The 288,358-nt window shown below is 36.4% G+C and overlaps 1 protein-coding gene and 1 non-coding gene across 7 annotated transcripts; one reads left to right on the top strand and one right to left on the bottom strand.

The window, feature by feature from the left end:
* Window positions 1–81,343: 81,343 nt before the first annotated feature.
* On the bottom strand, window positions 81,344–234,540 carry CHRM2 (cholinergic receptor muscarinic 2). 6 transcript variants are annotated; one of them, XM_025379873.1, is made up of 4 exons: window positions 234,165–234,540; window positions 233,739–233,896; window positions 109,732–109,809; window positions 83,759–86,768 (listed from the first exon to the last, which is right to left on the bottom strand). In XM_025379873.1, the coding sequence occupies exon 4, from the start codon at window positions 86,720–86,722 to the stop codon at window positions 85,322–85,324; it is 1,401 nt and encodes a 466-aa protein (XP_025235658.1). In that variant the 5' UTR covers window positions 86,723–86,768; window positions 109,732–109,809; window positions 233,739–233,896; window positions 234,165–234,540; the 3' UTR covers window positions 83,759–85,321. The 6 variants fall into 6 exon arrangements, with proteins under 6 accessions (XP_025235654.1, XP_025235658.1, XP_025235659.1 ...); XM_025379874.1 differs by lacking the exon at window positions 234,165–234,540 and adding an exon at window positions 233,984–234,072; XM_025379870.1 differs by lacking the exon at window positions 234,165–234,540 and adding an exon at window positions 234,040–234,072.
* Window positions 234,541–261,200: 26,660 nt separating this feature from the next.
* Window positions 261,201–261,304, top strand: LOC112621992. Its single transcript, XR_003118901.1, has one exon. It is a non-coding gene; the product is annotated as a small nucleolar RNA U13 (small nucleolar RNA).
* The last annotated feature ends 27,054 nt before the right edge of the window (window positions 261,305–288,358 follow it).

Here is a 288,358-nt window from a genome sequence, read left to right as displayed (position 1 = left end):
CAGCTTAGCACTCCTGAGCTGCATGTTGTAACACTGGATGGATGGAATCATACCCATGGCTTTGTTCTCTGGCACTTTATGATTAAGCACCTGCTGTGCTAGAGGAGTAGAGGTGTTCCTGGTCTCCTGGCAATAACACTCCAGTGGGGGGTGTCAGCAAAAGCACTTTGGTCAGGGCAGTGGCAATGGGGCCTGCCTTCATGTGTGTGCTTGGTGGCAGTATGGCAATATGGTGGGTCTGCACTTGTGCTGGTGGTGGCAGGCCAGTGGGGCGCACACACACCAATGAAGGTGGGGTGGTGATAGCCACACATGTGCATGTGCTGGTGGCAGTGGGGTGGTGGCATGGCAGTGTCATACATGTGTACCAGTGATTGCAGGGTAGTGAGGTCTATGCACACAAGCAAAGCAGTATGCGGAGGCTGTTGGCAAGTGGGCACCAGCAAAGTGGTGGGGGGAGGCTGTGGGCGGGTGTGCATCAGTGAGGGCCCATCTTTGAAGTTCTCCAACAGTTTGGTGGGGTATGCTGGCAAAGGAGCTATGGCGGTGGCTACAAGGAAATGCTCCAGTTGGGCATCAGAAGCTGTGCTGCAAGCAAGTGCAACCAGGCAGGGACTCTGGGAGAGGCTAGCAGATGGGGGAGCTCAAATCAGACTGGCCCTGGAATACAGGCAAGACAGCTTGGCTCTGTCCAGGTCTGACAGTCAACAAAAGCTAAAACCATTTAGAGAAATGTGGCAAGCCTTGTGGGATGGGTGTCCCTGGCTGTGCTCCACTGCAGCTGTTCCTGCACCAAACTCTGTGCTCCACACAGGCTGGAGTCCTATCCCTTCCACCTCTCAAGGCAGCTCTTCTTGTCAGCTCATACATCCATTGGGGTTATTGGGTCTCCTGCAGCTAGGATTCTGGAGGTCCGTAGTGAGACTTGATCACTCCTTGCCTGTTTAACTCATCACTTCCTCAGGAGCTGCTGGGTTCCAGGAGTGAGTCCTGGTGCAGAGTTCTCAGCTTCCTCCCCCTTTATCCCTCTCTCTGTCCACTCTTCCTTCTGAAGATCTCCTTGGAGTGCCAGTCTTCTTGATGCTCTGGTCTCTCAGTGGGAGATGCTCTTCTTGGCTGTGCCTAGTTGACCACTGTGGCTCTTTTTACATGATTGTTTACAGAGAAGTCTCATGGAATATACAAAAAAAGTCTGCTACAACTAATAAGCAAGTTTAGCAAGGATATAGGATATTAAATTTAATACAATAAAATCAATAGCATTTATACATAATGTCAAAAAATTAGAAATTGAATATAAAATAACTTTCAAAATAACAGCAAATATATGACATAAGAGCTAATCAAACAAAAGATATGAAAGACCTGTGTACAGAACACTACAATATACTGCTGAGAGATATTAGGGAAGATCTTACAAAATGGAGAGATATACTGTCTTCATGAGTCAGAAGATTCAATTATTATTAACATATAAATTATCTCCACATTGATCTATAGATTCAGTACAATACCAACTGAAAAATTAGCAGGCTTTTTTTCTTTGGTAGACATTAACAAACATTCTAAAATTACATGGAAATGTAAAAGACCTAGAAAATTTTTAAAAACCGGAAAATTAGAACCAATTGGAGGACTAACATTATGTCATTTAAAGACTTAAGATTTAGTCAACAAGACCATGTGTTATTGGTGCAAACAGGAAAATGGAACAAAATAGAGAGCTAAGAAATATACGGAAGCACAAAGATGTCAAGATAACTCAGTAAAAAGGAATATTCTTTTCAACAAATGTTGCTAGAATAATTGGATGCTCATATTATAAAAAATTAACTCCTATTTATACCACTTACTATCTACAAAAATCAACTCAAATTGGATCATGGACCTACATGTAAAGTCTAAAACAATAAAACGTATAAACAAAGAACAGGAAAAAAAACCTTTATTTGAATTAGAAAACACTTTATTCGACATAACTTCCAAATTACACCATGTAAAAGAACAAATTCAGCGAACTTCACACAATATGAACACTACTGCCCTTCAAAGGACACTGTTAAGAGAGTAAGAAGTACATTCACAGACTGGAAGAAATATTTGCAATCATACAATTGATAATGGACTTTTATCCAAGATACAGAAAAACTCCTCAAGACTCAAAAATAGACTTCCACTTTCAGGAAGATGGAGTAGGCATAATTTTCCGTATTCCTCATATTATGTATAGCTAAAACCATAGACACACTTGTATAAAACAAGCATAATGACTCTGAAAGTTGGAGATAAATAGGCAAACCAGATAAAGATGTTGGAACCTGTGGAATTTCTTAGGTTTTATTTTTATCTCCAGTAACCCTGACTGGTAGTAACAAATGCCGTTTCTCTGCCTCTCCGCTGTGTTTGTAAAGACCATGCGATGGGGAGCCTGAACTTCCACCTGCACCCAGCAGTAAAAGGCACCTCATTCTCCTTATTAGTGGGTGTCAGAGGAAACCTAGTGGATAGTAAATACTTATACCATGCTCAGCAGCAACAAGCCACATCCCCCAAGAGGGGTCAGCAGAGACCACACAAGGAGGCTGGACTTTCACCCCGTCTGGGAGTAATGAGGAGTTTTTCCCCTTCCCTGTAGGAGGGTTATCAGAGGAGGCCTAGTGGAGCATCAAGACTTTCACTATTTCTCAGTAGTAATAAGGACATCCCCATAGTTTAGGAGGAGGCCGGGTGGGAATAGTAATAAGGTATACCTTCCTAAGCATATTGGTGTCAGTGGAAGTCTAGAGTGGAGCCTGAACTCCTACACCCACTCAGCAGTAACAAGGAACCTCTCCCCCTTATATGCCAGCCTCCGTTGGCACCTAGAGGGGAGAGGCTTCTTGTTACTGAGGAGAGAACTGAACTTCCATCCCTACCTGGAAGTAATGAGGTTGTGACCTCTTCCTTCAACCATAGAAGCAACGTTACAGGAGGCATCCTAAAACAGAACATTTAATAAAACCAGAGTCTTACAACGTCCTACCCAAAATGATGGTATTAATTGAAATCGTTTGTTATTCCAAGAATCAGGACAATCTCTAATGAGAAAAGATAATCAACAGGCACCAACACTGAAATGACAGGTGCTAGATTTGTCTAATGGGGATTTTAAAGCACTGTCACAATAATATTTCAACAAGCAATTATGAACATATTTGAGACAGATGAAGACAAAAGAGAAAGGCTCAGCAAGAAACTAGAATGTACATTTTTAAAAACTAAGCGGATATGTTATAACTAAAAATGTCTGAAATTAAAAACTGACCATCCGCAGTGTTGGCAAGGAAGTAGTGAACTTGGAACTCCCACAGACTGCTTGTGGGAATATAAAATGATACAACCATTTTGCAAAATGATTTGTCAGTTTCTAAAAAAGTTAAACATACACGTACCATATGATCCAACGTTTCCCTTCCTAGATATTTACCAAGAGAAAAAGATTTGCACATGAATGTTCCTAGTGGCTTTACTTGTATCAGCCAATACTAGAAATAATGCAAATGCCCATCAACATGTGAATGGATAAACAGACTGTCCTAGTCCATACGGTGCAATACTACTCAGAAATAAAAATGAACTATTGATATACACTATAACATAAAAATGTAAGGTGATTATGTAAAGTGCAAGAAGCTATACAAAGATCAATGCATACTATAGGTTTTTATTTATATAAAGTTTAGAAAATGCCACTTAATGTACAATGACAGAAAGCAGATCAAAGGTTATCTACTTTGGAGGGATAGTGTAATTACAAAGTGGCACAAGGAAACTTGTGCAGACGATGGATAGATTCAGTATCTTAATTGTGGTGATGGCTTCATGGATGTATACCTGTACCAAAACATCAAATTATACACCTTAAATACGTATAGCTTATTATATGTCTATTATACCTCAATAAAGCTGTTGATTTTCAAAAAATTATGTCTATTAAAATCCCTAATTAAAAAAATTAATTTTGATGATATAAATTTCTGTTTTCTTCATATACCTGTAGTAAAATATATCAAGAAACTTTAATGTGGAATTATTCTGTTTTTTAGACTTCTGTGTTCCAATCAAGGAAAGGTAATTTCTTGCCATTCTGGGAATTATTTTTCATTTCTACTCTAAGGCTCCACTTAGATATAACACTTTTGATTTATAACCATAATAAAATGTTCCTTAAAAAAGCCATTGAAAATGAGTATCACCTTTGATCTTGAAATTTTATTTTTGTACATATTGAAAACTATTATGGCCATAATGAAAAAACTTTTTTTTTCAAAAAAAAGCTTGACCTTGAGGAGGGAAAAAAGGGGGTTCTGGTCTTTAAAATTAGAGGAATCCACATTGGTGCAAACACAGCAAAAACAAACACAGAGTCTATTTATGAATGGAAGGACAAAATACTAATGACTTCTCACTCCCAAATTTCAAAAGTATCAGAAACATCAAGCTAACACAAAGACTACATTTTTACAAACCTAAATTCCTAATATCTGTCACCTGACAGAGACCAAACCCCTGTTGTCTGCTAGAAATCTCTAGATGGTCAAACTATAAAATCAAAGAACAGATTACTTCACTTTTCCCATATGTAAGAACAAAAATTAGCTGTACACGAATCAGCATTATAACCAGAAACAAACATAACTACAAGTATATATTTAGCATGTTAGAGTTGAAGTATTGAATTCCTACTGCAAACGAGACTTACCAGAGGAATAAAGATAAATTGATTATCTCGAAGTGTAGAGTTCAGACTTTAGGGCACACAACTTTATTGGCTACAATTGTAGAACTCAGTCCAATAATGATTCAGTGAAAACTCTAGAAATGAATGATCAAAAGGCAGTTCAGAAATACTGAGTTAGTTGTACCATGTTAATAATTTATCTACATTTACGAAGAAGATTTAACTGCTGTCAGTAAACAAAGACAAAAACAGACTACTAAGAGAAAGTGGAAAGAGGGGAGAGAAAATTTGGAAGAGTGAATTTTGTTGTTATAAATTTGTAGCTAGGAAAAGAGCCAGCTGTAGTAGGGTATCTTGAGGGTCAAAAGGAAGCAATTTTGTTTCTTCATGAATTCTTCAGAAAGGCTTGAAAGTTTATCTGGCATACATAGAAGAAGATTGGTGAAGATGCATTTGTATTTCTATCTTGAGTGGTTGGAAGATGAGAGCCGTTTTTTCTACTGAATTTTAATTACTTAATGAAAAGTAGGACAGAATTGTCAGCTGAATGTTGGGTTATCAGGTGAATGCTATGAGTGCAGCATAGTAAGATATTTGAGATATTTGAAGAAATTTGGTTAGAAAAAGGAAGGCGTGTAATGATCATCTTGCAAAGGTGAAAAGCATGCTATCTACAGAAATATGGTAGGATTCAAGACATTTCCAAAAGAAAAGTATTTTTAAATCCAATCCAAGTAACATTTTTTAAACTCCTAATTTGACTATGAAATTTGTTTTTCCCCTAAGTTAGGTTAATTTCAGAAGTCATTTAAAAAAAATTCCGAATATGTGTATTATGCAATTTTCACTATTCAGGATGTTTTATTTCACATGGTACCAATTTCCTCTTAGGCTTTATCCCTTCATCTCATAAATCCTTCTTTGGTCTTTATTCTGTAATCCTCCTACTTTTAGTGTCTGTGGTCATTCTGAGTCATTTCTCCATCACCGTCCTTTATATTGATCCTTTTATTTGTCTTTATTTAATTTATGTATTATTACTATTATTATTATTATTATTATTATTATTATTATTATTTTGAGAAGAATTCTCACTATCACCCAGGCTGGAGTGCAGTGGTGTGATCTTGGCTCACTGTAGTCTCCCCCTCCAGAGTTCAAGCAATGCCTCAGCCTCCCGAGTAGCTGGGATTACAGGCATGTGCCACCATGGCTGGCTACTTTTTGTATTTTTAGTAAAGACAAAGTTTCGCCATGTTGCCCAGGCTGGTCTTGAACTCCTGACTTCAAGTGATCTGCCGGCCTTGGCCTCCCAAATTGCTGGAATTACAGGTGTAAGCCACAGCACTCGGCCATATTGACCCTTTAAAATAAATATTATATAATATTATCATGACAGCAGATGAGTTGCAACATATATGAGCTACAGTTGCACTTGATGCTGTATACTGACCCACTCTGGCCTAGAACAATAGAGGGATGCAAATTCCAGGAAACATAATTCCAACTTAGGTTAGTTGACAGTACAGAACTACCCTAGACATTCAGAGAGACACAATAAAAAACAAAAATCATTAGATTCATGAAACAAAAACACAATGCAAACGAAAGAATATTGAAATAAACCTTTATATTAAGGCTTCAAAATTGTTGTGTACTTATACTTAACAGTATACCTGAATTTGGCCTAATCATATTTCAATGCTCAGTAGCCACATATGGCTAGTGGGAACCATAATAGCCCACAAAAGTCTGTCTGTCTGTATGTATGTATGTATGTATGTATGTATGTATTGAGATGGAGTCTCACTCTGTCGCCCAGGCTGGGGTGCAGTGGCGCGATCTTGGCTCACTGCAAGCTCCGCCTCCCGAGTTCATGCCATTCTCCTGCCTCAGCCTCTCCAGTACAGTAGCTGGGACTGCCTTAGGTGCCTCCCACCACACGCGGCTATCTATTTTTTTGTATTTTTTAGTAGAGACAGGGTTTCACCGTGTTAGCCAGGATGGTCTCGATCTCCTGACCTCGTGATCCACTTGCCTCAGCCTCCCAAAGTGCTGGGATTACAGGGGTGAGCCACCACGCCCGACCAAAAGTATTTATGTTAAAGATTTTAGACAAATGAAAATCTTATGGCAGATTTTTATAATTTAATGGAATATTTATATATTTTAGATGTAAAACTCTTCAACAGAATGCAACAAAAAGAAAAAGTAAAGAAAAATGAGGGCAAAAATAAGACATTTATAAAATCAAGGTAAGATATCCAAACAATAGAATTTCAAGAGAAAAAAGAAAGAAAATTGACAAAGGAAATTCTTTGGTTTTCAGAGAAAAGAGCCACTGAGTACATACTGACTACATTGATGTTCAAAGCTTTAATTCCTATTCAGACACAGGGATATTTGAGTATAAGAAGTTTGATAAATTATAGAAATGCAGCATATATTCTCATTTAGCATAACGTCATAAAAGTTATGAGTCCTAACTTTCGTCAGCTTCTTCCTTGACCTGGAAGATATACTCATCTAGTATGAATACTTCCCTTCAGGAATGCAGGCAGCATAATAGTTAATTAAAATGTTGGAGTCATGATACGTGTGGTAGCAGCGATTAAACTCAGAAATAGAGAAAACCACAGACATGCAGAGTCTTTTATGTAAACCCATTAGGACCCTTTGCTCTGGACCACTTATGAACCACTGCCCTGCACTAGCCTCAGCATTTGTTAGGATTCCTGCCACCTGCTACATTCCATGCATTTCACAGCAAGCACCTAGTTTTGGTTCCAGTGTTCTTAAAGTATACTCATTGTAGGTGGTATTTTTCCAGGCTAACTTCCCAATCTGTATCCTCCTGCAAGCTCCTTATAGCCCCACCACTATGCCAGTGAAGGAACCCTCTCTCAGTTCTTAGAGCATGTGAGGACAGGTTCACTTCAGGAACTGACCCCTTGACTCATTATTAGAATTGATGTGACCTCTTGGTACTGAGAGTTACCTGTCAGAATTTAGGATATGTTAACTCATCAATTCCATGTCAGAATTCTTATAGTTTGTCATATATGTTAATGACTACTAAATACTGGTCTGTTGGTCAATGAAGAAGATATCAAGCATTTCAAGGGAAATTGAAACAACAAGGATATTTAATTCATTTTTTATAAAACTAAGTTTATAATTTTAAACTTATAAATTTAAGTTCAATACTTTTAAAATTCTGAAATAATACTGATATGGTTTGGCTGTGTCCCCACCCAGATCTCATCTTGAATTGTAGTTCCCATAATTCCCACATGTGGTGAAAGGGACCCAGTGGGAAGTAATTGAATCATGGGAGTGGCTTCCCCAACTAGTCATGAGAGTGAGTAAGTTCTCACAAGATCTGATGCTTTATAAGGGGCTTCCCCTTTTACTGTGCCCTCATTCTTCACCTTCCTGCTGCCATATGAAGAAGGATATGTTTGCTTTCCCCCTCTGCCATGATTGTAAGTTTCCTGAGGCCTCCCCAGTCCTGCAGAACTGTGAGTCAATTAAACCTCTTTCCTTTATAATTTACCCAGTCTCAGGCAGTTCTATATAGCAGCATGAGAATTGACTAATACAAATACCATTCCCAATTTTGTTGTAAAATTATCCTTCATTTTATGAAATGATAGAAGTGGTAATTGGCTGTTTTATTTGAAATTACCTTATTTGGGCAAATAAATGACTGCCAAGGAAAAAAATAAATTAGCCACTATCTATTGTTCTTCAAATATTGAATTGAAAATCCTAGTGACATTTGATCTAATTCACCATGGCAGGAATAGCCATCTCTCTCAGTATACATTGCAAAGCTGACTATATATTTTCAAAATTACATTAATTCTAAATGTAAGTCAAAATCTGAAATGCAATTGATTGGAAAAGTATATGTAAAACAACCAGGATTTTGATAGAACTTCTCACTTTTAGCTTAAAAAATCTTTAAACACGTTTATCTCAATTAACAGGTTATATTTTGTCTCATGAGTTACATGTCAGAAAGGTAAGGATAGCCACACAGGAATTCAGCTGTTAAGATCTGGCTCTGCTCTTCATTGGCCTTATTTAATGACAGTCTTCCCAATACTAAAGAAGAAACAATGACATGGGATTCTTTTCAGTGTTCTTGAATATACCAATATCTGTCCCACTCTGAGGTCTTCACAATTGTCAAAATTGTACTCACCCTTTTGAGCAGCTTGCCTGCTTCATGGTAGTCACAAATATTTCTTAAATGAGTAAATTAATTTGTGGTATATGTCAATATAAAAGGGAGGCAACTGATAAGAGGAAAAGTAAGAATTGCATTTCAACAGTGTAAAATAGCACGAGATAAAACAGAATTCTTTCTCTGTGTAAATAAACATACAAGGTATTATTTACTCTTGACTAATATAGCTATTACTATATTTAGATAATTGGGAGATATCCCAGCAGATGGACTGTTTCCTCCATATTTACATATTCTGCCCAGAACCCTTTTAGCTTGTTGGAATTTCTTTTAAGAATTCCAGTTTTCCAGCAGTGATTTTCCAAGCCCACAGTTTCTACTCACACACGTTATAAATACTTTTAATGCCAAGTTCCAACTCCAGAGCTGGATGACAATTTTACATCTCTAATTCTGAGTCAGATGGAGGCATTTCACACGCCTGCGTGGCAGCAGTGGGTGTCCAAGCTGTTTAGCTTGCTGATCCTTCAGCATTTATCTTCTTATGGAAATTTTGAAAAGCATAGAAAATGCTGAAAAAGCTAACCTTTAGGTCTAGCATGGTGATTTGTAACCCCATACCTGACAATCATTCATAGGAAAGATTATGGTATGAATTGCTAGAGGCTTTAAAAAGACCCAAAACTTGATGAGTCCCTCAAGCTTTTTCCTGGTTTCATGATGAGAAAGACAAGAGGGCGTGTTTCCAGGAGAAATTTCATAGCACCCCTAAAGAGCCAACGCTTTAATTAGAACAATATTTCAAGTGTCAGTGGATAAGACTACTAAATAAAACTGGGGGATAAGCTGGTGGAGGTGAGAAAGTCCTTGAAGGCCCTTTAAGCTCTCTGGAGAATAGAGCAATGTGTAATATACATCCTAGAAGAGAACAATAATTAAAAGTGATTTATGCCTCCAGATCTCAGTATAATCAAATGTCCTCTTATTTTTCTCACAAATGGACTTATGTTTTGTTTTCAATGATTATGTTGATGATGCATTACATTTCTTTACAGACAGTGAAATGTTTAGCTTCTCTTTTTCACATTACCACTGTCTCTACTGTATTTTATGCTGAATTTAGATCTAGTCTATAGGCATGGTAGAAATATGCTGTTTGCTCTATCTGGGATACCCTTTCCTCTTTCCTCACTGCTATTTCAGAAGAGTAAGTCTTGTATATTCTTTGGAACTTGGCTGAAATTTCCTTCACAAAGTCTTTTTATAATCGAAGAATACTGGAATTGCTGTCCTGCCTCAAAATACTGTTACCCCTCTGTTTCTTCATGTCCTACCACTTTATGCATTGTGCCTGTTTGTTCCTGGGTTTATACCAGGAAGCGATAAACCTCTATATTGTTGTAGTTAAAAACTTGGACTCCCGAATCACAATATGCCTGCACTGCTAGCTTTGTGGCTAACTAGCTTTGTAGCTTTGGGAAAGTTATTTAATGTCTCTGGGCATTAATTTTTTATGTGTGAAATGGAAATGATCCCAGGTAGTTTCATAGGTCTGCCGTGATGATAGTATGAGGTAATGCATATAAAGAACTTAGCATGGTGCCTGGCTGAGTAAACTGTCCGAAATGGTTTTCATTATTTTTGATATTATTATTTTCTGTGATGACAAGAACTTGTGGTTCATAGTAGAGACTGAAGAATATTTAATCAATGATTAAGAAACATTATTTATTTTATTTATTTATTTTCTTAAGGAGGTCATTTTATTTATTTTTTTAAGGAAGTTATTTTAAATTTAAAACTAAACTATTAATAAACTAAAAGTGTCAAAAAAACCCTCTTCTGTTCTGCCCTCATAAATGGGAGAGTAAAATAGATAATATCTTTAGAGAGGGAAGATACTGGAGCTCAATAGATGTATTTTGGGTTAACCTCAATGCAACAAAGACCATTTTCAGTAGAAAGTTGTAACAAAAGATTTTGATAGCACAGGTCTGTTTTTGTCATTACATGCAGTGTCTGTCTTTGGTTTGAATTGCTGGTACTTTCTAAAATATTACATATACCCACATTCAAATATGCAGATAACATTTTAAAGTATTTGATATTTTAGATTTTTCATGCTGTGTTTTTGTTGCATGAATATATCATCTTTCCCTACTATGAGAATCTGCCTGTCTGCGATAGGCAGGAAATCCAGTAAGTTCTGAGAGTCATTACCTTAGAGGATGTTCATATTCGGTTGGTGCAAAAATAATCGTGGTTTTGCCATTAAAAGTAATGGCAAAATCTGGCCAGGCATGGTGGCTTATGCCTGTAATCCCAGCACTTTGGGAGGCCGAGGCAGGTGGATCATCTGAGGTCAGGAGTTCAAGACAAGCCTGACCAACATGAAAGAAACCCTATCTCTACTAAAAATAAAAAATTAGCTACGCGTGGTGGCTCATGCCTGTAATCCCAGCTACTCGGGAGGCTGAGGCAGGAGAATCCCTCGAACCTGGGAGGTGGAGGTTGCAGTGAGCCGAGATCACACCATTGCACTCCAGCTTGGGCAATAAGTGCAAAACTCTGTCTCAAAAACAAAAAAAAAGTAATGGCAAAATCTGCAATTACTTTTGCACAAATTGAGCAATCACGGATTGCTCTCCCAGTTTAGATAGTAATGTGGAATAGTCATACCTATTTGGAAGGAAAAGAGTTAACCAGCAAAACAGAAACAGAAGGAAGATAAGATTTCTTATAGTCCTCTTCTTTGTGGTCAGTATGTTAGGTTTCCTATTGGGGATTACCTTAAGTTTCAAGTTCACCACCTGGCTTTCAAAGACATGATGATAATGAAAATTATTATGCCTTGCATTTACATACTGCTCTGCAATTTATAAAATGCTTTAACAACCACCAATTCATTATTCCTTGTACTTGCCATTCTGGATGAAGACCAATCAGCAGAGAGCTGTAAACCTTGTGTGGATTATTGAATCTTCCAGGATGGCTTTGAGTGTATCACATTATAGCATAGCTGGGCTCTGAAAATGTTACTAAGTTGTTGAGAAGGATATGTTTTTCGCTATAACAGACAGTGTTCTCTTTGGAAAACCCACAAAATAAACTTCCTGCTACCATAATCGAGGGAATACCTGTCGTTCTCTTGAGCAATTTAATCATATGGAGATTGGCACTATAGAACTGATTTGAAATCTTCATATATTGACTGATAAAATGATCAAATCTGATTTTGCCAAAAAGCAAGAGCAAGGACTTAGGACTTACATTAGCCTCATTCTTGGCTACCTTAAATGGCTCTATGCTTTTTTCTTCTTTATCTATTTCAAATTTATGGTATCTTGCCATATTTATGTGTCACTGTAAACTACTTCACGTCCTTTTTTTAAATGAAGAAAGGCATACATTATTAAAGTGTTTTTGCATGTAATGTTCTATTTGAATCTCATATGAGCCCTCTATAAAAGGCATATTACTAACCCAATTTTAACTATCCACCCATATTTCTCACTCTTTTCCCCAAAAACAGTGAGACATTTTCTGCAAAGTTTGAGGCTGGCAAAGAATTATGATTGGGATTCTGTGCTCTGTAATCCTGGATCCTGCTTTGTATAATAGATCCCAAGTGCAGGCTTATGCAAGCAGACAGCCTGGAATCCATGCCAGCACTGTGTCTCTCCAGCACTGATTAATTTCTGTGCCTAAAAGCCATGTGTTCATTGTGGATGATAAGCTTGTTGCACAAACACAAGCTAACCACACTGAGTAAGTTTGGCATTAGTTCTGCATGAACCCCAGTGAGAAGGATATTTGCCAAAAGGAAGAAAAAAATTCCTGCCAATTTAGGCATGAATGAAATGTTTTAAGGCATCTGTAGACTTTTACATACTAATAAGAAAAAAACATATGTTTTATTTTTTTTATTTTTTATTTTTTTTTAAAATTTATTTATTATTATTATACTTTAAGTTGTAGCGTACATGTGCATAACGTGCAGGTTTGTTACATATGTATACTTGTGCCATGTTGGTGTGCTGCACCCATCAACTCGTCATTTACATCAGGTATAACTCCCAATGCAATCCCTCCCCCCTCCCCCCTCCCCATGATAGGCCCCGGTGTGTGATGTTCCCCTTCCTGAGTCCAAGTGGTCTCATTGTTCAGTTCCCACCTATGAGTGAGAACATGCGGTGTTTGGTTTTCAGATCTTGTGATAGTTTGCTAAGAATGATGGTTTCCAGCTGCATCCATGTCCCTACAAAGGACACAAACTCATCCTTTTTTATAGCAGCATGATTTATAATCCTTTGGGTATATACCCAGTAATGGGATGGCTGGGTCATATGGTACATCTAGTTCTAGATCCTTGAGGAATCGCCATACTGTTTTCCATAATGGTTGAACTAGTTTACAATCCCACCAACAGTGTAAAAGCGTTCCTATTTCTCCACATCCTCTCCAGCACCTGTTGTTTCCTGACTTTTTAATGATTGCCATTCTAACTGGTGTGAGATGGTATCTCATTGTGGTTTTGATTTGCATTTCTCTGATGGCCAGTGATGATGAGCATTTTTTCATGTGTCTGTTGGCTGTATGAATGTCTTCTTTGGAGAAATGTCTGTTCATATCCTTTGCCCACTTTTTGATGGGGTTGTTTCTCCTTAAGCTGATAAGAAACTTCAGCAAAGTCTCAGGATACAAAATTAATGTGCAAAAATCACAAGCATTCTTATACACCAGTAACAGACAAACAGAGAGCCAAATCAGGAATGAACTTCCATTCACAATTGCTTCAAAGAGAATAAAATACCTAGGAATCCAACTTACAAGGGATGTAAAGGACCTCTTCAAGGAGAACTGCAAACCACTGCTCAGTGAAATAAAAGAGGACACAAACAAATGGAAGAACATACCATGCTCATGGATAGGAAGAATCAATATCGTGAAAATGGCCATACTGCCCAAGGTAATTTATAGATTCAATGCCATCCCCATCAAGCTACCAATGAGTTTCTTCACAGAATTGGAAAAAACTGCTTTAAAGTTCATATGGAACCAAAAAGAGCCCGCATCTCCAAGACAATCCTAAGTCAAAAGAACAAAGCTGGAGGCATCACGCTACCTGACTTCAAACTATACTACAAGGCTACAGTAACCAAAACAGCATGGTACTGGTACCAAAACAGAGATATAGACCAATGGAACAGAACAGAGTCCTCAGAAATAATACCACACATCTACAGCCATCTGATCTTTGACAAACCTGAGAGAAACAAGAAATGGGGAAAGGATTCCCTATTTAATCAATGGTGCTGGGAAAATTGGCTAGCCATAAGTAGAAAGCTGAAACTGGATCCTTTCCTTACTCCTTATACGAAAATTAATTCAAGATGGATTAGAGACTTAAATGTTAGACCTAATACCATAAAAATCCTAGAGGAAAACCTAGGTAGTACCATTCAGGACATAGGCATGGGCAAAGACTTCATGTCTAAAACACCAAAAGCAACGGCAGCAAAAGCCAAAATTGACAAATGGGATCTCATTAAACTAGAGAGCTTCTGCACAGCAAAAGAAACTACCATCAGAGTGAACAGGCAACCTACAGAATGGGAGAAAATTTTTGCAATCTACTCATCTGACAAAGGGCTAATATCCAGAACCTATAAAAAAACATATGTTTTATAAAGCTGATTTGCAATTAATTTAACCAAACAGGTTGCACTGAGGAATTCCAGATTCTAGACTTTGAAAGTGGTCTAGACATGTCCGTAGCAATGGAGGCACACGAATACAAATAAATATAAAATCACTAATAATCAAAACATGCTATCTATTGTACTAACTTTGACGGAAATACTTATATACAAAGAAAGTAACGACACTATTTTGTGGTGTACTAAAATGTGATTTCTATGTATGTAATTATAGAAGCTTGAAATTTCCAGATCAGTCTTCTCCTCCTCCTTCTCCTCCATAAAAAAGGCAAGCAAAGAATAAAGAAAAGGAAAGAAAAAGGGGAAAATAAAATCTGTGAAGGAGCACGACCACATGAGCAATGCCATCATAGATTGGATCACCTTGAGAATCATGCTCTATTTTCGTTTTCCTTTTTGTGTTAACATAGAAACAAAGTTCTAACTTTATATTGTTCTAAAAGAATTCTTTTCATATTTGTGGGACAGAAAGGTGAAGGGAGGCCATGTGTATGTGGTCCAATTAGAAACATAGGCTTTTAGAGCTGGCAGGAAACCTGAGGATCACTTACTGGATTCTCCCACCTGGCGCAGGAAGTCTTTCTGCTGCGCTTCTGACAGATGGTCAGTGAGCCTTTGCTGGGAAACCCCAGCCGTGAGAAACTTAGCACACGCCCACTACCACCACCACTATGGGGAGGAAGACTTGTTCAACCCTACAGGCATCCTTGCTAACTTCTTTTTTTGTGTTCTTGCTTTTTGGAGCATTAAAAGATAGGCACTTCCTTTCTACTATATGACAACCCTTTAAATCAATGAAAGAGCTTTTATGATTGTCCTACTCTGATCCTAAGTTAAACCCATGTGTTTTCCTCATCTGCTCAACATGTGGCATTGCCTTCAGAATCTCCACTAGCCTGGTCACTCTGCTCTTAATAGAATCAACCTGTTCATGATTGCCCTAAAATGTGATTACCCAGGAAGGGATCATTTAGTTTGGACTGCAGTGGGGCTATGACTCCTGTGTTGAGATTACAAAGTACTTTTATTGGCCTGGCCTAAGATTGCATTGCTTTGTAATGGCTGCATCAACATTAATTGCATTTGTAAGGATTAGAGTTACATAAGCTCTCTAAACATCTAAATTTTTCCATTAAACATGATTTTAGCCCATAATAGATTTTTTTTAACCACAGACTTAATAGTAAGATCATAGGCTAAGTTTTTTAAATCACATACTTAATGGTAAGATTATATGCTAAATCTAATAAAATTTATCAGAATTTATAAATTTATATCAGAATTCATGAATTTATCAGAATTCATGAATTCTGATAAATTTATCAATTTAACAAATTTGGATGTGGTGGCTCACGCCTATAGTCCCAGTACTTTGGGAGGTCTAGGTTGGGGGATCACTTAAGCCCAGAAGTTTGAGACCAGCCTGGTCAACATAGTGAGACCCCCATGTCTGCAAAAAAATGTAAAGAAGAAAAACTTGGTTGGGTGTGGTGGCTTACACCTGTAATCTCAGCTACTTGGGAGGCTGAGGCAGGAGAATTGCTTGAGCCTATAAGGCAGAGGTTGTGGTGTGCCACGATGGCGCCACTGCACTCCAGTCTGGGCCACAGAGTGAGACCCTGTCACAAAACAAAACAAAACAAAAAACAAAACGAGAAGAAAAGAAAAGAACAACATATTTTGTTGTGGTGGCACACACCTGTAGTCCCAGTTTCTCTGGAAGCTAAAGTGAGATGAATTCTGGAGCCTGGGAAGTTGAGGCTGCAGTGACTCATAATCTTGCCACTGCACTCTGGCCTGGGCAGCAGAGAAAGACTCTGTTTCAAAACAAAAAATCAGAATTGCATGTAAACCAAGTCCCTCCCAAATTCTTGATTTTTGTGCTACAGATACATTATCCAGACTTCCTTGTAGGTAAGTCTTATTTTGAATCATCTTTGTATGTAACCTAAATATATTTTTCTTTTTCTTTTTAAGACAGGGTGTTGCTCTGTCACCTATGCTGGAGTGCAGGGACAGGATCAGAGCTCATTGTAGCTTCAACCTCCCGGGCTCAAGTGATCCTCCAGCCTCAGCTTCCTGACTACATGAAGCTACAGGCCTAAATATTTCTATGTAACTGGAGAATCTGGAACTGGTACCTTACTCACACATGGTAGGAATAGTCATGCCTGACTATATTATGTGCATAACCAGGATATTGAGCAAGGATTCTAATATGAAGAAGTATTCTTTATATTTTTCCTCTTTTTTTAACTTATTTTAACAAATCCTTTTTTTTTCTATCCTTAACAACCCACTGGCAGCTTCTGTAGCTTTTCCTGCCAGTTTCAATTAATGTAAACTCAGTTTAAAGCACCTTTCATACTCCCACTTAAATGGCATCTTCCTTTCTCCAACTAGTACCAGGTAGGCTTTGACTTGAGAGACTTGGAGTGGGCAGGATGCTCTTTCACTCTCCTTCAATCCCTGGGAGGGGAAAGGGCAGGAAGGCAGGGCTCAAGGAGGTTTGCTCTGGCTGGGGACCCAGATTATCTTCCTATATCAATGTATAACTCCTCTGGTGTTGAGTGTTGTGATTGGCAAGAGTGGAGAAGTGATGCCACTTGCCTGATTTATCACAGTTCCCATCCCTCTATCTGACACTGAGTGCCACTTCATGGTCTTAGGAAGCAAGTGTCAACATGCTGAATCTTGCATGGCACACTGCATAATTCTCTCATGTCCTGTGGGAGATCTCTATCTGGTTGAACCTATAGCACCATTTCTTCCTCATAGATCTCAACACTGGCAGAATGTCCCAGGCCCTCTTAGCAATGGGCAATTGAGTCTTGTAGTCTTTCACTTGTGTTCTTGACAAGTGATATTTTTGAAATCTCTTTTCTTTGGTTTGGGGAAGGGAAAAGACCGCTCCATTTCCTTATTTGAAAGGGAGAGAATTAATGTCTTAGCAGAAGCACTGGACATGCCCTAAGGACTGTGATCTCATGGTTCTCTCTTTTGCTTCTGTCATGTTGTCTACATGTAGAGTGAAGGCAATTGATTGGGGTAATGGAGGTTCTTCTAATTCTTAATGGGGTGTGTGTGTGCACGCACGTGCACACATGTAGAGTGGTCTTCTTTAATAATAGCAGTTTCTGTTGAGGTTGTAGGGAATACCTCTTGATCTTCATCTGTTAGTTCCCTTGGTAATTTCAGGGGAATAGAAATAGGAAAACGGAAGTCATCCAAATCTGCCTGGTTTCCTTTTTCAGTTTAGATGGATCATAAGAATCTCTCATTGTATTTTGTTAAGAAACATGTATTTCCAGTGATTCTGATTTCATGGTTCTGGGTGGGTCACAGGAATGTATACAGACTCTTGCTTGCACTCTCAACATCATACTGGTTGTGGGGTAATCTGAGAAACTATCCTAAGACCAACCATTTCCACTCTACATCTTAGGGTTCTTGTTAGATGCAGGGCAACTCTACTGCCTTCAGTCTCCTTTGGTATATTCTGAGAATCCAGACAAATACATTTGTTTTGCTCTAGAAGCCCCCCAGTCTTTCTTGGACTATTAGTGTTCCACTCATAGCTCTCTTCTTGCACTCCTAGAGGAGAAGGGCTAGTTTCATTGGTTGAGATACCTTGAAGGCAGTGAATGTTGAAAGCCCTTTCAGCTGCTTGTTCTTTTAGTGAGACTAAATAGAAAGATTAAAGTCAGATGAGCAGTAATAACAACAATGGCAATAAGAAATTAATAAATGTATTGATAATGAAAATATATTACAAATGAAAATTTGTAAATAATGAAAACTTCCCCAGTGCTGTCTAACCTCTTCCACCATGATGGCCCGTCACTCTCTCCATATATATGTACATCTCAGATATATATAGAATTAAATAGATGCTTATTGTGAGCGTTCACATAGAAGAGAGTTTTCCTGTTCTAATTTAATTAATAGACATCTATAATATTGATATTAATATTAATATTGATGTATCCATACTCCAAATCTTATTATTCCTGCTTTTACTAGCAGTTTTTTCTTCTCTTTGAAGTCTTTTTACAGGAAGACACATGCTTTTATAAGAGTGGCAACGAGTAATTTTATTAATTGTAAATTATCAAGTAGACTTATCAAGCATGAAACCAGGAGTGGGATGGGGTGTTAGGGTAAAAACAGGTTTGACAGTATAAACTTATGAACTTATTGTCATCTACTTTGCATACATACTTCACTTTTAAAGCTGATTCTTTGGGAAGTCAAAGTATGTCACAGCGTACAAAATACTTGGCTGACCAGGCTTAGGGAAGACTAAGTCAAAGAAAAACATACATAAGTCAGGGAAGAAAATTATATTTTGAACCAGGAATGCACAGTCTTATAGAGTGTAACTATATTTATCAAGACCTTGAAGGGCACTTCCTGGTTTCCTCTGGTCTGTTTTGTGTAGTGCTAACAAGTGAGACATTTAGGTGGAACTCTTTTTTTCCTAACTCTTCAATTATATAGTTGGCATATCATGAACTTATTTTTGATCCTTTTTGTTTGTTTAAAACACTACTAGATCTGAAGCTTTGTGTAGGGTTTGACTTTTTACAAGTGGATCATTTTACAAGTGGATCTTCAGGTAGTGTGCCCAAAGTTTCAGGTAATAGAAATAACAAGGAATAATTGGACAAATGAAAGCCACTCTTATAATATGATTATCTAAAGGATTCAGATGGTGGGTGCAATTCATTTAAGTGAGACTGTTCATGGAGATTATAAATAAATAAATAAATAAATAGGCTCAAAACACTTGCTTTTAGATTCAGGATGTAAAGAAATGTTTGTTGGCAAAGATAGCAGAATTACCTGATGCCCACTGGTAGGCATGAGAGAAACAGACTTGGCTGTACCGTCAGATGGGGGAAATAATTTCCTTTTATATTAGGTGTTCTGTGCTAGTTTGTCTATTTGATTCTCTTCCACTGGAACAGAACCTGTTCTTTGACCTGTACTCTCTCACCACCAGAACCAGGGAGCAGTACACTCCCTTTCAGGAAGAGAAGTCTCCTCTGGTAACCGCAATGTACACATGAGGTGCTCTACATTGACCTCTAAGTGTCTTCTTTGCTCTTATCCTTTCCATTTATTTATTTATTTATTTATTTATTTATTTATTTATTTATTTAGTAGTCCTACCTTGTCTTGGCTTGAGTCCAGGGTCCTTGATTTGAATCTAGGCATTGATTTTTGATATTCTGATCATTCCAGGAAACTATCACCTTCCTTCTAGCCGAATATAATGCCTTTTTTTTTTTCTCTGTCTCTCTAAGAAGAATTCTGAACTCTCAGGAAGATAGTAAATTTCCATTAGAGTGAATGATCATTTCCTCCAGAACCTCACAACTTTGAAACAAATTTACTCTTTGAGGAAAATTAGCTTGAAGAAACTCAGAAATTGCTGAGACCTTTAGGTAAAATGTTTTATAATTCTTCAATTACATAGTTCTTATGAGCTTCTTTTTGATCTTTTAGTTTGTTTTAAAATACTACTAGATCCAAAGATTTGGCTCTAACAGTATCGTATAATTAAGTTTATGTTTGTTGCCTTATAAGAAAATAAGTGTAAAAAGTAATAACTTTTAATTTGAGCCCCAAACTATCTTTGTTTTAAGGTAAGTCCAAGACCCTGTTGAAATACAACTAAAATGTATGCTGAATGTAATGTTCAGACTGCCTAACATATATAAACAGAACACCATAAAATCACAACATTGGCATTGGAGCTAGAGCTTCCTAATTTTTAAAAAGTACTGATCATGAAATATAAGGAAATTTAAACTTAACAAATATTTAAAATAAATAATCAGTTTATTTTATTGCTTAGGAGAAGGTGTTATTTAGTGAAGGTCAGTCAGAGAGTTGATTGTTACTTTAGCTTGGGGCTCGAGTTCACACAGACAAATACTAAATAATGTCGGGTATCAGCTCATTCATACAAAAAATTCATCTCAATGTCTAACTGAAGCAAATTTTATCCAAGAAAGGTCAACATCCCACATGTGATGGGGATTATTTTTTTTTTATTTCATTGAATATATGGTGTCCCTTCAAAGTAACTTCAATTTTCCCCATCCATCCTTGGTAAGTGAAGGGAAAGGCAGTTCAACTCTATTCTTTTCTGAATCTATAATCATTTAAAAAGGCAAAACGTGATGTTTCTAATTAATTGTATAATAAACGCAATTCCTGTATTTGCCAGCATGGCCTAAGGTGCTATGGATAATTGACTGAACAATAGTTCTCCACTCCTGCCATCTTTCTCAGAAATGTGCAATTAGAAACGCCCTTTCTAATTCAACTGTCACCTTCCGTTGTTATGAGGACCCTGCCCTATCATCTCTTTGCATTTAGTCATTTTAGAAGGAGTAGAAGGAGAAGCAGCTTATTCTTATTGGTGAGTCCAGACTCCTGGACCTTGCACATTTCGTCTATTCCTGAGTACTTAGCAGGCCTGTTAGGGTGTGAATACCTTGTATTCCAGTCTTGATTTCCTGAGAGGAACTTATAAGATATGCCACACTCTCCAGTGTTCTTCAGTTCACCTGTTCTGGGAAATATGGATGATGATTGGAAGGGTCAATATGCCCTATTGCCTTGAGTCTAGAACCAGTGGTAAGCAGCTTGAACTCTGACTCCAGTATCTTTCCCTTGGTCTTTCGTAGCCCTCCAGAACCAAATATTCTAGAAAAATAAAGTAAAACCTCCCAGTCTCATTTCCCCAAGGGGCTCCAAAGATGTTTTTAGAAACGTACAAGGCACAAATGTCACATACTTTCTATAATCCTTTGCTTCATACTTCCGATTAAGATTCTGTCCCAGGTTTGTGATGTTGTAATCCCTGGCAAGAAGGAAAAGAATGAAAGCTAGTCTTGGTACTATTGAAACTCTCTCTCCCTCTTTTGACTTTCTATCCTTCTTTGCTAGGGTTTAGATGGCATAAAGGTGGCCCTGGGGTATGTACATGGTACTTATCATTTGATGTCTAATAAAGAGAAATTGAGGAGTCATTTGTGACCTTTGCTGAATTCCTACTGGAGAATCTTATCTAGTATGAAGTAAATACGAATTTGAAAAAATGAATAAAGTAAACTTTGTTTTAATGACTCAGACATCAAAATCTGTAACACGTATAAGCTATGAGCCACCAGCAACAGTTTATCTCTCAAGAATTCTTTCTTTATTAGGATCATACAAACTATACAGTGGAAAGATGTTGCTCTTAACCTTGGAAGTAAATAGAACACTTCTAATTTTTTAAAAAATTTCTTGTTCAGATCTGCTGCAAATAGCAAATTTGCAAAAAATCACCATGATGATTTATAATTTCTTAATTTTCATCAAGAAAACAAACAAGAGAAGAAAAAGGAAACAAAAAAAGCTTTGCAATCTTTTGTATTCTCTTCTCACTTGTTTGCATCTAGTTGCCCATTGTCATAGACAGCTAAAGTTGTATGATGGCAGCCCAATACTCACTACCTGCTAAAGTCAAAAGTAGTTGTAACCTCATGCTTTAGTTGATTTGTAAGCAGATAAAAACTGAAGTTTTCTGTAGAAATACCCATCAATGACTCATAGGCCATTTTGCACGTGTGTAGTTTAACTCTCTAATTAGTGTTTTTGCGAACAAATGGTACCATTTAATAAACATTCAGAAATGATTAGGTACTGCCATTGTGTTAAGTGGAAAGGCCTTTGAAGAAAACACATTTTCCACCCTTGCATATTCATGTGCTTATTTTACCTAATGCTTCTTGTATCAGATGGGAGTAAGCATAACACTCCATAGATTTGTCCTCTTCTCCTTTTAAGTTGGGAAAATGAGGCCCACATGTATTGTCTGGCATTTCCTGAGGGACCCAGATTGAACTGAGGAGTTCACTGAAACCCATAGGTCTTGGGATAGAATGAGGCATTACTTCATTGAACCTTAGTTGACTGCATGAGTCCCCAGTCCTCAAGTCTTTCTCAGCTCATTTCTCAAGCTGGCTCCCAGCTTAGGGCAAAGAGAATCTCCATGATGTGCTGACTTCTAGCTTTCCACAGACACAATTCTACTCCAGAGTCAGCCTGGCATTGTAACATTGATGTCAGGGAAGACATGTCAGTTTGAGGCCATATGAAGGAAGAAAAATACAAAACACCATTTCAGGATCACTACAGTAGAAAGTAACCAACCTGGCGAGGGGCTCTGTAATGGTAACAGTGCCAGAAGGTAAGAGATTCATGAGAAATGCTTCCTGAACCTGTCTTTTTGTCCATTTTATTTCAGCTGAAATCCAACACTTTTTCCTCAGTGAAGTATAGGAAGTGGGAGAGTATAGGAAGTGGGAGGAGTGGGAGAAAGACATTGTATTAGTCAGCTCAAGTCAATATAACAAAATACCACAGAGTGGGTGGCTTGAGCAACAGAAATTTATTTTCTCACACTTCTGGGGGCTGGAGGTCTGAGATGAGGGTGCCAACATGGCCAGGCTCTGGCGAGGGCTCTCTTTCTGGTTTGCAGATAGCTGTCTTCCTGCTGTGTCTCACATGGCCTTTCCCCAGTGTGGGGTGTGTGTGTGTGTGTGTGTGTGTGTGTGTGTGTGTGTGTGTGTGTGTAGTGGGGAGCTTGAGTGCAGGGGGGTGCGAGGGGCAGGAGTGAGGAGAGAGACAGATGGCAAGAGAGAGAGAGATCTTCCTCTCCTTATAAGCCACCAATCCTATCAATTAGGGACCCTCCCTTATGACTTTATTTAACCTTAATTATCCCCTAAAGAACCTTTCTCCAAATACAGTCACATAGTCCAATCATAGTCCTAAAGACCTTCTTATCCAAATACAGGGTTAGGGCTTCATATATAAATATTGGGGGACAGATGAAATTCAATCCATAGCAGATATAAAGATTGCATTGTATGAAATCAGTAGAAGAAAATCTTATCTACCCAGCGGAGAATAAGAATAAGGAAATAAAATCAATTGAATGAAGTAAGAAATAAGACCTACTCTAATAGTAGTAAATGTATAATTACAAATGGATTTGCTCAGTAGACTGAGAATCTCAGAATTGATGAAAACAACCAAAAAAGTTTCTATGAGACACCAATGCACATAAACACACACACACAGATACACACACACACAGATAAACACACACACAGATACACACACACACATAAACACACACAAAGTTGATAATAGAAGGAAGAGAACAGATATACCAAAGAAATACAAACAAGAAGAAATCTGAAGTCACAATATTGATCTCTAACAAAATAAAGATTTAATTCAGCAAATATCTCATGTGACGAAGAAGATGTTCTATATTAGTTCACAGAGCAATCAGAAAATAATAGTATTCATTAAAAATTAATATTAACATATCCATCTAACAGTATAGCTTCAAAATATATAAAACAATGATCAACCCACCTGAGAATTTCATTTATATGAAAAATTTTATGCTAAGCCTATAAAATTCTTTAACTTCTATTGATATAATCATTTATTTTTTTCACTTTTTTTTGAATTTTTGAAATTAACTATCATTTTTCAAGTTGGCACTCTTTGTTGGTTGTGGCTTATTGTAATTTTGATCTGTGCGAATTCTTTCTGCTAATATAAGTAGATTGTATGCCTATGCATTTGCAAATAAGATTTTTCTGAAAAACACTTTATACCATCTTTATCAAGTTTTAATTTAAAATGTTATGCCCTCATAACATAAATTAATAAAGATTGTCATCTTTTCCTATCATCTATTTTATTAGAATTATCTGATTACTAATAGCTTAGCTGCGGAGCCCTTTATTTGTGATGCTTCCTTGTTAGATATCTATGTCTTACAAACCTTCTATGGTATTAATATCTTTTCGTTTTCGTGCTGCTGCTGCTGCTTCTTTTTTTTTTTTTTTTTTTTTTTTTTGAGACATAGTCTTGCTCTGTCCCCCAGGCTGGAGTGCAGTGCTGTGATCTCAGCTCACTTCAACCTCTGCTTCCTTGGTTGAAGTGATTTTCCTGCCTCAGCCTCCGCAGTAGCTGGGATTATAGGCCTTACAACCACACCCGGCTAAGTTTTGTATTTTTAGTAAAGACAGGATTTCACCATGTTGGCCAGGCTGGTCTTGAACTCCTGACCTCAGGTGATTCACCTGCCGTGGCCTCCCAGAATGCTGAGATTACAGGCATGAGCCACTGTGCCCAGCCTCTTGCTTCATTTTGAGTCAGATTTAGAAATATATATATGTGTGTGTGTGTGTGTGTGTATATATATATAGCTAAGAAATTTTTCATTTCCTTTAGTTTACAGCCTACTTGCCAAGAAGTTTGCATATAGTATTTTTTACAGTTTTAAAATTTCTTCTGTATTTCATGTAGCTCTCCATTCTTATACCCAGTCTTTAATAGTTTTGCGCTCTCTCTGTCTTTTTCTTCTTCCTCTCTTCTTTCCTCCTTATTTAGATGTGCTGCATTGTTGGGATAGTGACAGTGGTTTAGAAAGTTTCCTGGTTTCCTGCCTGGCCTGAAGGTGCCTTGGGATTAGCTTTTTTTCTTTCTAGTACTTGTCTATCAGGGAATCACAGGGATGGGGCACAGGAGCATCTGGGGCTGCATGGGGTTCAGCATATCAGATTTCAATGCTTATGGCCTTTAGACGCATGCTTAAAGTTATAGACCTATTTAGTCTTTCTAGTCCAACCTTGTTCATATTGGCCTTTCTATACAGTGAATTCCTCATTGCATCATTATTTGTTTTCATTCAGTATTTGGCAGGGTTCATTCCTGCTTCTGACTGCCTCATTTCCCACATACAAGAATATGGGAGGAGGACATGTCTGTGAACATCTTTTTGGGCTGTGCCATATGAATAACAATTTGGCAGTGTAGAGAATTCTTATACACCCTAAAAAGTGTGTAGACTGCCTCATTTTTCTGTTAACACCTAGTGGTCTGATCCTCAGAGATGTCTAGTATTTCTCCTCTGGTAAGGGAGCCCTTCTCTGTTTAGATTCTAACAAGTCTAACCAAAAATAGAAGGCACCAAAATATTGGCCCTTAGTAATAAGAAAAGATACATAGCCTTATATACAGAAGTTGCATGTTTAATTGCTAATAAGAATACTATATGCAACTCTGTTGCAACAGTTATGAAAACTGAAAGGAAATAACACTTTCCTAAGAAAATATCATTTACCAAATTGATCCAGGTAGAAATAGAAGGCTTAAATAGATCTATTTCAGACAAGAGATTAGAAAAAAGATTATGATTTAGGATATTCACGAAAAATAGATTTCCTGCCAGGACCATCTTCCAGAAAGTGGAAATTATTTATACAGAATCTTGATGCAATAAAACTCAATGCTTTTTGTACACTGAGGATCTTTGTAATGAAACATCTAGGACTTCAGAATCCTGGTGGCCTTCTGTGTACATTAGCCACAGAGATATTTAAACAAAGAGAAAAACTGAGAAAATCAATATTTAGGGACTTTTAGTTCCCCAGTTTAAGTTATAAAGCAGAAAATAAACTCAATAGTCCCTTTTTTGAAATTTTCAAGGAAAAAGAAAATTAGGAATATTTACAGTTTGGAACTAGTGAGAAGTTGTTACTTGGTATTATTACCTCTAAGAACTTTTTCAATTATTTTCTGTTTTTTAATAAAGCCTACTGACATTAAATTTAATTGTTTTAATAAATATTAAAGAATAAAGTTCAACAATTTTGCGTATTCCCTAAAGTAGTAATTTCCTTTGGACACATTACACCACTTTGCTTCAAAGGGTTGCACAGAAGGATAAAAAACAGAGTATGTGAGTTTGTGAAACTATAATTTTCCATGCCAAGCCAAGTGTGTGAGGCGGGTTCACTGTGCACTAGTTACCAATTTCTCTGAATTTGGTGAGACCGAACACCCATGCCTACAACAAGTTACATGAAGCGGGTTTGTTACTTACAGATATGCAGCAAGGAACAACAGAAGCCTAGGATTAATTGCCAGCTAATCCCCTAAGGCCCAGAAAAACTGCCCAGGATGGCTGGAGTCACAACTACTCATGCCTACCTTGTACCTGCTGAGGACCCACAAAAGCAGCCCATTCTGAGTTTTATATATCTCGGGGTCACATGACATGTTGGACTGAAGCCTCAAAGGACGTCTTGTTTCCAGAAGGAACTGTAACAGGACCTAGGCTGTTTCAGCCAACCCCCTTTCCCAATCCCATTTCAGGTTATTGCATTCCCAGCACATTCTACAGTTATTCTTGAGAACTATAAGCAGACAAAGGTGAGAGACCTAGGTCAGTGCCAGGTCACCTAGAGAATAATCTGCAAAATGAAAGTTACTTGGTAGAAAAGCTCAGAGCACCTTTCATTTGTCCTTTAATGGGAAGCTAGTCTTATCTCAGTGGCTACTTTTGCAATCTAAACTCTAAGCCAATTGTGAAATGTTTGACATTGTCACAACCAGGCTACTAAATCATCTCTGCCTGGAAGCTCCTCCAGAAGCACAGCAGGATGGAGCCACGTGGGACCTCAATACTAATCTAGACCAGATCTGCACACTACCTGGGCAGGGCAACTTTAATGCCAGTTTGCTCAAGGAGCAACCAAACAACAGGGTTGATTGCAGCTTTGCCCTTGTGGATCTCCTCTGCTTTTATCATAAATCTGTGTGTGAGGTAAGGTATCAACACAGAAAATGTAATGGAAAACATACCACTTGTCATAGCAAAAAAATTTATGTAATGCCTATAAATTAACTTGGCAAAAATTTGAGAATTCATTTATATATCAATACTCAAAATGGTACAGAATATAAAAGATGACTTCTTTGCATGTAATAAAATAAATAACTGTGAATGAGAAAACTCAGTATTCTAAAGATAAAATTTAGACTCAGATTTATATATACATACATGCAATCCTAATCAAAATATACATGGGCTTTGGGGGAGGGTACCTATTGCAAAATGATACTAAATATTATGATTATGTATAAATAAATAAAAAGAACCAAAAAAAATCTGAACAAGAAGAATGAAGTGGTACGTGCCCTGCTAAGCATTAACATATGTTGTGTTGGCAGAATAAGTAAAATCACATGATGTAAGAGAGGGCAGGTTAATGGAGCAAATATAGAGGAAAATTAATGTGTATTATTCTAGGTCCTTTTCATCTAGAAATACATTTTTCAACCCAGCGGAATTTTCTTGAATTATTTTCTTAATAATTTTGTCTCCTCCATTTTTTTCTACTGAGTTTGGAAGCCCTTTAAGTAATGTGTTAGATCTTTTGGACTGTTTATTTAACTTTCTTATATTTTCTCTCTTGTTTTCCTACACAGTTGTTTTCCCTTCTGCTATCTGGGTGATCACCTTAACTTTATTTTTCACACTTTCTACTACTATGATGCATTTACATTCAAGAGTTATTATCTACTATTATGCCTTTCATTCAAGAGTAATTATCTATTATTTTTCAAGAATCCTTAATGTTTATAAAAATATTCTATTTCACAGTTACAAAATCTTTTCTTATCTCTTTGTTGTTGCTAATAATAGCTTCTTTTCTTAGTGTTTCCCCTCTTAGATCTCATGCTTAAAACCTTAACCAAGTGACCAAATTGAGCATCGTTAATTATTCTTAAGGGTGGGCCAATCGAAACGTATGTGTCCTTTTAATGTGACATAGTAAGAATAAAAAGAGCATCATCTATTGAGGATTATCTGTGTTGAGAAATATGGGAATAAGTTAAATGACATTACAATAAAACAGTCAGTCAAATCCAGAATGTAGGATGTTGTATCCACAAGACAACTTGACTGGACTCCTTAAAATACGAATGTCATGAAAACAAAAGGCAGAAGGACTGCTTTATGTTAAAGGGTCTAAAAAGAGAAACAAAATGCAATTCATAAAATCCAATTGTATTATATAATAAAAATCACTTGTGGGAAAATTACATAATGGAAATGATATTATAGAATTATTAATTTTATGAGATGTGAAAATAACATTATATAGAAAAATCCCTTATTCTTAGGAGATAAATGCTGAATTATATAGGAGTGATGTTTCATGATTCAGCATTTGAGAAAGAGAGAGAACACACAAATGTGGTAGGTAAAATGTTCTCTGCACTATTCATTCATCTTTTCCGTAGGATTGATACTTTTCAAAATAAAAGTTGAGGAAAGAGGTTCTCTTCCTTAAGAATCTGTTTCATAAGTTACCTCTTTTTTATGTCTTTTTTTTTTTTTTTTAACTTTCATGTTTACAGGATTTCCTCAGATGACAAGGTAACCTCGGTTGTTATCTGGAGGGTTTAAGGCTGAGTGCTTGGGCGCTAGTAGGAAGAGGAAGTCAGGAATTTGGAATTTCAACATTCATTTTATAAACCTACACTTAGTTCTCCATTTTCACTTTAGCTCTCTCCCCAACCTTATGTATTCCTCCAGTCCCCTAGTGCGTAGACTCTGTAATTTATCCTCTTTTAAGCATCAACTTCAACTAAGAAAGAGACAGTTAAGTAGTTAGGTAATGGAGGAAGAAGATCAAGAGGGTATAACAGACTTTGATATGAGCCTCTGCCTTTCGTTCCACCCTCACTTCTACTCAGAGGTACCTGGCACTGTCAATCCCTGTGGCTATTTGGGATTCCCCACCTAGGATTCAGCTTTCTTGTATTTGCTAAATCAGTTACAACTCATCCACCTGCTTTCATCTTCCGAAAGTCTGCTGTATTTGTCTCTTTCTCAGCTATTTTAGTTCTTATAGATTTCTGACTGCTGCTTTTTAAAAATCCCTTCACTCTTACCTTAGTAGAATTTCAGAGATAAGCAAGGATATATATGTGTCTATAGTTTGTCATATGTAACCAACTTTCCCAGGACAATAGGTGGAGAAAGAAAACATTGAAAATATGTTGCTAAAAAGCACAATGTATCTTTTTCTTTTTAAAGCCCATATTCAATAATCCTAGTTTTATAATTTTATTAGTCTGTCTTTTCTCATGCTGCTAATAAAAACATACCTGAAACTGGGTAATTTGCAAAGGAAAGAAGTTTAATGTACTCACAGGTTCACATGGCTCAGGAGGTCTCACAATCACGGTGGAAGGTGAAGGAGGAGCAAAGGCGTGTCTTACATGGTGGCAGGCAAGAGGACTTGTGCAGGGGAACTTCCATTTATAAAACCATCAGATCTCATGAGACTTACCCACTACCACCACAGAAACAGTATGGGGGAACCTACCCTTATAATTCAGTTATCTCCACTTGGCCCTGCCCTTGACACATGGGGATTATTAAAATTCAAGGTGAGATTTGGGTGGGGACACAGCCAAACCATATCATATAATGTTAACTTATATATGCACAGAAAGGATATTGAGATGTTGTACCTCCCAATTGCATTTATAAAAATTGCTAGGATAAAACTTCATGTGATTTTTTATTTTCTTGTTTATTGCTAAATTTTTATAGTAAAAAATGTTAATTCCATAAAATGAAAAACATGTAAAAGCTGCCCCCCGCAAATAAGCATATAACCTGTACATTTTGTCTGGCTTCTTTATATGAAGAGAATAGCAGAATTTCAAACAATACTAGGAATATGAAGTGGAATTCATATGATTTCAAAAAATGCTTCCAGTTTTAACTATTAGCATGCTTTTCTTCAATGGCAAGTCTCTTTCTGCTAAACAATATATGGTATCACTGCAATAGAGAACCAAACATTTTTCATAATTGTTCCAAGAATGGATTTTGCTATCTCGCTTCATGATCATATTTTAAAGGCCTAGTCTTAAGAGAAAGGTAGACTTACTGTTTTTCCTTAGCTACCAATAAGGTTTTTTGTTTGTTTGTTTGTTTTGTTTTGTTTTGTTTTGTTTTCCTATGCAAACCAGAGCTTCCACACTATGGTTTCTAGGTAGATGAGATGAAAGCAGTGTCAGCTTAAGTCCATCAGGCCTAGCTAAATCTGATTTGGAATAAATATCCATCCATAATGCATTCAGTAACACACTGGGAAGAAGGAAAGAAGTCATAAGATCTTTATATAAAAGCTTTCAGAGGAAATAATGGCACCCAGTTCTGCTCTCTGATTGTCTTTCACAAAGAAGCCAGTCCCAGGATGCCATGGAAGTCATGTTCGTTTGCCTTCTTTCCTCTTCTTTTTCCAGTAAGCTGAGCAGAACTAGATAGGGCACACACTTTCAAGAATTCATTTTCACATTTTATTATTTCAAGTCTAAATCAAAATTGGAGAATGATACATTACTTGATGAATTGCAAATTTCTAAGAGGAAGTAGTGCTAGTAAATTGATCTTTCAGATAGCCAGGAAACATAGATCAATAGACCAGTGTCATGAATTTCCTTGCATTCTATTCTGCTGCCCTTAAAATTTAAGTCCATATATCTCTCTGTACCTCCATCTCTAGACAATCTGATCTTGGAATCAGGAGGAGAACTCTAATTCACAGACTTTGTAGCTTAGCATCAATTTCCGTTTTTTCCTATTGATGCCTTGCATTTTCCACTGAAGTCTCTTAACTAGCCACTGACCTGTTCTTGTGCCAGATTGTTTTTTCTAGGTTGCTTTTAGCTTCCATTCTCCTACTGTGGCTCCCATTCCAGCCTACCAAATCCTTGCACTCTGGAACTCTGGCAGATTTAAATCTATTGCTTCTACCTGCTACTATCCCTTAGCTGCTTTCTGCAAGTATGATCCCAAAGTTGCTTTGCTTACAGAATCACTGCTAAAAGTGCACTCCCTGTCAACCACTTTCTTTTTTAACTTCTTTTTATTTAAAAATATTATTGACAAGTAAAAATTGTATATATTTATGGTGTGCAATGTAATGGTTGAATATATGTATACATTGTAGAACGGCTGAATAAAGCCAATTGACATATGTACTACCTCACATACTTATGGTTTAGTAGTAACAACATTTAAAATTTACTTTCTTAGCAATTTTCAAGTATATAGTATACATACATGTATTTTAATTAATTATAGTCATGATTATGGACAGTAGATCTATGGACCTTATTCTACCTGTCTAACTTAATTTTGTATGCTTTGACCAACATCTACCCAGTCCCTCCACCCTCTGGCCATTGTTAACCACTATTCTACTGTTTCTATGAGTTTGACTTTTTGAGAATCTATATGTACATGAGATCACGTGATGTTTGTCTCCCTGTGCCTGGCTTATTTTATGTAACATACATGTTGTCACAAATGACAGGATTTCCATCTTTTTTAAGGTTGAAGAGTATTTCCTTGCATATATGCCACATTTTCTTTATCCATTCAACTACTGATGAATACTTAGGTTCTTACTATATCTTGGCTATTGTGAATAATCTGCAGTAAACATTGGAGTGCAGTTGTCTCTTCGACAGACTGATTTCATTTTTTTAACTTTTATTTTAAGTTCAGGAGTACAAGTGCATGTTTTATGTGCATGCAAACTGTGTCATGGGGGATTGTTGTTCAGATTATTTCATTACCCAGGTATTAAGCTTAGTGCTTATTTATTATTTTTTCTGATCCTCTTTCTCCTCCTACCCTCCACCCTCTAAAAGCCCCAGTGTGTGTTGTTCCCCTCTATGTGTTCTCATGATTTAGCTCCCACTTATAAGTGAGAACAAGTGGTATTTTTTTGTTGGTTTCTGCATTAGTTTGCTAAGAATAATGGCCTCCAGCTCCAGCTCCATTCATGTCCCTGCAAGGGACATCAGCTGATTATTTTTTACGGCTGCATTGTATTCCATGGTGTATATGTACCACATTTTCTTTATCCAGTCTATCATTGATGAGCATTTAGGTTGATTCCATGTCTTTGTTATTGTGATTCGTGCTGCAGTGAACATACACATACATGTGTCTTCACAATAGAATGATTCCATTTCTGTAGGATAGATACCCACAAGTGGGATTGCTGGATCACATAGTTGTTCTATTTTAACTTTTTGAGAACCCTCCATACTGCTTTCCTTATGGTTGCATAAATTTACATTGTCACAACAATGTATAAGGGTTCCCTCACCTCCAGTATTTGATAGTAGCAATCCTAACATATGTGATGTAATAGCTTATTGTGGCTTTCATTTGCATTTCCTTCATAACTAATAATATTGAACAACTTGTCATATGCCTGTTGGCTACTTATATGTCTACTTTTGAGAAATGTCTATTCAAGTCTTTTGCCCATTTTTTGACCAGATTATTTGTTTTCTTTGCCATTGGGTTGAGTTCCTTATATATTTTGGATACTAACTCCTTGTCAGTTGTATGGTTTGCAAATATATTCTCTTATTCTCTAGGTTGTCTCTTCACTCTAGTGGTTGTTTCCTTTGCTGTGCAGAAGCTTTTTAGTTGGATTCAATCCTATTTTTATATTTATATGTTTGTTATCCGTGCTTTCAGAGTCATATAAATAATCACTGACCAAACCAATGTTGTAGAACTTTTCCCCATGTGTTCTTCTAGTATTTATATATAGTAGTTTCAGGTCTTATATTTGAGTCTTTAATTTGTGTGTGTGTGTTGATTTTTGTGTATGGTATGAAATGAGGGTCTCATTTCATCTACATGTGGATTTTTAGTTTTTGAAAAATAATTTATTAAAGAAACTGTCTTTTTCCCACTGTGTGATCTTGGCATCTGTGTTGAATGATAATTGACCACCAATACATAGGTTTATTTCTGGGTTCCCTATTCAGTCCCATTACTCTATGTGTATGTTTCTTTGTGAATATCATGCTGCTTTAATTACTATAGCTTTGTAGTAGGTTTTGAAATTAGGTATTATGATGCCTCCAGCTTTGTTCTTTTTGCCCAAGATTGCTTTTGCTGTTCAGGGTTTTTCATGATTTCAAACAAGTTTTAGGATTTTTTTTTTCTATTTCTGTAAAAAATGTCATTGGAATTTGGGTAGGAAATTATGGAATTTGTAGATCTCTGCCAAGTACTTTCTAATCAAGTCTAGAGTCCTAGTTCTCTTAGTATCTTCCATGTAAGATGCTATATGTATAAACCCAGAAGGGATAAAGCTGGTGTCTCTTTGCTTAGTGAAAATAATCTGGAGCAGTTCTTCTTGTATGTGGATTTCACTTGATTATAGGCATCAAGAGTTTTGAATCATTCAGCTTCTAGCTGGTGGTCTTTATAGATTGCATCTAATCTCTTTCGAATTTGGAGCAGGATGAAAACCACTAGCTGTACCTACTGGAGAAGTATTATCTGCAGGTCTTTGGGACTCCAACTGTATCAAATTTTCAGATGAGCTTATCCCTGCAGCTTGTCCTATGGAAGCTGTAGCTCAGGGGTCCATGGTCTTAGTTTATCTGCAACAAACCGAGTTTATATCAATATTCACAATATTCTATTTGGTTAACCATACACCTTACTCCCCTCTCTTTCCTTCACCAGCTATTTTTATTCTCAAAAGTGTCCTGGTTTGAATGGTAAATTATCTGACCACTCTTGTTATACAACCTTATTTTAATTCCTTCATGTAAATATCTAAATACAATGTTTTTTGATCATTAAATTGCAACTCTGTTGTATTACTATCCTTACTATGTTCAAGAATAGAGAAATGTTCATTATTAAAATAAGTCAGAAGGTAAAATTAGTCTTTATAAACTGGTCTGGATGATTTCAGTTAATCAACAATTCTAATTGAGAGATAATTATCAATATATTACTCTAACTGAGAGATAATTATTAATGTATTACTGTTAATGTATTACTAATGTATTACTCAAAGATTAATGTTTCTTTCAACATATATTTGAAGTTCTTCTAATCTTCAAAGTAGATTTTCTATGTTTTGAAGCATGCCATAAATATAACCTGGACACATTAGTAAAGAGCTTATACTAAGAGTATCACTACATATTTATCATACTAAATCTTATCTATTTTGGAACTGTGTATGTGAGTTCACCCATGGTTCTCTCTCATTTAATTCTATACAGATATATCTATACGTACACAGTTTTGTTGTTGTTGTTGTTATGTGAAGGCTTATTTAACCAATTTGGATATCACATGCTATTTTATGTATCTTGCTTTTCACACTCGAAAAATCTTATATAAATCACTCCAAAGCAAGTTATGTTAGAATAATTTACTGTTAATTGCAATAAAATATTTTATACATACTATACCAAAATATATCCAACTATTCTTCTGTTGACGGACATTTACATTGTATCTAGTAGTACGAACAATACTATTATAATCATTCTTAAATAGATGCAGTTAAAAATTATTACTTTTATTTTTATGATCTAGATTCACAGAAATGAAATAATTTCCAAGCCCACATACCTGTGTGTTGTTAACTTTCATTGAAGTTTTCAGTTGGTCTACTGTATTAGGCCGTTCTCACACTGCTATAAAGATACTACCCGAGACTGGGTAATTTATAAGCAAAGGAGGTTTAGTTGACTCACAGTTCTGCCTGTCCTGGGTGGGAGTCTCAGGAAAGCTAACAATCACACGGAATGTGGAAGCAAGGACCTTCTTCACTTGGTGGCAGGAGAGAGAAGTGCAAGCAGAGGAAATGCCAGATGCTTGTAACTCACTATCATAAGAACAGCAGGGGGAAACCGCCCCCATAATCCAATCACCTCCCATCAGGTTTCTCACTTAACACTTGGGGATTACAATTCAAGATAAGATTTGGGTGGGGACACAAAGCCTAACCATATCAGTCTTCTACATGGGCAGAGTATTTCTTCTTGGTAACTCTTTCACTAATGAATAAATATCATTCATCATGACAATAAGTATTAAAGCATTTCATGTATATGTTTTGCTGGAATGGTTAAGTGGAAAGTAATGGCATTGCTTCTTACATTTCTTTTTATATTTTAGAGTTTTATTTGTATATAAGTTAAATGACAAAATCACTCAGTTTAAGAGTACAGTTTGATGAGTTTGCTAAGTTAAAACAGCCACAAAATCACCACAAAAATGAAGTCTGGGAATGACTACCTAGTATGCAGAGCACAGTGCAAAATGAATGTGGGTCTCTTTGTTCAAATATTGGTAAGAATTTCAACACTAACTACCCTGATTTGATTGTTATACAATGTCTACATGTATGGAAACATCAAATTGTACCACATAAATATGTACAATTATAATGTGTCAATATAAAAAAGAAATGAAAAATAGTGACAGCAGAGCATTAAATACACCACAGAGTTCTGAGGACTTGTGTGACCACACATGTCAAACACCCATGGAGTTGGTCCTGCTTCCATCAGCTCCCAAAAGTTCTCATTCCTTTTCAGTTAGTCTTTTGCATTGGGTAGCCATTGCTCTAAATGTGGTCCTGTCAAGTTTTGCCTTTTCTAGAATTTCATAAAAATTGAGTCACATAGCATATAATCTATTATGTGCAGCTTTAAGTTTCATTGTTTTTCATTGGTATTTATTCATTTTCTCTTGCAAAAATTTCCTTTATGATATTTATTTCTCTTCTTCTTACTCTACTAAACTATTTTCAGATTTAATTTTTTTATAGCTTCTTAAGGTTGACACTTAGATCTTTGGTTTTTTCTTTCTTGCCTTGTAGTGTAAGTATTTATTATTCTAAATGTCCTTACAAACACTGCTTTAGTTGCATTTCATAAATTATGATATGCCATATTTTCATTTTTACTCATTTCTAAATATTTTCTAATTTCCATTGTGATTTCTTCTTTGACCTCTGGGCTATTTAGAAAATGTGCATGTTAAAAAAAAAAAAAAAGCAAAGAAAAAAACTAAATATTTGTAGATTTTCCATGCCTCTTTTGTTACTGATTTATGTGTTGTTTGTTTGTTTGAGACGGAGTCTCACTCTGTCACCCAGGCACCATCTTGGGTCGCTGCAACTTTCACCTCCCGAGTTTAAGCAATTCTTCTGCCTCAGCTTCCTGAGTAGCTGGGACTACAAGTACATGCCAGCACCCCCGGCTAATTTTTGTATTTTTAGTAGAGGCAGGATTTCACCATGTTGGCCAGGCTGGTCTCAAACTCCTGACCTCAAGTAATTTTCCCCCTCTCAGTCTCCCAAGTGCTGGGATTATAGGCATAAGCCACCACACCTGGCTTTGTTTTTGATTTCTAATTTAATTCTGTTGATTTTCAGAACATACTTCGTATAAATTAAATCTGTTTCAATTTACTGGGACTCTTTTTCTGGTATAGCATGTTGTCTATACTGAATATTCTGTGTGCACTTGAAAATAAATTTATTTTCTTGTCATTGAGTGTTTGTTAGATCTCAGAACAAGTTGATTGATTGTACTGTTCAAGTCATCTATGACTTTACTGCTTTTCTGCCTACTGGATATGTTACCTACAGGAAGAGAAATATTGCAATCTCCAGTGACATTTGTCTGTTTACACTTTTATTTTTTCAATTATGTTAGTTTTTTTTCAAGTATTTGTTAAATATACATAAATTTGTAATTGTTATATGATCCTGCTATAGTGACTCCTGTATCATTATGGAGTAATATTCTTCTTTGTCCCTAGTAATAAGAATTTTGTTAAAGTCTATTTTTCCCTATATTAATATGGTCACTCCAGGTCTCTTATGTTTACTGTTCCTGTGGTATATTTTTTCCATTCTTTTGTTTTCAAACTATATTGTCTTTGATTTTAAGTACATCTCTTATAGACAGCATATAGTTGATTTTGCCTTTTTTTTCCTATTATACTTTAAGTTCTGGGGTACATGTGCACAACGTGCAGGTTTGTTACATATGTATACATGTGCCATGTTGGTGTGCTGCACCCATTAACTCGTCATTTACATTAGGTATATCTCCTATGCTATCCCTCCCCCATACCCTCTCCCCACAATAGGACCCGATGTGAGATGTTCCCCTTCCTGTGTCCAAGTGATCTCATTGTTCAATTCCCACCTATGAGTGAGAACATGCAGTATTTGGTTTTCTGTTCTTGTGATAGTTTGCTGAGAATGATGGTTCCAGCTGCATCCATGTCCCTACAAAGGACACAAACTCATCCTTTTTTATGGCTGCATAGTATTCCATGGTGTATATGTGCCACATTTTCTTAATCCAGTCTGTCGCTGATGGACATTTGGGTTGATTCCAAGTCTTTGCTATTGTGAATAGTGCCACAATAAACATACGTGTGCATGTGTCTTTATAGCAGCATAATTTATAATCCTTTGGGTATATCCCCAGTAATGGGATGACTGGGTAAAATGGTATTTCTACTTCTAGATCCTTGAGGAATCGCCACACTGTTTTCCACAGTGGTTGAACTAGTTTACAGTCCCATCAACAGGGTAAAAGTGTTCCTGTTTCTCCACAACCTCTCCAGCACCTGTTGTTTCCTAATTTTTTTAATGATTGCCATTCTAACTGGTGTGATGGTATTTCATTGTGGTTTTGATTTGCATTTCTCTGATAGCGAGTGATGATGAGCATTTTTTCATGTGTCTGTTGGCTGTATGAATGTCTTCTTTTGAGAAATGTCTGTTCATATCCTTTGCCCAATTTTTGATGGGGTTGTTTGTTTTTTTCTTATAAATTTGTTTGAGTTCTTTGTAGGTTCTGGATATTAGCCCTTTGTCAGATGAGTAGACTGCAAAAATTTTTTCCCATTCTGTAGGTTGCCTGTTCACTCTGATGGTAGTTTCTTTTGCTGTGCAGAAGCTCTTTAGTTTAATTAGATGCCATTTCTCAATTTTGGCTTCTGTTGCCGTTGCTTTTGGTGTTTTAGACATGAAGTCCTTGCTCATGACTATGTCCTGAATGGTATTACCTAGGTTTTCTTCTAGGGTTTTTATGGTTTTAGGTCTAACATTTAAGTCTCTAATCCATCTTGAATTAATTTTCGTATAAGGAGTAAGGAAAGGATCCAGTTTCAGCTTTCTACTTATGGCTAGCCAATTTTCCCTGCACCGTTTGTTAAATAGGGAATCCTTTCCCTATTTCTTGTTTTCCTCAGGTTTGTCAAAGATCAGATGGCTGTAGATGTGTGGTATTATTTCTGAGGACTCTGTTCTGTTCCATTGGTCTATATCTCTGTTTTGGTACCAGTACCATGCTGTTTTGGTTACTGTAGCCTTGTAGTATAGTTTGAAGTCAGGTAGCGTGTTGCCTCCAGCTTTGTTCTTTTGGCTTAGGATTGTCTTGGCAATGTGGGGTCTTTTTTGGTTCCATATGAACTTTAAAGCAGTTTTTTTCCAATTCTGTGAAGAAACTCATTGGTAGCTTGATGGGGATGGCATTGAATCTATAAATAACCTTGGGCAGTATGGCCATTTTCACAATATTGATTCTTCCTATCTATGAGCATGGTATGTTCTTCCATTTGTTTGTGTCCTCTTTTACTTCACTGAACAGTGGTTTGTAGTTCTCCTTGAAGAGGTCGTTTACATCCTTATAAGTTGGATACCTAGGTATTTTATTCTCTTTGAAGCTATTGTGAATGGGAGTTCATTCATGATTTGGCGCTCTGTTTGTCTGTTACTGGTGTACAAGAATGCTTGTGATTTTTGCACATTGATTTTGTATCCTGAGACTTTGCTGAAGTTGCTTATCAGCTTAAGGAGATTTGGGGCTGAGACAATGGGGTTTTCTAAATATACAATCATGTCATCTGCAAAGAGGGACAATTTGACTTCTTCTTTTCCTAACTGAATACCCTTGATTTCTTTCTCTTGCCTGATTGCCCTAGCCAGAACTTCCAACACTATGTTGAATACGAGTGGTGAGAGAGGGCATCCCTGTCTTGTGCCAGTTTTCAAAGGGAATGCTTCCAGTTTTTGCCCATTCAGTATGATATTGGCTGTGGGTTTGTCATAAATAGCTCTTATTATTTTGAGATAATACGTTCCATCAATACCGAATTTATTGAGCATTTTTAGCATGAAGTGCTGTTGAATTTTGTCAAAGGCCTTTTCTGCATCTATTGAGATAATCATGTGGTTTTTGTCTTTGGTTCTGTTTATATGCTGGATTACGTTTATTGATTTGCGTATGTTGAACCAGCCTTGCATCCCAGGGATAAAGCCCACTTGATCATGGTGAATAAGCTTTTTGATGTGCTCCTGGATTTGGTTTGTCAGTATTTTGTTGAGGAATTTTGCATCAATGTTCATCAGGTATAGTGGTCTAAAATTCTCTTTTTTTGTTGTATCTCTGCCAGGCTCTGATATCAGGTTGATGTTGGCCTCATAAAATGAATGAGGGAGTATTCCCTCTTTTTCTAATGATTGGAATAGTTTCAGAAAGAATGGTACCAACTCCTCCTTGTACCTCTGGTAGAATTCGGCTGTGAATCCATCTGGTTCTGGACTTTTTTTGGTTGGTAGGCTATTAATTATTGCCTAAATTTCAGAGCCTGCTATTGGTTCATTCAGGGATTCAATTTCGTCCTGATTTAGTCATGGGAGAGTGTAAGTGTCCAGGAAATTATCCATTTCTTCTAGGTTTTCTAGTTTATTTCTGTAGAGGTGTTTATAGTATTCTCTGATGGTAGTTTGTATTTCTGTGCGGTCGGTGGCGATATCCCCTTTATCATTTTTTATTGCATCTATTTGATTCTTCTCTCTTTTCTTCTTTATTAGTCTTGCTAGCAGTCTATCAATTTTGTTGATCTTTTCAAAAAACCAGCTCCTGGATTCATTGATTTTTTGGAGGGTTTTTTGTGTCTCTATCTCCTTCAGTACTGCTCTGATCTTAGTTATTACTTGCCTTCTGCTAGCTTTTGAATGTGTTTGCTCTTGTTTCTCTAGTTCTTTTAATTGTGATGTTAGGGTGTCAATTTGAGATCTTTCTTGCTTTCTCTTGTTGGCATTTAGTGCTATAAATTTCTCTCTACTCCGTGCTTTAAATGTGTCCCAGAGATTCGGGTGTGTTGCATCTTTGTTCTCATTGGTTTCAAAGAACATCTTTATTTCTGCCTTCATTTCGTTATGTACCCAGTAGTCATTCAGGAGCAGGTTGTTCAGTTCCCATGTAGTTGAGTGATTTTGATTGATTTTCTTAGTCCTGAGTTCTAGTTTGATTGCACTCTGGTCTGAGAGTCAGTTTGTTATAATTTCTGTTATTTTACATTTGCTGAGGAGTGCTTTACTTCCAATTATATGGTCAATTTTGGAAGAAGTGTGATGTGGTGCTGAGAAGAATGTATATTCTGTTGATTTGGGGTGGAGAGTTCTGTAGATGTCTATTAGGTCCGCTTGGTGCAGAGTTGAGTTCCATTCCTGGATATCCTTGTTAACTTTCTGTCTCGTTGATCTGTCTAATGTTGACAGTGGGTTGTTAAAGTCTCCCATGATTATTGTATGGGAGTCTAAGTCTCTTTGTAAGTCTCTAAGGACATGCTTTATGAATCTGGGTGCTCCTGTATTGGGCACATATATATTTAGGATAGTTAGCTCTTCCGGATGAATTGATCCCTTTACCATTATGTAATGGCCTTCTTTGTCTCTTTTGACCTTTGGTGGTTTAAAATCTGTTTTATCAGAGACTAGTATTGCAGCCCCTGCTTTTTTTTGTTTTCCATTTGCTTGGTAGATCTTACTCCATCCCTTTATTTTGAGCCTATATGTGTCTCTGCATGTGAGATGGATCTCCTGAATACAGCAAACTGATGGGTCTTGACTCTTTATTCAATTTGCCAGTCTGTGTCTTTTAATTGGACCATTTAGTCCATTTACATTTAAGGTTAATATTGTTATGTGTGAACTTGATCCTGTCATTATGATATTAGCTGGTTGTTTTGCTCGTTAGTTGATGCAGTTTTTTTCTAGCATCGATGGTCTTTACATTTTGGCATGTTTTTGCAATGGCTAGTACCTGTTTTTCCTTTCCATGTTTAGTGCTTCCTTCAGGGTCTCTTGTAGGGCCGGCCTGGTGGTGACAAAATCTCTAAGCATTTGCTTGTCTGTAAAGGATTTTATTTCCCCTTCACTCATGAAACTTAGTTTGTCTGGATATGAAATTCTGGGTTGAAAATTCTTTTCTTTAAGAATGTTGAATATTGGCCCCCACTCTCTTCTGGCTTGGAGAGTTTCTGCCGACAGATCTGCTGTTAGTCTGATGGGCTTCCCTTTGTGTGTCACCTGACCTTTCTCTCTGGCTGCCCTTAAGATTTTTTCCTTCATTTCAACTTTGGTGAATCTGACAATTATGTGTCTTGGAGTTGCTCTTCTCGAGGAGTGTCTTTGTGGTGTTCTCTGTATTTCCTGAATTTGAATGTTGGCCTGCCTTACTAGGTTGGAGAAGTTCTCCTGGATGATATACGTAAGAGTGTTTTCCAGCTTGGTTCCATTTTCCCTATCACTTTCAGGCACCCCAATCAAATGTAGATTTGATCTTTTCACATAATCCCATATTTCATTTACTTTTTTTTCTCTACACTTGTCTTCTCACTTCATTTCATTCATTTGATCTTCAATCTCTGATATTCTTTCTTCCAGTTGATCAAGTTGGTTACTGAAGCTTGTGCATTTGTCATGTAGTTCTCATGTTATGGTTTTCATCTCTATCAGTTCTTTTAAGGACTCCTCTACATTGGTTATTTTAGTTAGCCATTCGTCAAATCTTTTTTCAAGGTTTTTAGTTTCTTTGCGCAGGTTCCATAGTTCCTCCTTTAGCTCTGAGAAGTTTGATCAACTGAAGCCTTCTTCTCTCAGCTCGTCAAAGTCATTCTCCGTCCAGCTTTGTTCCGTTGCTGGCAATGAGCTGCGTTCCTTTGGAGGGGGAGATGTGCTCTGATTATTTGAATTTCCAGCTTTTCTGCCCTGCTTTTTCCTCATCTTTGTGGTTTTTGCCTTTGGTCTTTGATGATGGTGACGTACTGATGGGGTTTTGGTGTAGGTTTCCTTTCTGTTAGTTAGTTTTCCTTCTAACGGTCAGGACCCTTAGTTGCAGGTCTGTTGGAGTTTGCTTGAGGTCCACTCCAGACCCTGTTTGCCTGGGTATCAGCAGCCGAGTCTGCAGAAAATAGAATATTACTGAACAGCGAGTATTGCTGTCTGATTCTTGCTGTAGAAGCTTCGTTTCAGGGGTGTTAGGTGTGAGGTGTCGGTCTGCACCTTGTGGGGATGTCTCCCAGTTAGGCTACTCAGGGGTCAGGGACCTACTTGAGCAGGCAATCTGTCCATTGTCAGATCTAAACCTCCATGCTGGGAGATCCACTACTGTCTTCAAAGCTCTCAGACAAGGACATTTACCTCTGCCGAGGTTTCTGCTGCTTTTTGTTTAGCTATGCCCTGTCCCCAGAGATGGAGTCTACAGAGGCAGGCAGGCCTCCTTGAGCTGTGGTGGGCTCCACCCAATTCGAGCTTCCCAAGGGCTTTATTTACCTACTTAAGCCTCAGCAATGGCGGGCGCCCCTCCCCCAGCCTCACTGCTGCTTTGCAGTTAGATCTCAGATTGCCATGCTAGCAATGAGGGAGGCTCTGTGGGCGTGGGACCCTCTGGGCCAGGTGTGGGATATAATCTCCTGGTGTGCTGTTTGCTAAGACCCATGGCAAAGCACAGTATTAGGGTGGGAGTTACCCGATTTTCCAGGTATTGTGTATCTCACTTTCCTTTGGCTAGGAAAAGGAATTCCCTTCCCCCTTATGCTTCCCAGGTGAGGCTATGCCTCACCCTGCTTTAGCTCTCGCTGGTTGGGCTGCACCCGCCAACCAGCGTCAACTGTCCGACACGCCCCAGTGAGATGAACCCAGTACCTCAGTTGAAAATGCAGAAATCACCCATCTTCTGTGTTGCTCACACTGGGAGCTAGAGGCTGGAGCTGTTCCTATTCGGCCATCTTGGGCGTGCCCCCACTCTGTTCTTTAAAAGTGCTTTCTCCTGATTTTGTCTTTTTTATTCAATTGAATAATCTCTCTTTTCGTTAGACTGTTTAGACCCTTTACATTAATATTAGTTGAAGTTTGATGGCTCTATTGATATTTCGGCCTGCCATTTTACTATTTGTGTTTGATTTAACATATTTCTTGTTGCTCCTTCCTTGCCTTGCTTTGTGTTAAACAAATACATATATTTAAATTCTTTGTTATGTTTTAGCTACATATCTTCGTGTAATTTTAAGGGTTGCTTTTGTGATTATAATATAATTATTTAACTTTTAAAAATTTACTTCATTTTATTGTCGTTTACTTCTGTTAAAGTATAGAAAATTCATACCAACAGAGCTCCATTTCCCTGTTTTGTTATATATTAATATCTAAAGGCATTATTAACCCAACAATACATGGTTAATGCTTTTGCTTTAAAAAGGCATGTCTTTTAAATACATTGTTTAAGTTTTTGCAAGGCACATCTTTAAAATAAATTAATACAATAAGATAAAATTTATATAATCTTTTTTATACTTACCCATAGTCACCAGCTCCTATGCTCTTCATTTCTTCTTTTGGATCTGAGTTACCAGTTAATGTCATTTCCCCTCAGTCTTCCTTTAACATTTTTTGCAGCACACAAGTCATAGAACGCAGGTTTGTTAGCAGTTGCATCTCATACTGTTTGCTTGTGTAGAAATGTCTTTATTTTGCCTTTATTTTTGAAGGGTACCCTTACTAGATATATAATTCTAAGTTAACAGGTATTTTTTTTCTCTCAGAACTTTGTGCTTTCAGTGCCTTCTGGTCTCCATTAAATCTATTAAATGTATCATTCTTTCATTTGAGGTGATTGGTTACTGCTCCCTCTTGTTGCTTCCAAATTTTTCTCTTTATTCTTTGTGAAGCAATTTTCATGTTGTATTTACAGAATTTTTTTCTTTGTGTTTATCTCACTTGCGGTTTGGGGTGCATTTTTATTCTGTAAATTAATGTTTTTCACCATATTTGGAAAGTTTTGAGCTATTACTTCTAAAAGGTTTTTCTATCCTTTCTTGTTTCCCTTTGGGATACCAACTACATATATTGAAACACTTAATATTGAACCACAAATCTCTGAGGTTCTGTTCTTTTTTCCTCAAACTTTTTCCCTCTCCTGTTAGGACTGAATCATCTGTATTGATTTGTCCTTAAATTCACTTATTCCTTCTTCCAACGTCTTGAATCTGCTGTTGAGTCCTTTTAGCACAGTGTTCATTTTGGTTATTATACTTTTAAGGTCTAGAAAGAATTTCTATTTGTTTCTATTTTATAATGTTAATTTATTTGTGAAGATATCCCTGAGCATTCTCTCATTATTAGTATTTTTTTTCCTAAATTATTTGACTGTTTTCTTTTCTTCCATATGAGTCAAATTCTCTGTTTCTTTGGATGTCTAGTAAACTTTGGTTGAAAACAAGTTAATATATAAAATACATTGTACTGGCTCTAGGTATAGTTTTGTTTTCTGAGGGTTACTTTTTGTGTTGTGATAATGAGCAATTAACTAACAACTCAATCTGTGAAATTTGTCTACTGCTCAGTATGCAACTGAAATCTTTTTCCCTTGTTCCCTGTGACTTTGTAACTTAGACAGCTAAAGCCAGTAAAATTTCCATCTCCTCCTGTCTGAATAAGGAATAGATTCAAATACATGAAGAGTTTGTAAGATTCCCTAGACTCCCAGTTTCTTTTTCTGGCTCCATGGTATCTACTGCATGTACCTGTAGTTTATCAGTCAGCCAGAAACGTGTAGTGTCTGTTATCCCAGCTTCCAAATCTCTCCCTTGAATTATTAACTTCAGTGACATCTGCCATAAACTGACAACTTCAGCTCAAGGAAGAGTGAAAGGAGTATCCCTATGCAAAGAAGTCACAAAATCACATTTTTACCAGATACACAGAAGTTCATTAATTTTTAAAAATGAGTAAACATGTCTCCTAGAGTTTTCTATAGTTAATGATTTCCAGTATCCTTTAATAGTTGTTTTTAATGATTTTGTTTGGTTCACGGTTTTTATTTGCAGAAAGGAATTATACAACTTTGTCAAGCTACTAGAAGTCTTCACTTACATTTATATTTTCCTCACTACTATGGATTTAAATGGCTCTACATAATTATGGTCATTTCCTCTGGCTGTTCTGTAAATTATCATTTCATAATCTTATAATTTTTTCTATTGAGCTACTTGCTTTTTTCTTGAAAATATTTAAAAACTTTTAAGATACTTTAGAAATTAACAATTTGCTATCTCCATTACAAATTTGTGTTTAGATTTATCATTTGTCTGTGAACTTTGCTTCTACATTATTTTGCTAAAGGGAAAATTAAAAATCATTAATTTTTACCTATGTCAATATGCTGTGTTTCTTTTATGGTCTGTCTTTCTAGTCTTGTTTATGTTTAAAAAATTCTCCTAACATATTGATAGTACTGTTAGTTTTTGATATTTTCCCTAAAATATTAATTTTTAATTTTTAAATTAAATTTGTTAGTGCATTTTTTTCTTTAAATAGGCATAAGATAGTGGTCCATTTAATTTTTTTAAGTGGTTAGCTATTTTATTAGCTCAATTTATATAACATCAGTGCTTTCCCTACTGAACTACATTTAGCATGTAGTAACTTTTCATATACATCAAAATGTAATTATAGATCTACTATCCTGTTCCACTAATATTTTGTTTATTTATTTTTCTAGTAAGAAGTGAAACAAATGTCCTTGCTGCTTTTTATTGTTTCATTGGATATTCTCAGCCCTTTTAGTTAAATAAAAGCCATAGGTACATACTAACTGATTAGTATTCTAATTGATATTACATTCAATACATTTAAATAAAATTAACATTTTAAGATTTTAATATTTCTAATAACAAATTATGCATTGGCATTAATTCAAATTTTAGTTTATGTTCTGTATTCATGTTTGGCTTATTGTTTTCTTAATTTGGTTCTTCATCATGCATAGTCACTTTATTCCTACATAATATACAGATTTTTTTGTGAAAATAAAGTTGGTGTTGTCCTGTCCATTTTAAGTGCTTACTGTTTTGTAATACAAAGATGTTAATTTTCTACATTTGTGTTGCTACTGGACTCCTTAGCAGATCATTTAATTTTAACAGATGTTGTATCAGAGCCTTTGAATTGGCTGGAATTTGAATCTCATCAATCAAAAGGAATTTTATCACTCAGAAGTATTTTTTGACATTTATTCTTACTTATAAATTTTCTTACTTTAATGCACTTTTTTTGCAAAAGCAGGCAAAATAATATGAAGTGGTAATGATGCCAGTAAGGATCCCTGTGTAGTCACTAATCTTATTTGAAATGTGCTTCAAATAAGCATTTTTAAAAGTATTACAGTATTATTTACTTTAGGTGTCGGATAAACTTTATAATATTTAAGTAATTTTCTGTCATTAATTCTTTAGAGTGTTTATTCAGAACTAATATTGACATTTATTAAATGCTTTTAAAGCATTGATTAATGTAATCATATTTGTTTTTCTACTTAAGTGTATTGATATAAAAGATTATGGTGAATGCTTCCTGATGATGAATTATTTTTACAATGCTTGAATAAACCTTACTGGATCATACTGCATTACTCTTCTGACACCCAATTAAATTATATATGCTAAGACTTTATTTAAGCCTCTTGAATTATTGTACATAAATAAAGAAGATCTGAAAAAATGGAAACATTTCATCCACATAGATTAAAACACTCAATACTTTTACATGGCAATTTTTGCAAAATGGGCCTCTATATTCAATGCAATCCCTATCTAAATTTTAGCAGATTTTTATTGTCGTTGTTGCAGAAATTGACAAAGAAGTCCTAAAATGTATATGAGAAGGCAACACATAAAACAGCTAGAAAAAATGTGAAAAAGAATAACAAAGTTTCGAGACTTTCACTTCTTTATGTCAAAATTTATTTAAAGCTACAGTTACTAAGACAAAATGCTACTGGCCTAAGGATACTCATATGAATCAACGTAACAATATTGAAAGTCCAGAAATAAATCCTTGTATTTGTAGCAAATTGACTTTTGACAAATGTCCCAAGGCAATTCACTAGATATTTTGTTAAATAAATTGTTCTGGAACTACAGTATATCCAAAAGCCAATGTATGCACTTCAACTTGTACCATACACAGACATGAACTCAAAATGGATCATAGACTTAAATATAAGAATGAAAACAATAAAACTTTTAGAAGAAAACAAGAAAAAACTTTGAGACCTAGTAAATTAGGCAAAGATTTTTTATATATGACATCAAAGGATGGTTCATGAAAGAGAAAATTGTTACATTTTATCTCATCAACATTCAAAACTTTTGTACTTTTAAAGAAACCATTAAGAGAATGAAAAGACAAACCACAGACTGGGATAAAGTATTTATAAAACATATGTATGTAATAAGACATTATTTTATACAAAATAGAATACTTAAAATTAATGTAAGAGAACAATAAATGTTGGTGAGGATGTAGACAAAATAGAAACCCTCATACATTAATGATGGTGATGTAAAATGCTGCCGTACTTTGGAAGACAGTTTGGTAGTTTCTTAAGAAATTAAACATAAAACTACTGTAAGTCCTGACTATTCAATTCTAGATACTTACCTAAGATAAATAAACCCCTGTGTCTACACAAATCTTTGCATATAAGGCTATACATTGTGACTATTACATGCATATAGTAATAATATTTATAATAGTTAGAATTTAGAAGTAAATGTTCATCAACTTGTGAATGGATAGACAACATGGGGTATTCCATGCAGTAAAATATTATCCAGCAGTTAAAGTGAAAATAACTATTGATACCTTCTCCATCATAGATGAACCACGAAAAAATTTTGTCAAGTGAAAGAAGTCAGACACAAGAGACTGAATATTATATTAGTACATTTATAGGGAATGTCTAGAAAAGTTAAATTTATAAAGAGAGAAAGTAGGCCAGGCATGGTGGCTCGTGCCTATAATCCCAGAACTTTGCGAGGCCAAGGCAGACAGATCACTTGAGGTCAGGAGTTTGAGACGAGCCTGGCTAACATGGCGAAACCCCATTTCCACTCCAAAAAAAAAAAAAAAAAAAAAAAAAAAGCCAGGCATCATGGTGCATGCCTGTGATTCCAGCTACTCAGGAGGAGAGGCAGGAGAATTGTTTGAACCCAGGAAGTGAAGGTTGTGGTGACCTGAGATCCTGCCACTGCACTCTAGCCTGGGTGACAGAATGAGACTCCATCCCCCAAAAAACAAAAAACCGAAAAACCAAACACAGAAAGTAAATTCATGGCTTACTGTGCACTGGGAGTGGGAACAAAAATTAACTGTAAATGAAAATGAACTATCTTTTTTTCTGTCTCTCTGTTTGGTGGAATGGGAAATGAAAATGTTCTAAAACTGATTTGTGGTGGTGGTTACATCTTTAATAAAGTAAAATCATGGAGTTGTACACTTTAAGTTGTACACTTAAAATATGATATGTAAAATATGACACATCAAAGTTGTTCAGAATCTATTGGTCAGACATGGGTGCCAATTTCTGGATTCTCTATTCTTTCCCATAAATTCAAATGTCTATCTTACTCCAATTTTGTTTTAGTTGTATTTAACATTGCTTTGCTACTCTAGGTCATTTGCCTGTATATATTAAATTTAGAATCAGTTTGACAATTTCTAAAAAAGAATGCCTATTGGGATTTTGATTTGGCTTGCATTAAATCTATAATATTAATTAGGAAGGAATTGACAATTCAACAGTATTTAGTACAGGTTGAGTATCCCTAATCCAAAAATCTGAAATCCAAAAGGCTGCAAAATTCAAAACTTTTGAGTGTCAACATGACACAAGTGAAAGCACATATGACAGATCACAGTCAAAACTTTGTTTTATGGACAAAATTATTTAAATACCTTTAATATTTAAAATAGTAATTATTTAATTATTTAAAATACTGTCTAAAATTACCTTTGGTCTTTGTGTATGAGGTATTCATAAAACAATCATGAATTTTGTGGTTAAGCTTGGGTCCCAACTTTGAGATATATCACTATGTATATGAAAATAGTCCAAAATCTGAACAAACCTGAAAATTGAAATACTTCCGGTCCCAAGCTTTTGAATTAGAGATAGTCAACCTGTGTTCCCAAATAATTCTATGAGGCACTTACTCTGATATCCAAACTGTATTTGTCTGTTCTCATACTGCTCATAAAGACATATCCAAGACTGGATAATTTATAAAGGAAAGACATTTAATTGACTCACAATCCCACGTGACTGGGGGGGCCTTGCAATCATGGCTGAAGGCGAATGAGGAGCAAAGTCACATCTTACATGATGGCAGGCAAGAGAGCCTGTGCAAGGGAACTGCACTTTTATAAAACTGTCAGATCTTGTGAGACTTACTCACTGTCACAAGAACTATATGGAAAAATCCCAACCCCATGATTCAATTATGTCCCACCAGGTCCCTCCCACAACACATGGGGATTATGGGAGCTATAATTCAAGATGAGATTTGGGTAGGGACATAGCCAAACCATATCACAAGCCAAACAAAGATGCCACAAAAAAAAAACTATAGAGGAATACCCTTTATGACCATAATAGATGCAACAATTTTGTTTAAATTCAGTAAATGCAGTTAATTAACATGAAAAAACTATAGCACATCATGTTCAACTGGAGTATATTCACGGAATACTAGGTTAGCTTAATATTTCAATGTCAATCTATGTAATTTATCATATTAACAGATTAAAAATATCTCATTAAATATCTGTACATATGATATTTCTTTTTTAAAAAATGCCCATTTTCAGTTTGCTGTGGTATATAGAAATACAATTAATTTTCGAATAATGATTTTGTGTCTTGTGACTATTTTATAACTGATTTAGGATTTTCTACATAAACACCGTGTTATCTGTAAAGAAAGACAGTTTTACTTCTTCCTTTTCAATGTTTACCTTTTCTTTCTCCCTTTCTTTAATGCACTGACTGGCATCCCCAACACAGCGTTAATTGAGGTGATGACAGGAGACATACTTGCCTTGAACATCTTAGGAGGAAAAGCACTTACTCTTTCGTCTTAACTGTGATGTTTGCCGAGAGATTTTCTACCTATCCTTCATCACTTTGGGGAAGTTTCCTTCTTGTCCAAGTTTGCTGAGAGCTATTACTGTGACAAGTGTGGAGTTTTGTCAAGTATTTTTCTGAATGTTTGGAGTCATTTGTGTCATTCTCACCCAATCAGGTCTAGGAAGGTTCTTGGTAACACTGGCTGGCCCAATAGCCCTAACTCTTGTAGTCTAGACCTCCCAGAAATTCTGTGAGCCATCTTGTATCTCTATAATAAATTAATTGACTGCTTCAAGCAGAGTTTGTTTCTCTTAGAAATATAAAACCTCACATACACAATCATCTATATTTTATGTGAAATATCAGCCATTTTGTTATAATTCCTAATACATTTTCTGATTTTTAGCTTCCAGTTATTTATCTATGTACTTATTCATTGGAAGAGTGTAAATATATTTTGGGTTTTCAGACTTCTTCCCTCTCCTCCACATACAATTGTTCTTTTTTCCTTCTTAATAACATTTGTTTTCTCTTATGGGCTTAGGAATTTATTCTAAGGAAAATATTAAGCAGCAGTGTTCTTCTTACCTGGGTTCTGTGAAAAAGGAAATTAAAACAACAAAACAGAAGTAAATGATGGTCCACATATCATGTATACTAATGATGGAGTGAAGTTGGGGACATGGTGTATGTGTGAGGAAGTGCACTTTCTAACACAGGAGACCAGAGGTTGACTTACCCACCAATCTGAGACCATAAGGCACCAGAATAAAATGCCCAGTGGAATATACAATACATTATTATTAACTGTGGTCACCATGCAGTGCCATAGATTACTAAAACTTTCTCCTCCCATCTAACTGAGACTTCATACTTTTTCATTAACATCTTCCCTTTCCCCGTCTCTTCCTTCCTCCCTAGCCTCTAATAGTCACCTTTCTACTCTGTTTTATGATACTGACTTTTTAGATTCCACATATCTAAGATCATAGTGTTTGTCTCTTTGTGCCTGCTTATTTCACTTAGCACAATGTCTTCCAGTTCTATCCATGTTGTTGCTAATGATGGAATCTCCTTATTTTTAATTCTGTACAGTATTTTACTGCATATGTACTATATACCACAATTCCTTAATCCATTCATCTGCTGATGTATACCTAGGTTGCTTCCATATTTTGGTTATTGTGAATAATGCTGAAATAAACATCGGAGTGCCGACATCTCTTTGACATACTGATTCATTTGGCTATACACCTATAAGTGGGATTGCTGGATCATATGGTATTATATTTTTCAAAATTGCTAAAAGAATTAATTTTTAACATTCTCACCATAAAAAAAAGATAAATTGGTGAGGTGATGTACATTTTAATTCCTTTCAATTTTTTACAATGTAGACATAGGTCAAAACACATTGCATTGTACCTTCTGAATATACATAATTAGTATTTGTCAATTAAAAATAAGTAAGTACATATATTTTTTAAAAACAATGAAAGAAAAGCTCTTCAAATGGAGAGAGGGTGAGAAAATCTCCCCTGGAGAAACAGCAGATAACACTTGCAGGTAGCTAGCTTTTGCAGAGAAGGGTTAAGGTGAGCTGAGCAAGGCCCTTCTCCTTTCACTCACAGAATGAGACAAGGCCAGGGCCAAGCATGTCATTTTCACCATTTGGAAGGAAAAATCAGATTCAAAGACATTATTTCTCCTAACATAGGAAGCAATATCTTTTTTAATTACTTGGAAGGAAGTAATTAATTATGCATTTTTGAGTTCTCCTTTGTTCCCTAATTATCTCTGATTCCTCTGAGTAATTTTGTGAGGTTTTTTGCTTGCTTTGCTCAATCTTTCTATTGCATGTTTCTGGCTTTACTCCAGCATCGTACTTACCGTGATCGTCAATTCATGTTAAAAAATGAGTCAATGAAACACTGAGCATGGGCTCTTGAATGAAGATGTTCTTCTTTCCACTCTACCCCGTCACTCCTCTAATCTTTATTTATTGACACATAAGTCAATAAGAGTCTTCCTGGGCTTTAGGCTGAGGATTATAACAGTCAGTTTATACTCAAATGGTGAGCAGAGCTGGGAATTATTTTTCTTAGACTCAGATAACAGAGAGATTGCAGTGCGCTAAAGGCCGTGGACTCTGAAGCCTAAAATAGATAATCAGAGACAATTTTGTAATCATCCTAAAACTTCCAGGCAGATTCATAGTTTTATAGTTTTAGGAAGATAAAAATCTATTGTCTTTTGAAAGATACTCAATTGAAGAACTATGGGGATAAATAGATATTGCCTATAAAAGAGTTTCCTTTTTAAATGGCCAAACTAAAACAATATGAGGTATTTAGACAATTTAGAGCTTATTAATATTGAACAATAATTCTATTTTTCAGTAAATCAATAAATAAAATTTTCTGAATGTATCCCATCAACACTTCCTGTGGGGTATTCATGTGCATTTAGTATAGTAACACTTTTAAAATGGAGTAAATATCTAGGCAAGTGATTCTCTAAAGTCTTTGTAGAATAGTAATCCCAGAAGACAACCCTTACAATCCCTAAGCAATTTACTTAGTTTTCCTTTTGGGACTCACACTGCATGCTAACACATTCTACGAAGCCATCAGTAAACAAACTTGTATCACTTTTTCCCAAATAGTTTGCCCTAATCATCATTTTCACATTAAAACCCATGAATATATCTTAGGAATTCAAGGCTAAACAGAGCATACTTTAGAAAATGCAGATCTAAGCTCATACTCTGTCCTAGGAAACTAAAATTGTATGGAAAGATAATGAAAAGCATAGTTATTGTAGTACATTTTTGCCAAAGAGAAATTTGCAAAGTTTGTGCTGTTTTAGTTAAATCATGTGGGAAACAATTATCAAATGCTTGAGCCAAAGATTTTTGCACCCAGGCACTAAATGACTGAGGTTGCTACATGCATCACTGATGATGATAGGAACTTTTTATTTATTATTATTTTTTTTTTGGAGACGGAGTCTGGCTCTGTCGCCCGGGCTGGAGTGCAGTGGCGTGGACTCTGCTCACTGCAAGCTCCGCCTCCCGGGTTCAGGCCATTTTCCTGCCTCAGCCTCCCTAGTAGCTGTGACTACAGGCGCAGGCCACCACGCCCGGCTAATTTTTTGTTTTTGTATTTTTAGTAGAGATGGGGTTTCACCGTGTAAGCCAGGATGATCTCGATCTCCTGACCTTGTGATCCGCCCGCCTCGGCCTCCCAAAGTGCTGAGATTACAGGTGTCAGCCACTGCGCCCGGCCAGATGATAGGAACTTTTTAAGGAATATTTGAGAATCATCAAAAGAAAACAATTTCTTAGAGAAAAATATGAGCAGATGAACCTTCATTTAGGAGATAAATGTTTTGTTCTCAAAAATTTTTTTAAAATTCTGTTGTTTTTTAGGTTATAGACACTTTTTGTTAAAACATGTATCTGGATAAAACATGACTAAAAATGATAAAAGCATAAAATGCTAAGTGTGCTAGTAAAGTACATGACATTCAAAAGACAGTTTGAGGAACTTCTTATCAAAATTGATTGTAGCAATTCTAGTTTTAGAATATGAAGATAGCATCTACAATGGAATGGAATTAAAATCATCGTGTCCACTGATGTTCACACTTACTTTTAAGCAGCAGCACCATTGTTTTAAAAAGAAATCTTACTCCGAATTATAATATTAAAAACCAATCAAAATTGTGTTGAACTGATTAGAATCAAGTGGCCACCAGGTTCCCTCATCGCCTGACAGCATCTGCTTTACCCTAAGTAATGATTCAGCAGCAGCATCTAAAGGACCTTATGAAAAAGAGATTCCTATACCTCTACCTCCTGGGAGACAGCTCTGTGGGTCTCAGGGAAAACACTGATTTGGTGTAACATGATCACATTTCAGAAGTCCCCTTCTGTTCAAGCATTTCAGTGTTTGGAAACCTACCTTCTTAAATAGTGCGATTCTAAGGTGTGTCTTCTAGTGCTTTCTTCTAACTTGCATAGTTGTGGATTTCACTGTAATTTTCCTTGCAGTATCTTCTGGGAGGTTCTGTGACTTCATGGTGTCATTTTGGATTTCATTTGCAATTCACTAAAAAAAAAAACCTAAAAAATAGTGGATAATGACTGTACTCAGCACTACTGGATTATAGCCTTCACCTTAAAGAAGTCTTTTGTGAGTCTCTCTGCCAGAATAAAGTTTAATCTTTCCTCTTTATTTTTCCTGTTACAACTTATGAGCTCCATTTTTTTTTAGTGTTAATGTGTATGAAAGGCTTGGTATTCCCATTGATCTGGGATAATCTTGAATATGGAACATGACTCTCCATTTCTTCTATGTTTTTCATAGCACAGAATAGAAAAATAACAGCAATGCTGATTAACTCATGGAGTCATTGTAATTAATTCACTATCATAAGTGATTGCATAAAAAGAAAGAGGATCACATAATGGGAACCAAAGGACTAAAATGGCTTAAGATCCAAGAAAATGATATTTTAAATTGAAATGATCTTGAAAAGGTTACTGTGGATTAAATTTGAACGTCAAATTCTATTCCAAGAGCACCAGGAAATTCAACTCAATAGAGGAGGCTCCTAGAGAATCCTTGGGAAAAGTAACAGCCTCCTTTGTTTTATCTTGATTGTTTTGTGTTTTTACTTATCAGGTTTTTGTAAGACTAAGCTCCTCTTTTCATGGCAATGTGAAGGAGATAAACAGAAAAAGAAAGTACTAGAAAATGTTCTCTCTGATAATAGCGTAATGAGGTTACAGGTGTCTTCTTCTTCCTCTTCTTTTCTTTCTCTTCCTTTTTCTTCCTCTTCTTCTCTTCCTCCTCCCCCCCCTCCTTCTTCTGTGTTTAATGAGGTCATTCTTATCTAGGCTAAAAGATTGTTCGTGTTACTCATTATCACCTCAGCATGAGAAGATGAATCGCTTTCATAACAGGGAATGTGTGTGTGTGTGTGTGTGTGTGTGTGTGTGTGTGTTTTCAAACTGTTCCTGGTTGTCATGTCATAGTAAAGACTTTAAACCATAGACAAAACCCTGTAAGCAATTCCATTAGAGAATGATAAAGTGCTCATGTTTACCATTCAGGGAACAGGTATATCCAGGCGACCTGCCAGACCCAAGTTGAATTGAAATTGGAAACAAAAACAAAAACAAAACAATAAAACAGCTTTCTGTTGTTGTTGTTGTTGTTGGAGACAGAGTCTTGCTGTGTCACCCAGGCTGGAGTCAGTGCTGTGGCGTGATCTCAGGTCCCTGCAACTTCTGCCTCCAGGTTCAAGTGATTCTCCTGCCTCAGCCTCCCAAGTAGATGGGATTACAGGCACCCACCACCAGCCCTGATAATTTTTGTATTTTTGGTAGAGACAGAGTTTTACCATGTTGGCCAGGCTAATCTGAAACACCTGGCCTCAAGTAATCTGCCTGCCTCAGCCTGCCAATGGAAAAACAACAAAACAAAACAAAACGAATTAAATAAAACCTTCTGAAAACAAAATGTTTTATCACTTTCAGAGTTTATACCCAAGAATAAAGTTATTTCCCTTTGGGAGTTAAGTAAGCACTTACATTCTCTCCAATTTGTTTTGTTTTCTTTGTTGTTCCTTCACTCTTTAAAATTCAGGTTTGTTGCTTACAGTCTTTTGTGAGTTTTCCAGGCAGACTCCCAGTTTTGAAGATCTGTGTAAGTGATTTTAATAGATCATTTCACATCATATTGTAGTAATTTGGTTTTCTCTGAGTAACTGAAACAATCAAAATGCCCAAGGACCTAATACCAGCTCAAGAAACAAAATTTATATCACCCAATTATAATGGATCTTATTTTTACCTTAATATTTAGATTCTGATGATTTCTATATTTCTTTAAGAAGCATGATTTGGATATGAATGCTGAGTATAAAAGAAAATAATTTTTGAATGCTTACCTCCGTGACACCATAATAGTGATGAACACACTCAGTGTCCAGATCTTGGCTTCTCTTTACCATTCTTCAATAAACGACTCAGGGATCTCTGGAGAAATGGCTGATTCTAGGGCTGGGATGGTGTAAGTACAAGATGAACCTGGAACTACTTGTAGTCTCAAAAGCATGCTCAAACAAAACAAAACAAACAACAAAACAAAGGATGGGACAAGTCAAACTGACACAGGAGCCAACTTCAAAGAACTTCCAATTGTCAAAGCTATAACAATTTTTACAGTAAAATAATGATAGTATTGGATTATATCACAATGAATAAAACAAATATCCGTCAGTGCTGATGGATGTGAATAAATAATTGAGTAAATAAATAAATAGTGGAGAAAGAGCAAATCATTGTTAGAGAAGAATTCCAAATACTTGTTAATTTTCCTCCCCTTAAGTATGGACTAGACTTAGTGATTCATGTATAAGGAACAGAATATGAAAAGGGGGAAAAACAGTAACTCTGTAGCAGAGAAACCTGCTAGATACAACTTTAACCAAGTGATCAAGGTTAACATCATCAGTGATCAGTCATGTTGATATCATACACCCTCTGATTTGATGCAATGAAAGGAGACCTCAGCTCTGTGGTATCATTCTCCAAAACTCAGAACCCTAGTTACTATAATCTGAATGTGTGTGCCCCCCTCAAATCCATATGTTCAAACCCTAGCCCCTAAGGTGATGGTTTTAGGAGGTGGTCTTTGGGAGTAGAGCCTTCATGGATGGTATTAGCTCTTTTATAAAAGAGTCCCCCAGAGATCTGCTTAAGCTCTTCCACCATGCGAGGACTCTGCAAAAGATGCCATCTGGAAACCAGCTAAGGGGCCCTCACCAGACAACAGATCTGATGGTGCCTTAATATTGGACTTTTCAGCCTGTAGCACTGCAGGAAATAAACTTATAGGGCTTGTAAGCACTCAGCTTATGATATTTTGCCATGTCAGCCCAAGACACTTGTCTAATCACAAGAAAACATCAAGCGAACCCAAATTGAGGACTGTTCTACAAAAAACCTTCTTTATGAGTAATATTCAAAAGTGTCAAAGTCATGAAAAACAAGACAGAAATTGTCACAGACTAAAAGAGACGAAGGAGACATGATGACTAAATGTGGTGTGTAATCTTGGATTTGATCCTGGAACAGAAAAAGAACACTAGTAGAAAAACTGGAGAAGTCTAAATTAAGTCTGTAGTTTAGTTAATAGTATTGTTAACAAAATTAAGATTTTAGTTTTGACAAATGTATTATAGTTCAATAAAATGCTAACATTAGGGAAAGCTGGTTGAAGGGCATATGGGAACTGTCTGCATTATCTTTCTTTTAATCTAAAATTATTTCAAAGTAAAAAGTTAAAAAATTAAGATAGGATCTTTACACAAAATTTATACTTTTGATCCCTGCATTAGAGTAAGTGCTTTCCCTATATAGTGGAAAAACATTTACTTCATCCAGTAACTTTTATTCCTACTCTCCCCGTGTGCTACAGGACACATATTCCAAGGACAAGACTGATGTTTATGATCCTTATAAAGGTCACTGAAATACATGGGTCTACAAGAACTGAACCTGTAACCAGAGCCAGTGGTTCTCAATTCTCACTGTGCATCAAGCATGTAGGGTGCTTAATAAAATACAGAGGCTAGGGCCACATCCCGAGGCTCAGGTTTCATTGATCTTAGGTAAAGCCAAGACACAAGTATTATGTTAAGATTGTCCCAGTTGATTCTATTATGTAGCTAGGCTTGATACCTACTGTATTAAATCTATTGAGACACATAGGAACTGAGATTCCAAAAAGAGGATGAAAAAATAAAAAGAGGCAGGAACTAAACATTATCATAAATCCCTAATAGAGCCATTAGTTAATTTTCAAGGGGGAAAAAGCCAAATATGATTGTTCTAGTGATAGGCTAATTATTCATATATTACAATTATAGGACCGATATGGGAAGTGTCATGAATACCAGAATTGAATATAGAATTGTCTTCATAAATAAATGTTGATTTTTCTACATTGAATGGAATGTAAAGAAAGGGAGAGTCAAAGCAGCGTGGGAGAAATGCATGAAAATGAGGATCTGTCACTTATTTTGCCCAAGGCTGTCTTATTAGCCTTACCCAATCAGAGTGGCAGTCTTTTCTTTATGGCTGGTATCCCTTCAGTTTAGTATTCATAGATTGCATTGTTATTAGTAAATGACTTTCATGACATATTAGCTACTATGCATACTAATTCAGAATGATGGAAGAGTACTAATGTGAGAATAAATTTGTACTTGATTTCCAACTGACTTCATGATGCCTCTGAATGTCAAGAACTGAAAAGAGAGAAAGAGAGAGCGAAAACAAGTTAGAGCAATTGGGAATGAGAGAGAGAAGATGGAAGAGGGAAGAGAGAATTGGGGGTTGGAGGTGGGGGAGAGCTGAATTCTTATCTCCAACAACCCCTAATCCTACACACATCTAAATCAGCCTTAATGGGCTTTTTAAATAACAAGGACGGCTTTGCTGTCCCTGTATTTTGCAGTTCAGAATTTACTCATTTTTTTTTTCAACAGGGATTAGGAATCTTCACAGCTCAAAAAGTACCCTGAAAAAAGAATGAAATCATGTTTTTTGCAGCAACATGATTGGAACTGGAAGCCATTACTTAAGTGAAATAACTCAGAAAAAGAAAGTCAAATACCACATGTTCTCCTTTATAAAAGGGAGCTTAATAATGTCTACACATGGACATATGGAGTGGAATAATAGACATTGGAGACTACAAAAGATGGAAGGTGGGAAAAGGGTGAGGGATGAGAAATTACCTATTGGGTATAGTTTACGTATTCAAGTGAAGGTTACCCTGAAAAAGTCCAGACTTCGTTATGCAATATATGCATGTAACAAAACTGTACATGTACCCCACAAATCTATATATTTTTGTAAAAATAAAAGTAACTTGGCTTATACTACTGATTTGATGACTTGACCTTAGAGCTTGATGTTAGGGTATTTTTTAAAAACATACTTTGGTTTAATTTTTCACATGTATTCTACAACTATCTGCTATAGATTGACTGTTTGTGCCCTGCAAAATTCCTATGTTGAAATTCCAATCCCCAATGTAATGGCATTAGGTGGAGAGCTTTTGGTAGATGTTTAGATCATGAGAATGGACTCCTCATAAGTGGAATTAGTGGTCTTATAAGAAAAGACCCCAGAGAGCTCCCTCTCCACCCCTTCTGCCACATGAAGAAGCAGCAAGAAAATGGCAGTCTATGAAGCAGGAAGCAGACCCTCAACAGACACAGAATCTACTGGTCCTTTGGTCTGGGATTTCCCAGCCTCTGGAACTGTGAGAAATACACTTCTGTTGTATATAAGCTCTCCAGTCTGTGGTAGTTTGTTTTATCAGCCCAAACAGGCTAAGACACTATCAAAACACATTTATTGAACATTTGCTATGTGGCAAGTTTTATTCTGAGTTTAAGGAGTCCCACTATGTGCTGCATAGACAAATTGTTATTGTCACAGGAAAGGGGTCCCGGTCCAGACCCCAAGAGAGGGTTCTTGGATCCTGTGCAAGAAAGAGTTCAGGGCGAGTCCACAGTGCAAAGTGAAAACAAGTTTACTAAGAAAGTAAAGGAATAAACAAAATGGCTACTCCATAGACAGAGCAGCCCCGAGGGCTGCTGGTTGCCCATTTTTATGCTTATTTCTTGATGATATGCTAAACAAGGGCTAGATTATTTGTGCCTCCCCTTTTTAGACCGTATAGGATAACTTCCTGATGTTGCCATGCCATTTGTAAGCTGTCAAGGCACTGGTGGGAATGTAGCAGTGAGGACGACCAGAGGTCACTCTCGTTGTCATTTTTGGTTTTGGTGGGTTTCGGCTGACTTCTTTACTGCAACCTGTTTTATCAGCAAGGTCTTTATGATGGCATTTTGTGCTGATATCCTAAATCATACTGTGACTTAGAATGCCTTAACCATCTGGGCAGGCAGTCCAGTAGGTTTCAGCTTCATTTTACTCAGCTCCTGTTTAAGATGGAGTTACTCTGGTTTGCACACCTCTGACATTATCACTGATTCTGATAACCACTAGCTATTTACATTTATAACCCAAATCAAGTGACACGGAGACAGTCTACTCATATAATGGTTATCAATAATTTCAAAGTATGCCTAATTTTTTTCTTGAAGATGATGGTTTCAGTCATCACTTTCGAGAAACGTTTTCTAGTCATCAACTTACTCATTCACTTATTCATTCATTCCTTCATGTATAACTTGTGTTCATCAGATATTTATGGAGCATCTACCAGAGGAATGAGAGTTTTGTGAGAGTGTGGAGTGTGCTGTATTTTTCTTCCCATCCCAGTGCCTGGCACAATCCCCTGTATATTACTAGATGCTAAATAAATAGAAAGAGTTTGAACATTTGCTATATACAGCATTAGTAAGTATTAAGGCAGGATCTTAGTCCTCTCTATCAGCAGTTGGGGCTTTTTGTCTTAGCTAATATTTTTTGTGTTTTTTTTGAGCCACATTCTCCATGGCTATCTTTATTACCCCTTGCCAATTCCAATATACACATATATATGTGTGCGTGTGTATATATATGTGTGTGTGTGTGTATATATATATGTGTATATATATGTTTCTGCAGAAGTATCTCCAAGTTCTCCAGGGAATTGTTCCAAGTCCTGTGAATGGCAAACATCATTCGATTGCCTTAGGGGAAATTTTAAAAACAAATTATTTATAGTCTTATGAGTCTAATAAACTTTAATTTTGATTTTGATTTATTAAATATTGTGGTTATTTTTTCTCTGAGATTTTATTTTAAAAATTCTGTCATCTGCATTGAAATGAACAATTCTCATATATACTTTCAGAAAGAAAATATGAAAAGTCCTGTGGTATAAGAAGCTACCATTTGAAGACTGTCTTTTTCCAGAATTTAAAAATACAAAACAATGTATTTGGCCCTTGGTGATGAGGTGGAGGGAAGCAGACATTTAACCAAATTTTAAATTATAATGTTATTATCCGGTTTTGTTTCTTAAAGAGTAAAGTCATTTATAAATTTTATAATTAACTTTTAGCTATAGCTGAGAAGTTTCATCATACTCTAAATAAAATGCTTAAAATGCAGAGTTTTCGTATTATTTCTGAGGGCATTTATTTGAAAACCCTGAGCTGAGCTTTCATCCAGAGAACACTGAAATCTATAGGGAAAGGAGCTTTCTTTCATAGATGTACAAATTCAGGTCTACATTTTGTCTATGTTTTTTAGAATGTGGAGGACATGGAAAATTTGATATGTTTTAGGTTATTACTACATCTCATGGTAAAATTCTGAGAGGGGCATTTAACTGTACTTTTCACTTTTCTTTTTGAAGTAAACTTCTTCTGATTAAAGTCACAGTGTCTTTGAGGAGCAAACCTACTCAATAAAGTTGTTGAAGGATATTTATCGTTAAACCCAAATATAATTGAAATTTTCATGTTAAATTATTTGATTCTTTTTCCAGAGGATTATGCTTATCAGTTATTGGTATAGACTGAGTGTTTGAGATTATTTGAATAAAATTATATTCTGCATTCCTTACCAAAGTGGCAGAGAGGATTTTTGCATGAATGATGCATCTCAAACTCTGCAGTATCACTGAAAATGGTGGGTTCTTACTAGCTGATGTTATAAAATTAACTTATGGGACAACATGCCTTGAGAGTCATGAAGTAGTGAAATACAGGAAAAGATAGCACTTGAAAATGCCATTGAGCGACTCCCCAGGTAGACCTTGCATCCCCTTTGTGTTTCCTAAATGTCTTTGATCTGGTACATTTGACCAACCCCGACTTAACAGTCATAAAAGGAAGAAGTCCAAGAATAAGGAAACTAGGTACATCCCTCAACTCAGAGCTTAAATTCTAGGGTGTCATTTCTGTGGAGTAGCTTATGTAGTGAATAACTTTGAGGGAAACCATAGTACATGAGAAATAGATACAAACCCTTAGGCTATCTGATAAAACCCCTTGCTTCCTCCAAGGAATGCAATTAATACAGAACAATGATCATGTTTTCTGAAGGAAGCAGGGAAAATGACAACATCATATTTTTATTCCAGGATCTTATGGCCTTGTAATAACTTAGGAATTTTTTTTAATTTTGTAAAGAGAAATAACGAATAATTAACCATGATATTTAACCTGTGTTCCTTCCGTCTTTGCTTCTTTCCTTTACTTTTTCTTTCTCTAGTTCATTTTTTTGCATAAATGACTATATAAATAATATGTAAATTACTAATCAAGGAATAATTGATAAAACATTTACCTATCTTTCCTTCCTCCTATTTCTTTCTGTGTTATTTCTTTTTTCTATCCTTTTTATGTGAATGAAATAAAGAGAGACAGAAAGACAATGGCTGCTTTGATCCCTCCTAAGCTTCATGATGCTCTTCTCTGTCTCCCACAAGGCTTACATTGGCTTCTTGACTATGTCTATAACATTTGAGTTCTTGTAATAAATTCTCTGTTACTTAAGCTAGCTTGAGGGGGTGCTTGAAAATAAATAATACCCTATAACTAAGATAATGTTCTATTCTGCAACCTATAATACTCTATAACTAAGATAAATAATACTTTATAACTAAGATAATGTGTAAACATCTTTCCATGTCAAAGAAAACCATATAGACTTTGACGGGATAGTATCCTTTTTTATGCAGCACCATGATTTGTTTTAATTAGAAAGTTTTGTAGTTTTAAATATGAAAATGTATATAGGAATCCATTTCTGCAGTGCTATAAAGAACTGCTTGAGACTGGGTAATTTATAAAGAAAAGAGTTTTAATGTACTCACAGTTCTGCATGGCTGGGGAGGCCTCAGGAAACTTACAATTTTGGTCAAAGGTGAAGGAAAAGCAAGTACCTTCTTCACAAAGCGGCAGGAAAAAGAGAGAGATCAGGGGAAACTGTTGCTTTTGAACCATCAGATCTCATGAGAACTCCCTCAGTATCACAAGAACAGCATGGGGAAACCACCCCCATGATCTAGTCACCTCCCACCAAATCCCTCCCTCGACACATGGGGATTAAAATGCAAGATGAAATTTGGGTAGGACACAAAGCCAAACCATATCAATGGGTTGCTGAGAAACACAAGAGAAATACCATTTGGAGCAAATAAAATAAAATGCAGCTACAATTCAACCACTCAGTGTCCATTATTGATATGGTAATGCATTTCTACTCCAGTTGTTATTGTTGTTAATATTTGCTTCATTTGTTTAAATCCCCACAGGTAATATATTTTTCTTTGCCTAAAAATTAAAACATTACTGAAAATACTAGCCTCCTGTGACAACCACTCCCACTTCTAATTTTCCAGTCATTGGAAAAAGACTGTTTTTAATTTGTTCTATAACTTTCTAAAATGTTTCTCATGCATTTACATATACATGAATGAAACTGTAAAATGTCATTTGTCTGTGTGACTGCAAACTTATTTATAAACATGCTTTTTTATGTGCATATTATTCTACAACTTGCTTTTCCCTGCTACATTTATTAAGTTCATTTCTTTAAAATACTTTCACAGTATTGTTTACTTACATAGTGAATTAGGTGTTTCCTCTTATTAGATATGTAGGTTTTTAACAGGTTTTACAGTTACAAACAACACAGTAATGACATGTATTGTATGTTCCTCTCCATGTGCATATACAAATGTTTGTCCTGATATGCAAGGTAAACATGATTTTACTTTTAATAACCACCCTGATTTTATAATAAACCTTGATATTAGCTAGAGCAGGTGTGAAAGGGAATGGCCAGCTACTCATCAATCTGAATCCTGTTCCTAGAAACAGTGAAAACTAAATTTTCAAGTTCCTCATGGAGTGAGATCAAGGCCATGTAACTTCTTTGGGTGAATGGAATGTAGGAATTTTCCCTTAGAGCAGAATCTAGGAACTTTCCTGTCTCCAGAACAGGAAGACTTTATGCTGCCCAAGAGGACTGCAGCATTGCTCTGGACCAGTGACTGTGAGCATTTCATTCTCCTCCATTTTTCCTGGGAAGGTTTATTATGGTTATCCTGTCCCTGTTCCTCCATTGCACATGTGGTGCATTTGGCAGACAGGGCAAGTAAATTAGTGTAGACGCAGGTAATTTACTTTTTATTTCAAAGGTTTCCAGACAAAGAAGGAAGGACTATCTGTCACATTGAGATCTTTGACAATGAACTGGTTGCATTGAAGGGATGGTTGTCCTGGAAGTTGGCAGATTTTAAGGAAGAAAAGGAAAGTAAAATGGATATTTGGTAATACAATGGTCAGAATGATGGACTGTGGAGGAAACGTCTAAATACCTACTATCGACTCCCCTGTTACTGAGCGAAAACTGGAGTTTTATCTGCTTACATTTGTGGAATTATAGATATACTTGTATGTATGTGTATATCTCTGTGTGTATAATATCATATGTATTAAATTAACCTTGTAATTTTGAAATGATTTTAGATTATTATTCTGTTTTAGGAGTTAATACAGAGACTCCATGTATCTTTTACCTAGTTTCCCTCAATGATGATATAAAATTATAGCACAATGTAACAACCACACTATTGACATTGATACAGTGATGGTGAAACATTTACAGGTTCACAAGTATCCCTCATGTTGTCCCCCTTTAGCTGCAGTCATTTCTTTCCCTCGTTCATCTTCTTAATCCCTGACATCACTAATCTTGTCTCCATTTCTATAGTTTTAACAATGTTATGTATAATATAACCTTTTGGGATTGAATTTTTTTCATTCACTATAATTCCCCAGGGAATCATCTAAGCTGCTCTATGTTTCAGTAGTTTATTATTTTTACTGCTAAGTAGTACACCATAATATGACATACCAGAGTTTGTTCAAGCATTCACTTGTTGAAGAACATCTGATTTGTTTCCAATTTGGGGCTAGTACAAACAAACTGGTATAAACATTCATGGATGAGATTTTGTGTGAATATAAGTCTTCATTTCCCTGGAATAAACTCAGGAGTACAAATTGCTGGGTTGGATAGTAAATATGTGGTTGGTTTTTAAGACACTGCCAATCTGTTTTCCAGAGTGACCGTACTATTTTGCATTCTTGTTAATAATGTATGAGTGATCTAATTTCTCCACATCTCGACCATCATTTGGTATTGTTTATGTATATATTAGCCATTTTCATTAGTGTGTTGTGATATTTCACTGTGGTTTTCATTTGTATTTCCCTGATGGCTAATACTAATTTGACATCAGTGTATCTTCTCTTGTGAAATGTCTGTTCATGTCTTATGCTCATTTTCTAATTAGATTGCTTGCTTTTTTTATTGTGGAGGTTTGAAAGTTCTTCAGATGTTCAGTATACTATTTTTGCAAATGTTTTCTCACTGTCCATATCTTGTCTTTTTATCTTGTCCACAGTCTTGCAGAGAGCAATGGTTTTTAATTTTTATGAAATCCCATTTATCAGTTTTTCCTATTATGGCTCGTGCTTTCGATGTCAAATCTAAAGACACTTTTTCTAGCGTTAGAAACCAAGTATTTTTTTCCTGTGTTCAAGTTTTGTAAATTTGTACTTTTAACTTTATAATACATTTGAATTATATTTTGTATAAGCTATGAGGCTTAGGTTGAAGTTCACAATTTTGTTGTAGATGTCTAATTGCTCTAGCACCATTTGGTGAAAAGGCTGTTTTCCTTATTTTTTAAATGTTTGGTAGAATTTTCCAGTGAAACCATCTGGCCTGGAGACTTTTTGGGGGGCTATTAGTTTTAAATTATAAATTCAATTTTCTTAATTGTTATGGAGCTATTCAGATTATTTACTTCACGTTGGATGAGTTGTAGTTATTTGGGTTTTCAAGGAGGTGACCCATTTAATCAAAGTTGTCCGTTTTATACATGTATAATTTTTGTAGCATTCTTTAATCATCCTTTGGGTTATTTGCAGGATGTATAGTGATATACGCTGTTTAATTTCTGAGATTAGTAATTAGTATCTTCACTCTTTATTGTCCTTTGTTCATCTTTCTGAAGGTTTGACAATTTTATTGGTGTTTTCATACTCTTTGTTTCATTTTCTTTTTCAGAGAAATTTTCAATTTTACAGTTTTATTGCAAATTTTCAAATTCCTCATGAAAACAAAAGTACGAACAAGTTCAACAGCAGTCTGGAAATAACTCATACTTGTAGTGAAATTAGAAATTGTCCTTTTAAAAAATGCAATAATTGTCCCTATAATATGGAATATCTTTATTGCCTTAAATTGCATTTTATTAATAATAAGAATATAACCCGGTGAAAGCCCATCTCTACTAAAAACTACAAAAAACTAGCAGGGCGAGGTGGCGGGCGTCTGTAGTCCCAGCTACTCGGGAGGCTGAGGCAGGAGAATGGCGTGAACTCCGGAGGGGAAGCTTGCAATGAGCTGATCTCCGCCACTGCACTCCAGTCTGGGTGACAGAGCGAGACTCCGTCTCAAAAAAAAAAAAAAAAAAAAAAAAAAAAAAAAATTACAAGAATATAAACTTTCTATATCAAATGGTCTTTAATTTATATTTCTGTTTTTGGAGGGCCACCTTTTCATATATTCTGCCAATTTTTTATGAGGCGTATCCCTTCACTATTGATCTGCAAAAGCTGTTTATATATTAAGGCCACTAATATTTTTCATTGTGTACATTGCAAATAATTTCTAGTTTGGCTTTATCATTATTAAAAGAAATTTTGTAATAAACTTTTTTGAAAAGTTTTCAAAAACAAACGTAAAAATCTCTTTATTCTTTATGATGTCTGCTTTGGATATCAAGGCCTTTCTTTTCTTTTTCCCTTTTTTGTTTTGTTTTTTTTTTTGGACAGAGTCTTGCTCTGTCACCCAGGCTGGATGCAGTGACAGGCACCATCTTGGCTCACTGCAGCCTCTGCCTCCCAGGTTCAAGTGATTCTCCTGCCTCAGCTTCCCAAGTAGCTGGGACCACAGGCATGCAACACCACACCTGGCTAATTTTTGTATTTTTAGTAGAGACGGGGTTTCGCCATGTTGGCCAGGATGATCTTGATCTCTTGACCTTGTGATCCTCCTGCCTCTGCCTCTGGAATTACAGGTGTGAGCCACTGAGTCTGGCCTTTTTTTTTTTTTTTTTTTTTTTTTTTTTAAATAACTTCATCTCTTTAAAAAGCAATTCCCCTTTTATGTGAGCTATCATTTGTGTCTTACCCTTTCCCAAGGAGTAACTTTTATTTTTTTTTTTTAACTTTTATCTTAGGTTCAGGGGTACATGTGCAGGTTTGCTATATAGGTAAATTGTGTGTCGCGGGGGTTTGGTGTACAGATATTTCATTCACCCAGGTAATAAGCATAGTACCTGACAGGTAGTTTTTTGATCCTCACCTTCCACCCACCCTCCGCCCTCAAGTAGGCCCTAGTGTCTATTTTTCCCTTCTTTCTGTCCATGTTTCCTCAATGTATGTCTCCCACTTATAAGTGAGAACATTCAGTATTTGATTTTCTGTTCCTGCATGAGTTTGCCTAGGATAATGGCCTCCAGCTGCATTAATGTTGCTGCAAATGATATGATTTCATTCTTTTTTATGACCACATAGTGTTGCATGGTGTATACGTTGTACCTCATTTTCTTTATCCATTCCACCATTGATGGGCATCTAAGTTGATTCCATGTCTGTGCTATTGTGAATAGTGCTTCAGTGAATGTGCGAGTGCATGTGTATTTTTGGCAGAACAATTTGCTTTCCTTTGTGTGCTTACCCAATAATGGGATTGCTGGGTTGAATGGTAGTTCTATTTTAAGTTCTTTTTTTTTTTTTTTTTTTTTTTTTTTTTGGACAAGGTGTCGGTGTCACTCAGTTGCCCAGACTGGAGTACAGTGGCAAGATCCTGGCTCCCTGCAACCTCCACCTCCTGGGCTCAAGCAATCCTCCCACCTCATCCTCCAGGAGCTGGGACTACAGGTACATGCCAACATGCCCCGCTAATTCTTTGAGAAATCTCCACACTGCTTTCCACAGTAGCTGAACTAATTTACATTCCCACGAGCAGTGTATAAACATTCCTTATTCTCTGCAACCCCACGAGCATCTGTTTTATTTGACTTTTTAATTAGCCATTCTGACTGGTGTGAGATGGTATTTCATTGTGGTTTTGATTTGCATGTCTCTAGTGATTAGTGATGTTGAGCATTTTTCATATGCTTGCTGGTTGCACACATGTCTTCTTTAAAAACTATCTATTCATGTCCTTTGCCCACCTTTTAATGAGGTTGTTTTTTGCTTGTTAATGTGTTTAAGTTCCTTATAGATTCTGGGTATTAGACCTCTGTCAAATACATGGTTTGCAAATATTTTCTCCCTTTCTGGTGGTTGTCTGTTTACTCTGTTGATAGTTTATTTTGCTGTTCAGAAACTCTTTAGTTTAATTAGGTCCCATTTGTGAATTTTTGTTGCAATGGCTTTTGGGGTTGGCTTCATGAAATCTTTGCCATGGTCTATGCCCAGAATGGTATTTCCAAAATTATCTTCCAGAGTTTCTATACATTTAGATTTTACATTTAAAAGGCTTAAGTTTCTAAAGTGATTTTCTCAGATGTATGATATTAAAAAGGGGGGTAGAAAATAGTAGTCACTCAATTGATGACATATTCTGTAACTGGCAGTATCTGTAAAGAACTTTATCTCTTCTTGATTTAAGTGGACATTTTAATGTGTTTTTAAGCCTCTAAACTTTGAGCATTTCTGACCAAATGAAATAAAATACAAAGTAAAACACATTATTATATTTGATTCAGAAAGAAACTTATAATTCACACTTTTATTGATAAGGAGGCCAGAACAGAAGAAGCAAGAGGTAGGGATAATCAAAATATCAGAATGTTTAAGTTTGTCTCACAGATAACTTGCATCTAAATAATGTAAGAGTCTTCCCCAAACTTATGAAATATTTCCAAATATTCCAAAAGAGTGAGATGATCTTACTTGCCTTCAGATAAAGAGAATAAATATGTCCCTGCCTAGTACAAGAACTAGTTCAGTTGCTTATATAATGCAATAACTTCAAATTCTCAAAATCTGAATTTCTTAGTGATTCTAATGATTTTCATAGTTATGTTTAACTTTCCAATCAAAAGAGCTCAATTTTAGAACAGTGGTAAATATTTTAGAAAATTGGAGTGTTGATTCATGTTTTCTTTCATTTTGTTCATTGCTACTTATTATTTATGTAGAGCAAATGTGCTCTTTGTCTTCTGTTTGGGGAAGATACGTTAGTCTTGAATTCAGATTATAATAACGAGTAAAATATTTCAAAACCATATTCTAAATAATCACTGTGACACTTTGTTTAAAATCATCTTTATGTATATCCACTCGGCTTCAGCTACACAGGCTATGTGTTGGAAAGAACTTTTGGATCTTCAGTGTGCAGCACTGGATCTCAAAACCCCAGAATAAAGCCAGATAAATCACTTTCACTCCATAAATATTTTCTGAATAAATGGAAGAATTTGTAGTAATTGGCTCCTAGTTGGTTTGGTCAAACCATCAGATTAAGTCGTAGCTCTAAAATAGATGTCTAATTTTCTGTTGTCCCCTGAGTTCTTAGTCCTTGTGCTCACCCTGATATTCTGACTTTTGAATCCATCACTTCAGAATCGGGAGTCCTAAATTACCTTTTAAACATTTCATGGAAATGAAAGGATCTTATGCTTTCTACTTTCATAAACAATATTTGTTTATTACCTAGGGACAAAGTAGGTACAATCCATTCAGAATCGATGCTTTGAGGAAAGTTTAATAAAGACACTATGTACAGAGGTGAGGATGGTGTTTAGGAAATCCATATAGAAGAGAACAGTGCAAGATGCTGGGGCTAATAACAGAGAAGTGCCATTACCACCCTTCAGCCTGAAAGGCCAAGGGAGGGGAAGTTACTGGACTCAGATTGCAGGGCACGTGGTTAGCCTCTTGTAGGAGGACAAAGACAAGTTGTGGTGGGCGACCCCAACTAAAAACTAGAAGATACGTTTTAGTTATGGCTAAGGAGCATATTAATGCAATGCGTACAGATCAGCCTCCCAGAATCCATGGAGCAGAATGGAGAATGTAGTGGATCAGGAGGGGCTGGAGAAAGACACTCAGCATGCCTTGCTACACAATGTGGGAGTCCATATGTAAGGACTCCGCCTAATGACTGATGATAAAGTAGTTTATTGTGCTTCCCATACTAAGCCAACCACTTACCTGAACAGATATCTCTCTATTGCTCCCTTCAACTGTATGTTCTAGTTCTATGTAATTCATTAATGAGAACTCTGTAATTTGCTACAGTCCTTAGCTGTAGCCTATCTCTTCAATCTGACTTTTTCTTGCAGGTCTGATTTTCCTTTGAATCAAAAAAATTGTTACTGACTCTTGAGACAGTTCATGTAAGAAATATGATTAGAGCTCTTGGGAGTGAATAAGGAAAATTGAAAACACTGCTTTTCTATAGGAAACATCAGCTTTCATATTCAGTAATTTAATTTGAAAACCTCAAGCAGCTTCATCAGAATTTATCCTAAAATATTTCTGAAGATGACTTTGATTGCTCACCCTCCTCCCTCCACCACATACACAAAATAGAAGGAAAGAATTTAATTTTAGCAAGTTGGATTCTATCTAACATATCAGATCTTGATGATTCATAAATTATTTTGAAAAGTGGGTATAGTAGCCATTTGAATGGGCATGCTATTTTGAAGTAAATAAAAAAACTAAAACCACTGTATCTCATGGCTGGCCCCAACCAACCCCATGGGAAAAATGTAGCCAACTAGTCTGAACTGACGTGACCCCAAGTAGCATTTGTTTACCTTGGGACAATATTCTGAAATTAACTGAGAGTAACTTCTGAAAGACTTGCCTTATAAACTCCACCTCATTAGGATTGGAAGATACAACAACCTCTACTATAAGCACATATGAACTCTATTTTTGGTCCCTTAATTTTCTACTGCCTGATTGTGCGCTTTTAAATATGAGACAACAAGCCAGGCATAGTGCCATGTGCCTATAGTCACAGCTATTTGGGAGGCTGAGGCAGGAAGATCACTTGAGCCCAAGAGTTTGAGACCAGTCTGGGCAACATAGTGAGACAATGTCTCTAAAATTAAAATTAAAAAAATATGAGAGAACAATTTGTTCCTTATGTGCAAGAAATCAAAATGATACAGGCCAAGTCATTTAACTTCTAAATCGAATATCCCTTATCTGAAAAAGGTGATAATAGCATCCACCTTATAGGGTAGGTGTAAGGATTAGCTTGGGTGAAATGTGTGACGTTCACTGTATAAATTGGTAGGTACTTTATGAAGGGGCATTTTGTTCTACTAACAATGGTTTCTATGGTTTTGCTTGAGATTAGTAAGAATAGTTCTGTTTAAAGACTAATGTCACAGTATCTTACCATCTAATAGAAATTTCAAAAAGCTCTATAACTGTAAGAGGCTCAGGAGGGTTTAAAAAGCGGGGAAACTCAGACCCAGACTTAAGTTGCCTCTGTGTGCCCAAGAAGCAGAGCTCTCTGGTCAAGTCTCCAAAGTGGAAGTTTCCTTTAATGTAGGATTGAGAACTGGACAAACACTTCTCACTGGGGACTGCAGGTCTTGGGGATAAAGGACAGGGCATTGGTGGAAAAGAAGGGCTGGGAGAAGAGACCCTTTTTTCTGTGACCCATCCCGGCCTTGCCCTCGAATTCTTCAGGCCCCGAGCTTTCTCAGACACCTGTCATATTTATGGACCAGACACTGGAGGAGCATCAAGCACAGCCTGTCTGGGTGCAGCTTCTTCAGCTGTCTGGATGCACCATAGAAACTATTTGTTTGCCAAAGTCCCAGGCATTTCAGGAGGCATCACTTGGGTCACCCTGAAAAGCCCCTGGGGGGGTTGCAATCCTGGAAAATATTTCAACTAGCTGCTTGAGCTGGATGTACAAAGATATTAGCAATAAAATAATGCTGTAATGTTGTGTGATACTTCAACTGTACAATAATATTGTCACTTATCATAAATGTACCATGGTTTTATTAACAATAAAACCATAAATAGAAATAACAATGAAAAGAAATATATTAGTGAGGTGTTAATATAAGAATATATACTGTACATATATATTGCATTATATAAGTATATTATATATTATATGTAAATATACATTACATATACATATATATTATACATATATAGGTATATACACATTCCCCAGAGGTTTAGACCGAGGAAACCAGGTCAAACTGCTTCTCAGGGGCTTCCTGTATAATTAACCACTTTTAGATTTGAGTCTTGGCTGTTCCACAAGCGTCTGTGACCTTGGGCAATCACTTGATCTCAGAGAGCTTCGAGTTCCTCATCTATAAAATGAGTAAAAAACTTCTCATATGATTAACACCAGGTCTAAAAAAATACCTGGAATGTAAAATGAGCTAGAACAGTGTCAGATATCAATAACCTTATTACTGTAATTTACGTGACTATTCAAGCAAAACACTAAAATGATTTGAGCAATGTCTCAAAAGAAAAGAATAATTATATTCTATCTGGAGTGTTTCATAGTTAATTCTCTTTACTGAGGAAATGGTCTCAAGTTTCCAGAAGTCTCACTTATTTCAGAAAAGCACCGGTTTACAGGACACTTAGGACTCTGCAAAGTGAAGGCTAAAAGCTCTGGAATCTTCAGTCTCTATTACAGTTTTCCACGACAGTAAGTGTTATACATATAAAACCTTGAGTACTCCTCTTTGTCAGGCACTCTGCTAGGAGCTTTTCAAACTCTAATTACTTCTAATCCTCAAATTAGTGCTTATATAAAATATATATGTATATATATAATTTATATATATATAATGTATAAGTAAAGAAAAAATGTTAGTGAGAGAAGAGTGATCATGTATAAAGCACTGTCTTTGGTGAACAAATGTAGATGTGGTCTTTGTACTTTCAAAGCATATATTCCATAGGTGGAGACAAAAATTTAGTCAAATAATCTGTCATGCATAAATAAAATTTCAGCTATGAAAATGGCTATGGGAGCTATAGTGGGAGATTTGATGTAGTTAGAATACTCAGGAAGATGTCCAAGAAAGTCTCATCCTGGATCTGAGATGCAAAGGATACTTAGGAGTTATCCAGGTAATGAGGGGTGAGGAGAGCTTTCCAGGCAAAGTATGATTAAGTGCATGTGCAAAGGTCCTTTGGTAGGGGGTGCATGATGAGGACAGGTGTGGCTTGTGCCAATGTGTCAAGCGCTATGCAATCACATGGGAGTGTGGTGAGAGGGGAGGATGGAGAGGAAGGAGGGGCTATGCCATGAAGTGCGCCTAGGCCAGATAAAGGATTCTGGACTGTGGCAAAGGAGGGAATCACCCGCAGATTTGAAGCAGATTTGCCTTCTGAAAACACTGCTCTGGTTTCAGTATAGAAGACATATGGGATGGGGTCAGAGCTGATGTGGTAAAATCAGTTAAGCTACCTGTGCTGTGTAGAGGTATTAATGGAAATGGGAGAAGTTCATAGATTTGACAGATTTGACATTTATGAGGTAAAATTGGGAGAACTGGAGGTATAATTAGAGGTGAAAATCAAAGGTAGTGCTTTGGTTTCCATTTTGTGCAACTGAATAGAAGGTGGGTTGGGAAATAGCAGAATGGGGCCAATTTTGTGGGTGAAATCAGGAAGATAGCCTTGAACATGTTGAGGTTGAGAAAGGTGTGAGAAATCCATGAGGGGTGCTCAGGTGGGTAGACAATAGTCTATACAGTGCTGGTGTTCAATGGAGAAGCCAGGGATGGAGGCAAGATTTATGTTCTCTCATATTTAAGATGATAATAAAAGCTGAGGCTATAGATAAGATCACATCAGGAGAGAATAATGAAATGAGACAGAGGCCAGCATGAAGCATCAAGGAGGCTGAACTGCTGATTTCCAGGGAGGCTGAATCAAAGTCTTTGTGACCATCACAGAGTCTATAGAGAGCATCTGCTCTTGAAAGTGGGAATAAGTGATAAATAAAGTTGTAACCAACCTCAAGACTCAAAGAATCTAAATTTATCATAAACTTGAGTGCACAAATACTTCTGAATGAATTCTTCCTAGGGCTGGAATTGCTACTACCTCATTGACAAGAACACAGTTAGTGCCAAGCCAAGTCACCATGGTACTTCTTGACCTCTGTACACTTGCGAGCATTTGATATGAGTTTTTGTGGGTGTTGACTTGCTTCTTGTTTGGAGAGAGAAAAACCATATTGGATAGATGTCTTAAAATCAATTCTTTGCGGGAAGTATACAAAAAGAGGAATGCTTCCCGGCACATCCAGTTCACTAAGTACTGATCTAGAAACCAGGCAAACCTGGAGTCCATCTATCTGACACTTTAGGAATGCCAGAAATGTAGAACAGTTGGTAGAAAGAGTACTCCTGAGCAATTTTCATCTGGTAGATAGAGAAAGCAAAATGAAAAGTCTTTAAGGGCAGAGGCAGAGCTCCCGCTAATTTGAATTGAAATTAGTACTTAATCAAGTGAGGAACTTGCACTAATTGACATTCTTTCTTAAAGAGTAGTCAGGAGTATGCAGAGTCTGATTTCCAAGATACTCACAGAGATATTCTAAACACGACAAATCATTTGATAAGGGGAGATACAGTGGTTTTTGTTTGTATTTTTTTTTTTCCTTTTTGTGGAGAACAGGCTCTCACCATGTTGCCCAGGCAGGTCTCCATCTCCTGGGTTCAAGCTATCTTCTCACCTCTGCCTCCCTAAGTAGTGGGATTACAGGCATGAGCCATGATGCCTGGTCATGATGAATCATTGTCTTTTTTAAAAAAGCAAAATATTTTATTGTTGTATTTGTTGTATTTTCTGACTGGCGCAAGGATTCATTTAGGGATATAGTTTGGCAAAAACACATCCAAGGACACGGCATGTAAATATTATTCTTCAGCTGTTTCTGAGACTTGGCACCACTGTTTCCTGAGCACTGAATTTGGAAGTTGAAATGTCTTTGTATATACGCATCATCAACACTTGAGCCAATACTCCTTTGGTATGTTGAGTATTTTCCATTGGTACATACCTCATCTCATTCCCTGTATTTGCAAGTCATTTTCCATTAAATTCCTAGTACTGTTTCTTTAAACATGTTCTTTCTCTTTTATAAATAAAACATATAATATGTATATAATTATACACACTTGTATAAATACATGAACTTGATAGTAAAACTAACTATATGTGTATAGTTACATATAATTTCCAATCCAATTTTTATATATAAATTTGGATTATCTTTAAAGAGCCTGTCAAAAATTATCCTTATACCATTTGTAGAATATAAAATATCTTTTTAAAAGAACACTGACATTTTTCAATTTTTCTAGTATGTAAATTTTCAATCTTAAATAACCTATGTGATTTGGATTTTTTTTTTTTTTTTTTTTTTTTTTTGTTGAGATGGAGTCTCTCTCTGTCACCCAGGTTGGAGTGCAGTGGCGCGATCTTCGCTCTGCCTCCCGGATTCACGCCATTCTCCTGCCTCAGCCTCCCGAGTGGCTGGGACTACAGGCGCCCACCACCTCGCCTGCCTAATTTTTTGTATTTTTAGTAGAGATGGGGTTTCCCCATGTTAGCCAGGATGGTCTCAATCTCCTGACCTTATGATCCACCCTCCTCTGCCTCCCAAAGTGCTGGGATTACAGGCGTGAGCCACTGCGCCCGGCCCAGAATGTTTTAAAGAGTAGGATTCTATACTATGTGTGTATTTCTCTCAAGTGAATGCTATATACCTTACTCATAAAAAAAGTAAAGCAGTGGAAACAAATAAGAAAGATAACAGGTTCCTTTGTCATTCAAATTTTTAGAAATCATTATAGCTAATGTAACAGTATAATCCTAATTTGTCATTTACATGAAGTATTTCACCTGTACATGGCCAAGAAATACTGTTTGTTAGAATTTGCTTCCAAATAGGTATGCATACATGAAACATAAATTTAGATGCCATTTTCATCATGTCTGAAACTTTTAATAATTTTATTTTCATTCATTTCTCCCAAGTTTGTGATAGGATAGAGTTCCTCATACACTCTGTACCCAACAGAGGGCTCGATAGACTTTCATTTCTTGATTTAGGACAAATAACTAATGATGACTCGTTCCCAGCTGCTGATTGTGCATGCCAAGATCTGCATTAAAGCAGCACAGTCTAGGTTACTTCAGAGGGTGGCCATGGGACAGTGTCCACCACTCTGTGAACAAACTTTTAGAGCCCCCATGAGACCACAGAGGCAATTGCTGCATATTGTTCACAAATAGTTACAAATGGCAATCATTAAGTACATAGAATTGCTTTTTCATTGTATATTTTTGCACTTTGCCCATATTTTTCTGTTTTTTTTTTTTTTTTTTTTTGATATTTAGCATATGTGTCGTTATCAGCAGTTTTCTTGTAGAGCCATGTACCACTTAACAATGTTTGGTCAAGGACAAACTGCATCTAAGATGGTGTCCACATATGAGTATTCCATTCCATAAGATTATAATACTGTAATTTTACTGTACTTTTGTATGTTTTTGTGTATTTAGATACAGAAATACCACTGTTTTGCAACTACCTACAGTATTCAGTACAGTTGCTTGCTGTACAGGTTTGTAGTCTAGGCTACGATATACAATAGGCTATACCATACAGCCTAGGTGTGTAGTAGGCTGTGATGGTTAATCCTGCGTGTCAACTTGACTGGATTGAAGAAATCAAAGTATTAATTCTGGGCATGTCTGTGAGGGTGTTGCCAAGATAGATTAACATTTGAGTCAGTGGACTGGGGAAGGCAGATCTACCCTTAATCAGGTGAGTACAATCTAATCAGTTGCCAGTGAATGTGAAAAATGTGAAAAATGAGATGGGCCTAGCCTCCCAGCCTGCATCCTTTTCCCCTGCTGGATGCTTCCTGCCCGCAAATATCGGACTCCAAATTCTTCAGTTTTGGGACTCAGACTGGCTCTCCTTGCTCCTCAGCTTGCAGGCAGCTTACTGTGAGACCTTATAATCATGTAATTTAAGACATAATAAACTCCCTTTATATATATATATTTAAATACCTATACATATCTTTATATATCTATGTATGTATGTATGTATCTATCTATCTAGTTCTGTCCCTCTAAGAGAACACTGACTAATACGTAGGCTATATCATATAGATTTGTGTATTTATACCCTAGGATGATCACACAACAACAAAATTGCCTAAAGAAACATTTCTCAGAATGCATCCCTGTTGTTAAAATATGCATGACTGTATTTTTTTAAGAAATTGGTTTTGCTTTCTGAAGTAGCAGTGTCAACTACAACACAAATTAAAAGCAATCCTTAGAAAAATAGTAATTTTTGTGTTTGCCTCTCAAAACATTTATAAAAATTACCTTTAAAACGTTTTAAAAGATAAAAAGAAATACTAAAAAGAGATGAAGTAGACATAAGAAAAAACCATAATAAATGGACATAAGAAAACATAAATAATAATAGCGGTTCAATAAAAGAAATTCTGTTAAACTTTTATTAATCATTTGAGAGAGTTGAGGGATAATTTATTTTCTTTTCTCACTGGGACTTCATATTTTATCATTCCTGTTTCATTCTAAATTTTATTCCTTATGGATTTTTTTCTGCTTAAATACAAACTTGTTCAGGTTATATTTTCCGTGCAGGTTAAGTTACCCAGTAGGACTGAGAAAAAAAGGAAATTATATTGTTCAACCACTTAATATCTGATGTTTAAATTACTTTCATTTACTTCTTTATTAATAATTTTTAAAAGTGAGATACCAAGAAAATAATAATAATCAGATTGTTAATCTTACTTTTCCTGCATGATGGAAGATGCATACATGACTTTCTTGTTTATTAACTCAGGACACAAGACATTTTGACCATTTGATCATGTGTTGCATATTCATGGTAAGCTTCATTTCTAAATTTCTATCAATTCCATAAGTACAAAGAACTATATGCCTAAAAAAAGTCTGAGAGGGATTTTTGAAAGAAATGTGCGGAGAAAGTATCACTGTTTCCTTTACTCAGCACTCTAGATAATTATGCTGACATTTAAAGCACCATCTTTTATAGTAGCGCAGTGCTTGAGGACACCCATTGTGAAGATATGAATTTGTGGATATGTTTTGTATGTGTTCTGACGTATTTCTCTGATTTAAACATGTTTTCTCACCATTACCCCATGTAATCACTGGTATGCGATGAAGAGATGCCCTGCAGACAACTGGAAGGCTGTTGGTGGCAGAGAGAGAGCTAAAACTCACTCATATGATTCTAACAGAGTTAGAAAACTGTGCAGTGAATTGACCATAGAGCAAAGAGGAGCAAATAGAATTTTTTCTTCAACACCGCTCAGCTGAACTCTAGAGTTCCATGGCCTACTCTAGTAATATTCCAAATGCTTTTGGAAGTAGTAGAAAGGTTATGCCTCTGGGAACTGTCAAGATAGACAGGATGAGACCTGTGTGTGTTTGTATGCATGTGTATGTGTGTATTTGTATGGGCATATGTGTGTTTCTGTACCTGAGTATGTATGGTTGTGTATGTTTCCTTGTGTGTGTATGTGTATGTTAAGGAGAGAGAGGTTGATGAACTACTTCTTAAATGCAAATAATTTTTACTTGCCAGTAATTCTAAACAACATTGTAGCAGAATGATTCTTTCTTAATACTCCTATGAAAAGAAAAAGAATGTGTTTAAATGCAGTCTCTGGAAAAATACATGATGTAGATCATCATAGAAAAATATATGCTTAAAATATATACTGTAGTGGAGATATCACAGACAGAAGTCAAGCATCTATTGTATTTGTCTTTAAACTTTCATATGTGCTATGGCTTGAGTATGGTTTGTCCCCACCAAAACTCATATTGAGACTTGGTCCGAAGTGTAGCAGTGTTGAGAGGTGGTGGGACCTGTAAGAGATATTTGTGTCATCAGGGGTCCCCCTTTCTGAAGGGATTAATGCCCTTTTGCTAGAGAGAGTGCATTCTTGCAGGTCTAGGTTAATTACCACAAAAGTAGGTCATTATAAAGTGAGATTGTCCCTTGTATTTTGCCTCTTTTGCACAGGCTTCCACCATGTAATTGCATCCACCATGTTAGAATGTAGCACGAGGCCCTAACCAGGTGCAGCAGCCCTATGTTGAACTTTCCAGCCTCCAGAACCATAAGCCAAATAAACTTCTTTTCCTTACAAATTGCCCAGTCTCAAGTATTCTGTTATATCAACAGAAAACAAAGTAAGACATTATTCTAATGGTACTTCAAGTAAATTTATCATTATGGTTAGTTTTAATCCCTGGTGTTAAAAGCATGGCACTAAAAGCTTCCCAAGAGAGAAAATATTGGAAACATGTTATGAGGTAGAAAATTCTTCCTTTATGATGGCAAGATTTTTTGATGTTTCAATATTTGCAATCATCTAGTCAGGAATAGCATTTGGCATTTCATCGATTATAGAATTCAATTCAAGTTCTCAAAAACGAAATGAGAACACTTCACTGGAACAATATAAAACTAACAGGAGTTGATAGAAAACTCAAATATTTTTATTTTTCTAGAAATGACTTTGGTATAGACAAAGACACCAATTCACAAGGTGAATTGTTATAGGTAAAATTTAGAAAGTAAATAGACATAGAATTGTGCCTTAAAATTTGAAGAGAACTCAAATTAATTTAAAAATGACTACCACTGCATGACTTGGTATCTAAAAACTGTAATAGTAATCCTTTAAATGTTCAGTATGTATACTTTTTATATTAAAATGTAAACATCTCCTGGAATTGCATGTCCAGTGTCAACTAATATCATAACTGTATTAGGTAACTACAGATTTGTGCTAATGGATCAATGCAAATGTTCTCAGAAATGTGGGTAGTCGAGAGGAAAACAAGGAAAGGAAGAGGATTGCTATTGAGAAAATATAGGCCACTTAGAAAAAAAAAAAAAACTACCCACTTAAAATTTAATGGGGAAACTTCTAATATTATACTATACTTCATTAAACATTTCTGGAATTTAATGTATGGGAGATTGTATTGGACCCAAATTGGAAAGAGTGGTTTATTAAAATATGATGCTTACAGAAATTTTACCTTGTCAGAATGAAAAACATTCTGAAGGTCATCCTTTTCTCCCAGTATGATTATTTTTTATTCCACTAAAATCAGTTAATTTGGAAGAGAGTGAAACTGTATGAGAAAGGGTTGGTTGCAACCTCATCAAGTAATCAGACACTAGATCAACACAGCTGTTGGAACAGTACCAGCTGGGAAGATTCTAGTCAGAAGCAGCATGTCAGGGGCACAGGCGAATAAAGCATTGTTGTCACATGGAGTGATACCAGAAAGTTATTAATTTTTTCCTGTAAGGGATATTTAAAACCTGCCCTGCTCTTAAAGATCATAAAACAGTTTAATCTTAATATGGGATTTTGGCTGTTCTTAAATCTCTTCCTTCAAATGCAAATACTATTTTCTTTGAAAATTGAGCATATAAAATCAACTTTTGTTACTCAGAAGCAACATATACCATATTGCATATTAAGAGTTTGTGTATAATATATTTATTTGCATACAGAAATATGTATTTCTATTGTACATTTTATTATTTTATTTATAGAATATATATATATTTTTAGCACATAGCATATTGCAGGAAGATACATTAAATATGTGCACATTTCATGCTACAGCGTGCACCCTTTAAGAGAAGCATTTTTAAGAGGCATGGTATTGAATATACATGCTGAGAATACACTTTGCACAATTTCATCCAGCTTTGGGTGCTTTCCTAAACTATTTGCAACACCAGTACTATGGTTGTTGAAAGGGATATTATCAAATTGGGGAGAGGGAGGAAACTATCGATGAACTAAGTAGGAGAAAATAAAAACAGACTGCATTGCTGAGTAATTGTTGCCATCATTTTGAATTCCCATCTCTCCCAGTGTCAGATCTTCAGGATCAAAAAAGCAGTGGATGAACAAAGAGCAGGAGCATGTTGGACATCCAACTTGTACATTTTAAACCAGAAGGCGTACCCCTTGTGGCTTCTCATATTGATTACTGTGCCCTAATACTTGGGAGCTGGCATTAAATTAATGATGAACTGGTAAAAGGGAAATTCATTTCTTGTTTCCAAGAAATGAACAGATTTTTTCCATATTCTTAATCTCCTCTTCTTATAAGATCACTCTGGGCTAGCTACATTATTGCTATGAAGAGAGAAAAAACAAAGACCTTACAGATATTCACCTTTCCAGTAAATGCAAAGAAGATAAATGATATTGTTTCTGAAAGAGGCTCTTAATATTTTTTGAAAGGAAAAATTGCAGCTTCAGTAGAAACTGACCATATCAACTACAAATATTTTGATGGCCAACTACTTCTACCTCAATTGACTAGATCTGTGGCAATCATAATTGAGCAATATGATGCTGGAAAAAAGATGTGCTGTATGCATAGTCTGGTGATTTTTGATATGTAGATGTGGCCTGAGTTCCCAATCTGTGACTGACACATACACCAGACTCAAAAGAAAAGTGTTTCTGATACATGATTGGTGAGTATTACCTTTTTCTAACTGGTGAGCAACCTGCATTGATATTCTAAAAATAATGCAGGATTATTTTCCCACTAATAAGAGGCAAGCTTTAGAAATCCCTTAAAGTAGACAAGAGTTTCTTAACCTTGGCATTGTTGACATTTTGAGCCAAATAATATTTGTTTAAAGGGGGTGGGGGAAAATGTCCTATGCATTATAGGCTATTTAGCAGAATTCCTGGCCTCTACGCACTCGATACCGATAGCATTCCTTCCAGGGTGGCAACCAAAAATGTCTTTTCACATTGCTACGTGTCCCCTGTCGGGGAGAGGGGAATTGTCTCTGTTTGAGCGCCACTGAAATAGACAAATCCAGCAGTGGTTAATAAAAATCCTTGAATATAATCTCCATATCTCTCCAATCATCTATCATTTTCAGTATTCCTTCCATTTTCTGATCTGTTTGACAAAGTTTCCGTGGTGGCAGTCTATCTTCAATTTCTTTCTTTAACGTGACAGTTTCTCTTTCAATGAGGTTGCAGTGGCTGTGGCAAGGATCAATAACAGAGGGAAGAAAAGGAAGGATACAATGGCAGCAGAGACTAAAAGACAGCTTGACTCATGGTGATTTGGATTGTCAGAGCAAACAAAAACAGACCCTGAATCCTGAATCCTTGATGCCAAAGGGTTCTTCCCAGCTAAAGCCGAATCTACATCATAATGATACAATAAATTAAAAAGGGAAATATTTGGCTAGTCAATTCTCTGGGTTTCAGAAAGTCAAGGAGCCCACTGGCTTGATGGTATTTCCATTCATTTGTTTCATTTATTTGAAGAAACAATATGAAAATAAATACGAATTTAAAATGTAAAAGTGCATGTTGAAGTAACTGTAGGTAAGGGAATCTATATAAATGAATGCTTTAAATATGGAAGATTATTTGGGGGGTAATGACTGAAGTTAATTAGACAGGAAATTGTTTTTATGAAGGGTAAGTCAAATATAAATACTGCTGGCAATTTGCTTCTTACTAACTTACAACTTTTTTGGTTTTTTTCCTCATGCTTTTTTTCCTTCTTAACTCTCCAAATTGTTGAGGTGGCATCAATGAGGCTAATTATACAAAATAACTCTTTTAAATGCTGGGATCTAATATTGACAAATTTATCATATAATTAACATTATTATTACTGGAGAAGATACCATAAATCTAAAATCCAAAATATGAAATTTGAAGATGCATTTATCATTTGATTTCTATAGATTGAGCCATTTTTAGAAAATCTCATTGGAAAACTACAGCAAATAGTGTAAGAAAAATATAAAGGATAAAAATAACTAGTTACATGTGAATCCGTATAATCCTAATTCTATATTTATTTAGATGACCAAATAAAAAATCTCTACGTGGCAAGATTCTATATAATGCCACCACTTAGATAATAGTTCCTGACATGATTATTATGGTCTGGAATTAGATGGTGAGAGGTGGTATGGCAACAGCCACCTACATCCTTCTGTCAGATTCTGTGAGCTCATTTGGCCTCTATTTAGTTAGCCACTACATTTCTGTCACAAAGATTACTATAATTCTACTGGTAAGGGAATTTTGAAGTTAAATAATGTTAGGGAGAATTGACAATTTGAGGAATATGGAATATGTAATTATTTCAGTAATAGTTTTTAAAATATCTTTTTTTCCCCTTTCACGGGGTCATAGGATAATTGCTGACAACCTCACTTGATTATAATTTGAATATCATCCTTTAGCAGGCATTGGATAGAAGCTCCTATTCTCTAGGGACTGACCCAGAAATCATTGGTGCTACGTGAGTATGTTAATCCTCTTTAGGATTCCAAATAAATAAAACAGCATTTCTTTCTGCTGACAAAGTCAGGAGTTCATTTACTATAAGTTAACATTTCATACAGGGGTTGAAATAGAATGTCCTAAACTTCTATTTTTTAATCTTAAAATTCACCTGACTTTAATAAACTTGCTGCAACTAAATCGTCCATTATTTAATTTGATGAAACCTCAGCTTCAAAATGACGTTGGTTTCTTAAACAGGTTTATGTTTTAGGTAGGATATTCTGTTGAAATAAAAGGCTATTTAGGAGAAAATCAGATTGGTTTTAACATTTCGCATATAGGCTCATAAGTGCACTAAATCCTTATAGGCCTTGATATCCCCCAACGAATGCAAAGGACACACTGAGGAGAGGTGAAATGTCCATTTTCATGGCTATCTCTGGCTAGATTTAGTGAAAGTCCTGTAGGTTTTGCCTATAAACCATATAGAACAGGGATGTATAAAATAATGGCATAACAAGAAGAAAAATGGTGTGACCTAGTTGGGGTTTTTGTTTGCTTGCTTTCTTTTCATGGTGGGAAAAAGAAAGGCAAAAAATAAGCATTTATTACATTGCAATCGTCTAAATAGGACTGTAAAATAATAAAATATGCTTAACACTCTGGAGACAATTTCTGCATCCTTCTTTGATTTTCTTTCTTTATGTCCCCATTGTGTAGTGCCTATTTCTTTATGTTTAAGTCTCCATGTTTACCTTGTGACTGTGGCATTTCCTTCTCTTAAGGACACATGAGAACAACAACAACAAAAGAAACAAAAAAGGAACAAGGTTATTCCTCTTGTGCAGAGACTGATAAAATTGTAGATTCAGAAGCCCTTCTTCAAGAGAGTATGAGAAAGAGTATATAGTTTCGTAAATCCACAATCCCAACATGTTTCTTTCATTGTCTCATTGCTCCTAATACTGGAAGTTTATAAGGTGCAATTTTTGCAAACTGGAGCCTAGGCCTGATAAGTGTGTCACTGCTGGGCTCCTGAATTGCACGTTTTGTAATCAGACTATAAAGTGCAGTGGCAGAGATTTTAAAACTAGGAGCTCTGTTATCCCTTTTATTCTTCTCAAGCTCCCCTTGCCCACCTTCTATCTTTTTCCAAGATGTTTTACCTTGTAGCGCCTATGTTCTTATAATGACACATGAGAAGGTGTTTAAAGGTCTTCTTGAAGGTGGCATTACAAAGTGCATAGCAGGCAGGGTTGATAGTGCTGTTGATGTAACAAAGCCAGTAACCGATTGTCCACACAGTGTTGGGGATGCAAGTTGCACAAAAGGTGTTAATGAGCACCATGACATTGTATGGGGCCCAAGTGATGATGAAAGCCAACAGAATAGCCAAGATTGTCCTGGTGACTTTCTTTTCTCGGGAAGGAGGAGGCTTCTTTTTTGCAGGCTGCTTAGTCATCTTCACAATCTTGCGGGCTACAATATTCTGCTTTTCATCTCCATTCTGACCTGAAGACCCCACTACCTCCACGGTGGTATTAGTTGGGGTACATGAGTCACTTTTGGGGGTCTTGGTGCCAATTTTGATGCATGTTTGCTTAGAGTTCTCATCTTTGGAATGGCCCAGGGAAGTGGAAACTGTGTTTTCATCCTGAGTTATTTCGTCATCTCTCATATTAGAGGCAACAGCACTGACTGAGGTGGAGTCATTGGAGCTCTCTTTCTCCTCTCCCTGAACACAGTTTTCAGTCACAGGATCTCTGGGGGCTTTGCCATTCTGGATTTTGTTGTGCTCCAGGCCATCGTCAGTGCTGGGCATGTTGTTATTGTTTGGCTTCACTATCCTTCCTTGTACCAGACTTGGAGAAACGGGGTCTTGGTTGGCCACAGGCTCCTTCTTTTCCTTCTTTATCCTGCTCTTGCTGGCTCGGGATATGTGCCAATATAGCACAGTCATGATGATCACTGGCAAATAGAATGCTGCAATGGCCGTACCAAAGGTGACAGCAGCATTGGAAAAAAACTGAATGTAGCACTCCCCATCCTTCACAGTTCTCACCCCTACAATGAACTGCCAGAAGAGAATGGCTGGAGCCCAGAGGATGAAAGAGAGGACCCAGGCAGCTGCAATCATCATACCTGCCATTTTTGTGGTCCGCTTGACTGGGTAGGTCAGAGGTTTTGTGACACAGAAGTACCTGTCAAAGCTGATGATGAGCAGATTCATAACTGAGGCATTGCTGACCACATAGTCCAGGGCTAGCCAAAGGTCACACACCACAGGTCCCAAAGGCCAGTAACCTATCACAGTGTAGAGGGTGTACAAGTTCATGGAGAAAACACCTATGATAAGGTCAGCACAGGCCAAGCTGAACAAAAAGTAATTGTTGACGGTCTGGAGGTGGCGGTTGACTTTAATGGAAACCATGACTAGAATGTTCCCGATAATGGTCACCAAACTGAGGGATCCAGCCACCAGGACAATAAACACCACTTCAAATGTCTTATAAGGACTGGTAAGAGCCAGGCTATTGTTAGAGGAGTTTGTTGAGTTATTCATTTTGTGTTCTCTAATCAGTAGCCAAGTAGCAAGTAAACATTTAAACCTGCAAGGAAATAGAATAAAATTAACAAACATAATATAAACATTGCTTTAAAATACATAATGTTGTTCCTTTTAAACCACATTATTTTCTCCCAATTCTCCTTTCTCCTGCATGATTGTTGTGTCTACCTGCCTCAGTTCCCTATATAAAAAGCAAGACCTTTAAATGGAGGATTCAAAAGGACCTTTCAGGCTGGCAATGAACTTGAAGTCCAATAATGTTTTGAATATGTCCTTATCCAGATATGAGTATCTATCTATCTAGCGGTCTACTATATATCTCATCAATCAATGAAACTTAGCATAATACTGATAAATTGAATTAAATAAACCAAAATTACAAGCAACACTTTCTAAAACATCAAGAGATTCCTGGAATAGACATAAAAATTAGTAAACTAGTGAGAGGACACAATTATAGAAGAAAGCATAGAATGTACAATATTGAATGTGTGACTTTTATAGTTAACAGTGCCTTCCTCATGGAAACTCTAAGCCTTTTTCACAATAATACTGAGGATGGTGAAAATAAAGATAATGTAATAATAATTTATTAGCCAATATACTCTCCCTAGATGAGAATTATTTTCCTCTGGCCTCTATTTTGTTTTATACTTGTAATCAGTATTACATAGTCAGCATTTCCGATATTCCATATCTTACAAAAGAATATTTGCTTATTAAATGCATATTGAACTGAATAAGCCAAAATTATGCATAAAACTTTCCAAAGCATAAAGAAATTTCTGGAATAGACATACAAATTAATACATCAATAAGAAGACAAAATTTTGGGAGAAAGTACCACTTTTCTGAATGTTTTATTTTTCAAACTACTATCAAATCTATTATCTTACTATTCTTTCTGGCAAACTTTTGTTTTGTAGAAGGAACTAAGGCTCAGAAAGGTGAAATCCCTGTTTGTTCAATCATTCATTCTTTCACTTTGAGCTCACATATCTATTGAGCAGCTTCTCTTAATTAGGTGTTCTGGACATTCAATGACGATTAAAACAAGGTCGCTGCCTGGTGGCAGACATGGGTTGATAAAGAAGCAATTACTAAACCTGAGTGCACTTCTTGTTTCCCTATCCTGTTGTGTGTAGGTAAATACATAATCATCATTTTTGAGATAATATTATTGAAGTCTGATGACAATTGAGTGATCTTTCATAAGGGAAAATGAATATTGGGGATTTAGAAAAGAAAGTTAAGACTTCATCAAAGAGGTATGACACATTTCTGGAGAAACAGCATCTGAAGGAGAAACTAGCCCAAGTTTCACCTCTTTTTGAAAAAATTGTTGTGAGCTGTCAGAAAAAAAAAATTGTTGAGAAATTACAATTTCAGAATATTGATTAGTTTGGATGCTATTAATTACAAGGTAATGGGCAGTGGTTTGCCCTTGAAATCCATGTAGAAAATAATTTGGTAAGCAACTTCATGACACAAATAACGTTTAAACAAATAATTTATTCTACTTTGGAAAGTCAATTGTTTTCCAGTACTTTATTTGACAAAACCCAAATAATGAGATTAGGCCTTAATAAAAGAAGACCCAAAATTCAGAACACAGAAAGGAAAATATATGTAACTATTGCATATTCCTTTTTTTGCATAGAGCAAAAAAGTCAAAATAACAATTGAGAAACAATATTGCTAAATTGCACAATAGAAAATTATCCATTGTCTTTAATATAATACAGTTTTGGCAAAAACGGAAAGATGAAAGATGAGTAATCTAAAACATTGATGTAGTAGTTCAATCAAAGAAAAATTAAACATTAATGACTTTTAAACAAATGAAATGATACTCAACCCCACAGTTTAAAGATGCAAATCCAAACTGTGAAAAACATTTTTCCATCCGTAGTATTAATGGTAGTATTAAATACTTTCGGTGGGACTAGTGGGATAATCACCATGAAGGACAATTTATCTATATCTATAGAACTTTAAATCTATATAAAAATTTATTAAGAAACACTTGTCTCAGGAATGCCACATCTAGGAATGTGTCTTTCAGATATAGTCATAAAAATGTACAAAGAGGTCTACTTAAGTATATCCACTCAGAAATGTTTTTATAGCAAAAAATCCCTAGAAATATTAAAACTATTCATTGACAAGGGATTGGTTAAATATGTTGTGGAATACTCTTACAATGGAATATTATGCAGCTATTAAAACAGGCAGATATTTGTGTCCTGGCATTGCTGTGGAAAGTTATATAGTTAGAAGATGACATAATCATAGTGAGACATAGATTATTATAGAATATAATTTTATTTAAGCAAAAAGGTGATTATATATAATATTACATATGTATGTATTATATGCCTGCAGCTCATTGGGAAATATTGAAGAGCTTAGTCAGGGAAATGATGCTAATGGAATGCAACTTAGATCAGTTGAATTATTTTAATCAGGTTTCTCTTTGACAATCCTTTTTTGCAATTAATCATACAATTGTGTATTCATGGTAATTTATTTGAACAAAAACATTTTATTATCCCAGTTCTTATTCCAACAACTTCTTAATAGCTCAGTCAACTATAAGATCAGAATTGTGACTTGCTTACAAGCACCTTTTTCTCTGTTTGTTAGATAAATTCGTGGACAGTTTGGAGTCGAGCTATATGTGTATCTGTTTCATGAAATGTTAATATTAATCCACTTAGTTTGAAAAATACCGAAAATGTATGTATTGGCTCTGCATTTTAATTATTTATTCATAATTTTCATAAAGCACAGGACTTATATTCTAGTTTTTAAAAGATTTTTGATAATTTCCTCTGGAGAATAATGAATAACACTTACGTTGAAAAGTAGGGATTTGAAATCAACTAGTTTGATGAGGATCTAAATTGCTAAAGTCCAAAATTCCCAAAATTACAATCCTGAAAGATTAAAATCCTGAATGTTGAAATCCTGAAAGCTGAATTCTGGAAGAGGGATTGGCATTTCGCTTGTGTGCAGGATAGTCACATCATGTTGCCTGCATCGTGTTACGTGGAACTTTGTTACTGTTTTTATTTGGAAATAACATATAGTTTGAGGAGATGTACATGATCACTAGGCTGACAAGTGGTGGACTTGTGAACTTAATTTTAGGTGTCAATTTGGCAGAATTAAGGAATACCTAGAAAGCTGATGAAACATTAATTCAGATGTGTCTGTGAGGATGTTTCCAGAGGCAATTCGTATTTGAGTGTGAGTAGACTAGATGGGGAATGTTGCCCTCAGTGTTGGAGTGCACCATCCAATTGGCCAGAGCCCAGTGAGAACAATTTCAGAAGGTGACTTGATCTCTCTCTGAAACTGTGGTAGACTTTTCTTCTGTGGTCTTGGACATCAGAATTCCAGGCAGACCAGGCTTCGAACTCCAGGACTTACACCAGCAACCCTAGGGTGTTGAGGCTTTCGGCCTCAGTCTAGGACTTACACCATCCTCTTCCCTGGTTCTGAGGCGTTTGAACTTAGCCTGAACCATGCATCCTGGGGTCTCAGGCTTGTGGATGGCTTGTCATGGGACTTCTCAGCCACCATAAACACGTGAGTCAGTTCTCCTAATAAATCCCCTCGTATATATGTGTGTGTGTGTGTGTGTGTGTCTCTATATATATAAAAATATATGTATACATATAAATATATGTATATATTGTGTACATATACACATATAAATATATATGTGTACATATATACACAATATATACACATATTTTTATATATGTATATATTTATATACACATATATACACAATATATACACATATATATACATAATGTGTATGTGTATATATGTGTATATATTGTGTATATATAATGTATTATGTATATATACATAATGTGTATGTGTATATATGTGTATATATTGTGTATATATAATGTATTATGTATATATACATAATGTGTATGTGTATATATGTGTATATATTGTGTATATATAATGTATTATGTATATATGTGTATATATTGTGTATATATGTGTATATAAATATATATATTATATATACACATATGTATATACATATATGTACACATATGTATATGTATATATATTTGCATGTGTCTATATATATACACACACATGCACATATCCTATTGGTTCTGTCTCTCTGGATATTCTAACTAACACAGATTTGGTATTGGAGAAGTTGAATATCATGCTTTAAATATATATATCTCACTTAACATTAAGAATTATATAAAATCTATGGAACAGGTTCTATCATCCCCTTTACGTGATAAAGAAAACTGATGTTGCACAAATGGTTAAAGCAACTTATTCTTGATCACAATCACAAAGCTAATGAGTAAATAATCTACGACTAAAACCAACATCCTTAGCTTGCAGTTATACACACTTGCTCTGTTTCCCTTCCCCTTTGAAGAATTATACTCTCTCCAGTAATGCGTAGAATTGTTAGGCAGCAGGACAGTGATGAACTACACTCAGAGGTTGCTAGTTTAGGACATTTGGTTTCCAGTAAACTGGAATTCTTAGGTGGAACACAATAAATTTATGTAATGTTAACAAACTTAGTTGCTATTACAGTCTCTGAAATTTTAGAGTTATAATATTTGCTTGATTATACTAATACGGTATGTAAAAGTGGAAAGCATTTTTCTTAGAAGCAATCGCAAGCAGTGGAAGGCTGTCATTTCTTTCTGTCAGCATAATGCACAGGCCGTGTAGAATTGCTCCTCTTCCTCTAAAGAAAGCAGTTTCCTCCTGCAAACTGCACATTGATTCTACTCTTTAAATTTCCGTAAAAGTTTTTAGTTCTGGTGTGGCATCATAGGGTGGTGTTAAAGCAATAAAAGTTGATGAAATAACATAATCACATGAGACTACACAATGAAGATGACCTTCAAGAACTCAGCATCTTAAGACGACAAGTGTATAGCAATAACCCATTTGATATTTTACTGTCTTGTTTATGACTAAGGCCTGGAATACTATGGAAACTTATAAGACAATGTTTCTGCCCTCAGTTTCTTCACTACTTGACTTCCTATACATGTCAGGGAAGACAGAACCACAGTTTAACATCTTCCTTGAAAAGGTGTGGGTGCTAATCTTTGCTCTTAATTATTAGCTGTGTGACTCTGAGCATGTCGTTTAAATTTCATGAACCTCAATTTTCTTTTTTCTCGAACAGGAATAATAATAACCTTCTTTTTCTTTCAGAGTTGTAGTAAGGATGAAAGTGAGATAATGTCTCTAAACTATGATCTATTAGTAGTAAGTATTAAACAAACGCTGTTAATGTTAAAATTTGACAAGTGAGTATAGAATTATCACCTTTCTTAAGAGTGAACAGAAAATTATGTGTATGTGTATGTGTGTGTATCAGCTGTCTTAAGAGTGGGAAGGTGTGGGGCGCAGGGTTAGAGGTAGCACTAAATTGTCATTATCAATGATATTAAATTGTCGATAACATTAAATTATCAATACTACCACTGGTAATGATAATCCGCATGTCTTGAGCATAATTACTCTCCAAAACAACTCCTGAAGTGATTAGGATGTTTATTATAGTCCTTTTATAAATGTTGAACTGAATATCAAATAATTAAGCTACTTGAGATTCAAACCGAGGGCACCGAACTACAGACTCTACTATGAATACTTAGTCTTTGGCAGAGGAACAGTCTCATGTGGCTGCTACTGCTCACTTACACATTTCTCCTTCTGACCTGACATGACTAAGTCCTACACCTCGACATCAAGTTGGGACCTTGGTTTAGACAACAGAGTGAGAATCATTGTGTCCAGGATAATACTGGGGCTTTGGGTAGGAGATGTTCACAATAGGCTAGGGAGTTAATAAGTAGGGTTCTGCACATGAAAATATGTGACATTTAAGATTCAAAAAATTGTCTTAAAATTAATCATCATAAAACATATCACCATGTGAATTAATGAATAGATTCCCATGTAAGTATCCACATCAATGGACAAAAAAAAAGTTCTAAATATTGACAATGACAGATTTTTCTGAATTGTTACAGAGAGAATTAATATAATTAAAAAATAAACTCTGATATACATTTAGATACAAGTGGAGAATTAAATAAAAAACAAATGAAATTTTCTTCACACACTGCTGAGGTCAGGCAGGATGCCTGATGTATGATGAATGCTTTTGTAGGTGAATTTTTAATGTATTAAGCTAATAATGAATTATCAATACATAAGTAATCTGAGTGCTGGGATTTTTACGTGTTATTTTATTTAATTCTCACAATAGCCCTGAAAAAAATGACTATTATCTTTTCCAGTTGTACGGATGATAATTATAACAGACTCAGCAAGTGGCTGTGATTCAAATTTAGGTATATCTGACTCCTGGGATCATGTTATTTCCACTATATTACACAGTGGCATAAAACCTGCCCCATTAAATACATTTTCTAGAAGAAATAGAAAACTCAAGGAAAAAAAAATGAATCCATGGTTGATAACAGCTGAAATCCAGTGACAGAAAAGACATGTAATTTTATTAAAAAATTTCAGAAAAAGAAGGAAGTTTGGAAATTAAGAGGAATTCATGTAACATTTAATTTATAATTGTTTCTATTTCTTTAACTTTTGTTTTAAAAATGTAATCTCAGTATACATGCTTCTTGTAGATTTTTTAATTCTGCTGCTATTTGAACACATTATCAAAAAATAGCAGAGTTCTTTGGGCATTTCTTGCCCATCTTTCAACCATGAAAATCTTAAAAGTAGCATATTCACTTAGCAAGTAACAGTGATAAGATAATGAGCCTTATCAGTGTTGGCTCAAATGATCACAACTGATAGAGTAGTGATAAGGCCCATGTTAGCCTTCAAATTTTGTATATGAGGGCTAAACACCATAGTATGTCTTTAAGAGAATTACAAGTTTACTTCAATAATATTATGTTTAGATACATAGCTTTCAGTACAAATTATTGTTATAGAAAACATAAAAAATATAATGATCATGTAATATGGCAGCAATTCTGGAAAATATCAGAGTATCATTGGAAGCAAGGGTTCACCTACTGAGGAGCCAATGGATGGTAGTAAAGGATACTTAAGTATTATCTCTTCCCCACTTTAAGAATGAGATGTGGTTATCATTGATGAGAAAGCAAATGAAGCTTATTCATTTTTAATTTTATATATTTGCAAATAAACATGTTGTATAATAATTCAATGAGTGACATTCCAGCTATGATTTCTATTTGACGTAGGAGAGATGACCATTCAGGTATATCATCCATATCCTATTGTAGGTCTTTTAACATTCAATTAATCCCACTAATTTATAAACTGCATTGGCGAATGTGTTAAATACACCTTGAGATTATGTTATCAATAATCAATCATCCTTTTAGGGATCCATTAATGATGCCAGAGAGAAAGACAAGAAAAAGAAAAAGAGAGAAAATTGGGGAGAGACTTATTTAAGGATGTCTTGGGGAGCAAAGTCCGCTTTCTCTAAAGAAAGGTTTGATGGTACATGGTTTTGATATTGATGCAGGTGATGATAACATAGTTTGCTTACATTGTAATGACCCTTACCAATCTTGAATGTCCTTAAATTTTGCTTACAGATGGAAGAGAATCCTGGCCTGGGGCTTAAGAGACAGTCCAGGCCTGCTAGCTAGCAATATTGACATTCCACAGTCTGAGTGCTTTGACAACATCACACAAAAATGAAGTAAATTTCCACTTTTTGTTTTTTCTTTTAATCTGGTTTTCCTTTGAGCCATGCAACACATTATGAGTCATTGTACATATTTAGAGCTTTTTTATGAGCTCCTGAATCTCACTACAACAGCAGTTGTGGTGGGGGTGGTGGCCGCAAGGAGTAGTGGGGGCTCTGCTAAGAAATCATGGCTCGCTTGCTTTCTTTATTTCAAAATATCTTACTGAATTACTCTTCTGAGGAGATCCACACATGCCCGCAAGGGCTGTGGGGGATAGAAGTGAAGTAGGAATGGGTGGCCAACAAAACAGAACACATTCTTGTCAACAAGGAATTTGCAATCTAGGGGACATACAAATTGCTGGTGAAATTTCCAATTTTTCTAAAACAACAATGGGCCAATATCATGCTAAGCAACAAGGCTGAGAAGTCATGGAGCAAGACTGGTCAGATGTGGTGAAATAAATACAGATAGCTCCCTGGAAACCTTTCCTCAATCTGTATCTCTCTTTCCCTTTCTCTTTTTCTCCTTTCCCGTACCACTGGCTTGTATCTGACATTTTTGGTTTTTGTTTGTTTGATTGATTTTTTACTATTCTTAAGATTCTGCATTATAGCTTCTTGTAAAGAAAGTACAAAATACTGATGGTGAGTTTCTGCTTCAGTACATTGAGGCTGACAACCTGTAGGTTCAAAAACACTAGTTAATGGGTGCAGCACACCAACATGGCACATGTATACATATGTAACAAACCTGCATGTTGTGCACATGTACCCTAGAACTTAAAGTATAATAAAAAAAAAAAACCTAAAAAAAAAAAACACAGAATAAGACAGCCATGTCCTCACCAATACTGAGTTTTTATATTTTATCGGAAAAGATGTGTTGAAAATATTCTAGAGGGATGTATAAGTTGTCCTTCTTTAGAAAATTACAGCATAGGATGGCAGATTTTACCAGATATGCATTATGTACAATGTTTGGGGGAAAAAAGCCACACCAAACACATACTTAATTTTATCAAGCTGTACCCTTAAGGTTTGTGTGCAGTGCTAGATATGAGTTGCACTTTTATAAAAAAGAAAAAAAAATGTACAAGAAAATTATAGAACAGAATGAAAGTAGCTGATAAAGCAAACTGATCCTCACATCATTACAAATAGAAGAGAATTCATGACTTTTCCCAAAGTAAAAAAGATCAGGATTATGCAAGGCCTTATGACAGTGTAAACATGCTTGCCGTTTTGGCTGCCTGTCAAACATAATACTATTCTTAGTGATGCTGGGACAAACTTCCACTCCATGTCAGCCAAGCTATCTTTTCTCCTCTTCAAAACACACCCTAAACACCACTTACCCGAAAAAAAATGTCATGACTGAGGGGGAAACGGCTGTAAAAGTGACTTAACTGGGACCCTTGTCCTAGTCACTACATCCGTGGCACGTTTTCATTAATTTGTTCACACAATATACACCTCCTGCCAAAAAGGAAGAGGTCTGGACAATTTTAAACAGAATGAAACCTGAAAATACCCAACCCTTAGACTTGTAAAAATGAAATTCCATCTAAGAGAGCACTTCAGCATCCACCTTTTTCTGTACCAAGGATTTGACAGAACTCAAATATTGATGATGAACGTAATCTAGTAAATGGTGCTGACTAAACAATGTGCTCTAAAGCAAACAGCAGCAAAAGTGGAGAAAGTCCACTGTCTAAAGGTTGTTTTGTTCCCACAAGGAAGAAGAGTGAAAGGAAAATGGAAGCAATTCTTGGAGAGCCACAGACTGTCTATGATTAGGCAGCTGTATTTGAATCAATCCGTCTCTCTTACCGTCTTGAGAAACTGGAAATTTGTATAGTCGGCTTTTAGAATTTTGTTTTGTTTTTTCCTAAAGTCGGCAGGCTGCTGGTTTAATAACTCTAAATTAGTTAATTCATTGCTTTGAATTAAAAATGTGAATCAAATTTGCAGAGAATTGAGGCTTTTTAGGACTATGATAGAAAATTCTAGAATAAAAGCAGTTGTTTTAGAGAAGCTGAGCAGCTCCAAACAAAACATCCTTTTAGGGATCCTTTTCAGTGGTTCATGTGCCCATTGGAAGCTGAGACAGAGCACATAGCAATGTGTTGGATAGTAGGTCAAGGACAACTTTAAAGAGAGGAACGAAAGTCAGTTTAGGAGAAGAGAGAAGATAAAGAGGAAGTTAGTACTTTTCCTCTGAAGAATAAACCAGGATAGTTGAGATAAGGATAAATGAGATTAGAAGTTGTGAAAATATTAGGAGGTACACATAGAAGTGAAACATTTTTCTGAGTATATAGAAAACAAATATTCAGATAGCATATCGTATAACAGTTAAGTAGAGACAAGGACACTTAGTTATACATAGGAATATATTTTTATTTTAAGCATGTCTCTGCTTAAGGCTGCATTGCTTATGGAGAGAAACAGAAAGTTGGTTTTGTCATTAAAATGCCTATTTATATGAAAAGTAAAGCAAATGGATTGTGTTTTATAGACATGCTATTATTGGTCATTGCCTCTTAAAACACATGCACTGTTAATTATAAGCTTAATAGACACCATCACTCTTCTAGTAGCCATCCTAGAATGTAGGTATAGGGTACAGAGAAACTAATTCGCCCCCATATAGCTAAATCTTGGTTCTTCTAACTTTTCAATGACAGAAATGACACAGGCCTCATATAATTAAGATTCATACCAGATTCAATGAAGCTGCAAAAATAAAATAGTAATGAAGTGTAGAGAGTAATGGGAAGCAACTATTTTTATTGTTTCCATTCGAAAGACAAAATGATTGTTTCCCCAGAGTTTGATTGCAGACTATTTCTAGAACTGAGCCAAATGACCGCAGTGTTATCCCATGAAAACTTGAAAAAATGAGAGCAGGGAGAAGATTAAAGTCTTTACTAAATGATCTAATGGCAATTGAGATGAAGAAACATAAAAAGCTGCATCAACTCAGCAAAGATTCTTGTATCTAAAGCCCTAATTTAGAATTAAAATAAAGCCAGTTGGTCAGAGAGAATGAAGAGGTTTATGTGGTAAATCAGGGAAGTCAACTCTCCAGACTGCTAGAAATGAAACTACTTTTTGGTTTATGACCTCAGGGGAATCACAACATAACTGAATATATGTAAGATAAGTCATCACATGCTGCACCCACCCTCTCTTCCAAAGACCTCACCCTCTTCCCTCTTCTAACACCCTTAGTTTGAGACTATATAAATATTTAAATGCCCTGACTCCTCTTTATCTTCAGACTCTCCAAATACCTGTCTCCCATTTCGACTGAGATATAATTACCAAACTGTAGTCTTTACCTCTATCAGGGAGTAGGTTCCATGTGGACTATGCCTAGTGTGAAAGCTATGTTAAAATAGTGGCATTTCCCTTCTTGAAATAAACCATCTTGACTTGGAAATGTCCCCAGTACATTTTTTCTGCCCCCATCTCTACCATGTCATCGGATAGAAAGTAGCTAAATTGTGAGTAGTTCACATACAGAAGTATTTAAATACAATTTCCGTTCCTAAATAATGCCTGAGAATGGAAGATCTTCCAGTAGACAGCAAATGGATTGAGACTTGCTTCATAAATCTTCTAGGCAGGGTGGTTTTTCCTTGAAGCACAATTAGTCCATTCTCACACTGCTGTGGAGAAATACCCAAGAACAGGTAATTTATAAAGGAATGAGGTTTAATTGACCCACAGTTCCACAGGGTTGGAAAGGCCTCAGGAAACTTACAAGCATGGCAGAAGGGGAAGCAAAGGCGGCGGGGGAGAGAAATGCCGAGCAAAAGGGGAAAAACCCCTGATCAAATCATCAGATCTCATGAGAACTCACTGGCTATCACAAGAACAGCATGAGGGTAACCACCCCATGATTCAGTTACCTCCCATTGGGTCCCTCCCACGACATGTGGGGATTATGGGAACTACAGTTCAAAATGAGATTTGGGTGGGTTCACAGCCAAACCATATCAACAATTATACTACCATCAGCAAAGTAGGTTTAGCATGCGTTGTCTGCCGGGATAGGAGTATACACGCCTGAACTTCTAAGACAACATGTTAGAGTAAGATTCTGTGAATATTTACTAACCCCAGAATACCACAAGATGGAAGGAAATAGGAAGCTGAGAGGTTTGGGCCTGGGACTGGATTCCTTCACCTAACGTGTGTGTGTGTGTGTGTGTGTGTGTGTGTATGCACCTGTGTGACTGTGCATGCATGCATGCATGCATATGCATACACAAAGTATGTTAGTTGAAGAGGAAAGGGTAATAACATAAGAAGAAAAGAAAGTATGTCTCTGTTCTTCTAAAGGTTAAGGAAAATTTCTCATAAAGCATCAGTGGAATGTGACAATATGCTCTACAAGGAGAACTTGCAATTCACAAAGCAAGACTCCTGTAAGCAATTATGGAAGCTTGAAGAATGGCATTTGATTCTCAGATTCCTCCTTTTGAGGGAGAGAGCAGCAAGCCCCCCCCAGGCTGCATATCTTTCTAGGAGATGTGCTGGCAGAAATGCTGGCTTCATGTTTTATGGGGGATGCAACTGTTCCTTCCGTAACTTTCTTTCTTTTTTTTTTTTTTTTTTTTTTTTTGGGGACAGAGAGTCTCTCTGTCGCCCAGGCTGGAGTGCAGTGGCCGGATCTCAGCTCACTGCAAGCTCCGCCTCCCGGGTTCACGCCATTCTCCTGCCTCAGCCTCCCGAGTAGCTGGGACTACAGGCGCCTGCCACCTCGCCCGGCTAGTTTTTTGTATTTTTTAGTGGAGACGGGGTTTCACCATGTTAGCCCATGTTGGGATGGTCTCGATCTCCTGACCTCGTGATCCGCCCGTCTCGGCCTCCCAAAGTGCTGGGATTACAGGCTTGAGCCACCGCGCCCGGCCCCTTCCGTAACTTTCTACCCAGATAACTGTGATGCATCTGTGAACACAATAGACAAGACTTTGGAGTTAAAGCTGAAACGGAAGCCTATCTCTGTTATTTTCTCATTGTGTGAGCTTAAATTTGTTGACCCCCTTTCCACATCTAGAAGATCTAGAAGATGTGGAAAATAAAATCTACCATTCACAATATTTTTAAAAAGGCACATAATATAACAGCCTCTTAACATAATATACCATGATAATAGTGACTGTTAAGTAGTCACTATTACTAAGTTCATTATAATTTACCAGTTGATTCTAATAAACAAGTAGAGCATTTAAAAAGGAGCAAAATAAGAAACAAAGCGTGTACTCTCTATTTCTCTCAAGAAAGTAGGTAATCTGAAATAATTTTTATATTATAGGAGTCTATTCTATGTCACTTTTATTATTTACTTTCACTTATTTTAAGGATTCCAGAAATCTCACTATTGTTCTATGGCATCCTGATTCTTATGCAGAAATGGTGTCTTTGATCTAAACTTTAAGAAATGTCAATTTAAAACTTAGCAACTAATCCTCTTCCTAACCCAACGGTCAAAAGGTCACAGACAAGTGAACCTGTATTTAAAATTCTTGCTGTAGATCTATGAAAGATTATTTAGTAATTCTAAACTTATATTTTTGCTGAAAGCAGTTTATTTTGGAGAAAAAGATGATCTTTTTGAGGGACTAAAGAAAAATTTCTGGTCCTCCACAAATTTTGAACAAATCATGGAACTAAGACAGAGATGTATCATTGAAAAATATAAAAATAACAAAATTTCATTATGTCAGATTGTGAGTGCTAAGAGCTTGATCTATGAATATGCATAAAGTTAATTTGTAACTTGATTTAACATATCACTCTAAATGCTATTTTCAAATAAACAACTATTTTTTAAAAATTTCATTTAAACTCTTTTGCTAATAGAAATAAAACACCTTGTGATTAAAAAAAAAAAAAAAAAAAAAAAAAAAAAAAAGCATTCTTTCTTCTAAATGCCAGTCTTCTTGATGGGCTTTTCTCATATTTTTTCTTTCTTATTCTTAATTATTTATCTTGACAACTTCATTCCTTTTAGCAAAATTCTTCTCTTCTACATATGTGTCTATTCTTTCCTTCATCCATTCTATGTTCAGCGAGTGTAGGATGTAGGAGATGGTGTAGGTTGTCTGAAGAACCCCACAGGACAGTTTCCCACGCTCTCATGTCATGTTACTCTTCTGCCAGGACTGGCTAGGATAAAAGACTTAACTTTGTTTATGATATGGTGACTACTACAAAACGTTTATCTGGAAAAATTATTCCACAGATGAGACACAGCCTTGTCATCCTAGAATTCAGGGGCCATAACCAGACTAGAGCTGACCTCCCATAGCAAGAGAAGCGATACAGACCTATTGTATTGCTAGTCCTTTGGGGATGAGATGGCCCACCACAACCTGCTGAGAAGGCCCTCTCCAGTGTGCCATGGCCAAATCTCATCCTAGCCCTAGGTGAAAGGTCTGTGCATCCCCCAACCAGACTTCTCTCTGGTTCATACTTGGCTGTATACAAGGAAGGAAATACTTAGCTCAAGTGTTCCAAGGACAGAATCATTCTCATTCATAGGCCGCCTCTTAGTCCCTGTTCTTAATGAAAAAGCATTCTCAGCTCTGTGTCTGCATTTAGGAATGTAACTTACGAACAGTCTGCCTCTGGCTCTTCCTTGTTTGGTTGCTTTCAAAGCCCACTGTAAAGCTCACAGGTGACAGCTTGACCATTTTGCTCAATGTTTTTTTTTTTTTCTTTTTTGTATTGTTATTAAAATAACAAATGACTGTGCATAAAGCCGACATAACATAAACAAGTGCTAAACTAGTAAGTCACAGAGGGAACAGCTCTGTCTGAGCAGGGAGGAGGAAGTAGCTAGACTACAGAAAGACCAAAAGCAAGCATTGTAAGGGACAGGGATGAAGATGTGAGGTGGGGAGAGTTTTCATTATGTTTGGCACAATGCCCAGTACATCCTCAGAATTCCAAGCTGTGCTTTAAAATAAAGATTGGAAGCCTCTTAAATAAAGCTTAATTTCTGTTTAGATCTGATCCCAAGTTTTATAACCAAGTTTTTAACACCCTATAGCTGGCTTCTTTATTCTAAGTATGAACCACACGTTCCTTCTCAAACAAAACAAACCCTTAAGTGGTTACTTTAAAGGCTCAATGTGGCTATAGAACTCAAACAATGTTTTCATATGCTGGAATTAAACGAATTGGAAAATTGTGAATCATTTTCAATAAAGTACACAAGGATATAAAAGTCAAAGGGTAAGAAATCGTGACAGGTAGTTTTGGTTACATGCATTGTAGTGCTTGGGTTGGGATGGATAAAAAACAAAAAGGTGGACAGACAGAGCCGTATTTTGTAATCTGAATATAAAGCAAAATAGAAAAAAGAAGTGATTTAAAGGAAAGATAGGTTAAGGAGAAAGCCTTTTAAAATATTTGGTTTCGTTGCTTTTATTTACTTATTTATTTATTTATTTATTTATAATAATAATGAATTATGAGACCGAGCGTGGTGGCTCACACCTGTAATCCCAGCACTTTGGGAAGCCGAGGCAGGCGGATCACCTGAGGTCAGGAGTTTGAGACCAGCCTGGCCAACATGGCAAAACCCCGTCTCTACTAAAAATACAAAAGTTAGCTGAGCGTGGTGGTGGGTGCCTATAATCCCAGCTACTCTGGCGACTGAGGCAGGAGAATCGCTTGAACCCAGGAGGCGGAGGTTGCAGTGAGCCGAGATTGCACCACTGCACTCCAGCCTGGGTGACAGAACGAGACTCTATCTAAAAAACAGAAAAAAAAAAAAAAAAGAAAAAAAGAATTATGAAAGACAACTGAACAAAAGAAAATACTGATGAGTGAGGGTCTAAAGGTCTAAGAGCAATAGTTGGCTCTGGCTCGGTTGGGAGTAGTAGAAAGATACTTACCTTTACAGTTTGTAAAATTGTCATCTGTGCAATAGGTCTGTCTGAGATTTGTTTTAGTACTTTCTGTTGTTTAGAAAACATATTCATGAATGTCTTAAGCTCAGGTGAATTGTGTAGCTTTGCTCTACTTATTCCATATAATAACAATTTTCATGAAGTCGCATCCTCTTATATTCGTCGCCATTTATTTCTGGACTCTGTAAGTTTGTAATACATAAATTTGCTAATAGTTGTTTCCTGTTCACCAACACTTCCAGAAATTGAACCTTGGGTGCAGATGGTGGCAGCGTTTATGTAGTATCGGGAAGCAATTGGGAACAGAACTGTCTGTTCTGTTTACTTATCCTGTATGTAGAACAAACCCCAGCAGATTATGGATATCCAGAGCAAGAATGTGTCATGTGTGACTTCTGTTTAACTATTAGTAGTTTTAAAATATTTTATTTTAAGTTCCAGGACACATGTGGAGGACGTGCAAGTCTGTTACATAAGTAAATGTGTGCTATGGTGGTTTGCTGCACCTATCAACCCATCACCTAGGTATTAAGCCCTATGTGCATTAGCTATTTATTCCGACGCTCTCCCTCCCCCTCCCGGATGGTACACTTTTGAAGGATAATGAACAATAATAAGCATTGTTAATGATGACTCAACTGATTTCCATGGTTAGGTGATATAGTGAACAGCAAATAAACAGGGTGGGGAAAGAAGTACATGATTTAGCAATAGCGTTCATGGGCAAATTTCATGACTAAATTAAATAAACCTACTACGTGAAATAAGCCCCAATCCCAAATTATCAATGTATCTAAGTGAGGGTTTTTTCTATAATTTTAAAATTTGATACTGCCTTTACTTTCTTACAAACTACCTATTTGGCGTGATTAACTAACTGGTAGCTACTTCTATTGTTTTCTCCTCTTGAGTCACTATGTGCACATGTTTTTTTTTTTTTTTTTTAATTTAGGACTTTGGGGTGTATCTGAGAGGGATTCTTCTTTAGAATACATTTCATCTCAAAAATAAAATATTTAATTATGCAAGATGATGCTTTTTTCAGGAACTCAGGCAGATTGACAGTAGACACATTGTCCACCCAAACCACCTCTCCATTTCTCACGTTGACCTGTTTGTTTTTAAATAGCAATGTTGATCTAAACTCCTGAAAAGGGAAGGGGTCTGTGATATTGAAATATGTGCATTGTCATTCCAGAGATGCTATTTCATTTCTCTGAGTTTGATTTTTGTCCCTGTGGCCATGAGGACATTTGACTCGAACATCTCTTTCAGCTCTAAAAGAGTCTTAGGATTCTAATTTTACTTGAGTTCTCTTAGGATCCATATGATGCTGACTGAGAGGTCAGAGATGATGTCACTCACTTCTCCTTTAGATCTGCATTTTCCTAAACACTGTACCCTGTGTATCTACAAAAAGAAAACAGCTCAATCTCTCTTGAATTTTTGCTAGTTTGGCTTTGTTGGCCTTATGGAAGAGGTCTCAGCTTTGTGTCAGCTGTGGTTTTCTTTGTCACTATCTTCAATCCTCCCACCTTCAATATCCTGGTACATCTCAGCTTCCTTCTGTGACCCTTCATCCATGCAGGCTTGAAAATTAGACTCAAATTGCTATCTGTATCTTCATTTCACTCTCAATATTGAAACGTACGAGCATGAACTAATTCTCTCAATCTAGCTCCATATATACCTACTAACTCATTAAAAGCTAGCTGTAGCACTGGAGCAAGAGATCATATATTAGAGAAGGAAAGCAATTTCCTTGGCAAGTTCATTTGTGTATTCTCTTCAATGTCATAGCAGAGGTTTGTCCTTGAAATAAGGGTGTTTTCTCACCCAGTGTATCCCTCTGGCTGTGTGATTCCTCAATTAACTGACACCTCTGTGCCAGTGATTTCATCCTGGACTTATTTAGTGGACAAACTAAATAGTGATCCAATGACTTACATGCTTATTTTACAGCATCACTGTAATTGCTGCCTATGTAGTCCTGCAAGAAGGGAGGGAAATTAAGGAAAGGCTTCTGGAGAGGGCATGTTTTAAGACATGCTGCAACTATTTGCCAAGGGTAAGGAAGAGTATTCTGAGAATTTCCATTGGCAGCCTGAAATCTAAACAAAATTCCAAAGATCAGACAAGAATAAATTGTTTCCTGTAGAGCATTATATTTTATATCGCAGAGCAGAATTCATTGCCAATGACGGGTGCATTAAGTCTCAAAGATATTATATCTTTCTTTTTAATTTAAAAATCACATGAGATTGGTCTCTCATATATATTTTCTCTGCTTTGAAACCTTCATCTGCATTTGGACATTAAAAAGTAAAAATTATTTCTTTTTCCGATTTTCAAATGAGAGCATTTCAAGAAGTAAAACAAAGAAAAAATATTCTGGATCATTTATATTTGACTCACAAGGGCCATCCACTTTACTTGACTATTCAAGAGATGAGTTTCTCTAGCTGACTTCAGTGGATAAAACAGTGAACAGTATCAATATGTCTTCCTTTGTCAAAGACTGTATAGAATGGTTGAAAGCACCTGTGAATTTTTACTGCTTTTGAAATCTTGTTTATCTTCCTACACACATACATGAGCATGCAATACACTCATACACATACACATGTACTATTTAAAAGTTTTAGATTACATTGTGTATATCAATGCATTATTTCACTGGGGCCAGGCAAAGGATTGAAGAGCAAAGGAAGGAAGCTGGCATAAGTTAACATGTACACACTGTGCAGCTGGTAGGCCTTGGAGTGGGGAAAATCAGAAAAGCTGTCAACTACTCCACTGTCGAGATACAGCTGGGTGAGAATGTGGACACAGAGTTGTCACATATTCAGAATTATAAAGAAACACTGAAAATCTGGATTTTTATACTTACTCTTTCAATTTTTAAATCTTGGCTCACAGTCGTAAAATACTGAGAAGCCAGCAAAACATGTTTGTGGAGAGCTTTGGCCTGTAGGCTCACACTCTATGACTTTTGCTGTTAGTACTGAGCAGTAACATTTTCAAATAAAGATAATCACAGACATTTTTATATGACATTTGAAAATATTCTAATGCATCATTTTTTATGGGTACATGATACTTAGTTTTGTGGCATACTACAATTTCATTAAATAATTCTCTATTGGTGACACTTAAGTTATTTCTAATTTTTTACTCTAGCAAATAATAGTGTAGCAAACTTCCTTGTACATGATTTTTTAAAATAGATCTCTGATTGCTTTCTTAGGATAAATATCTATAAATGAGATCATTGGCCAAAGTTATATACATTTGCTATTTTGGATAGCAAAATCCCAATCGTGATTCATGATAATGATATTTTCCTATAGCTAGTAACAAAAATAAGAATAATTACTAAAAAGCTTTGTGAATCAGATAAATAAAATATTCTATTTGAAGTTTTAGCTATCATTTTATTGATTTGTGAAGTTTTATACTGTTCATGTGTTTGACAATTGGCAGTTACATTTACCCTTTGTCCTTTTATAGAAGATATTTTTTACTTGTGTTTTATCTATTGATACTGATGGTATCAATTAAAAAGACTTTCTCCATCCCAAAGAAGTTAATATTTAATGATAATTCCTTTAGCTAATTTATATATTTTATAGTTTAAACTGTAATTTATATAAACTATATTTAGAATAAGGTATAAAAAGATCTAATATCAACTTTAAAAAATAGTTTAAAAGTAAATCCAGAAACATTTATCAGGCAGTTTACACTTTCTCCACAAATTTGAAAGCTGGTTCTACCATTTATTAAATGATTCCATACACTGAGTTCTATTTCTGGGCTTTCCATTCTATTCCATTGCTGGATCTGTCTATTCTTACACCCGTAGGAATATTTTTTATTGTAAATTTTATAATATATTCAAATGCTCTAATTATAAGTACAACTTATTAGTGTTTTATTTTTAATTATCTTTATTATACTTTCATGCTATTTTATATGACTTAAGAAAAATCTGTGAATCCCTTTATCCTTATGAAATTATTTGTTTAAATTTTATGTATTTATTTTGAGACAGGGTCTTGCTCTGTTGCAAAGGCTGGAGTGTACAGCAGTGCAATCTTGGCTTATTGCAACCTCCGCCTTCCAGGACCATACAATCCTCCCCCTTCAGCCTCCAGAGTAACTGGGACCACAGGTGTGCACCACCATACCTGGGTAATGGTTTTTAATTTTTATAGAGACAGGGTCTCCCTGTAGTGTCCAGGCTGGTCCTGAACTCCTGGGCTCAAATGATTTCCCCACCTTGGCCTCCTGAAGTGCTGGAATTATGGGCATGAGCGACCACACCCAGCCCTTTGTGGAATTGTTATCGGTCTGTTATAAATAATTAACATTTTTATAGTGTTGAGTATTCATATCAAGAAATATTGTTTACTTATTCAGGTTTTTTCTCTTGCCCCTTTCTGATGTGTTGTAATTTTTCAGTAAACAAATATTGAACATAAAATTTTTATAGACGTGTGTTTCTGTATGTATATTTGTGTATATCCTGCTAAGATCGACCTTGCTTATTTTTAGTTGCACAGTGAATGGAATATTTTTGCCATTGTATTTCTAATTGTGATGTATGTGTATGTAGACAATTCACATAGACTATAGGGAATATGTTAATAAGATAAAATTATTAATTTTGTACTTTACTACACAACGTGCATAGGATATATTAATAAATAAAAGCTATTATTTTACTTTTGGCCACTTTCTCTGTATAAATAATTGATATGTTAATGAGAAATTATGCTTATACAAAATTATGCTTATGTATTTATTAAAGTTAATTGTATTCCACAGCCTTCTCACCTCTGAATAAGGATTGTTGTAATAACCTGGTGGCTATAGCAGTGAAGTTATAGATAAGAACAGAGAGTTTTCCAAAACAGTGAATACAGTATATAAATCTGCTTATCCCCTCTTCCCTATTAAACTAAGCTGAGATCGTATAGGATCTAGTCTCACTCATAATTTAGTATTTATCAAATAATTTAAGATACTTTTAAATTAGAAAATATCTAAAAAATTTAATATATTTGATTTTATTGTAACTTGAAAAATAACCTCATGGTTATGACAATTATTTGAATAAAGACAATAGTGCTAAACATCTTTCTTTATTGAAAAAGAGAGAATTGCTTGGACCTAGGAGGTAGAGGTTGTGGTGAGCCGACCAAATAAGTACCTCTCTATCAAATAAGAAATTGACGTGGCTTATGTAGTGTGGCCCAGCAAATAAAATGCGAGTTTATTTTTTAAGGCAAAGACATAATATTGATGATTATATTACAATGCAAGAGCAACTCAAAAATAACTTTCATATGGAATAACTACTACTGATGACATCTTCAGTAAGCATGGATACAGAATACATTACTGACTCTTCTGAAACACCATTGATGTTTGAGCTGTGACACTTTTGACTATAAAAATGACAGATTTATTTTTGCTTTAAAATGTCCCCTTATTTTCCCTAAGGTCTGTCAGTTTGTGATGTGGAGGTCAGGAAAGGGGTTGGAGCATGAGAGCAGGTACAATCAGAGAGCTAGAGAGAGTATTTGGAGCGGCAAGGTCTTGATTTCACCTTTCACAATTAGTATTCTGCATTTACGTGGCATTGCAACCATCATGCTCAAGCAAACAACCTTTAAACAAAACAGTGGAAACATAGTCACATCAGTTTATTTATTTTCTTATTTATTTATCATTGTATGTATGAGGTAATTGGCTGGATTTTTTAAGACTTTTAAGTTGATGACTATGACCTCTATACAGGCTGAATTTGTGAGTGCTTTTTTTCTTTTGAAACAAAAATTATCAGGTATGGAAAGCATTTAGGATCTGTATTTTTCCTCATTTTACTTTTCCACATTGGGGTTGGATTTCTTTGATCATAGGACTTTGAAATGGCTTCTGAGGCTAATGTATGTAAAAGCTTTTCTTTACTAAGGAGATAGGGTCAAAACTATGCCCCAATCCCCATTATCATATTATTCCTAGCTTGAGCTTATTTTAGTGACAGGCAGAAAGCCACTAGGCTAAAGCTGTTTGCTTTCCCATCTATGGCCATCTCTGGCACTTCTCCGTGTGCCTGTCAAGGGGCTGTGGCTTCATTTTCAAGGGAATGTGTGAACATGCGCTGCATTACATCTCTCTCCCCTGATTTCAGGGAGCTAATACTGAGAAAAACGAACAATTTTTGATTATCTAAAAATGATTGGCCCAATGTCAGAGGTGGTACTATTTTTATCCTGACTTTTATAGATAAGAAAACTAAGCCACATTAAATGGGTAAGTTGTGTAGTGCCAGCTAGTAAGAGATGGTGCTCAGACTTGAAATCAAAGGAGTCTCATAGCTAAGCTTTTGCTCCTGATCATGCAAATGTCTCACTTTCTGAAGCAAGAGCATGTTGTATCTGTGCTCTCTTCCTCTTTTTCTCTCTCTCTGTCTCTCTTGCTGTATGGGTCTGTGTAAAGATACTGCCATAACTCACTTCTATGAACAAAAATACCACTCGATGAATCAGGCTTACTATAAGTTCATCAATATCTATCATGACTGTATGACTGTGACAGTTAATTTTGTGTGTCAATTTGATTGTGACATAGTTCCTAGTTCTTTAATCAAACACAAATCTAGGTGCTGCTGTGAAAGTATTTTGTATATATAGTTAACATGTACAATCAGTTGAATTTAAGTAAATGAGATTTTTCTTAATAATGCAGGGCCTCATCCATCAGTTGAAACCTTGGGAGTAAAAACTAAGGTTTCTTGGAGAAAAGATTCTACCTCAAGATTGCAACACTAACTCCTGTGTGAGTTTCTAGCCTGCTGGCCTGCCTTAACGATTTCAGAATTGCCAGTTCTCATAGTTTCATGATTCAATTCCTTAAAACAAGTATTTGCAAAATTTAGTGTTCACTGAAAATATTGCTTCTAGAGGAAATTCATCGTTAAGGTCAGAAGATTTTGAAAATTAAAAAAAAACTCAACAAATTTTGACGTATTAAGCCATGTGCTTATGGTAGGGTGTGGACCTTTTTCCTGATAAGTTGAATCAACTTGATTTGGAGTAACAAGTAGTTCTTAGTGAATAGTTTGTCCCTGGTCTGTGGGTTGTTCTGTTTAAGTGGAAGTTAATAGAAATATCCTAACGCAACAACCCAGACTAATATTATCTCATAAGAGTAACTGATATTTAATTTTACTTGACATAATTACCTTTCCAAAGGATTATTGTGACTTCACAACAACTTAATGTTTTGTCTATAAATGTATTAATTTATTCATTAAAAATTTATTGAGCACTTACTATATGCCAGGCATTGGGTGCTGGGAATACACTCTTGAATGGGTAAGATCCAGACCCTGTACTCATGTTGCTAACAACCTGGTAGAAAAGAGAAACAAAACATGTGTGGGAAACAGTAAAAATAATTACAACAAACAGAAAAATGGAGTATATTAGTCTTTATAAGGACAGCTCCTATACTGGAATTCTTGAGAGAAAAATCTGTTGTGACTCAAGTTAGACACAAACATCTGAAGTACATGCACCTGTCAGGACAAAGGTTTACTCCTCCAGGAACACGGAAGACTGGCATCTCACTTAGGACTGAGAATAGAATCACATATACTAAGAGAGAAGTGACTCTGAGAAACATGGTCTGAGTAAAGGCCTGCAGCTTAAAATAAGTGTAATAATGGTAAGTATTGTAACCCTGACTCTCATTAAAAAATGGTAATCAGCTACCATGGTTTGCCTCCATGACAAACAGTATGTTTGCTAAGTTTGGTCATACAGAATCATTGAAAATTGATTATGCACATAATTTTATGAGACAGACATGGCAGAGGAAGGATTTTAATCAAAGGAAAATAAAATCAAGGGAAGATTGTACATCTGTGTAAATATCTATGAAAAAGTGCATTTCCCTCCTCACCTCCAAACAGTAGCTAAGTTAACCCAAGCCTGACAGTGTTCTCAAGTGGAACAATATGGTACCTATCTCAACAATGTATTGTAAAAAATAAATATGTGTAAAGCTGTAGTAATCAAAACAGTGTGGTATTGGCAAAATAATAGACAAATATATCAAGGGAACATAATAGAGAGCTCAGAAATAGACCCACATGAATATAATCAACTCATTTTTGACAAAGGAGCGTAAGCAATACAATGGAGCAAAGAGAGTCTTTTCAACAAATTATGCTGAAATACCTGGACATCTACATGCCAAAAAACAATGAATCTAGGCACAGACCTTAGTCCCTTCACAAAAATTAACTCAAAGTGGATCAAAGACCTAATTGTAAAATGCAAAGCTATAAAAATCCTAGAAGGTAACATATGAGAAAAACCTGCATGACTTTGGGTATGGTGATGACTTTTGAAATACAACACTAAAGGCAATCCATGAAATATATAATTGATAAACTGAACTTCATTAAGATTGTAAACTTCTCTTTGAAAGACAATGTTAAGACAATGAGAAAAGAAGCCACAGACTGGGAGAAATGAAAAGACAAACCCACAGACTGAAAGACACATCTGAAAAAAGACAGTTATCCAAAATGTACAAAGAACTCCTAAAATCAACAATAAGTAAACTCAAAAATGGGCCAAAGATCTTAATGGATAACTCACGAAAAACATACAGATGGTAAATTAGCATATGGAAAGATACTTTATATCATATGCCATCAGGGAAATGCAAATCAAGGCAATGAGATAACTACTACACATTTATTAGAATGGCCATAATCTGGATCACTGACAACACCAAATCCTGGAGAGGATGTGGGGCAAGAGGAGCATTCACCTGCTGCTGGTGGAATTGAAAAATGGCACAGTCACTTTGGAAGATAATTCAGTGGTTTCTTACAAAACTCAACATACTTTTACCATGAGATCCAGCAAATAATTATATACTTCTTGATATTTACCCAAATAAGTTAAAAACATGTCCACACAAAAACCTGCACATAGACATGTATAGCAGCTTTATTTATAATTGCCATAATGTGGAAGCAAAAAAGATATCCTTTGGTAGGTGAATGAATAGATAAACTGTGGTACATCCAGACAATGGAGTATTACATAGTGCTAAAAACAAGTAAGTTATCAAGCCACGAAAAGACATAAAGGAACATTAAATGCATATTGTTAAGTCAAAGACAGCAATATGAAACGACTGCATACTGTATAAATCCAACTATATGACACCCTGGAAAAGGTAAAAACTGTGAAGACAGTAAAAAGATCAATGGTTGGCAGAAATTGCCAGGGATGGAGTTCTGAATAGGTGGAGCCGTGAGGACTTTTATGGCAGTGAAAAAAACACCATATAATGATGGGTACATGTCATTATACATTTGTCTAAGCTCATAGAAAGTACAACACCAAGAGTGAACCCCAATATAAACTATGGACTTTGGGTGATAATGATGTGTTCAATGTATATTCATTGTAACAAATGTAACACTGATGGGGGATGTTGAAAATGGCAGAGGCTGTGCATGTGTGAGGGTAGGAGGTATATGAAAAATCTCTGTAATTTTGCTATGAACCTAAAACTGCCTTAAAAAATAAAGTCTTAAAAATAAATATAATTATGATGATGTGGTAGAGAATAATCTGAGTAAATGTAACACGGCCAGAAACTGCAGTGCGTGTAAGTTCAGTGGTGCTGGAAATGCAAAATTGAGTCTGGGAGAGGTGACAGGAGGTGGCTGAGAGTCAGAAAGAAGTTGAACTGTCGAAAACGTATGCACTCTACTTAGGAAACTCAGACTTCATGGTATAGTGGATGGGGATCTGATGAGGGTTCTCAAAAAGGAAGTACTATGAATAAATTTGTATTTTAAGTAAATTTCTGAAATAGTTGTGAAGCGGACGGATTTTAAGAGACAAAACCAGGAGCAGAAAATTAGTACCTAAGTAACAACAATGATCCATGGGAAAGAAAGGACCTAGGGTAGAAAGAAAGGAAAGGGATGGAGAAGACATGCTAAGTTTTAAAATGTATAATTGAATTTGGGGAATGAGGGAGAGGAAGAAGTCAATAATGACATGCATATTCCTATCACTAGTGGGAACTCCGAAAAGCAGAGGGACTTGAACTTCCTACAAAAGATTAAGGAGTCTACAGTGGGTATCACTGATGCACATCTTTAGCAATTAGCTTGCAAGACAAGATAGGTTTTATTCTCTTTATATAAACTACTTCTCAATTAAGCATCAGAATTTCCATAAGTTTGGGTTTATCATGCATCATACTAAGATAAATTTGAGTCCTACTCCAGTAATTAATCACTGTGTGACCTTGAGTTAGTTACTTAACTATTTTAACTTTCATCCCTTTAAATATCAAATAAAAATATGGAAGATCTATTAAATGAAAGGAGATATATGAAGGAAGCATGCAAAAAGTTAAAACCAAAAAAACAAAAATCTTTACTTTAGCATGGATTTTTCCCAAACATTTAGAAATACATACATTAAATATGGATCGATATATCATTGTGATCAAGATAATTAGTACTAAAATCAGACTAATAGGAACAGACCCTGGTTCTGTCACTTTTGATGTGACTTTTAGCAAGTTATAGAACTTTTCAAGCTTTAATTTCCTCTTTTATAAAATGAGGAAAATAATGGCACCAACCTCATAAGTTTGATGGGAAGACAGTAAAATTATAAAAGTATTTAAAATAGTTTCTTAAATTCAATATATACTAAATAAACATTGAATATCATTATGAATTCATAAATTTGTGTGTATGCATAGATAAATATATGTATACATATAGGCATACTTATTAGACTTAATTATATAAAATTGCCAATATTCAACCATTTTGACTCACAAAAATGGCAACAGCCTATAATCAGGACAAAAACAAGATAATCAAGTCACCATCTAGATGCACTGGTAGACTTTATTGTCTCACTTTTGCTGATTTTCTTAGGCAAGCACTGGCTGCAGGACACATTTGAACTTATTATCCAGTAGATTATTATTTGTGCACTCTATTTGTTAACAGTCATGAGAGAAGATATAAAGAGTACAGATTGAAGCTGACAGTACTATTGGATCCCAATGCAGAGCTGCGTAACCTTGGACAAGTTACTTAACCTTTCTAAGCCTGAGTCACCTTCTCTCTACAATGAAAAAAAAAACTATAAAATTGTTGTAAGTATTAAATGAGATAATGCATGTAGAGCACATAATACATAGGCCAGCAGATAATGAGCACTCAATAATGTTATCTGTTAGTACACAAATTAGTAATTACTCACTCAAATTTGATTTTCTACAGATGACATTGTATTTTCTGTCTTGCAACGTTTTCCCTTCCCTCTCCTTCCCTCACCTCCTCTGCTCACTCCTTTTTTCCTCTTCTCTTCCCTGACCTCCTTTCTCTTTCCTTGTCTTCCCTTTCTTTTCCTTTCCTTTTTAATGAGGAACCACTGGGACTAATTATGATCTGTATTTGAATTATTCTGGATATATGTGTCTATTAAAGAACCTTTCCTGGAAAATGATACATTGTTTTATATATATCTGAATATACATATATACTTTTTAATATATTTATATATTTTATATATAGATATATACTATATAAAATTCTACTGTTTTTAGGTATGAGATACCTGTGAATTTATTTTTGTCAGTATGATTTACATGAACAATGTTCCTTCTCATTTTAGAAAAGGAAAATACTAATATTATACTAATCTGCACCCTATCTGTTTGCTTATAAACATATTTAATAAAATAAGAAAATTTGGAACTGTTGGGATCAATAAAGAGCGTTATACCCAATCCCTGAAGAGAGAAAGACTTAATTGAAGTCTGAATGTATTTAAGAGAATATGTAAGTGGCCCCAGAGAGGGCAATATGACTGAATAAGGAGGGATGCACATTTAAAAGGCTAATCTTTTGGAAATAGTCCCTGGTAGCTCCAACTGATGCATCCTTACCTCTGTATAGTTTACCCATTTGTCATTTGCCCTACCCTGATCCATTGGCACAGCTGTGGCCAGTGTGAAGCACAGTGGCAGATGAACTCACTTGAGCGGCTTTGAGGGTTTGTATCTGCAACTGTGAGGACCATGTTAAGTAAACATTGGGTGTACAATAAGTGATATTAAGTTAATCAAGTGACTAGTAGGGAGACTGGGCATAGCTTTGACAGTAATTTTCTCTAGATCTGTCTTTTGACCTCTGATTTGAATGATGAGAGGATGTTCATGGTTTCAGAATGTGCAAATGTAGGAAACAGTGGATGAGCCCCAAGGGCAGTCCCCACATGTGGAGAAGGAAGCCCAATGACATAGGGCTGGGATATATCTGAAGCAACAGAGGGTGTCTCTAAATGGCTGTCTGCAGCCAAAAAAAAAAAAAAAAAAGTTTTGACTGTGGGCTTCTGCTGTTTCAACACAGTCCCTCTGCTATGTGCTGGAGCAGGGCCACAGAGGAAGGGGACCTATGAACCTGAACTTCAAGGAAAGGAAAAATAGAGAAAGGAGGAAGAGAAAAAGAAAGAGAAATAAGAGAAAAAGAAAGAGAAATAAAAAAGAAAGGATACCTGGAGGCAGTAAGAAACTGTTAAGGACATTAGAGTTGCATTTTCTCAAGTGGAAGACAAAATCAATTTTTATTTGGTTTGTTCAGGTTTTGCCTGTTTGTTTCTGTTTTACCTGGTACAAAAAGGTGAGATGTGTTGCATCAGATGCAGGTAGAAACATAATAAGTGAATGAATGAATGCATGTACTAATAACTAAATTAAGTCCATTATAAGACGGGTGTATTTCATACACAATCAGAATGAATTTGAGCAAACATGAAACTTCTGTTCAATCTGGAACTAGAAAGGGTCCCTATAGACAAGGAAGCCTGGGTAACTTATATATCATGCAGGTGCTCCTGATTGAATCTGCTTAGGAATGGGGCTTGCCCCAGGGTTGAACAAACCATTATTTGACGTTTCTTAGCTCGTTGTAAGAGACGTTTAGACCAAATTTTTAGCAAGATAAATATTGTCAAAATTATGATCAGGCAAATTATGGAAGAACAAAAATGGTTGATGCTAATTGCCCAAATATATCTTAATGGATGAACTCAAGACATGAGAAATAAGAAGGCCAGTGTTTGGAAAGCTATTGAGTGGTCTACAATAAATTTAACTACCTGTGATCGGGACCTTGCAGATTCAGTTTATATACCCTGCTTTCCTTTGCTCTTATATTGAAATGAGAGCTTGTACCTTAGAATATATTGTTAATGAGACTGGGCCTATAAGCATATTGGATTTTTTAAATAGGGTATAGGAAAGTACTAATATAGATAATTTTTTCTTTGAGGGAAAAATTCTGTATCTAAAGAAGGAAAGGAAGTAAGATGATTAATACTTATTTAAAAAAAAATAAACTGCCAAAATAAGGAAATGCTTTGGTGCTTCCTCAGTCATGGGTTCAACTTTAAAGATAGTTATGGGGTGGATTTGGGGCCTGTTGAAAAGAATGATCCTCTCCATTTCCATCACTGTCCAAATGAGTCATAAATCAGCTGATTGGGTTCTCATCTATTTCTAGGATGATAGAGGGATGATGATAGGATGGGTCACTTGGTGTAATTATTGAGAATCCATTCATTTATATAAAAAAGAACAAGGAAGAGTTGTCATTATCCATAAGATCCCCCCTCTCCTCTGTTTTTAACCTTTTAAGTAATGGAAAGCTATTAGAAGATTTTGTTTGCCTCATCCACGGGTTGAAAAATCATCTCAATGTGGAAGCTGATCTTTGCCAAATGAATATGGAAAATACCAATGTTATTATAAATTCTGTTTATTCAGAGGTCTTGCCAGTGAGTGAACTCCATATAACCCAGAACATATACCTTAATACTGGTCCTCTGCAGTGGAATACTACCTAGGGAACTTAAGGAAATGCTCACGTAACATTATGTTCTAAGTAAAAGACAAATAGATTTAGGCTATGCTGGAATTGATTGTAAGATGCTAATCTAGGTCCTTTCCTATAAACAATCTTGGAGGATTGAAATGTAATCCTGTCTTAGATTGATACAAACTCCGTTGCTTTCTTCAATGCCATGACTCAGGATATTTCATATATTAGAGGGTTTTTTTTGTGTGTGTGTGAGTCTCACTCTGTCACCCAGGCTGGAGTGCAGTGGCATGATCTCAGCTCACTGCAACCCTTGCCTGCCAGATTCAAGCGATTCTCCTACCGCAGCCTCCTGAGTAGCTAAGATTACAGGCACATGCCACCACACCCAGCTAATTTTTTTTTTTTTTTTTTTTTTTTTAGTAGAGATGGGGTTTCACCATATTGGTCAGGCTGGTCTCGAACTCTTGGCCTCATGATCTACCCGCCTCGGCCTCACAAAGTGCTGGGATTACAGGCGTGAGCCAAGATGGTTTTTAAAATTAACTTGAGTAATCTTTAAAATCCTACTAGCTGGTCCAAAATAGTATGGCTGGAATGCATATGTGCTCACATCTGTAGCTTTTACCTCAGTGCTTTGTGTTGCAGCATTGGCGTTAGGGTTTCCAAAACCTTACCATGATACTAGAACAGCGGTGACAAAGTTTATTCTATAGAACTCTTAACTAGTTCCACAAATTGTTAAACAATCTTTATGTAGAATAAACCATTCTACTGTCAAGTAAGTGTGGGAGAACGCTTACCCTCAATTCTTCATTTGTTGTGCCATAATGCACACTGATGTATTAAAGATGCTCTAGGATTCCCGAGCAAGATGGCCAAATAGGAACGGCTCTGGTCTGCAGCTCCCAGCGAGACCAACACAAGAAGGCAGGTGATTTCTGCCTTTCCAACTGAGGTACCAGGTTCATTTCATTGAGATTGTTAAACAGTGAGTGCCGCCCATGGAGGGCAAGCAGAAGCAGAGTGGGGCATTGCCCCACCCAGGAAGTGCAAGGGGTCAGGAAACTCCCTCCTCTAGCCAAGGGAAGCTGTGAAGGACTGTGCCTTGAGGATTGATGCTCTCTGACCCATACACTACATTTTTTGATGGTCTTCACAACCCACAGACCAGGGATATTCCCTCGGGTGCCTATGCCACAAGGGCCCTGGGTTTCAAGCACAAAACTGGGCAGCCCTTTGGGCAGACACTGGGCTAGTTGCAGAATTTTTTTTTTTCTTACCCTGGTGGTGCCTGGAATGCCAGTGAGACAGCACTGTTCACTTCTCTGGAATGGGGACTGAAGCCAGGGAGCCAAGTGGTGTTGCTCAGCAAATCCCACCCCCACGGAGCCCAGCAAGCTAAGATCCACTGGCTTGAAATTGTCGCTGCCAGCACAGCAGTCTGAAGTCCACCTAGGATGCTCCAGCTTGGTGCAGGGAGGGGCATCCACCATTACTGAGGCTTAAGTAGGCAGTTTTCCCCTCACAGTGTAAACAAAGCCACCAGGAAGATTGGACTGGGCAGAGCCCCACCTCAGTGCTGCAAAGCCACTGTAGCCAGACTGCCTCTCTAGATTCCTCCTCTCTGGGCAGGGCATCCCTGAAAGAAAGGCAGCAGCCCCAGTCAGGGGCTTATAGATAAAATTCCCATCTCCCTGGGACAGAGCACCTGGGGGAAGGGGCAGCTGTGGGTGCAGTTTCAGCAAACTTAAACATTTCTGCCTGCCAGCTCTGAAGAGAGCAGTGGATCTCCCAGCACAGTGCCCAAGCTCTGCCAAGGGACAGACTGCCTCCTCAAGTGGGTCCCTGACCCCTAGGCCTCCTGATGGGGAGACACCTCCCAGCAGGGGTTGACAGACACCTCATACAGGAGAGCTCTGGCTGGAATCTGGCAGGTGCCCCTCTGGGACGAAGCTTCCAGAGGAAGGAGCAGGCAGCAATCTTTGCTGTTCTGCAGCCTCTGCTGGTGATACCCAGGCAAACAGGGTCTGGAGTGGACCCCCAGCAAACTCCAGCAGACCTGCAGAAAAGGGACCTGACTGTTAGAAGGAAAACTAACAAACAGAAAGCAATAGCATCAACATAAACAAAAAGTATGTCCACTCAAAAACCTCCGTCTGAAGGTCACCAACAGCAAAAACCAAAGGTAGATAAATCCATGAAGATGAGGAAAAATCAGTGCAAAAAGGCTGAAAATTCCAAAAACCAGGGCACTTCTTCTCCTCCAAAAGATCCCAACTCCTCACCAGCAAGGGAACAAAACTGGACAGAGAATGAGTTTGATGAATAGACAGAAGTAGGCTTCAGAAGGTGGGTAATAACAAAGTCCTCTGAGCTAAAGGAGCATGTTCTAACCCAATGCAAGGAAGCTAAGATTCTTGATAAAATTGCTAACTGGAATAACCAGTTTAGAGAAGAACATAAATGACCTGATGGAGCTGAAAAACAGCACGAGAACTTCGTGAAGCATACACAAGTATCAATAGCTGAATCGATCAAGTGGAAGAAAGAATATCAGAGATTGAAGATCAACTTAATAAAATAAAGCATGAAGACAAGATTAGAGTATAAAGAATGAAAAGGAATGAATAAATCATCTAAGAAATATGAGACTATGTGAGAAGACCAAACCTACATTTGATTAGTGTATCTAAAAGTGATGGGGAGAGTTGGAAAACACTCTTCAGGATATTAACCAAGAGAACTTCCCCAACCTAGCAAGACAGGCCAACATTCAAATTCAGAAAATACTGAGAATACCACAAAGTTACTCCTTGAGAAGAGCAATCCCAAGACACATAATCGTCAGATTCACCAAGGTTGAAATAAAGGAAAAAATGTTAAGGGCAGCAGAGAGAAAGGTCACATTACCCACAAAGGGAAGCCCGTCAGACTAATAACAGATCTTTCTGCAGAAACCCTACAAGCCAGAAGAGAGTGGGGGTCAATATTCAACATCCTTAAAGAAAATAGTTTTCAACCCAGAATTTCATATCCAGCCAAATTAAGCTTCATAAGTGAAGGAGAAATAAAATCCTTTACATACAAGCAAATGCAAAGGGATTTTTGTCACCATCAGGCCTGCCTTACAAGAGCTCCTGAAGGAAGCATTAAATATGGAAAGGAAAAACCGGTACCAGCCACTGCAAAAACAACCCAAAATGTGAAGACCATTGACACTGTGAAGAAATAGCACCAACTAATGGGCAAAATAATCAGCTAGCATCATAATGACAGGATCAAATTTACACATAACAATATCAACCTTAAATGTAAATGGGATAAAAACCCCAATTACAAGGCACAGACTGGCAAATTGGATAAAGAGTCAAGACCAATTGATGTGCCATATTCAGGAGACCCATCTCATGGGCAAATACACACATAGGCTCAAAATAAAAGGATGGAGGAAGATTTACCAAGCAAATGAAAACCGAAATAAGCAGGGGTTGCAATCTAGTCTCTGATAAAACAGGCTTTAAGCCAACAAAGATCAAAAAAGACAAAGAAGTGTATTACATAATGGTAAAGGGATCAATGCAACAAGAAGAGCTAACTATCCTAAATACATATACACCCAATACAGGAGCACCGGGATTCAAAAAGCAACTTCTTAGAGACCTACAGAGACAGACTCCCAAACAATAAAAGTGGGAGACTTTAACACCCCTCTGTCAATATTAGACAGATCAATGAGACAGAAAATTAACAAAGATATTCAAGACTTGAACTCAGCTCTGGACCAAATCGACCTAGTAGACATCTACAGAACTCTCCACCCCAAATCAACAGAATATACATTCTTCTCTGCATCGTATCACACCTATTCTAAAATTGACCACATAACTGGAAGTAAAACACTCCTCAGCAAATGCAAAAGAATGGAAATCATAACCAACACTCTCTCAGACCACAGTGCAATCAAATTAGAACTCAGGATTAAGAAACTCACTCAAAACCACACTACTACATGGAAACTGAACAACCTGCTCCTGAAAAACTACTGGGTAAATAGCGAAATTAAGGGAGAAATAAATAAGTTGAAACCAATGAGAACAAAGACACAACATATCTATCAGACTCTCTGGGACACACCAAAGCAATGTTTAGAGGGAAATTTATAGCACTAAATGCCCACCGGAGAAAGTAGGAAAGATCTGAAATTGACACCCTAATATCACAATTAAAAGAAGTAGAGAAACAAGAGCAAACAAATTCAAAAGCTAGAAGAAAACAAGAAATAACTAAGATCAGAGCAGGTCTCCTTCAGTGAAGGAGATACAGACATGAAAAGTCCCTCAAAATTCATTGAATCCAGGAGCTGGTTTTATGAAAAGATTAGCAAAATAGATAAACCACTAGCCAGACTAATAAAGAAGAAAAGAAAGAAGAATCAAATAGACACAATGAAAAATGATGAATTGTATATTACCACTGATCCGACAGCAATACAAACCACCGTCAGAGAATACTATAAACACCTCTGCACAAATAAATTAGAAAATCTAGAAGAAATGGATAAATTCCTGGACACATACAGCCTCCCAAGACTAAACCAGGAAGAAGTTGAATTCCTGAATAGACCAGTAACAAGTCCTGAAATTGAGGCAGTAATTAGTAGCCTACCAATCAAAGAAAGCCTAGGAACAGAGGGATTCACACCTGAATTCTACCAGAGGTACAAACAGGACCTGATACCATTCCTCCTGAAACTATTCTAAACAATAGAAAAAGAGGGACTCCTCCCTAACTCATTTTATGAGGCCAGCATCATCCTGATACCACAACCTGGCAGAGACACAACAAAAGAAAGAAAATTTCAAGCCAGCATCGCTGATGAACATCAATGCAAAAATCCTCAATAAAATACTGGCAAATTGAATCCAGCAGCACATTAAAAAGCTTATCCACTATGATCAAGTCAGCCTCATCCCTGGGATGCAAAGCTGGTTCAATACACACAAATCAATAAACTTAATCCATCACATAAACAGAACCAAAGACAAAACCACATCATTATCTCAATAGAAGCAGAAAAGGCATTCCATAAAATTCAACACTCCTTCTTGCTAGAAACACTCAATAAACTAGGTATTGATGAAACGTATCTCATAATAATAAGAGCTATTTATGACAAACACACAGCTAATGTCATACTGAATGGAAAAATGCTGGAAGCATTCCCTTTGAAAACTGGCACAGGACAAGGATGCCCTCTGTCATCACTCCTATTTAACAAAGTATTGGAAGTTCTGACTAGGGCAATCAGGAAAGAGAAATAAATAAAGGATATTCAAATACGAAGAGAGGAAGTCAAATTATATTTTTTTGCAGATGATGTGATTGTATATTTAGAAAACTCCATCATCTCAACCCAAATCTCCTTAAGCTGATAAGCAACTTCAGCAAAGTCTCAGGATACAAAATCAATGTGCAAAAATCACAAGGATTCCTATACACAAATAATAGACAAACAGAGAGCCAAATCATGAGTGAACTCCCATTCACAATTGCTACAAAGAGAATAAAATACCTAGGAATACAACTTCCAAGGGATGTGAAGGACCTCTTCAAGGAGAACTACAAACCACTGCTCAAGGAGGTAAGAGAAGACACAAACAAATGGAAAAGCATTTTGTGCTCATGGATAGGAAGAATCAATATCGTGAAAATGGCCATACTGCCCAAAGAAATTTATAGATTCAATGCTATTCCCATCAAGCTACCATTGACTTTCTTCACAGAATTAGAACAAAACTACTTTAATTTTATATGGAACCAAAAAGGAGCCCATGTAGCCAAGACAATCCTAAGCAAAAAGAACAAATCTGGAGGCATCATGCTACTTGACTTCAAACTATACAAGGCCACAGTAGCCAAATAGCATGGTACTGGTACCAAAACAGATATATAAACCAATGGAACAGAACAGAGGCCTCAGAAATAACACTACACATCAACAGTCATCTGATCTTTGACAAACCTGTCAAAAAGATGCAATGGGGAAAGAATTACCTATTTAATAAATGGTGTTGGGAGAATAAGCTAGCTGTATGCAGAAAACTGAAACTGGACCCCTTCTTTACACCTTACACAAAAATTAACTCAAGATGGATTAAAGATTTAAATGTAAGACAGAAAACCATGAAAACCCTAGAAGAAAACCTAGGCAATACCATTACGGACATAGGCATGGGCAAAGGCTTCATAACTGAAACACTGAAAGCAATGGCAACAAAAGCCAAAATTGACAAATGGGATCTAATTAAACTAAAGAGCTTCTGCACAGCAAAAGAAACTATCATCAGAGTGAGCAGGCAACCTACAGAATGGGAGAAAAATTTTGCAATCTATCCATCTGACAAAGCACTAATATCCAGAATCTACAAGGAACTTGAACAAATTTACAAGAAAAAAAACAATTCTATCAGAAAGTGGGCAAAGGATATGAACAGTTTTCAAAAGAAGACATTTATGCAGCCAATAAACATGAGAAAAAAGCTCATCATCACAAGTCGTTAGAGAAATGCAAATCAAAGCCACAATGAGATATCCTCTCATGCCAGTTAGAATGGTGATCATTAAAAAGTCAGGAAACAACAGATGCTGGAGAGGATGTGGAGAAATAGGAACACTTTTACACTGTTTGTGGGAGTATAAATTAGTTCAACCATTGTGGAGGACAGTGTGGCAATTCCTCAAATATCTAGAACTGGAAATACCATTTGACCCAGCAATCACATTATTGGGCATATACCCAAAGGATTATACATCATTCTACTATAAAGACACATGAACACGTATGTTTATTGCAGCACTGTTCACAATAGCAAAGACTTGAAACCAACCCAAATGCCCATCAATGCTAGACTGGATAAAGAAAATGTGACACATACACACCATGGAATACTATGCAGCCATAAAAGATAATAAGTTCATGTCCTTTGCAGGGATGTGGATGAAGCTGGTAACCATCATTCTCAGCAAACTAATACAGAAACAGAAAACCAAACACCGCATGTTCTCACTCATAAGTGGGATTGGAACAATGAGAACACATGGACACAGGGAGGGGACTACCACATACTGGGGCCTGTTAGGGGGTGTGGGTCAGGGGGTATGGGTCAAGGGAAGGGATAGCATTAGGAGAAATACTTCCTGGAGATAATGGGTTGATGGATGCAACAAACCACCATGGCATGTGTATACCTATGTAACAAGCCTGCATGTTCTGCCTGTGTATCCCAGAACTTAAAGTATAATTAAAAAAAAAAAAAAAGATGCTCTAATAAAGCTCCTATTTAAAATTCAGCCTTTTCAATGTTTCTCAAAATTATTTGAGCAGAGAACATTTCCTCTCAAAGCGTATGTATTAAAATCTTGTAGAAAAAATACACTATGGAACACAGTTTGTGAATGCCATGCTAAATGAGTCAAGTAATTGATTAGGCATGTGAATGGAAATAAAGTTTCTTAAACATTCCAATAATTATTTTTAAAAAGAATTGTAAGTTTGATTTTAGATTCAGGGGTTACAAGGGGAGATTTATTACGTGGGTATATTGTATGGCTCTATGGTTTGGGATACAGATTATCCCATCACCCAAGCAGTGACCCTATAGTACCCAATGGGTAGTTTTTCAGCCCATGTTCCCCCTCCTCCACCCTCTCTCTAGTAGTCCCCAGTGTCTGTTTATCTTATATTAAGTTTCAACAAAAATAAGTAATGGGTAAAGGGCTCCCTAGGCAGTAAATGGTACTGGAATACCATACTGATTAGCCATATGCAGAAGAATGAAACCGGACCCCTACTTTTCACCGTATATGAAAATTAACTCGATATGGATTAAATATTTAAATGTAAGACCTCAAGCTATACAAATTCTGGAAGAAAACCTAGGAAATACCATTCTGGACATTGGCCTTGGTAAAGAATTTATGGCTAGGTCCCCAAAAGCAATTGCAACAAGAAAAAAGATTGACCAAGTGGAACAAATTAAACCAATGATTCTTTTACCTCCTTGCATTTGTGCGTGCCATTTCTTCTCCCTGAAATGATAGCCTACTGTTAGCAACCCACCCTTGGCCTTGCCTCATCCTTATGTTGAATAAGACCATTCAAGTTCCAGTTTAAAAATAATCATTGTGAGAAACCTTTTCTGATACCTCAAGACTGCATTGAGTGTCCCTCCTCTGATCTTTTCTAAAACTGCGTACTAGCTTTCTATCAGCACTTGCAACTTATTCATTTCTTTTTACTTGAAGAAATTACAGTTCCTATTGTAAACCCACTGTCTATTATAAGACCTTGTAAATGGATGAGTGGGAAAAGAAAAAAGAAAAAAAAAGATTCAGGAAAGTATATCCTAAGATAAGTTTTGCTGATCAGCAAAGGACATAAAATCCTAAGAAGAGAAGTTAGGGGAAATCAGAGAAAACCACAGCTTCCTGTACCATTGGAAATCTGTCCCACAGAGAATAGATATCATGAAACCCTTAAAATGACGGAATCAATTGTAGAGGACATTAAAATCTTAATCATGTGGGTAAGGAAAATCTTGGGATAATATATCCACAAGTTGCTTACTAATCTGCTTTAGAGGGAAGCCATGTGGATAGCTTGTCTTGGATTCCAAAGCAAACAGATGTTCTTTCTTTCACAGTGGTGCCAAGCCACTTATATTTTCTTTCTTCTAAAAGCCAGTAGTAGTACACACAGTACAAAAGGAATGTTATGTGTTTTCATGTAAAAGCAACTACAATGTTTACATAGTCAATAGACTGCAACATTTCCAGAAACAAAACACAGTGAGTAGAATTAAGAAAATGACTGTCCCTCAGGGAAAGCAAATATCACCAGTGAATTAGTTAGAACACTGGTGACATGGTTCCATGCACCAAGTTGACTAAGGGCTAGTGGTGAGATTAATCCCTGCAGCAGGGAATAAGAGTTTCTCTCTTTAAATGTTTAAATTTGACCCAAATAGACATCTTGCTCTGAGTAAAAGTAAAACCAAAGGGTCACCTATAGACCTGTTGTCACTAATGTCTAGTCCCTCAAAAGCTCAGACCTGATGCATGAGAATAGGCTCCTATGTGGTTTTCTCAGCAGTTTTTCCCCTTTATTTTGTCCTACAAATAACAAACTCAATGCAGAACTTAAGAACCTAGGCTGTGCCTGGTTCAGAAACCTGCTCTTTCATCTTCTACTTCTGTTACTTGTACAAATACCTTAGCCACTTTATTTCTTGGTTTGCAAATCTGGAAAATTGGGATAATAATAACATTACATACATCATAGAGTATTGTCAGGACTGAATTAGTTATTAAGTGTCCAGCACTTACAATAAGTACCAACTTTTAGCTAATATTAATTTCATTAGTATTAACAATGTTAATATTTTATCACCATAAATCAGTAATGGCACTAACTCCATCTCCTACTCAAAATTTCCTAAGATCTTTTCATGTCTAAATTTCTAATTTGGAAGTCTTCTAGCTCATACCATACTTCATATGCCACAATTCTTTAATATTCAATTTGAAATCCATCCTGGAGATCCCCTAAATATACCCCATGCTTAGCCCTTAGCCCAACCTTGAGGCTTTGTACACATGGCTTATTTTTTATAATATACCATTTCTTATTCCTAACTAGTCAATTTCTATCCATTCTTCAAGATCTAGTTATAATTTAACTTTTTTGGAAGTATCCCTCTCCTGTCTCTGTAATCATGATCCCTTATCTGAACGTAGCATTGTGTCATCCACTGACATTGATGTATATTTCACATAGACATATCTGAATACATTCTCCTTGAAAATATGAACAAGAACACCACTATCCTTGAGAGTATTGAAATTATCCTGAGGTAGCCACAGTATGGGTGGAGAAGGTGATAAATTGCCCTACTCTATTTTCTTGTTTGGTTTACGTCAGTTGGCTGTTTTATAATGGGCACAATCTTACTGGCTTTGTCCCAAATACTGCACCCACTTGCAAAAGTGAAGGCAATAGGAAGAGAGAAAATAAATGGAAATATTATAGCACTCTTTAATAAAGTGGCAAATATCTGTCCCTTGATATTATAAACCTTGTTTGGAAGCAGTAAAAAAATGATGTTTGAATATTTAAGAGTGGCAATGTGATGATTTTATCGTTGGGTTTTGTTTTGTTTTATTGGGGAAATTGCAGATTAGTATTTCCAACCTAAAAAGTAACATCTTATTCTATGAATTCTTCCCCATTTTCTGTGAAAATAATTACCAATTAATTCCTTTTTTTTCTTATTTTTCCCTTCCCCTGTCCTTCTCTACTGGGGCCTGTGATAGAAAATTTATGTATTTTTCTAACTAGAAATATAACTTTATTTGGGAAAGGCTATGGACCATGTTTAAACCCATTTACCCCATTTTTTTAGAGTTGATGAGGGGGAGGAAAATGTCTCTCCTGTGTGTCAGTTGACTCCAGAACACAAATAGGAAACAAGAAAGTGAATTCTAAGACATTTAGGAAAATTGCTTTCTCTTGTAGACCGATGTATACCGTTTCTCTGATATCCCAGCTTACGTCCTGATACTTTCTGCAAAGAGTTATCTTCAATTATTGCCCACTCCTGTGAGCTTTAAATTGCTTATTATTGAAATTTCATTACTAAGCAACTAATTACATACTGTCTTGCACTGTTCAATTCCATGTGGTAAGTCAGTAGCCTGGAAATCCTTCTTAAATCTTCTTATAAATTTTTAAACTTTTTTATCCCATAACATACTATTTCTTTTATATTCTCTATATTAGTCACCACCATTGCATTACTACCATCACTATATGAGTTATGAGTCTCATCAGTTCTCACCTTCAAAGGCCACCCAACAGGTCTCCTGGCTTTAGTCATATTTGCTCACATTTGTCTTGTACTCTGACCTCTCAGTGATGTTTGTAATGTACAGATTTAAATATATAATTCTTCTCTTGAAAATTACTCAACAGAGAATAAAATCCCAATGTAGAATGGTCTACAAGAACTTTCATGCAATGGGATCTGCCCAGCTGCCAAGCCTTGTCTCAGATCAGTACTGTATTCTCCCACACTACACTACTCCTTAAATAACATAATACAGCAGCACTGAATTAGCTGCAGCTATTGTAATAAGGTATATGCACTTGAGCCTCTGTGTTTTTATGTATTCTGTTTCTTCTACTTGGAAAGCCTCACTACTTAAATTTTCCCTCCAAGTCTTTGCTAAAATGCCCTCTTCCCAAGTAAAGTGTCCCCTGATCACCCTGAAACTTAGATGCTATTTCGTCCAATTTTCATACATTTTTGTATTTCCATTGTAACAAATTTCTTCTGTGCAATTGAGTTTTCAGTTGTGTGTTCTCAATTAGCATTTGGGACAAGCACTGTGTCTCCTCTGCTTAGCACAGCATCTAGCACATAGAAGGCATTCAGTAAATATTTATAGGATAAATGAATATCAGATCTTCTCACTTAAATTGTATCAACCTGGAAACAATGGCCATGGTATCCCTCTCTGTGCCCAAATCAGTATTGAATACTTGGGAGAAGCTTCGTAAGTACTTTCTGATAAATAAATTAATTCAAGTGACATAAATCATAAGACACTCTCTAATTTTATTTCTTTTATTTATGATTGCTTCTCACATACAAGAAATACACAAAAAATATGAGACCACAGCCAAGGCAAAAAGTATAAGTGACAATATTACAAAGTGTTTTATTCTCAAGAAAGGCAATTTCACTATTATCCATTGTACTATTCAGGTCATAGGCATGGGCAAGGACTTCATGTCTAAAACACCAAAAGCAACAGCAACAAAAGCCAAAATTGACAAATGGGATCTAATTAAACTAAAGAGCTTCTGCACAGCAAAGGAAACTATCATCAGAGTGAACAGGCAACCTACAGAATGGGAGAAAATTTTTGCAGTCTCCTCATCTGACAAAGGCTAATATCCAGAACCTGTAAAGAACTCAATCGAATTTACAAGAAAAAAACAAACAACCCCATCAAAAAGTGGGCAAAGGATGTGAACAGACACTTCTCAAAAGAAGACATTTATACAGCCAACAGACACATGAAAAAATGCTCATCATCACTCACCATCAGAGAAATGCACATCAAAACCACAACGAGATACCATCTCACACCAGTTAGAATGGCGATCATTAAAAAGTCAGGAAACAACAGGTGCTGGAGAAGATGTGGAGAAATAGGAACACTTTTACACTGTTGGTGGGACTGTAAACTAGTTCAACCCTTGTGGGAAACAGTGTGGCGATTCCTCAAGGATCTAGAACTAGAAATACCATTTGACTCAGCCATCCCATTACTGGGTATATACCCAAAGGATTATAAATCATGGTGCTCTAAAGACACATGCACACGTATGTTTATTGCAGAACTATTCACAATAGCAAAGGCTTGGAGTCAACCCAAATGTCCATCAGTGACAGACTGGATTAAGAAAGTGTGGCACATATACACCACAGAATACTATGCAGCCATAAAAAAGGATGAGTTCGTGTCCTTTGTAGGGACATGGATGCAGCTGGAAACCATCATTCTCAGCAAACTATCGCAAGAACAGAAAACCAAATACCACATGGTCTCACTTATAGGTGGGAATTGAACAATGAGATCACTTGGACACAGGAAGGGGAACATCACACACTGGGGTCTATTGTGGGGAGCGGGGAGGGGGGAGGGATAATATTAGGAGATATACCTAATGTAAATGGCAAGTTAATGGGTGCAGCACAGCAACATGGCACATGTATACATATGTAACAAACCTGCATGTTATGCACATGTACTCTAAAATTTAAAGTATATAAAAAAACATCAAATAGTATAATTCTGGTTGTAAATTACTTGCTGTTATTTTAGACTATTAAATAATCATTACATTTTTCTTTATTATTCTGCAGTGGGATAAAATCATCCCATAAGAACCATTTGGCTCTTTAAAAGAAAATGCATTCTGACCAACAAATAGGCACCCCTACCATCCCCACCACCATCAACTCCGTTACCATCTTCACTACCATCACCATCATTACCGACAGCAATTGCTACCATCATCCCTGCCATCATCATCATCACCTACCACCATCCCTAACACCATCACCATCATTACCTGCCACCATCCCTAATGCCATCACCATCATTACCTGCTACCATCCCTAACACCATCACCATCATTACCTCCCACGATCCCTAACACCATCACCATCATTACCTCCCACCATCCCTAACACCATCACCATCATTACCTATCGCCATCCCTGACACCATCACCATCATTACCTGCCACCATCCGTAACACCATCACCATCATTACCTCCCACCATCCATAACACCATCACCATCATTACCTGCCACCATCCGTAACACCATCACCATCATTACCTACCACCATCCCTAACACCATCACCAACATTACCTGCCACCATCCTTACCACCATCACCATCATTACTTACCACTGCCATGACCACCACTACCACCTTCATCAACAATGCAGACATTGGTCACAAGCATATTCCAAAATCCAGCTTAATTCATTCGAACCTGAGTTCTCATTTGACAGAACTATTAAACATATTTTTTTTCTTTCATAAGAAATTAAATCTGAGAAAACGCTAGTGGGAATGGAATCACTGGCCTGAAAAGTAGAGTTCTTGGCAAGCAGCAGACCAAGTGTCACTGAAAGAAGGAGAGAATAAATAATGGAAACACCACAGGCGATTGTTTCTGGAAACAAGATATATAAAGTAATATATGCTGGTATCCTCTAGGTTGGACAAAGCAAGACTGAGATTCAAGGAAGGACAGATGAAACAGCCTTAAAATGAACAGAGATACCAAAAATTTCCCCCAAGGTAGGAGGTCAAAGAGACTTTTAAGAAATAAATAAGGATTTTACTCTCACATAAAGAAAATAAATCCTTTAGCTTTTTGTCTGTTGGTAGATTTATGTTATTCTGAAAGATGGACTTTACTGAGCTTTAGGAGAAAATCAAGGAAAAAAAAAAAAAGGCATGCTGGCATTCCCCAAAACAGCTGCTTTTCTATTCCTCCAAGGCTCAGTATATGTAATGTCCAAAAATCAGATCAATCAGTAACAAGACAGTCAGACAGTGAAACCATTTTGCCCATTTTGGAATCAGGTAAACAAAGCAGTAGTTTTTAAATAGTTATTTCAGTTCAACCACAGAGAGCTCAGAGATTTTACTGCTGCCTACTCCCTTTAGAGATTAGCACCAAAAATACAGATGAGAGTACTGAAGGTGAAAGAATAAAAATCAAAAGATTCTGTAACCTGGAAGGAACACAAGATGCTTTTTAATTTGTCTTTTAGTTCTCATGCAGATTTTTACCAAACTCTTGAAAGAAAGATTAGAATCACCGTGTGCTTTTATTATTTTTTAAGTAAATCTATCATCTTTTCCTTAATACATTTTTCTCCCCACCTGTTTTTATTATAACTATATTTTTCTGTTACATCTTCACTAAACTCCTCCAGCAAGTCTCTCTCTCTCTTTTTTTTTTTTTTTTTTTTTTTTTGAGACAAGAGTCTTAGTCTCTCACCCAGGCTGGAGTACAGTGGCGCGATCTCGGCTCACTGCAACCTCTGCCTCCCGGGTTCAAGCTGTTCTCCCGCCTCAGTCTCCCAAGTAGCTTGGATTACAGGTGCGATTACAGGTGCCAGCCACCACACCTGGATAATTTTTTTGTATTTTTAGTAGCGACAGGGTTTCACTATGTTGGTCAGGCTGGTCTCGAACTCCTGACCTCAGGTGATCCACCTGCCTCAGCCTCCAAAGTTCTGGGATTATAGGCCAGCAAGTCTTTAAACTCACTGAACTAGTGTGGTCTAAATTGTAGGATGGAGTTAAAAGACTGCAGAAATGGGGTACAGTGAAGCTGAGTTCTAGTCCAGGCTGACTGCTTTCTGCGTTACCTGGGGACAACTATTTTAGCTTCTATATGCTTTCATTCCATTATCTAGAAATTGAACAAATTGATCTAGATGATCTCTGAAATCTGAATTCTGGTTCTAATTCTAATGTTTCCAAGTTTCTGTGCTGCCAGATTTCAGCAATTGGCTTGAGAATTATTTCATTCAATATTCAAGCTCTACTTATTTAGTGTTTATTATTGCCAGACAGTGGACTAAGAGGATGGAGAAGAGGAGTAATTAATTTATTTTGTTCAATCGTGTCAGTTATTTTCTTCAGATGTTTTGAAATTTGGAAAAGTTAAAAAGGACATTGATTCGCCCCATCTCACTGTTTCTCAATGGAACTGAGGGAAAAATGGTGATCTTAGATTTGGGGCCCAAGCAAAATCTGAGTCAGTAGTGAGCCAGGTGAGTGAGACAGAGTTTAACTGTGTAAAGTTACAAAAAGAAAGGTGAAAAGAGAAATGGCCTTTTTTTCTCTAAGGTATTGACATGGAAGTTTTAGGAAGAGTAAATAATTTTGAAAAACCAAAGTATATTTATGGAATTTTTTATGCAAGTATTATATGTAACCTGCTAGCACAATGTAATTGCTCATTAAATGTTGTGGCATGAATGCACTGAAGGTGACTCAAGCAAGCAATTATCTTTTATAGACCTACGTGCTCAATATAAAGAAGTCCAAGATGTTGGTCTCTACATTAAGAAAAATTACAATGAAATAGTAAAAGAAATAACACAGCCACCACCGCTTCATGCACTCTTGTGAAAACAAGTGAAATACGGGATTACAACAGTTTCAAAGAATAATAGAAGAAATGTAGTAAGCTAAAGATGGGTAGTATTTGAATAAATTGGACGGGTATATCTTGGAAGGGAGTCATGAAAGCAAAAAGACTATCATGAATAAAGTATGAATAAACAGATTTTGTTGAAGAAGAATTATTATGTAAGGGAGATAAAAGATAAAGAGACAAAGACAAAAAGAGATAAAAAGATAAAGACCAAGAGATAAAGCTAGAAATACAGGTGGAACTAGACCGTCATCCAGGCACATTTTCTTATGGACAGAATGTTTGCATCCACCTCCCAAATTTTTATGTTGAAGCCCTAACACCTAAGAGATGATATTTGAGATGGTGCATTTGGAAGGTAATTAGGGTTAGATGAGATCCTGAGAGGGAAGCTTCATGATGGGATTAGTGCCCTTATAAGTAGAGACACCAAAGAACTATTCCATGCAAGGATACAGTGAGAAGCCTGTCTTCTACAAGCCAGGAAGAGCCCTCACCAGCAACTGAACTGACCTAAACCATGAGCTTGGACTTCCCAGCTACCAGACTGTGAGAAAGTAAATATATGTTATTGAAACCACCCAGTCTATAGTATTTTGTTATGGCAGTCCCAGCTGACTAGTCTGCACTTCATCCCATAGGTAGTGGGAAATATTGGTTTTGAAACAATGATGTTAAAATGATAAGCAATAATGAAAGCAGCATTTTTGGCAGACTAGTATGCTGAGAGGGTATATGTTAACCTATGAAAAATGAGGAAGCCTAAAACAGAAGGACGTTGGAAAGGTGGCAGAACCCAGTTAGAAGGCCCTTAGAATAGGGAGTGTGATAGTGAAACACTTGTTGGAACCAAACATTGATCAGAAGACAAGAATGTGTGCAAGGCCCAGCCAAAACAACACAGAACTTGGAAGGAGATTTGGAGGTGAAGTTTGGGAATAATGTGGAAAATCCTGGGATGCTTTCAGGATCCAGAGGTAAGCAAGGTGCAGGTGAAGCTTGAATAAGAAGTCAAGAATTTGAAGACACAAAAATCAGAGATCAAGGCAAAGTAGTGGGTCAAATCAGGAAGATAACCAGGAATTGGGTGAATTCAAATTTTAAGAAGAGCAAACTTTAATGCCAGATAGAATATATGGAACCCAAAGAAACAGAAAACTTGGGGTTGGAAATTTATTGGTACCATTAGCATTCTATCTTTGTGTATGCCTAATTATTAACAAGTTTTTTTTATTCCAATATGAATTTCACCATGTTGTCTTTTTAAAAACATTAATCCTAGGTGTGTGTCCTGCAGCTATTTAAGATATGTTTAACTTCTATATAATGCCCCTCAAGTAATTGAAGATGACTATCCTTGCCTCTTTCCAAGCAAAATATCTCTACTTCCTTAAAGGATTCCTCATGTGATTTAGTTTCTATATTATTAGGCATAGAACTGAATATAGTATTCACACAGACTCTGATGACTCTGTGCTCATTCCCTGAGCGCACTATTTCTTTTAATGCTCATATGATCACATTACACATTTGGTGCTAATTGATTTATGTTAATGGATATTGGGACAAGACAGTGCAGTGTTTGTGTTTTCGTGCCTGACTTATTTCACTCCGCATAATGTCCTCCAGGTTCATCCATATTGTAGCACATGACAAAATGTATTTCTTTTTTAAGACAAGTGATTTATTGTGTGTGTATATATATTTATGATAATAAAATATATGTATATAATAAAATATATACATATGATATATACAATATGTATCACATTTTATTTATCCATTCATTTGCCAATAGACATTTGGGTTGTTACCATATATTGGCTATTGTGAATAATACTAAAATGAACATTGGAGTGCAGATATCTCTTCAACATACTGATATTAGTTCCTTTGGATATATACCCAGAAGTGGGATTGCTGGATCATATGGTAATTGCATTTTTAGTTTTTTGAGGAACCTCCATCCAGTTTGTTGAGTGACTGTACTTATTTACATTCCCACCAACAGCATACAAGGGCTCCCTTTGTTCTACACCCTCATCAATACTTGTTATCTTTTTTATTTTATAACAGGCATTCCAGCAGGTATCAGGTGATATCTCATTGGGGTTTTAATTTGCATTTCCCTGCTGACTAACAATGTTGAGCATTTTTTCATATACTTATTAGCCATTTGAGAGGCTGTGACAGTGGGATGGGGAACAGGGAGATGTTGGTCAAGGGTACAAATTTCCAGTTAGGAGGAATTAGTTTTGGAGATGTATTGCAGAAAAAAATAAGTATGTGAGGTGGTGAATATGCTAAGCATTTCACCATGTGTACATACATCAAAACAACACATTGTATATGCCATAAATATATACAATCATTGTTTTTCAATTAAAATGTATATGTTAAAAGATAAAGCAGTGAACACAATGTCCACTTTCTTATTCTCAAATTCCCATGATTTGACCTAATTGTGTGGTTTTGTGTATGAAGTGTGAACGACTAAAATAAATCAACACCAGAACTAGAAGCTAACAGTACTTCCATAATTTTACAGAAATTCTAAAAAGATAGAAATATATGGAATCATATTATAAGATAAAGAATATCACAGAAGTTTACTCAGACCCTAATTGTAGTTTCAGTGGCGCTGTGAACTCATATCATGGACACAGGAATGAAAAGGTGCAAAGTGACAGAAAGGTAGAGAGCTAGAGCAAAAAGTCTAACAGTAATTACAGAAAGAGAGAACAAATATAATATAAGGAAGGAAATAATAAAAGAAAAAAAATGAAAGCATTTCTAGATCCAAATAAAGTTACAGTCCTCAAGTTGGAAGGGCCTAATATGTGTTAAGAGTGTATTTGCAATCAACTTACAAAATACTCAACTTTTCTTTAATTATTAATAATTATTAATAAGAAGAATTAAGAATTATTAAGTCAGATCTATTTTCCTCTACTTGGTTAGTCAACATTTTGGACTTCTTTAAAGTTAAATTTTGTTTTAATTTGTTTATTTTTCCATAACATTAAGATCTTTTTGAATTCTGACTCAAATACAGTAACATTCATTTTCTCTCCCCTATTTAGATTATTCACACATTTGAAAATCACACCCACTTTATCATCAATGTATTGATAAAATGCTAATTGATAAGCCGTTGCAGCACTCTAATTGGATATGGCAACCTTTGAAATTCCTCTGAGAAGTAACTAATCTTCTCTGGATAAAATTGCTCAATCAGGTTTGAGCTGCCCTTTATCCTCCCTGCTTTCCACAGCATTGTCCATGCAGGGATCCTGAAACATATTATCAGGTGGCTAGTTACAATCAAAGTGTACAAGATCTATGACGTTCTTCTATTATTTTAGTTCAGAGAGCTTGATGAGGTTTGCATTGATTTTTTTTCTTATGAATCATGATTATTTCTAGATCATCACATCCTATTTTTCAATATGTCCCTAAAGGATCAGTGTAAACAGAGTTTGCTTGGAATGATACCAAACTTACCAGTATGTAAGTTTTAAAGCATTCTTTTCCTGCCTTGTAAACAGAATTTGCTTGGAATGATACCAAACTTACCAGTATGTAAGTTTTAAAGCATTCTTTTCCTGCCTTATAAACATAGTGTCAACATTTTTACCTTTCCTGTGTTATGACACCATTTTTATCCTACAGAGTTTCTCAAGAATTTTTGACACTGATTCCATAGGCATGTCAATACATTATTTTAATATCTATATTTAATTTCAACTCCAAAGAAAGTTAAAATAATGGTCCCCATGTCCTGGGATATATGTAGTACTATGTAAAAAAAAAACAAACAGGCAAGTTATACTTATAGACTAATTATGTATTACCATTTGTATTAAAAACACAGATATTTTTAAGTAAATTTCAGAATTTGTGTAGAATATTGCACAGAATTATTTACAATGGTTGCCTTTCTGGAGAGAAACTGAGAGGACAAGAGGCTAGAAGACAAGGACAGGCAAAATACTGTGTGACTTCATGTACCTTTTCTATTTAGTATCATGTTCACCTACTCCTTATTCAAAGAAATCTTAAAAATTGAAAAAGAAAACCTTAGTGACCCTCAGGATTTGGATTTTGTGAACCAATAAAACTTAAAAATGGGAACTAACATGACATCATTGACTTTTAAGTTCACCATATAAAGACGTTACAATTAATTTACATCTGCCATCACCACAGTTTTATTAAAAATGAAGCGAACAAGACAAAGAATATGTGAAACCTATACAAACAAATGAATAAAACAATATCAGAATAAAAGGCATTCTTTTAAATTAAATTGAGTTTCATAAAGTAAATGCACTAATTTAAAAAAAAATTGCAGAAGGCAAACATTTTGGAGCCAGTGATTGAAATCACCAAGATTCTTTTATGCTAACTTTCTCTTTTTGGGCATCAATTATTACTCTGCCTTTTCTAGTTTACAGTATTCTTCTTCATAGAAAAATGTAGAAGAAAAACAATATTATCTGAGTTCTGTCTGCCTGTGGTACTTGGTTAATATTATCGCATATTCTAAAGGGAAGGGCCCTAGGTTTTCCTTGTACTTGTTCTTCAAATAAAGGCTTCAGGTTATTTCTGCCACACTCTTGGGGCTTTTTAAAATTTTCTGTCAACACGTCATGGCTCATTTAGATGTATTCCCTTCCAAATATTATTCTAATTATTCCAACATTCCATTCCTTTGTATTATTTTTGTCTGTGTTCTTCCCATCTTGATTTTTATGTGTATCTCTTTAATACATGAACGCATCATAATAATGGCTTTTGCAGCCAACCACTGGGAGGCTGATTTTAGAGGACTACACTGTGATATCAGCTCAGATGAAGCTCTTTTCAAATTAATTTTTGTGTCTGTAGGAGCTTCTTTTTCTTCATCAAGATCGTTTTTAATTATAGTGTCATTTATTTCTAGACCATTCCATTTATTCTGAGTTATTTTCTCTTTTAGAGTATCTGGACCTGAAATTTTATGCGTGGCTTTTCTGTTTCAAAATTCCTTTGGCAAAATGTAATAATTAATATGCAAAATAAAACAGGCTGCTCATTCTCTCTGACAATTTCTTTTGGCTTTAATTTCACCAATTAATTTGCTCTTGTCAATGAGAAATAAATCCATAATAACAATTCCATTCACTACTTCCTCAACTACTGAACTATGGAAGCCACAGTAAAACAAGACATTTCTTTCAGATTTTAGATTGTCTCTATTTAGGAAAAAAAATGGACTCCTAACCAATATGCAGATGTTTTAATCCCCTCACCATTAATATATGTTGTTTCTGCATCAGCTTGTATACCTGAATTATGAAAGTCTTTTTTTTTCTTTTTTTTTGATTTTTTAAAATTTATTTATTATTATTAATACTAAATGAAAGTCTTTTGACAAGAAGGCTGTAAAAGTTACCAGAAACACCACAATCTCTGTTATTTTATTACAATTTTAAAGCTCACCACAGTATACATGTCTGCATTAATTCATAGATATCTATACTTTTATATAATTCTTGACATAGAAATTTCACTATTTATACCTGTTTTATTTAAATGAAGTATAATGTCCATGCCTTTATGTCAATCATGAGTTCTCAACAAGATTTCTAATATCTGTAAGACTTTATAATACCTAGAAGGTCCTTTGTCCAAATTATACTAAAAAGGTTCAGAAAGGAAGGGAAGGAAGCTTAACTTTTAAAGCAAGTAGAGAGTTGTTAGTTTTGAACACTTTAAATAAACTGCTAGCAGTTATTTTATTAGATGTAATTGTTGGACTGGTCACAAAGAATATGTAACAAAACTGAACAAATGTCACACAGAAGAGACAGTGGGTACTTTGCTTCCTCTGTTACAGACTTTCATGGATTGAATACTCTGATGAACAGACTACATAGGCAGACTACATAGGCAGGGAAATTCTGTCTTAAACTTTGCAGCTTCAGTTTTTCTGTCTGCAAAGGAAAAAGAAGGAAGGAATCCAATATTTCCTTTGGGAGACTGGACAAAGGAAGAAGAAAGAATTTGGCAACGCTGACTGGTCTCGTAATATTTTTTGATATTTTGCAGGCAGGCAGTTGAAAAATGTTTTTCTCCCAGCCCTTATACTGCCAAGGCCAACTGAGGACCAAAGACAAAATTCCAGGCAGCACTCAAAAGGCTTCCAGAAGTCATAGAATTTTAAAATTTGAGCTGTATTTTTTATTGCCTACAATATATGTAGGAGAGTAAAAGTTATCTGCACGAGAACAAGCTGAAATAGTGTTCCCCTAAATAGCAATAATATATGGATGTGTTGTATATAAAAGTTACTAATTTTCTTTTAAAAACATATAGGGTGTAGCACACCAACATGGCACAAGTATACATATGTAACAAACCTGCACGTTATGCACATGTACCCTAGAACTTAAAGTATAATAATAATAAATAAATAAATAAATAAATATAAAATAAATAAATAAATAAATAAATCTTAAAAAATAAAAAAATAAAATAAAAACATATAGATATATTTAACCATTTCTCAGGGCAAATAACTAATACCAATTTTTTTTTGAAAATTGTATTCTAATGAAAATTTTCTGCTGTCAGAATTTACTTTTCTTTCACTAGATGCACCTGGGAAAGAATTATTTGGCTGGAACCTTTTTGGTGAATTTATATGGACCAGCAGCAAATAGACAAACTTTCAAAACAGGAATGTTCTGCAAATAAATACAATTGATTTCATCAGTGACTAAATATCACAAGAACTCAACCGAACAGTGTAGTATCAAATGAGAAGTATAAAGAGAGGACATCACTGTCACCAAAAGAAAAGGTGTCTCTGTTATAACATCTGTAACCAACCCGGAAAGCTTTGCTAGAGCAGTATTCAGTGGATCTCAACACTGGAAGCACATTAGAATTGCCTAGAGAAATTTTTTTAATTAATGCAATTGCCCAGGTTTCACTTAAGTGATTTCAATTTAATTGCTCTACAGTGGGACCCGGGCATCATTTTTAAAAAAGTGATTCTAATGTGAACCCAGGGCAGAGACCCCTGGCTGGCTAACCCATGTCTCTAGATGGGAGCAGATGAACTGAAACGTACTGGATTAAATTGTGGGGAAGTATGCCTTGAATAGAGAAGAATTAATTTCCAACATTAATTTCAGCATATTCTTCCTTCAGTTTTCATCCTTGAAAACAAATCATCTGAAACCCTAGAGCCCTTAGATCTTGTCAGTAAATTACCTTCTTCCTGAACTGCTATGAACATCTTTTCTGGCAAAGCATCCTTGATCCACTGCAGTGCAATCAGTGCTTCACTGCTTTGATTTTCTTGAATTGTAAGTTCCTCAAGGGCAGAGATCATGTCTTCTTTAACTCTGTTTCTCCATTGCTCAGCACCATGTCTCGTGCTTATGAGATAAATGCTTTTTCAAACAAATGTATTAATTAACGGAAAATAGAAAAGGAATGGAGAAGTATGCAGGCACCCTGGTCTTATCTTTTATTTATTTTTCTTTTCTAGTGTCTGCTTCCTGCTGTCTTACCTTCTGTTTCCTTTTTGTTTTGTTTCTCTTGAACCCTGGGGCAATGTTTTGTTTCAAATTTTCTCTCTTTTTTTCTCTCTCAGTTGTCTTCTCACTCTTCCATGTAACATCACAAATCCAGTTCGTTAAATTTGATTTGTATTCTTTCTTTGTAAAAACTAATGTAGGTACTTAATCCTAACTGTATCAACCCTTTATTGCAATTTCAATTACTAATTTACCTACAAGTGGGTAAGTTCCTTGAAAGCAAGACTGGATCCACCATAATTCCTACTACAGTGTAGAACATATTTTAGCTCTTAATAAATACTTGTTGACTTTCAGGGCCTTAATTATTTTTCTGTGAGTGAACCCTGAGTCACACTGAGGCGGTTTTTCACTAGTACAGAGGGTACTTTGCATATTAGACCTTTTCTGACTCTTTTAACAAGGATGCTGTTGTTTATTCCCAATACAATGTCATTCTCTGGCAGATGAAACTTATCTTGCAAGTTTGTACTGGGCTTTTGTTTTTTAAACTGATGCCAAGTAAATGAAACTTACTCCTTCAAAAAATTACATTTCTCCACTAACTTTCAATTAAGTGGGCAGTTTCATATTTCAATATGGAAAGCTTAACAAATGCCCTCAGAGAACAGGGCATGACCACATGTTCTTATTTAGAGTCTACTTAATTCTCCCCTGCGACCACTACCACTCACCGTCTACTATCCTCTCTGACCTCAAAAACCACGAGTTGTGGCCAGGCATGGTGGCTTACACCTGTAATCCCAGCACACTGGGAGGCTGAGGCAGGCAGATCAGTTGAGGCCAGGAGTTCAAGACCAGCCTGGCCAACATGATGAAACCCTGTCTCTACTAAAAATACAAAAAATTAGCCCAGTGTGGTGGCACATGCCTTTAATCGCAGCTACTTGGGAGGCTGAGGCATGAGACTCATTTGAACCTGGGAGGCAGAGGTCGCAATGAGCCAAGATCGCATCACTGCACTCGTTTAGACAAAAGAGCGAGACTCTGTCAAAAAAAAAAAAAAAAAAAATTACCAGTTACCTATTCAGTTGACAGCAATGTTATTACTGCAGAGTTATGAAAATGTGGGCATATGCCCCTCAGTATAGTCTGCCTGAGGCCTTCCAGTCGTTCCCTTTCCCTTTACAGATTCTAGGAAAGGTTGCCGAGAAGCTATTTTTATGTTTGTGCCCTCAAAACACTGAACTCTTCTGGAACCTGCACTGGTGTCATGTGAAACATGCAATCCAAGCCATCCTGTCTTCCCTAGGATCCATGCCCCTCTCCGCCCCAAGCCTCCTTCTCCTCTACTTTCTTCTCCACATATCCATGACCAGCTTTTCTCCTCTGAGTTTTTGTCTTCTTCCTTCTCTTTCTTTTCCTTTTGCCTATCTCTCACCTTCCTTTTTTGGACCCCTTTTCCTACCTCTTTTCTCTGATAAAGTGTATCTAGATATATCTTCCAGTTTAAAAAATGTTTTGAGAATTTACTTACCAGTAAACCTATATAGCTCATATATAAATAAATGTATACACCGACAATTGTCCTAATTTTTAGATTAAAATGTACCCCAAAGTCTACATTTTAAAGAATGAAAAAAAATTAGAAATATTTTATTTATTAACTGAACAGAAACTTTTTGCTTTCACTAAAAATAATTAAACATTTTCAGTGGGAGAAAATTAGTTGAATATGCATCATTTAAAAAGTATTTCATTTTGCAATATAGTACAGAGGCTCCTCAACTTATGATTATGTTACTTCCGGATAAACCTATTGTAAGTTGAAAATATTGTAAGTCAAGAATGCATTTAGTCAACATACCGAACATCATAGCTTAGCCTAGACTACCTTAAACTTGCTTAGAACACTTATGTTATTAGCTTCCAGTGGCGAAATCATCTAAAACAAGAAATATTTGATAAGAAAGCGCTGAATACCTCCTGTAATTTACTAAATACTGTACTGATAGTGAAAAACAGAATGGTTGTATAGGTCCTTGAAGTATGGTTTCTACTGAATGCATATGGCTTTTTTATAAAAAAAAATTATTATTATTTTTTTTATGAAGTCTAACTCTGTCGCCCAGGCTGGAGTGCAGTGGTGCCATCTTGGCTCACTGCAGTCTTTGCCTTCTGGGTTCATGCAGTTCTTCTGCCTCAGCCACCAAGTAGCTGGGATTACAGGCACCTGCCACCCCCAGCTAATTTTTTTGTATTTTTAGTAGAGACAGGGTTTCACCCTGTTGGCCAGACTGGTTTAGAACTCCTGACCTCAAGCAGTCTGCCCACCTCAGCCTCCCAAAGTGCTAGGATTACAGGTGTGAGCTACTGCACCTGGCTGAATGCATGTGGCTTTCATATCCATCACACACACACACATACACACACACACACACACAAATCGTTGAGTTGAACCATTGCAAGTGAAAGAGTTTATTTCTATATTTATGAGATTGGTTTATTGAGTCTCAACACAATGAACTGTAGAATAGACAAAAAAGTGTGAATATTTTATCAACCATTGCCTTCAAGCATGTTTTGTCAAATCTCACTTTAGTAGTTACTCTACAACTTATAGTTAAGTTGTTCACTTTAGCAGTTACTCTACAACTTACAGTTAAGCAGTTACTCTAAAACTTATAGTTAAGTTAACTTGGTCTGCTCCAGTTTACCTCTGGTCTCTGAGTTGGGAGGGATGGTGATCTATTTGACTCCTTCTTTGTCCATTGACTGGAGAATCTGGGAATGATTGAATAGGATGTTCTGGCTTAGCAACATTTGTTTCTCTCTTTCCCCACTGTCTAGCTCCTCTGGTGTTAGAAATGGGAAGAAGAAAGAGGGAAACCAAACATCCTCTTGCAGTTTTTCACGTCTATACTATGTGAAGGTAGTGCTAGGTCCAAGCCCATTCCACTGGCTGCTAGCAGCCTCTGTTAACATGGAGGTCTTTGTGTAGATGATGTGGATGGTTTTCTAGGGCAGCATGCAGCTGCATTCCAGAATTTCCTATCTCCTAAGACCCAGGTACAGAGAAATACATTTGTCTACCACTGGCCACTGGTAAGAGTTAATTCCTTTAGCCCCCTCTTAGGTTGGGGCACAGCTTGCTTGGTGCCCAGTTCTAGGAGAGCCACACAGCTACTCCCTTCCTCGCTCTACGTTCTCCCTCACCCAGAGCCCCAGAAACCACAGGGATAGTACTTGCACTATTTGAGGCGGTACTATTTAGAATCAGGGATAGAGTAACCCCCTACCCTTCACTTTTCCTCCTTCTTCTTCTTCTTTCTTTTTTTGATGGAGTTTCACTCTTGTTGCCCAGGCTGGAGTGCAATGGCGCGATCTCGGCTCACTGCAACCTCTGCCTCCCAGGTTCACGCGATTCTCCTGCCTCAGCCTCCCGAGTAGCTGGGATTACAGGCATGTGCCACCAGGCCCAGCTAATTTTGTATTTTTCATAGAGACGGTGCTTCTCTATGTTAGTCAGACTAGTCTCAAATTCCCAACCTCAGGTGATCTGCCGCCTCGGCCTCCCAAAGTGTTGGGATTACAGGCGTGAGCCACTGCGCCCAGCCCCTTCACTTCCTTCTTAATGTATGCTTTGGTCTTCTGACACCCACTTCAGAAATCACCAGAAGGGAAAAATGTAGTGTTTGGTTTCTGTCTTCACATTCAAGCGCATCCTACACATTCTGTGGCTACTTTTAAACTCTACTAATAATTCTTTTACCAACCTCTACATTTACACCCTAATGCAGCCTAGCATAGGCCTAATGGATCTACAATACCAGAACCAGGTGTTGGTATCCACGTGTCTCAGGCACTCCTATCTCAACAAACACATTTCTTGTTAGTCCTCCACTCAAATCACTTTGCTTATGTTGGTCAGAAGGGCATAACCTCCTTTAAAATTCATACTCTGAGTTACATTTTAATGTAAAAATTACTATTGTAGAAGGTATACATTCATTTGTAAGTATATAGATTTATTGGTGGGTAAATTCTCGAACTATTTTTAACTAAAGGATGTATCTAGAGGGCACTATTAGAGGGTAGAAGCTAAGGAGAGGAAGGAGATAACAGAAAGGTGAAGATGACTTGGCTCACCATTGTTCACATGATATTAGTGCCTATCCCAGAAGAGGTTCAGAGTCTCCAGGGCAGAAACATAAAAATAGCCTCTCAGCCATCTTTTCAGACATCTCTAAAAGCTAAAGAAGAGACCAACTGATGGGCCTTGGAGTGACCATACTGAGGGGCATATGCTCAAATTTTTGAAACTTGGAATAGTAATATTACTGTCAACTGAAGAGATAATCCACTGTGTTGTGGACAGAGCTGGCGACCCATTTAATTCCTACCTCCATTTAAAAACTATTTTGTGTAATTTGAAGTCTCATTCAATCTCCAGCACTTCTTACCCATTCTTACTCTCAACAGGTGATGCTGGCCAGACATGGCGGCTCACACCTGTAATCCCAGCACTGTGGGAGGCTGAGGCAGGTGGATGGCTTTAGCTCAGGAATTTGAGACTAGCCTGGGCAACATGGTGAAACTCCATCTCTACAAAAAATACAAAAATTAGCTGGGCATGGTAGCACACTCCTCTAGTCCTGGTTTCTTGGGGGTCTAAGGTGAGAGGATAGCTTTAGCCCTAGGAGGTAAAGGTGGCAGTGAGCCATAATTGTCCCACTGCACTCCAGCCTGGGCAACAGAATAAAATCCTATCTCAGAAAAAAAAAATGATGACACTGCTTCTTCATTTTACAATAGATATAAGAAGTACAATAGAAAATAGAAGTGAATAAAAGGAAAAGTCCACAGGCTCCCATTGTGGCATTCAAAGAGCTGCAAGCACCAGAGCCCAAACACTCTGCCCTCCCCGCTGCTAACATGGCTGAAGTCACTGTGTCTAAGATAAAGACAATGTCTCTTCTTGTTCACTGGATTCCTTCTTCTCTTACCAACTCTAAGATGTTGCCTTCTTATCTATTCTACCAGCTGTTCTCTTCGCTCTCAACTGGCTTGTTTCCATTAGCATACAAATGTGCTGGTAATAATTCGCCAAATTCTCATTAGAAAAATAAAAGTTTGAAAAATGGCACCAGTATAATCAGTTTCAAACTATGTTACAAATGGAATAGATTACATAATATCAAGCAGCCACTATGAGTCATTGTTATTTTTCAAAATCAGATGATCAAATGGTAAATATTTAGTTTTTAAACTTCTAGCTTAATTTATAAAGTATCACATTTCAGTTTGATATTCTTAGTGAATTGATTTAAAAACTTTTCAGTTGATAAAATGTTTTGACTAATTAGAGATGTAGCTCCAAAAAAATTTTTATCTTTTATTCTAGACATGATTTTCTATGCAGTAGTTACTGAGATGTCATCATGTTTAAAATTTGTTTACAGAACTCTACAAAACATTTAACATGTTCAGGAAAATAACAACTTTTAAACTTACTGAGGTGTGAATAGACACTAGATATATTTATACAATATAGAGACGCACAGTGCTGGTATGTACCTTGTGGCTTTTTCAGATACACGTCATCCCATGAATACTCTATTTGACAGAGATCCCAACTCATCTCTCAGATATCACTGAGTAATAGTCAAAAAGAATAAGCCGATATTTTTATAATTGTATGGATGTCATTGCAGAGCAAATAAATAGACTGTCATTATCTTTTGTGGGTTTGTGTGTTTGTCAGCTTATTTAACATTTCCAGTTTATTTGCACAAGCTTCGAACCAGTAAGCCAACAACTTGAAAATCAGAATGCACTGAATATTTTGCCAATAGTTAAATAGTCCCTTAGTTGGTTCCTAGTTCCTTCATTAATGGAGCTATTCTAGAAAACACACACATACACGTGCACGCACAAACACACACACATATACCACTGTGACACCTGTTGTGTTGATAGGAGTGGGCTGCCCCCAGAAGATGTCCTGAACAAAGCACAGAAATTGCCATTCAAATCCTTGGCCTCCTGCCCCAGGTGAGTTCCTGACTTATTGTGCTGCCTCTCCAGCACAAAGTGAAGTGGAGTTTTGGCACTTGGTCTGTAGAGTCATCCAAGAGGATTGTCAATCCAGGCCCAAACACCTACTTCTTCCATTAGGCATCTCTGAGAGGCCTTGGAGTAAGGGGAGTCTCGCCAGCTTTCTTGAACAGCAAGTCCCACGGCTAACCTCACATTACCTCACATGTAGCCTTCGAGTGTGTTTGCTAAGGAGTCAGAAGAAGGAGAGGTCCTCACCCTATTGCTTTACACTTTCTCTGGTAAAATGGGTGTAATAATAAGAGAGAGAGGGAAAAAAACCTTTATATGATCCCATTCCCCCTCCCTGTTCCCTGTCTGCATTGCTTTGTTGCTTTAGTTGTCACTAAAATATCTTCTTGGCAACTGACTATACAGCTACAGACAAAGGGATTTGAGTTGAGGCTAATGTGTCAGCCGTCACCATTTATTCACTTAATAATGAAGGTTAACATTTGAATGCTCTAACAATAAAAAAGTATAGCAGTAATTTATGAATCCTGTGGGTAGAGGAAGAGTGGAAATGTGGGTAGAGGCTTCCCGTCCTCTTTTGCAACTGATGCCCCATTTATATCTGTTTTACATATTGGTGTTCAGTAATGGAGGATTCAAAAACCAGGTCTATTTTCAATCCAGGCTTCCTGTTGCTATCTATACCCATTAATCTTAGGTCAGAGTGAAGCATTTTTTCTAGATGACTAAGAGTTGACATATCCCCTTAAACAGTACATTTATATTAAGGTTCATCTAGAAAACAGTTCAAACAGAAAATAAACAGTACTTTAAAAAGAATGTATAAAAACCAAGCAGGAATCAAAACAAAAAGACCGCTGACTAACAGTTCTTTCTTGCTCTCTCATAAGGTCCATATTTTATATTCCATGCCATTCCAGAGTCTTGAAATAACTCCATCCTTCCATGAGATCACCTTCTTTGTCTTGTTCAAAATTATTTTTAAATTCTATTCTCTGTGTTGTAACGTGATACAATTATAGTATCCCTCTTTTCCCCCATTAAAAATATACATGAGGGTGAACTGGAATCTACTATTTTTTCCTTCTGAGTTACTTCTAACTCTGGGAGTAGTGTAAGGATGAGGGAAGTTACTCAGTAAATATCAGTAGAAGCATTACTTCCATTTATTCAAGTAGAATAAAATATATAAAAAAGAAATTTAAAAACACTATTATGTGCAGACAACAAGTAGTTAATGAGCATATGGTGATTTATAACACTTTGCATAAATAATGTATGTTTAAGGTGCCAAGTTGAAATTCAGGTATCAATCAAGAGAACAGACCTTTATTACTTTTTATCAACTTCATTTTATAATAATATTTTTCAAAAATTAGTAGGGCATAGAGAATTCTCCAGATTTTAATGTGTGAAGATAGTTATTCCAAAATTCTGCAAAACCAACTGCCCAGACCGGTGACCATACTTCCTAGCATACTCCAACTGCTTGGAAGGGCAAAGAGTGCCTCCTTAAGCACAGAGAGACAAAGGCCAGGACATTCCTTTTGAAATGAAAGGCCAAGCTAAACCATGTTCTGTCATGGTCATGGATACAGAGCTCATCCCACTTATGGCTGGAATTTGACAAATAATATGGTGACAGTGCATAAGGTTGAATGTATCCCATCTTATTCTACTATTAGAATCGATACTTTACCATTGGGAAATAATTAAGAGCCAGGTAAAATGTGAAAACCCAAGGACAAGAGTGTTCCAAGGAAGTAAACAAATACTAAGTTGAAACCCCAAAGTAATAGTACTAAAGGTGCCATTTTCACTCATAACATTATTATTCAGATCAGCAGTGTACTTCATAAGAATTGAGTTATTTAATGCACTAAAATGAATGGACTATAAAATATTTTGGCTAGTAAAGGAAGCAGTCAGGATGCATTTCAGAGTCATAAGAAATAAGGAGGACAGGTGAATGTTTTACTCAAAAGGAGTTGCCCTATGTGAAAGAAAACACAAACTTTTAATACACTTTTATGGCTAAATGGAAATTGGACCTTCCAGAGCAATAAGGGAGACTGAAAAATGGTTTGTCCTGGAGTTCCTCTATCTATGAAAATAATTAACTTCCAACTGAATGAAAATTATTATAGAGATCAAGATCAGCCCCATTTAAATTAATGACTCATCAAGGGGAGAAAAACAATTGAAGCCACCATTGAAAAATGTTATTAGTGAAAAGGGAGTCTAGCTGAAGTGTTTCTGTCTTCATTCCTTTCTACAGATCACATTCATAGCACAATTTAAAGAATTTATAATAAATCCTGCTATTATACAAATTCAAATATGCCATAACTTTCTGTTATATACAAAACCTTACAAAAAGAAATTTGTTTATTTTGTGTCTATTAATCTCTTTTTTCATGGACATCATTTAATCATTATGTATTCTTGAATGAAGGATATACTCATAGTTAAAGGAAGAGAAGAGGATAATATGGCAAAGAAAGCAAGAGAAAGATTCCTTGGAGTATCCTATTAGTACTCCCTAGGCTTCTCTCTTCAGTCATATTCTTTTTTTGTTCTGAACACTTCAACTACCAAATCTATACTTCTATTCTAGAACTTCTGTTCTAAGCTTCAGGCTCATATATACTACCATCTACAACACAACTCTATGAGAATGCCCTTAAGAAACCAAGAAATGAAAATTCAGTACTTAAGGTATAGTACTAGTAGGGGTATTAATACCATTAGGCCCAAAGTGGGAAGAGGGGAGGATTCCTGGAACTGGGAATATATGTCTGTGTTGAGGGATGTCTACCAAGATCTATGGTCTTTAGCAGAAGGAGGCAACAATCTATAGTATCTCCCAGAAGGGGCAGTGAAGTCATGAATATGTTAATCCAACTAACCTCTTGTCTCTTGACGCTTCCCATTTGTTGAACCCAACTAGCAGCTAAAGGATGGAAGAATCCATGGATGTAGTCAAGATCAGTCAGCTTCCTGGGCACCAGTCACGGTGAAAGAGTGGAGAATAAAATACATCCAGTGCACCTACCTTTTCAAAAGTCTTTCATATTTTTTCTGTATTCTGATATTTCTATGTTGTTTGTAGTTCCATGAACTCACTGTTCATGGGAGAGAAATAAACAGAAAGGGAGTTCAGGTAGAGAATCTGTTGAATATGAAGAAGAGACATGCAAGGTTTGTCAACAAAAATAAACTGTGTTACTAAGTTTAGAAGATAATCTACAATTTAGTAAGGTCTTAGAGAAAGACAGGTAATATGGAGGAAGAAATCGACAGAATCGTAAAATAACTTACATTATTTTGACCCTAAAAATGAGATGAGGATAACACGTAAAAGAGAATGGTGTAAGTTTGAGATTTCACACAAAGCTAAACACATGTGTGTACCTAGTTTATTTGCTCAGACAACACACCACCAGCTTTTTAAAATAATGGCATTGTGGAGGGGAAAAATATGTACATATATAAATGTATATGTATAGGTATATGCATATGTATATGATGCATATGTATGTGTATAAAGAATGAGGAGAGGAGAATCTAGATGGCCTTGGATTATTTACTCTTCCCTTTTGGTAGCTTGTCAAGGTGTCAGCTCTTCTCATAATAAACAGGCCATTTCTCTACCTAGATTCATAGTCCACCAGTCCAGCTCTGGCCCAATCTCTCCTCTCACCATGGTGAGAGGATGAATGGGAAAATGTCCCAATGCATGTGCCAGTCAGGGGCAGTGCTGTGCTGCTTGGATTAGTCTTCTTGCCTCCACGGTCAGTGTTGATGGACCTTCTCTGAGGATAAGTGGGGTACAACTAGGAGCCAACAGATACTGCCTTTCTGATGCTGTATTGCCTTCTCCGGTTTTGCTTTGTCTGTCTGAAATATATATATAGATATATATTTTTTCATTAAATTTTAAGGCATAGGATGCCTGCTCTGCATAAGCAATTTTTGGTTTGCATGTCTGTTTCAGCCACTGTCTATGAGCTTTCTGAGGAAAAAGTCATATCCATCCTCTTCATTTTCACTGCCTGTCAGTAGAATGCACGTGACAGGCATTCAGTGAATGTTTGCTGAATGAGTAATTGGGCATGTGGCATAACTTAATGTCCCATGGCTGTGAAATTTTACTAACTATGGGTTTCTAAGGATAGACAAAACAAATGAAAGCACTCATATAACTTAAGATATTTGTGATTTTGGAAAGTCACAGAAAACACAGACCAGAAAAATCTATCTATACACTTAATAGCGTTTTGGTAATTTATAGAGGATCAGGACTCTACTGAGGTCTCTGAAGGGTCCATTTGTCACTACCAGAAATTCAGTGGTATTAATATTCACAAGCAACATAGGGGTAGTGGGGCACTTAGATGCTCAGTCTCTAAACAGTCAGACTGTATCTTAATTTTACTGATGTCAAACAATACAAAGCAAAACAAAAAACAGAACCAGTCTACAAGTCTGTCAAAAGATGTCTGACAGTGTAGCGACTCCTCAAAGACCTGAAGACAGAAATACAATTCAACCCAACAATACCATTGCTGGGTATATACCCAAAGGAATACAAATAGTTCTATTATAAAGATACATGCACATGTATGCTCATTACAGCACTCTTCACTATAGTAAAGACATGAAATCAACCTAAATGCCCATAATGATAGATGAATAAAGAAAATGTGGTATATATAAGCCATAGAATACTATGCAGCCATAAAAAAGAATGAGATCATGTCCTTTGCAGGAACATGAATCCAACATGAAACTGGAGGCCATTATCCTTAGCAAACTAACACAGAAACAGAAAACCAAATACCTTATGTTATCACTTATAAGTGGGAGCTAAATGATGGTAACACATAGAGGGAGCAACATTTACTGGGGCTTATTGGAGGGTTCTATAGAGGTCAGAGGAAGAAGAAGATCAGGAAATAACTAATGGGTATTAGGTTTAATACCTGAGTGATGAAATAATCTGTACAACGAACCCCTGTGACACAAGTTTATCTGTGCAAAAAACCTGCACATGTACCCCTGAACTTAAAAAAAAGTTTTAAAAAAGATGTCTGAGAAGCAGTTTCCTAAAGTAGAAACTCAGTCATCATGGGTAGAGAACAGCAGTGTAGAAGTCAGATGACCAGAACTTCACTATTGAAGAACATAAACAATTTGAACAATGCCACTGATTCTCAATTTCTCTTTTGTGAAATGATAGGACTAGATAATAAGATCTTTGATATGCTTTAATTAAGTCTATAAATCAGTAAAGCAATTAGAAGAATAATAGTAGAAGAAGAAAGGAGAAAAAATGAGAAAATAAGAGGAAAATTAAAATACTGCTTTTAACAGAAAGTTTTGCACTCTGTAGTGAGAGAACATGGCATAGTTATAAATATATTTTATGTCATCATATTAGAAACGCATAATTATTTGTCCTGTTCCAAATGTTGGAAAGGTATTGTGGATATCTTCAAAGTTTCACTCATGAGTTAAGACAACTCTTTTCTCTGTCCACATCCTCACACGCCCTCAAATCTACTTCTGCCCTTGTCCAAGTGGGACCAATAAGCTCTGTTCTGCTCCCACCCACCTTAAAGATCTGGAATTTCAGTTTAGCATTTGAGAGTCTATGGCGACAAATCCTGTACATTTAACAGGGAAGTAATCTAAACCTGCTTGTAAATAAGAGATGCTCCAAAGATACTATTTTCTCCTCAATCTGAAAACAACTGAAGAAAGAAGAGAAAGAAAAGAGCAGGAAGAAAAGATGGGTGCCAGGACCTGGAAAACCTATAGCAGGAGGAAAGGCAAAGGATGCATATAGATGAAAGGTTGCCATTTCAGTAGAAAAATAGGTCTTTTCTCAATTAACCATACCATACAAGGAAAGTGATCCAGTGCTTACAATGATGAATGTGGAGGGTGGGAAGGAGTCAATGAAAGAATGAATAAATTCACTGAAATATTGTATTTGTATAAGTTTCTTCTATCCCAGAGCCCAAGTTATTCTTTCCGGATATCATTAGGATAGGACAGCAAATCATCCCTTTTCGTCCTCTTCTTATATGCCAACCCCTCATTCCCTCTTTTCTTATTTGCAATCAGAGAGGGAAGAATGCAGATCTGCCAAGTGCGTTATAAATACTGCAAAACAAAAGGGAAGTAAGCTGCAGTTACAGAACCTGCAGCTGGTCAGCAAAGCCAGTCTGTCTAGCAAGTCATATTTTATTATTTTCTTCTCCAAGTGTCATTTCTCTAGTGCCTATTATATATCTTACACAAGGTTTCACATCAAATCTACATTCACCCCCACCTTTCTCCAGACTGGGAGGTGCTGTACTGGTGGTTGCTTTACAACAAATTCTATGTATCTTCAAGATTGACAGGTTTTCTTTTGTCATCCATGTACCTGGCACCTTTTGCTTCATTTCTATTAGAAGAATGAAAGCTGAAGTAACAAGAACCATTCTAGCTGGATATTCTATATGGTCTTACTCAAATAGCTTTACCCAGGGGGTCTCCTCTGTTTGAGAATGAGGAGTCTCAGGGAATGGAGGCCATGTCGGGCTGGCTCACATATGTATTCCTAGTGCTTTTGGAGACTGAGGCAGGAGGATCGCTTGAGTCCAGGAGTATAAGATCAGCCTGGGCAACTTAGGCAATATGCAAAAAATAAAAAAATTTAGCCGGACATGGTGGCATGTGCCTGTAGTCCTAGGTACTTCAGAGGCTGAGGCAGGAGGATCACTTGAGGCCAGGCTGCAGTGAGCCATGTTTTTGCCACTACATTGCAGCCTGAGGTACAGAGCAAGATTCTCTGTCAAAAAAGAAAAAAAGGTTCGGGGGTCATGCTATTCTTGTAAAAGCACTGGACTTGTTCAGCCCTGATTCAGAATCTTCCACCAATTTACTATGTTACTTTTTGCAACTTCTTCATCTGTTTTTATTTTCTTTTTCTTTTTTTGTTGTTGTTTTTAGCTTGAGGACTGAAATTCAACTTTATTTATTCATTTACATTATTCACTGGAATTTTTATTGCAATTTCAATTCCTACAGTGCATGTTTTTGAGATTGAGGACTTTCCACAGAATGCTAAATTCCTTCACAGATGTGGGAAAGCCTCAGGCACCATCCATTTCCTGGCAAATAACCCCCACTCCTCTGAACTGAAGACGGGTATTGTGGAAGCTTCCATGGAAGCCTGTCGTTGCCTCAACTACCCTGTTCCCCACCCCGCAGGGACAGGAGCATCCTGGAGGGGGCTCCACTTGCATTATGATTTGCATCTCTATTGTCCTACAGGGACCTTTTGCCTCCCAGAATCCACACTTGTCCTGATGAGGAATGAGGGCACTTCATCTTCTTGATGCAAACTCTACATTTAAGGAGATGATCTTAATAAAAAGAACAATCACCCCAATAGAAAAATGAGCAAAAATCCCACAAAGAGGAGAGAAAACATTTATGACCAATAAAAAAGAGATGTTTAGTCTAATTAGTAATCAGATTATTAATCAGAAAAATGCAAGTGAAGACCACCATGAGGTATCATTTTACTCCCACTAGAGAGGCAATAACGACAAAATATTATAATACCAGGTGATGAAAAGAATGTGAATAAGTGTGATCCTGTCTACATTGCTGGAGAAATTTTCCCCTATGGAAAACAGTTTGGTTTTATCTCATGAAGGTGAATAGTTCTAATTTTGTAACCACTAATTCCTTAGAGCACAGGCTTATGCTATAGAAAAAACATTATGTTTAAATCTAATGAGTGTATTTACCTGTATTTTAATGGATTTAGCAGTACAAAAACAATACTCATGAATGAAGGGGTTAATGTATTCATGTGGGATTTCATATTTTCATTTCAGAATATTTTTAAAAACACCTCACTTGATCATATTAAAAGTCAAATCGTGTTTTAAAAAGTTGATGTTATTGCTACTTTTTCAAGATAAAGAAATAGAAATTATTTGACTCATATAGAGCAAGTATACATCCAGAGCTAGATGTGAATTCTTTTCAATTGGTATAAAGAAGGGATATTCAGACAGTCCTGGGTTTGGATTTTTTTTTTTTTCAATACAGGATCTTATTCTGTCACCCAGGCTGGAATGCAGTGGCACAATCATACTTATTTCATCCTTAAACTCCTAGGTCCCAGCAATCTTCCCACCTCAGCCTCCAAAGTAGCTAGGACTACAAGTGCACACTACCATGCCTGGCTGATTTTCTTTTTTTTTTTTTTTAGTTTTGCAGAGACAGGGTCTTGTTATGTTGTGCAATCTGGTCTTGAACTCCTGACCTCAAGTGATCCTCCCACCCCAGCTTCCCAAAGTACTGGGATTACAGGTGTGAACCATGGTGCCCAGGTGGAGTTTTATATTAAGCACTTGCTGGCATTAATAATTACGGAATAAATATTTTACCTCTCTGAGTTTCTGTGCTTCATCTTTTAAAAAATGAAGCTACTTATCTCTATATTTTGGAGTTATTAATGAAGATTAAGTAATTTATCTGTAGTGTATTAAATATTAGTTTCTGATTCCTTTTCCTTCTATATTACAGGCCTCTTTGCAATGAGCCACTAAGAGAAAAAGGCCATCTATCCAAGGACACCGCCTAGTGTCTTTGTGTGACTAGCACAGATACATCTTTGGTCTGCTGTTCTAGATAGGTAATAACATCTTGCTGTTTGTTCTTGATGTCCTTCTATCATGCCCCCTTCATTCCACCTTGATTGCCTTCCATAGCTGCACTCCCTTCCCTTCTTGTTCTGAAATGTCTGTGGATCCCCTGTGAACTGACTTGATGCTACTTCCCATTCCCAAGTATCCTTCTCTCTCAGATGATCAACAGGATACTGCTCACTGCCTCACTCCCTGTTCACTAGAGGAGCTATGGTGGAAGAAAGGACTCATTTCTTTTTTATTATTTAAGCTATTTCCTCTTAACCAAATAAAACCAACTTGACATTCATGACTATTTAATCCTGCCTCCTCTGCCACATAGCCAAATCCGTGGTCACCCAATCACTTTCACAACATTTTGGCTCTGGACTCATGATACTCTTCCATACTTCCGATTCCACTAAGAGCTTGGTTGACTTAAATGTCCACACAGTTGACCCATGAAATGCCCTAAACTAAGATTTTCGTAACCTCTTCAACTTTATTTGCCCTCGCTTCCACTCATTTTCAGTGATCCACTCCCATTGGCACAAGTTTGGTCTACTTATTATAAATCAGAATTATTCTATCCTTGAAATCTTAAAGTTTAATATTGTACTTTATGACTTCAATTTAGTTTTCCAGCTCACCAACTTTCTTTCTTTCAATATATCAACCACTGTAGAAAGACCCCATAATAGGCCCCCTATTTATCTTCCAGTTAATAATGTTTCTCTTAACTGCATTTTCTCATTTTCATGTCTATCTAGATGATAGTTACTCCATAGTCCATTACTTTACGCATTGGTGGATTTGGACCACTGGCTCTTTGCTGTTGTATAGAATCTGTCCTGTGGATAGAACCATTCTAGATACTCCAGCAGCAGAGTTAACTATTGCCTACTGCTGCATAAAATCCACCAACCGTGAGGACTGGAACCACAATGAAGAGAAGATCCTAGCCCCACCAGAAGTAATCTCTCCCTCCAAATTTCCTCAATAGCCATTTCAAACTTTCATGCCATTCTCAAATTTCTCCAATTCTCGCAATTGTCTCTTGTCTTATATATTATTAGGAATTGAGGTTATTAAGAGAGAAAGGCCTAGTTACCCATCCTTGCCAACTATTGACTTATCTCCAGTTGTACCCAAGATTTTCTCCTGACTCTGTGGAAGTCAGCCTCACTTACCTTCACTGAATGTCACTACCAGGTTCCAGCAATGCTAGCCTTCCCAAGGTCTTTAATCTCTATTTTTTGATCTGTAAATTATAAACATTAATAATAATATTAGGAGTAATCACTGTCTTTAAAGAAGCAGGCTTCTTGCAGATATCCAAGACAGGAAGAATTTCTAGCAGGTTAATGGATGCACAACATAAAGAAGCCTCCTGGGCAGATGGCCAAACCAGCAATGTTGAAAGAGCTCTAATAAGCTTTCCAAGGAAAGATTGTACTGTTAGTCAGATTGATAAAAATCCATAATAATTACTTGACTACATGTCTACATTAACCTTTGTCATCAAAGTCGAAAAACCTAAATACCTCAATTATCAATTACTGTATTGTTTTCCTTCAATTTAACATTTTATTTGTAACATTCTTTCTATCCTTCTAATATTCCCCATCCCTAGATATTAAGAAAATGAGAAAACTTAACGGAAAAAAGCATATATATTTTTTTCTAGATCAAATATCTGTCTTTTAACGTTTTTCCTTTCTCTGCTACTTTCCCACGTAAAATAAAATGAAAAAAAAAAAAAAAAAAGAAAAGAAAAACAAACAAACTATGACAGTTTTCACAATGTTCCAAACTATTTGCTGGCTTTGGACATAGGATCTGCCAAATCTTTCCTTAATCTGTTGAGATGGTGAAGGTTTAGTTGATGTTATCACTGAAGATGCGAAGTGAAAACTATTTGGCTAACATAAAATGGTGGATTTTATTTGGACAAATATTTCAATAGAATGAATCCAGTGACTAAACCTTTTGCTCCCGTGGGCATACCATCTACCTGGGAAAGTAACTGCAATAATTCTTCTGATTGCCATTCCCCAGGTCTGTAACTGAAGACCTAGAAGCTGACAGTGACCCAAAAGGGCCCTACAGAGTCAGAAAGTGGCCTTTGAGATCCTTTTCTTCCTTCTTGGAGAAAAATTCTTCCATCATAAGTATTTCCATACCTCCCTGCCTTTAATTTGGAGACAGATCGTTATGTGAATATTTTTAAATTATGATGCCTCTGTAGATTCCAGTGATTTACAATGTATTTACAAATGAGTAGCATTATTCTACTTGTAGGAAGCTTAAATAGAAAGAAGCACAGAAAATACAGGTATTAAGCTAAAGTATGTATTCTGTATTGGGAGTATATTAAAAATAGAACCAAAAAACCCCCACAAAAACAAAAATATGAATTTTTCCCACTGGACTTTCAGTCACAAGAAATCTATGAAAATGGGCACAGTATATTGAGATACAAATGAATATGATGGAAATAAAATTACTCTTTTCTGAAATATAGCAATAGCACCAGTGAAGTCTTTTTAGATTGTAAAAATGTTGAGGAAAAAGCTCTGGCATGTTTTATGTATCATTGTATCTCCTGCTACTCGGCAGAGTGCCTAATTGGTAGGCATTCAATAAATGCCTTGCAAATTGATACACAAATAATTTAATATGATTTTATCAGCTCATATAACCTATTTGGATACTGTTTCCAACATCAAACACCTTGAAGTTAGAATTTCGGATAATATATTCAAATACTTTAGGGTCATACAATACTTTAAATTTTTAGAGCATTTTTACATACATTATATAACTTAATTTACAGGATAATCCTGAGATAGATTGTTATTCCCTTTTGCCAGCTGCAGCAATTGAATCTAAGAAGAACTGAATGATTTACATGATGTGAATTTAGCTAGGAGCAAAGCTGGGACAAGAGTCTCTGCCTGGCAGTTCCTAGTCTGGTTCTCTTTCCATTTCAACATACTGCTATTTTTCAACCTACATATCATAAAAATATTATATAGAATTTGCCTCTCTTCTCACAAAGGATAAGAGTGTCTGCCTTATCGAGTAGTGCAGATTAACTGAGATTAAGTAAGATAGGAAGTGCTTAGTGTTTATCCAGGCACACAGTAAGTGCCCAGTAAATGATTGTTGAAATGTAATATGTTAATATTAGCACAAATAAAGAAACATGTCTTAAAAATTGAGGTGAGAATGCCTCCTGGAAGATTTTTCATGCTATATATGACTGAACCAAAGAAGAGCCCGCAGAGCCAAAGTAAGAGTTAGCAAAAAGAACAAATCTGGACACATTATATTACCCAACTTCAAATTATACTACAAGGCTATAGTTACCAAAACAGCATGGTACTAGTATAAAAACAGGCTAATGGAACAGAATAGAGAACCCAGAAATAAAGCCAAATACTTATGGTCAACTGATCTTCAAGAAAGCAAACAAAAACATAAAGTGGGGAAAGGACACCCTATTCAATAAATGGTGCTGGGATAACTGGCAAGCCATACATGGAAGAATGAAACTGGATCCTCATCTCTCACCTTATACTAAAAGCAACTCAAGATGGATCAAAGACTTAAATCTAAGATCTGAAATCATACAAATTATAGAAGATAACACTGGAAAAGCCCTTCTAGACATTGGCTTAGGCAAAGACTTCATGACCAAGAACCCAAAAGCAAATGCAACAGAAACAAAGAAAAATAGGTGGGACTTAATTAAACTAAAAAGCTTTTGCACAGCATAAGAAACAATCAGCTGAGTAAACAGACAACCCACAGAGGGGGAGAAAATCTTTGCAATCTATGCATCTGAAAAAGGACTAATATCCAGAATCCATAAAGAACTCAGATCAACAAGAAAACTAACAAACAAACAAACAATCCCATCAAAAAGTGGGCTAAGGAAAAGATACACAAATGACCAACAAACATATGGGAAAATGCTCAACATCACTAATTATCAGGGAAATGCAAATCAAAATGATAATGCAATATTGCCTTACTCCTGCAAGAATGGCCATAATCAAAAAATTTAAAAAATAGATGTTGGTATGGATGTGGTGAAAATAAAACTTTGACACTGCTGGTGGGAATGTAAACTATTAGGTTGATGCAAAAGCAATTGTGGTTTTTGCCATTAAAAGTGATAGCAAAAACTTCAGTTGCTTTTGCACCAACCTAATAGTACAACCACTATGGAAAACAATGTGGAGATTCCTTAAAGAACTAAAAGTAGAACTACCATTTGATCCAGTAATCCCACACCTGGGTATCAACCCAGAGGGAAAAAAATCATTTTATCAAAAAGATGCTTGCACACGAAATGTTTATAGCAGCACAATTTGCAATCGCAAAAATATGGAACCAGCCCAAATGCTCATCAATCAACCAGTGGATAAAGAAACTGTGATTATATATATATATATATACACACACACACATACACACCCACACATGGAATATGACTCAGCCATCAATTGGAACAAAATAATGGTATTTGCAGCAACCTGGGTAGAATTGGAGACCATTATTCTAAGTGAAATAACTCAAGAATGAAAAAACAAACATTGTATGTTCTCACTCATAAGTGGGAGCTAAGCTATAAGGATGCAAAGGCATAAGAATAATACAATGGATTTTGGGCATTTGGGGGAAAGGATGGGAGAGGGTGAGGAATAAAAGACTACTCATTGGGTACAGTGTATACTGCTTGGGTGCTGGGTGCACCAAAATCTCAGAAATCACCACTAAAGAAATTATTCATGTAACCAAACATGTTCCCCAAATGACCTGTTCCCCCAAAACCTATTGAAATAAAAAAATGAAAGCCAACTCCGAAGGTCATTTTGGTCCTATGAGTGCAACTGTGGTCAATAAGTACACATTCACATATCAGAGAGTCCTATCTGCCACAGAGTCGTGAACAATCTTTCAATTTATGTCTGCATTAGTGTCTTAATCGGTCCAGATATGCCTTGTTGTATACATGGGCAGGAGATATCTATATGTATTAAACTCTCTGAAAGAAGTTGATTGGCCAGTGTTTTGCTTGTATTTATAAATGTGCACATTCCCTTCTTTTGAGGTGTTGATTTTGAGATACTTTGTGTTCTGCATAAGTGAGCTATGGACCATTAGAACATTCTTCTGTTGAATTTCTGAGATAATCACTGATACTATATCAATTTGAAACATGATCCGGCCTTGAAAGACTTGTGAGTTCCCGTTCCCATTTTCTGGTCTTTGGAAGAAGTTCTTTTACTCTTTTCCTAAACTGTTCTCAGAATATAATTCGAAATTAAAGAATCACTGATTCTGGAACAGACTTTTGATCAATGAAATATTAGCTTGGCGGCTGTTACAAGCATAATAGGAACACCATGTATCATAGATGCATAATTTAACATAATTGTGTAACTCATATTATAATGCAAAGGGTCTTAGACTGCATTAGTAAAAGAAACAAAAATGCTATTCCTGTGGCAGAAAGTTATGTTCCTATTACCCTGTTTGTTTCCAAAGTTTTTGGGGAAAACAACAGTTGTAAGCTAGGTTGTATCCACCGGAGCTTAAAGGCAAAGCGGGAAGCCATACAATATCAGAAATAGTTGAAGGCACAGAATAAAAAGAGCACATGAGAAGAGATAACATGTCTAGGAGGTGACAGATTTATTCAATTCAGCTCCAGAGACATTACTGAGACAACCTCTCTAATGATTGGATGTCACCAGGAGGCAGATGACAGCTAAAAATGAGCAAGAATTCTGATGATGGTTGTGCTCCCATAATGAGATGGGCTGCACTGCAAAACAGGGAGCTTCCTGACACTGGAGGTATCCAAAGAAAGGCTAAATGGCTGACGTTATTTGAGCTGAAGACAGAGCCCCAGTGTGAGCTGGGCTAGTTGACCTCTAAGTTCCCTTCCAACCCTCAGAAGCTGTGATTAAAATGGAAATGTGAGTCCATACGCAATTCCTAGCAGAGTGAAGACGCTGACAGTAAGTGGTTAGAAAATAATATGAAGGACAAAGAAAAATTTTGAAGGGAAAAGAAAAGAGAGAAGAAAAGAACTAAATAATAAAAAAAATTCTCTTGTGCATTGTCTGTGGCCGCCCCAGTGAGTGTCTAGAAACCAGCAAAGCATGAGAAAAAGCAGAGGATAAAGAGAGTTGGGAAAACTAAATTATTTCTCTGCATTCCTCTTCGCCACAGAAGATGATGAGAAAGCGGCCTGCCCTGGGGTTATTCTTCCCTGACAGTGAAGGTGAGCCTCTGTCAAAGAGTGATGTGTCAAATGAAAGGGTAAAGGGACAAGAGGAGAACTAAAAATGCCAGACATCACAGAGAAAGGATGCGAGCACTCAAAAGAATGAGAGAACGGCACTCTGGGCCTCCTAACAAAAATGTGTTTTATCTTTCAAAATAGGCACTCTAAAAATTGAGTCCCACAGGGGTGCCCTGCTTGTGATTGGGTTTTAGTAATAGAATGAACACTGGTCCTTGGGAACAGGTGGCCAGAAGCACTTCTTAAGGGAAGGAGAAGGGTGAGCTTCTGGAAGCTGCCAGGACACAAAATCTTGCTTTCTCCAGTACATAAAGAAGTTAAGAAAACACTTGCTGTGGTTTGCTTGACTGGGGGTCTTTTCTTGGAGCTTCACAGCTGCTGCAAAGGTTGGGGACCTTCAGAGAAATGACAGTGGTTCCCAGTGAAAGAAAAACAACAGACCTCAAATATTGCATTTTTCATGTATTTATTCTATTCTGTTAATGTGCAAAGGCCTACACTGGATGTTCGACAGTAAGACTGCTACAAAGAAGAGCAGGACTCCTTGTACCCCACTTCCTCTTGAGGTGTGACTGTAACTCTAACGGCTGAGCAGGTGTTTTCAGTTCATTATTTTCATAAAACCTCGGAAGCATCTAAAAGATAGAAAGTTCCTGTTGAGGCCTAGGAAACAGAAACTCAGAGAGGTGTACTTACTAGCCCCAGGTCATATAACTAGAATTGGACAGAGCCAAGGTGTTGAAACTGAACTGTCTAACTCTAGACCCTACAATTGTCCCTCTAACCTATGAACCATATCCTGACAATTCAGCAGAAGCATCCACTACCACAAGGATACCTCTTCTCCCTTACAACGGTATCAAAGTTAACAATGACAAATAATAAAAGAAAGGAAAAAACAAAACAAGCTCAGTGACAGTGATATTCTGAGGGGCACTTGACTAGACTTTGCCTGTAGTTACATATATATGTTTCAGCAGATCAGTCCAGACATATTTACAGGTTCAAAGAAAAAATCAGCAACATACTAATAACAGTTCGGGAAAAGACAAGCCTCTCTCTCGGCTGCATGAAAGAAACCCATGTGGGGAGAACACCGAACCCTGCAGGACAACACACTTTGCTTCACTTCAGTTACCGTTGATGTGAATGTCTTGTTTATAATAACGGTGGAGAGATCTAGCTATTCACCCATGCTCTTCTCTTTTTTTTTTTTAATTTATTTATTATTATTATACTTTAAGTTGTAGGGTACATGTGCATAACGTGCAGGTTTGTTACATATGTATACTTGTGCCATGTTGGTGTGCTGCACCCATCAACTCGTCATTTACATCAGGTATAACTCCCAATGCAATCCCTCCCCCCTCCCGCCTCCCCATGATAGGCCCCGGTGTGTGATGTTCCCCTTCCCGAGTCCAAGTGATCTCATTGATCAGTTCCCACCTATGAGTGAGAACATGCGGTGTTTGGTTTTCTGTTCTTGCGATAGTTTGCTGAGAATGATGGTTTCCAGCTGCATCCATGTCCCTACAAAGGACACAAACTCATCCTTTTTTATGGCTGCATAGTATTCCATGGTGTATATGTGCCACATTTTCTTAATCCAGTCTGTCACTGATGGACATTTGGGTTGATTCCAAGTCTTTGCTATTGTGAATAGTGCTGCAATAAACATACGTGTGCATGTGTCTTTAAACTGGCTGTAGGTTCTTGATAAATCATGTGATGTTTTGGAGCTTTATTTTCTCATTTGGTATTGATGGAATGGGACTGTACTATGTCCGAGGCACCTTTTGGTTCTAAAAGTAATGACTCTGGATTTTGGTTGCAACCAGATCATGAAAGATTTTGCATGCCAAGCTAAGGTATCTGGACTTTATCCTGCATACCATGGAAGAAGCACTGAAGAGTTTTAAGCTAGAGGCTGATACAACAGCGGTAGTATTTTTGGAAAATTAATCTCATAACAGGATGCAGGATGAATTGTACTAAGAAAAGCTTAGTGGTATGAAGTTCAGATAAGAGGTTAATGCAGTAAACCCCGGCCTCAGCAGATAAGGGGATGAACTAGGACCCTGTTCTAGAATCTTTATGTAGGACTATATTATTAGCTGGGCAAGGTCAAACCCCTGTTGTACTTGACAGTCCTTCAAATGTTAGGAGACAGTATGCTTTTACTTGGTCACTGCTCTTCCAAGATAAATGTCCCAGTTGTTAACAACTGATCCTCAAATAAGTATTACTTAATGGGTAAAGGTATTTCAAAGCCAAGAAAACACCTGTGCTTAATTGGTTGTGTTATATAACCTATCTAATTTACAGTTTCTTCATATGCAAAAGGAAAATAATAGTACCTAACACCAAGAAGTTTTGAAAGGATTAAATACAAATGCTTTAGTTCATGATTTGGAGCTTAATCAATGTTCAATAAATAGCAATATGTTATTATTTTTATGCATCCTACTTACCTTGTCTGTTACTATTTCAGGTTGAAAGTGCTTTTTCTTAGTTTGTGATTCAGAATTAATAGTGACAATTGTACTGGCAACTGACTTTGAGCCGGGTCTCATTTTGAGCATTTGGCTATGCTCTTAAGTCTCAATAACTCAGTAAGTTATGTACTACTATTAACTCCATTCTATAGTCGAAGACATAAGGTACGAGATGATTGAGTAACTTTCCAAAGTCACACAACTGTAAGACAATCACAAAGCCCATATTTAACAGGCAAGCAAATTCCAGAGTCTATGTCTTTAACCACTACAGAAGGCTTCCTCTCTGATCTATCAATGCGAGTATACTGTACTGCTTCGAATACAGGCAGCTGTCAAAGATTGTATCCATGGCTTTATAGCATCTGAATCACATCACTGATATATCAATTTTACTGTTGCCTGAAGTGATTCTTTCACACAAGCTGCTATATCCTTTTCTTGTTTAATTTGTTGTTTGAAACTTAGTAGGTAATGTACTTATTAACTTAAATACCACTTAGTTTTGGCTCATTATTTAAACCTACTGATGTTGCTTACATTTATGATTCTAAATTTTAAAACTATCCTGTTCAGGTCTTCTCATCCACAAATATATTGCTTTTTATTAGGATTTCATCAGAATCATTAGGAAATGTATTACAAAGCTAAATAACCCAGTGCAGAATAAAATCATAACTAGTAAGCTGTTCCTAAACTAAAATTGTTATACAATCAATATTCACTGGATATAATTGTTTAACTGGCAGTGAATTTATATAGATAAATCCTCTTGCATTCCACAATATTTAATTTTCACTACAAGCATACTTTCTGCTGTGAAGCTTCATCAAATGTCCATTTTTATATACTGATATATGTGCTTTATTCTTTCCACTCTATTAGTTATGTGACTTTTCCTTAATTTGTTTAATTTTCATAAAGCTCTGTCTCTTTACTTGAAAAACAGAGTAAGTCCTGCTATACTTACTTTATTTTTTGTTAAAGCCAAATTAAAGAACATCTAAAATTAACTTGACATCCCAACCCAGAATCTTATTTCAAAGAGGACAATGTAGTAACATTTGCATAGAATGCTAACATATAAAAAGTCCTTTTGTGTATCTTTTAAAAATTATTTACTCTTTGCAACAACCCATTAGTTGGGCAGAGTAAATAATATTATCCTTACTTTGCAAAAAAAGAAACACTGGCGCTTAAGAGGTCAATTTCCCAAATCGTGAAAGGGGCACTAGAACTTGAGCTCAAGTCTATTTATCTCAAGTACATATTACTGTTGTTAAAACCAGTAAAGCCTTGAATGAAATTTCAAGTTAAATAGCTCCACACCTATGTAAGCCTAGGAAAAGAGACATACAATAGTAATTATTTCTCAAACAAAACAAAACTACTTCTCTTAGAGGGAAAAGAGGTGATTGATATTATCTTGGAAGAAGCATCTGTGGCAGTTTCCCTTCTGCTACTGCTTCCTCATGGGGACAAGTAGGTTGGTGTCTGCATGGCCCAGTGGAACAGAAATTAGCAGATAACTTCTGAATGAAGTTGTGAAAGGAGACTACTAAAGGAATCTCTAGTTATCCTGCCTCTTAGAATTGGAATTATATAAGTGTTCAATGGTTGCACAAGAACTCTTCTTTTAAAAGTCATTAGCTAAAGATTCAGTAACACAGGTACCCTGAATGAGAAGTAACCTGCTATGTGACGGACTCTTCTAGAATAGCGGGCAGAGATAGTGTTCAGATCCTGACAAGAAGAGGAGACAAGTGCCAGGTCATGTAACTTCATCTCCCGTAGCTGACCAATTCCCAATTCCAGAAATGTCTGCCCTCTCTCATACACCATTAAGTTCAGTAATTCAGTTCCTTTCAGAGTCCTGTCTGTGCCAGTGTGCTTGTGCTTGCTATCAGCAAGCCATCAGGCTTCATTGCTCTTTTTTTTCTGATACAAACCCTCAATTAGGACCAACCACAGGAGACCCTCTTCCACTAACTCATGCAAAAAATGTCATCATGGACTGTGTGTTTGGTAGTGAAAGAAAATTTGAGTTCTATTTCCCCTTTCTAAGTGATATGTAATGGTCACGTCCGGTGTCAGAAGTGTGGAAATCTCAAGATTTGATTCTCTATTTTTTCAAATCTATCTCATATATTTATGTCAATCACAAGAAAATTCTTTATATTTCTCCAGTTGGATAAGTGCACAAGGCTTATTTTCTCATCAACATACTTGAAAACCTAATTATACTAAACCAGATGTTGTGTTTTAACACCACTAGATGTGACAAGTAGTTGGTTTTTTACAGTGACACAAATATCAATTCAAACTGCTCTGACTCTACACTGGGAGCTGGATTCTAATGTGATCACGGTCATTGCTTCATATCTTAGTTTTAGTTTATTATTAAATAAAAAAGGGTGATCAAGCATTGAATGTGCTATAATATACTGAATCTACATGCAATATAGATCTGAGAAAAATAATTAATATTCAAAAAATTGGAGAAAAAATAATTTCTATATTAGGATCATTAAATTCTGAAATTAATTATTACGTTTAGTTTTACTTCTTGTTTAAACATAAGAATTAGAGTGAGAAAAAAGGAATTTTTGTCAGAGCCCAAATTCTAACTTTGGATGTTATTCTAACTGTCCTGAACCTGTGTTTTTAAGTCACCAGGGAGGATAATTTCATTTATGTGGCTATTGAAAGCTGTGTCATTCTTTCTGTAGATCCCTGAATAAATCAGAAAAATTATTGAAAACTACCTATTTTTGTTCCAGTCAAAGTCTCTGTCTTTGGGGCTAGAGACACTCAGATATATTAGTATTCAGAATGTAATGAAGTACAATGTACTCCTAGTTTAAATCACTTTGCTTATAAGAAACTCTATTCATGTCGACTAGTTTGATAAAAATGGTTTGATCTTAAGATTTGAAGGCATCGATCACCTTGGTCTGTCTGAAATGGAGCAGATTATAGGAAAACAGTAACACAAAGTCTCCAGCTATATCGAGACACCTTAATTTAGAGTCTTTTCAACTTGTGAAGAAAGCAAGCAGAAACATAGAAGGGTAGTAGGGAAGAAAATTCTAAATATATTATTAGAACCTATTAAAATGTTGAAAATATTTGAAAATTATAATTGATTTTGTTTCTGATTACAAAGTAGCACAAGGTAATTGTAGAAAATTTAGAAAATTGGGAGAAGCAAAACAAAGAAAATGATACTTGCACTTGAGGTCTGTATTACTTTAGCTCTTTATTTCTAAGCATATATAAAACTCAGACACAGACATGTACATGCACACAGACTCAAACATGCAGTTGGGTCTTAAATAATTTATCTATGACTGATCTGTAATCTGCTGTGATGGATTTATAGTTTGAATTATGTCATTCATTTTAAGATAATTTTTACAGTAGTCATTTAACGGACCAATTAGGTATCTATTAGTCATCTATTCTATCTAGCTACAGTACAATGTGTTGTGACATTTATAGTTTTTACCCTTTGTTCCTGAATATGAGAAATTCAGAGATCAAGGGGAATTTAAAATATTTCTTTTGCTCCATGTGTCTTGATTTGAGTATTTATATATTTTAATCTAAAGTATATCAGAGGCAAAGGCTTTATCCAGACCACTAACATTAGCAGTTAACCACTTGCTTGATGTTAGGAGAGAACATGGCATTGGAAAACTACATTATTTCATGTCTGTTGGTGTTTCAGACAATTATTTTTTATCTTGTGCTAGAGTGATGATGAAAAATACCGCCCCCACCCAAACATAAATTTGAATCTTAAAAATAGATTTTGACAAGAGTTCCAAATGAGGTAATCAGTGTGAAGCTGCAATATACATTTAAATTAAACACCACTTTCCCAAAGGTACAGGAAGGGTTGTATCATTGGTAAGGCAGTGACAATGGGAGGAACTGTAGTGTATTTTTAATGTAAGTATCACTGAGAGTTAATGGTAGAGGCTCTGACTTTAGTGTAAGTTTGTTCTGTTTTCTCAGGAAAGAAAAGGTTTCTAGAGGACTAAGGTTTAGGTGAAAAGGAAATGAGTTGTTCCCTGTTCTAATCTAGACAAGTCTCTCATATTCTTAGAGGATAGGAACACTTCTATGAATACTTGTACCAATCCTAATGGAGTAGTGATCCTTTTAAATAAAAATAACGATAGATGTTATGAGTTTAAAGAAGTCTCCCTGCCTCCAGTGTAATTTAACTCAATAAAAATAAGAGAATTGCAGAGTGGGGCCACTTAATCAAACAGTATGTTCCAAAACAGCTCCCAATGGAAACAGCTGCTCCCAGAGAGGACAAATTCAAGTTGAAGACAATTTGTAAATCTCAGTTCCTGCTGTTGAACGTTTCCTCTTTACTCTTGTTTAAACTTCATCATTAGATTTTTCAGTTTTCTAGTCGTACCTACCATTTTAATGAAATCCAGCTAGATTTCAAATGTTCGTCCAATTACTGTTTTGCCTTGAGGTACTATGTACTCACCCAAATTCTGGTACCTTATCTGACCCCTGCCTTACCTGACTTCTTTCATAAATGATGCTGCATGCTTTATATAAGAAAATAATTTTCCATATATGTACAGGTGTGTTTCTGAGGCCTCTATTTTATTCTTTTCACCAATGTGTTTACCCCTTCACAGGAGTACAGTGCATTAATTAATATAACTTCATGATGAGTCTTAATATATGGTAGAGCAAAAATCTGCAATTTCTCTGGTCCTTTATTCTTATATTTAAATTTTAGACTGTTTTATTTCAATCAGAATTGCATTGAATTTAAAGTACAACTAAAAGACAATTCATAGCTTTAAAATACCATTTCCTTAACCTTGAATGCATCCTAATTTCCATTTATTTAGGTCTTCATTAATGCATCTTACACTTTTATAATTTTTCCTATTAATGTCTTGCATATTTACTATTTATAGTTTATTGATAATCTTTTATAAGATAACAAATAATGTCCTCTTTGTAATTTTTTTTTGATTATTTGTAGGGCATAGAATGGCAATTTTCTGTTCATATATTAATCTTTTGCTTAACCAGCTTGCAAAAACTCTTCTGTTATTTTTAATTTTTTTCTGGAGATTGTATTTGGTTTTCCATTATACAAAATTACATTATTTATAAATAATGACAGTTTAACTTACTCTTTTCCAAATCCTATCCTTCCAGTATGTTTTTTGGGGGCTTTGGGAAAATGGTAGAATTAGATTTTTTTGAATAGGAAATATTTGGACTTATTTGGCCAGAAAGGAATATTGTTTAAAATAGCTAGCAAAACGTCCAAGAGGGAGTTCTAAAAGGCAAATAAGTGAATTTGGACTTTATTCCAATTAGGAAGTACTAAAGAATTTTGAAAGATGATTATATGCTGGAAGAGTTATTTGGAGTATAAGGCTAATTAAAGAGAGAAAGACCAGAGGCTGGCTAGAAAATAATTTTAGTCATCAAGGCAATAAGTGATAGTGGCATGACATGAAGTATCTCTGTGGACATGAGAATAAAAAATAGAAAACAGATGTTAGGTACTATCCAGGAAGAGACTGACTTACCACAGTGTTCAAGAGAAGGAAGAACAAGAGAGGGAAGAATCTAAAAGGATTCAAAGTTAAGGTTTGGTGACTAGAAAAATAATGGTATTGACAGAGAAATATAAAAATCCATAGGAGAAATTGCTTGGGGCTTTGGTTTCCTGACTTATTTGCAATTTTTTAAAATTAAGACCATCCTATTCACAAACCATCAAAAACCATCCTAGTCACTTGCTTAAATATCTACAGCTCATTGATTTCTTAGTTTAGTCACAGAACCATACAATTGTCTCCATGATTGATGTCAGAACATTTTTTACCATCTTCTGAAAAAACAAAACCAAATAAAAACAGAACAAAAATCTCATACTCATTAGCAGTTACTTGCAATTTTCCCAAACTCACAAACCCTACTCAACCACCACTCTACTTTCCATCGTTGTAGATTTGCCTATTCTGGAATTCAGTATAAATAGAATTATATAGTGTGTTTTCCTTTGTGATGGACTTCTTTCACCTAGAATACTGTTGTCAAGAATTATCTCATATATCAGTGCTATAGTCTTTTTTATTGGTAAATAATATTCCATATTATGGAAGTATCACATTTTGTTTATCTATTCATCAGTCAATAAAAATCTGGGTTATTTCCACTTTTTGACTATTATAAAGAATATTGCTATGAACATTCATTTACAAACATTTTATAGATGTATATTTTCATTTTACTAGAAAGGAAATTGTTGAGTCATGTTGGTGACTCTATATTTAAATTTTTGAAGAAATATAAAAATGTTTTCCAAAGTGGCTGCAACTTTATTCACTCTTATCAACAATATATAATGGTTCAATTTTCTCCACATCCTTGACAACACTTGATATTATCTTTTTTATTATAGCTCTCCTGGTGTGTATGAAATAATATCTCAGTGTGATTTTCATTTGTATTTTCCTAATGGCAAATGATGCTGATAATCATTGTTGCTTATAATTACTCAAATATGCTTAATAACCATTTCTTTATCTCCTTTGGAGAAATGTCTGTTCAGATCATTTGCCCATCTTTTAATTGGATTACTTTTCTTTAGTAAGTTGTGTGTGTTTCTTTAGAAGTTGTAAGATACAGCTTCCTTGAAAGATATATGATTTGCAAATATTTCTGTTCATTCAGTGACTGTTCAACTTATTTTGCAGTAAAAATTGTTTTTAATTTTGTAGGAGACCAATTTATCTATTTAAAAAAATCTATCTATTTATTTGTTTTTGAGACAGAGTCTTGCTGTCACCCAGGCTGGAGTGCAGTGGCACAATCTGGGCTCACTGCAACCTCTGCCTCCCAGGTTTAAGTGATTCTCCTGCCTCAGCCTCCTGAGTAGCTGGGACTACAGGTACACACCACCATGTCCAGCTAATTTTGGTATTTTTAGTATAATCCAGGTTCCACCATGTAGACCAGGCTGGTCTCGAACTCCTGACCTCAAGTGATCTACCTACCTTGGCCTCCCAAAGTGCTGGGATTACGGGTGTGAGTCACCATGCCCAGCCTAAAAATCTTTTTAAATGTCATATCCAATAAATCATAGACTAACTCAAGGTCCAGAAAATGTACTACCCTGTTTTCCTCTTCTTTAATATAATTTTAACTCTCATATTTTTATCTATGATCTGATCCATTTTAGTTTGTTTTAATGTATAATGTAAGGTAGTTGTATGAATTTATTATTTTGCATGTGAATATCCAACTCCTGTGGCACATTTGTTGAGATTATTCTTTCCCCAGTGAATTATGATGATGTCTTTGTCAAAATCACTTAACCGTAAATGTAAGGTTTTATTCTGTCTGCCTAAAAATGTTGGGTAGGGTACTTTCCACTTCTGTTTTGTCAAAGATATGATATAGGATTGATATAAAGTCTTCTTTTAAGCATTTAGTAGAATTCACCAGTGAAACCATTTTGGTCCTCATTTGAGCTTTTTGAGGGAAGTTTTTAAATTACTAATTCACTCTCTTTACTATGTCTATTTCCATTTTGTTTCCTCCTTCGTCGAGTTCATTAGCTTGTGTGTTTCTAAGATTTTGTCCATTTTACTTATGTAACCTAACTGGTTGACAAACAGTTGTGCACTGTATTCCCTTATAGTCCTTTTTATTTCTGTAATATCCATAATGTAAATTTTGAGTCAGATTATTATTTTTGTTTTTATTATTTTATCATTATCCTACCAAATACAACCTACACGGATCACTAGTAAATAAAATAGGTACAGAAAGAATTTTCCAAAAATCTCAGAGGTTTGGCCCCCTTGTCCTCTGTGCTGGTTTCTAAGGCAACCTTAATTAAAACCCACGACTACACAGAACATAACTGAAAGTTCCTTGTGTTGCACAAAGCATTATACATTTGTTTATCTCTGATCAATCTACTGAATTTTAGGTGTATTCTGGATATTCTTGTTTGGGAAACTGGATATCTGGATTCAAAGTGTATTTTTCAGTCACCTCTCTGGAAGTAAAAATTGAAGCAATAAATTAAGGAGTTAAGAAGAGAAATGCAGTCTTCAAAGGAACAGATCAGGGAGGCAAGTCTAGACAGTGTATAGCAGGTCAGCAAAGCCAAAGGAGAGTAATATACAGGAGTGTCCAGGAGTAGACAACGTCATAGAGATAATGCTAACAATTTTGAAAGGATCTTTGGATTTCATGATGGGGGGGGTGCTGGTAACTGTTTCAGTACATTATTGTGCTTTGTGTGATCTACAGTCAACTGTCACCAGTCATAAGTATCTGTCCTTTGGAATGTGCATTACTTGACTTCCTCAGTACCCAAAGGTATCTTCATAGCTCCAGGAGGTTCTTCTTATTTCTATGTGCTGCCTTAAGCTGCTTCTGCCACTTTGAGGCTTGGGGCTCACCACTTTAGGAATCAAAATCTTTATCACTTAACTGCTATACTTAGGGCATTATCTCTCCCTGGGTTTCAGCTGTTCCTGCTATGCATTTGCTGGAACAAAAATCTCTATCTGTCTTTGTGCCCAAAGTAGTTTAACCAAATAGAACACTAGAGATATGTTATTTCCCCAACATACCTAAATTATCTTATCAAAAAAGGCATATTTTTGAACATGTTTCTATTTCTTATTTACACTCACTTCCAAAAAGATTCTGAAGATGTTTATAAACAATAACTGTGCACATATCTAAGCCACTGAAAACTAGAATGAATCAAAATAATCCTAGTAATAAGGAGATAACTGTACCAGAAAACTTAGGATAGAATAATTCCTGTTCCTGTGACTGACACCCTCTTAAACCCCAAAACTATTACAGATAAAGCAAAGAGGTAATATGAGGTAAGGATCTTTCTATCCATTTTTTTCCCATCATGTAAGCAGTGATGGTTTCAGCAAAAATAAATATCTCCCAGAGAAAGGATTCTCAAATTTTAATTTAATTTTAAACTTAAATTTTAATTTAATTATTGTGCAAACAAATCAGCTGAGGATATTATTGCACTGAAGATTGTGATTCAGAAGGTCTTGGACCTGAGCATCTGCATTTCCTCCTAGATCCCAGATGAAGTTAAGACATGTAAGATCCTTTTTGAAAGGATACACACCCATATGGCAATTCAGCAAAACACAACAGCATTTTTTTTTCTTTTCAAATATCTAAAGGAAATTATAACCCTAATGGTACAGATAATTAAAAGAAAACAACTAGCAAATAATATGGAATTTTATTTTACTGAATTAATGATGCCCCTTCCTATTCAAAATGTATTTCAGGTTCCTAATATATACTTAACATAAGATTTTGATGCATGGCTACTAAAAAAGAGAACATACAATAGGAATGCCGTATAAAAATTACATCAGCTCAAGTTAATAGATTGTGACTCCATCTGTCAGCAAGTGTAATAGACAAAGAGGAAAGGCACAGTGATTTGAGAGTCAAAGTCACTCACAAGTATCTCTGCCAATATGCAGTTTTACCACTGGATGGTGGGAGTCACTATATATTTGTTCAATAAAATGATAAATGAATCAATACAAATAGAAAACATATAGTTTAGGAAATCTATAGACCAGATAGCCTATGGCTGTTATCCTTTCAATCTATGTTATATGAACAGAATTAATTTTTAAGAAGTTTAAATTCACCTGGATTATCACTGTTATGGGTGCCCATTCTTCATTACAAAGCTTTCTTTGTTTTTTTAGTTTGTTGTTGTTGTTTGTTTGTTTTATTTGAGATGGAGTCTTGCTCTGTAGCCCAGGCTGGAGTGCAGTGGCACAATCTTGGGTCACTGCAACCTCCACCTCCTGTGTTCAAGTGATTCTCCTGCCTCAGTCTCCTGAGTAGCTGGGATTACAGAAGTGTGCTATGATGCCTGGCTAATTTGTTTTGTATTTTTAGTAGAGTTGGGGTTTTGCCTGGTAGGCCAGGCTGGTCTCGAACTCCTCACCTTAGGTGATCTGCCCACCTCGGCCTCCCAAAGTGCAGGGATTACAGGTGTGAGCCACCACGCCTGGCCTCTTTCTTTGTTTTAATTGCTTCTCATACATACATTTATTGAGCTGCTTCTTTCTTCTTTATGTTTCATTAATTGGCAGAGATTGCATTAAGTGCAATCTGGCAATCTCTGCCAATTAATGAAACATTCAATCCATTCATACTTAGTGTGATGACTAACAGACTTGATATTAATCATTTCATTTCATTTGGTTATTATTTATTTTCCTATGTGGTTTCTTCTTTAACTGTTTCCTATTTTTACTTATTGAATTATTTAATTTTATATTTTTCTCTTTGCTAACTTGGAGTTTCATTACCTCTCTCTAACTAGTAACCTTTATTCTTCTTGGATAAATAGACACATTTTTCTTTACTATTTGAAAGCAAAATGCCAAATACTCCACTCCTCCACTATTTTCCTGTGCTCCTCAGTTCCACAATTGTTCACATTCTTTTTATTTTCTTTTCTGTATGATTCAGGGTTTTTTTGCTTATTTAACCAACAGGTTATTGTCACCCATCCACTAGCTCCTTCCACTTTATGGTGACATCTGATTGACAGCTTTTATATGGGAGAGATAAGTCTCAGAGTGGCAAGAAGGAGAGAGAAAATAAAAGGACTAGCAAAAGAAAAAGAGGTAAAAAGGAGGACTCTCTTATGCTTCCTGGGCCCTAAACCTCTCTAAGGAGGTATCCCTGGAACCTGGTAGAGGTAAGAGGCAGCAACTGTATGTATTTTTATCTCCTTCAGCTCCCCTGAATTGGCAGTGAAAATTTGGGTGGGCCAAGAGTCAAGAACATATAAACTTCTCAGATAAATAGCTGGGTCCACAAAAATCAAGGGAGCAAGACACACACTTTCTTTGCTTTGTTCATAAAAAAAAAATACTGTGCTCTTAGAGGCAAGGAGAAGGTTCCAAGAGTTTGACTTTGATCCGAAGTTAAGATGTTTGCCTAATTCATTTAGTAAATTTGAAACTGCTTCAAGAAGATAAGTCAATAGGATAAAAAATAAAATGACCAAAAGTTCTAGAAATCTATCTATTGATCCTGGAAAATCCTTCATGTGACCCCATATTGTCTGCACACAATAGAACCTAAGAGGAGGGGAATGGAAGCCCTTTATCCTGTGATCCTGAATGAACAGCAATAGCCAACATCGTTTTCAGTGCTTTACACCCTCATCAAATGCATCATATACAGCCTCTTATTTCATCCTCACAGCAACCCTGTGAGATAGCTGCTATTTTTGTTTCCATTTCCATCTCAAGTTACATAATCTTATTCTCAGAGGTTAAATAGTGGCCAAAACCAAAATTGCTTTTGCACCAACCTAACACTGTACCCCTGAAAGGGAAGTCAATAAGTGGTTCCATTGGTATTCAAATGAGGTATCTGATTCCAAATCATGGGCTCTTTCCAGTATGCAGCACTGCCAGGAATGGTATAGCTGTAGCTCTTTTGCACTACAGTCTTGAAATCATGAGTGACTTATTCTCTGAAGAATATTTACTAAATAATCTCATTTAGAAAGATATAGCAGCTGGAATAGTCACACTGCTAACTCAATCAGTTTCATTATTTACAATGAATACAAGTAAAGTGGATGGGTATGAAAAACATTGTTTTCTCTGATGTTTTGAAGAGTCATGAAGCACGTGACCATGTTCCAGGATCAACATAGTATACAACATGCAAGCCTCCACCCTTAACATTCAGAAAATAATCACTACAAATTATTGAACATCTACTACTTTCCAGTGTCTATGCTAGATAGTTTACATATTGCATTTACTTTGAAACCAATAAAGAAATTATTATTATCTCAACCCACTTAGGGGAATCATTCGGCCCAGAGAAGTTAAGTAAATTGTGCAAGGTCACACAGCCAGAATTTTTGGATTTGATACCAGGTTTAACCGTTAGAGTAACTTACAGCAGCTTTCTCTTTCTTCTTGTTCTCACTCGTGATTCTCCACCAACGCCCCTCCCTCCTTCTGCTGCTGCTTTTTCTTGCCCATATTTTAATGTTCTTACACATTTAATTTCCCTTTCCCAATCCACTCTGTGCAATCTCTCCAGTAATGCCATAGAGCAAGAAACAGTTCTGTTTCTGGGAAAAGAGCTGATATATGAAAAGTAAAGACAAATCTTGATTCAGATTAATAGAATTTGTTTATTGCACACACTATAGCATATCAAAAAATTCCCCAAATCTCATAATTCTCTTTTCAGTGTCCCTATCATGAGTCTGCTTCCTAGGAGTAACTAACTTAAATATCCTTATGACATGGTGAAATTTTCTGCACAGAATTTTAAAATTCCCTTCATTACCTCTATTTAAATTTTTTTTTTTCCTGGTGATGAAAACAATAAAGGTATACCTGATTTTTCTAGGAAATAGAACTCTATTGATCCCATTTCCAAACTGACCTCACACAACTTGTCATTGGAGTAAAACCATTATTTTGGAAATGTTGCTCATTGGTAGCATGTTATAAGGTTATTCATTTTCTAATTTGTGTATTCTGGCATGAATATGTCCCGTGGGCCTTAATGCTTCCTTGAGAGATCTTTAAGAATATATTTACTTAATAACATTTCTCTTCCTTTTTTTTTCAGTTGCATTATCTAGGGCCCGGTCAACTAGTATTGATGATGATTACTTTTGGTGCCAAACTAATAGCGATGATGATTACTTTTGGTGTCAAAACAAATGTTAGCATTTAAAACCTTGTCTCACACACACACACACACACCACCACCACCACCACCACCACCATTTTACTTACACACAAAGAATGAGGTTCAGAGAAGCTCAATAGTTTATCTAAGATCACGTAGTCACTTGGTTTGCTCCTAGCGCACCAGAGACTGTAATCCAGAAGTTTAGGCTTCTGGGCCCAAGAGCCTTCTGGTGGACCACCCATTCCTCTGTCTAAACTGCAGATAAACTAATAATAACGAGCAAAAAGTAACAACTAGTACATATTGAGTGCTTACTGTGTATATAGGTGCTTTTCTAAGAGCTTTGCATATTATAGCTTACAAAGTACTTGATACATTTACTCAAGATCATATTCCTGAAAAGAGTAAAAATGTAAACCCAGGCTATCTGATATCAGGAGCTGACGTCCTAACTGTTACACTATTAGCATATTCTAAGGTAGGAAGCAATTGGTGACTTTAAGACAAATAGAAAATGTGTATTGTAGATGTTGTCACTTGGATGGTAGAGACTGCAACAAGGGGATCCACTGAATATGCTAGTTTAGGCAGCATGGCTTGGTTTTCTAAGTTTATCTTTGGGTATAAATAGAATTTCATCAATTATGTCTCCATACATCTGACAGCTGCAGCAGGAGCACCATCAGGAGGCATTGCAAGCACAATGACTGCCTGTTTTTCTGGATGCTCACAGCAGAGTATATAGTATGCAGAGGAACTGAGGCAGATACAACAAACTCCTGGGTCTCAATTCTCTTCCACAAGTAGCTAATTTCTTCCATATAATTCATTCCTGTCACCTCCTTTGCAATGTTTCATGCTACCATTTTCATGAGCAATTTGAACTCCACTGCCTCAGTCATAAGACATGGAATAACAGGGCTCCTTATTTAACTTATTTACCTGAGTACCTAGTTAGAAATAGTCAAATGTGCAAAGTCCTAGATCTGAGAGTTATAAACACAGATTTATATGATGGAATAGAATGCATGGATTTCCACACTGGGACAGAGATTGGTCAGTTCTTCAACCCAGACAGTGATGCCAAAATGTTTATGATTCTACCTGTCTATGGGCAGCAGTCTATTCCTGTCTGACACATTATAGGTGCTCAAAAATATGTGTGAACTAAATTAATCTGACTTAGATTTATCTTATGTTTTAATTTTAAATTTTTATTTATTTTTATTTTTAATTTTATTTATTTTATTTTTGAGACAGGGTCTTATTCTTACTTTCAGTCTGGAGTGTATAATCAGGGCTCACATGATGGACCTCCCAGGTTCAAGCAATCTCTTGCCTCAGCCCCCAAATAGCTGGGACTATAGGCGTGCACCACCGTCCCTGGATAATTTTTTGTATTTTTAGTAGATATGGCATTTCACCATGTTGGCCAGGCTGGTCTCAAACTCCTGGACTCAAGCAATCTGCCCACCTCAGCCTCCCAAAGTGCTGGGATTACAGGCATGAGCCACTATGACTGGCTAGCTAGACTATAAGTAGAGGTCAGGGACACTAGATTAAAGTCTGAAACCGGAATCCAATAATTGTAGGCACTTTGCTCCCAGGAGGCAAATAGAAGGTGTATTCACATCTGGCAAGCACTTAGTAAAAGCTTGAAGTCAATGCCAGGAAATATTGAGTGTCAGGCATGAAATCAGCAGAGGAAAAGGAGATGCAGTGAGCCAAAGATAAGGAGACTTGAAAGTGAGTCAAGAGCTGTTTTAGCTAAAAAGCCCTGAATATTTCTGCAGAGACAGGAGGTGCCAAGGATTAGTTTCCCACTACCCAGTCAATGGGGTGGGATCCTGTCTTTCTTACGTGATGTTGGAGGGTCATGAATGGCTGTCTCAGAACACTCCTATTTTCTACTGTAGACTTCCCATTCAGAAAAAAAATTAAAGCTCTTTATAGATTTACATTGTTCTTTGTTTTTGGACAAAATGAAAGAATAATCAATTAACATACCCTTTGAGAAGTTAGACCTCCTTTTACTTACCACTTAATTGTTCTGTAGTATTGAGTATATGTTATACAACTTTATTGAGCCCCAAATTTCTCTAAGAAATATGGGGTTGATAACACCCAAAGGTCTAGACGTAAATTTGACCAGTACCTAGTTTAATTAGATAAGATAAAGAAAGATACAAGTTTCTACTTGGTCAGCAACTGGATATCTGGTACAGCTATGGTAAGGCCAACATAAACATAGCCTTCATTAATAGAAATGGGGAGTTTGGTTTATGAGAAGTAGCAGTCATTTTACAGTCAGCACTGCTCAGAGCACATCTGGAGGGTTATTTCCATTTATTATGTTGCATTTTAAGTGGGACATTAACAGACTACTGCATATTAGCTACCTAAAGGGAGGGATCATAGCTTATATTATTGTATCTTCTATAGCAGCACACAATACCTTGTATTCAGTAAAAATTTGATAAGTGCTTTCTAAATGGATGAGTCAACAAATGATTATAAAACTATGGCAGAGTAGATGTGAGTATAAGAGCTGAGTTCAAAGAAGAATAAGTGAAATATTAATACTCCTTATGAAATAGTTTATGTTACACCCAGAAGATAGCACCATGAAAAACGAATGGAAGTTATGAAAAGCAAAATGTGGCTCACCATAAGAAGGAACTTCACAACAATTGGGGCTGCCTGGAGCAGAGTGTCGGCAAGGGTGAAACTGCGCTGGAGGTGTTAAGCAGTGTGTCAATGACCACTGGCAGCAGAAGGGACCACCATGTTGTATGGGGAGTCTGCCTGTGTTGTTGTTTGAATCACTTCCATTGACAAATCTGTGATTTTACATTTACTGATCCCAACATGTGAAAGTGACTATAAACCTACGACCTTTGGGCAAAGTATCAGCGGGGTGGAATTTAATAGGAATGTTAGAAATAATGTGTGTACATACCATACTTGCACACACATGTTGTTTCTTAGGAAAGATATGTATTTGGGTGAACAGACAGGAAGTTATTTTTAACATGCTTATTTGCAGGAGATGAGAATTTAAAAGTGCAGTTTATCTCATTTAAGAATAATTTTATTTTATTTACTTTTTGTTATTTTTAGAGAAAGAGTCTCACTCTGTCACCCAGGCTAGAAAACAGTGGCATGATCATAGGTCATTGCAGTCTCAAACTCCTGATCTCAAATGATCCTGCCACCTAACCCTCCTTGAGTAGATAGGACTGTAGGCACACACCACCACACCTAGCTAATTTAAAAAAAAAAAAAAAAAAAAAAAAAAAATTTGTAGAGACAAGGCTCTTGCCTGGTTGCCCAGGCTGGATTTGAACTCCTGACTTCAAACAATCCTCCCACCGAGGCCTCCCAATTTGCTTGGATTACAAGCATGAAACATCATCTTTGTTTTTTAAATTATGAAAGTCTTTTTAAAATAAAAACATTAAAAAGCCACTTGCAACACTAATGAAAATAATCATTAGAATACATGGCATATGCACATGCAAGTTGAGATTTTAGTGTGTGGATTCTATTCTGTAGCTTTGGGGGTTCCTTAATGCAGTGTAAGTCTCTTTGTGTCAAGTGACCAATTCTTTCTAAGAAGCTACTCAACTCTCTGGGCTTAACATTGGTTGAATTAGGGTAAAAAAAGAAATTGATTGGATTGAAACAGCTCATCAGTCACTTGGCTAACCAGGAAATTTCATACCTGAATCCTGTGATCAGTTTGTGTAGACAGAACAGGGAGCACATTCCTGGGAGGGTGTGAGGCATGTACACAGTTCATGACATGACTATTGTGGTCACCAGTACACAAAAATGTGGCTTGGGAATTTCACATCTTTACTGACCACAGTAAGGAAAAAAAAAAAAGCTAACTTGTTTCAGTATCAGTTGTATTTATTTTTTTAATCATTTATGACCTCGGCTTTTATGAGATGTAGTAGTACTCTCCTTGCGGCTGCCAGATGTGTGGCTAAATGACTTAAAGAAAACATCTTCTGTAAAATCTGGCATGAGACTTATGATAATGACCTAATAATGCTCTGCCCTATTAAATCTACCAAATGGCATTGTAATTAAGGTTTATTTAAGGGTTGAATTTGCTAAGCATTTAACATGTGATAGTTTATTTAATCATAACAGCACCCCTTTTACACCATTCCTATTATAATCCCCATTCAATAGATAAGTACGTTGAGACTCAGAGGATTCAGCAAGTATATGAGAGAATCACCTTCTACGATCCCTTTGTAAAGTGTGCTTTCCTTTGAAGAAACCCAAAGTGATCTCTCTCAGTCTAGGTCAACATAAAAATGCAAGGAAAAAAGAAAAAACAATGCAACATACAGAGCCTTTGGTAATAAGATCAGTGTCAGTAAAACTTCCTAATTGCTCCTAGTTGCTCAGGAAAGAGTCCAGCAATGCTTCCCAGAATAATAACATCCAATTCATCAATTAAAAGATAAGTTGCCATTATCTAGGCCAATTTCAGAGAGTCACAGATAGGCGCCAAGATGCAGAGGAAAGCCAGAATATGATGTGTGGTAGAGCTCAGAAAGGGCAGGAAGATGAGGGAACTATAGATAAATGTGTGTAGACATAGAGTATGGAAAGATATAAATGAATAGTAAGCTATGGCAGAAGATCCCAGAGGATGTTGAATGTTATATAAAGGAGCTTTGGATTTTTTTTTACTAAGAAGTACAAGAAGCTTTAAGCCAGTGAACAAATTTGCATTTCCAAGCAATAACACTAGTTACTTATGTAGAAAAGAGCAGGGCCAGAGAGGTAGCTTACTCTAAAAAAAAGTTATTACATGAATCTAGGGGAAATATGATGTTGGACCAAACTAAGGTAGTGCCAGAGCAAAAGCAAAGGGATTTGGGAAATGCTCATACAGTAAAATTGACAGGATTTTTGGTAGATGAGATGTGTTGCAGGAAAGAAAGCAGAGTCAAGGATGACACCAAAGTTGCTGCTTGAGAAAATGAGCTTTGAGGGAGAATAGATATCAATGCTGACTCCTGAGCATCTCCCAGGGGTCAGTTGAGGCTGGAGAGCATGACTTTGTAGTTGTTTTAATTTGCATGAATGGGGTGGGCACAGTGGCTTACGCCTGCAATCCCAGTACTTTGGGAAAATGAGGCAGGCAGATCACTTGAGGTCAAGAGTTTGAGATGAGTCTGGCCAATGTGGCGAAACCCTGTCTCTACTAGAAATACAAAAATTAGCCAGGCATGCGCGCCTATAATCCCAGCTACTCGGGAGACTGAGGCACTTGAACCTGGGAGGCGAAGTTTGCAGTGAGCAGATACGCCACTGCACTTCAGCCTAGGTGTGAGAGTGAGAATCTGTCTCAAAAAAAAAATTGCATGAATGGTATATTTCTATAGCATCAATTTGGGGGCAAAAAGTAGCATCAGAGAAGGCTGACTTTTTATCCAGGAAAGGGGATTTTCTGAGTGGGGGTGACAAGAAGGCAGTGGGGAGATAATGTGAAGTAATGCAAGAGTATTGCCATGATGTATCTTAGAATCTAAACCAGTGAGGGGGAGAATTGCAGAAAGAAGGGAACTAGCAATATGGGTAAATTAAAGAGGCCACATGCTGAAAGTCCTCATGCATGAGGGACACGTGCAATTGGAATAAGAGAGCTATAAGGATGAGAAGTTGTCAACTTGAACTTCAGAGAATGGAATGATTTTTGGGGGGATTTTAAGAGGTCATGTAAGCTCTTCCAGATGATGATGGTCTTCGGGGTTTGGGCGATTGAAGTGGAGTAAAGGCAAACCTCATTGGAGACAATGAGGAGAAGGGATTGAAAAAACTAAATTACTATAGATGTGGACATTTCAGGCACCCAGGATGATGGGAAGACTCAAAACAGAGTTAAGGAGATTGTGCCAGGTGTTGAAGGAGACAGAATGACCTGGAGGTTAGTAAATGACAGGGGTGAGAAGAGAAGGTTTGAGCGACAGGAGAGCAGGGTGTTTTCCACCACTGTGTAGAAGGGTCTGGAAGCATTTTCTGGGAAGCTTGGAGGACTCCAATATCCACATCTCATTCCTGAGGTTCTTGGGCATCTTCCATTTCAGATGGCTGCAGAGAAAGTGGTGCCCCTAAGGGAAAGTGAGATCAGAAGTTAGAAGGGATATTTAGGAAAACAGCTAAATATCCTCCCTCTCACACGTCTCCTTGGGAAGGAGAATTTTTCATGATAGTAATGAGAAATGTGAAGGTGATGGTGGAAAGTTTTGGCAGAAGTGAGTTGATGAAGAATTTGAAGAGGAAACACTGAGTGTCATGAGTTTGAGACCACAGAGGAAACTGAGTCACCAGAGGCTTTTTGAGCTTATGCTTTGAGAAACAATGATAGGAATCTAAGGTATGATGAACTTAAGGTGGCTATAATTGCTTTTCCCAAAATAATTAATAGGCAAATATAGTTTACACATGCTTAGGGTGTAGAGAGCAAAAGAAGTGTGGCCCAGTCTGTAAGGGCAACAGCCCCCGGGGGCAGTGCCTTCATGATTCCCCAGACATGTTCTAAGCTGCAGTTTCAAAATGCTATCTAGAGCCCCAAAAATGTGGTCAGTATGAATTCACAATGCAGAGCTGATGAGCTCCGCTCATCACTGATGATGAATACAGTATGTTTTCAAAATATGTGAATGGATGTGAGACCTCATTTAAGTTCAAAATCTCAGTCACTTGCAAACATGGGTGGTCAATTACTTAATCACTTTATTATGCACCCTTGATTTGTTTTACTAATAACTATAAAATAAAGGGGATGAGGTGCAAAATGTTTCACTATCATAACTAAGAAGACACACAGAGTTCATATGTTGACAGCAACAACTGACAGGAGCCTGAAAAACAGGAAAAGATGAGAAAACATAAAAATCAGTCATAAAAATGCACAGCCATCAGAATAGCAGGGGTTATTTCATTAAGGTTGAAATGTCACCATATTTCTTTATCCCCTGGGAGCTTCACTACATTGCATTTTCTAGTCCTATAAGCATTTTTGAAGCAGTATGAAATTCTAGTTGCTGAGAAACAATGAAGAATACAGAAAAAAAGACCATGTCACCATGAGATAAATATCTAGGGAAATAAACAATCCGAAGGTCAATGGCCACTTTGACTGAAGTATACATAAGAACACAATAGAGCTGACAGGGCCAAAATAATAAAAGTTAAGGTGGGTAACAAGTCAGGAGAAGCTTAGTGCAGGATGTGAAACAAACAGAATCGTGAAAGTTGAGTGGGTAATTGTCCCTAGAAATGGAGAGAAAGGGCTTTCTGGAAAAGTAGAACAACCAAGGCATAGACCTGTACAACACCACAGTACATTGGGAGAACTATACATGGGTTTATAGGGTCACAGAATTAAGGGTGGTGGAGAGAGAGAATAAACTGGAGTGGTAAGTAGAAACATGATTTTGAAGGACTTACTAGAATATGGACTTATCCTATAGGTAATGGAGGTTATTGAAGAATTCTAAACAGGAGAACAACTTGACTAGATTTGCAAGTTAGAAAGAGCATATTCGCTTCCTTGTAACTATGAATGTGAGATTTCAAGTAATTTGAATACTAATTAATAGGTGAATATTTATTTTAATTATCAAATTAAGATAAGCCATATTCACTAGAGCTTTAGAATGTATGAGAATATCTAACATTTAAAGAAATACTTCTGACTGAAAAGTTTAATAAAAGCATCTTGACCTTAGTATGATCGTATTTAAGAAATGTTAAATTTGAAAGAGCATACCACCACTTTTTTGGAAATTCACTTATATACTGTGAACGTCTTTTCTTCCCCTGTAATGCCAGACAAATGATTGCCTTCATACAGTGTCTTGAACCAAGAACAAGAAAGATAAAATATTGTAACATGTCTTGGGGTCTTCAAAAGGTTGTCTATTCAGGATAATATAGAGAAAATGGCCAAATCTTTTCTGCCACATTGCACTTTAGAAATAGTTAGCTACACGAAAGTTACAAATAATTATTGCCTGGACAAAGTATTGATACTTTGATAGCTATTTATCCAGTACACTCAGATTTCCACTTGGTTAAGAAACCTTTCAGCAAGATTTTCTCATCTTTATACTTCCTTATGCAATGGCATAGAGGACCTCAGTTTGTGGTTCTCTCCAAGGAGAGAACAGATGAAACCTGGTCTCTACTAAAATATATTAGTGGCTGCTGGAAATTTCTCTATAACACCAGCCTGGAGAATTAACAGTCTTACTGACAATATCAAATCTGTCACTTCCTGCCTGGCATGGTGGCATGCGCCTGTACTCCCACGATGCAGGAAGATATTAGGGGAGGATTACTTGAGCCCAGGGATTTGAGGTCAACCTGAGAAACACAGGGACACTGTCTCTAATAAAATACATAAGAAAATTTTTTAAAAAGAAATTTTAACTGTTATTTCAGGGAAATATTTTCAGCAAATGGTTATGAACCACTTTATGAGCATAAAATTCTGAGGGTAACAACAGTGAGATGGGTGAACACAGGAGTATGAATTATAAAATACTATATATCTTAGAATGTAAACATAGTCTTAAGGTAAAATTCAATAACCTAACTTTTTACTGCTCTTTACTATGAAAAGATGAAACAAAATACTAGTTGTTACTAACTACTAATTTTAAGTCAAAATTTCATCAAATATCCATACGTTAAATAGAGGACCTTATGTATGAACTGAAGTAGTGAATTTCAACTTTCTATCTCTTTTAAATAATGAGATATAAGGACTCATTATGTAACTCATTAGCTAGAGAAACTCTTCCAAGGCACCTGAAACTTTAAAGTGAACAGCACCGAGTTTCAGTGGTTTATGATCTGGTTGGGAAGACAAGGCATTCTGTTCTACATGGACATAGTGGTTCTTTCTGTTTTCTGTTCCTTCATCCATTTTCCCCATTCCTTAAAAGTTTTGTCTCTTTCCCAGGAGAAATCACAGTTATTCGCTAAAACAAAGGTCTTGTGTGTCATGTATCTACTTTTAGTGAGTTGATCATGTCTGCTCCATGATGGTTTGTTCATTAGGTAAACTATGCACATGAGTAAGACCTCAGGAAAACAAAACCAAATATTCATATCCTATCTGACTGTACTTGCCTTTTTAGGCTAGATTCCAACTACTCATTTACCCTATTAAGCCTCATTGTATTGGCCAACTCAGTTATGAAGGGAGAAATTTTCTCAATGGGACAATGTGATGGAAATTTTTTAAAAATCCTGTATCGTAGCTTTTCCCAGTCTGGTCTTGTATTTTCTGGGGAGATGGTGATATTGATTTACAGTTGGATTTAAATGCTTAAGATTGTGCATTAGCTCTGGTGAAAGCTGGCAGCAATCCGGCATCCATTCTTGTTTACCTCATTCTGTCCTTGCAAAAAGTAGTAAATGTGTGCAATATAGTTCTAATGGTTTAGTAATGCAGAGTGGAGCCCTGGGAGACATAGCCCGCTGATTTCCTAGGATCCCTTTGTGATTCTGGCCCTGTGGACAAGCCAGCAACCATCCTCTCCTTTCAATGGATCAAGCAGTAATATGTTCTCACACTGTTATGAACCAACAGGAGGCAAAGAGATGCAGCAGGTAGCCTGTGATCCACACATCACTTCCCCACATCAGACGATAGGAAAGGATAAGAAAATTAAGCCATATGGTAATTAATGCTGAATAGAGAAAAGATTTGAATATCTAAGGAAGGAAGAGAGGAGAAAGGGAAGGAAAGAGGACAGCGAGCAGGTATTAATAGTAAGTGGATAGGCCTAAAAATAAAAGAAAGCAAACAAGAAAAATGAGAAAGCTGAAAATAGTGAATGTCACTGAGTTGTATGTAAAAACTATCATATTTTCATTTTAAATTCGTAACATGCTTATTCACAAAAAGGAGTTGGTAAAGCTTTAAAAATAAATTAAAGGCATATATTAGAATCATTAATATAAGGGTCAGGAGAGCAGGAGTCAATGAAAAATAGGGAAGAAGTAATAAATAAAAAATATATACACAAATTTTTTCTGAAACTGAATTATAACACTGAGCTCTGAGGCTGAGCTTCTTGATAACTAAAGAAAGTATACACATATTCATTCACACACACATAGTGACAGAGAAAGACAGAATGATACAATAAATTGCCAATGTTCCCAATGCTAAATTGTAATAAGAATTTAGCTTTTGTATTTTTATATGAAGAACCTAATATAACATAGTATATAGCATTTTCAGTAGCTGTTTATAAAAACACAGGTATATTAATAATATTAATATTAACATATTAATATATTATATGTAATATTAAAAATGAGGAAACGTTAGTAAATGAACTCAAGGATAAAAGAGATAAACAAGTAAAAGGGAACATGTGAGGAGGACAAGATAAACTTTGAAGCGTAATGTGGGTATAGAGGAAAAATTAGAATACAGAAAAAATCTTGCGAGAACAGAAACAGAGTAGGCATAAAATAATTTTCAATTAAATTAAGTAATATGGTCCTCATAATTCTTATTATGAGAGCATCTTATAGATAAAATGAAATTCTTTAAATATGTAAGAAGAATAAAATAGCCTCTTCGGTGAAGTCCAAGCAGACCTGTTATTCTATAATAAATGTTTTTCTGTAGAGAATAGTATTTTAAAATGAGGATTAAATGTATTCATCCTTATCTTTAGTTTTTCTTATTTCTAAGACAAGATTTGATTTTAGTTATGCTGCTGTTTTCTGCTGCTGTATCCCAAATTGAGATGCTAAAAGAAATCAGACCAGATTTAATTGATACACTTACATCACTCCCAATAATAGGAGTTCTCATATGAAAACCAAAATGGCAATTGTAATGATGGTATATAGGAAAGTTAGAATAATATTCTCCCCATAAGCAGTGCATAGTCCAGCTGAAATGTTGGGAATTATGTAGCAATGGTTCCTGTGAATGGGGCCTGCACCATGGGGTTAGATTATTATTTTCTCTCTGAATTCAGCAACAATATATAAGTACCCACAATGGGACAGGCTTGGAAATTGACAGAATTTACACAAAGATGGATAGGATAATATAAGCTCCTAATTTATGTAAGATAGTGAGATTCTCCAATACACATTTTCACTATTTCGAGTAACCAAAAAAAAAAAAAATGTTTCTTTTCAAAATGCTTCCTGATTTGGAAAACATAACTTGTGCTTGGCATATTTTTTATTGTTTGGAGTCATTATGTACTGAATTCACTGAGGTTGGCACATTGGCAGTGTGGACAAGAGTTCTGTCATAAACAATAACAGTAGACATTTTTCTGTCAGCCTTCCTCAGTTCTTGGGAATTTTGTATATTGCTACCAACATAACCCTCTCTTTCAATTTAGTGATTGTGAGTAGGCATTGGAACTAGTTGATATATGTAAGTCTAGAGAAGAAATTCTAGTTGAGAGGTTGTAAGATTTTTCAATCTCCCTAAAAACTAGAATGTGTTCCAATACTTCAAAATTATTGATTTCTTAATAATACTTATAAAACATAAAATGGGATCAATATGCCCACATTACTGATCACTTCAATTTAAAACCTATCAGTCAATTCAAGGAAGGTAAATTAGTCACATCAATGATTCATTGTAGTCTCAGGAATTGAAAATTAAATGGACTTAGTGAGTAAATTGTGCAGTAACAATTTGGTGGTGTGCATGCACAGCCTTAATTAACCCAAGATTGATAATATATGACTGTACTTGGTAACTTTAAGAAAATTATTTAACTTTACTAAATCATTTCTCCTAATAGTTGGCTTTTCCTTAAGTGTCAAAATGAGATTCATCATAGCTACACATTTCTCTTCCTAAATATATCCCTTTAATCCTGAAGTACATTTCTTAACCAGAGTGATGTCCGCATTACAGTAGAAGCCTTTAATTCATTAATGATGCTAACTCCTGAAAGGTCTACACGTCATACTCTTCATATAGGGCTGACACTCTGGTGAGTGCATCTTCCCATCTCTCTACTTCACTAGCACTGTAGGATCACAATTCTTTTTGTTAGAAATCAGCAATAATCTAAAAGAACCAGTGCCCTTCTTATCAAACTAAAAGTATTCAGGAGTTAATTTGCCATTCACTCAGCAAAGTCTACTTCATTATAATAACAAACATTTGTATGTAATTTACCATTTACCCAAAACTGTCATTTGCATTATCTCAGCTGTTCCCCTTGAATGGTTCAATATGGGAGATAAGGTAAGTTTGATTAATATTCCTATTTCATAAATGAGAAAGCCGAGGCTCAAAAAGTTGTATTGCTTTTTAGAACTATCCAACATATCATCAAGGTGGCACTTGAATCAGAAAATATTTTTTTCTCCTATATAATACTGCCTTATTTTCTCCTATGCAATACTGCCTTATTTTAAAGGGACATGTTCAAACTCCATTCATGGGCTGCTCCAGGTGCAGGTCATGATGCTCCTGCATGATTCTACTCAGAAATGAGAGAAGTGAAGCCATTTCCAGGTGGGTACCCAAATGTGAATGCCTTATAGTACTTTCCAAAGAGCTCTGCTCTGCTTTTCTGAAATAGGCAGGCTGACAGTGCTTATTATTTTACTAACCACTATCATATGCAATAAAGAATGAAAATTGTAATTGTTTTTCTTTCAAAGATAACCTTTCTTTAGATGCTGTTTTATGAACCATTTGCAATCAGCTGGAGACTAGGTGAGTTTGAGGTTGCCACTTCAGTGATTGCATAATCAATTGAGAAAAATTGCACAGACTGGGAAAGGAGACTAACAATTGGAACAATAATAAAATGAAATAAAAGGAAGCGGAGGTAAGCAATTGCATGTGTATTTTTGGAATCCTGATGCAAGATAGGAGATTGAGTTAGGCAGGAGAGAAAAGAAGTTACAGTTGGGTTTCACATGTAGTGTTTATGAATCTTTTAAAATAAGATCAAGATTTTTCATCTGATATATTAAACTGACATTTAATAAATAACCAAATGGGTAAGGCACTGTCCTTGGCACAATGTACTGTCAATCCCAATAGATATAGTGCTGCATTTGAAAATGAGTTTTGAGAAATAAGTCAGAAGTGGGGGTACTAAACTCTAATGGAAAAAGAAGGATGGTTATAGTCAGAATCCCAGATATGTCCATCTATACCTTTGATCATTTATCTGGGCTTCAGCTTTATAATTTTTAAAAATAATACCCACTTCACAGCATTGTTTCAGAAAGCAAATGTCATTGAAGTGATAAGCAGTTAGTAGGCACTCAGAAATGGTAGTTCATAAGTTATTAGGGCAACAGAGCGAGACTTCATCTCAAAAAAAGGTTATTAGGTTTTGGTTATTTTGGTTATTAGGTATTGGTTATTAGGTCAAAGGTATTGGCAAAGTTACCTTATTACACATCTACAGTCTTTGAGAGTAGAAACAGTTCAGACATATTTGCTGTGGATGTAAGCTGAGAAGAAATATGTCCTCAAACCTAGAGAAATGTGCTATAGAGATCTCCTCTAGAAACTGGCAGATTACTTCTGTTAGATTTCCAAGGAATTTTTGTTTCTGAAAATGGATTCTTTTAAATAACTCCTTCCTGTGGAAATAGAAAGCTGGTATTTTGCCACCTTGAATAATAGATAGACTAATCCATTATTTATTTTATTTTTATTCCAAATCTTTCAATCAGAATAATGTCAGCCACAAAGAAGATGCTCAGAGGCATTTATTATGTAAATTAATGGAATAATCTGTTTTATATTATGAAAGCATTTGGATAGGTATTTAATACTCAATTGTTAGTTTGTCAGGAGCTTAATGTATTATAAATGCAGTAGTTATAAATTTATTTACTATGAAATAACATGTAAAAATCAGTTTTCCACTTGTATTCTAGGTTTTCTTTCTGTCTTTTCTACATAATAGTGATGAGCTAAATTAAACAATAATTATACTAACATAATAACACTTACTGAGGTTTATGTGTCAAGTATCACAGTCAACTCTTCACCAGATTATCTCACTTAGCTGGTATAACAACCCTATGAGATGTGTATCATTATTACCGCATTTCATAGAGGATGAAACTAAGGCTTAGATAAATTAATGCTGTGTATGTTGGTATTTGTTTATTTAAAATCAAATAGCAGCTTTATGTTAGGAATGGTAAACATTTATCTATTTTAATTATCTTTTTATAATTGATATCTATAGGGTGTCTTAGGCCCTAGTCTTACTGTTCATCAAAAATAATAGTACTTTAGGTGGTAAGGTTTTTACCACCTAAGAAGCAATATCAAGAGCTGGAAGTTCTGGGTTCAAACGGTGGCTCTGCTACCCATTGATAAGATAAGAAAGAGGAGGCCTTTTACATGTCCTGACGATTTGTTCCCACCGTATCGAGTGACAGTACTGTTAAGTGTGATGAAGAGACTGCAGTGAAAGGACAGGAAGAGGGCACAGGGTCTGAGTTTTCTCAGGACAGGAAGTGAGATTTATCTTTCTCTCTCTCTGAGAAATATTTTTGTTCTTGCTGTGATATACATGGGTCAGCAAGAGGACATTCTCTTGGGCATTCTCTTGGAACCACAGCAGATAATTTAAGATAACTCATGATAGGTACTCAATGAGTATTTGTTAAATTGACTAATTATAGAAGGCTGAAAAAAGTCAAATTCTAATTATTATATTTTCTTTGACAGCACGCAATATTTAGAAGTAAATGTTTAAGTATGTCTTGCTCAAAGAGAGCCACAATGCTATTGAAAGAGAAGGGGTTAGAAACTTTTAATTATCTTTATCATATTAAAAAATTCCTATAAAAAGACAACCATGTGAAGATATAAAAATTAAGACCTGTGTTTTAATCACCTTTTTATTGCAAAGACAAAATTGTAATAAAAATTGTTATAAAGAAAATGAGAAATCACCATTAGCCAATTATTCTTAATTTATTTTTTGAAAGCATTATCCATAGAAGTAACTTTTTAAATATGGTTGTAATATGTAAAAAAAAAAAAAATGGAAGAATTTTATGGATGATAGCCTGAGAATTCAATGGAATCAATGGAAAAAGCAGATCCTCCTTTGCACAGAATATCTAATAAGCTGCCTTAAGTCTTGTTGTAATCCACATTTATAAAAATATCATAGTCTGTATGAAGGAGAAAAGAAATAAAAAACTCAGATTTACCCGAATTATAAATCCTACATAAAAGAGAAGAAAATTCAATATGTAAACAGGTTTGAAAAAGGAAAAATGGATTAAATGGAGACATTTAAAGGACATTTTAATGACCTCGGTTGTGACTAGTTGCTAAGTGCTCTTGTCACCAAGTGCAGTCATTGCCACTTGGTGGCTCCTTCTTCCAACCCAGTATGTACGTGAAGATACAGCCCAAAGTTCCAAATACATTAGAGTCAGCACAGCATGCTGGTGAGAAGCATGGCTTTGAGTCCCAGCCCTGTCAGAAACTAGTTGTATGACATTGGGCAAATTACTAAATATGTATTCTGATCCTTAGTTTCCTCAAATGTAAATTGGAAAACATAATGGCATTTAATTTATAGAGTGGTTAGATTTGTCAAATACTTATTCAAGCACTTAGTACACAGAAAACACTATATAAATGTTATCTTTGCATTTTTCTTGTTCTTTTTGATGCTATGATTAAGATGTTATCAATCTAAGATAATACTTTACTGGATGTATTACTAGATATTATTAATACATGTTCAGTTATGGTATTATTTGTATGAAGTAATAAAACATTATTTTTTATCCATATCATTGCTGAAACCCAACTCTTAGTTTGCTGAATAAAAAAAAATTACTCCCTAAATGAATAACTTAGGATCATTATACAGTAAGGCTGTTCATTCTGTTTCTTCTCTTAAGCTAAGCCCATTTGAATGGAAGGGATCAGAAATAGCTAGTTTGCTCTGTAAGTGACAAAAACCATGAAATGTCAGCTCCACTTCTTAGCAAAAGAATTTGTATATTGGGACATATAAAATATGAAGCAACAAGGAAATTTAAAATACAGCATTTGGAATGACAACTGAGTGACTATAATTTGAATGATTTCATTTGGCATCAAGTTTCTCTCTCTCTCTCTCTCTCTCTCTCTCTCTCTCATACACACACACACACACACACACTTAATTTTAATTAACCACACCAAACCCCAAGAATGATACAGCCAGGAGTTAGAAACTTCTCATCACTAACAAAACAGAAAAGTATCTACAGTGATTTTAGAAAGCCAGATTTCTGTTTTCAAAGACAACATGCTGTTGAAAGGTGGGAGGGGAAAGAATGATGGCAGGTTTAGCTGTGCACAAGTGTGTGCACACCTCCAATCATGTTCCCTTTTATGTCTTCCCTTAATAAATGTGGAAGGCTTTATTCTGTGAATCTCAGTGATGAAAAGAGATCTGCAGTCTTCACATCTTACAAAGGTGACAGGTGTAGTAGCTGAGCCAATAAAACATTTGGTGCTTTCATATAAGGGCCTTAAAGTTCTGAAAGATTATTCAAAATCCTGTCAGAGGACCCATCTTATTGCAACAATAATGACTTGGCTTCAATTCAAACTCCCTGAAAATAAGGAAACACTAGGGTCATGCAGACATAGAATGTTACTAAAAGAATTAATATGTGTACTGTATGTTTACTATGCTAATCAAATAATAGGTAATTAACATCAGCTGAGAGTTTATCAAGTAATAACACTTTGTATATCAGGAACCTGGCAATGCATTAACTATTAAAGATGAGGTGACTAAACAGTCATCTTTTTGTCTGCTTGAACTGCCTAAATTATCTGAATACAATGTTGTCTTTACTCTCTTCCCTAATTACCTGCCTCCCTGGCCCTAGCTCCAGCCCAAACCCTCACTTTGGCTAAAAATCGCATTTGCTACTACTCACTCAATTACTAAATATGAACAGCGTTTGGTGTGTGTGTGGGTGGGTGGGTGGGTGTATGTGTATGTACAGTTTTATCATGGAGGAAAAATTTATCCAACCGATATCACTTTTTTACCCATTGTTGGTGATACTCTGCGAATGACCTAGTACAAGATGATTTTAGTATCTTAAAGTCAGTCTTTCTCTGACAAGAAATGGTCTGCTACAAATGTATTTTTATGAATATTTATATAAATTTGTGTTCGTTATATAAGAAATAAGTATACATGTGCATGTAAATTGAAGAAGGAAGTGCACTTAAAGGTATATGGTTAGGTAGGTTTGCATATAAGACTCTATATAAACATACTTGAAGCGCATGAGAGTATGCATATATGTGTGTATGTGTATGCATGTACAGATATACATACAGCATGTCTTCTTGGGATATAGTTTAGCATAATTATTAACCTGATGTCTGAAGCTGAATTTTTGCATTAAAATCCTAGGACCAATATTCATATGCTGTGAGAACCTGAGACAGTTATCTGAACTCTTTTTGCCTTAGTGTCCTCATCTACAAAGTGAACATAAAATTACTACCTAACTCATGAAGTTGTAATGAAGGTTAAATAAAGTAACCCTTTAAAAGGCTTAGACCTGGCATATAGTAATCAGTAAATATTGTCGTCTTTTACCATCTGTCCAAAAATGCAAGGGCACATGCTCTGATAAATTTAACTCTATGTGCCATGTATGTGTCAGAGAACAAGATTGTCTGTGAGTACAAGATTGTGAGTACATCTATTATCTTCTCCTTTTTGTTTATCACAAATATCCGTCATGAGAATAAAATAATAATAAGAGTTGGAAGCAATTATTGAGCCCAGAATAATCCCCACGTCAATGAGATGAAATTCCAGTGGGATTCATGTATGTCCCTGACTGATCGGCATATGAAACATATTATCACATAATTAGCACACAAAAAAAGAAAGCATAAAATCACAGCAAAGACTCGTCAACACATTGAGAAAACAAAACAAAAAACTCATAATTCCAAGGAATGTAAAAATCTCCCTGTCGTTCAATGCCAATATTAGTGATTGACTAGGCATTTCAAATTCTGTGCATAGTAAGGCAAGATCACCTGTATTTTAGAGATGTAGATTTAGCTTTGAGTCTACAAGTCTATTCTCTAATATTTATTTCATCTCTTCCTTTCACTAACATAGGGGAAACTTGCAGATTGTGAAAATAGTTTTTTTGCTTTTGCAGGATGCTTATCAACAGAATAACTAAAATTTACAGATAAATTAATTCTGTCAGAAATTTGGCTTTGAAAATCTGAATGGGCTTATTCATTTTGAATGAGGAGTAATACCTGATCATTCAAAACTTAGTCACTGGCTGTGAACATATGGTCAGAGGGAAGAGAAGAGATAAAATTATTCAGTGAGTATGAGAATGCTTGATTCTACCTAATGTATAAAGAAAAGTGGCCTCCCCTGTATCATCCAGTGGCTTCAGTTTTCTACTTTACAGGCTTATAAAATCTTCACCACAGTCTATATTTAAAAATTCAATTAACAGAGGTATTGCAATAATGTAATCTAACTATAAATTTGTTTATGAATAAAGACAATTATTTATGCCCTGCCTTACTCAGTCTTTAGTCCAAACATGCTAATGCTAAAGTATTGAGGTGGTATCGCACAGTAATTAAGAATAAGAACTTTGTAAGTATTCCTTTCATTTCTTAGGTGTTTAACCTTGAGCAAACTACTTAAGACTCATTTTACTTAAGAAGGATGATGTAAAACTGTTCTGCAGGATGTACAAGATAGAAGGATGATCTTAAATTGTAATCTCATACAGCTCTTTTGAGATTTAAATAAGCTAGCCACTAGAAAGGGCTTAGAATTACAGGCATACTAAGTCCTTAAACATGTAATGGGTATGATTTTTATTATTCTCTATGTGTAGAAGGCCCTTTTCTCCACTTCCCATCAATAAATTGATAGTCATACTTCAAGCATAAACTCAATTTATTCCTTTGCCAATCTTTCATGACATCTCAAAAGAAGTCAAGTCATTATTCCTTAGGGAGGAATGGAGAAGCATCACTTTGGAAAGGCAGAATGGTACTGGTCATAGAAACAAGAAAAGTGAGGTAGGAGATGGAATATCCCCTGCTTTGGGTCAGAGAACGTGGTGAGTTCTGCTCTCCCTTTCTTGAATCTCTGTTGGCAGCTTCATAGTCTGGGGAGAGAGAACTTAACGGGTTGCAAAGAAAGTTTTGCAAAACTTGAGAAAATACAGGAATAAGGATTTTTTTGTTGAAACTTCTTTTGTATTCTTTGACCTGGTAATGCCTATTTTGTAAGTACATTTGGCTGAGACAGCGTACAAAACAGAAGCATATTACATAAGCTGCCCCTAGGCTCAAGAGAGAAGCATAATGGGGCACTTTCAATTTCATGGTTCCTAGATATGAAAAATTTGGAGATTCAAGGTGAAATTTAGAAATAAAAAACATCACTTGAACTAACTAGAACATTCCTGATTTGGTGCTTCTTGATAATCTGAGTAACAAAGTGAAGAGCTTAGACTATTTCTCACAAACATCCATTCAGTTGAGTGATGAGTTCTCAGGTTCCATCAAGACAAACCATTCCAGTTTATGGCCAGAGAGAAGGTCAAGCAACTGTTGTTCCTGCCTTCACTTTTATGAACTGGCTAAGACTCACTTACAGTCTTGAAGCACAGAAAGTTTTGAATTCAAGATTTTTATAGTCATCTGAAGCAGGGGTCTTCAACCCTGGGCCACAGACCAATACTAGTTTATGGCCTGATAGGAAACAGGCCACAAAGCAGTAGGTGAGTGACAGCAAACGAAGCTTCATCTGTATTTACAGCCACTGCCCATCACTTGCATTACTGCCTGAGCTCCACCTCCTGTTAGATCAGCGATGGCATTAGATTATCATAGAAGCACAAACCCTATTGTGAGCTGCACATGTGAGAGATCTAGGTTGTGTGCTCCTTACGAGAATCTAATGCCTGATGATCTGTCATTGTCTCCCATCACCCCCAGATGGGTTCATCTAGTTGCAGAAAAACAAGCTCAGGACTCCCACTGATTCTACATTATGGTGAGTTGTATAATTATTTCATTATATATTACAATGTAATATAAAATAAAAGGGCAAAATAAATGTAATGCCCTTGAATCTTCCCCAAACCCTCTGTCCCCAACCCAGGTTTCTGGAAAAATTGTCTTCTGGGAAACTCGTCTCTGGTGCCAAAAATGTTGGGGACCACTGACCTTAAAGTGACCACTGACCTTCATATGTGAAAGCAATAGAAATATATACATAGATATGCATTGGCTCAGAAAAATTCAGTTTATTAAAACAAAACTAAGTGTTAAATAATTGTTCAAGAAACTGAATTAGAAAAAAAATTATAAATATATTCTGCTATATAAGGACTCATATAAACCAGTGAAACAAATGGTAGCAAAGAAATGGTTCTACAGTGTAAGGCAAATGATTTAAAATATTGGAATAAAAACCAAATGTGTGTGTGTGTATATGTGTGTGTGTGTGTATATATGTATAATATATAAATATAATACATATATGTATAATATATACATATATATACAAACCATGTATATGTGTGTGCACACACACACACATTTGTTTTTATTCCAGTATTTTAATTATTTAATCACACACATATATGTATAATATGTACATACATACAAACCATATATATGTGTGTATATATATGCACACAAACCATATGTGTGCGTATATATACACACGTATATACATACACAAAACGTGTGTATATATACGCACGTATATACACACAAAACGTCTGTGTATATACGCACGTATATACACACAAAACTTCTGTATATATATACACATATATATATACATATTGTAAATTTTGTTACATAGATACAAAACTTTATATATAACAAAAATTTTTATATAGTAGTAATTTGACACTAAATCTCTACACAATATTACCAAAGATCTGAAACTGAGTGTGAAATAAACAAATGCTAATTTAAAAAAAAAATAACATTTTGGTCTTGGCTTTGATAATTTCCAGAAAAATATAGAATGATAAAGTATAGTTTTCCAAAGTAAAACTAAGAAGCAATTAAATTTAAAAATATGTATAAGTAGATATTCTCCCAATCAATATTTTGAGAAAGTTGAAAAATATGATGGAGAAAATATTGAAACATAAGGGAAGTAAAAGTAGTAAAATCAGAAAAAAAAAGAAGAGAAAATATGAGAGAATTAAACTACCAATTTAAAAGCAGAGACTGGAAGATCAAAATAAATTCTAATTACAAAATACTTAAAGGGGATTGATCTGAATAAAATGGCACAGCTTAAAAATAAAATGATGACAAATGTTTTTTAGGCAAACTAAAATGGAGGAAATAGGAAGCAGCAATATTAGTTTCAGATAAACTAGAATTACAAGCAAAGTGTATTGGACAGAACAGAGAAAAATAGTTTAGTTATGTATAAAATTCAAAATATGTTTAAAAACCAATAGAATTTGATTCAAACACAATAGGTGTAAAAATGCAAATACAGCTACAAATCAGGTAGATTTCTTTTAAAAAATAAGAACAAAAATAAATCAATAATATAATGAATATGGGAAATAAATACAAATAAAACACGAGTGCATTTTGTGTGCATGTGTGTGTATATCTTGCCCCTTTTCAACAAAGAAAATGATCTTCAGTTATCCAAACAACTCAAAAACTGAAAAGCTGAGAAAATTCCAAAAATATAGACATTCTGAGACCATACTCTTTGGGCAAAATACAATAAAATTAGAAATTTGTAAGACAATTTGAAATAACAACAAAAGTAGCAAATGTCTAGCACTTCAGATTTTAAAAATTAAAATTATTATACAAAAAAGAACAAGCTTAACTATAATTTTCAACCAACATTACTATTTATGTTGAACATTTGATTTTGCTATCACGGTACTATACACTTACAAACATTATCTCATTTAATCTTACAAAGCACTATAATGTAAATATACTCACTCTAAATTACAGATACAGAAGTGTAGTGAGTTAAAGTCCCTCTCACAACATGTGTGACACCGTCAGAATTCAAACCTAAGCTCCTTGATTCTAAACCCATGCTTTTTCACCTGGTCTTGCCAAAAGACTGAAAAGCAGTAAGCCTGTGCTCCCTTAGTGTAACCAGGCTATATTTTAAACATTTAGATGAAACTAAAGCAGTTGTCAGAAACAAATTCACAGCCATAAAGTGTTCCCAATATTAAAGAAGAAGTATCAACATTTTATAATGTAGAAGAAGAAACTAAGCTTTCAACTCAAGAAATTATTTTCAAAAGGGAAACAAAAATCTCTGCAGAATTAAAAAGAGGTAACTACTAGAGTAAGATAAGTAATAAATTATAAAAATCAAAAATAGAGTTAAAAAATTAAAAGTCACAAAACTCTGGCAAAAAAGCATGAGAAAAACATGTAATATTGGGAAAAAGGAAAGAAAGATAAATTTGAAGAATAATTATTTTAACAGAATCATATGCACAATTATTTGATAAATACTACAAGCATTTTTCTTAAATAGATAATGATAGCCATCTATAATTTAATAAAATTAATCAGTAGAGATGTATAAAATGTGAATAGGCAAATGACTTAGAAAAATGTTATAAATAATTTTTAAAACTTTGGTAAAAAATGATTTGAACTTTTTGCCAGAAGTTTTCCAGGAAGGGTCATTCAAACATTTAGAGACTTGATCATGGTTCTATGTAAAATTTTCAACAGGATAAGGATAAAGGGGAAGCTACCAATTTGTTTAATATAATCAAGTGATTATGAAACAAATTTCAGCCAAATATAACTCACAAATTAAAAAAACAAAGTTTTGACTCAATTTCACTTGCGAATATAGCTGCAAAATGCTTTAGTAAAATGGTAGCAAATGGAATTCAATAGTACATTAAAAGAGTAACATATCATGACAATTAAAACCATTGGATTTAGAAATGTATTAGTATCAGGAAAACAAATAATATGACGCTTCACACAGTCTGAATAAGAAAGCATATATATGATAATTCCAACACATTAAAAATAAAACATTTGATAAAGGTCAACTCCTTAATATCAATTTCAACACCTACTTTAAACCAAACCCCAAGGCCATGTCACTGTTAAAATGCTAGTAGAGTTATTAAAACATCACAAGAATGACCGTTTCAGCATTATTATTTAACATTATAAAACATTTAGCCAATTAAAGATGTAAATAAAAAATGAGAAATATTGTAAAACAAAAGGCTTATTATTTAAGAATAATATGCTGATATACCAACTTTAGAAATCTAATAAATTTAAATTTTAGAAAAAAATGCAGTCTTATATGCTAGATTCACCTATTACTAAAATTCATTCTGTACATAATTAAAATTCACAAACAAATATTTTACTTATAATTCTATCATTTCTAATCAGCTTTTTAAAAGAGAAATCTTTGAATACTTATTTTCATCCTAATAGATTACATTGTGACACCGGCTCTAACAATATCCACAAAAATAACAAAAATTTGGATGCAGAGGTGTGAATTTTGTTCCTTTTGAAAGCAGGAAGAGTAACATTTCATTTTGAAGGAGATTTGCACATACACTATAGAAGACACCCATTTAGTTCTTGGGAAGATGGAGTTGGAAGTGTCCGCTGCTTGTGAACAGCTCAACAGCATGGAGTCCTCCAGGTTGGTGCATCTCTAAACTTGACCCACCTGGAGATCCATGGTGTCGAACAATGAACTTTCCAAACCAGCAAGGCCTCCATAAAGTGAAGGGAGATCCTCTTCACCACCGTTGGTTGAAGAATAAAAAACCTACACCTACACTAGCCCAAATGAGTTTCTGTTCTTTGTCTTCTCTGTCAGAATTTATTTCATTCATTTCCCATTTCTGGCCTATTGTTTAAAGTTGCTGGCCATAAATGTATGCTTTCCAGACTCCAGGTTAATCCCAGGCTGAGAAACTTTGTTTCTTTGATAAAGAAAAACTGAACACGGAAACAAACAGAAACTTGCAAATAATATGTACCTTATCATTAACGTCCAAAGAGTACAAAATTCTGTGCTCTACAGTTGCTGTATAACAAACATATTAAATTGTACTTGATTGAGCAAATATTTACATCTTACTGTGGAATTTCAAAGTTTAATGTCTACACATCTTATTAAGGTTGTTATCTATTATTGTATGGTGGAGAAAGGATACTTGGCTAATAGCCATGTTTAAAAACTGACCTGGGTTTGGGACTGCAACCAAATTCTAAGGGCCTAGCTGTTTATGATTTGCCCATTCCATTCAGGGTCATAATAATCCCTTCTCAATCTAAGATGATTGATTCTCACTATAGTTTGCTCGAGAAAGAAAGTGGCTGCTTATGGTATGAGTTCATAAGAGCCGGTGAGGATTGTGTTTAATACCCTATCCCACCTGCTTCCAGTTTTTAGATGCATTTAATTGGAGCTATATTTGTTAGTTTTCAATTAGAAAGAGACAGATAAAAAGTAAACTGCACACATTATCAGAGGATGCTATAGCTTACCTTCTCGCTTATTATGAATTTGCCACCTAAATTCAAACTCTTCTGAAATTTATACCAATTATTAATTCGGAAAGCAATTCTGATTATCTTAATAACTGACAACTGACTACAAAAAATAGAAGGTTAGCTAGGTGGATAGATGGATGAATGGATGGATGGATGGACAGATAGATAGATGATGAGTTTAAAAGGAAGATCACAGAATCAATGTTAGTAGTTAACAATGATTTTTATATTTTGTTTTGAGAGTAGGCTTTGATGGAGCCTAATGAAAGCCAAAGAAGAAGCTAAGGGGAGGCTGAAGTGTTAGAAACAACCCTTCACTTATCTAATCCAGCTTAACTAAGTTTATCATTTTATTATAGAAAGATAAATTGATCAGAATCTACTGACAGTTCTTCCTGCCTGGCTGTGTAATGGATTAGCGTAGAGACGAGCAACAAACCTCTGTCAGAAAACCTAAATTTAAGTCACATCTCAGGGCTCTAACAATTTACCACCAACAGCATCTTGGAGGTTAACCCTCGAGTCCATGATTCTCCTGTATTATTGGGAAATAATTACGAGGTTTTGTGAGTTATGCATAAGATGTGTGTGCTTTGTATGCTGTACAAAGTATGCTGTACAGTTCTTTGTATGCTGTAAATCTTACACATTTATGAAATTATCAATATTGTTGTTTTGTAAATGCAACTGATCATGAGGCTAGGGTCTTACAACAAATGGGTCAAAAATCATCTGCATGTTCTCAAAAAATAACAATGTAAATGGGGAAAAAATGACAGCAGGCAATGGCCAAACTGAGTTGCTTAGGATCCAAAGATCATCGCTATTCAAATCACTGCACTACAAGATCGGGTGAGATCTGCTAATCTGTTTGGGTCACTATAGGTCAGGGCACAGCACATTATAGATGCTAAATAAATGTGTGTTGGATGAATAAATACACATTTTTCTTCTCTTGTAGTCAGTATTTAGTGTGTCTGTTTTCAAATTTGCCTATATGGTAAAGCCACAGTGACACTGAAAACTTGCCCCGCAAGTGCCTGTGAATCTGAACTGCCTCAATTCGTTTCTATCTGGAATGCAGCTGGAACTGCAGCCAACCCACTGGACCTTTCTGCTTTTCCAGGAACCAAAAGTCACAAGTCTACATATTTAATTTCACATAACTCTTACATCCCTGGATCTTGGAAATGGAATTCTTGCTTTCCCAGGGCACTGATTTCCATATTGAGGGTGCCCACGCTCCAGGGGCTGTACAGGACACTCTACTGTCTTGCAGGAGGAAAGTATTAGAAACTCTGTTCTCAATTACTTTTATATCATTCTCTAAAAGAATTTTTTATGTATGTACTATAACATACATAATCATGGAAAAAATGATCTCTTTATGTAATTTATAAATAAGTATATCTGCATGCCTTGATTGGGGCTCAAAATTCTGTTATGAATAGAGGTGCGTAGCTCACATTCTTGGTACCCCACCCATATCATTCAGGTCTTTCAGTGTTCCCCTGCTGACATCTGTATGCCATTGTCTGCTTCTCTGTGTCTGGGGGCTTTTTCAGAAAGCTAGGAAGGCCACTCTGCTCACCCTGCACATATGGAAAACTAAAAATGCCTCAGGTATTTACAGCCCCTAGGAGCAGCCTTTAAATAACAATTCTTTAAAAAGTGATTATTTAGCAGTTGGCAAGATAATTATGAGAATAGCAATTCTGTACCATTTCTTAGAATGCCTTATGTGTATAAGCTCCAGTCTCCTCTGAGGTGCCCAGCTTAATAGAAACCTTTTTACTAGCAGCCTCTTCTTCCCTTTTCACATCCTCTCCTTTCTAGATGGCACCCCACACTTCACAAGTAGAAGTGAGCCTTGTTTCTGGGAGAACCCAAACTGAAGTAAGCCTGTGATCAAATCCATCAGATGCCACTGCTCCAAACTAAGGCTCCATTCTGTTAGTTTTCAACGCAGCCTCTTGCTCAAAATTACGAACAGGGCAAAATCAGTCTGATTTTACTTCTCCCTATGGCTAAGTCTAGTAATGTGGTAGAATACTAAAAAAAAAAAAAAAAAAAAAAAAAAAAGAAAGAAAGAAATCGTTAACTTGGCTGCAAAACATTTAGGTTAGTCCTAGGACCTGTTTAAGGATCTTTGTTTCCTTTCACTAGTATCTTCAATGTCCTCATTAGCCTGCTCTCTGACTCAGAGTCAAGGGACAGGGAACGTATCACTCACTGTTGGTGGTGATGATGGTATAAGAAATAAGCCTGTCTTTTGTTCTGATGGAATTGCATTTCTCCTTTTAATTCATGCAAACAAAATCATGGCTCACTAGGTGTCTGTGTTTGTTTTTACTTATTTATACACTCTTCAATGCCTCCGGGTAAATTAAAAAGAAAAATAATGGCAATGATAAAAACTAAGAACTCTTGTTTAGAGAAGATTATTCTTCTAGATCAGACAATTTTCAGTACTGATTTTTCCCCCAGGAATTTGCTAGAGGTATTTGCATGAAACAAACTTTTTAAACTATGAAGCATACTCATATCTATGGTTTGTCACCTAACCCATAACTCCTGTTTGTATCTTTCCTCCCAAATATTAGCTCTGAATAAGATCCTGATTTCCTCAAAACCAAGTCATTGAGTTCAAGGAACACTGTAAAATAAGACATGGATTACTACATCCTATATTTTATAATACATATAAACACATTAGGAAGGAGTATGCAGGATTTAATATTCTCTGTATATTTCTGCTACATCGTCTCTAAAGAGAGTGGTGGAATATTCCTCCTGTATCTTTTATTAATGCCTCCTTGTTTTCTTAATTTTGATTGAATGACATATTTTCTGACTCAACGTGACATGAATTACACTTAAGCATCACACTTCTTAACCAACAGATGTGCAAAGATATGACATACCTTAGACAATTTTTCATATAGTTTATCTCATTTGGCTAATAGATGGAGATCACGCAAACTGGTAAGAATTACCTGATAGCTCCTATATAAAAACTCAAACTCTTCTTTGGAGAAAAAACAATTATTCACATTTTTACTTGGATGAGCATTCACTTGTGGTCATTGCTATAACAGGAAGATCTCTCAGGGTACCCAATGTGGGATCATTTTTAGTTTGCTAAATGATGAAATTTCCAGACAGAAAGAGCCCTTTTTGAATAATAAATTACTGCAACATATGTACAAGAACACTTCCAAAATAAAAGTGTTCATTTTATTTTAGAGCAAGGGACTTTCCCACTAGCTCAGTATTAAAATTACACAGATTGTAAAGTATGGGAGATTACTGGGAACATAATCAATATTTTGAAATTTACAAGTATGCAATATTTATTTGGGATAAGCTTCATAAGAACAACTATAATACTTTGAATTTGTCTACCACTACAAAGTCATCATAAACCATAAATCAACCAACTCAATTTACAGCACCTAAAATTTGCTTCCTATATAAATTAACAGATTAATTATTTAGTATAGTCTATTCTTCGGTCAGTGTTGTATGTATGATCTTATGTTAGAAACCATATTTGAGGCTCCTTGAAATCTCTCACTATTTCATCCATCTTGATAGTGCTTGGTTTCTTCAACAAATAAAAAATAGTGTTTGTTTTACTCTTTTGATACACTATTTTGTGTGGCCATTACAGCATCATTTGTTTACTTTCATGATCAACTTCACTTAGTGTACATTGAGCAGATCTTTTACCCTACTTTCTATATACCAGAATATGGCTTGTCATTTCTGGTCAGCAACTTCTTTCTCTAACCTTGAAAGTGAATTCATCATAGAACTATTAGTGTCATTCTCTCTCACAGAGTCAAGTCAGGTCTCTGCATAATCTATTAAACACACACAGACACACACACACACACATGAAAACACACATACATACAGGCATGCCATTGAATAGTCAATTCGCAGTCTTAGAGACTTAACAATGTGCAATAATTAACTGTATGAATGATAAATTCCATGTACCAAAAAATGGGTTATTGCTACAGCCTAAACAATTTCTTCTGCTAGTTGTATTTAGTGCTTGTCACTGGGCATAGCCTATGATCAGATTAAGAGTATTTTCTAGATTTAACCCTACAATAAGATTGTTTAACAACTAAGTTTTTATTTTTAATTCCCAAAGTACATAAGGCTAACATGAACTTATCAGATAAGCATTTCAAAAACCATTTATATGGACTATGAGAAATACGTAAAACTATTTTATAATTTCCAATGTTAATTGTAAATGAACCCTCTGTTTTTCTGTTAAATTCATTTTCAACTCATCAGCTAAAGTTTCTAATAACCAGAAGTAAGATTACTTGGGATATACATATTGCCATCACTGTGTGGCCATTACTGGTATCAGGAGCAATCTCAAAGTGTTTAAGAGAGGAATGTATATCTCAGTGTAAGCTGATCTTTGTGATTACACTACAGAAATGGGCATAGAGATTAGATGTTGATTAGGATAGAGATGACATTTAGAATTTTATTTTCTTTCTGTCAGCATTTTTGTTTTTTTAAAGAAATGTAAAAAAATCACAACGAGAGACGTAAATTATGAACAAAAAATGAAACGGCTAGACTTACACAAAAGTGAAAATGAAGATATGCAGATATGCAAATATGAGCTCTCCCTATGAAATACCACAAAATCCATATCTGTCTTCTTTTCCCATGACTGTTGTTAATGCTTGCTAAAAATGGCTCGAATAATGGTGCAATCCACCACCCTTTAATAATACTCTGAGTTACACCTATGGCATTCAAAAAACAAAGACAGAAAACAAGAAGTGGGGAAATTAATAAAAGATAAACTATTTTCAATTAAGAAAAGTGATTAATGCTGATTTCAGGAGCTCATATATTGCAAATCTGCCTTTGTCACTAGGAACTTTTATTTTCCAAAAGGATAAAGCATGAGAACCATTGTGATGGGAACAAGTATCCATCATTCTTAGCAAACTATCACAAGAACAGAAAACCAAACACCGCATGTTCTCACTCATAGGTGGGAACTGAAAATGAGATCACTTGGACTTGGGAAGGGGAACATCACACACCGGGGCCTATCACGGGGAGGGGGGAGGGGGGAGGGATTGCATTGGGAGTTATACCTGATGCAAATGACGAGTTGATGGGTGCTGACGAGTTGATGGGTGCAGCACACCAACATGGCACAAGTATACATATGTAACAAACCTGCATGTTATGCACATGTACCCTAGAACTTAAAGTATAATAATAATTAAAAAATAATAAATAAATAAATAAAAGAAAAAAAATAAAAAAAGAAAGTAAACTGTTTATTTTTAAATGTACATATGCAATAGCAGTTTGTGATTAATATACTGATAACTTCTAAATGAATTTTTTTTTAGTGCAGATCTCTCTAATAAGACTTGCATCTCCAATAACTTACCCTAATTCTCCTCTTCGATATGCATTGGCTTCCTCAAACACAAATGTTCACAATAAAACTAATCATCCCTCTCATGACACCTGTACCATTTCCATCTTCCTAATTGCCTACCCTAGAAACCTAACTTCTCTCCATGTCTTCTCCTTTTTTTTTCTCTTTTTAGCCAACGGACTGCCACCACCACACATACTCAACCAAACAGACCAATCCATTCTGCTCTTTAATATTTATCTACTCCATCCCCTCCTTGCCTACCGCACTGACATTAACTTTGGAAGCCATCACCTTGTCGTACCTCAGTTGCTCATCGTGACTTCTTCTTGTCAGTCTTCCCTCTTTCCAGATAATTTTAAATGCCTCAAGCAGTGTCATTTTAGAGAAAAATAAATCATATCTCTGTTTTGATGAGCTCTTTAATGACGTTTCACTTTCCTAACCTCAACTTTATTAAAGTAGTATCCAAGGCTTTCAAGAATATGTCATTGCCAATGTATGCAGCCACATCTCCACCACCCTTCCCCTATCTTTCTTTACTTGAGTCATGATCAACTATTTTAATTTGGCAAACATATCATATTCTCCCCTCTTGTGATTCTGTAGCCTCGGCTGAGATTGCATGGCCTTAAAGGTGTTATTTAGGGTCATGAAAGATGTTTCATTTTTAGTTAGACTCACTCTGAATACACAAATATGAGTGCACATGTGAAAACACACACACACACACACACACACACACACACAATGCAAGGTAGAATTACTATATCCAAAAGCACTGGAGGCTTACTTCTCTCTGGGTTGAATGGCCTTACGATTTAGTCAATGATCATCCAGCCAGAGATTACTACATTCCAACTAGGAAAGACTCCTTCAGCATAAGGAAAACAATGTTGCTCCTAGATACACTGGAAGATTTCATGTAATGTTGTTCTAGACCCCTGGGAATTCAGGAAAACAATATTTACTCTAACCTTTCACAGTCCATTGAGAAATTAGAAATTTGTGGGACAGGGCTTTTCTTTGTAACAGGAAACTGATACTGACTTTACAAATGCCTCTGATGAATTTCATCTCATAGATTTTTCAAAGATTATCTACTCCTACCCCCTCATTTTCAGATGAGGAGACTGAAGCCCAGATGAATGTGATGCTCTCTCTGAACAAGTCTACTATTATTATTATTTTCTTTTAGAAAAAAAAAGTAAAGTCAATTTTTCACATTGTTCAAATGCTTTCATTTCCTTTTTGCATTATATGCAAATAAAATTGAAAAACAAGTCTGTATAACACTATCAAAGTCCTTGACTATAAGAAGCATAAAATATTTAATGTAAATAGTATGTTCAAGAACATGAACACAGAAATGTGCTTAGAAGGTCTCCCCAGTCCAGCACACACCAAATATATCCCAAGCTCCCTGGCAGAGGAGTTGATCAATGTATCAAATTCATTGATCTCGCTGATAGTCTGAAGCATCAAATTTCACATACCTAGAAGCAGAGCTTTGTATTTCTAAACTTTCTGAAATCAAATCCATATTTTCTATGATGGTAACTATACTGACAACAAAGTGATTGGCCAAGAGAATATCATTTTAGAAGCGAGGAGTAGGAGAGGAGAGTATAATGGCAAGAAAGTTTAAATGTTATAAATCTTGCCATTGCAACCAAAAAAGAGAGAGAATGGACAAGCTAAGACCAAAATCCCAATTATTTACTACTAATGAATTAATTAATTTAGTTTCGGATAAACCGTGCTAAAAAATATAAACTGAGTCATAGAAACAGCATGGCCAAAAGAGCAGAAACACCAAAAAAGGTTCATAGAACTTACCTATCAATCCTACCAATTAATATAACTTCTGGGATAATGGAGAGATGGGAATGAAATGAAGGAAAACTGCTATAGCCCCAAGCATATTTTGAGAAGAAAAATTGAGTAACTGAATTGTTAAAACCTGAGGATTTCAAATTACATTTTATTTTAAGAGGCTTCTACAAAGTTGTTAGGACTTAGATTCTCCTTATAGATACTCAAATTATGCATTATAGGACACACATAAATGTTATCAAATTGGAAATGAGACTTATTTGAAGCACACAGTTCTGTATTTCTACACAGATTAAAGAAAGACTAATATTATGAAAATATTTTGTATGACTATAAAACATTAAAAATATTTTATTATTTTAAAGAATATTTGAATTCATGCAGATAAAATATTCTGCCACATTTTCTTTGCTAACCCTAGAAAAATTTTCTAACTTCAGCATGCAAAGCGATGCATAGGTGCTCCAAAATACTTTGGGTTGTAGAATGCTGACTCGGAGGGAAAGAAACAAGAAACAAATAAAAAACCTCTTAAGCAAACTGAAGTGCAAACTAAGGCCTATTCAATGACAGCCTCTGTTTGTTAATTTTATGTCCCTACCTGACAACAATGGCAATCAGGACCTGTTGAAGAAATACTACTTTTTGTGAATTCCTGGGGATGGATGGATGACCATAGCTAAGTGTTGGACACTTACAAAATTTAATAGTATGCATATTGTTTATATTTTTAAAAACCATTAAGAACTTCTTTTTACTGATTGAAAAATAAATGTACATAGCTTTTAAAAATTTTAAAAATAGAGGCTGGGCATGGTAGGTCACACCTGTAATCCCAGCACTTTGGGAGGCCGAGGAAGGTGGATCAACTGAGGTCAGGAGTTCGAGACCAACCTGACCAATATGGTAAAACCCCGTGTCCACTAAAAATACAAAAATTAGTCAGGCATGGTGGCATGTGCCTGTAATCTCACCTACTCGGGAGGCTGAGGCAGGTGAATTAATTGCTGGAACCTGGGAGGCAGAGGTTGCAGTGAGCCCAGATCGTACCACTGCAGTCCAGCCTGGGTGATAAAGCAAGACTCCCATCTCAAAAAAAAAAAAAAAAAAAAAAAAAAACTGAAAAATAGATCTAGCATTCTAGAAATTATAAAGTGACAATTTGCCATATTTTCTTCAAAATGATAACCAGTATTACATTTTCTATGTGGAATTTTGGATTGGTTTTGTTCATATGTCACCCTTTATATATCCATTATGATAGTGATGATTTATCATTTGTAACAATCTATGCATAGAGTGGTCTGAGAGGACATTTCAAGATCAGACGCTTTTGTTTTTATCATTCTAAAGTACTTTACAATCTCCTATGGTTTTATATGTTGATTAATATGCAGGGATATCACCTCCAAGCTGAAGATAGTTTGATGATGATAGGATTAAGAAGAATCAGAAAGGATTTTGGTGAATAATACTAGGATTTTAGGGTGAGAAAACATGCATAATGTTTTGAGTAAAACCCAAGAGAAGAGGAAGCATAAAGCTAGAAAAAGAAATTGAAGACATAGAACGAAGGGCAAAATAAAATATGAGGATTATTTGTAGAGATGAATGTTTCAGGCCCGGTATTCATTTATAATCATTTTATGTATTCCTTTGCTCCCTATCTGTCATCTTTTATTCAGAGAGGGTAGAGCTTCCATGTCTTCACAGCCCCTGTACACATCTCCTGTTTTGCTCATGTAAGAAGGTGGTATATCAGCATAATAACACTTAGAAATTAAGCTGAGCTGGTTACATAATCAGGTAAAAGGCTTCCTTGAAATGCCTACACCTTCTATGGAAGACTGAAGGACGGCAGAGGTCCACCAACCTGGCTTCAAGGTTGAAGCCAGGAACCATGATCTCCAGTGGCCTCGGAGATTTTGGCTATGAGGTACAACGTCTTAATGAAATCAAAATCCTATCAGAGAGCAATCTATTGGGGGGAAGTTATCTTAGATAACCATCAGAGGGTGATTCAGAGGCCTCAGTGGTGTGCCAATGGTAAAAGGAAAGAAAGAATTTGTACCATTTATCTCGACTATGTCATTATTATCAACCTCTGCGAAGATTATTTTAATTTAGGCCATTGACTATTCCAGTGGGTCTTTCCAGATGTGCTGGGGCATCATGGAAGGGTGACACTAACTTCCTGCCCCCTCAGATAAATCTTGCTGTTCCCCTCCCCAAACTAAAAGGAAGCAGGCCCACAAAGACCACCGGATTAGGGAAAATTTGGGTACCACGGCTGGTCGAGTAAGGAAGGATGGAGCTAAGACAGGAAGTGGGTAGTGAGCAAAGGAGCAGTCTATTCCCAGAAGTCTGCTGGCAACTTCATATCCTTAGTGGAATGGCAGCTTTAAGAAGTGAGAAGAACAAGAGAGAGAAACATTTCTCTTTAAGAAGAGAGAACAAGAGAGAGAGAACAAGAGAAGAGAGGATACAGAAAAGAAGAGACATGCACTCTTAATCTAACCTCACTGTAAAGAACTTTAGTAGGGCTGGATGCGGTGGCTCATGCCTGTAGTCCCAGCACTTTGGGATACCTGAGGTCAGGAGTTGGAGACCAGCCTGGCCAACATGGTGAAACCCCGTCTCTACTAAAAATACAAAAATTAGCTGGGTGTCGTGGCATGCACCTGTAATCCCAGCTACCCAGGAGGCTGAGGCAGGAGAATCGATGGAACCCAGGGGGCAGAGGCTGCAGTGAGCCAAGATTGTGCCACTGCACTCCAGCCTGGGCAACAGAGCAAGACTCTGTATCAAAAAAAAAAAAAAGAAACTTTAATAAGAGCACGTTATCATTTTTTCTTCCCTGGTATCATTTTTAGACATCTTTCAATATGTGTAACCTTTCTTTTTCTTAGTACTTAGGCCTTTGTCATACTTGGGCCCAAATGAACTCATTAACACTTGTTTGTTTGCTTTGGTTGTTTTTAGACTTAGAATCAATATCATTCTGTTCATCCCATGAATCATCATTTTTTTCTTGTCTTTGAGCTTTGTATACTGGTTTGCACTATCTATATGTCCAGAGACCACCAAGTATGATAATCCAGAGAAGGTAACTGGGACCAATGCAAGCTCATTGAAAAATTATAGAATGGCTTTCCTTTGTGTGTCACAGAAAATAAATTTTGTTCTTTCTATCGTCTTAAAGTTTATTCTCAATTCATGTATCAACCAAAGCAAGAAAAATAACTGATGTTAAATAAAGGAAGCACAATTCACCAACTTCACTAATTTTGGCAAAAAGGATTTCCCTAAATAGAAATTATCATCATAAATATCCAGTGTAAGCACCTCTTTCCTTGTCTTTCAAATTCGAGCTTGCTTCTTTTCTGAGATACTGTGATTGGTCCATCCACTCAACCAATGTTAATACCTATTATGTAACAGATACTGTTCTAGGCCCCAGGGGTAAATTAGACAGCTGTTGTTTCTGCCTTCTCCTGAGATATCAAAAACATAAAGTAAAAGTTGGATAAATTACTGTATTAAATTCTAGGAAGGAAACAGACAAGGTGCTGAGATGGCGTCTAAATCAAAGCCAGTATTTCAGACTGGATTCACAGGGAAAGGACTTCAGAGGAGTGGTAGATCATCAGACTGAATAATAATAAGATGCTGGTTATGCTAAGCATGGGGAAGTGGCTGGATGAAATGCTAATATAAAAGGAAAAATATAGGGTATATACTCTAAGCAGAAGCCTTAAGGCAGAAAAAGGCCTGTTATGTCCAAGAAACATAAAGGCAAACAAGTGTAGCTAAACCCTGACTGAAACAGACAGCAGTTCAAGATGAGACTGGGGAGGTGAGAAGTTCCAGATTATGCATTGAAGGCCTTTAAAAGGGTGTGATAAAGAAATCAAATGTGAGTCACAGCAAATGCTATCTTGGCCAGATAAGCTGATGATCAAGCTTAACATCATCAGTGATAAGTCATGTTGATAGCATATACCCTTGATCTTCTGTAGTCCTCATCCCCCAAACCCTATCACCCCATTCTAACCAGAGAAAAACATCAGACAAACCAAAATTTAAGAGCATTCTTCAAAACCTCTTGCCAGAACTCCTCAAAGCTGTCAAAGTCACCAAAAACAAGGAAAGTCTGAGAAATTGTCATAGTATCCAGGAGCCTCATGAAAGAGACAAGGCAACTAAATTCACTGTGGCATTTGGATGGGACACCAATCAGAAAAAGGACACTGGGTAGAAACTAAGAAAATCTGATAAAAGTGTGAACTTCAGTTAATAACAATGTTTCAGCATTGGTTTATTCTGTCAAATATATCATATGAATGTAAGATCTTAGTAACAGAGAAAATGAGGTGCTGGGTGTATGAGAATTGTCTGAAATATCTTTGCAATATTTCTGTAATTCTAAAACTATGTTAAGGTTAAAAGTGTATTTTGAAATAAATAAATGCTAAGTTTCTGAACTTAGCAATTAGTGGATCATTGTGCCATTTTCTAAGGTGAGAGAGAAAGGAGACAGAGTGAGGATGAATGTAGCAGAAGGAAGCAACAAATTTAAGAATTCCCTTCCCACCACACACATATACACACACATACACATATACACAAACATACACATACACATATACACACATACACACACACACATAAACACATACACACATACACACAAATTCACACATACACATATACACACACTTGGACTTTAATATGTATTTAATAAAGTCAGTTTTAATCACTAGCAACAGTCTTTGAATAGAACCATCAATCATAGCCTCCCTCACTTGGGCAAACCACACTGCATCCTCTTCAGGCTAGAAGCCTCCGCAATAGGGTTTTAGTACTCATTGGAGCTCAACGGGTGGTTTCTGGCTGTCAGGATAAAGGCAGTCTTTTGGGGCTTCTCCCTAGAACACTCCTGATAGACTGTTTCTGCCTATATTTCTGCCTCTGAGTCACAAGGTTCACTACTGCAGAACATGGCAATTTTCTTTTGAGTACTAAATATTCTTTTGAAATTCGGCAAAGGAAAACTACTTAATTTGAAAGGTAGCCAGTGGTCACAGAACCATTTCTGTTCAGATGGCTTTTCCCTCAGAATATACGATCAATACATCAGTTATTCTTAGCAGTACACACACAGTGGTGCAATGCTTTGTGTTAGTGACATGAAAAAGTGTTAATGGTGACGTTTTAGTTCGGAGTCCATGTGCCCACGCCTTTCCTTAGATTACATTTTAGTTACCTTCCCAATCCATCTCAGCAGGATACAAGTCACAACTGTCAGATAGCATATTTAAGTGCAAACTACTTAGACATTTCTTAACTCTTCCCAAGATTAGAAATGTATTATCTCAGTTTTGAAGGAGCTGCCTTGATAATTTGGCAATAATCTTGACATAGGATCCCAGGTTAGAAAAAAATATATATATAGAATAATTAATTGTAAAGTTCATGCCGGAGATGGATAGAAAATAATAACAACTGAATGTGGTAAGGTGTGCTATAGCAGGGAGAAGACTGTTCCTCCCTGGAGAATCCTAGTCAACGGAGGAGGCAGCCGAGGTCTCCTGTCTGTGCTTTATATTTGTGAAATATCTCTGAGTCCAACAGGAATAACTAAGTCTAACAAATTTAAACATATTTTTAAAATATACTCAACATAGAGAAAAAAACATCATTCCTGCAACAGTCCGTAATAGCTAAACAAACCAAATGAATAGAGTTGGAGGTTCTATCTGAATCTAAATCATTGCAAATAGTGATTATCATTTTAGTACACCTCGTATGTATAGCATTTATGTGTTTACAAAATGTTTCCAAATTTATTTCTTGTTGTTCCTGAGTAATTTTTCAAAATAAGTACAGGCATTGGTATTACACATTTTAGAAATGAAGAAACCTCAAGCTTGGGTTATGTCCTGAGAATCACCCTTTGTGGTAAGGTGTGGTACATCTGAGTTGGAAAAGTTGATTTATGTCCTGGTTCTATCTTGTCATTTCAGTTAATATTGGGAAACCCTTAAATACTTTTGTTCCTCATTTGGATATCAGTAATAATGCCCACCTCACCCAGATTGTAAAGGGATCAATAGATGAAAAAAATGTGAAAGCAGTAAATGTTAACCAGTACAAAGGGATTATTCTCTTTCTTGGCTCAAGAGGAGCTCAAAGTCAAATGACCCTTACGTAAGAAGTGGTTCCCCCAGTGCTCGCAGAGCCACTCACCAAGCACCAGCCATCCAGTGAAACCTGAACAAGCAACCTCACAATTCCAGCCCTTCCCTCAGAAATCACCTATCCACCAATACTGAATACTGCACCAACACTCAAGAACAATAATTCTGAAAGAAATGGGGACAGTACAAATTGAGCTGTATGATAGAAAAGTTCTTTTTTGAATCGGTAATTACTTTTTTTTTTTTTTGAGATGGAGTCTCACTGTGTCGCCCAGGCTGGAGTGCAGTGGTGTGATCTTGCAAGCTCCGCCTCCCAGGTTCACACCATTCTCCAGCCTCAGCCTCCTGAGTAGCTGGGACTATAGGCGCCCGCCACCATGCCTGGCTAATTTTTTTGTATTTTTTAGTAGAGAAGGAGTTTCACCGTGTTAGCCAGGATGGTCTCGAGCTCCTGACCTCGTGTTCCACCCGCCTCGGCCTCCCAAAGTGATGGGATTTACAGGCGTGATTGAATCGGTAATTACTTTTAATTGGAACAAGCTCACCAATATTCTTTGTGCAGTTCCTGACTCATTTTACTAACAAGAATAACTCTTCCTAGGATTTCCCACTGAAAGACATAAAATAGATCATCCTCCATGTTAAATTAAGGGAAATTGTGAGGCAAGGGGCTCATCAACACACAGCCTGAGCTGAAAATGCTAATCCCTCATTTCTTAAACTCATTCCCCACCACAGAGACCTTTTGCCCAACAGGTTGAGTGCTGATGATTGGTGTGACTTGAAAAATGTTATTCCTATTCACATATGTAATTCCTTTCTGAAAACCTGCTAAAATATTTCTCACTGAATTCCCACAGCTTCCAACAACAGGTCAATTTCTTCCCATAGGCTGAAGCAAGGATTAAATCAGACAGGTGCTTAGATGTATGGTATCTTTCCTTTCCCCAGTGCAGCAATGGGCAGGGACAGGTACATTTAGCAGATATCACAGGGAAGAGGGGAATTTGTCTCCTGTCTATTTTAAGACAATAAGGCCTTTCTTAGGTTTCATGATAGGGGCCCGTGGACTAAGTTATGACTCGATGGGCATGGCAGCTCCCAGGTAAAATTCTCCTGTTTTAATATAGCAGGGCAAAGCAACACATCTGGCAGAGCCAGGGGAAGGAAGCAAAAAGAATGGGAATTGCTAATTCAGTCCTGAGGAAAGTGGAGTCTGTCAGGAAGTCTCAGAGAGCTGCCTTCAGGGCTCTCAGGAGAAAGCTAATGTTCAATCCTGAGGATTTGAAAATCCTAGAGAGAGTTTTACTCCAACTCTGCCTTCCCAAAGACTCCTGACCTAAGGTTTTCTCGGTAATCAAAGGTAGCCATCAAAGTGCCTACAAGGAGAGAGAACTTTTTCTCTTCACATCTGTTTCTTCAAATGTAAAATGGGGACACATTTGATCACAAGACATTTTCAAGTAAAATTTTAAAAAATATATAAAACCCTAAGTTTCCCAAAAGGGGGAACTGCTTCACAGAGATCCAGCAGCAGGTATTTCTTTATCTCCTTTTCTGAGAGAACACTTGGTTTCCTCAGGAGGGAAATGGAATAATTCTTCTGAGGCATGGTCAGTGAGGTTCTGAGTTTCACAATGAATTCTCTGTTCTTTGAGGGTGAGTTGATTCAAGAGACAAGTTTGGACTCATCACTCTTAACTCACTTCTCTGGAGAATTAATTATGGGTGAGGTGGTGCCTGTTAACTTTTGTCACACACTCAGGGTATTTCTGGCAATGGCACAGTGAGATTTCATCCTTATCACTGTGAGGAAGGATGAAAAACCCAAGAGTATAAGAGTGGGGCAATCTGGATTCTCATTCAAGTTGTGTAACCTTGGACAAGTCACCAGAGACTGGTAATTCTAAATGTCCTCAATGCATTGTTACTATCCTGTGGGATTTTTTTTGTGAAAAGCAAATGAGGTGATGGATGCATTAATCCATTGCAAATTGTAAAGGTTTTTTAAGCAAAGCATTTCTAAAATGCATTTTAGTGTGTATATTTAAGATATACAACATGATATTACAAGATACATGCATATAATAAAATGGTTAGTATAGTAGAATAAATTAACATAGCCATCATCTCACAGAGTTAAGCAGTCTCACTGTCCCATGCCAAGAGCAGCTATAATCTACTCATTTAGCAAAAACCCTGAATACAATACACTGTTAATAACTGTAATCCTCATGCTGTACACTAGATCTTTTGAGTTGTTCGACTACTTATTTGCTACTTTGTATCATTTGGCCTGCATCTTACAGAAAGATGAAGTGGTGGATATATGTTCTGAAACCCCAACCGAGACACCCAATCTACTAGGTATGTTTGAGGCATGATGGGCTATAGAATTTTTATTTTCTTTTTTCTTTTTGAGACAGGGTCTCACTCTGTTGCCCAGGCTAGTGTGCAGTGGTGCAATCATAGCTCACTGCAGCCTCAACCTGCCAGGGGTTCAAGTTATCCACCCCCTCAGCCTCCCAGGTAGCTAGGACTACAAGTGTGCACCACCATGCCTGGCTAGATTTTTTTTTTTTTTTTTTTTTTGTATTTTTTGTAGAGAAGGGTTTTCCTATGTTGCCCAGACTGGTCTCAAACTCTTGGGCTTAAATAATCCACCTGCCTTGGCCTCCCAAAGTGCTGTGATTACAGACATGAGCCACTGTGCCTGGCTCAGAATTTTTCAATTAGAACCACTACATAAAATCAAGTTTCCTAAATCCATACCAGATGATATCTGGGCACTGTGTTTCACACACCTTGCCTCAGATCTACAAGAAATTACACTTTGAAGTATACTAGTGGCAAGAATCTGTGAGTCTTCTTCTCAAAGAGGAGTCAGAAAGCAATGGGGTAAATTTTTGGCTTCTTTCAGTGCTTTGGGCACTTCCTTTACTGTACACATATGAATGAGGCTACTGTTTACCCAAAGCCCAGACCGTTTGAAGTTATGAATGGAGAGAAGTCACATAAAACTAGAGAACTGTCACTTGGTGTTTTCACGGACCCATTTCCTTAACACAAGGTACTACAATTTTGGCAGATATCATAAGCTAGATGTTGCCATTTGACCAATCTAACTAATCTATCCATGATTCTACCCGGATTTTTAATTACCTTTTTAGGTAAATGTCAAGTGAAATAGGATGGTGTAGGGCATATGATTTAAACATAAAATGTTTCCCTTCGATGACAGATTTTGCTTATGGTAGCCAACAGGATAGGTATAGACCTTTGGATGCGTACTGACTCTTTCACAGTTTGGCCTAACCTATGTTTCAGCCTTCCTTTCCATTTCCCCAAAACCACCCTAGGCTGTAGCTACTGAGAATAACATCCAGGACTCTGAATGTTCCATTCCTATGTGTTGGTACATGCTCTACCCTCTTCTGCTAAGTCCTTTCTCTTCCCCCCTCAATTCAATAAGACCCCCACTGACTCTAGTGCTTTATTAAACCAAGATTCAGCTGGGTTAGTCTAATTTTTCCCTGTGATTCGAGGAGTCTTAATGTCTCTGGTTTATCACCTGTATATTGTGTATCATTGTTTTTTCCTCATCTGATCTCTCAGGACAGACTGTAAAGGCTAGAATTATGATGAATCACCTTTGTATTCTAGATGTCTAGTATAGTACCTGTATGTAACTAAGTCTGCAGAAATATACGGTGAAGAATAAATAACCATTTCTAGTGCATTAATGTCTGTTGCTTATAAAGCACTTATATGCTCTTTATATACAATAACCAACTGACTGAATACTGCAGGGGGACAGAAATGTAAGTTTAAAAGGCAGAATAATAAGATGAAAATGTTACTGACATGAATGATGGATCTTTCTCAGTTTTAAGTATGGACAATGTCCTCTTTATGTGGCTATACAGATCATACCCCTGAAATTTAAATTATTTTTAGGAGATGGAGTTGAAGGGAATATGTGAGACCTGCTCACTTTTGCAAGCAAGCCATTCTCCAACTCTTTTTGGAATCTTCGGGGTTGTCACAGACCAGGAAGGGGGAAATTTTTGAGGTCCTATTTGTTTCTCTCTTTGGTCCATTGCTAAGGAGGGATGATAAACTGTGACAGAATTGCCATCCCCATCCAAATTCTTTTTCCTTTGGGTCTCTATGAAGAGGAACAAAACATTTTCTAAAAAGATTGAAGCAAATTATCTTTCAGCCTTATCAAATACAGTTTCTCTGACAAAGTTCCATCTGTGTTCTGATGGATTACTGGTAGCAACTAATAGCATCAGCTCATCTATAAGATTAGGGAGCTCACACTAGGAAAGACACAAAATCAACAACCAAACAAACAGAAAAACTGATTTTCTGTGAGTCGTTAAAATGTTTTCATTTTAAGTTTTGATCTTCACTGGATGTGGAATTCTCTTAGGAAGTAAAGATGAGCCATTTTATCGTCTGGCAAAACATCTTTTTGATTTTGCCACTGAGTAGCCCCTAAAGAGAATACAGTATTTACAAACAAGGCTTCTGGCATGTTCTCCTATACTTCCCTGTCATCTCACAGTTCCAAACACCTCTTAAAATAGCTTTGCAAGTGCCTTCCCAACATTCCCCAGGAGGACACCACGTTCCCAGTGTAAGTGACAGTGGTCTGGGAGCACATTCTATCACCTAATTGTGAATTTCTCTGGACTATGAAATGCTCAGTGTCTCAGAAAACACCAGTTCCTCAACCCACCACCAATTGCTTCTCCTTCCACTTTCCCCTGATAAAAAACAAAGCAAAAAAGACAACCAAAAAAAAAAAAGGCATTTCATTTTGAAAACATTTATGGCAAAGCTGATTACATTTATCAAGACTTTAGGATGAAGTAATCTGCTATTTGGAAGAAAAACACTTTGACAGAATTAGGAGAGATGACATCAAAATACGGCTTTCTAATTTGTCTTTTTTTCTTACTCTAAAGACACTGCACAAACAATTTTTGCAAATTTGGCATTCAACATGACAACAGAGTTTTCTAATGACCTTAGGAACTGGGAAAGCAAAAGATAGAAGCAGATTTTGATGTCGTTTTATGAAAGAGTTCATCCATCATTCTTTCTTCAGCTTTTGAAGTTGTCATACATCTCCAGGGAACAAACTCGTCGTGTAATTAGTTTTCAATTATTCTCCATCATGTAAAGTTGCAAGATTATGCTTTTTAAAATACATTACTCCAAGTAGTTACTGCAATGATTAATGAAAACCCTAATCATTTACAGGCAATTCAGCAGGAAAAATTACTAGATTATATTTCCAAAACATCTGGAAAGCAAGAAAGTAGACGCTTTCAAGATTAAAGTAGCTTATTGAACCCGGATTGATTCTCAGCAGGGACCCAAAGAATAACACAGTGGCCAACACATGTTCTGATAGGTTGGCGTCATTTCATACCCATCATTAAAGTTTTGACAATCACTTATGTTTGAATCCAGCCTTTTCAACAAAATCTTACCACTAAATTGTAAGATTCCTTTGAAAAACATCAGGGAAACAGGAGAGGAAAGGTGAAAAACAGAATCAAAAGTCCCACACAAACCAGAAAGAATAACAAAGAATATTGATAGCCTCATATCTTTCTTAGAAGGAATAAAAGTCTAAGATTGAAAATAATCATGTGGAGCCTTCCATAGGAGTAATCATTGTAGGGTGATGAAATTGACAATGGGTTGTCAAGATATTCAGACTAAAAATCTTGTTTCTGTCACTTCTGATCACTGTCACCCACATAATAAGCTACGACTATGTTTACCCTTAGTAAGTCGCCTTACTCTAAAATAAAGGCATCAGACTAGATGATGTTGGACACCCCACTAAATCTTTAAATCCATGAAGGTGAGGATATTAAAGGTAAACTAACAATGACACAGTTGTCTCCAAACTGAATATACTTATCCACTACTTTGTACTGCCCGAAACTGTAGTACCCTTTGGGAGACACCAGAGGCTCAAGACAGGGAAAGATGCCAAAACCTTCTCCTTCTAAGCTCACTAGAAGGTGGAGAAGATGAGTGGAAGATCCCTGCTGCTAAGGAGCTTAGGTCTACTGTAACTGTTAAGGCAGAAGTGGTGCTGTTAGGAGGGAACTCTAAGCCCTCCTAACAGATGAAAGAGTAAGAGAATAGATGAAAGTGGGCACCTACGTGTAGTACTTCTCCTTCCCCTTTTGAGTAAGGCTAAGACTATATTGCCTGGCAAATTATCCAGAATGTTACTTAGTTTCATGAGGTATATTATTCTTCATCTTTTTTCATTTATCTTTTACATAGGGTCAAGTAAAAATAGAAAACTACTAAATCCATCCCTAATATGAGAAAAAACAGTCTGTTTAAATCATATGCGATGTTTAGCTGGCTACAATTTCTTTTAACATGTATGATATGCGTAAACAAGTCTTGTCTCTTTAAAAGTGCATGTGTTTGAGATTAATTAGATTCAGCTTAAACAAAATATTACCATATACCTATAAGCATGGCCTAGAGTAAATTTTGCTCAGGCTTAGATAAAATATTGGTTTCGAAAGTGGAAACATTTATCAGAAAGGAAGTTTTATTTTCAAAGAAAAATTTTACCTAGAAAGAGTTTCTTTGAGCTATTTCAGGACAGAATAACTTGGTATTTTGAAACCAACAGAAGAAGCAGATTGGGATAGTAGGAAACTTGGAACTCTTAGCAGACTACTAGCATAAAATATCATTAAATAAATATTTATTGAGCTCTGCTATGTGCCAAGAATAGAGGCAGGCATCAAATTCAATGCTGAGAAGAAGGAAGGCGAGGAGGAGGGGAAAAGAAGAGAAACAAGAGGAAGAGGAGGAGGAGGGTGAAGAGGGGGAGGAGCAGAAGGGAGAGAAGAAAGGGGAGGAGGAAGAAAGGAGGGAATACAAGTCCCGTCCTTATGGAGCAGGTTTCTTTTAATGAAACCGGAGAATATCAAAAGAATCTTGTATAAAGGAGTTGAATATAAGGTATGAGTGTAAGATAAAGAGTAGGTATGTGAAGAGGTTAGATTGTCAAGTTAAATAAGTGGGTTCCATTAGCTTCCATGTGTAAAGCCAGTGTCTAAATAGCTGGAGGGACTAGACCAATATTCAAACAGTATCGATTTTCCTAAAGGCAGAGGATAGAGAAAACACCTCAGAGGAATACTAAGAACCTCTTAGGACTTCCCTTACTTCTCAAATAGGAACAAGTATACTCTGTCTGCTATTGGTAAAACAAAAAAGATTTATGGTGTTTCATTTAAAGGTTATTTAGGGGTCAGTATGGTCTTGCATAAAATGGTCTTTCAACTAGGTTTTCAGTTTTTCAACTTAGTTTCAACATAGCCATGGCTGCTGAAGGTTAGAAGATGATGTGAGAAAGAGAAGTGGAAAGTAAACAGCCCTGTAATACTTTTTCCTCTCCTCTTCTTGAATTTACACGCTCAGAGAAATAGAATAGTTGTCCAAACTTGGAAAACAAACCACTTAAATCTTTCAGGAGAGAGAAGTTAAAGGTTTTTTTGTCTGAATTTTAAAAATCCTGTAAAATATATATTCACGGGAAAATAAAGACAGTTAAATTAAAACTGCAAGATGCTAAGAAAGTGCATCTTTTAAGATGCTAAGTACTCTTTTCTAAGTACTGAAATAGGGATATGGTGGGTTAAAGGAAAATGAAAAAGAGAATTAAAATATTCAGAGCATGAGTTCTGTAATCACTTTTAGAAAGTTCTAGAGAGCTTAAGAATATGGAAATGTAAGATTAGAGAAAATACAAAACAAGAATAAAATAATATAATGGCAAAAATAAAAAACTCTCTAATCATCTTCAAGAAGCATGGCAAAACATTTACTGATTTAATGAAAATCACAAAGAAAAATGAATGCTATGGACTATCATTCAGTGCTAAAAAGAAAGGAACTATCAAGCCATGAAAAGACATGGAGGAACCTTAAATGACTTGAATTTACATACCAAGTGAAAGAAAGTTATTACTAAGTGAAAGAATTCATTCTAAAAAAACTGTATGATTCCAATTACATGACAGTCTGTAAAGGCAAACTATAGTGACAATAAAAGAATCAGTGGTTGTCAGGAGTTAAGGCAAAGAGAGAAATAGATGGAAGGGGCACAGAGGATTTTTAGGGCAGTGGAAATACTTTGTATGATGCTACATGCATGCAGTGGTGTCTACATACTGTTATACACTTGTCCAAAATCAGGGAATGCCCAACAACAAGCAGGAACCCTAATGTAAACTGTGGGCTCTGGTGATACTGATATGTCAATGTAGTTCATCAATAGAAACAAATGTGTCACTCTGGTGGGGGACGTCGATAGTGGAAAGGAGCAGGTGTGTATGGGGCCAGAAGGTATATGAAAACTATTCTTCTCAATTTTGCTGTGAAATTAAAACTGGTCTGATAAATAAAGTCTATTTAAAAAAACTACTGCAGCAAGAAAAAAAAGGAGTCTTTCAATAATTATATATAGTAACAGAAAAAATGCTAATTGAATTTTAGATAACTGACATCTTGGTATCAAATTTCATTTTCCCATGTATTAGAAAAATAAAGTAAGAACACTCAGGAGTTTGGGAAAAATAATAATTTTAAAATGTAGTCAAATGTTTACTGCAAGTGAAATGAGTAAGTCACAGTAATTTAATTAAAATATGCAAACCAAACAGGAATGATCTTTAGCAAATCTGACCAATATTTGGTGCAGTGATTTCAATGATCTGGATTCCCAAGTCTTAGGGAATAAACTGAATGAATTTAGAGTCATATAGGAACAGGGGCAATAGCTATTAAAGGAGAAGAGAGCAAGGCTGCCAATAATTGTCAATACTCTAGATTCCATGTCTACTAAAATAACGGAATTAAACCGTACCAGAAAATGTAACAAACCTTACGCACTAAGAAAAATTACAGAGAGGCAAGAGCAATTGTAGCTGAGGAATGGAAGTGCAAAAAAAAAAAAAAAAAAAAAAAAATCCAAGAGGAATGGACCACAGGAACTTGCATTGTGATGAAGAAGCTGGAATAAGCTGGTGAATAGCAAAGGGGAGTCATTTGACAACCTCGGTTTTTTCCCATGAAAATGACCCCTGCGATTCAAATTGAATATTTCAATGATAAGAAAATCTCATTTTATTTGGTTCGAATATGAAAACTTACTAGAAAATAAAGATGGCCGCCTTTTTTTCCTAATGCTAGAAGATAAAAATTATTTGAGTTTTCAGTAAATTCTTACAGAGATAGAAGCCAAGGTATCTCCTTATAAATGAGAGAAATTTAAAGAGGAATGCTAAGGATGTGAATTTCCTGGAGAATGTGTTATGTAACTAACAAACTGCGTGGGAGAGGAGTAATTATCACTTTAATTAATTAGGGCCCTGTTACAGCTCCCTTGTGAAAGATAATCCTTTATTAAAAGTGTCAGTATGTGAAAATATTGACTGATATTGAAATGTAAGAGTGTAAAATTTCAATTAATTGTGGAAAAGAAATTAGCTGGTGTTATCGTTTACCAGTAGACAGTCATGATTGCCAGAAGGTATGGGGGCATACAAATAAGTGATTAGTTAACAGTGGACATGTAAACAGGAACAGAATTATTCCAAGCAGGTTTATCCCTTAGGACATCTAACCTCTTTGGCCTTTTGTTTGTGCATCTGTAATGCAGAAGTTAAGGTTAAGTAATGGCAATTGTTTTGCAGAGGAAGGAAAGAGATATTACAGTATGAAATAGAAGGAGATCAAATAATGACATTTTACCAATACTTAATGTTTTCCTAATCAACAGAAATGTTGCAACATATATATGTTATATAAGCATCAATAAATATTGTATGCCTTGGAAATTTCATACCTGAAAGACTTGCTGAGACTTTTTCCACCTCTGTGCCTAGAAAGAGCTTCATAGTTATGAAGGCTCAAGCACTTTTAAATTCAAAGCCTATAAATTATACTAAGCCAGGAGGTTAGTTGCCAGGAGACAGATTCTAAAACTTCACCTAAGACTGATTCCTTTACCATGAAGTCTGTTTTCATGACTTCATTTTCTGAACACTGACTAGAAGTGAGATTTGCTTCTATTTCATTTTCTTCTCTCTCTCTTTTTCCTTATCAGAATTAGATGCCAAATAATATATTGAGATACCCTCTGAAAGAATTTCTTGTGGTATAGTAAACCAAAACAAAAAAACATTAAAAGCTGATCTTTGACCTTAGATTTGGGAATAATGCCGAAAGCCACATACTCACTCTTAGACCTAGAATAAGTTGTTTAGTGTCAATAAGCCTCGGTTTCAAGATTTAGAAAGAAAAAGGAATAAATTTATCACATAAATTGGGCATGAGGTATAGAAACAATACATGTAAAGAAATGGCATAGGTTCTAAAATTTGGTAAACACTCAAAAAACAGCAGCTGTCATCTCATGGTTTTTTGTTGCCATTATTATTGTCACAGAAGAGTATCTCACCCCAAATTCTGAAATTTCCCCTAATATGGATATAACTAGTCATGGAAAATATCCAGGCAGGCTTATTTTAAAGTAAAGCAAAACTGAGATTGCTTGTTTACTGTTGAATGATACCCAGTTGCCAGAGAGAATAGAAATTAAACCTGTATCATCTACCCCTCCTCCTGCCTTCACTACCTCCATCCTCCGCATAGCACAAAGAAAAATAAAGTCTTTATTATTTAGGCTTACATGTGAAGACATAACTGCCCCCTCCACTGATAAAATCTGATAGAAAAGTAATTTTGAGGATAAAGCAAGAAAACGGTAGGCATGTCTGGGAAACATGCTTTGGCCCTGGGGCTGCTCTTTATCTTCTCCCTAAAATGAAACCAAATGCCCTGATGCTCTCCAAAGAACACAATTAAGTAGAATTTTCTTATCACTTTCTATTTTCATGCTGGTTACGGTAGAAGCTCTTCCCTTTGTAACAGTGCCAAGCAAGGCAGAGTATTAGAAAGTCTTCATCTTGTTCAACAATGTAAAACAGGGTGCGAAATGTATTTTTTTCTTTACCAATCAAATTATTCCGTGCTTATCTTTTATAGAAAGGAAGAAACCTTAGGCTTCAGGTAATTATTTAGCTCACAATCACATTCCTCCTAAAGAGATCCTTGATAGTTAATTAAATAAGAAATAACGGGCTTGTTTTCCAACGTGATTCTGTCTTGTTCATTGGCTTGGCATGAATGAGGAAGTGAGGAATGGCTTATTTGCTTTATTCAAACAGAAGAATCATCAGCATGACTAAGAGTGAACAATAACATCAAGAAAGGTCATCATAACTTTCTTATTCCTAGAGGAGGTATTGTATCCGCCTGTTACTTGGGATCATCATAGTGCAACAACATTTTGCAACAATGACAGTGAAATGTATCAGCATTAACATTTAAGACAATTCTCTGGCTTTCCCTGACTCCTCCACTACAGTTGAGAAAGAAGAGGAAGAAGTCCAGGTGCTTGATCCAGCTACATTAGTAATAAGAATCTACATAGAACACCAGATAGAAGAATGCAGAGAGGAGCTCTGGAATCATGAAGATATATATGATCTGTGAAGATATTAAACTAATGAAAGGAATTTAAGAAGAAAAAAATAAAACAAGAAATAGAAAAGAAATCAAGTACTTATTTCTTAAATAGCTGAGACTGATTTAACTCCAAGGATATATTGTATGCAGATGGGACTGTGTCCCATGTAAACACACAGGTATCTAGGTTTCCTCTACATTGAAAGATATGCTTCTTAATCTATAGCTGTCCTGAATTGTTATTCATTGTTCACACTAGAATTTGCTTAACAAATCAAAAAGTCTCTGGCTACAACAAAGCTCTCCATCCCAGCCCTAATGGAAAACACATATGGTACTATTGGCAGTGACATTTGAGTTATACATCCTATCTTCTTTCCTCTTTGATGCCTTTTACATTCCAATTCATCAATCTGTTATTTAAAATGTAGTCCTGTGATTTCCCACCTCAGTATCATGGAAGGGGCTTGTTGAAAATCTAGATTCCTGGGCCTAACTCCCAGCCTGACTCAACATCTTTACAAGAGGAATAAAGTATCTCAGATAATCCAACCTGTGAATTAATCTCTTTTAAATGACTTCTTAGAAGATAATATTTACATAATTCATAATCTTATTTAAAGCACTATATACCTGGTGACTATGAATATTGACTTTTGAAAAAGTGGGCCCAGTTCTGCCACGAGGTCAATATTCAAGGGTATTTAGGATTCTCAGCCTCAGAAAAGAGAGGTCCTGCTTTTCTGAGCTCAATAAATACAGATAGCTTCAAAAGACTGCCTTGCTACCATAGTTTTTGTTGTGTATTTGCACTGATCTTAAAAATGTAGATCCTCAGTTTTATTGTTGCTGTTACTCATTGTCCGTGTGCTGGAAATTTGAACTTAAACTAGCACTTAGCCTGTGAAGTTGCCTACAACTTCTTTGATACAATAAAATGGAGGGGTACTATTCATATCTATGGGGTGGCACACTATGCAATAAAATAGTAAAATTATTTTGAAAATAGAAAGTGATTTTAAAAATTCCACTTAATTGTGTTATTTGGAAACATCAGGGCATTTGGTTTCTTTTTAAAGATAAGATAAAGATACAAATTTAAGTGAATATTGCCATCATTTATAAAATATGGCCTCTATTCTCACCTCAAATGTATCCCTAACAAGTTCTAGCTGTTACTCTACTACCAGCACCAGATAAAACCATCCAAGTTGCCTAGCATTTTTATAAGTTAACTCCTTTTGTAAATAATTTGTTTTTTAAAATACAAATACCCATGACTTCACCTTCCGAAACACATTGCTATGAATAATAAGGGCCAAAAATGTCATTATTATTATAATGATTAGGCATATAAAAATAACAGGCATATACTGAGCACCTAGTGGGTGCCAGGTGAGGCACCTGGCTGTGAAAGATTAAATGAGATAGAGGATATAAAATCTTCATTAAATTCATCATATTATATCATACCTTTTCATGAGTATTATTATTAGTTTGAGGAAGGGCTAGATTATAAGTGTGAAGCTTATCATTACCTGTTGGTAATAATAATAAATTCCATGAAGAGGAGGCAGAGGAGGAGGAGAATAAAGGGGAAATAAATATATTGGCCAGTAGTTATTTAGCATGTACACCGTACCAGTCATTACACTACACTATGTATATGTACACTCAGCTATGCATATGGATTCTCTCCTTGTGCACTGGGAGGATGAAGAAATGCCTGGGAGAAAGACGGTTGGCAAAACAGCTCTGAGCAGCTATGGAAGCTCTTATGTGGATTTGATTTCAGGGTTTATCCCAGACAGTTGAGAAACACTGAAGAATTTTTAACAGGAGAATGACATGTTCAGATTTGCATTTTAGAAAGGTCACTTTGGCAGTGTGAGGAGTAGCTTGTACTAGAGAAAGACTGGAGAGTGGGAGGCCGGTTCGAAGCATGTGGCTCTGGTGATAGTTCATGTGAGAGGTGCGAAAGGTCTGAAGAGATGCCTGGATGGAAAGAGGGGGATGGATTCTAGGGAAGCCTCTCAGGGAACAGATTTAACCTGGGGACTGATGAGAGGGCAGCGGTGGAATTTGGAGTGAGAAAGAAAGAAGATATGTTTATATCATATCAACCTCACTTCTAGTTTGCCATGTATTTAGGGATTAATAAAAATGTGCAGCTTGAGATGATTATTCACACAATCATGTTAAGTAAGAGTAAAACTTCTGCGTTTCTCATCTAACAAATATCTCCACTCTGTTTTTCTTTCTCATGTGTATGTGTGTGTGTGTATATATATACCTATATATATTATGCATGTGTGTGTGTGTATATATGTATATGTATATATGCATATGTATACATATATATATATCTCCAGCAAGAAAAATGTTTCCATTCTAAAGATAGAAAACTTCCATTTAGAAGTCTTAAAGACTTAAATGTACAAAATATTCTGACTATCCTCCCAGGGATATCTCAGTGGCATCTCTTTGTCTTCCATAAGAACATTTTCATAACAATGTTAAACATGTAAGGATATAAATATCCTTCCCACCCCTTTGCCATAACTGTATACATAGTAAACAACATTTGACATGCCCAGACAACAAATGTATTCTACTAATCTCTTTGCTTAAAAACATATTAATTCAAAGTCCTTCTTGCTTAGGTCCAGTTGAATTTTTGATTGAAATTGAAATTCTCCCTAAGCTTTAAAAAGGATGTCCTTGTCCTATCCAATCCAATGTGCTTCCAGTTATTGAACACCAGAGGGCATCATTCAGTGAAAGCTTGGATTTGGGAGGGAAGAGGGGAGAGGGAAGGGGGCAGAGAGAGAGGCAGGGGGCATGGGGGAAGACAGGGAGAGAAAAAAAAGAGAGACAGAGAGACAGGAGGAATTCCATTACTAATGAAAGAAACTGAGAAAACCGAGTTTTTAGTGTGTACCCTTATCTACCATGAAACATTACCATGGTAACAGCACCAGTTAAGATGATTGTATATTTAGGTCATAGTATAAAAGAAGGAGCTAGAACATGTGAAGAAAAAAAAGAGAAATAAATAAAGTAAGACAAAGATATATAAAGAGTGGAAAGAGGCAAACCAACTGGAACCTACTTCATTCTTTGCTAATAGCAGTTTACAAAGTAACATTATACTTTTCAAAGCACATGTGGATAGTAAATACTAATTAAAATTAAATGGAGCCATTGAAATTCAGAATCCTAAGTGCCAACAATCTTATAGAAAAAGAGAACTCATTTAGCATGAAAGAATGAAGAGACAACTAGACTGGGACTGGGATGTGTGTGTTCTTATGCAGTTCTTGGTTAGCTGTGTCACCTTGAAAAAGTCTCTTGATCTGCTTCCTATCATGAGCTCAGCTGAATGGTATCAAACTTATCTTTTATCACTTTGCATCAGACAAAAGAACTTCTGTTTAGTAATGTCTTAGTATTGTTGAGAGGTGAAAATGGCATCTGCCAAAATTTTGGTGCCCTTGTTTACCTCTGACAGAGGCAATCACTGACTAAACAAAACAAGCACATGCCAACTAAGAACCTACTCAGCTCTGCATCTTCTTTGCTTGAGGTTTAGGGGATCTAACAAAAACATGCAAAGTTGAATTAACAGATGGGGAGAACATCATTGAACTTCTGAATGCCACACTTTTGTTTTCCCCAAACACAGGGAAAACAAGTGCCACAGCTATTTATAGAGAGCCAATCGACACACTATAAGAACTAAGACTGTGGAGTCCAACAAGCTTGTGTTTGAATCCAGGGGCTGCAACTTACTAGCTGTATCGTCTTGGGTCATTATCAGACCCCTCTGAATGCTGGTTTCTTCCTGTGGAAAATAACATCTACTACATAGGATTGTTGCAGTGATAAAATGAGAAAATTGATTGCTGTATTAACTCATTCAACAAAGATCTAATATGTTTCTTAGGTATGCCTGGCTGTATTTTAAGTCAGAGTCTAAAGCAACTGACAAAACAGAAAATATCATATGGGAAAATGCTTAGAATAATGCCAAGGACTTAGAACATATTCAGCAAAAATACCTGTCTAAGGAAAGACTTGCATCTCTTTCCCCACACACCACCTCCACCACATAGGCCAGCTGAGCTGTGGGACATGCAATCAGTACACTTCTGCCATTTATCTTAAATGAGAGAAGTCCTGACGCCTGCTCAATGAACCAAAGGTGGGCATAGTGGGTGCAGGAAACAAAAGCGGGTTGTTAGTAGTCACAAGGTAGACATTGGTGGTATTCGATACATAGGAGTCTATTGAGAACTATGCCACAGGGAGTCCATGTCATAAAATCTCAAGCAAGTCAAATATAAGTTTAAATAAGGAAAACAGTTCTTCAAGAGAACTGTGTGGCAAAATGTTTCTGTCAGCCTCTATCCTATTGAGTAAAGTGGGAAAAGTTTAAGGCAGGATTGAGAATGGTGTCTGGGTGGTCATGTGAGGATAATAGAAGGGGTTCGCTCACATATGCATAGTCTAAACAAAGACTGACATCAGTGATGGAGTTTGAATCCAGCACAATTATTGATATACCCACAGATTCTTGCCCTCATTTGTCTCTGGTCCATTCCCTCTTCATTTCCTTTTTATTCTAATTTCTCCTCTTCTCCCTCTTTTGTCCTTGCTTTAAATTTACTCATTGTTGCGGGTCAGAGAGACATATGACTCCTAATTAGCCAACCTAGCTTCCATTGAAGACAGGTCATTCATGCTTTTTGTGCCTTCCCCACCTGCCAGCAGACTGGGACTGTTGTTTTCTTTGGACTTCTGAAACCACCCATTCCTATTGGCCCTGGGAATGGCTGCTCTGGAATTGGAATTGCAATTGGAAAATTGTCCAGTAAAGACACATCCGGATGCTTGACTACATGGACTTTCTGGGCAATGAAGGGGATAGGGCCAATTTAGAGCAATATAGTTTTTTTGTTTGTTTTTTGACATGAAGACAACAGTCTCAGCCTCCCAAAATTGAGCGACTGTGGGAACTCACTCCAAAGGGACTTTTACTGGTATTTGACCTGCTAGTTCTTTCCACATCTGTCTCTGAAGTTAGTTGAGAGCTGAAAACATGCCCTTTGGGTTCCCTTTTACTGGAACTATGACAGTATTCAAATATGCCTATTTGCTCACTCCAGTTTGCCTCCAGGCACCCTCAAGCACCCTTCTGCAAACAAACATCCTCTTTATTTTATAGGAAAACGAAGCATCTTTCAGGCAGTCTAGCTCTGGGAATTTGGAGTCCCAAAACTTTCCCCCATTCCCATCCCACCTCATTCACAGAACTTTATTTTAAAATGGTAAACAAATTTGACTGGAGTTCTCACCTCTTTTTAGGGTCAGCTTAAATTTTTTAAGTTTTAATTGGCATTATTGTCTAGCCCAGAAAAACAAATAGAGTCAATAGGAAGTTGCTTATCTATTGTATTGCTGCAACCTAGAACACATTATTGATAATAGTAATAACAATAACAATTCACCTGGCATTAATTTATTACTTCTGAGTCCTCAGCTGCCAAGCCTGCAAAGCTGGGACATTGTTGGCACAAAATTCTTCCATTCGTTTGACAAGTCTCAAAAGTCCACTTTCTGAACTGCAGCCGACTACAGTTCCCAGCTTAAAATTGTCTCTTGGCCAAGTCAACTGTTTTTACTTCTGTGATCATCAGTGCCTTTATTATTACCTCCCCAATAATGGCACAGGTATGCCTGTTTGTGGCTTGTGTTTAAAGATATCATCATCTCTATTTTTTTCTTATCAATGAAAATGCGTATATTTCCTATCATATGGTTCCACATTTTTATCGATTGCTCACAAATTGCAATGCGCGGCCTTTGCCGCACAATCCCGAGTTCATTACTCTGGAGTTTATTAAAAGCTTCATTTTGAGAGCCCCCTCAATCGGAAACGACAGGATTGTCAGAAGCGAAGAGAAGCGCTGGCGCATCCCAGCACCAGGCATCGAACTTCCCTGGGCAGGATGGAGAAAAGCTGCCGCCCGCGGGTGGGCTGCTGGCGGGGACGCCCAGCGGCGGGGCGGGGCGAGACAGGGGCGGTCTGCAGCGCTGCAGCCGCAGGAGCCCTCAGGGCTCCGCAAGCCCGGCCGGTTTTCCCCAGAGTCTCTCACCCCCCGTGCCTAACCCAGTTCCAGTTTTCAGAAGGCCTTTAGGGTTGTCCCGAGGTTTCTCTCTGGAGTCTAGGTTGACTCCCCTCTCCACCCTCTGAGCCCTCCTTGGGCCATGGCCATGACCCTGGCGGTGGCTGCAGGCGCCCCGAGCTGTGGAGCAGGGGCTGCGCGCCAGAGCTCTGGAGGGCGTGTGGCAGAGCGTGGGGACTGGTCGTTGTGTGCTTGTGTCTCTGGCTGCGTGTACTAGGGGAAGGGCAAATCACACGGCTGCCACATACCCACTGCCACCCAGCGCTAAGAAAAGAGCAGGAAAAACAAAACAAACAAAAAAGAAAAGAAGAAAGGGAAATAGAAAGTCAATGTGGGGGATTCCGGAGCTTGAGGAGTGGGAGGCGCCGCATTCTTCTTGGCTCGCGGCGCTGGGGCTGGAAGACTTGGAGCCCTGGGTGGCCGCCGTCACAGACGTGCTGTGGCGGTGAACTCACCTAAGGATGCGGGAGGGCGGTCTGGGTGAAATGTCCACCGACAGTTCTGCTGGCTTTACGCGTTTACCTCCAATTCTCTGCTCTCCTCCAGCCTCTCTGCCCCTGGCGACCCTCCCTGCTGGTATTTCCGTATATGCAAGAGCCTTGACAACATCGCCAGGGACTGGCGGGTCGGTGGACTCTGCCTGGGACAATTTTGTGTCTCGGGGCAACCTCGAGGTCGGCGATGAGCAGGAAGATAGAGAAAGGGATGCGGGTGCTGGAGGCCGACGGAGGCAAAGGGTGTGCCGCCGTGTGTGTTCTTAATTATGGGGAATTTTCACCTCTCCCGGAGGAGTCTCTACTTACCCCGTGAGGGGCCCCAGGGGCGCCCGGCAGCGCGCATAGGTGGAATTTCTGCGCGTCTACCGGTACCAGGCATGGACCTCACCTGTCCGGGTCCGAGAGCTACAAGTTAGGGGCGATTGCCTGGGACCTCAGGTGCGGACTGCAAGGGACATTCTTGGGGGGAGGGGGGAGGCGTACAGCGGTCCCCAATCTACGACCCCGGGGACTACCGGGGCGGTTCAGGACCCGTTGTGAGTTAGGTGGCAAAGCCCAGGCACAGTCTGGTACCTCATGAGCTTCGGGCTGAGACCTTGTCCCCTAGCCACGGCGGACAGTCTAGCTCCTGCGAGGGGCTAAAATAGAATAGGATTGCAGAATGCTTTCCTCTCCTTTGTCTTGGGACCCTTTCCCCCATTCTTAATGCTTCTCCTCCTTGGCCATGACCCGGAGACCGCAATGGGAAACCTCTCCAGCGCCCGAGGGCTGCTTCGAAAGCGGAGCCGGGGGACAGCCTGGAGCCCGGGCGAGCCGGGCCTCCATCCCACACGCACAGAAGACGCGGTCAGACCCCAGCAGGAAGGAACCCGAGGGGCGGGAGGGACGAAGCTCTCCTTGTCTTGTCCATGGCCGCATCTGGAGTGGGTGGCGGGAGGGGGGGCGGCAACAGTAGAGGGAATGGGGGGCTGTTGGGAACGATGCCGGGACAGCGCGGCTCCGAGGCTGCTTTCGCCACATTCGGCTGGACTCAGTGACCCTCGGAATCGTAGGGGTACCCCGCCCCGCGCTGTGCCTCATTTGCCCCTTCCTTCCATACCCGCCATCACTGCCCCCAACCCTCCAAGCCCCAGGATCCAAAGTTTCCGTTTGAGAATCTGCACGTGGGGAGGACCTCCCTCCAATTCCCCCAAGCCCCGACCCCTGAGCGTCCGGTTTGGGGGGATATGAAGGGAGAGACCCCCTGGTGCCAGGGTCCTCGGAGTGGGTAAGCGGAGAGCTGCACAGCGCGGGGCCCTTACCTGTCGCTGGTTTCGCTCCAGTTGCCTCCCCGGCTGCGAGGTGGTGGAGGCTTGAAGGAGCGAGGAGCCCTTTGTGGGTTCAGGGCCGATCCGCCCGGGCTGGAGCTGCGCACCGGTTAGAGTCCGAGGCCAGCCGCCGGTTCTCTTTCTCCCTTGATCTTGCAAAAGAAAAGGAAAAGATTAGTTGATGCCGAGACACTGGAGGGGTGGGGCGGGAGAGGCGGGAGAGGCGGGAGAGAACCGACCCAAAGGCTCTGGCGAGAGCTGCGGGGCTGGCGCGCTTGCAGGCAGAGTCACGCACCCCACACTCGTCTCAGCCGCTTGGCTAGTCTGTGACCTGTTCGTGGTTTAGACTGGAGTTAAATTGACGCTTCCCCCGCCCTCCACGCCAAACCACTAAAGGAGAAGCAAACAAGACTTTCAAACCTGGCTTTCACGAAGAGCCTGGAGACCAAAATAGAACGGAGACCTGGATGCCTCGGCGAGCTGGGTTGGATTCATTTCTTCACCAAAGTGCTTGGGGAAGTAGGAATTAGTTTTGGGGAGGCAACACCTATTCCAGTATCTCGGCGATTTCCTGGTGAAATCTGCGATTGCCAGGCTCTGGCCAACCGGCAGCCTGGAGCGTGTGAGTGTGTGTGTGTGTGTGTGTGTGTGTGTGTGTGCGCCCGCGCGCGCTCCCTAGGTCTTTGCGCCCGGGCTCCTTTAGTACAGCAGGAGAGCGTGTCTGTATTCGTGCGTATGTGTTCGATTAGCTGCAATGGACGGACAGTTTCTGGAGAGAACATTTACAATTTTCTTTCAGTATGACAGGATTAGTTGCTGTTGAAGGCTCTCCCCCAATGAAATCTTCTGTGCTCTCTGATTTGGCGGTTCTTCTGAGCAAATATGACAGCCTTTTCTCCAGGCTCTTTTTCGCTCCTCTCCATTTCCATCCCCAGAGCCCAGCTCTCCATCTGCAATTTCTACATCAGAACCACCCCCAACCCCGAGTCCCTTCCCTGCAAGTATGTGAGTGCTACAAAGGTGACATGGCATATTGGGAAGAACGCAGTATTGCCTTTTGATTGTCGGAGATACTTAAGCTCAGTTTATTCAGGTGGGAAAATGTTAGACTAAATCCCCTATGCTTTGTAAATATATAATTGTACTGAACTATTCACATATTGTTTATTTCTTTGGAGCGTTGACAAATGTATTCGAAGGAGAAGTAATTTTTTTTCTCTTATTTTAAACATGAGACAGTGACCATGTTTTCTTCACCTAATGGGCAGTAGACTACAGAATACACACACACACACACACACACAAATATATATATATATACAGAATATATATATATGTACACACACATACACACAGAATATATATATATATATGTTTGATGCCTCAGGGAATTTGTGATCTCCATGAAAAAAAATTAGGATGCAAACTTTCTGTGTTCAGACCTGCCTCTGATGTTTATTCCTTTATTTTAATGAGAAATTTCTTCCAATAATTGTATCCATTAGTTTTTAGATACTAACCTCATTTGACAAAAGTACAATGATAGGATTCTAAAGTGTAGCTGAGGCCAAAACTTGCTTTTGTAAAGGCATATGTGTATGTGACTATAACATCGATATATTATATATTACATAGGCTTTATTTTCTCTCATCCAACTTCAATCAAATAAAGAGCAAGAAGTGGAAACTTTAAATTAAATAGCCCAGAATTGGACATATCACTTTTTGGGTCACAGGGATAGCCAAAGAGCAAGTTAAAGATACATTGATATAATATAATATAGTCAATTAAGTTGTTAAGTTCTTGATGTCCAGGGCTTTGCTAGGTATTAAAGGGCATCCAGAATAGCAAAATCCACCGCTCCTGTGTTTTTATAGGCTTCTATTCCTATTGACAAGAAAAGACACTTCATATGAAACATCTATGTAACAGTTGACAATCTAATGATTAATTTTATAGCAATGTAAATTTATTGATAAATGGAAATGCTGTAGCTGAAAGCTTCTGCCCTTTTTGTTAACTCATAGCTATCACCAAGTAGGACCTGACACAAAGTTGATTTTGCTTGATTGAAGTCATCCTAAAATATAGCTTTATAATACTGTGTCTCTGCCTTCAACCTCCATACTCACATCCCACCATCACTGGGTGATTATAAGATACCTGTGAGAAAATCAAAACAGCCCTGCTAAGTCTTGTTCTTAGCCTCTCCCAGCATTTGTTCCACTACATTAAATATCTGATTTTGTCATTTCTCCTCTCTTAGACACTCTTTTCAGAATGAATTCACATTTTCCTTTTTTACTCCATTATTTCTGTCTACTGAGCCTCCATAAACCCATGAAGCTGCTTGAGTCTTTTGGAACACTCACAGACACACACCCATGAAAGCAAAATAGTGAGGAGAAATAGATCCCTGATGAGCAACAGACAGGAAAACCCAGTGATTTGTTACTCTTTTGTTCCTTTACATCATTAAGAACACTAAGCCCCCTTTTACTAATAAAACTACACATTCCAAATTAAGCAACAAAATAAATAATCAATGAAAGCAAATGAATATTTTTCTTAAACCTCAATAAAACAGAATCTGTGGGTGACTGAAGTGCTATGTTTAATAGAAGTCAGTATACTTAAGGTCTTTTGGAGAGGAGCTGCACAGGGAAGAATCATTTTTAGCAAACAGTCATCAATTATGTCCATTTTCTTTTTCTAGGTCATCACTTAGAACACATCTTTATATAGACTTGTGACTCTGCCATTCACTGTGATTTGGGAGAAATTGCTTAACTTTTCTTTGCCTCAGCTTCTTAAACCATAAAATGGGTATAATATACATGTGGGGGTTGGTAGGAGGGATAATAGAAGTAATTCATGTGAAATTCTTAAAAGAGCACGTGGCACGTAGCAAATTAGCTATAAATATAACACTGTCAATCAAGACTGAAAAATACAGGTTCTTGGGTCACACCTGTGACCTACTGAAACAGAGTATTAAGGAGTGATTCTTGACAATGCAAACCATAATACTCATCAACATCATATAATTAACATGGTAAACATAATCCATCAGCACTCTGACCCCAGGGAACTCAATTCTTTTCTTCTTCTAGTTTCTGTTTTGATACAAGAAATGATCAAGTGTATTCTGAGTGTTTTATTTTCATCTCTTATGCCAGTTAATTTTCTGAGGAAAAAAAGAAAGAATACTCCCCCACCCAAGGAATAGCATTTACATGACTAGTAACTCTTGGTGTGGAACATTTTCATTTGTTTGTTTTTCGTGAGACAGAGTCTCACTCCGTCGCCCAGGCCGGAGTGCAGTAGCATGATTTTGGGCTCACTGCAACCTCTGCCTCCCAGGTTCAAGCAATTCTACTGCCTCAGCCTCCCAAGTAGCTGGGATTACAGGCACCTGCCACTGCGCCCAGCTGTTTTTGTATTTTTTGTAGATACAGGGTTTCATCATGTTGGCCAGGATGGTCTCCAACTCCTGACCTCAAGTGATCAGCCCTCCTTGGCCTCCTAAAGTGCTGGGATTATAGACATGAGCCACCGCACCAGCTGGTGTGGAACATTTTCAAAACTGCTTTTTAAATACTTTGTAAAATGCATCTATGAGATTTTTTTAAATCTACATTCCTATTTTCCACCTCAAAGAACTCTAATAAATTAATAATTTCTACTTATTAAGCCAAACTTCATTACCTACAACTTCATGATGCTAGTTTTAGGCACACACTGAAGAGCTCTCAATGCCTGTAAAGGGTGACTTTCAATCTTTGACAAAGCTTGTGTTTGAATAAGATTATAAATAAGGTCACCACTAACGTGAGAAGAAGGGGAACCACAGGTCTCATTCCTGGGAATGTGGTGCATATTTATCATGCCACATTGATTTCACTGCAGCAATAATTAGGCTTCAGTAATTAGATGCACAAATCAGCACTCTCTCATCATAAGTGGATTAAGAGGGTGACAAGTTCAACTCCAGTGATTTCCCACCAGGTATGGCCGTCATAACATTTAAAAATTTTTTTTTCTATTTTCAAGGGACCAAGAAAATGAAGGTGAGGGCTTTGCCTGTATTGGGAAAATGAGCCAAGAGCAGATCTTGCCTTGTCCTTCATCTTCTACTCACACAGACTGTTTAAGAGTTGAATAAGAGAAGCACAGTATTTATCAGCAGGAGCTTTGGAAAAGGTGGGCTGATTTCTGATGGATGCCAAAGGAACCTTTCTTTTCCTTGACCTCAGTTTGAAATATAACAATCCTGGGTTAAAAGTAGATCTCCACTAAACGACAATCACTACTTACAATGGGTTCTTCAGTTGTCTCTTACTGTTCTGAAATCTTAATAATAGTTTCATAATATACACATTATTCTTCCTAGAATTATTTATTTTTTCCTATAGACCTTCCCAGAGAGTAATTTAAAAGCTTCTATTCTTTAGCTTAAAAAGATGATCTCTTTTCATTCTAGAAAATCCTGAGCTTTTCTTTTTCAGACCCTGCAATTGAAGTTTTCATATACAAATAGGACTGATTCTGAGGGATAATGTTTAGTGACAGTGTGACAAACAATGCTTTGTTATTTTTTTTTCTTTTTCATGAAGTTTGGCATCACAGATGTTTTCAACTCTTTTCTCTCATAGCAGTGATAGTGTTACCCAATGCCTGAAAACATTTACTGCTGCTGAGTATAAAATATTTAAAATACAGAGCTCTTTTGCAGACAGGGACTATGAAGAAGGGAGAAAAAGCAGAGATGGGAGGGGCACTGAACCACCCTGCAAAATGCTAAACAGCTGCAATTGTGATAAATCAGTGCTAAGAATACGGAAGGAAAAGGTCACATGGGATGCTTGTTTCCTTAGAGAAGCATTTAGTGTATGTGTTACCTCCTATTAGGAGGTAAGCTGAGTGCTGCTTCAGAAGTGAACCTCTAAGACAGGGTGAACTTGAAAGTTTCAACAACAACTACCTCAGTGTATATTTTAACAAACAGCCTAAATTTCCCCTTTTTACAGGCAAAGTTAAATCCTGGAATCTCAGATGAAGATAAGATTCTAGCAAATTCAAAGTGAACGTCTTATGACACTCTTCTATATGCATGAGGTCTCAGATTATTTGAATCAGTAACTTTTCATGCAGGGAAGAGTCATCTAGGAATACTTAAAATCTTTTGAGTCTGTAGAGAAACCTGCACTTACTCATGGGAATTCACATAATTTCTCAGATCATACAACATACCAATTTCTTAAGCTAACTAAAGGGAAAAGCTGGAAATGCTAACACATTCTAAAGAAATAAATCCTGGATGCCATCACAACATTGGACAACTTCCTGATTAAATTTGACCTACCTCTGTTTCTTGAGAGTGACTGGAATAATTGTGATGCAAAAGCAGCATGTTGCTAAGTAAGACTTAACTGAGTGTGTTTGATACTGTAATATCACTTCATATAGATCTTTTCACTTTAAAAACACACTCCCCTAGCACTGTGTCCAAGGAAGCATACTCTAAACCATTCTGTGATTTACTGTGCCTAAGACAAATTCTGTCTTTTCTTCATTATTTCACCAGCAAAGTGATGGGGTGTTAGGCTTAAGGACCTCATTTACAAAATCTCATGGGCAGTATTTCATAAATACCTGCAGAAAGGAATGAGGCAAGGTCCTAGGCAAAGTTACTGTGTGTGTTCCATTCCTACAAGGCTTTTATTGGCAAATGTTTTTCTAGAAATTGAATTGGTTTTTGAAAGGATGTGCAATAAGCATGTGTTATTGGCAGTCACTGAATGTCTTCAATAACAAGCACTCTGAATCTACCTTGAGAGGTCCAGAGGTGACACAAGGTTCTCCCCTTTTATTATGACAGAATATGGAGTAGACAGTTTCTCTCACTTGATAGCAAATCCTGGACAAATTTCTTTCTTGAGCAAGTCTCACATAAACAAACTGCCCATGCTTTGCCTTCCTTCTTCTGTATTGTAAGTTTCAGTGGGTCCTTGTGAGAATGCTAGATTGCATCTCTGAGAATTCTGTTTCTCAGCAGCCTACCACAGACCAGATTTGAAGCATCAGGATTTGTTCAGCAAATATTTATATATCATTCAATATTCTCTTAGATATTAGGATTAAGTCTACAAAAACAAGGAAGCTTTCCTGTCCACTACAAGCTAAAGATGCAGTTGGAGAGAACAAACATAAAAAAATATATATATTATTATTAGCCATCTCCAATAAAATCTGTGCTGTCAAAACCTATGGGAGATTCAGGAAAGAGCCTTGACTGTTCATCAGGGAACTAATTCCAGAGGTGGATTATAGCTGAGTTACACTGGAATTTGGAAGCTATGCCAAGTTTAATCTGTGGGTAAAATACTCTGGATGATGAAGCAATACATACAATATTTAAGACAATCACCAGGAAATTACTGCTAAAGCTGAAGACATCTATTAATGACCAACCAGCAAAATGTTGGGCCCATGCTTTATAGTATCCAGGGTGGGAAAAAGTATCCAAAAATTATTGAATATTATGTCTAGTTTCTGAAGTTAATTGATGGAGAAACCTAGGAAAGGTAATAACACTCCCACACACTCTTTGTCCAGAGTGCTAGGTTCTAGGACGTACTTCCAATCTCCCAATTTCTCTGTGGCTATTTATTTATTTATTTATTTATTCTTTTTGCTTTTGTGTTTTGGAAGCAATTAAGCTGACTGCGAACTTACTTAGCAATGTGTGTCTCTGGCACATGGTCATTTCTGTAATTTCTTGAGAAGAAAACTCTTGGCTATGGCTGTTACCGCTTATTCTAATTACATAATGGCATTGGGATAGGGATAATGTAACTAAGAACTGGAATGCAGTTGCTGTTCACAGAATTGACTGAAAGGAATAAAAACCCATTTTGAGCTGTTGTATATACCTTCAGCTTGCAGAATAATACTAGGCTTATCTCTGGGAATGTTCTCTCGGGTTTCTTTGCATCATGCCCCAGAGCTGGTCCATAGTGATAAGTGAGAGAATGGGAAATGGGCAGGGATGCAAACTTTCAAGGTGAAAGTGGAAAAATAAGCCACCCAGTTTCTAAGAAGAGCTGTGCTGCATAGAAAGCCTCTATGCTATTATCTCTAAAATAGGGTCACCTATGCAATACTAGGAGAGGTAAACAGGATGGACAAATGGTAAGGTATAAATGATAGAATTGCTTTTAGGGCCAAAACTTTGGATAGATGGGATCCTCTATCAAAGTAAAGAAAAGGAAACATCAGTGATTCCTTCATCTGTGTGGTAAGGATATGCCTATATTATTGTCTGGTGTCATTTGAGGGAAAAAGATTAACTCTTGCCTTAAACTTTCCTTATCACCAGACACATATTGCCTTATATTGTTCTAAGTAAATTCTCTCATCAGCTCCTGGTATGAAATATTATATCCAGGTACCCCTTGTCCTTATACAACTTTCAATGAAGAAAGATGAAAATTCTACTCTAAAGCAGATTCCTGTTCTGCCTGAAGTCAAATGCAGAGCTCCAGTAGTTGCTTAATTCCGGCTTCCAAAGCCAAGAGCAGTGGTATCTGTAACTATAAAAACTAGCTTCTCTAGCTCAAGACCATGAGCGTGTTCTGATAACGAGATGAGATAGACTGACTCCCTATAAGTCTACGCATTTATAGAAGAAACTCTGATTTTTCTTCTTGACCACTTAATTCAGAACCATTTTCTCTTTCTAAGCCTTTTTGTCTTTAAATATTCTTTTTGGCTCAATCGCTACTCTGTTCTTATGTATCCAAACTACCAGCTGGAGATTTACCAAATAATCTTGACCTCAACTCTATGTACTAGTGTTTCTGTGTAAGGTTAGACCCAGACTCCTCCTTCCCAAATTAAAAAATAATAATAATAATTCTGATCTGCACTGTGATCCTATTGTTTTTAAACCTGATAATACTTCTTATCAATTGGGGTGTGGCCAATGTAGCAGGCCTGCAAGCATAGCGGACCTTTCCCCCGATGGCTGAGTCAGTTTTAAGTATATATTCAATTTCAACTCAGTTTAATGTGGTTAATTGCTTACAACTTGTTATAACAATTATAGGGAACATTTCTTAGCATATCACTATATGAATATGATGATGATTTTCATGGAAGATTTTTCAAACTTAAATTATGAGTTGTCTTTGTCACTGAGCTTATTTTTGGCCAGAATACTAATATACATATTAATGTAAATTCAATGTTTATACATAATTAAAAATAATCCCACAACATTAAAAGCATTTTGTACTATGACTGCTTAGTGATGATAACTTTTTCTGGAAAGTGAAAGTTGCTAATTTTTTTTTTTTTTTAGATGATCTCTTGCTCTGTTGCCCAGGCTGGAGTGCAGTGCCATGATCTCGGCTCACTGCAATCTCCACCTCTTTGATTCAAGTGATTCTCCTGCCTCAGCCCCCCGAGTAGCTGGGATTACAGGCGCCTGCCACCACACCCGGCTAATTTTTGTGTTTTTAGTAGAGACGGAGTTTCACCACATTGGCCAGGCTGGTCTCGAACTCCTGACCTCAGGTGATCCACCCACCTCAGCCTCCCAAGGTAAATTTTCTTATTGTATTCTCTCTTCTGTACAGAATTTCTGATTGTTATTTTTGTTTCTAATCTGGATCTGTCTTTCCTGCAAGTAACTTAGGAACTAAGCATAAAGCATTGAATTAAAAGACTAATAAAGACAGTAAAATAAAAGTAAATTATAAAGAATGATTGCATCACTTACTTAGTGAAATTAGAAGTCCTAATGGAGTCAATACTCACGATCTAAAAAAAAGGCTAAGAATGAGATTCCTATGCTCACCCCAAAGTACATCCATGGAAGCATGGGAAACCAAGATAAGAGCTGTCAGGAAAAGGAAATGAGCCACTGCTGTTTTGTAACTCCTTCACTAAACTGCTAGAAACTACAGCATGGCTCTCATACCAAGCTGAAAGTTCTCAGCTCCTCATATGCAGCTTATAATCCTGTCTGTTTAGCTTTTAAGGAAACTAAGTATTGAAAACAAAAATAGTTCTGAAAAGGCTTCTATTTCTTTTTGCTTGTTTTCTCCCTTGTGTGGTGACAGTTCTCTCTGTAAGCCTCTTTAGAAACCTGATGGCACAGACAAAAAGAATTTACACAAAATAGTCTGGGGGTGTTGTGATGGAGTGGAAGGAATTGAAATGTATAGCAGTCTAGTTGCTAAGGATAAGGGTCAGAGTCTAATACCCAAAACTGGCGTGCCACAGTGTCTCTCAAAATGAATCTGTGGCGAACCAGACAAATTAATCTAAATGCTTTATTACAAATATAAATAGCACCGGCTGTGCCTGTTTTACAAAGCACAGAAGTGCCAAGGGGACAGCATTTTTAAAGCATTTCTATGTGACTGTGTATAAACATGCACAGTGTTTGTTTAGCGTTCAGTTATCCCTGAAGAATAAAAGCTACTCTCTAGTACAGATAAAACTTCAAAATACAATTTTAAACTGCAGAGATTTGATGGTGAATGGTTATTTAGGGGCAAATCTTAAGTCTATATTCACCTTTTCCTAAGTCTATACCATCATCACAAATGGTTATATTTTTCCTAAGTATTGACCATCTTGACTCATTTAAAAATAACTCCTGAAATATTTGTTCATTTAAGTGCACAGTTCTGTGTAATGAGACCAGCAAATGGTGAACTTTAGCTTCTCACAAAAAGAATGTACTTTGTACACATTACACAGTATTGCCCTATTACAGGGGAATGAGCTGGGTGAATATGCACCTAGTCACATCTGAAAACAATTTCTTAAATTAGGTCACCTGGAGCATCAAAATACCCTTTGCATCACATACTTATAGGAATGTTCATTTGGCCAACATCAAGCAATAAACTTATTTAATATTTTCAAATTACTCTGGTTATATACATTTATCACTTCAAGCTGTATAAATTAAAAACAGTTAACCACGTGATAGATTTTTCTAATTGTATTACAATATGGCCTGTCTTCCTAAATGGAATGCAACAGTGAAGTCAAGTAGAAACTGCCTTTTATCCTCATATCAATTATTCTATATTATATGACCTTGACTAAGTAATTTAACCCATCCATGCCTCACTTTATTTATCTGTAAAAAGATAATGCATCCATCCTGATTCCAAGATGATTTTAAAATATTTTAATATCCAAAGATTTATTGTCATTATATATATATATCTCTTTATATATATGCGTGTATATATATGTACACACACACACACACGTAAACCACTTGTTCATCAGGTTTTGATTAATTTTATAACTTTTGCCATCTGAAATGTTTATATTTACTGAGTTTTGTAGGCAAATAATGTACCCTTCCCCAAGATGTCCACATTTAAAGCTTTAGAAACTATGAATGTGTTACTATATATGGCAAGAAAATAATTTACATGAAAAATAGATGTAAGGATGCAAATCAGCAGAACTTAAGATAGACAGATTATCTTGTCTTATTCAGGTAGGCCCAATGTAATCAGAAGTGACCATAAAAGTGGATGACCAAGACAGAAGACTCTGTATCAGAGTGAGGGAATATGAGAATAATTTGGCCGGCCATTGCTGACTTTGCAGATTAAAGGAGCCGTGAGCTAAAGAATATGAGCAGTTTCTAAAGACTGGAAAATACCAGGAAACTGATTTTCTCCTAGAGCCTCCAGAATGAACACAAGACTACTGACACAGATTTTGGCCAGTGAGATCTGTGTGAAACTTCTGAACTATAAGATAATAAATGTGGATTTTTAAGCAAACAGCATTATGGTGGCCACAGCCATAGGAAACTAATATACCAAGTTTCTCCTGTGATTGTAGAAAATAATTTAGGTACTGTATGCTCTTTATCCAAATTTCCACGTGGGTGCCTTATGTTAGTGATAATTGTGCCAAGTATTTTGCCCAAATGTCTCAGTCAAGTATAGTTGTTACAATAACCATCCTAGGATGGGGCAGGAGGAATGCAAAAGTTTTGAGGAAGCAGTTTATTGATACTAAAAATTCAGCACTTGGGACAGTTCAGCCATTATTTCCAGTTTTGAGTCAGTACCTTGGAGAGTGGACAGGACACATTCTTCCATAGATTATCAGAATAGGCACAGATGGTCACTTATTCTGTGGACTAAACTTCTGCCAAGATCACTGAGATGTGGGGAGTGATTATGCTGATTGTAACCTGAGGAAGAAAAATATATAAGTTGCCTCCACTTTAAAGTAGTTCTTGCCTCAAAATCGAGTCCTTTCATCTGAACTTTGCCAAAGCCAGTTGGAGCCAAAATGTTAGATGATTTTTGACCCAATGCTGCACTTCACATGCAGCTTCTGTGAAATTTCCAAGTTGGAGTTGCCTTTTCTGTGTCTCCCCATATGCTGATCTCAGTCCTTGCCTTTGTTTATAATCTATCTTTACAGTTGAGTAAGGATCTTGGCTTAGAATAAGGCAAACTGAGCTCACTACTAGAAGTGTTGGATACATGAAGGTATGAGCCAAAATAGGCCATCACGATTTATTCACTCATTCATTTAGTAAACAATATTGATTTACTGCCTAACAGATAGCATGTATGATCTACATGCTAGAGATAAAGGCTAAGACAAAGTCTTGCTTTCATGGGCTTCTTGTGGGCAGAGGCAGAAGGTGAATAGCATCAAAAATATATAATGTAATATGATGTAATAATGTCAAAAATAATATTTACTATAAAATGTAAAAGTAAGTAAAGAGACTATTCTAAGTTTTATATTATGCTTTTTTTCCAAATATTCATAGTTCTCCCTCTTTGCAGGTACAAGGTAAGATTGCAGATTGCAGTTGTGGTGAGATAGGGACATGTGAATAGTTTTCCATGTGAGGTGTGAGTGGCATTGATGTGACTCCAAGTTGAGCATCTAATTACCAGTATGAGAGCTTCTCAAGCTCTCTTTTCTCTTCAGTACAGCAACGGCAGTATTTAAGATGCTAACTTGAATCCCTGAATTATTCCTGCAACCACCATGGAAATATAGTAGAAATGTGAATAAAACTTTGTTGTTTTCTGTCACAGGTATTTGCTTCTCCCATCACAGAATAATGTATTCTATTCTGACTTATAAAGACAGTCAAGAGAGGTAGGATCTGAAATTGTAGCAGAGGCCTGAATGATGGTAATAAGTGAGTGATGCTAAATTCCTAGGGGAAAATATTTCAGGCAGAAGAAAAGAGATAGTGTAAAAAATTACAGAGAGGTATAATACAGATCCCAAGAAGGCGATTCACCACCCTGAATGATCCTAGCTCTAAAAAGTGCCAGTGCTTTCCTTGTCCTATTTCTTGTCTAATCATTTCTGTTTCTTTATATATTAATATTGATTTTGAAAAACACGGTAGACATTGGAACCAGTATCAAAACTTTTATAAACCCAACTCTAGAGTTACAGCTAAGGATCTAACTTATTTCTTACCCATAAAATTATTCTATTCATATTTTTGCCACTCATTTCACACCCTAATCAAAATTATTCTCATAATTTTCTTTGTAACCCTGGGGACAATGCTTAGGAGCCCAGGTAGTCTGTGAATCACTGCAATCTCAGCATTTTCGTTTATTCCTTTAGCAACTATAATATCCTTGATTCTGAACAAAACACTTGGGATAAAATAGTAAACAAAAATAGAACTTACAGTATAGTGGAGGAGACAAAATAGCCAATAATCACATAAATTCAAAGGAAAATTAAAACTATAAAAATATAATGGAATGAAGTCATATTGTTTTGAGTACACAGTAGGGAGATTTGAGTCTCCTCTGTAAGAGAAGGCTTGCCTGGGGATGTGAAGCCTAAATTAACATCTCAAAAATGAGAAGGAATTAATCAGGTGAAGATTGGAAAGAAATGTTTGCTAAAGAAAGGGAACAGCAGGTCAAGTGTTCTGTGGCAGTAGGAGGTTGGAAAGTAGATAAAAACTATGAAGGACTCAGAAAGATGAAGGAAGAAGATTTGTGGGATGTTTTTCATGAAAAGGAATGGGTCAGGCAAGTATGGAAGAGGGAGGCCATGCAAAGATTTCTAGCCATGTTTAGGAATACTATCTTTTTATTGGAATTGGTGGGAACCTATAGGAGGGTTTACATGGGCATATGAAAGAATAACTATAATCAAATGAGTTTCAATAAAATGTTCTGACTAAAGTAGGGAAAATGGGTTCGAGGAATGCAAGAGCAAATATAAATAGATCAACATGTAGACTGGATAAAGAAAATGTGGTACATATACACTATGGAATACTATGCAGTTATAAAAAGGAGTGAGATCATGTTCTTTGCATGGACATGGATGAAGCTGGAAGCCATCATCCTCAGCAAACTAACACAGGAACAGAAAACCAAACACTGTATGTTCTCATAAGTGGGAGTTGAACAATGAGAATACATGGACACAGGGTGGGGAACAACACATAACAGGGCCTGTTGGGGGTCGGGGTGAGAAGAGGGAGAGCATTAGGATGCATAGCTAATGTATGTGGGGCTTAAAACCGAGATGACTGGTTGATAGTTGCAGCAAACCACCACGGCACACGTATGCCTATGTAACAAACCTGCATGTTCTGCACTTGTATCCTGGAACTTCAAGAAAGAATAGATCCACATGGCCACAGTGTAAGTTCTCTTAACAGACAAGGGCAACTTTGCTGGCATAATGGTGGGAATAAAGGGGTGACTTCCAAAGTAGTTTATGAGTTGAATTTTATGAAATATGGTGTAGATTTGTTATGGTTGGAGGAAGAGAGATTTTGAGAATAACACCCTGTAACCTGAGGTGGTCATACCATTCACTGAGAATACTGGAAGAGAGCAAAGCTCTCAGAGGAGGAGGTTTCATGTTGGACACATTGAATTTGAAAGACTTTTGGGAACGTTAAGAAGGGATGTCAAATAGAGAGTTGCAAATACAGACCTGGAGCTCAAAATAGAGGTCTAATCTAGATGCATAACCTTGTGATTCATTTGCTCCTAGGTGGTAACTGAAGTTGTGGGCAAGGCTGACTGCCTCGGGGGAGATCATAGAAGGGACAGGAAGCTAGGGAGACAAAAGGAAGATCAGCAGAGCAAACAGGGAAGGGGCAGCAGGTGCATGGGTGGTACTCGAGCTGGATCAAGACAAATATCAGAAAATCAGGGTTCTGCCCACCATTGTCTCGGGATAAGATTTTAAAGAATTTGTACCACAGGACACAAGTTCTTCATGAGAGAATTCACATCAATAAATATTTCAGATGATCTGATTAGAGAATAAAGGATGGCTCTCTTCAAATTTGGCACTGTTCTTTTCCTCACAAATTGTCCCAAAGTTGAGTGGTTATAAGTCAGAGTTTTATTCTATGAACAAGATTATCCCAAACCTTCAGTGTACTGAGACATGCAGTCTGATGATTAGCATACTTGTGGGAACAGGAGACGAGCTGATCGTATGTTTCAGTACTAAAATAAAGCAATATCCCGCTTAGTCAGAAGACAGACTTCCAGCAAATGCAACACTCAGAACGTATCTATAAACCCAGAAAAGCAAACAAGCAAACAGACATCTCCTGAGCTTTAAAAATAGATGTTAAAAAATACCATAAAATATGTTTTGTGAGGGAATTCCTCAGACACTTACACACATCCTTTTTTTCTTATTTTATATAAAACTCTTACAGACTCTATTATCTGATTTCCCAACCAGTAGACAATTAACTGCATCCAATTATAAGGAGTAAGGAACTGTTGAAAGCAGACATACAGACAATAAGGAGAATGGACAATTAGAGTCCTGAAAAGAGTGAAAAAAAAAAAAGAACAAGAATATCAATAACAAAAAGTCATCCCAACAACCCAGGAAGCAGAGCTCTCTGGGGCCATAGCCAGAGCACACAGTCATTCTTGCCCTGGTGGCCTTTTAATCGTTCGTATATACTGCAAGTTGGCAAAATACTTTGAGTCATCCTGATAATCCCAAGGCTGATTATGCTAAGTACACTCTTTAACAGGGCAAAAAAGCTCATATACATTTAATATTAATATCCTTAGTTCAGAAAAGGACAGTACTTGAAGAGATAAACTTCAGTCATCTTTTAAATTAACCTTTTTGAATCTCTCATTTCCATGTGAGCTAGATAGATGTATAAGCCCGGATTAATCATTGCATTAGTTAATAGTCCTTCTTGCCTTTAGATATTAGCTGGGAGCATATTTAAACAGTGTGTTTGTTTGCTAGAGCTACAGAAACAGAGAATCACAAACTGGGTGGCTTAAACAACAGAAATATGTGATCTCACAGCTCTGAAGGCCAGAAGCCCAAAATCAAGGTGTTGCCAGGATTAGTTCCTTCTGAGAGCTATGAGAGAAGGATCTGTTCAGGCTTCTCCCTTTGGCTGGTAGATAGCGGTGTTGATGTTCATGTGGTGTTCTTGCTGTATGAGAGTCTGTCTCCAAATTTGCCCTTTACGTAAGGACACCAGTCATATTGGTTTAGGTCCCATTTCAATGACCTCATTTTAACTTGGTAAAAATCCTATGTCTAGAAAAGGTCAGATTCTGAGGCACTAGGGGTTAGGACTTCAACATATAAATTTTAGTGGGGAGGCAAAATTTAACCCTTAACACTTGATACCTGTGCAAAAAGTAAAAAGTAGTTAAATGAATGTTATGTTTTCCACCTGCTGCTAATGTTGGTTAAGGTATGCTCTTTAAAATTTACTTTCGTATTGCTGATGGATTGCCTTAAATTCACTTGCCTTATCTTCTTCATGATCAAAGGCATAATAATCAATTATTTAATAGTCAATGATTCCATAATATTCAATAATCAATGATTAGCCACTGTGTTTCCATAATATTTATCAAAGTCAGCCTCGTGCTCTATTCTTTCTAAAACATCACCTCCTCTAATTCTCTTGTAATGTTCTTGGAGACATAAACCATATATTGATCATCTTAGTAAACCTGTTGCATAGCACTGTGCTTTGTACATGATCAGTCATGAATACGTTTTTTTGAGGTGAATGTAATTGAAATGTTAGTTGAGATTATAAATTTGCTCACTGACTATGGAGCTGTGTGAAGTTAATTGACTCACATAGAAGATTGCTTTCATCTCATTTGCCAAGTTCTAATTAAATAAACTAATGAAAAATTGACAAATGGTGGCTCAATTAGACTCATTCCATCTATCTTGTTCTGTGCACATTCACTGGCCTTGTATTCCTGGCATAATTTTAAGGAGCTGAGACAGGTGTGGACTCTGGTCAAAAATGGACCAAGTGGTCCAGCTCTCTTCAAGAGTCAGTCCAATAGCATCTTGTATCCTGCTAATGAGGCTGGCACAATTAAAGATTATTATCCTATATTAATTTTCCAAAAGATCACATGTTATTAACTGAAATGGGAGAAAAAAGGTAAATTTATGTAAATTGTATATTGTTTCTACATTCACTAATTTACATATAGACTCTGATGTCACCCTTATGGGTTCAGGTCTCAGTTCTAATATTGCCTTTCCAAAGATTCCTTCTGGAGCATTCAACCTAAAGATACCTCTCTACCTCATTCATTTCTAACACATTTTAAAATAAATGCCCTTTTTAGTGTGGACCACCATTGAAAATAATCTTTCACATTTTTATTTACTATCAACCACCTCATGCCCCCACCCCTACTATAATTAAACTCCAGGAGATCAGGAGCCTGGTCACTCTGGCTTACCAACAGTTTGTTCTTCAGGGCCTGGCCATACTAGGAAGCCGGTCAATATTTGGTGGGTATATGCCTCTACCTGACGCCCCTCTCCCTCCATACCAGTTCTCTGACCTCACCTCTTATAAATCTTCATTCTGTTCATACCACTGAAGTCTTGGTGATCCCATGCTGTTCTTCAAACACACAAAGGAACCACATTCTGCCTCAGGGCCTTCACGGATCCTTCTCATTTCCCTCTGCGTGTGCCAATCCTTCAGTTATCTCAGGTCGCCTCTCGGTATGGTTCTCCATGGCACCAGTCACCATCTGGCACAGTGTATGTTTATTTGTCATACTATTACGCCCCACACAGATAGCCCTTCATGACCTAGACACTCATTCCCTGAGCCATGGGAGCATTCATACTCACAGATCACATCTTATAAACCCACTCCACTTGAAATAGTCCTTGGCTGATGGAAGCTGCAGCCTACAATGAATATCAGGTCAGTGTGGAGGCCTGTCCTGGCTGCCCCTAGGGCTTGCTGAGGCCCTCATTTCAGTTAAATCTCAGCTTAATCTTTTCCTCTGCCCAAACTTGCTTCCCTTGCTCCGCCCCTCCCTCCCTCCCATGTATTGATGATTAACAAATCTTCCTGTACACAAATCTTCATCTCAGAGTATGTTTTCCTGGGAATACAATCTAAGACATGAGCTAAGACTTACATGGAATGTAAACTTCATGAGAACAGGTCCTTCATCTAACTGATCCAGTCTCATTCATTGTTGCATATGCCAGTGTCTAAGAGATGCTTAGTTAAAATTTGTTGAACAAATAATTGAATAAGAAGTCAGGCATCTCTTCTCCCAGAGGTGAAAGTATGGACACGGATGAATTCTATATGTTTTCACTGGAAAACAATACAGAACAGCTTTCAGGAGATTTGTTGAACTTCTCTGAAGAAGGAATACTGCCACACCATGAATAATCTGTGTGGATAATTTATCTTGCATACATAATTTTCAGTTTTTAATGTTTTCACATAGACATCCAGAGTCACTCCAATTTGATCTCACAGCTCATTTGACCCTTCTGAAAAATATATAAAGAAGATATGTGAGCAATTATCTCTATTTTCTAAACGAATAATTTGAAGATTGGAAAGGTTAAAGTGGCACACCTAAGGGCATATGTTATGACAGAACTATCAAAATCAGGTCTTCTTCTGCATTTATGTGCCACGTTCATTTGCATTCTTTTATTAAGAAGAAACCCAGCTACTAATGACTAAATTGTATTTTAACATAAGTATGAATATTTACAGATACACACTTAAATATTTACACATACCACTTGCTCAAGCTTTACTTAAAGCTAGATTTGCTTGTGTAAGTGACCAGGCATCCCTTTTTGAGTATGACTCAGAAATTTCTTTGTAGTTTTGAAACAAGTAGAAAATTAAATAAGAAGAATCGATTGCTTTTAAATTCATTGGTAAAGTTCTTAACAAACACTACAGGAAATAGTAATCATTACGCTATTGATCTCAGGAAGTCTTCCCTCTATGAGCCACCAATTAGTCCTGCTTCTATGGAGATGTCAATATGACTTGTTAGTAGAATGTTCTTATACAAAGTCTGAATTTTAATAGAGCATATGCAGTAAATATTTAAATATAAGGGTATGTGTTATATTTATTTAGAGATCTATCTTTACGTATCCATGTACAAACACACAAAAAAACAAAAAGTAAGTTTAACCAAGACCTGCACAATAATTCTAGTTAAATTGTTAACAATAAAGCACAGTAAAGGGAGTGTTTGGTTCACTTCAATGTCATCCACTCAGACTGAGAATAACTAATGATATTAAGACACCAAATATTTTTTAGAACAATATTTTTCAGGGAAATGAATAACACCAATTTTCAGTAGCCATAAAAATGCACTTCTCAGGTTCCTTTCTGTGGTGCACACAGTTGATTGGTGACCCTGGCTACTATCCCTTATATCCACAGTCTGTTTTTTCTTGTAAGACCGCTCCTGATGAATGGCAGAGGTACCAAGACAGGCCCATGCTAGTGAAATGTGGGACTGCTCCAGCTAGTGGCATTGGCTAAAAGCCTTTGTACTAACCTGGCAAAACCTTTCTTGGAATTGTGATACAGCCAAGATATTTTTTACCCAATTCCCTTGCTTCTTACCTTCCAAAAATGTTACATCCACATGCCTGTCTAAAAGATTTCCTTGTCTTCTCCTCCTTCCCCTGGTAAATCTAGCATGGTCATTTAAACCTACATCAGCATTTGCTTCTCAGAAGATCCAAACTAATGCAAATGCTAAAGAGTATATGTATTGCAGGATGTTCCACCTACACCTCACCACTCCCTATACTCAAACACAAGATTCAGGATCATTTTCAAAGTGACTATTCCTCTTGAAGGGTTCAAGAAACATCCAGAGATCCCTTCAGTGGAATGTGAACTGTCACATAGGCTGCATCAAACCTCAGGATGTGCAAAGAGAATGCTCCTAATGTGGCAAGCCTTCATGGTTAATTTTTCCAGATAGTTACAATAGGAAAAACAGCCATGGTTGAGAGTTACAGATATTGTTGCATGATATACATCGAAGAGAGAAAAGTAACACTCTTCCTTGGAGGAAAAAAATGATATTGAGCTATAGATAAATGAAAGAAGACATGAGAGAACAATGAGACTTATGCCTGCTATTACAGACTAGAAGAGGAGTCGTAACTACTAGATGCCATCCTTGCTGGGCACACTAGAGAGAGAAATAGATCTTCCGGGTGATCATCCGAATCTGCAGAGATGGACACATGCAACAGTTATGCTACTGATATATAGCTAGTTACGTTATAGACCTTATAATACAATAATAAAAGAATTTGTTTCCATAAAACATTTACATTTATCTTGATGTTTATGAAAGGATCTACGAGGGACTACTCTTTGGTAATCATTGCATCTCAGGGCCTATTGCTATCCATGTAAGGACATTGAAAGAGACCTGGGCACTTAATCCAGCTCCACCACTGACCAGCCTCATGGCTTTGGGTAAATACAACATAGGCTCTCTCAGTTAAAGTTCCCTTATCGGAAACAATATTGGATACTCAGCATTCCTAGCTCACATTGTTAGCTATATTCAAGGGGGTCGATGTATTTAGAAGGGTTTTGTAAATTAGAAAACATATACGAGAATAAAACATTTTTTTTTTAGCAAAGGAAGTCTATATCATAAAATAGGCAACATTTAAACCTGTAGTATTGTTTTACTTTTGGAACCAAACTTGTACAATGTAAGCATGGAGAATAGAGAGAGCTTCCTTTAATTCTTCCCATATGGTACATGCATACTTTGTGGTTCTCATCTTTATGAAGAGTATTTATGTTGGCTAAAGTTGGGCAGATCATTCTATTTCAATGTATAAGCAAGAATATAGGTTTTTAAATGTGTTTCCTGTAGTTTAAAAATCAGCGACCAAGACACTAATAAACATTACCCAGAACTTAAATTTAAAACTTTCCACAACAGGATTCTAGAGTAACATTCAGATTTCCGTTTAACACTTTTTATTCCCCAAACTGAACTACCAGGAATAAAGTTACATCATTTAATTCCAGGACTCCATTTTCTATTCTAACACCAGGTCCTAGATTTCTCTTTTTCTCTAAATCCATGGCCAATAGTCAATGAAAGTTATTTTTATCTAACATTTATCTATTGACAAGACCTCCAAATAAGCCCTCCCTTCTTTTAGTCCCCTCTTCCTTCATATCACTTCCATATTGTATTCTTAAAGCATCAGTTAGGCAATGTAAGTCTACTATCCTGAAGTTGTCAGTGATTGCCCATCAGATGAAGCCTGGCATTCAAAGCCAACAGTACATAAAAGGATTTATTTTGCCTTATCCTCACCAGTTTACATGTTTTGAATTTTTACCTATCTGATAGATGCAAATGCTAAGTTATTATAATGTGTTCCTGTATATGTACATAAATTGAATTTATTTATTTACCTCTTGGCTGTTTCTAGGTTGTACATTTTCCTTTTCTCCATTTTCAACACTTCTTTGATTCCCTTTCTGAGTTTTCTTTATATATTTTGCTATGAATTAGGTTTGGTAGATGTTTGCCTTTATTTAAAGCTAGAATGAGAGATTAGTGCCAATGTTTTCCAGCTTCCTTTCCTCAGAATTTTTTTACACAGATCTTGCACAAAGTAGGAATTTAATAAGTGCATACAGCTTGGCTTTCTGTGAGACTGTCTAGCTGTCAATTCTGAAAAGTTAAAGAGAAGTGAGGGATAATTATAAGTGGAGATACATGTGAATTATGAGGTTGAGAGGACTGGCTTGGCTTTGGGACAGTCTTCCTCCAATCTGACATGGTGTTTGTCAAGGCAGGAGTGGAGAGTCTATTGACCGGACACTATGTCTGTTCACGTGATGGGCTATGGAAGGAGGTAAGCTGTAAAAAGTTCATGGAGTTAGGAGTATTCATCTCCTATACACTGATTTGTGAGACAGAACTGCTTAGAAAACAATGACCTTCTTCATTATTTTATTCCACTGCCTGTATTATTCTCCACTCTTAAATCATCCACTTCCTTGGGCTCCTATTTTGTGTATACATATTTTAAATTCACAACATGTTTTCTTGCTCTCTGGAGAATAAAAAATAAAACAAATAGACTTACTGGGTAGCAAGAGGAGGAGGGAAAACATAATCTGTATCCTTCTTATGACCAGACGAAGTTTGCATCTCTTTCAGGAAAGGACTTTGTATCATGGTGTTAGCTGTCTCTGCACCTCAGACTAAAGCTATTTCTCTATACAGCTTGAAGAAGCAGCTACCTATTAGCTGTCCAATAGAAAAATAAACCTATAAAATCTAACAGAAGTGTCTTTCAAATTGGATATTCTTTCTGTTCTTTCAATGGAAAGTATGAAAATAACTCAGAAAGATTTCCTTGTTTCAGGTGTTCAACATCCTGAGCTCTCTCCAACACTGTCAAGAGTTCCTGAGTAGGTTGCCATTTCTCAGTCTTCCCAGGGAATACAGACACACATCACTGCTCTTCTTCCCCATCATTTCCTCTGCATCCCAACTCCCACATGACTAATTTCTTCCATTCCATAATATGAACCACTGCCCAATCACTCCTCCCCACTCATTACCTTGCCTTCCTGACCCTTTTCTGTCATATAGACCAACAACCCAAGGATGGAAATTGGTAGTTGTATATGTGACTGTATCTGCTTTACTTATTGCTAAGTAATATTTAGAGAAACTATATAGCCCTTCTGTTCACCAGAAGAGTGAATGCCTGAACTTATTTCTTCCTGTGGGTGCAATCTCTTCCCCTCTTTTCCTGAAACATCTTTACCCCTCTTTGAAAACAGTGTCTTGTTCTAACCCTGTCCTGATATAATGCTCCTCTATATTTTTCTCATATTCATCCTTTTAAAAAATCTAAATATTTCCCTCTGATATGTTTCGTCTTTCTTTCTTTTTTCCCTTATTCTTCAGTACTTTGATGGTTGTTTTTATTTTTGTCTTTTAAGAATTATACTTCCATACCTTACTTCCCAGAAGCCCTTGAAGGCAGCAGTCCTTGATATTTCTTAGGCTGACTTGTTTCATAAAGATTTCTAAAAGAGTTGTTAGAGAGCGAGTGAGCCCTGTGATTTATGATGATTGCTCAAGCAGTGGCAGAGCTGGAAGAATTGAACAAAACACAAGAATCCCGAGGGAAACCAAAAGCTAATGTAAAATGCCATAGACTTCTAGTTTCAAAAGGATCTTTACAATAATGTAGTCAAACCTCAGTATTTTAAGGAAGAAGACACTGTAGTTCCAAGGTGGTAATTTACCAAAGGCCACACCCTAGTGTGTAGCAAGATTGAAAAAAGGGAACCAGACCCAAGTCTTCTCCTGCCACTTAGGTCCCTTCCTTTATTCTTTCCATTACAATCACTTCACTCTTTTTAAAGTTCCAGAACTAAGCACAAGTTATGTGAGCCCTCTCTCATTAATCTGGGGGTACAGATCTCCGGCATACATCAAGGGAGTTACTTTCCATGGAAAACAAGTCAGTCTGACAATGGCTCAGGAGCTCACAATTGCATTGTTTTAAGAGCAAACTGCCTCTCTGTTCTGCCTTCTAAATTATAGGGAAGGGAAAACCCAAGCTCCTAAAAACGTTTTAAATAGACTGCATCAAGTGGCATGCCAACGCTGAATAACTGTGCCATCCAGCAGAGCATTCTCATCATTCTGAAGGGCAGGGGTTCAGTGTGAGGGTCAGAAGGGAGCTAACCACTCTTCGTGTCCTTGTCTAATTTTTAGCTGAAAAGGAAGACAGTCTGAAATTGCTTCCTCTTAATATCTTTACTAGTTTTATGCTTACAAAAAGAACTCTTTATTCTGGGTAGTTCATGATAGCCAGTTGCAAGTAATTCTATTGGCTTTTCATAGCTACTGTCTCCAGTATTAATTCAAGATTTCAATATGGTGGAAAAAGGCAGATGGGACAGAGGTGGGAGAAGAGGGGTTCTACTTAACTATTCTTAAGTTTGGCCCATGTTTATAGAGTCCTTACTTCCATAAGGCACCCTTCCTTGGAGGAAATATGGACCCTGTTTACTTTAGGGTACCTTATGCATTCTATGATTGGTGCCTTATTTTTTTGTTTTGTTTTTTAGTTTGTTTTCTCTTCTCAGCGTATTTGGAAGAGGGATTAATAAGAACGATTTATAGAGGATGGAAGTAAACATTTTTAATTGTACATTTTAGATGTTCTTTTTATACAAACAAACTCAGTAAGCAATATTTGAGATAATGTCTTATGTTTTTATTTGCTTGGGACACACAAGATTATCTTTCATCAGTGGGAGAGTCTCTAAAACTATATTACTTTAGTTTAGATTAGACTTGCCAGATAAAATACAGGACACTCAATTACATTTGAATTTAAGATGGAAGCAAATAATACTTCTAGTATTTGTTTTCCCAACTGTTTCATAAGGAATACACATCCTAAAAAATTCTTTGTTGTTTGTCTAAAAGTCACATTTAACTGGACGTCATTCTATTTTTATTTACTAAATCTGGCAACCCTAGTTTAGATATCAGTATTGAACTAACTGTGGAGTCCCCTGCCTCTGGAATTTTAAAGAAGAATAAACTTGTAGAAATTGTTTAATACCCTACAGAAAAGAAAAACAGAATAAAGGAAAAAGGCTAAAGTACTACAGAAATTGTATGCTCAAAATGGAGCTTCATTGTACAGATTGGAATTATGACTTTTGCTATTAATGTAAGGTTTGATTTTACAAACCTGGTGGTTGGAAATTTAATCATTTATTACTGCAGTGGTGGTCAATGTAGAAGCAAACAATTTCACACACTTTTGAAGACTACTAAAGAGGGAATATTTTATGGTTGTCACGCTTTGGGACACTGAACTAGTACAGTATATGTTTATATCCAGGATAAGTCACTTTTAGCAATATAATGTTGTATGAATCTTTTATGTGTTCTGTGCCTCAGTTACTTTATTTTAAAATATGGGCTAACAATAGGGTCTCTTTCGTAGGTTCCTTGTGGGGAGAACTGAATAATGCATATAAACTGCTAAACACAATGTTTGGCAAACAAGTGCACAATAGGTAGTAAAGACTCTTCTTCCACCTTCCTCTTCAGAAATAGTTATCAAAATGTTAAGTATAGAATAAAAATGTGGTTGATTCAACGATGAACTCCTACTTAACAACAGAATGAAATGGCACATACAACACCAGCATTATAAGATATTATGAATATAATTTTGAGCAGAAGTAGCCCAATGAGAATACATTGTATATTAGTGACATATTTAACATCAAGAGTGGGCCATTTTTAATGTTCTTGCTCTACACAATAAAAGTATCCTCAGTAATAATCATAAAGTAAGTGAAAAATAATAATTGACCCAGGATAACCAAGGCACACAGTAAAATAAACAAATTTAAAATGGCAGTAAAATATTTAAAAAGAAATATTACTGCACAAAAAAGGGAAAAATAAATAATGTGTATACTTGCCAGTATTTTTTTAATCTACTGCATACGTGTTTTCAAAATTACATGGAACACTATCTGAAAAAATGTATCTACCAAAATGGTGACTGAGCCTATCATTTTGTAGTGGCATGGTGGGGAATTCTTTCTTTTTTTATTATACTTATTTTCAGGAAAGTATAATAATGAAAGTATACAGCAATTATAAGAAATCAATAATTATTTGCTGCATTTATTCCAGTAAATATATATATTCTTATTTATAATAATGAAAGATAAAACTACTTTTAAAAAGACAGCATTGTCTCCTCTTATTCACCTGGCTGAAATCATTATTCAATATCAACAGGTTAACTCTGATGCTTTTGTATTGACCTCATGGATCGTGTGACCACACTTCCTGTTGATGTGTTTCATTGAGTGAGAAACAGGAGTGTGGAGAATGGGGTAAGGAAGTGATGAGAGAGAGAAGGTCAGAGAGAGCGAGAGAGAAACAGATAGAGATCATTCTACTTGGTTATTTCAAAAATCTCTTTAATATCTCTAATAAACATCAAAGCATAAACATTGCGATAAAATAATTACATAAAAATTGAAATACATTAAGTATGTCAAAGTGAAATACTTCACGATTTTCCCAGTCTTTAAATGTTTGTCGTTATTTTTATATTCCAAGCTCTCCATCCATATTTGAGTAGCTTGCATCTCTTCAGGTAGAGTCAAAACTTTTCTAGGTTGCCTTGAAGACTCCAATATGGATGGCTGTCTTTGGTTGACAATCACATGCTAACTTGACTTTTGATCCTTGCTCTTTCAAGGACAATGGTTGTCAACCATGATGGGGCATTATCACCTCCAAGAGAGTACTTTAAACCTCCAGATATCTGAGCTGGATGCCAGTCCTACTAATTCAGAACCTCTGTGGGTGCACCTTTGAAATTTTTATTTTTAAAGGTATCATTGTCTGTGCTAAGGTATAGCCAGGGCTAAACACTGTTGCTCCAGGCAGAGGGACCTACACTGTAAGATAAAGAAAATCAAAGAGAAGTGCCTTTCTATATTTCTAAATCAGCTACAACTGAGTATTAGGTTTTCGGCAAATTTAGTTTACAAGCACAAACTAGAAGAAGACCTATTATTCTTATAGCATCTTTATATCAGCAAAATAATGTCCCATGGACTGACCTTTTCTCAAATCACATTTTTTTTTCATTTAATTACATCTTTCTTTCATTGGTATTTGACCTTTGAATTTTGCATACAGTAGGATCAAAATTTTTTCATAAATTTGAACGTTTGGGCTGAATTTCAAAGTTCACTAACAAACATACCATTTACAAGAGTTTCTGGCTAAGAAACAACCAATATAGTTTTTATTTACAAATTGACCTATATAGAAACACAGCTTTTCTTTTTTCATGAGATTATAGAAGGATACTTGACGTATAATGAATTACATTGTACATAATCAAAGTATACAATTTATTTAATTTTGACATCTGTTTACGCTTGTGACACCACCATCACAATCAAATAACGTTTTCATTACTCTCTAAAGTTTCCTTCCACCCTCCTTAATCTATCCCAATCTTCAACTCCATCCCTAGGCGATCATTGGTCTGCTTTCTGTCACTGAAAAATAGTTTCACTCTCTAGAATTTACAAAATGTGGAATTATGGACAAATAGTCTTGGTTTGACTTTTTTCTTTCACCATTTATTTAAGTCTCTTTTGAGTGTTTTAATCAATAATATTTAGCTTTCCATATACAGATCATACAGATTTTGTTGATTCATAACTGTTTCTTCTTTTTTACTATTAAAACAATTTTATTTCAATTTTAATTTCTAATAATAGTATGTGTAAAAAAAACCAGATTATCTTACATACCGATCTTATATCCCATGGCCTTGAACTCATTAGTTCTAGCAGTGTTTCAATGTAGAATATCAGAGATTTTCTACACAATCATTGATCTTCAAGTAAAAGTTTAGTTTTTCATTTTAAATATGCAAGTTTTTAATTTATTTTTCTGCTCTAATTGCATTGGCTAGAGTTTTTAGTATGATATTGAGTAAAAGTGATGAGAGTACATATGCATGCTTCGTTCTTGATTTTGGGGGAAATGCATTCAGTCTTTCACTGTTTATATAATTTTACTTGCTTTTGTTGTTGTTGTTGTTGTTGGCATATACATTTCACAAGTTGAGAAAGTTCTCTTCCAGCTTTGCTGACATTTTAACTTTGATGAATGTTGAAAGCTGTTAAATGTTTTCCTTCCATCTACTGAGATGATCAAACTTTTCTTTCTATTTATGTTGATTTGGTAAATTACATTGAATAATTTTCAAATGTTGAACCAATTTTAGATTCCCATAAACATACTGTATGTTCTGTTTCTTGTTGCTTTATTTCTCTTTCTTCCTGATAGCATTTGGAGTAATTTTGTATCATAAGAGTTTATTTAATCTCCGTTTCTAGGTTATTATTCATGCCTCTTTAAAAATTTAATTTTTACCCTAAAGTTTACAATATACATCTTTAATTAATTTTAATATTGATTTGAATATTATATTGTTTTGCATGTAGTATAAGATTGTTGCTGATCATTTTGCAGCTTATACATGTGATGACTGAGTTTTTTAACTCATATGTGAGATGTGCCTTTCTTACATCTTATTATGAAATTAGTACATTACCCATTTGATATGAGAAAATTTTTAAAAAGAGAAAAGAAAAAACCCAGAATTTTACAAATCATGGTAGAATTCTCTCTCCTATTTTTGTGCTATTTTTGTCATCTATGCTATTTTTACATACTTATAAACTTAAAATACATGTAAGTAACTTTTTTACATGTTAGGCAGTAAAATTTCTTTTATAGGCCAGGTGTGGGGGCTCACACCTGCAATGCCAGCACTTTTGGAGGCCAAGGCAGGAGGCTCATTTGAGCCCAGGAGTTCAAGACCAGACTGGGCAACAAAGCAAGATTCTGTCTCTACAAAAGAGAAAAAAATTAAAAACAAAATTAGTCAGGTATTCTGGTGCATTCCTGTAGACTCAGCTACTCGGGAGGCAGGAAGATTGCTTGAGACTGGGAGTTCAAAGCTGCAGTGAGCTGTGATCGTGCCACTGCACTTCAGCCTGTGCACCAGAGTGAGACACTGTCTCTAAAAACAATTAAAATATATATTATATATAAAATAAACAATTACATAAAATATATTTTACAGCAATTAATGCATTTTAGAACATCTTTTATATTTACATTTATAACTAATCATTTCCAGAAATTTTTATTTCTTTGTACAGATCTACATTTTTTTTGATCATGCTGATTTTTTTTCTTTATTTCTTCTAAAAAAAAGAAAAGCAGGATACATGTACAGAACGTCCAGGTTTTTAAAATAGGTATACATGTGCCATGGTGGTTTGCTGCATCTATTGACCCCCCCTCTAAGTTCCCTCCCCTCACCCTGTCACCCCCTACCAGGACCTGGTGTGTGTTGTTCCCCTCTCTGTGTCCATGTGTTCTCATTGCTCAGCTCCCACTTACGAATGAGAACATGTGGTGTTTGGTTTTCTGTTCCTCTGTTAGTTTGCTGACAGATCTAAATTTTTTTCAGATATATTCTGGTCTTCATGAGGCCATTTTTAAAAATGTTTCTTGTAGTGCAGGTCTGCTGGCAATGAATTATCAATTTTTGTTTGTCTAAAGTTATCCCAATTTCTTTTGCATTTATTAAAGGTATATTCACTGTGCATAAAATTTGGGGCTCGCAGTATTTTACTTTCAGTGCTTTAGTCATGGTGATCCTTTTACTTAGGACTTGTATAATTTTTGACAAGAAGTCTGCTGGAATTCTCCCTTTTCTTCCTGTGTATATCTTCTACCATTTTACCCTCTGAGTGCCTTCATCATATTCTCTTTATCTTTTGGTTTGGAGCTACTGGAATATGATATGTTTAAGTGTGTATGTGTGTTTTATTTCATTCATTATTTATCCTGCTTGAAGTTCCCAAAATCTCTTGTATCTGTAGTTTGAGGTATTTTGTAATTTTTAAAATAATTGTCAACCACTATGTCTTCAGATATTGTTCTACATCACTCTTTTTTCATTTTATTTTTGGATGGATAACATGTATGTTAAAATTTTTGATATTGTCCAACAACACGGGATGCTCTGTTTTTGTTTTGTACTTTTTTTTCCCCTTGGCTTAAGTTTGAGTAATTTCTGTCAACGAATCTGCATATTCACAGATTCTTTCCTGAGTTACTTTGAGTTAGCTACCAAGTCTGTCAAAGTGAGTCTTCATCTCTGCTAGCATGTTTTTCATTTACAGCATTTTAAATTTTTTTATGGTTTCCATTTTGGTTGTAATTTCCCACATAATATTACATATTGTCAGTTTCTTCTACTAGAGACTTGAACACATTACTCGTGGTTATTTTTAAATACCTCTCTGAAATTCCAACATCTCAATTATCTCTGAGTCTGGTTGTGTTGATTATTTTGCCCCTTGACTATGTATTGTTTTCTGTCTGCATTTTTGGGTGTCTCATAACTTTTCATTGAGTATTGAGCATACAGTAGAACTGAGAACTAAAATAATGAGTATTTATGCCTGAGATGTGCATGCTTCTTCTTCTGATAGACTTTCAGTGTGGAAAGTTAAGTTAATCTAGGCAAGTGTTGAGCTGTTTTCAGGTTTCATTGTCATTATGAATACTTTCAGTGCACCACTGCTTTCAATTTCTTTGGTGTTATTTTGTGCTTAATGTGAAGATTAGTGTGCTTGTGAACTTGTCTTACTGTTTTACTGGATAGAAGAAGCATTACTTTAGCTGCGTCCAACATGTTGTTTGATGCTATGTTGTCATTTTTATTCCATTCAACATATTTTTAACTTTTGATATCTTCTTTTACCCATAAATTATATAAAACTATGTTATTTAGTTTCTACGTATCTGGGATAGTCCATATATCCTACTGCTATTGATTTATAATTTATTATTTTCCAGTCAGATAACACACTTCACATGATTTCAGTCACCTCAAATATATTGAGACTTGTTTTATGGCCAACATCATGATCTATTTTAGTTAATGTTCCAAAAAGAATATGAGTTTAATATTCTAAACTCTATTAAGTCGATTTTCTTAATATACTATTGTTTCCTATGTTTTTATTTTTACTAATTGTCTGTTTTTGTGAGGTGTCAGTTGAAAGAGAGCTGTTGAAATCTCCAAATGTAGTTTGGCATATGTCTATAGCTCCTTTTACATCTATTTTATTAATTTTAAAGGTTTATTGTTAGGTGCATAAACATTGAATTATTATTTCCTCCTGATGAATTAATGCCTTTATTATGAAATGACCTCCTTTGCCACTGGTAATATTCCTTGTTCTGAGTTATACACTGATTTTAACAAAATTATACTGCCTTTTTTGAAATGTATATTAGCATAGAATTTATTTTATAATTTTACTTATAAAGTTTATGTTTATGTTTAAAGTGAGTTTATATATACACATAAATATTAACCAATTTATATTTGAGTTGAGCTTTATAAATAGATTATGGTGAAGTCTAGATTATTTATCCAGCCTTTGGTGAGTTTAGACCATTTACATTAATACATTGTTACTGTAAGTGTTAGTTGTACCAACATAATCATTTTTTATTTTTTCTATCTATTCCTTGTTCCTGTTGTTTTGCTTTTATGCTTTGTCATTGGTTATCTTTTATGACTTCATTTCATATTCTGTACTAACTTATTATATATATACCCCATTGTTTAATTTTCTTAATAGGTCCTTTAAGGTTTGTGGTGTACCTCACTAATGCATACCACCTCAGGTATAATACAGAGATCCTTCAACAAAATATTTCTCTTGTTCTTCCAACATTGTATAATTGTCATATGTTTTAAAAAATATTTTTACTTTAAGATGAATGTATATTTACATACATTTATAAGAAACATTACAGAGAGATTCTGTGTAACATAAACCCGGTTCCCCCCAGTTGCAATATATTGAAAACCGTACTGCAATATCACAACCAGAACAGTAAAGATACAGAACAGTTCATCACTACTATTACCTCATTTTTCCCTATTTTCACTTCCCTCTCACACTTGACATTTTTTTCAAACCCTGGCAATCACTAATCCTATTCTCTATTTTTATAATTTTGACATTTCAATAATGTTGTACAAATGGAATTATACAATATAAATGGAATTATACAACACACATGTGACCATTTGAAATTGGACTTTTATCCCCTCTCTGTGATTTTCTGGAGAGTTATCCAGGTGGTTGTTTGAATAATTCACACCCTTTTATTGCTGAATAGTATTTCGTAATATGATGTACCATGGTTTATTTAACCATTAACCTATTAAAGGACATAGGAGTTTTTGGTTATTACAAATAAAGCTGCTATATACATTTGTTTATAGGTTTATATGTAAAGATGACTATTTCGCTGGGATAAAATGCCCAGGATTGCAATTTCCAGGTCATATGGGAGCTGTATGTTTATTTTTTAAAGAAATTGCCAAAGTGTTTTTCAGGCAGTTTCCAAAAGACTATACCATTGTATATTTCCACCAACAATGTATTAATGATCTAATTTCTCTCCATCCTCATCAACATTTAAAAGTATTTTCTCGCTTTTTAAAAAATTTTAGCCATTCTGATTGGTATGTAGAGATTTCTCATTGCATACTCCTCCTGGATAATGATGCCGAACATACGTTCATGAGTTTATTTGCTATCTGTACAACCACATTGGTGAAATGTCTCTGTATGCACTTTGATAATTTTCTAACTGGACGGTATGTTTTTTATAAGAGTTGAGTTTTGAGAGTTTTGAGGGGACTTCAAACAGTTTTTGGAAACATGGAAATAAAAGATAAAATATAATAAAAAATATACACTTTATTTCTCAACATAAGCTCCATTAAATTCAAGACACTTTTGTAAGGGGTAATATCAGCAATTTAGTTCATTTCTAAAGCGCTGAGGATTCTGTGGCTCTAACCATGTCGAAGCAGACCTTTTTGACATTATTAGCTGAAGAAAAATGGATTTTCTTTAAAGATTAGGAAAGAAGAAGCAGTTATAAGGAGTCAAATCAGGACTGGAAGGTGATAGCTAATGATTTTTCCTCAAAACTCTCACAAAATTGCCTTATTTTATGAAAATAATGAGCAGGAACATTGTCATTGTAGAGAAAGACTCTGGTGAAGCGATCCCAGGCATTTTTCAGCTAAAGCTTTGGCTAACTTTCTCAAAATACTCTTAGAATCAGCAGATGCTATTCTTCTTTGGCCTTTCGGAAAGTCAACAAGCAGAATGCCTTGGGCATCTCCCAAACTATTGCTGTGACTTTTGCTCTTGAACAGTCTGCTGTTGCTGTGATTGGACCACCTCTACCTCTTGGTTGCTATTACTTTGATTGTGCGTTGTCTTTAGGATAGTATTGGTAAAGCCATGTTTTTGTTTTTGTTTTGTTTTCTTCTGTTACAATTATTTGAATAAATGCTTTGAGATCTTCATCCCATTTGTTTAAAATTTTTATTAAAAGCACTGCCTTTGGCTGCAGCTGATTCAGACACAATGGTTTTGGCACTCATTGAATGGAAAGTTTGCTCAACTTTAACTTTTCAGTCAAATTAGTGTAAGCTGAACCAGTTGAGATGTCAGTGGTGTTGGCTCTTGTTTGTACTGTTATTTGCCAGTCCTCTTCAATTAGGGTATGGCAAGATTAACAATTTTTTTTTAACAATTTGTTTCTACTGGTGCCCCCTGTCTGATTCAGGATCAGGACAACTGTTAAAATCTGAATAAACTCTCTACTTTATTTATTGATATTATGTAAATAGTAATTTCTTAGTTTTGGTAAAGCTACCATAGTGATATGATTTGTCAACGTTAGGGAAGCCCAAGTAAAGGGAATATGGGAACTCTTTGTAGTATCATTAAAACTCTTCTATAAGCCTAAAATTATCTCTAAATAAAAATTACAAAAACAAAACCCTTTAACATTTGTCTACATGACAAAACTAACCTCCATCACTATCACTCTTTGTGCTCTGGCCAGCATTGTTGTCCTCTCATTTCCAGGACTTGGGATGCTCTCTCCTATGGAAGGGTTTTTGCACAAGGTACAGAGGTTTTTCTTCTGGCTTCAATCTTACTTCTCTATTTTAGAATAATAATCTCCTACTTACCCTTCAGATCTTGGATTAAGGATCTCTTTTTTGCTTTTACACCTCTTGATAGAACAAATCCTTCATTTACAGGCTCTTGTATCTCATAGACCACTCCTTCATAGCCCTAGTCACAGTTGCAGTTGTGTATTTCTTTGTATGGTTATTTGTTAATATCTCTCTCTTCTACCAAACAGTAAGATCTGTTGTTAGGCACTACACTTTAACTTAACCAGTGCCCGGCACAGGCTCTGATGCAGAGTAGGCACTCAATAAATAATTGTTCAAGAAACGATAAATCTCTTACGTATCTGAAGCATCTGAATTGTCCTACCACTTGCTCAGAGAAGGGGGAAGGAACACTTCCTTTTCCATCAAATGTGTTGGTGGGCAAAACATTATAATTATAAACACTTTATGGGAAAACGCTTTAAAGGAGGAACTCTGAGATCTCACAATAAGCAGCAGCAATGTGACTGTTCCCCTAGGTGCCCCCTCTGTGTAACCCTCACCACAGGAGCATTTCGAGCTACCATGCCATGCAGTGTGAAGTCTTGTGGCTCCCTCAACAGGTACTTTTACTCAGTGGATAAAGAAAGAGGGAATTCAGACATGCCTATTGTGCGAGCTAAGCAAGACTTTGTCTCTCTTTATTTATTTATTTTTTATTTATTTATTTACTTACTTATTTTTGGTTGTTAATTTAAAGAAGGTAACACCCATTTTGTGATTTGCTGTTTATCAGGCAAATGATTCTTTAAGGCAATTGCCAGTGGGACTTGCTTTACATTTTGAGGACCTTCCAGTTCAGTGACGGCAAATGGAACTCATAGTTAAAATTTTTAAAAAGAGACAGTGAAATGGGTTCCAGGGAGATAACAAGGCTGCAGTTTCACAGGCAGAAAAAAAAAAAAAAACCCTAGAAAAATTGTTATTTGGAACTAAAACCTGTACCCAGGGAATCAAGAGAGGGGAGACTGCAAGAAGGATGTTAACTCTTTGTTAGTCTGGGTTATGAAGCATGACTTACGATGAACCTAACTCACTGAGAATGGGAATCCTCCATGTTGATTTAATTTCTTGCAGCATCCAATATTGTCTTTAGTGAGCTGGGGAAGAAAGAGAGAAAATCCAATTCCTTCTTGCACTCAGAACAGACCTTCAGTATGGATATGGTATTTATTATTTGCCTCTCTGTGGTACTGTGACTGGACATTAGTTGCCCTAAATACAGAAAACACTAACTAGTCCTTCATTAAAAGAATGTCAGATATGAATGAGTTTATAGGAAAAATTTTAGGCAACACGTGTTCCCCTAAGTTCATAAACAACACACCACGAATATATAAAGCTCAGCTCATTATGCATGAGTCAAGTTGACTAATTTATGTAAGGCATGATAGTTAAATGGATTATAAAGAGCCCATGATTGAGAATTTATCTTAAATAAACTTTTCTTTTAAAATAAAAATGATATTTGTGCGCACATCCCATGTTCATGTTTAAAAAGACGGTAGAATAAACATTACTAACCTATAATCACACCATCAAGAGGTAATGCCTGCCCCTCCCTCTTTTAGAAGTTATGATCCAAAATAACAATTATGAACACCGGTTCTTTTTATTTATTTATTATATTTAAAAAATCTCTTCATGTCATTAATGATTCTTCCTAAATAAAAATGGGATTGGGTGTACAATATACATCAACTGGGTGTTCTATATAAGAAATAAGATTTGAATATCTAAGAGATTTCTAGTTATAGTCCAATGTAAATGCTGGGTGGGAACTGGGTAAGGTGACCTAACAAGACCCTTCTGTTTCTCTATTCTATCATATGCCAGGTTCAAAAGCTGAATATATGAATATATGGTCACAGATGCAGTTTAAATAAAGCGGCAAATGTATTAACTGGTAAGAATTCATCTTACCAAAGACGCTATTCTCTATCTGAATGTTTACCAAGGATTTCCTTAAAGGGAACTTCCTCCACTTTGGATGTGATTTTAATGAGTGCTACCGAATGATCACTACCGCCTGATTGCTCCAACATTCTTCTGTATGATTTTATTTGAAATTCTCAGCCTTTACATCGGTGTATTGAATTAATCATTGCCTATTCCAGGAAGTCCTCTGTTACAAATGCAAGTATTAATACCACAGTATACAGATGAAACATTGGACTTCTTATGTTTTGGTTAATGACCATATTGTCACGTAAGTCTTTGAAGGAATGGGAATCACAGGAATGATAAATTTTAATTGAGTGCAGAGGGTAGGATAAAAGATATGCAGGCACTGATGGACATTTGGGTTGATTCCGAGACTTTGCTATTGTGAATAGTGCCGCAATAAACATACGTGTGCATGTGTCTTTATAGCAGCATGATTTATAGTCCTTTGGGTATATACCCAGTAATGGGATGGCTGGGTCATATGGCACATCTAGTTCTAGATCCTTGAGGAATCGCCATACTGTTTTCCATAATGGTTGAACTAGTTTACAATCCCACCAACAGTGTAAAAGTGTTTCTATTTCTCCACATCCTCTCCAGCACCTGTTGTTCATCCATAAAAAAAGGATGAGTTTGTGTCCTTTGTAGGGACATGGATGCAGCTGGAAACCATCATTCTTAGCAAACTATCACAAGAACAGAAAACCAAACACCGCATGTTCTCACTCATAGTTGGGAACTGAACAATGAGATCACTTGGACTCAGGAAGGGGAACATCACACACTGGGGCCTATCACGGGGAGGGGGGAGGGGGGAGGCATTGCATTGGGAGTTATACCTGATGTAAATGACGAGTTGATGGGTGCTGACGAGTTGATGGGTGCAGCACACCAACATGGCACAAGTATACATATGTAACAAACCTGTACGTTATGCACATGTACCCTAGAACTTAAAGTATAATAATAATAATTTTTTAAAAAAAGATATGGAGGCACAATTCGTAACCAAAAGTATTAGGCTGTTCTTGCATTGCTCTTTTAGGAGTTCTAAAATACTTGGGGCCAGGTAATTTATAAGAAAAAAGGTTTAATTGGATCACGATTCTGCAGGCTGTACAGGAAGCATGGCATCAGCATCTGCTCAGTTTTGAGTAAGGACTTCAGGAAGTTTACAATCATGGTGAAAGGTTGGGGAGGAGCAAGCATCTCACATGGCGGGGGTGGGAACTAGAGAGAAAGCGAGTAGGGGACGGGGATGCCACACACTTTTAAGCAAGTAAATCTTTTGAGTACTCACCCACTATCATAAAGACAGCACCAAGCCATGAGAGATCCACCCCCATGATCCAAACACCTCCCACCAGGCCTTACCTCCAGCATTGAGGATTACAATCAAACATAAGATTTGGGTGAGGACAAATATCCAAACTAAACCACCAAGTTATGAATCATGGAACACTCACAGAAAAGACTGGGCCAGTGAAGTGGGGATCATTTGGTTGTCCTTTAAGGAGTGACATGTGGGATTTGTAGAGCCAGAGGAGCAGGTACAGTGTGAAGAGAAGGCATAGGCAGGAGGATATGGGCATAGCAGCTGTGATGTTTGCTGAAAGTGGAGAACTGTAGGAATTATAGTAAACTCAAGGCCAATATATTTTTAATTTTTACTTATTTATTTATTTTTAATCTGCTAGCAGGATGGATAACAGTTATGATTACTGGCATGTTAAACAGCTGACACTACCTGGCTCTTTGGTCTTGTTGAGTATTTGTATTATCTATTGTAGCTTCATGTTGTTAGTTTATTCAACGGAAGAGAAAATGCTGAAGGAAATGATAGATAAACAATCAACTACCTCAGGATGCTTCCGCCCAGCCCCCATTAAGTGTCATCTTGTTTGTGAGAGTAGACAGATTCTTACAAAGTATTACAATTCTGCATAATATATTCTCTTAACATAAATCTTTACAGAGAAGGATAAATGCTGTTTAACCATCATTTACTAAAACAATTTTAAAAATTAGCTAAGCATATTCCCACACCAGCAATTTAAGGAGTAAACATGGCATTTACAAAACCAAACCAAACCAAACCAAACAAACAAAAACACAGCTTTCTCATGCACAGATTGGGAAAATGTAGAAGATGGATACTAATTAGTGAAGCAAAACTGTTGCAAGGGCACTGATTAATGTTAATAAGTGGAGAAACACCTATAATACTTTTCTATATTATGATAAATACACGTTAACAAATATACATGCGCGAGCACATAGTTTATTAGAATAGACATTGGTTTATGTTTCCCTCTTTTCCAGTCCTATAAAAATCTTATCCAGGAAGTAACTTCTATCAGATTTGTTAAGGAAAGGGAACTAGCCAGCTGCAAAGCTTCCTATAGCTTGCCTGAAGCTTTAAAACTAAGGACAGTCTTTCAATACTTACATCCAATACTTTGCTGGTAAATGCTTCACAGTTACTTCTCTTGGGAGAGAGAAGGGAGCCCTGATTTGTAGCATTTACTAATTTCTATGGTGTAAATACTCCCAATGTGGTCAATTTCAAGCTACCGATACAGTAACAATTGACTTTCAAAATTCCTGAAAGTTTAACAGTTGTCCCTCCTGAGCTATTATGACCTCTCTCCAGCATACACCTGCTTTTTTACAGCTCCTATATGAGAGGTATTTATAAACTATTAGCAAATATTCAGAAGTATAAATCTATTTTTCCATCTCCCTTCTGCCATCGCATGAGTCAAAAGCCAACCTCCAAGTGCAGTGGCAGAACAAGCACCAGGGGGCAGGTAGCTGGTCACCTTCCTTCTTTATCCCTGTACGCTTCAAATTTTTCTGAATCATGATTCCACCCGGGTTGAGGAGGTCAAGAACCAGAATCACTTAAGAAAAATGTAGCTTATGCTTTCTAACATGTACATACGAAAAGATTGAATGTAGATAAGCTTTAAGTTGCATCCCAGCATTGAGTTCTTATAAAGGCAACTCTCAACTTTAGATGTATATTGAAATCAGGTGGGAAACCTTTAAAAAATATCCAAGACCGTTTTCAATCTCCAAAGATTCTGATTTCACTGAGCTGGGGTGGGGCCTGGGCATCAGTATACTTTAACAGCTCCCTAGGTAATGCATCCAGTTTATAAGTAATGATGGTTATGTTTCTAGACAGATGTCAATGAGCAGAAGCAAATGTGTGGAGAAGCATTTGAGGGTAAAAGGTTAAAGGTGTATATGTATGTTTTCAAAATATATTTATGTTATTATATGGAAACACCTAATAATATTAAATGGTGATATTTTGACAAATTGATATAAAAGAAACCAGGTTAAAATAAGTCATTTTTTGTTTCTAAAATATGTATTCATTTGGGAATGGGAAAGGGGGATTGTAATTCAGTATGCACAGAGCGGCACGCCACAAGTGCACCTAGAGAGGACAAAGTAAAGGAAAGCTTTTATTAGCAAAAACAAGAAGTTCACATAAGCTCCTCAGAAACAGAGTTTATTGATTCTAGAGGCTCAAAGCCAGAATTATCATCAGTTCATTGGTAGAGATGCTGTTACTGGGCAAGTGTTTCTTTGAGAGCATCTTATCTGAATTATTGCAATTCTAAAGAATGTCTGGTGATAAGCCTTCTCACTTGTGCAGTGTGCCAGCCATGCAAAGCAGGTGATGTGTGAAGGACGTGAAGAGTCTTGTGGGGTTTTTAGAAAGTCCTTGGAAATAGTTCTTATCTCAGACATACAAGCATGAGTACCCTTTCTTCTTCATTCCTTTCTGGCCCTTTTTTGTCTGGGTCTGACAAAAGTGATTTCATGCTGGCATCTACAACATTCATACCTCTCTAGTGCTGTCTTTCTTGAACGACAATGACCCTCTTTCATCATAACATAGATTAATCATATTTCGTTTTTGTCTAGAGCTGTATTTGTATTCACTGCTTTTCCTGGGACAGTTTCTAAAAACTCTGATTTCTAACCCACAGGTTTCATACCTTCATGTTTTCATGTGGATTCCTAAATATAAGAAGAAAAACAAAACAGGGCTTTTTTGGGAGGGGCTAAGTTTTATAACGACCCAAAAGTCAAAAAGAAAACAATGAAGGTCAACTAATTACACCATTCCAAAGAAACGTTAGACCACCCATGCAAAATTCGAAAGGGTGATCTACAAAAAACGGTTTAGTGACACCTATTGCCTTCCTCCAGGCTGTAGAAAAGAAGTTATGATTCTTCTCAGAAAGGGTTTTTCAGGGGTCAAAGTTTGCAATGGTTGTGATATTTTCCCTCATCCCCGCCCCCCTCCATGAAGAAAGGAAAAAGAGTATTTTATTCTCACTTCCAAACAAGGGACAGAGGTTTGAGGTTCAGTCAAAGAGCTTGAGATATGTCCCTTGCAAATTTGGGGGACACAAGAAATAAATTTTCATCCTAGGTCCCAGTAGTTTATATGCAAAAATTGAGGCTGGAGGAGATTGCTTGATGGGAGGGGAAAAGAGAAGTCTGCATGGAAAGTCAGCTAAGCTGCCACCAGCAGCAAGATGATGGGGTGTCTCTGCTTTAGATAGGGTGAGTGCTACGCGGGAAGGAGTTGGTCTGCCCATCATTTTAGAATACACTTCCTCCAAGAGAGCTTCTTTTCAGAGATAAGCTATCTCAGCAGAGGGAAGCTGAAGGTGGTACCATCAGATACAGAGAAGAGGGGATTGTCCTCAGTGGCTGGCTGGAGGAGGGGCTGTTGCTCACATTGAGGTTGAACCTGATATTTCCAGTGAGGAATCTCAGGGGTAACAATAAAGCACCAAGCAGGGAAGTCAACTTTGAACACTTTCTCAACCCAGAGAGATGTTTAATAAACTCCTTTCTCCCCCCAGTTTTACTCTGTACTTCCCCGCTTATACTTCCAGACAGGAGCCATCAAGAGCCCCCTATGTGGGGACAGAGGGTCGGTAAGAAGCAAAAGGCAATCAGATTTTGCGGTACGCATCTTCTGTCTTCATTGAAAGTTGCCTAGCTTGAAGCATTATAAAGCTCAGGAGGGACAAATATTTAACCTAAATCAAGTTTAGAGTTAACATTTAAACTGGACTGGGCATTTTAATTACAAAAATGAAAACTTTGCATGTGATTAATGGGACCTGAGGATTTTTTTTTTTTAAATATCCAGGAGAAAGTAAAAAAGTTATTAGATCCACTCAAGAGCAGTGACATTTGAAAAAATAATAGTGGATTTAGAGGAACAATGACAGAAAAGAATAAAGTTATATTAATTTTTTGCTGCACCCTACCCAAACCTTCCCCTTTCAATGTACTGAGTGTTTTACTCTACCAAAGCTCAGTGATTCTGAGAGCCTTTCTGAGTTCTGAAAACTCACTGGAAAATAATTCTTAGCACTGTAACTATACGTTTCCCTGCAATTTGTGTTGCAAAGTTGCATAATGAAGATGAATGATAACAAAGGCCGGTCACACTACAAGGTGCACGTGGTGTGGTAGAAAGAGAATTATGGGAAGTCAGGAAATGGAGACTAGTCTGAGTAGTGCCATTTTTAAAGTGCACAACGGGAAGAAGGCAACTTAACCTCTCTTGACCTATGATGGCTATGCAAACTAGAAATAATGATTTTTGCCCTTCCTGCTTCCAAGAGTTGTGGGGAAGATGATAGAAGAAAATGCCTTGAAAAACAGCAATTTTCTACAAATGCATGGTGTTATTGTTGACCATATTAGGGTCATATAGTGTACAGGTGCATATAGTGTACAGGTGAGACACCCATGCCTTTGCTGCTATTCTTTTTTTTTTTTTTTTTTTTTTTTTTTTTTTTTTTTTTTGAGACGGAGTCTCGCTCTGTCGCCCAGGCTGGAGTGCAGTGGCTGTTGCTGCTATTCTTAAACTATGTCCATTGCCATTTTGCATCCAAGGAATAAAACCTTTTTATTCACAGGATGCTACTCTGTTGATTCCAGCCAAGAAAAAGCAAAACATTAGTTCTCTGGCTTTTGTTTCCTCTAGTGTATTTCCCTTGAGAGGTAGAAATCAGAAACAAATTTTAGGCAAGACATATTTCTTACGTTTTAAACTAACATTGATTTATGTTAAACATACATATGTATTATAGAAAACTTGGAATTTTATGAAACCATAAAAATCTTCCATCACCCCAACATTCCAAGAAAAATTACTGTTTGAATCCCACCTTAATTCATGCTTGAGAAAAGCAGCTGTTTTTCCGGTTCACACTCCTATATTCCTGTGCTTGGAACTGTGTGAAATATATATTAATAATAAGCGCTCAATACGTATTTGAATACTGTGTGTTAAGATTTGTAATAGTCATTTTAGTTCATCTGTGGGATCAGTCAATATTAGACAGATCAATAAGACAGAAAATTAACAAGGATATTCATAATTTGAACTCAGCTCTGGACTAAGTGGACCTAATAGACATCTGCAGAACTCTCCACTCCAAATCAACAGAATATACATTCTTCTCAGCACCACATCACACTTATTCTAAAATTGAACACATAATTGGAAGCAAAACACTCCTTAGTAAATGCAAAGGAACAAAAATAACAACAGTCTGTCAGACCACAGTGCAATCAAATTAGAACTCTGGATTAAGAAACTCATTCAAAACTGCACAACTACATGGAAACTGAACAACCTGCTCCCGAATGACTACTGGGTAAACAACGAAATTAAGGCAGAAATAAATAAGTTCTTTGAAACCAATGAGAACAAAGACACAACATACCAGAATTTCTGGAACACGGGAAAAGCAGTATTTAGGGAGAAACTTATAGCACTAAATGCCCACAGGAGAAAGTGGGAAAGATCTAAAGTCAACAGCCTAAAACATCAAAATTGAAAGAACTAGAGAAGCAAGAGGAAACAAACTCAAAAGTCAGCAGAAGAAATAACTAACATAAGAGCAGAACTGAAGGAGATAGAGACATGAAAAACCTTTCAAAAAAATCAATGAATCCGGGAGTTGGTTTTTTAAAAAGATTAACAAAATAGATAGATTGGTAGCCAGACTAATAAAGACGAAATGAGAAGAATCAGATAGACACAATAAAAAATGATAAAGGGGATATCACCACTTTTCCCATAGAATTTTAAAGATAATTTTCTTATTGTTAAATATTTAGATTGATTCGTATTCTCACTATTATGAATAGTATTAAAAGAATTGTGTTTGACATTTTTTAAAAAAAATTGCTTGGGATTAAGTTTCCTCTTGGCTGTAATAATTTTTCAGATTTTCCTGGTTTTGATGACCTTAACAGTTTTGAGGAGTATTTTTCAGGTTGCAATCTTATTTTTAAGAGCTAAATAATAATCCTGTTTTGAATTTAACAGAATATCAAATTTACCAATTCTCTTATTATAGCCATTGGGATTGTTTCTACTTTTTATCTACTAAAACTAAATTCAATTTTTTAAAAAGTTGTTTCATTGTCTTCCTAGGTTTATTACTGCAGAGGATGAATCTGAAATCGGATTGCTCTTTCTTTACTTCTAATTAAGCTGTTGGACTCCTCACTTGTTCATCTTTCTGCCTTGGGGTGCGAGGCTAGACATATTTACTCCCTCTCCTTCACTGTACATGAATACAGCAATAAATAAAAATCAGGTTCTTTCCAGAATCTCGTTCTTCTTGCTTTGTAAATAGCTAGCTATTTACATTTTTTGTCATGTTATTTCTGTAATTGTTTACTGTGATTTTTACTTAGATTTTAAGAAAAAATACTATATTTTCAATAATTCAACTTACTTGCATTTTCTTCATCTTTAGGATTTTTCTCCTCTTCACCATATGGTTCCTGCTTCACTTTCATTTGTTATTTTCTCTAACTATTTTTTCAGGGAGTCAAACTATCAGTAATTTATATCCAATATGAAACGAATTTGTCAATTGTTCTTTTTATATTTGATCTTTTCACCATGTTTTGAAACTTGTGATTTTTTTCTGGTAGTATGCTTTACTTCCTTGCCTTTTCTTTTTTGTATACCTGTGGCATGTTTTATTTTGTGTTTTAATTTGAGGTTCCCATGAGTCTTGCAAAAACTTTAAATTTTTATACTTACTCCTGAAATTATTGTTTTTTAATTTTTTAATTTTTAATTTTTAAGATTTGTGGCCACGTAGTAGGTGTTCCTGTGTTCCTATCTATGGGGTATATGAGATCTTTTGATACAGACATACACTGCATAATAATCACATCAGTGTAAATGGGGTATTCATCACCTGAAACACTTATGATTTCTTTGTGTTACAAAATATCCAATTATATTCTTCTAGTGATTTTGAAATGTAAAACAAATTATTGTTGACTTTAGTCACCCTGTTGTGCTATCAAATGCAAGATCTTTTTCATTCTAATTATATTCTTCTACCCATTAACCATTTTCCTTTTCCCCTGACCCCATGATCTTTCCCAGTCTCTGGTGATAATCATTCCACTCTGTCTCCATGAGTTCAATTGTTTTAAAGTTTTTAGTTACTATAAATAAATGAGAACATGCAAAGTTTGTCTTTCTGTGCCTGGCTTATTTCACTTAACATAATGTCCTCCAGTTCCATCCATGTTGTTACAAATGACAGTGTTTTATTATCTCATTCCTTTTTAATGGTTGAATATTAAATAGCACTCAATTATGTGCACATACCACACTTTATTTATCCCTTCCTCTGTTGATGGACACTTTGGTTGCTTCCACATCTTGGTTATTGTAAATAGTGCTGCAATATACATAGGAGTGTAGATAAATCTCTAATACCCTGATTTCCTTTATCTTGGGTATATACCTAGGAGTGGGATTGCTGAGTTGTATGACAGCACTATTTTTAGTTTTTTGAAGAACCTCCAAACTCTTTTCCAGAGTGGTTGAGGTAATTTACTTTCCCAAAAACAGTATATGAGAGTTCCCTTTCTCCACATCCTCACCAGCATTTTTTTATTGCCTAATATTTGAATAAAAGCCATTTTAACTGGGGTGAGATGTATCTTATTTTTTGTGAATGCTTTCCCTTAATTTCTCTCAACTGTTTTCATTTGCATTTCTCTTATGATCAATGATGTTGAGCACTTTTTCATATATACCTGCTTGCCATTTGTGTGTCTTCTTTTAAGAAATGCCTATTCAGATCTTTTGCCCCTTTTTAAATCAGAATTTTAGATATTTTTGCAATAGAGTTGTTTGAACTCCTTATATACCCTGGTTATTAATCTATTGTCAGATGGGTAGTTTTCAAATACTTTTTCCTATTCTGTGGGTTGTCTCTTCACTTCATTGATGGGTTCCTTTGTTGTGCAGAAGCTTTTCAAGGTGAGGTGATTTTATTTGTCCATTTTTGCTTTGGTTTCCTGTGCTCGTGGGATATTACTCAAGAAATCTGTGACAAGTCCAATGTCCTGGAGAGCTTCTCCAATGTTTTCTTGTAGTAGTTTCATAGTTTGAGGTCTCAGATTTAGGTCTTTAATCCATTTTGATTTGATTTTTGTGTATGGTGAGAGATAGAAGTCTGGCTTCATTATTCTGCATATGGATATCCAGTTTCCCAGAATTTATTGGAGAGACTGTCTGTTATTAAGTATATGTTCTTGGAATCTTTGTCAACAATCAGTTCACTGTAAATGTATAGATTTGTTTCTGGGTTCTTTGCTCTTTTCCATTGGTCCATGTGTCTGTTTTTATGCTAGTACCATGTTGCTTTCGTTACTATAGCCCAGTAGTATAATTTGATATAAGTTAATGTGATTTTTCCAGTTTTTTTTTCTTCTTGTTCAAGACAGCTGTGGCTATTCTGGGTCTTTTGTGGTTCCGTGTAAATTTTATTATTTTATTTTATTTTATTTTATTTTTTGGAGATGGATTTTCACTGTTGTTGCCCAAGCTAGAGTGCAATGCAGCCATCTCTGCTCACTGCAACCTCTCCCTCCCGGGTTCATGCCATTCTCCTGCCTCAGCCTCTAGAGTAGATGGAATTACAGGTGTTACAGGCACGCGCCACCACGCCTGGCTAATTTTTTGTATTTTCAGTAGAAATGGGGTTTCACCATGTTAGCCAGGCTGGTCTCAAACTCCTGACCTCAGGTGATCCCCCTGCCTTGGCCTCCCAAAGTGCTGGGATTACTGGTGTGAGCCACTGTGCCCAGTCAAATTTTAGAATTTATTTTCCCAAATATAAGATCATATCATCTGCAAACATGTATAATTTGACTTTTACCTTTCTTGTGTTGATGCCCTTTATTTCTTTCTCTTGTCTGATTTATCTGTCTAGGACTCCAGGACTATGCTGAATAACAGTGGTGAAAGTGGGTATCCTTATTGTTTTCCATGGGTTGTAGGAAAGACTTTCAGTTTTTCCCATTCACTATGATACTTGCTGTGGGTCTGTGTGATAAATGACTTTTATTGTGTTTTGGTAGGTTCCTTCTAGACCCAGTTTTTTTTGTTTGTTTTTATTCTTAACCGTTTTTATCATGAAAGGATGTTGAATAGTCTCAAAGGCTTTTTCAGTACCAGTTGAAATGATCAAATCAATGAGACAGAAAATTAATAAGGATATCCAGGACTTGAACTCAGCTCTGGACTAAGTGGATCTAATAGACATCTATAGAACTCTCCACCACAAAACAACAGAATATACATTCTTCTCAGCACCACATCTCACTTATTCTAAAATTGACCATGTAATTGGAAGTAAAACACTACTCAGCAAATGCAAAAGAATGGAAATCATAACAAAAAGTCTCTCAGACCACAGTGTAATCAAATTAGAACTCAGGATTAAGAAACTCACTCAAAACCACACAACTACATGGAAACTGAACAACCTGCTCCTGAATGACTACTGGGTAAATAAGGAAATGAAGGTAGAAATAAAGATATTCTTTGAAACCAATGAGAACAAAAACACAATGTACCAGAATCTCTGGGACACATTTAAAGCAGTGTGTAGAGGGAAATTTAAAGCACTAAGTGCCCACAAGAGAAAGCAGGAAAAATCTAAAATTGACACCCTAATATCAAAATTAAAAGAACTAGAGAAACAAGAGAAAACAAATTCAAAGGCTGGCAGAAGACAAGAAATAACTAAGATCAGAGCAGAACTGATGGAGATAGAGACATGAAAAACCTTTCAAAAATCAATGAATCCAGGAGCTGGTTTTTTGAAAAGATCAACAAAATAGATAGACCACCAGCCAGACTAATAAAGAAGAAAAGAGAAGAATCAAATAGATGCAATAAAAATGATAAAGGGGATATCACATCAATCCCACAGAGATATAAACTACCATCAGAGAATACAATAAACACCTTTACACAAATAAACTAAAAAACATAGAAGAAAGAGATAAATTCCTGGACACATACACCCTCCCAAGACTAAACCAGGAAGAAGTCGAGTCCCTGAATAGATCAATAACAAGTTCTGAATTTGAGGCAGTAATTAATAGCCTACCAATCAAAAAAAGTCCAGAACCAGATGGACTCACAGCTGAATTCTACCAGAGTTACAAAGAGGAGCTGTTACCATTCCTTCTGAAACGATTCCAAACAATAGAAAAAGAGGGAATCCTCCCTAACTCATTTTTTGAGGCCAGCATCATCTTGATACCAAAACCTGGCAGAGACACAACAAAAGGAGAAAATTTCAGGCCAATATCCCTGATGAACATCGATATGAAAATCCTCAATAAAATACTGGCAAACCGAATCCAGCGGCACATCAAAAAGCTCATCCACCACGATCAAGTTGGCATCATCCCTGGAATGCAAGGCTGCTTCAACATATGCAAATTGGTAAATGTAATCCGTCACATAAGCAGAAGCAATGCCAAAAACCACATGATTATCTCAATAGATGCAGAAAAGGTCTTTGACAAAATTCAACAGCCCTTCATGCTAAAAACTCTCAATAAACTAGGCATTGATGGAACGTATCTCAGTATAGTAAGAACTATTTATGACAAACTCACAGCCAATATCATACTGAATGGGCAAAAACTGGAAGCATTCCCTCTGAAAACCAGCACAAGACAAGGATGCCCTCTTTCACCACTCCTATTCGACATTGTATTGGAAGTTCTGGCCAGGGAAATCAGGCAAGAGAAAGAAATAAAGGGTATTCCAGTAGGAAAAGAGGAAGTCAAATTGTCTCTGTTTCCAGATGACGTGATTGTATATTTAGAAACCCCACTGTCTCAGCCCAAAATCTCCTTAAGCTGATAAGCAACTTCAGCAAAGTTTCAGGATACAAAATCAATGTGTAAAAATCACAAGCATTCATATACGCCAATAATAGACAAACAGAAAGCCAAATCATGAGTGAGCTTCCATTCAAAATTGCTAGAAAGTAAATAAAATACCTGGGAATACAACTTACAAGGGAAGTGAAGGACCTCCTCAAGGAGAACTACAAACCACTGCTCAGGGAAATAAGAGAGAACACAAACAAATGGAAAAACATTCCGTGCTCATGGATAGGAAGAATCAATATCATCAAAATAGCCATACTGCCCAAAGTAATTTATAGATTCAATGCTATCCCAATCAAGCTATGATCAAATTTCTTTAGAAAATTGGAAAAAAACTACTTTAAATTTCATATGGAACCAAAAAAGATCCTGTATTGCCAAGACAATCCTTAGCAAAAAGAACCAACCTGGAGGCATCACACTACCTGACTTCAAACTATACTACAAGGACACAGTAACCAAACAGCATGGTACTGGTACCAAAAACAGATATATAGACCAATGGAACAGAACAGAGGCCTCAGAAATAACACCACACAACTACCTCCATCTGATCTTTGATAAACCTGACAAAAACAAGCAATGAGGAAAGGGTTCCCTATTTAATAAACGGTGTTGGGAAAACTGGCTAGCCATATGCAGAAAGCTGAAACTGGACCCCTTCCTTACACTTTATATAAAAATTAACTCAAGATGGATTAAAGACTTAAATGTAAGACCTACAACCATGAAAACTCTAGAAGAAAACCTAGGCAATATCATTCAGGACATAGGCATGGGCAAAGACTTTATGACTAAAACACCGAAAGCAGTGGCAACAAAAGTCAAAACAGACATTATTCACAATAGCAACATAGGCACTATTCACAATAGCAAAGAGTTGGAACCAACCCAAATGCCCATCAATAATAGACTGGATAAAGAAAATGTGGCACATATACACCATGGAATACTACGCAGCCATAAAAAACAATGAGTTCATGTCCTTGGCAGGCACATGGATGAAGCTGGAAACCATCATTCTCAGCAAACTAACACAAGAACAGAAAACCAAACACCGCATATTATCACTCATAAGTGGGAGCTGAATAATGAGAACACATGGACACAGCGAAGGGAACATCACACACCTGGGCCTGTCAGGGGGTAGAGGTTGTGGGGAGGGATAGCATTAGGAGAAATACCTAATGTAGATGACGGGTTGATGTATGCAGCAAACCACCATGGCACGTACATACCTATCTGACAAACCTGCCCATTCTGCAACGTACCCCAGAACTTAAAGTATAATAAAAAAATAAAGTGCTGAATGAAAAGACAAAAGTGATCATATGGTTTTTGTCTTTCATTCTGTTGATATAATGTATCATTGTGATTGATTTGCATATGTTGAACTAGACTTGTATTCCTGGGCTAAATCCTAGTTGGTCACGATGAATGACTTTTTCAATGTGTTGTTGAATTCAGCTTACTAGTATCTCATTAAGGATTTTTGCATCAATATTCACCAGAGATATTGGCCTGTAGTTTTCTTTTTTTTTTTTATGTGCCTTTTTCTGGTGTTAGTATCAGGGTAATACTTGCTTCATATGGTGAATTTGGAAGTATTTCCTCTTCATCTATTTTTCAGAACAGTTTGAGTATTAGTTCTTAAATATTTGGTAAAATTCAGCAGTGATGCCATCAGGTCCCTCACTTTTCTTTGCTGGGAGATTTTTTTATTACAGCTTCAATCACGTTACTTGTTATTGATCTGTTCAGCTTTGGGGTTTTTTTCATGTTTCAGTCTTGGTAGGTTGCATGTATTTAGGAATTTATCCATTTCTTCTAGAGTTTTCTATTTATTGGCATATAGTATATGTGCTGTTTGTGTTTTGAAAACTTGTAGTTATTATTTTTGATGAATTTATCTTTTAGTCTTTCTATTCAATATATGAGTAGTTTGCATACCACAATTACAATGTTATAATGTAATGTGTTTTTCTTTATATTTACTATTACCAGTGAGTTTTGTGCCTTCACATTATTTCCTATTGCTCATTAGCATCCTTTTCTTTCATATTGAAGAATTCATTTTAGCATTGCTTTGCAGGACAACTTTTCTTTTTTCTGGGAAACTTTCTTTCTCCTTCAGGTTTGAAGGATATTTTTCCTGGATATGCTATTTGAGGAGAATTATTTTTTCTTTTAGCATTTTAAATATGTCATACCACAGTCTCCTGGCCTGTAAGGCAACCACTGAAAAGTCTGCTGCCAGATGTATTGGAGCTCCATTTATGTCATTTGTTTTTTTCTCCCTTGCTGCTCTCAGGATCCTCTCTTTATCCTTGACCACTGTGAGTTCTATTATTAAATGTCTTGAGGCATTCTTATTTGGGTTAAATCTGCTCTGTGTTTTATAGCCTTCTTGTACTCAAGTAATGACATCTTTCTCTAGGTTTGGGAAGTTCCCTGGTATTATCTCTTTGAATAAACTTTCTACCCCTATCTCTCTCTCTACCTTCTCTTTAAGGGTAAACATCTTAGATTTGCCTCTTGAGGCTATTTTCTAGATCTTGTAGGCGTGCTTTATTCTTTTTTCTTTGTCTTGTCTGACTGTATTTTTAAAAGCCTCTCTTCGAGTTAATTCTTTCTTTTGCTTGATCAATTCTGTTACTAAGACACTCTGATGCATTCTTCAGTTTGTTAAATGCATTTTTCAGCTCCAGAATTCCTGCTTGATATTTTCTCACCATTTCTGACAAAATCCCCCTACTCTTGGAAGGGTCGAATAGAATTGTGAACCCAGATACAAATTAATAAAATTTTTAAATATATCATATGTATATGTACACACACATTATATATTGTGTGTGGGTTGAGTGGGGAGTGAGGGAAGGTTCTCAGAGCACCTATTTGGTCATACTAGCAAACATGGAAGTCTTGCAAATTTCCTGTATGTTTAAACTTCTCCATTTCCTCTGACTTTCCTTGAGAAGTATCTCAAATTAATCTTGCTCAACACTTTAATTTTCTGTAGTGCCTCTTTTGTCCTTATTTATTCTCGTACATATTTTACTTCTTCCCTTTTATTTTCAGATTTATTACAACTTGGCTGTATCATTTTCATCAACTTTTTATTTCTGCCTGTCATATTGCTCTTTCTCGTCTCAAACTGTGACTTTATCAATTCATTGTTCATTTCTCATTTCTTACAGATCATGTTTTCTTAAATTGTTTTGATAACACAAAACCAAATGCACTGTGAATTTTATGTCTGTTTTTTGCAATATTTTCTCAAAAGTATGTTAATTCTGATACTATTTTCCTCTTATGCTGCAGATATTCTTATAGTTATCTATTTTTATTAGTCGTCCTTGAAATAAGAGCTGCTTTCTATTAAAGCGTAATATATATTGAGAAAGACAGAGAGAGAGAGAGGATGATGGGAGGATGTAAGGTGGTGGACAAAAGAAACCTGTAAGCTACTGAGGCAGCAGGTTTCGGTCCGCTTGGATTTCTGGTTCATATAGTTCCTGAAACTTCAAATGTACATGGAAGGCCTCAAAGATGGGAAAAGGCATCTCCATGCAGTCCTTCATGATAGTCAGAAGGTTTTCTCATGAGCAGCATTGCTCTTAAATGTCAACTGTGGACTAACATTTTCTCATTGGTATTTGTAGGTCTTAAGTTAGTGGAAATACATATCAGACTCTATCAGTGACATATTTTTTTTTTAATTAATTTATTATTATTATACTTTAAGTTGTAGGGTACATGTGCATAACGTGCAGGTTTGTTACATATGTATACTTGTGCCATGTTGGTGTGCTGCACCCATCAACTCGTCATTTACATCAGGTATAACTCCCAATGCAATCCCTCCCCCCTCCCCCCTCCCCATGATAGGCCCCGGTGTGTGATGTTCCCCTTCCTGAGTCCAAGTGATCTCATTGTTCAGTTCCCACCTATGAGTGAGAACATGCGGTGTTTGGTTTTCTGACATATTTTTTATTTCAGGTTTTATGATATATGTTTCCTTTTTATTTTCAGTTCTCATAGGTATTTTATTGAAAGCTCAGGGAGACCAAGTCATGGAATGCTAATCAGATACCATCCTATTCTACAAGTTGGCCTCCAGATTTTATATGATACACAACATCTGCACCCATATGTCATAATTTATTCATTATTTGCCAAAAAGAAGAAAAGTCAGAGGAAAATCTCAAAAGTCTTATTTCTACCCTTGAGTCGTTGCTTTTCTGTGATGTCTGCTCATTCTCACAACTTTAGCTAAATAAGACGTGTCTTGTGCAAAATGTATTTGTATTGTACTTGAAAGATCTTGAAGCTGGGAGTAAAAACACATAAATTACAGCCATGTCAATAATTAGGGTATGTAATCTTGGACAAAACACTTCAACTTTACAGCTACCAACTTTTTTTCTTATTTCTTAAATGAGAAAAACATTTACTGTTTCTGCTTCAAATGAGTGTGGTGTAGTGCCCATAGACATCACTGGTGAAGAGCATTTGGTGTTGCATTTTAAGCAAATAAGGTAAGGTGTGGTAGAGTGAAAGTAAGAAATAGCACAAGAACATGGCAGAGAATGTGGAGGGAAGAAAAGAAGGAGTATCACAGCAGGAGCAACTTCTTGCAGTTTTAGTAGAGCAGTGGCTTTCAAAATTTGATTCCTACAAACAGCAGCAGCACCAGCCCTGGAGAACATGTTAGAAATGCAAATTCTTGGGGCTCTACCCTAGACCAACTGAATCAGAAACTCAGGGTGAGGCCCAGCTATCTGTGCTTTAACAACGCTGTGAAGTAATTTCCTAGTACTCATTACATTGTGATAATCATTGGTGTAGAGAAATCCCTGAGGATATTCACTCACCTCCCTTCATCTGGAAAGTGAAGACTATATTATACAACATTGAATATCAAGCACCTAACTTCTTGGTAAACAGCAGGTTTCAAAGCTTTTTTAAAAATTAATTTATCAATTAGATTTGGAGCAAAAGTCATATTATTTAACTTTAACTGAACTCTTGATGCTTCTTTTCATTCTGTATATCATTTGTTAACTTCCTATTGTTTCAAACATTTCCACACAGTTCAATCACCAACTCACACCTTCGTTCTTAGAAGACTTTGGTTTGTACTTTTCTTAGTATATGATGGAATTCCAGTCAACTTTTCTTTTCTTACTTTGGTAATGATTGTATTATTTTCAAATACTATATTTCTATTATATTATAATTATATATTATTAAATTAATATATTTCTGTTATTTTTCAAAGCACCTTGATTTTTATCTAAATATGCTTATTTATTTATTATAAAATGTGCTCACATCTGTCTTGATCAATTGATAAGAGGAATTCATTGTTGCTACCTTTTTGAAAAGGGGGGTTACAGTAACTGTATTCCACACAAATTTTTAACATTTTATTGTATTATAAAAAATATACATTTATAATATAAAAGTATCTGCCTATTCTAGGTCATTCATGTAAGTGGAACCATACAGTATTTGCTTTTTTGTGCTTTTTACACTTAGCATAATATTTTCAAGGTTCATCCATATTGTAACATATATTAGAACTTCATTTGCTTTATCGCTTAAACCCGGGAGGCAGAGGTTGCAGTGAGCCGAGATCGCACCACTGCACTCCAGCCTGGGCAACACAGTGAGACTCCATTTCAAAAACAAAAAAAACAACAACTTTATTCCCTTTTATAGCTGAATACTCTTTGATCGCACTTGCCAACCATCATTTTGTTTATCCATTCATCTGTTCACTTAGACCATTTGCATGTTTTGTCTATTGTGAATAATGCTTCCATATACATTGTTGTACAAATATGTGTTCAAATCCTCTATTTATTTATTTATCTATTTATTTATTATGGCAAGAACACTTAACACGAACTCTATCCTCAATGGAATTTTAAATGCACAATACAGTATTGTTAACTACAGGCACAATGTTGTACAACAAATCTTTAGAAAGTATTTATCTTGCTTGGGCTTCCCTTTTCAATTCTTTTGGGTATATATTGAGGAGCACAATCTTACTGTGTCATATTGTAATTGTAAGTTTAGCTTTCTGAGGAACTGCCAAACTGTTGTTCATAGTAGCTCTACCATTTTACATTCCCACCAGCAATGAACAGGGTTCCAATTTTTCCATATCCTTTCTAGCATTGGTTATTTTCTGTGTTTTAAATTCTAACTATCCTCAAAGACGTAAAGTGGTAGGCCAGGCGAGTTGGCTCACACTTGTAATCCCAGCATTTTGGGAGGCTGAGGTGGGTGGATCACAAGGTCAGGAGTTTGAGACAAGCCTGGCCAACATAGTGAAACTCAGTCTCTACTAAAAATACAAAAATTAGTCGGGTATGGTGGCATGCACCTGTAATTCCAGCTACTTGGGAGACTGAGGCAGGAGAATCGCTTAAACCCGGGAGGCGGAGGTTGCAGTGAGCCGAGACCACGCCATTGCACTGTGGGTGACAGAGTGAGACTCTATCTCAAAAAAAAAAAAAAAAAAAAAAAAAGAATGAAACTCTGTGTCAAAAAAAGAAAGAAAAAAGGATTGTTGTTGCTTATGCATTTTGCTATTACTCATGCTAGGAATTCATTGTGAAATCCAGGATTTTGAAGACACACATATCCTCTCTTCTAGGAGTTTTATGGCTTTTAGTTCTTACATGTATACTCTTTCATTTTGAGTTAGTTTTTGTTTATTGTTCATATGAATCAGGGGTCCAACTTCCTTCTTTACATGTGGAAATCCAATTGTATCAGTATCGTTTCTTGAAAAGACTATTTTTTTTTTCTCTCTACTGAATTGACTCACTTTAGGGAATTTTGTGTTTCTATGATTTTTTTTCATTTCATCAGTGATATCTAAATTTCTGGCATGTAATTCTTTTCATATTTTTTTTTCAATTTCTTTAGGTCAGCAGTAATGTTGCTACTTTCATTTTTTATTTAATTCATTTGCATTTTCTTCCTTTTTTGTCAGTTTAGCTAAATGTCAATTTTGTTACTATTTTCAAAGAACAAATTTTCGGTTTTGTTGATTTTATCTACTGTTTCCATTTTCTCTATTTATTTACCTCTACTCTAATCTTTATTTCTTTTCTTTTGCTAATATCAGATATAGTTTTCTTTTCTTTTTCTAGTTTCTCAAGTTAGATTATTAAATCTATGTGTATATATATTTAAGTGTAGACATTTATAGCTATAAATTTCCCCCTGAGAACTGCCTTCACTGCATCCCATAAATCTTTGTATTTTA

The sequence above is a fragment of the Theropithecus gelada genome, chromosome 3 (assembly GCF_003255815.1).
Source record: "Theropithecus gelada isolate Dixy chromosome 3, Tgel_1.0, whole genome shotgun sequence".
Taxonomy (NCBI): Eukaryota; Metazoa; Chordata; class Mammalia; order Primates; family Cercopithecidae; genus Theropithecus; species Theropithecus gelada.
The sequence above is the reverse complement of the archived record's forward strand: the minus strand, read 5'-3'. Positions and strand labels throughout refer to the sequence as shown.

Bases quoted from the DNA above. Each gene is read 5' to 3' on its own strand.
- CHRM2 (XM_025379869.1), bottom strand. From the start codon at position 86,722: ATGAATAACTCAACAAACTCCTCTAACAATAGCCTGGCTCTTACCAGT.